The 288,358-nt window shown below is 46.4% G+C and overlaps 2 protein-coding genes, 3 long non-coding RNA genes and 1 pseudogene across 5 annotated transcripts; 3 read left to right on the top strand and 3 right to left on the bottom strand.

Annotated features, from left to right (window-relative positions):
* Position 1: 1 nt before the first annotated feature.
* On the bottom strand, positions 2–815 carry LOC121162007. Its single transcript, XR_005884748.1, has 2 exons — positions 784–815; positions 2–96 (listed from the first exon to the last, which is right to left on the bottom strand). It is a non-coding gene; the product is annotated as an uncharacterized LOC121162007 (long non-coding RNA).
* A 33,964-nt stretch (positions 816–34,779) lies between these two features.
* Positions 34,780–35,628, bottom strand: LOC121162006. The gene is made up of 2 exons (XR_005884747.1): positions 35,558–35,628; positions 34,780–34,874 (listed from the first exon to the last, which is right to left on the bottom strand). It is a non-coding gene; the product is annotated as an uncharacterized LOC121162006 (long non-coding RNA).
* A 27,614-nt stretch (positions 35,629–63,242) lies between these two features.
* Positions 63,243–68,727, top strand: LOC121162005. The gene is made up of 7 exons (XR_005884746.1): positions 63,243–63,363; positions 64,340–64,430; positions 65,297–65,445; positions 66,782–66,917; positions 67,470–67,645; positions 67,913–68,125; positions 68,641–68,727. It is a non-coding gene; the product is annotated as an uncharacterized LOC121162005 (long non-coding RNA).
* Positions 68,728–107,239: 38,512 nt separating this feature from the next.
* TMEM252 (transmembrane protein 252) lies at positions 107,240–109,964 on the top strand. Its single transcript, XM_040988760.1, has 2 exons — positions 107,240–107,517; positions 109,688–109,964. The coding sequence occupies exons 1-2, from the start codon at positions 107,240–107,242 to the stop codon at positions 109,962–109,964; spliced, it is 555 nt and encodes a 184-aa protein (XP_040844694.1).
* A 17,414-nt stretch (positions 109,965–127,378) lies between these two features.
* PGM5 (phosphoglucomutase 5) lies at positions 127,379–279,510 on the bottom strand. The gene is made up of 11 exons (XM_040988748.1): positions 279,046–279,510; positions 261,151–261,313; positions 255,810–255,956; positions 252,380–252,505; positions 248,096–248,286; positions 247,370–247,524; positions 186,017–186,132; positions 170,637–170,772; positions 166,767–166,950; positions 152,988–153,122; positions 127,379–127,837 (listed from the first exon to the last, which is right to left on the bottom strand). The coding sequence occupies exons 1-11, from the start codon at positions 279,304–279,306 to the stop codon at positions 127,748–127,750; spliced, it is 1,704 nt and encodes a 567-aa protein (XP_040844682.1). The 5' UTR covers positions 279,307–279,510; the 3' UTR covers positions 127,379–127,747.
* A 2,438-nt stretch (positions 279,511–281,948) lies between these two features.
* LOC121162090 lies at positions 281,949–282,042 on the top strand (annotated as a pseudogene).
* Positions 282,043–288,358: the final 6,316 nt, after the last annotated feature.

Here is a 288,358-nt window from a genome sequence, read left to right as displayed (position 1 = left end):
CTATGAGTTTCTCTTCAGCCTGGGCTCTAAGGGGGCATGAAGGAGACTGGTATGTGACATACTGCCACTTCAGGTCCCACGTGCAGAGAGGCATCCCTGGAAAGGAGTTATTTGATAAGTGAGCAGATAGCATTGCATCGGTGGGCAAAGTGTGGCTTCCAATTTAGTGAACCTACACAAGCTGCTGACTTAGGACATTATCTTTAACAAAGAGTGAAAAACAAAATTCTCTACAAGTATGTGACAAAAGTTTCTTCCAAGAAACAGTTCAGTTTAGCTAAGCATTTCAAATGGAAAAATAATGAGTAGATAATTCACAATGAAAGCGGCCAGATGCACTGGAAAATCTGTTACAAATCCTTATGACAGAATTTCCTAGTTAAGAAAGTAAGAATGTTAAGAAAAGTAGTTTTAAAATGTTAACACTAAGGGCCCGGCGGCGTGGCCTCGCAGCTAAAGTCCTCACCTAGGATGCCCTGGAATCCCATATGTGTGCGGGTTCTAATCCCGGCAGCTACAATTCCCATCCAGCTTCCTGCTTGTGGCCTGGGAAAGCAGTCGAGGACGGCCCAAATCTTTGAGACCATGCACCTGTGTGGGATACCCAGAAGAAGTTCCTGGATCCTGGCTTCAGATCGGCATAGCATCGGCCGTTGCAGTCACTTTTAGAGTGCATCATTGGATGGAAGATCTTTCTCACTCTCTCGCCTCCTCTCTGTATATCTGACTTTCCAATAAAGAAATAAATCTTTAAAAAAAAAATGTTAACACTAAGATACTCACTTTTGCCCATCACAAGTGTTTTCTTTCTTTAGGTCTTCGAGGTTTCTTTCCACGACATAAGCTGCCCATTTGAAGTAATGGAAAGAAAAAATTAAAAGAAATGTAATAAAAGGAGGAAAAATATATGAGAGAAGGAAAACGGTGACCATACCGTCTTCTTAAAACCACACATATTTGAAATATATTCACCACATGGAAGTTAAAAGCTTTTAAAAACATTTTAGGTACACCTGGAGATGGCATCATCCTGTTGCCATGCTCCCAGGGCACCAGTTGAGGGGGCGAGGGGGCTGAGGCTGCAGGCTTGGGTTGGGGGAAGGCTAAGGGCATAACACCAGTGGTCATTGGGGAACCGGGAGCTCATCACTAGGCAGGTGGAGAGAACCTGGGGATTTCCTTATGTGTCTGGTCCTGGGTGAGGTGAGGCGAGCCGAAGGGAAAGCCCCAGGTCAGCACACTGCTCTGGTGAGCTGGTGGACAAGGCCTGGAACCTGCAATGGGGCTAGATCTTGGGTGTGTATAGGGGTAAGACACCAGGCCAGCACATATGGGCCTACAGAATTACATTTAAAAAAAAAAAAAGCAATAGTTTGGAATTAAACATTAAATATGTCCACATAAAATGTTGACCTGAGGGCAGGCAATTGGCACACAGCTTCAGTTGCTGCTTGGAATGCACACATTTCCTTCAGACTCCCCGGGTTTGACATTCATTCTGATCCTGCTTTCTGCTGATATGCACTTCTGGGAATCACACACTCAGTAAAGCAGGCTAGACTGCTGCACCTGCTGGGAAATGTCAAGACTGCAAGCAGACTATCTCAAACTGGTCACAGCAACCACTGGCCCATGCAAGACCTGCGGCTGGGAACAGGCCTGATAGGGGACAACTGGAGAGAATTAGAACTTAGAGGTGGGGTTGGCCAAGCTGAGCCAGGCTGTAGCATCTGATGGCAAATGCCAAGTCCTGAGACAGACCATCTCAGACTAGGCCGCAGCACCCATTGGCACATGCAAGACCTGGGGCTGGGAGTAGGCCTGGCTGGAGAACTTCAAGGACTCCCTTGTTGGCTACTGCTTCCACTGGTGAGTGTGACAGCTCGGACTGTGGGTGTGCCAGGTTGGGCTAGGCTGCTTCACCTTCAAGTGTGCATGAGACCCAGAATGGGCATGGGCTAACCAGGGTAGGCTGCAGCACCAGCTAGCATATAAAAGGCTGGGTGCAAGTGCTTCAAGAACTGGAGATTGGAGCACGCTTGGTAGGGGAACTGTGGGCACGCCTTGGCTAGGCTAGGCTGCATCTACAACCTGTCAGACAACCAGAGCTTGCGGTGGACCAGGCTGAACAAGGTGGCGGCACCTATCAGCACATATGAGGGTCATACTGTGCTGAGCTAAGCCACAGCACGCATGGGTGTGCATGAAAACTGGATGCAATATGAGCTGGGCTACAGCAGACGGTGGCATATGCAAAAACGTGGCTGCAGGGCGGGTCTGGTGCAGGTTACTCAGGATTGCCCCAACTAGACCGTGTGACACACTGCTATGCTTGAGGACCCCGGTCTGTGGCAGGCTGGCTGGGCTGGGCCTTAATACCTGTCAGTTTGCATGAAATATGGAGCTGGGTCAGCACTGATGAAGCAGCTACATCCACCAGCATGTATACTGGCTGGTGCATGCTAGAATCAAGTCTGAGCTCCCCCCGATGAGGTTTCCTGGGGGAGTCCCTGACTAGACGGCTGGACTCAGACCCTGGCCACAGGGAACTACCAAAATCACTCAAGAAACACCTTGGAATACTTCCCCACAATGGGGCCTGCTTGATCATCAGATGATCATCTCCCCCATCACCAAGTACTGATGTAGTTTGACAGCAAGGAGTGGCCCTCTTGCCCTCTTCCCCAGTGGACACAGTAGAAGAAAAAAAAAAAAAAGGAAACATTTGTCTTACCCACTTTCCTCAGTGTCTGAACCTGAACCTCCCCACCCTGATCAGAGGCTCATGTGAGAGTTCATCCCTCAACTATGTAAACATAACAAAATGAATATAAGAAATTAAATAAAAAGGAAAGTAGCTGGGCTGGGTCCCTGCCACCCATGTGGTGACTCAGGATGGAATTCCTGGTTCCTGGTTCCGGCCTGGCCCACGTGGGGACAAGTGGAGAATAAACTAGCAGATGGAAGCACTCTTGCTCGCTTGCACACTCTCTCTCCACCCTTATTTGTCTTCAATGGTTAATTCTACACCAGCATTAAATGTCAGCTGCAAAATTTGAAGAGATACCAAAGGAATGTATTGCTTAGAATTTTAAGCTTTCTAAACCATAAATGCAAATACTGACAATTCAGAAAAAACAGAATCATACTAAAATTTATTTCAGTAAATCATACAATTTTACCCTCATTCCTGAAGGTCCTTATGCTGATCACCCACTCAACATTACCACCACATTAACTCCAAATATCCTTCAGACGCATCCCAGAAATCCTTGGAGTTAACCATAAAATAATCAGTAAAAGACAATCTGACTCAGCACAAAAAAAAAAAAATAAACAAGAAGAAGAAGAAAGAAAGAAAGAAAGAAAGAGAAAGAAAGGAAGAAAAACACCAAAATTGGAATCCAGAATAAAGAGGTCTGTCAGGGACTAAAAGGCAAAAGTTGGACCTAGAGCCAGGATGACACTGTGTTGTAACCCCTAGGCCTTTGGCGATATCTGCTCATGAGCGCTCAACCTCTTCTGTGCCTGCTGCTGAACTTCACAGCCCAGAGCTCCTGAACGCAATGGCGCACACATCAAAACATACATAAATCATGTTCAAATAGTAACAGCTAACTTCAATACCATTTGAGCATCTTACCACTTTTAAAGTACTTAATTCTCACATTAACACATTGAATAGGTACCATTACCCAATCTTTTAGGATGAGAAAACTGAGTCAAGGGCTATTTAAGAAAGCTGTCCACCATCACACAGATGCAGAGCCTGGCACCAGGCAACAAGGTACAGTATCACACTAAAAATTATTAAATAGAAAAATCACAATAAAATACTATAATAAGACTTAGGTGAACACATGATGACCTCTCTCAAGCATATCCAAATTACCAACATCACTGCTGTTGTATTTTGAGATCATTTCTGTAAAATAAGAGAATATCTGGGGGGCCTGATGCAAAAGCTCAGTGGCTAATTCCCCACTTTGCATGTGTCAGGAGTCCATATGGGCACCAGTTTGCATCCTGGTTGCTTCACTTCCAATCCAGCTCCCTGTTTGTGGCTTTAGAAAGTCTTTGGGACCTGCACCCATGTGGGAGACCTGGAACAGGCTCTGGGCTCCGGGCTTTCGATCAGTTCAGCTACAGCCCTTGCAGCCACTTAGGAAGTCATTTTGCATAGAAAAGATGTTTCTCTGTGTCTCTACTACTCTGCCTTTCCCCCCAAAATAAAAATCTTAAAAACAAAGAAAAGAAAAGCATATCTGATTACCAGCAATGGAAAGGCATGACAGCCAGTCCGATAATTAAGATAGATGCTAAACAGGGGCAAAGGGATAAATCCCATTCCAGACAGGACAGTGACCCACACAATAACATTTCTTCACACTAATCAGAATACCACACAACTACAAACTTACAAACCACTTAAAACTGGGATTTTCCACGCAATATTTTAATGCAATTGACTGCAGGTAATCAAAATCACAGAAAAAAATCTATGAAACCATAGACTGACTTACGCCTTGGGGTAAGGGAAGACCATCGCAATCCAATACAACAAAACAGTTCAGAAAGAATACTGTACATTCACGGTCAGCTGATTCTCAGTACAGCTAGCCTAGTTAAATCAACAGAAAAACAATGCTGTTTACACAGTGCTCATCACAACTGAATATCCATATGCCCTCCATCCCCAAAAACTAACCTGCCTATGCACCTCACATTTTATACACACACAAAAAGAAACAGTGCAAGTTGCACCATCAACTTCAGTGTGAAAGCCAATCGTTACAACCCCACTTGTGAGACCCACATCCCACACGCCAGTGCCTGAGTTCAAGTCCCAGCGCCACCCCTAACTCAGCTCCCTGCCTGGCAGAGAAGATGACTATGTAAGTACCTGAATCCCTGCCACCCGCAAAGGAAATCTGGATTGAGTTCCTGCCTTCACCCTGGCTGGGAGGGAACCAGCACATGGAACCTTCTTCTCCTCTCTTTCAAATAAAATAAAAATAAGGGAATAAGTCAACTCAAAAGGAAATGCTTTGTAAATAAACCTAAAACCAAAGAACATCTACATGGAGAAAAAAATATGACTATAGTCATAAATAAGGAAAAGACTTCCTTAATGATACGAAAACTACAATCCATCAAAGGAAAACAGGAATCTACAAACCATTCTTCCACCAGATACTATCAGAAAAATGAAAACACGAATGAAAGACAAGAATAAAGTTTTTGCAAATCATGTCTCTCATTAAGCACTTGTATTTAGTATAACAAACTCTTACAAGTATACAAAGCCAACCCAACAAACACTTCATTCAGGAAGATACACACACAACTAACATGAACATTAAACAATGCAAAGCATCATCAGTAGCCTTTAGGAAAATGCAAATGAGAACTACAAGGAAATACCAGTGCGTACCTAATACAATGCACATAACCAAAACAGTGACAACACATTTGCCAGGACATGGAAAAACCACAAGCCTCCACATTACTGGGCATAATATAAAAACGGTTCAGTCATTTTGAAAAACATTCTGACAGTTTTCTTCTTAATAAATATAAATGTTACACAACACCTAGCAATTCCACTCTGTTAAGAGAAATGAACACATATGTCCACTGGAAGCGTTACACGTAAACAGGCATATTATTCTTCCTAACAGCCAAACACTGCAACTATCCACTCTTCATCAACTAGTAAACAAGCAATAAGGTACACACATATAAGGGAATATTACTCACCAATAAAAACAAATCAAGTGGGGCCCAGCACAGTAGTCAAGCAGTTACATCCCAAACTGGCAAGCTCCAGGATCCCATATGGGCACCATTCAGGCCCTAGCTGCTCCAGCTTCCCATCCAGCTCCCTGCTTGGAGCCTGCGAAAGCAGACAGGAATGGCCCAAAGCCTTGGGACCCTGTACCCAGGTGGGAATCCTGGAAGAAGATCCTGGCTCCTGGCTTCGAACTACCTCAACTCTGGACACTGTGCCCACTTGGGGAGTGAACCAATGGATGTAAGAGCTTCTTCTCTCTAAACTTGCCTTTCCAACAAAAAATGATTTTAACACATTCCCCCACAACAAGTTTCATTTCTATTGGAAAGCCAGATTTACAGAAAGATCTTTCATCCGCAGGTTCACTCCTCAAAAGGCCACAACAACCACAGCTGAGCTGCCAGAAAGCAGGAGCCTCTTCCAGGTCTCCCATGTGGGTGCAGGATCCCAAGGCTTTGGGCCGTCCTTGACTGCTTTCCCAGGCCACAAGCAGGGAGATGGAAGGGAAAGTGGAGCAGCTGGGACACAAACCGGTGCCCATATGGGATCCTGGTGCATGCAAGGTGTGGTTTTGGCCACTAGGCTACCACACCAGGACCAACTGATCCACTTCTAAGAACAAGGCAGCAACTCACCATAAGACTGATACCACCAGACTGCAACAGCTCATATGAGTAGAGAATTCTTTCCTAGTGAGACTTTGAAGAGAGATCCTGTTTCTTTTCCTGGCAGATATCCCAAGCAGATATTGACTTTGGACCATTTCTTTTTCCTTGGTGACCATTTCAAAACCTCCTTTGCTGGCAACAATCTAGATTAAAAAAAAAAAAAAACTAAAAATTATTATGTAAGTAGAAGCAAGCATTATCTGATAAATACATAAATTACTCTGGGCTGGCATTTTAGAGTTCCACAAATAAATGACAACAGTGACATCTGTAATGTTTACAGGCAAACAAAAAATCAGATAATGATTACTGAAGCTTCTTTGTTGATTTTGTTGTTAAGATTGATTTCTTGGACCCAGCACACTGGCCTAGTGGCTAAAATCATCGGCTTGAATGAGCCAGGATACCATATGGTTGTATGTTCATATCCTGGCAGACCTGTTTCCTATCCTACTCCCTGATTGTGGCCTAGGAAAGCAGTTGAGGACGGCCCAAAGCCTTGGGATCTTGCACCCATGTGGGAAAGCTGGAAGAGGTTGGAGGATCCGGACTTCAGATCATGTAGCCCCAGGCATTGCAGTCACTTGGGGAGTGAATCATCAGACAGAACATCTCTCTGTCTCTCCTCCTCTGTGCATATCTGACTTTGTAATATAAATCAAGAATCTTTTAAAAATGATTTATTTACTGTGGGCCCAGAGCGATAGCCTAGTGCCTAAAGTGCTCCACTTGCATACGCCAGGATTCTACACGAGCACTGGTTCATGTCCTGGCTGCTCCACATCCCATCCAGCTCCCCTGCTTGTGGCCTAGGAAAGCAGTCAAAGATGGCTCAAAGCCTTGGGATGCTGCACCCATGTGGGAGACCTGTAAGAAGCTCCTGGCTTCAGATTGGCTCAGTTCTGGCCGTTTTAGCTACTTGGGGAGTCAAACAGCAGACAGAGATCTTTCGTTCTGTCTCTCCTTCACTCTGTTTATCTGATTTTCCAAAAGAATAAATTAATTTTAAAAATGGTCTTAAATAGAAAATTATGGAGGATACCACAACAATATAGCATTATGAGGAGAGGCTAAAAACACCGAATGCTTTCAAGTGCTATCTAAAATCAAACAATACAGAGGCCAAACATTTGCCATTAAATATGAAATGAGAGAGGAAAGTAAAAGTGTCTCCTGGAGTAGATTCAGTGCAGTCATGCACACAGTCAAAGACAATTTGTAATAGACACAACTGGGCCTGCAGGATAGCGTAATGGTTAAGGTCCTCACCTTGAACCAACCTGGATCACATATAAGCGCTGGTTCTAATCCCGGCAGCACCACTTTCCATCCAGCTCCCTGCTTGTGGCCTAAGAAAGCAGTCGAGGATGGCCCAAAGCCTTGGGATCCTGCACCCGCATGGCAGACCCAGAAAGAGGCTCCTGGCTCCTGGCTTAGGATCAGCGCAGCACCGGCCACTGGGATCACTTGAGCAGTGAATCATCGGATGCAAGATCTTCTCTGTCTCTCCTCCTCTCTGTACATCTGCCTTTGCAAGAAAATAAATAAATCTTTTAAAAAAATAGATAAAACGTACAGGAAGATTAACAAGAAAGCGTGAATATAAGTATGTATTTTAAAAGTACAGAGAGAAAAGGAGAGACAGAAAACAGAAGATGACTTCTCTTCACTCCTGGCTCATTCACTGTCCAAATGAACCATGAGTTTTTTCTGGGTTACCCACACAGGTGCCAGGGATCCAGGATCCCCAGCTGGCAGCCTGAAAGGAAGTGAGGCAGCTGGGACTCAAACTGGCACTCTATGAATGCTGGTGGTGTGAGCCATGGTTTCACCCACTGCACCACAGCAGCACTTCCATGCTGCACGAGTTCTAACCACCACACAAACCAAAGGACATGCTTAGCTACAACCATGCACATCTAAAGTAATCTCAGAGCAGTGCAGTTCTCAGTAACAAATATCTCAAAACTATCCAACTTCAACACAGTGAATGACATTTCTGTGAGAAATCATGCTGTTTCCAAACATTTGTGGAATGTGGAATAATGTGGGAAAACTCTGCTTGGTTTAATAATTCACATTTCCATGAACTTACTGCAGACTTCTCATACACACTGACTTTAGTTTTTGTTTCAAGAAAATTGTAGTTATTTTTCAATTCATTTTATTCATGAGCTTTTAAAAAAGATTTATTTATTTTTGGGAAAGGCAGATGTACAGAGAGGAGGAGAGGCAGCGAGGAAGATGTTTCATTTCATGATTTACTCCCCAAGCAGCTGCAATGGCCAGAGTTGTACCAATCCAGAGCCAGGGGCCTGGGGCCTCTTCTGGGTCTCCCACGCGGGTGCAGGGTCCCAAAGCTTTGGGTCATCCTCAACTGCTTTACCAGGCCACAAGCAAGGAGCTGGTTGGTAAGCAGGGCCGTGAGGATTAGAACCAGCGCCCATATGGGATCCCAGTAGGTTGTAGGTGAGCACCTTAACCACTACACCCTAAATTCAACCAATCAATCTCAACAAAAAGCTTCTGCCCTTCCCTTCAAAGACATGCAAATAAAGGAATAAACTCAATCACAAATTCATTGCCCTTTCTTCATACATACCTTAGAGCTGTGTCCAGATGCTGCCTGTTTCTGTGTGTATTCTGAAATGCTCTTTACACAGGCCTGGAAGGAAGGCAAGACAAGGAATTGAGCCACTAGACTACCACAGTGGGCCCATGGTTTACTTCTTAAAAAACTTTTCAGAAATGTGGAGGGGGCTTATCTTCGCCATTTGAGGGTTCATACTGCAAACGGCCCTACAATCTTCCAGGTCACAAGCAGGGAGCCATATGGGAAGCGAGGCCATCGGGATTACAACCGGCACCCATACGGGATCCTTGTATGTGCAACAGGAGGATTTAGCTACTAGGCAACTGTGCCCGGTCCCAAATTTTGTTTCTGAAGTATGAAACTATTCATTGTCTGCCTTTGTGCTAATCCTCCTGAAATAGTGATCAACAGAATGCACTGACTCATTATTTTACCTTGTTTCTTATAAATTATCAGACATTAATGAAAATCCAGACTCTTCTTGGATCCATGAATGCAGACTAACCTTGGAAAATGTATCCACGTTCAGTTTATTTTTCATCCCTTGGTCCAATGTACAGATGTCTAAATCAATTGGCGTCAGTTACTTTTAGCATCATTGTAAATGTAAAACCTAACCTAAGTGTCCATGTACTAAGACTCTGTGTTTGGAACATGTGGTTTCTGAGCAGGCATTTGTTTTAACAACTGAGATGCTGCTTCACCTGCATCCCAGATGGAGAGCCTGGCTGAGGTCATGGATCCTCACCATCCTGCTGATGCAGACCCTGGGAGCCAGCAAGGGATGGCACAAGGAGTAGAATTAGTGTCACTCACATGTGAGAGATTGGATTTGGCTCCTGGCTTTAGCCTGGCCCAGCCTTGGCCACTGCAGGCAGTTGGGCTAACTGAAGGGAGCTCTTGAGCTCTCTCACTGGAGGGCATCTGACTAAGAGGCTCCTGTGCAGACAGCAATGCGAATAGTTACACATACACCAAGTTAGTTTCTCAAGAGCTATTGCAGTTAGGCAGGGGAAAGAATGCCTCACCTTGTTATAATCCTATCATGATGAGGGTCACATCAAAGAAAGCAAAAACAAGAGTTGTCCAGGCATGCCACCCATCCCCCAACCCAGAGATGGATGCAGAGAGAGTTGCCTCCTGAGTGGCCATGGGAGGACCAGGGCCATTGTGAAAAGTTCAGATGACAACCCTTGTCCTGACCCCAGGACCACAACAGGGCGGTGAGTATTGGGAACTTTTACTGCCAGGTGGCCTCAGACAGCCTGCCCCAACCACCAGCAGGAAACAAAACTACAGCTGCACATGACACACTTCAGAGCCCATTATGCTGAGACCGGCACTTAATAAAGCCTACAGGACTCCACTTCCTCACCAGTGCTCCCAGACTGGCATCATGCAGAGCCCTGAGCTCTGGAGGTTTGGACTCATTTTGCCATGTGTCACTGCTGGCCTCTGGTAGGTTAAATCAACAACCCTGGGACTTTGCAGGGACCTCTGACTAGGGGACCCAGCCTGTGACCCGCTCAGGCGGTTAGAGGCCTGCTTTGTCACTCTCTTCCAACCTTAGGTGAACAGCAACAGGTCACAGGACTGCGTCTTTAGGTTCATGTTGGTCTAATAAGGCAGAACCTAATGCCTTCCATTTCAAGGTAAGTGACAGCAAACGTAACAGACACTTTTTATCTGGTGAGACAGACCTGTGCAAGTACCATCACTTGCCTCTTGCCGGCCTTTGCACCCTCAGGATCACAAATGACCTGGTGACTATGAGACTAAGAATGAACACCTAGGACTGCCAGGGTAGTTGGGGGCTTTCTCATCATACTGACTACAACTCCAGAGAGCCAGCAGGAGTCACAGGACTATTCCAGCCAGTACTAGGTCAATAAAATGCAGCAACGAACAGCTCCTAACAGTCCCTGGCCCCAGAGCACAGCAGAGTTCTCCACATGAGCAGTCTTCTACCTAAGCCAGCAGCAGCAGCAGCTGACAGGTGCAGCCCAGGCAGTCAGCCCTGCAGCAACACACAGGTCTAGTCCTATCTCCAGGTTTCACCTGTCTTGGTGACCAGAAGGCCCCAGACATGACCTAGCATTGTAGCATTCATGCTCAAAGGACACGCACAGGCTCAGGAAGAGGCTTGGAGGAAGGCATGGCCCCGTTTAAGTCATACCTCCAGTACACACTGAACAACACATTTACAGCAGACAGCAGATTTACCTAAATCTGAGTTTGAGAAGTACCACCCATCAACAGCAGACCTGTGGCAAATCATGGCTTAGGTGCTTCCTGTCTACTGCTGAAAAAACAGAAGTGTCCAGAGGCTGAGAGAAAACAGACTACCTAGAATTGCTAGGACACACAGAAATGGAGCCAGAGCAGTGCAGTCCACCCTTCAGTGTACAACACTAGGTGTCAACAAGCATCGAGAACTTTCAGGGAACCTTTCCCAAATAGCAAAACGCATGCCACAAAAATCAATCATCCTGATATTCCCAAATTCTTGGATGATGATTTCAAAATAGCTATTTCAATGAAGTTCAACAAAAATCAAGAGAACATCTCATTTGGGCACCAGTTCACATCCCAGCTGCTCCACTTCTCAGCCAGTCCCGATTAATGATCTAGGCAAGCAGCAGAGGATGGCTCAAGTCCTTGAGCTCCTGTGCACATGTGGGAGACCAGGAAAAAGCTCCTGGCTCCCAACCATGGCCATTTGCAAAGAGAACCAGTGGAAGGAAGATCCTCTCTCTGTCTCTCCCTCTCTCTGCAAGTTTGTCAAATAAAACACATCAATTGTTTCATAATAATAACAACAACAACATTAAAGCATCCCAAAGTGGGGCCTGTCACTGCAGCACAGCATTAACTTAAGCTGCCACCTACAACGCCAGCATTCCTTGTAAAGTCCTGCTTCAAGCCCCACTGTCTCACTTCTGATTCCACTTTCTGCTAACACATCCTGGGGAGCCAGAGAAGACAGTCCAGGCGCATGAGTTCCTGCCACCAATGTTGAAGACCAGAAAGGAGTTCCTGGCCCCTGACCTCAGCCTGGCCAAGCCCTGGACGTTAGAAGCCACTGAGGGAGTAAAACAGTCAATGGAAGATAGCATCCTTTCTCTGTCTCACTTCATTGTTCTCCCTTATAAATAAAAATAAAATAATTCTCAAAACATTTTTTTAAATATAGGTAGGGAACAGTATATAGAAAATATTAAAACTTTTTACCTCTTTATGTTTTCTGTTTGTTTCCTTCTCTATGATTAGTTGTTTAATATAGTCAATACAGTTTTTTTAAGCCTCAAACGAACTACAAAATAAAACTTACACACAGATTTAGCAAGGAAATCAAAGGACACCACTAGAGAGAATCACTAAACCACAAATGAAAACTGAGGGAAATGGATGGACAATAAAAACACACAGGTCTTAAAACGGCAGCAGTAAGACATAACCAATCAATAATCATCTTAAATGTCAACAGACTCAATTCTGCAATTAAAGGCACAGACAGAGGGGTGTCAATGTTGTGGTGGCAGCAAGTGAAGCTGCCACCTGGGATAGGGTGCAGGCTTATGTCTTGGCTGCACCACTTCCGACCCAGCTCCCTGTGCATGTACCTGGGAAAGCAGTGGAAAGGGCCTCAGGCTTTGGGTCCCTGCAGTCAAGTAGGAGACCCAGACAGGGTTCCAGGCTCCTTGTTTCAGCCTGACCCATCTGCAGATGTTGTAGACATTCAGGGAGTGAGCTGTGCTCACATGCGCTCTTTCATTGTCTTTTTCTCTCTGTCTTTCAAAGAAATCTCGAACACAAAAACTACTGAGAGAAAACACAGGAGAAATTACTCAGGACAATGACATGAGCAGTGATTTTTCTAGATCAGACTGAAAAAGTATACTCCTTGATCCTTTTCCACAGTAAAAGAAGGAAAACAACCTAGCAAACAAACAACATACAGGATGGGAGAAAACACACACTACACCTGACAGGGGACTGGTAAGCAGAAACTGAAATAGCTACCCAGCCAAAACACCATCAATAACCCAATCAAAACAGACAGGAGATCTACAGGTAAGCCACCATCAATATGGTATACCATATGAGTTCACTTTTGGTCCAACTTCCTGCTAATACATCTAGGAGGCTAGTGGGAAATGACCCCAACTATGGGAGCCCCTGCTACACATGGGGGGATGAGGATGCAGTTCTTGACCCCTGACTTTAGTGTAGACATGGATGCTGTAGCTATTTTAAGCATGGACCAGCAGTTGGAAGAGATAGACACTCCCTGGACCCCCTCCCCTCCCCTCCTTTTAAGAAAGATTTATCTAGCTAGCTCGCTGAAAGAGCTACAGGAGTGGGGGAGGTAGACACAGTTCAATCTTGCAACTGCTGGTGCATTCCACAAATGACCCCAAGGGCCAGGTCTGGACCAGGCCTAAGCCAAAAGAGTCTGGGTCTCCCGTGTGAGTACAACAACCTAAAGAATGGGGCCATGCTCTCCTGCTTCCCCAGGCTATCAGCACAGAGCTGCATCCAAAGTGGAGCTGCCAGGATACAAACCACACCCATAAGGGATGCAAGCTGTTCTGGGCAACAGCATCACTTACTGCCTCCTCTACTCTGTCTTACAAAAACTGATGGAGAAGATATAGAGAAAAGGGAATCCTTGCACACTGTTCGTGAGATGATACATAAAACAGTACAGAGCTGCCTCAACAACTGGAAACTAGAATCACCATACAATCTAGCAATTCCACTAACTGGGAAAATTCCAAAGGGAAATGAAATTCATCCGTCGAGCTGTCTGCACTCCACAAGAGCCAAGACACAGAAACAATCTAAGGATCCCTGTACTGATGAAAGTCTAAAGAAAATGGGTGTGTCAACATGGAAATGTAACTCAGTCATAAAAGGATGAGATGCTGTCATTTACAACACCTTGACTGAACCCTAGGTGACAACACCAAGTGAAGCACGGTAACACAAATATCACATGATCTCTCCCACGTGTTGACTTAAAAACACAGAATGCTCACAAAACCTACAAATCTACTTGCGCTTACCAAAAGCTGGGTGGCAAGTGGGGAGGGAAGGATGGGCAAAGCTTGGTTCATAGATGCTGGATTGTAGCTAGGTGGCAGGAGGTTTTGGGTTCCACCACACAATAAGGTGACTATAAAATCCTTCTCTCTCACTTGCTCTGTCTCCCTGTAACTCTCCCTTCTACACAAAAATAAATAAATCTTTACTATTTCTTTGTAAAACTTTTCTAAAACAATTCAGAAGACTCCCCCGCCTTCATTTTACCACACATTTTTCCCATAGGAAACTGAATGCTAAAGGACTCACTCTGCTTAGCGGTTTCTACTTGGTGACAATGACCAAATACACAGCATGGAAATGAGAGGATACCGCCATCTTACCTTACACACAAACTCTTCCATTCTTTCCACAGCATGATGGGCTTTCAGGAGAGGGGACATGCCCATAAACCCCTCATCTTCATGGGAAACTTCTTCACTGCATTTCAGAGCTCTGTAAGGAAGCCAGTGAAACGGTGACAGAATGAGAATCAAACAATACAATAAACATTTTTTCCCCTTCTGCAGATCATAATTAAACTTCTTTTAAGATTTATTGTTACCGAAAAATCAGATATCGAGAGAGCAAGACAAACAAGAAGATTTTCCATCTGCTGCTTCACTCCCCAAGAGGATGCAACAGCTGGTGCTGTGCCAATCTGAAGCCAGGAGCCCAGAGCCTCTTCCAAGTCTCCCACCCAGCTGCAGCATCCCAAAGCTTTGTTTGGGATGTCTTTGACTGCTTTCCCAGGCCATAAGCAGGGAGCTAAAGAGGAAGCAGAACTGCCGGGATATGAACTTGTGCACATATGGGATCCTGGTGCATGCAAGGATCCACATGGGGGCCGATGATCAAGCCCCTTTTCTGTCCAGTACAAGCCCAAGAAGAAGCCGCACCTTCCCCTGCTGGACCCGGCACCCAAGGACAAGCCACCCCCTCCCCAGATGGACCCCAGCCCAAGAACTAGCCGCACCCTCCCCAGCTGGACCCCGCACTCAAGGACAAACCGTGGCCTCTCTAGATGGACCCCGCACTGAAGGAGAAACTGCATCCTCCCCAGCTGGACCCTGCAATCAAGGACAAGCCACCCCCTCCCCAGCTGGACCCCCACCCAAGGACAAACCGCACCCTCTCCAGCTGGACCCTGCACCCAAGGACAAGCCGCACCCTCCCCAGCATGACCCCGCACCCAAGGACAAGCTCCCCCGCTGCCTCCCCTTCCAGGACCCCTGTGCCCTGGGGGTCTTACCTTGTAGATGGCCTCCCCAACTGGACCCTGCACCCAAGGACAAGCTGCACCCTCCCCAGCTGGACCCTGAACCCAAGGACAAGCCACCCCCTCCCCAGATGGACCCCCACCCAAGGACAAGCCGCCACCTGCTCTCCTGGACACACGGGAGGGCCAAGCAGCACCCTCCCCTTCCAGGACCCCTGTGCCCTGGGGGTCTTACCTTGTAGATGTCCCTTTGCCCTCAGAGTTCGCATGGTGCTGGTGAAGCCCAGTCGGTCTGTGAACACTCAGCAAGGCTCAAAGACCAGGCACTCTGGGGCTACACCAACTCCACCTCTTGCACCACAGGCACCAATGTGGGTCCAACATGGTGGCCACCACGAGGCCCTCCTCTGGTCAGGTGCAGGTGGACAGCAGCTGGGTCAAGGGTCAGCTGGAGTCCACGAGCCCTTCACGTCCACTCAAGGGCCAGCAGCGCATCTTCGGGCCGGAAAACTACTCCCCACAGAGAGCCCAGCAGTGCGTCCTCTTCCTCTGCTGCTTCTTTGCTGACTGAGGCTGCAGGCTGCAGCAACTCGCAGGAAGTGACCTTGTATCAGTCCCTGCGCATCAGCACCACGCAGGATTCCTCCGCCGGACGCCCTACCATGGTCGGGACCCTTTTCTTCCTCTTCCCTGACCCACTGTACCTGGCTGTGCTTCCTCTCCGGGCCCAGGGAATTTGCTGGAGGGGACTGGGGCTGCTTGCTGCGCTGGGACCTGCAGACAAAGGGGAGAGATGCATTGACGACCTTATTGAAAACCTTTTTAAATAAAGATTTATTTGGGCCAGGCACGATGGTGCAGTGGTTAAGGTCCTCGCCTTGCACGTCCAGGATCCCATATGGACGCCGGTTCTAATCCCATCAGCCCTGCTTCCTTTTCAGCTCCCTGCCTGTGGCCCAGGAAAGCAGTCGAGGATGGCCCAAAGCTTTGGGACCCTGCACCCGCATGGGAGACCCGCAAGAGGCTCCTGGCTTCGGATTTGCTCAGCTCCAGCAGTTACAGCCTCCTGGGGAGTGAATCATCGGACGGAAGATCTTCCTCTCTGTCTCTCCTCTCTGTATATCTGCCTTTCCAATAAAAATAAAATAAATCTTTTAAAAAAGTAAAAATTAAAAGATTTATTATTTATTCATTTTTGTTGCAAAAGCAGATATATAGGGAAAAGAGGAGACATACAAGATGATCTTCCGTCTGATGGTTCACTCCCCAAGTAATCACAACACCTGGAATTGAGCCCATCTGAAGCCAGGAGCCAGGAGCTCTTCTGGGTCGCCCACGTGGGTGCAGGGTCCCAAGGCTTTGGGCCGTCCTCCACTGCCTCCCCAGGTCACAAGCTGGGAGCTGGATGGGAAACGGGATGGTTAGGATTAGAACTGGCACCCGTATGTGCACGTGCATAAGGGCGCCGGTTCTAATCCTGGCAGCCCCACTTCTCTTCCAGCTCCCTGCTTGTGGATCCTGCACCTGTGTGGCAGACCCGGAAGAGTTCCTGGCTCCTGGATCAGTTCATCTCTGGCCATTGTGGCCACTTGGGCAGTAAACCAGTGGATGGAAGAGCTTTCTCTCTGTGTCTCCTTCTCTATGTAACTCTTTCCAATGATAGTAAAGATGAATTAAAAACCCTCCTATTTTAGCCATGTTGTGGCTATTTTACTAATGAGTGTGAAAGGTTACATGGGGCATGAGGAGGAGTTATCAATACTGATGATTGTATTCTGTAATGCATAGGCCATTTCCCCCTTACGCAACAGACTCCTCAAGACTGAATATGAATCCTGACTTAGTCACTTCTTTTCAGGAGTGTGCAGTATGGAGCCTTATGTTACCTTACGTACAAGGTATGTGGGACTTCAAAGCTAAAGTTCACCATGTTCCACTGCTTGTTATCCTTCACAGTCAATGAAACATTGCTAAGCAGGTCCTGTCACCTTGTAATAATGGGAAATAAAAGTACAGAAAACAGTCTTCCTTGTAAATGTCAATATAAAAATAATTTGTGAAATATTAGTAAGCTGAATTCATACTTTGAAAAAGCATAGCACAACCAAGGGGCATATATTCCAGGAATTCCACCTTGGTTCAATAGTAGAAATTCCATGGAACACAGAAGAGACATTCCACGACAGTCAGGAGAAAGGCAGGGAGAAGGTGCCCAGCATCTCTAGAAATCTTTAAGTTCTGATGAAAGGGGGAGGCGTTTGTTACAACCATGATGGTGCGGCTTAGGTGCCTGAATTCGAGTCCTGGTTCTGCTTGCAATTACAGCTTTTTGCAAATATGTGCTCTGGGAGGCAGTGGGTGGTGGCCAAGTCCTTGAGTCCCAGGAGACACAGACAAGTTCTGAGGCCCTACTCCGCCCAGCCTTGACTGCTGTGGCATTTGGGAATGAACCAACAGATGGAAGATCTCTTTCTATCTGCTTTTCCAATAAAATCCAATTTAAAAACTTTCTATTTTTTTTTTTTATTGGAAAGGCAGATATGCAGAGAGGAGAGACAGAGAGGAAGATCTTCTGTCCGGTGATTCACTCCCCAGGAGGCTGCAACTGCTGGAGCTGAGCCAATTTTTTTTTTTTATGCAGAAACAAACACCGTTATCAGCTGTATTAATATCTTCTAAAGAATTGACCCTCCAACTTACTGTAACAACAGTTCACAGAGGGTTTCCATTTTAAACCTGACCTCTGTATCCAAGGCCAGAAACGCTTCATCATACAAATGCATTCTTTTCCTCCACCTCAGTACTGATAGGAACACACTGACTCAGAGAAGCTAGGAGAAGATCAAGGCCCAAGGCAGGCTGTTTCTGGAAAGCGCTCACATGGCTCTCATGTTAGTCTCCCCAGCATCAGTTGTACCTCCCCACGCCCTTTGCTTTCGCCGAGAACTGGTGCTGAAAAGACCCCAGTCCTGCAGCACTGTAGGAGGCAGAACCATGTCAAATACCTTGTGAGAAGCCACAGGCCCTGGATGACCAGGGAATGTACGGAGACACAGGGCAGTGAGCAGGCTCACAAGGAACATTTTGATCGTGCCATGCATTTGTGGACATCCGGTTTTACGACATGCTAAATATAGCTGAGAGCAAAAATACATATGGTTAATGAAGCTTACAAAGCCCTACAGCAGCCAGAAATAAAGATCAAAATTCACTAATCCGCAGGCCACACGTAAGCAGAGTTTTTTTGTCATTGTGTAAGTGGACTAATAGTAACAGTACCAGGCCAGGCCCAGGAAGGAATCACAATGATTAACCATGAGGCAGCGTAATGGAATGTAGCAGATAGTCAAGAAATGTCAACCCAAGTGATCACAAACTCCACAGTTGCCACGAAAGCAGCTTGCTTAATTCTATAACATATGGTTTACCTTCTCTTTCTCATCTGAGTGAGAATGGTGCTATTGCTTGCTTAAAACAGTGCATACTGGTGAGTACTATGTTCCAGAAGGATAAGAGCTAGCATACTTTCAATCAGAAAAATGTGTAGAGATATGAAACAGTTCACGAGGATAAAATAGGAAAAGCTAGAAGAAAGCAGAAGAAACATCTTTTCTATTAGAAAGACCATCTCATGTGGATCCCACTAGAATCAAAGATTGACTTCAATCAAAGATTGAATCCAATGATTCACTCCCCAAGTGAGCGCAATTGCCCATGTTATGCCGATCTGTAGCCAGGATCCAGGAACTTCTTCTAGGTATCCCACAATGGTGCAGGGTCCCAAAGCTTTGGGCCGTCCTCGACTGCATTCCCAGGCCACAAGCAGGGAGCTGGATGGGACGTGGAGCTGCCGAGATTAGAACTGGCACCCATATGGGATCCCAGCGTGTTCAATGCGAGGACTTTAGCCGCTAGGCCATCGTGCTAGGCCCTTTCCTTTTTTTTTTTTTAACAAAATAAAATTCTATTTTGAGTGGCTCATTTCGTTCAAACACAGAGTGTTGGAGAGTCTGTCTGCTGATTCAATCCGTAAATGGCTACAAATCGTTAGGGCAAGGCCATCCTCAAGCCAGGGTGATGAAACCCTAGGTTCAGTCTCCAACATGAATAGTAGAGGGCCCACGAAACTGGGCTCTTATCTATTGCCTTCCCAGGGATATTAGCACTGAGCTGGATTGGAAACAGTGCTGCCATGGTAGTACCCTGTGGATGCCAGTCTGCTTGGCCAGCTCTGCCTCAGTGTCTGTGCCCCAACACCAACTTCAGGGCCTGGTGCAATAGCTGAACAGGGTAATCCTCCCATTTAGGTTCCTGTTCTGGCTACTCCACTTCCCATCCAGCTCCCTGGTTGTGGCCTGGGAAAGCAGTCGAAGATGGTCCAAAGCCTTGGGACTCTGCACCTACCTTGGAGACCTGCAAGAAACTCGTGGCTCCTGGCTTCAGATTGTCAGCTCCAGTTGTTGTGGGCATTTGGGGAGTGAGCCACTCTGTGTAATATTTTCTGTCTCTCCTCTTTAAATCTGTCTTTCCAATAGAAAGAAGTAAGTCTTAAGGAGTATATAAATTCAAACTTTAATTTCTGATTCTATTTCCCATGAATCTTCCTATGTATCCTCGAGTAGTGCTCTGTGTTGAGCTTGTCATTTTTTTTCTTGCTTCTTAAGATGGAATGTACTGGAGGATTTCTGTTACTCTGCAATCTTATATGGCTTATATCAGTTTTATTTGTGCTTGTAAGTCAGGTTAGTGGTTGTGGCAAGCATTATCTCATAGGGTGAGCAATAGCTCAGTAACTAAGGGGGAAGAATTTAGACTAGTATTACTAAAATTTGTGTCTACCTTAGAGTGATAATTGTTTTAATATGTATTTTATTTTTGGAAAATCAGATATACAGCAGCAGTGACAGAGAGAAAGATCTTCCATCCACTGGTGCACTCCCCAAGCACCTGCAATGGTCAGAGTTTCTCTGATGCAAAGCCAGAAGCCCGGAGATTCTTCTAGTTCTTCCACGCAGGTACAGGGTCCCACAACTTTGGACTGTCCTCGACTGTTTTCGCAGACCACAAGGAGGGAGCTGAATAGATGTGGGGTGGCCAGGAGTAGAACTTGTTTCTGTATGGGATTCCGGCACAGGCAGTGTGAGGATTTTAGCATCTAGGCTACCGCTCTGGGACCGGAAATCATTTAAAATTATGCTTTTAAACGATGTGTTAATTTTTGTAAATATTTATTCATTTGTTTATTTGAAAGGCAGTGTTTTCAAAGAGTGAGGGAAAGATAGATATTGCTTCTGCTGGTTCACTCTCCAAATGGTTGCAGTGGCAAGAGTGGTTCAGGCCAAAGCAAGGAGCCAGGAGTTTCATTGATTTCCCATGCCAGAGGGCATCATCCACGGTTTTCCCTGGAGCATAATCAGGGTGCTAGCCCCTAGCAGTACACTTTTTTAAGAGGTATTTATTTTTACTACAAAGTCACATATGCAGAGGAGGAGAGATAGAGAGATCTTCTGTCCAATGACTGACTCGCCAAGTGATCACAAAGGCTGGAGCTGAGCCAATCAGAAACCAGGAGCCAGGAAATTCTTCCAGGTACCCCATGTGGGTGAAGGATCCCAAGGCTTTGGGCCATCCTTGACTGCTTTCCCAGGCCACAGGCAGGGAGCTGGATAGGAACCAGGTCTGACGGGATAACAACCATTGCCCATATGCTATCCAGGCATGTTCAAGTGTAGGACTTTAGCCATTAGGCCACTGCGCCCGGACCCTAATGATACATTTTTAAGTTTAAGAGAATATTCAGGAGGATTGAAGAGAGGGACCTCTCATCCATTGGTTACTCACCCAGTGCCCGCAAGCTGGGAGCCCAGAATCCAGTCCAGGTCTCCCGAGTAGGTGACAGGAGCCTACATAGGAAGCCACTGCTGCTGCCTCCCATTAGCAGGAAGCCAGCGTTGGGAGCTTGAGCCAGGGCTTTAACCGTGTACTGCACCGCAAAGTGGATGTCCTCTCTGATAAACACTACATCAGATGCCCACTCCGTAACAGATTTTAAAATTAGTGTAAGGTCAGAATCTTCATTAGAAACTGAGAAATGCGGTCTTAGGTTAAAATGTGGTTCTGAACTTTTCCCCATCATTTGGATGGTGATGTCAGCAATGAAGTATTGTGTCTGCATTTTCCCACTGCAGTTGGTGAAAATCTGTGATACTAAGGAGCAGATGAAGGGGAAGTAGAAGGGCAGGTGTAAGTCTTCCTTTAGAAATCCATAAAAAATATTTAAGAATTCAATGTTGACATTTTAGTTAATCAACTTTTCTTCCTAGATTTTGCTGTGAGATGTTACGGTTCTGAATGTGTTTGATTTAACTTACATAGAGTGAATATAATACATAAAATTAATTTAAAAAAATTTATTTTCTTTTTATTTGAAAATCAGAGAAGGAAATCTTGCCTTTGCTGGTTCACTCCCCAAATGCTGCAGCAGTTGAGGCTCAGCTGATCAGAAGCTAGGAGCCAGAAACTTCAAGGTTTCCCCCATGGGTGCAGGGGTCCAAGGCCTTGGGTTGCTTCCCCAGTGTATAAGCAGGGAGCTGGATTTGAAGTGGAGCAGCTAGAACTCAAGTGGGCATCTATGGCAGATGCTGGCACTGCAGTGGGAGGCTTAGCTTAACATGCCACAGTGCTGGACCCTCTTTTGTTTTTCAAATTTTCTACTGAAGTTTGCTGATCTCAGTAATATAAGAGGAAAATCTGCAAACTCTGACCTTTTCGCAGTTTCCTTCTTAACAGATGAGCATTAGGTATAATCTGTTGGTAATTTAGATTACATTCTTGGACCATACTTTTTAAGACTGCCTGATCAGACCAATTTTACAGCTGTTTATAACATTGACATTCAAACTGTTTCAGTCCATCTGCAGAAACCTGGTTCCTTTTGTTAAAAAGGGAAGACTACTGAAGAAATATCTCTCATTTAGATACATAGGGGACCAAAAAATTGCACTGGCTCAAAGTTAAATCTCTTTGAGGGTTTTTTGGAGTATTTTGTTGTTAGACATTGTTTATGTATTTGAGAGAGTTTCAGAGCAAAGAGGGAGAGGGGTATTTCTCAGTGCTCAGTTACTTTTCACATAGCTACAATGGCTAGAGCCGGGCCATACTGAAGCCAGCAGCCAGGAGCTCCCATCTGTATGTCCCCGTGGGTGGCAGGGCCCACGCACTCAGCCATCCTTCATTGCTCTTTCAGGCGTATTAGCAAGGAGCTGGATTGGAAGTTGAGCAGCTGGGATTTCAACAGGTGTCCATTTGGAATGCCAGTGTCACTTGTAGTTGGCTTAACCTGCTTCACCGCAGTGCTGGCCCTTGTGGGTTCTTCTGCATGTTTTGAGAGTACCCATGGACATGGTTTTTTTTTTTTCCTTCTGAGAACATTTCCAACACAGATAAAAGGCAGGTCAACGTTCAGTTAGCTTGGTTTGTACTGTAAAGGAATTGGTTTCCTAAATGTAGTTGTGTAGTGGGCCTGCATCAGGTGAAGGACCGTCCACAACTGCGTTCCCAGGCCACAAGCAGGGAGCTGGATGGGAAGTGCAGCTTTCGGGATTAGAACCAGCACCAATATGGGATCCTGACAAGTTCAAGGCAAGATCTTTACCTACGAGGCCTCTGTGCCAGGCCCCAATTAGATATTATGTTATACCATTTTGCTGCAGTATAACCCATACACGGTGTTATGTATATGCTATGTATTTAATGTTGTAATTCAATTGTATTTTATTGTTGTTGATGTTTACAAAGTTGAGGACACATGCCCCTGAGGACGACTGATTAGGAAGGATCCAGGAATGGGGCAAAGTGAGTGAGACAATTCCAAAAATTTGTTTTCTTGGTGTAAGAGGAACAAGGGAGGAGAGAATGGAAGAGGGCCTCTCCCAGCAGTCTAACTGTATTAGTCCCTGGGGATGTGGAAGGGCCACTCAGCTCCATCCTTGCTCCCCAATGTGACGCATGTTCTGAGGATGCCGCCCAGGGGGTTCCAGTAGTACTGAGGTGTTGTTGATTTGGTTGTTCCAAGGTTGAGTAAATCCTTCCAAGATCTTGATTGACATAGTTCACCTTAGGGTCTCCACTGCAGGTACTTGGCTGGAAAAGTTGCCCTGATCTCTTCAGATCTTAATGTAGTTGTTTAGCAATGGAAAATCTTGGAAAATTAAAGATTATGCTCTTTTATTCTTTAGTTTTTGCTGAATATTTTTACACTGTCCTGTTTCTCTTGATAATTGATTTAGATAACAGTGATACTAAAAAGTTTGCCAGTTGAAGCAGAAACTGCCGTGTCTGTGAATTTTGCATTGATCAACCTAATTTAGATAGTTTATTGTTGAAATTTCTTGGAGACTGTGATTTAATGATTGCTAGATGGAAACTTGAAGCATCATTAAATCACAGTCTCCAAGGGGTTGTTGTTTGGGAGAGACATTGTGGAAAGCTAGACCTGCCACAGAGAATGTTTGGGTATTTTTCAGATTTGTTTTATTGGAAAGGCAGATATACAGAGAGGAGGAAAGACAGAGAGGAAGATCTTGTCGTCTGCTGATTCACACGCCAAGTAGCCACACGGCTGGAGCTGAACCAGTCCGAAGCCAAGAGCCACGAGCTGCTTCCAGGTCTCCCACATGGGTGCAGGGACAACCCAAGGCTTTGGGCTGTCCTTGACTGCTTTCCCAGGCCAGAAGCAGGGAGCTGGATGGGATGCAGGGCTGCCAGGATTAAAACCGGTGCCCATATAGGAATCCAGCACATTCAGGGCAAAAATTTTAGCCTTTAGCTACTAGGCTACCACACCAGGCCCCAGGCTCTTTATTTTCTCTGAGGTTTTTCAAAGTTTGCATCAGCAAGCTCAGGCCTTCATTTATTTGGGAAGTAGGGATGAAATAATTCAGCGGGAAAAAAGTCTTTATCCTTGTCCCAAAGAAAGCAAGTGGGAGGCAGAAGGTTTGCTTTTGTGGCTTTGGTGGTGTGTCAGGGGCCTGGGTGGTGGGGAGAGCAAGAATACTGTGAGGAGCTAGCATTATGATGCAGCACATTAAGCTGTTAGCTGTGCTTCCAACTTCCAATATCAAGATTGGATCAGACCCTGGCTGCTCCACTTCCAGTCCAGCTCCCTGATAGTGTGTCTAAGAAAACAGTGCAAGAGGACTCGAGATCTTGGTCCCCCTGTCACCCACGTCGGGGCATAGAGTTCCTGGCCTGCCTGGCATCAGCCTGGTCCAGCCCTGCCCTCTGGAAGTTCAACAGTGGATGGATGATCTCTGTTGCCACCTCTCTCTCTCTCTCACTCACTCCCTCTGTAAATTTTTTAAAAAATAAGTTTTTAAAAAATAAAGGGGAGAGGGTCTATAGTGATGTCATCATGAATGTGTTTGATTTCACTTTTAAAAATTGATCAAAAAAGAAGAGAGTTCCAAACTGTACGAATATCTTAAATCAAGGCAAAGCAATACATTGGTACAGACTTTGTACTTAAAACAATAAATAAAAATAGAGAAGGCCCTGTGCAGTAGTCTAGTAGCTAAAGCCCTCACCTTGCAAGCACCAGGATCCCATATGGGTGCCTATACTAATCGCGGTAACCCCAATTCCCATCCAGCTCCCTGCCTGTCCTGCCCCTGCAGTCGAGGATGGCCCAAGGCCTTGGGACCCTGCACCATTGTGGGATACCTAGAAGAAGTTCCTGGATCCTGGCTACAGATCGGCATAACATGGGCAATTGCGCTCACTTGGGGAGTGAATCATTGGACGGAAGATCATCCTCTCTGCCTCTCCTCCTCTCTCTATATATGACTTTGTAATAAAAATAATAAATCTTAAAAAAAAAAAAGAAAAAGTGGGAAAGTTCATGCAGGTTTTAACATTTACATTTTATGAACTTTATAGACATCCCCTTATATAAATTCAAAATTGTGTGTGCCATAATAAATGTACCAAAATACAAACTTCATAAGGTATCCTCATACATTCGTCAAAATATGGCCCGGGATGGGATGGAAGGTCACCAGGCTGGGATAGTCAGTGTGCAGACCTGGGGTGGAGGGCTCCCTGCTGGGACAGGCAGTGTGAGGGCAGGAGGTTTAGGGCACCTGGGCTGGGATGCTCAGTGAAGAAAAAACCCCTGGGCCTTACAGAAAAATCCCTCTGTCTTTTTTTTTTTTTTCCCACCTCCCTGGTGCAGCCAAGCACACCTGCAGAGTGGAAACAACTGATCCTGGAACAACTCATGACTCCCACAGTGAGGCAGTCCACGTCTCACCCCTAACCTAAAAGTCCTGAGAGCCTTCATCTCGGGGCCAGGCAGGTGCCCACAGCTGATGTCCAGGCGGGAGTCCGCAACTGGACACCAGGCGGGAGCCCGGGGCCGGACACCAGGCAGGGTCCACAGCGCGGACACCCCACACACCCCAGCACCCCACAGGGCAGACGCACACACGGCCCACTCGGCCCCTTCCCACAGCTTCCTCCAGCGGCCGCAGCCCGCCGCCCACAAGCCCACACCCCCGGCACCCAACGCCCTCCTCCCTCCACTGCAGGCGCCCAGGGGGCTCCCCGAGCACCACCCGGGACTCCCGCACCAGGGGTCCACCGCCAGAAACACTCACCCAGGCCGCCGCTCCAGCGCTGCCGGGGCTCCTGACCGGGACCACGAGCGCGGGCTCCCGGGCTGCCCGCCTGTCCGCCGGCTCCTGCAGGCCGCGGGCGCCCAGGGACGAGCGGGAGGCGTCCGAATTCTCCCGCCGCCAGCTGGAGGACGTGCGCCACCACGTGCGAGCCGCTGGACTGCCCCCAAACTGACTGTGTGCGGAACACAAACTGCTGGGCACGAGCCGCCCTCGCGCAGCTCCTATTGGCCCTGGGCCAGGCAGGCCCGCCCTCGAGCCGCTCCTATAGGACTAGAGCCAGCCAGGCCCGCCCTCGCTCCGCCCTCATTGAGACTGGGCCAGCCAGTGACTTCAGCCAGATCCGAGGAATCCTGGGGCAGAGCTGCAAGCAGGTGGGCAGATTCATCCCAGCTCCAAACCCACCGCCTTCAGGATGTGCATTTTGCCTGAACCACAAGTTACCACACACCTAGGAACAGTGTCTTCCCTCCATGGAAGTGCAGGCAGTGAGATGGTCACCACTTTGACAAGGGAGGTGTGCACATTGTCCAAGCGTCAGGAACTGAAGGGACCTACACACTGAGTCACCCCCCACATTTACTCTGAGGACCTGCTCCCTTCACCACCTTGCACCTACACCTGCACCCGGACATGCCGCCTTCCATGCCCTGCACCTGTCACCACAGCTGGCTGCTCGCAGGTGCAAATGGGCCTCCATCCATATCATCCAGTTAAGGCTGTGGGGTATGTCTCTGTGAGGTGGCAATATCACAGCATTAGGTAGGCATCAGTCTAAGTGAACAGGCTATGTGAGTAGGAGGGGCCAAGAAAATGGGAAATTTAGAAGGAAAAAAAAATGGCTCTATGCTGGAAGGAGGACTCAAACCTTGAAGCAGTATAAACATTTATATAGCGGAAATCTTGTCATTGGTCAGTGAGCTGACTGGGTGGGGTCCAGCCCTCTCTTGGGGGTTGGGAGAACTTTACACTAATCTTCTCCCCAAGCATCGCATGCCAGATGAATACCGTGTGCAGCTGGAAATTTTATGTTTTATAAATTTTTATATACTAACATACATACATATACACACCTACATACATATACACACAGGAACAACATACAGGAAGTTAAGCTTATAATAGAAGGATGAAGGAGAATGCCATTGTGAAAAATTAGGAACAAATCACAGGAGGGGGGAATGGAAGGGAATGGGGGAGAGTGGTGAGACCCTTCACTTAAAAATAAATATATAAAAAAAATGAATCCTTTTTAAAAATGACATGATAATCCCATGATGGTGCAAGCATGTCTGTGCTGCCTTCACCCACCTCCTGCATGACCTGAGCTCACCACCTGGGACACAGAACCTACCACCTGCACCACCCCTGCTTACGGGTCTCCACCAACTCCAAAGTACAGTCTCACTTCACCTCAGCTGCTCAGGACAGCATCCTCCCTACCTGGGGTCCCAGGCGATGCCTCCTCAGACCCTAGCTTCCTTCCCTGCTCTAGGCAGACCCCACACTTCCATGCTGACCAGATGAAGGCCATGCTTCCTTCACATCCCAAGGAAGTCCTGGACATGCTCCCTCCAGTGACCAAGAACCTGCTCCTCTCTCCCATGCAGACCTACACGCTTTATCTCCCCAAGCTGAACTGTGCTTCCCCAGGACCAAGGATGAATCCCACGCTCCCCCACCACTGCTCCCAGTCCCTGACCAAGATTCCAGCCAACCCTGCATTCCACGCACACATGCCCTCCCCACCACAGGTACCCGTGGAAGAACACCCCTTCCTGCTTCCCCTTCCCAGCCCTACCATGGACTGGCCCCTCCTGGTGGCTTCCTCAGGGGTCTCCACCCACTGCCACACATCTGGGGTTCATCTGGGAACTCTGCAGCCACCACTCCTGCACGGTGACCCACGCTGCTTCTCCACTTGTGTGCCGCGTGAGAAATCTTCGTCTCCACATGGGGAAGATTTCCTCATGCCACAATTGGGGTCTCTTGCTGTCCCCACAGAAGACTTCTCTGGTTTCAGATGCACCCCACCCTGAGAGGCCTGGCCCACACACAGACCCATGCTGCCCCACCCTGCCACCATGCAGACCCATGCCTCTCCAGCCTCTCCACAGCAGCACACCTGTGCCACCCAGCCAACCTCTCCTCTGGTGGCTGCACACTGGCCTCTCCAGAGTCATGACTACCACCATTGGTAAAGTCCCGGGCAGAATGTGGGTGACACACTGGGCCACCACAGCCAAGGCAAGCATGGAAAGTTGATGCCTCATGTTTCTGCCCATGCTCTCGTTGGACCAGCTCCATTTTTGGGGAGAGGCAGAGCCCTGGAAATAGGTCTCATCAAGCTACGTGATTTTGCCCTAGTCCAACAGGGAGGCCTGTAAATTAGCCTCCTCTAACTTCCACAGTCCCAGGTCAGGGACTAGCGGTAATGGGCCGCTGGCCACAACGGGCTGTTGCGTCCAGGGGGGCTGAGGGGTGCTGGTCCTGTGACCACAGATGGGCAGCTACCTCCAGCCAGGCAGCTGGATGCTCAGCCTGCGTGCAGCCACGTCCAGCAAGGCCGTGGGGATGGGGACCAGGCGCTGCTTGGTCCGTGGCTATGGCTGGGTGGCCTCCTCCAGAGAGCCTGCGCAGCTGCTGGGCCTGTGGCCACAGCTCAGTGGTTGACTCCAGAGAGCCAGTGTTGCAGGGCTGCTGGGCCTGTGGCCAGGGCTGGGTGGCCACCTCCAGTAATGTTGGAGGGGTGGGAGTGCAGTTCGCACAAGAAATACATCTTTCAGGAGTCCAGCCACCTCCCTGCTGGCCTGCACTGAGGCTGGGCCGTCCAGGAGCTCACTGTCTGGGAATCCAGGAGCTGGATCCTAGGCTGGGGCTGCAGTTACGGCGGGTTCCCAAGATGCTGAAGTGGTCTGCAGGGTGCCCTCACCCAGGGGAGGGGACTCAGATACTCAGTGGAGCTCTGATCTGCAAACACAGCGGACACTGCCTCCACCTTACCTCCGTGAGGGTCAGGGAGACCAGGAATGGGATTGGGAGAGCAGCCAAGAGGCACAGGGTCAGTTGCTGCTTGGTGCACCCACCTGGGAGATCCGGAAGAAGTTCCTGGCTCTGGACTGGCTCTGCTCTGGCCTTTGCAGCCACTTGGGGAGTGAACCAGATGAAGGAAGATCTTTCTGTATCTCCTTTCTGGAAATCTGCCTTTGCAATAAAACAAAATATTTTTTAAAAAGTCCCGAGAATTCATTTATTCCCTTGTTTGTATGTTAGAGAAACAAAAAGAGGTCAATATTAGCAGATATACTTGGAATGAATAGTGTCACCTACTGTTTCTTCATTGACAGACAGCGTATTATCATTTTCTCACCCTGATAGTTCACCCTCAACACACTGCTCACCAGTGGGCTCTGCAGGGCCGGGTCTGTTCTGATGGCCACCTGCAGCTCCAGCCCACACAAACTGAATCCCCCACCCCCAGAGCATGCGCACATAGTGCCTTGCCTGCACTTCCAGGCCAAAACAGTTCTTACGGGGGCTCCAGCACTCTCAACCCCACTTCCTCAGCAAGCTGCTGGCCCACAAGGTGCTGTAGTTCCGGTGCTTTCTTAAGGCAAACCTGCAGCACCAGCCCACAGGACCTGAATCTCCTGCCCCACAACATGCCCATGCTGCCATCCCGCCTGGCAATAAAGGACCAAAGGGGCTCTGGCAGGGCCTTCCACGCTCCCAGGTTGTCTACCAGCCTCTCCAGAATCACTAGAGCTCAGCTGGCATTCCACAAGCCTCAGACCACTGCCTCCCATATCCACTGCAGTAGGGCAAGGTGGGCTTCTCAACCAACCCACACCCATCCTGCTCCCACAGCCACCTGTGCCTCCTCCAGAGCCATTCCGGCTTGCCAGTGCCCCTGCATATTGTGCAAGCCCACCACATGCCCCTTTGCTGCCACAGGGCCACACCTCTTAAGGCAGCAGCCACCACATCCCCACCCTTTCTGTCTTTCACTGCAGTGCCAGGCCAGTTTGGCCAACAGGCCCCAGACACAAAGCATGCCAGCCTGGCATCTGGCTTGGTGCTCTAGGCCCAGGCTTGGTTTTCTGCTGTCAGAAACACCTCTAGCTTGGCGTGGACGCTAGCCTACTGCTGCTCCAGGGCAATAGGTCTTGGCCTGTCACCCCAATCACTCAGCTGACTCCTTGGCTGTATGCCTCCCTAGGGCCAGGCCAGTTCTTCTGGTGGCACTACAGTCCCAGCTGGCATGCCCAACCACGCTGTACTCCAGACCCAGGCTCACTTGCCATGGGCCAACCACATCTCCAGCACTGCCACTGTGGCCACTTCAAGAGGCACAGGCCAGCTCGGCCTATGAGCACTGTCTGACTCTCCAGCCCATCTGCCTAGATGCTTGCAGGCTGCTCCATGGCCAGGGAGGCTCACCAGACACTCCACACCACAGCATAGCACCCTGCTGCCCGACTTGCTTCACAGCCACACAGGCTCCTGCAGCACCTCCTACACAGAAGGCCACATGCCAGCTGATCTAGGACCAGTAAAGCTCAGCTGCCTGGCACCAGGGATCCCAGGTACACCCATTCCATCGGCCTTTACACTGCTCCAGGGCCAGGTGGCTCAGCAAGGGACCTCTCCCTCACATGGCTGATTGCAAACCAGCCTCTCTGGGGACAGTCCCATTCTCCTGCGTCTCTGGGGCCCCAGACAGTATACCCTGAGGTCCTGCTTGCCACTTACTCCAGGGTCAACTTTGACTGGCAAGTGCCAGACATGCCTCTAGCCTGCCAGGTCCACCACCCTGCTGCTGCTCAAGGGACAGTTGAGTTTGGCTATCTACCCAGTTTCCTCAGCAAACCACATGCTGTATGTGCCACCCTAGGGCGGGGACCATTCTGTTGCCAGCACTGAGGCACCAGCCAGCACAAACCTCCAATTCCCCAGCATCTCAGGGCCAGGATAATGGGGCCCTGGGTCCTCAGTGCCACCAGCACTCATGGTGTGGTCACTGCAACAGGCATAGCTCCCTCAGCAGGTGACCCCTATGCCTCTAGCTCACCCACCCAGCTGCCTCATCAGCAGCTCAAGGTCCACATGGTCTCAGCCAGTGCCTCCCATGCTCATGGGCCAGGCCCCACCCAGGAGGGTTCAGCCCACCCCACATACTTCCAGTCAGGACACACCAACACTCTGATTGCTGTTCCAGGACCAGGTAGGCTCAGCTCATGCAGTGCTCCAGAGCAAGTGGGGATCAGCCAGCAATCCTACTCCCTCAGCAGACCACTCAGCTGCCTGCTATTCAGAGCCAGCCCATTCTGCCAGGGACCCTGTGGCCCTGGTTGGCACTGTCACTCAGCTTGGCATTCCAGGACCAAGCTGACACTGGACCTTCTGCGCTGTAACATACTCCCACAGACTGGTGGCCATGGTAACTGGGCCTCTAGGGCACCACACTGTTCCACACCAACTACTTTAGGACCAGATCCCTGCACTTCTAACCCACAGGCTGCTCCAAGGCCAGGCAGACACAGGTGGCGTATTTAATGTTCCTAGATCCTGCCTGCCTGGCTGCCCTGCAGGGTGTTCCAGGACAACGCAGGCTCAGGAGGTTCTACCCTCCCCCCAGTACCCCAAGCCTGTCCACCATCCACTCGAGCCAGGCCAGCTGGCTGACACCCCTCCAGTTCCCAGCCTGCCACCTGGACTTCTAGCCCACCCACATCACTACCCCACCAACTGTTCCAGGCACATGTACACTCAGCCACCCACCTGCTCCCTCAGCAGGGGCTGCCTATTGATCTAGGGCTGGGTCCATCTGACAGCAATCTGTAGCAACAGCCCATGCGATCTGAATCTCTGGTCCCAGAGCATGCCCACATCTGAGGGGAGCAGGGTGCCAAAGTACATCCCAGGAATAGGAAAGGCCATCTTAGGATGGCAGCCTCCCCAGGGCCAGGAGGCGGAGTTGGTCTCACCAGCAAGCAAACAGGAAGTCACAGGGATAGGCTGATGCCCTCGCTGCAATTATGTCATTGCAACTGGCCTATCAGGTAGCACCAAGTGGACCCACAGGGAGAAGTGATTGGTGGAGAACAGTATAAAAGCAGCCGCTAAAAGCTATAAGATGGACCAGTAAAAGAACCACGGATGGAATGAGAAGAATGGGGCAGCAGAGAGGGGTAGAAAAGCTAAGCGAAAAGTTAAGGCATAGAGGGAGAAAAAGCAGCAGAGAGGGGTTACAAAAGCAGTAAGACCTATGCAGAGAAAAGTACAGGCACAAGAACGGGGGGAAAAGCAGCAGAGAGGGGTGCAAAAGCAATAAGGCCTACGAGGAGAACGGGGAAAAAAGCATCAGAGAGAGGGCTAGAAAAGCAGCAGAGAAGATCTCAGGGAAAACAGCAGTGGAGAAAGAGTATAAAAGCAGCCGCTTTTGGCAATAAGGGGTCTGACTGCGGTTCCGGCTTTTCGCAGACCCTCAAGAGTGTGCCTCGTAGGTAGTGTCACCGAAGGTCAGCAACAAATGTCCCCCTCACTGCCCTTCTACATGTTTCAGCGAAAAAATGGCTCTTGTGTGGCCTCCCACATACCCAGCCCACTTACCAGCCCCTCTACTGTCAGCGGGACTTGGCCAATGCCTCATGCACAACAAGCCGCTGGCCCCTGCTGCTCTTGGGGAAGGCAAGCTTCCTCTTCAGCAACCCTTCCCACCACACCCCTTGCCTACAGATACTTGTCACCAACTCCAGGGACATACCAGCTGGCTAGCACCCAGCCACAGCCAGCATGCCCACCACCATGTCCACCCTGCCACCCCACTTGTGGCTGCAGAGCCATGCCGGTTTTGGCAGCAGCCATCGCATCCCCAGACCACATGTTCACTGCAACACCTCAAGGCCAGCTCTGCTGAAGGCTGCCCACACAAAGCAGTTTTGCATACTGTCCCATTTGCTGCTTCAGGGCCAGGTTCTGCTGGTGTCACTAGGCCTGAACCCTGGCCTGCCAGCCCCATTGGCTGCTCCAGGGCAGGATGGGATCGCCCAGTGACCATGCTCCCTCAGTAGGCAACATGGCCACCTGCTGCTCTAGGACCTGGCCCATTTTGTCAGAGACCCTGGGTCCCGGGCTGGCATGCTCTGTCATTCCTCCTGGCACTTCAGGACCAGGTTCACTCCTCCAGGACCTGCTGAGCTTCTAATATTCTAGGCAGCCAGGCACAAGGCAACTGGACTGAAAACCCTTATGCCTTTAGCCTACCCACCCAGTTGTGCCATGAGTTGCTCCAAGACCAGGTGGGCTCTGCCAATGCTTGCCAAGCTCCTAATGTCCACCTGTCCCATCACCATCCCCTGCTGCTCAAGGACCACTCCACAACGGTCGATGCACCTGCCACCCTCCATCCACCCCAGGGCCAGGCTGGCCCACAGAACACCCTTTTCTTTCCCAGCTTGCCTCTAGGCTGTTACAGGGCCAGGCAGGCTCTGCTGTTGCCCCACATGACTCTAGCCCGCCTAAGCCACTCTCCCACCCACTGCTCTAGTGGCCCGCAGGAAGTTCCCCTAGCACCATAAGCATGCCTAGCATGCATAGGGTATGCTCCAGGGCCAAGTGGTGCTCAACCAGACAGCCCAGTCCCCAAGCCATCTGCTGGCTGCTCCAGGGCCAAGTCTGATAGGATCACCCTGTGTCCCTAGCCCACCCAGTACCTGCTTCATTGCCAAGCTGGCTCAGCTGGTATCCCTGCACCCACAGGACTATCATCATCCATTTCATGGCCGGCTCAACTCTCCCAGGACCCCTCCCCACTGCACTCCTATCCTGCCCACCCTGAACCTGCCCACCCTGCCAGCTGCTCCAGGATCTGCAGGGCTAGCCCAGTAACCCAGCATCCCCAGCACACCACTCACTGGCCTGCTCCTCCAACACCAGGTCCACTTGTGCTGTGTCCACTGCACACCTTGCACATCCATTCCATAGCACCTTTCCCACTCTGGGGACAGGCCAGTTCAGTTGGTGACCCTCCTGCCCACAGTGCAATATCCCTTGTCCCCAGGACCAGGCTCCCAAGCCCATGTCCCCAGCTCATCTAGCTTGCTTGTCCTACCACCACACACCACAGCCAAGCCAGGGCTAGGCTGGCTTTGGTAGTGCCTCCTAAGTCCCCAGCTTGCCTGTTGACCACTACTGCCAGGCAGGCTCAGCCAGTGTCCACAGCCACCCTCTGGCAGCTGGCTGCTCCAGGGTCACGTCGACTGCGCTGGCACCTCCAGCTTGCAGGCATTCCACAGTCTGGCTGGCTCCGGCTATGCCTCCTGTGCCCACAGCCTTATTACCATCCTCTCCAGAGCCAGCTTGCCAGCCTCCCCATACCCAAACTATCTTGCCTGCCACTCCAGGGCCAGGAGGGCTCAGCCAGTTCCCCCAGCACCCATAGAGGCTGGCTGCTCATGGCTCCATCTTACAACAGTTGCTCTTGCTCCCCTCCCCACAGTGCAGCACTCAAGTGTTCCAGAGTTGCTTCCTGCTTCTTCTGCTTTGGGCTGCAGTCTTCATACGGCAAAACTAGGACTTGAGATAATAAGATTGTTCTTCAAAGAGTCATCAAAAGATGCTGTTACTTGCAAGCGTCACTGTGTCAGAGCTTCGGCCGTTCACATTCCATCCTTCTGACTGCGGCAACTCTGGCTTCACAATCTTACGTTTTTTTCTACACGTCTGTGCTGCATCTCTTGCAAGACTATGAGTTTCTCTTCAGCCTGGGCTCTAAGGGGGCATGAAGGAGACTGGTATGTGACATACTGCCACTTCAGGTCCCACGTGCAGAGAGGCATCCCTGGAAAGGAGTTATTTCACAAGTGAGCAGATAGCATTACATCGGTGGGCAAAGTGTGGCTTCCAATTTAGTGAACCTACACAAGCTGCTGACTTAGGACCATATCATTATCAAAGAGTGAAAAACAAAATTTGTACAAGTATGTGACAAAAGTTTCTTCCAAGAAATAGTTCAGTTTAGCTAAGTATTTCAAATGGAAAAATAACGAGTAGATAATTCACAATGAAAGAGGCCAGATGCACTGGAAAACTTGTTACAAATCCTTATGACAGAATTACATAGTTAAGAAAGTAAGAAAGTAAGTAAAGTAGTTTTAAAATGTTAACACTAAGGGCCCGGCGGCGTGGCCTCACAGCTAAAGTCCTCACCTAGAACGCACTATAATCCCATATGGGTGCGGGTTCTAATCCCGGCAGCTACAATTCCCATCCAGCTCCCTGCTTGTGGCCTGGGAATGCAGTCGAGGACGGCCCAAATCTTTAAGACCATGCACCTGTGGTGGGATACCCAGAAGAAGTTCCGGGTTTCTGGCTTCGGATCGGCATAGCATCGGCCGTTGCAGTCACTTTTAGAGTGCATCATCGGATGGAAGATCTTTCTCACTGTCTCGCCTCCTCTGTACATCTAACTTTCCAATAAAGAAATAAATCTTTACAAACAAATGTTAACACTAAGATACTCACTTTTGCCCATCACAAGTGTTTTCTTTCTCTAGGCCTTCGAGGTTTCTTTCCACGACATAAGCTGCCCACTGGAAGTAATGGAAAAAAAAAATAAAAGAAATGTAAGAAAGGAGGAAGAATATATGAGAGAAGGAAAAGGGTGACCATACCGTCTTCTTAAAACCACATATTTGAAATATATTCACCACATGAGAGTTAAGGTTTTTAAAAACATTTTAGGCACACCAGGGGATGGCATCATCCTGTTGCCATGCTCCCAGGGCACCAGGTGAGGGGGTGAGGGGGCTGAGGCTGCAGCTTCAGTTGGGGGAAGGCTAAGGGCATAACACTGGTGGGCATTGGGGAACCGGGAGCTCATCACTAGGCAGGTGGAGAGAACCTGGGGATTTCCTTATGTGTCTGGTCCTGGGTGAGGTGAGGAGAGCTGAAGAAAGAGCCCCAGGTCAGCACACTGCTCTGGTGTGCTGGTGAACCAGGCCTGGAACCCGCAATTGGTCTGGATCTTGGGTGTGTAGAGGGGTAAGACACCAGGCTAGCATATATGACAGGAGCTCGGGACCCTGGTGGATGGCAGAATACAGGACCACCACACCACCCACTGGGCTTCCGAAGACTGGGCTAGGCACAAGGCTTGTGGATTGATTAGAGAAAGGAGCAAGGAGATATGGGGTAGGAAGGACCATCCTGGGAGTATTGTGTGGATGAGGAATGGATCCTGAGGGACTCCCAATCACAAGCACACTGTACTGCAGGTAAGCAAGGGGAATGAGACTAAGTGGATCGGAGGGGAGAGACCTAAAGATCTTTAAGGGTCAGACTGATGCACCAGCCCACATGGGAAACTTGGGCTGGGCTTGTTAGCATGGAACACTGCTGACCACCACACAGCTGTACACATGAAATCCATGGCTGGGGACCTGTCTGACAGGGCTAGATCTCAGTATCTGACAGTGAGTGTTGGATAAGGGGATGGGTCACATCATGCTAAACCATGACAGCAACCAGCATGCAAGAGAACCAGGGCTGGGGGTGGACCTAAGCCTACGGAATTACATTAAAAAAAAAAAAGCAATAGTTTGGAATTTAACATTAAATATGTCCATATAAAATGTTGACCTGAAGGGAAGGCAATTGGCACACAGCTTCAGTTGCTGCTTGAAATGCACACATTTCCTTCAGAGTCCCCAGGTTTGACATTCATTCTGATTCTGCTTTCTGCTGACATGTAATTCTGGGAATCACACGCTCAGTAACGTAGGCTAGCCTGCTGCACCTGCTGGAAAATGTCAAGACTGCAAGCAGACTCTCTCAAACTGGTCACAGCACCCATTGACCCATGCAAGATCTGCGGCTGGGAACAGGCCTGGTAGGGGACAACTGGAGAGAATTAGAGTTCGGACTGGAGGTGGGCCAGGCTGAGCTAGGATGCCTCTCTCTCCTGCATTCTCAACCCTGGTGCATTGAAACCAACAACTTCTCAGAACTACCAAAATCACTCAAGAAACACCTTGGAATACTTCCCCACAATGGGGTCTCCTTGATCATCAATTGCTCATCTCCCCCATCACCAAGTACTGATGTAGTTTGACAACAAGGAGTGGCCCTCTTAGATCCAGGCTGGACTGTAATACCCATTGGTTCCAGTGGAAGTCGGGAATGAAAACAGAACCAACCCAGCAATTGCAACCACCAGCTGATTGGGGCGATGGACCTTGCCAGGCCCTGTACTTGTTAGCACATACAAGAAGTTTCTATGGAGATCTTCCTAATCTAAATGCTGGACTCAGAACCCTAACCAAGAAACGAGAGAAGACAGAACAGGTCAAACAACCAGCTCAGCTACGATGGACTATGTCAATCAGTAGATTTTTCAAAGACCTCATAGTGGTTGGAGTGGCAAGACTGACAGCAATTCATAACTGTTGCAATAGCAAAACCACTTGAGCAAGAACCTCAGAGCATGCCCTACATCCGGGACCTGGGGAGGGTGGGAAATTGGGTGGGTCTTCTCCCTTAATACCCCCCTTTAAACATGAAGGTAAGAATATGGAAAACATACGAGTATTATCCACTTTCCTGTAGCTCTTGAACCTTCTTACCCTAATTAACTATGTAAAGAATGTCAAAATAAAAATTTATAATAAAAAAAAAAAAAGAGTGGCCCTCTTGCCCTCTTCCCCAGGGGACACAGGAGAAGGAAAAAAAAAAAAGAAAGAAAAAGTAAATATTTGTCTTACCCACTTTCCTCAGTGTCTGAACCTGAACCTCCCCACCCTGATCAGAGGCTCATGTGGGAGTTCATCCCTCAACTATGTAAGTATAACAAAAAAGAAAATAAGAAATTAAATAAGAAAAGAAAGTAGCTGGGTTGGGTTCCAGCCACCCGTGTGGTGACTCAGGATGGAGTTCCTGGTTCCTGGTTCTGGCCTGGCCCACATGGGGACAAGTGGAGAATAAACTAGCAGATGGAAGCACTCTTGCTCGCTTGCACACTCTCTCTCCACCCTTATTTGTCTTTAATGGTTAATTCTACACCAGCATTAAATGTGGGTCACAAAATTTGAAGAGATACCAAAGCAATGTATTTCTTAAAATTTTAAGCTTTCTAAACCATAAATGCAAATACTGACAATTCAGAAAAGATGCAAGCATACTAAAATTTATTTCAGTAAATTATACAATTTTACCCTCATTCCTGAAGGTCCTTAGGCTGACCCCCCACTCAACATTACCAACCCATTAACTCCAAGTATCCTTCAGAAGCATCTTCCCAGAAGTCCTTGGACTTAACCATAAAATAAACAGTAAAAGACAATCTCACTCATCCAAAAAAAAAAAGAAAAGAAAAGAAAAGAAAGAAAGAAAGGAAGAAAAACACCAAAATGGGAATCCAGAATAAAGAGGTCTGTCAGGGACTAAAAGGCAAAAGTTGGACCTAGAGCCAGGATGACACTGTGTTGTAACCCCTAGGCCTTTGGCGATATCTGCGCATGAGCACTCAACCTCTTCTGGGCCTGCTGCTGAACTTCACAGCTCAGAGCTCCTGAACGCAATGGCGCACACATCAAAACATACAGTTTTCATGTAGGGACTTGTAGAATCTCATCCAATCCTATTCTATTTAGGATTACTTATTATGTTACTTACGACTCCCAAATTGATATTAAATCCCAACTTTCATTTTTCTTATAATACTGTCTTGTAAAGGCCAATCAATTCTTATTTCAACTCACATTTCTTTGACATAAATCATGTTCAAATAGTAATAGCTCAATACCATTTGAGCATCTTACCACTTTTAAAGTACTTAATTCTCACATTAACACACTGAATAGGTACCATTACCCAATCTTTTAGGATGAGAAAACTGAGTCAAGGGCTATTTAAGAAAGCTGTCCACCATCACACAGATGCAGAGCCTGGCACCAGGAAACAAGGTACAGTACCACACTAAAAATTATTAAATAGAAAAATCACAATAAAATACTATAATAAGACTTAGGTGAACACATGATGACCTCTCTCAAGCATATCCAAATTGTCAACATCACTGCTGTTGTATTTTGAGATAATTTCTGTAAAATAAGAGACTATCTGGGGGGCCTGATGCAAAAGCTCAGTGGCTAAATCCTCACTTTGCATGTGTCAGGAGTCCATATGGGCACCAGTTTGCGTCCTGGCTGCTTCACTTCCCATCCAGCTCCCCGTTTGTGGCTTTAGAAAGTCTTTGGGACCTGCACCCATGTGGGAGACCTGGAACAGGCTCCTGCCTCCGGGCTTTCCATCAGTTCAGCTACGGCTGTTGTGGCCACTTAGGAAGTCAACCTGCATACAAAAGATGTTTCTCTGTGTCTCTACTACTCTGCCTTTCCCCCAAAAATAAAAATCTTAAAAACAAAGAAAAGAAAAGCATATCTGATTACCAGCATTGGAAAGGCATAACAGCCAGTCCAATAATTAAGATACTAAACAGGGGCAAAGGGATAAATCCCATTCCAGACAGGACAGTGACCCCACACAATAACATTTCTTCACACTAATCAGAATACCACACAACTAAAAACCTACAAACCACTTAAAACTGGGATTTTCCATGCAATATTTTAATGCAACTGACTGCAGGTAATCAAAACCACAGAAAAAAATCTATGAAACCATAGACTGACTTACGCCTGGGGGTAAGGGAAGACCATCGCAATCCAATACAACAAAACAGTTCAGAAAGAATACTGTACATTCACGGTCAGCTGAATCTCAATACAGCTAGCCTAGTTAAATCAACACAAAAACAATGCTGTTTACACAGTGCTCATCACAACTGAATATCCATATGCCCTCCATCCCCAAAAACTAACCTGCCTATGTACCTCACATTTTATACACATAGAAAAAGAAACAGTGCAAGCTGCACCATCAACTTCAGTGTGAAAGCCAATCGTTACAACCCCACTTGTGAGACCCACATCCCACACGCCAGTGCCTGAGTTCAAGTCCCAGCGCCACTCCTAACTCAGCTCCCTGCCTGGCAGACAGCAGATGACTATGTAAGTACCTGAATCCCTGCCACCCACAAAGGAAATCTGGATTGAGTTCCTGGCTTCACCCTGGCTGGGAGGGAACCAGCACATGGAACCTTCTTCTCCTCTCTTTCAAATAAAATGAAAATAAGGGAATAAGTCAATTCAAAAGGAAATGCTTTGTAAATAAAGCTAAAAACACAGAAATCCTACATGGAAAAAAAAATGACTATAGTCCTAAATAAGGAAAAGACTTCCTAAGTGATACGAAAACTACAATCCATCAAAGGAAAACAGGAATCTACAAACCATTCTTCAAGCAGATACTATCAGAAAAATGAAAACACGAATTAAAGACAAGAATAAAGTTTTTGCAAATCATGTCTCTGATTAAGCACTTGTATTTAGTATAACAAACTCTTACAAGTATACAAAGCCAACCCAACAAACACTTCATTCAGGAAGATACACAAACAACTAACATGAACATTAAACAATGCAAAGCATCATCAGTAGCCTTTAGGAAAATGCAAATGAGAACTACAAGGAAATACCAGTGCATACCTAATACAATGCACATAACCAAAACAAGTGACAACAAGTGTTTGCCGGGACATGGAAAAACCGCAAGCCTCTACATTACTGGGGGGAATGTAAAAGCAGTTCAGCCACTTTGAAAAACATTCTGACAGTTTTCTTCTTAATAAATATAAATGTAACACAACACCTAGCAATTCCACTCTGTTAAGAGAAATGAACACATATGTCCACTGGAAGCGTTATACCTAAACAGGCATATTATTCTTCCTAACAGCCAAACACTGCAACTATCCACTGTTCATCAACTAGTAAACAAGCAATAAGGTACACACATACAAGGGAATATTACTCACCAATAAAAACAAATCAAGTGGGGCCCAGCACAGCAGTCTAGCAGTTACATCCCTAACTGGCAAGCTCCAGGATCCCATATGGGCACCATTCAGGCCCTAGCTGCTCCAGCTTCCCATCCAGCTCCCTGCTTGGAGCCTGCGAAAGCAGACAGGGATGGCCCAAAGCCTTGGGACCCTGCACCCATGTGGGAATCCCGGAAGATCCTGGCTCCTGGCTTCGAACTACCTCAACTCTGGACACTGCGGCCACTTGGGGAGTGAACCAATGGATGTAAGAGCTTTATCTTTCTCTCTAAACTTGCCTTTCCAACAAAAAATAATTTTAACACATTCTCCCCCAACAAGTTTCATTTTTATTGGAAAGCCAGATTTACAGAAAGATCTTTCATCCGCAGGTTCACTCCTCAAAAGGCCACAACAGCCACAGCTGAGCTGCCAGAAAGCAGGAGCCTCTTCCAGGTCTCCCATGTGGGTGCAGGATCCCAAGGCTTTCGGCCATCCTTGACTGCTTTCCCAGGCCACAAGCAGGGAGATGGAAGGGAAAGTGGAGCAGCTGGGACACAAACGGGTGCCCATATGGGATCCTGGTGCATGCAAGGTGGGGAATTTGGCCACAAGGCCACCACACCAGGACCAATTGATCCACTTCTAAGAACAATGCAGCAACTCACCATAAGACTGACACCACCAGACTGCAACAGCTCATATGAGTAGAGAATTCTTTCCTAGTGAGACTTTGAAGAGAGATCCTGTTTCTTTTCCTGGCAGATATCCCAAGCAGATATCGACTTTGGACCATTTCTTTTCTTCGCTGACCATTTCAAAACCTCCTTTGCTGGCAACAATCTAGATTTAAAAAAAAAAAGAGTAAAAATTATTATTTAAGTAGAGGCAAGCATTATCTGATAAATACATAAATTGCTCTGGGCTGGGATTTTAGAGTTCCACAAATAAATGACAACAGTGACATCTGTAATGTTTACAGGCAAACAAGAAATAGGACAATTACTGAAGCTTCTTTGTTGATTTTGTTGTTAAGATTGATTTCTTGGACCCAGCACACTGGCCTAGTGGCTAAAATCGTCGGCTTGAACGAGCCGGGATACCATATGGTTGCATGTTCATATCCCGACAGCCCCGTTTCCCATCCTACTCCCTGATCATGGCCTAGGAAAGCAGTTGAGGACGGCCCAAAGCCTTGGGATCTTGCACCCATGTGGGAAAGCTGGAAGAGGTTGGAGGATCCGGACTTCAGATCATGTAGCCCCAGGCATTGTGGTCCCTTGGGGAGTGAATCATCAGACAGAACATCTCTCTGTCTCTCCTCCTCTGTGCATATCTGACTTTGTAATATAAATCAAGAATCTTTTAAAAATGATTTATTTACTTTGGGCCCAGAGCGATAGCCTAGTGCCTAAAGTGCTCAACTTGCATACGCCAGGATTCTATATGAGCACTGGTTCATGTCCTGGCTGCTCCACATCCCATCCAGCTCCCCTGCTTGTGGCCTGGGAAAGCAGTCAAAGATGGCTCAAAGCCTTGGGATGCTGCACCCATGTGGGAGACCTGTAAGAAGCTCCTGGCTTCAGATTGGCTCAGTTCTGGCCATTTTAGCTACTTGGGGAGTGAACCAGCAGACAGAGATCTTTCCCTCTGTCTCTCCTTCCCTATTTATATCTCACTTTCCAAAAAAAAATAAATTAATTTAAAAACTTCATTTTTTGGAAAGGCAGAACAGATTCAAAGAGAAAGAGAGGCAGAAAAGATCTTCATCCTCTGCTTCATCACCCAAGTGGCCATAATGGCCACAGCTGAGGCGAGCCAGAAGTTTCTTCTGACTCTCCCACAGGGGGATAAGGTCCCAAAGGTCTGAACCACCCTCTTCCTCTTTCTCAGAGCACAAGCGGGGAGCCAGATGGGAAGCAGGGCTGCCAGGACACACACTCAACCACAAGGGATCCTGGCTCTTCCAGGTGAGCATTCAGTCATTGAGTCGTCATACCAGTCCCTCTCAAGGGCTTTTTTATTGTTTGTTTGTTAAGGTTTATTTATTTTTATTGCAAAGTCAGATACACAGAGAGGAGAAGACACAGAGAAGATCTTCTGTTCATTGATTCACTTCCCACGAGGCTGCCACACCTAGAACTGAGCCAACAGTCTAAAGCTAGGAGCCAGAAGCCTCCTCGGGGTCTCCCATGTGGGTGCAATGTCCCAAAACTTTGGGCCGTCTTTGACTGCTTTCCCAGGCCACAAGCAGGGGAATGGGAGGCAAAGCTAACAGGAGTACAACTCGCACCCATATGGGATCATGGCACAGTCAAAGCAAAGACTTAGCCACTAGCCTACCATGCTGGACCCCCTCTCTAAAGTTTTAAACGCTAAAGTTTAATTCATGTTAACAGATTTACTCAATTTGTACCTCTTGCCTGGTTTGAAGAACAGACTAATTTCTGTATCTAACTAAATTCTTCAGAATATATAACATAAAAGGCAGCAGATGAGGCTCAGCTGCCAGATTCCACTCGCATGGAAACCCAGACTGAGTTCCTGACTCCTGGATGTGGCTGGGCCCTGCGCTAACAACTGCAGACATGTGGACAGCGATCAGTGGAAGGGACATCTCCCTGTTGCTGATTCTCTGCCGCTCACATAAATCACAATGCAATAAGAATTAACATACACTCTCAGCAGCAGCAATAATAGAAACAAAGAAACAAATAAGCTTCCACATCATTTTACTGAACTAAAATGGTCCATAATTGAATTTTTAAAACTTAGACTCTTATTTGAAAGTGAAATGAGAAGAGCTCTTCCATCCACAGGAGCTTCATCCAGGTCCCCCATATAGGCGACAAGGGCTCAAGAACCTGGGCCTTCTTCCGCTGACTGTCCCAGGCCATCAGCAGGGGTTGCATGGAGTACAACAGCCAGGACCTGAGCAACGGGCTGGCGGCTGTGCAGGCAGCAGCTCTACTCATCATGAAACCAACTCAGGCTCACATCATTTCAATTTCTAAACATCACCAAACTAAGGACAAAAGCTCTCCACAAAACCAAGATTCTTTTGACGAAAAATAGGCATGTATGTGTGTATTTTAAAACTAAAAGCAACACACAGGGAAGAGACAGACACGTTTCTTCCATCCACTGGTCCACTCCCCAGATGCCCACAACAGCCAGGCTAAAGCCAGAAGCTGGAACTCCGCCTGGGCCTCCACATGGGTGCAGGGATCTAAGGAACTGGGCCATCTTCACCATTTCCACTCAGGTCATTCTCAGGCAGCTGCATGAAGGCAGAGCAGTCAGGACTCACACTGGCAACATAGGCAGCAATTTCATCCACGACACCACACAGGCCCCTGGAGCAAGTTTCTAATTCACTTCCCACTGACCTTCTTTCTCATTATACTAGAAGAAACCATCCAGCAAAAACATCATAAACCAAGGAAAACAAAGACTTGCAACAAAGGAAGAAGCAAAAGGAAAGCCCCAGAGGGTCTAGGCTAATAGCTGACCTTAAAAACAGCTGGTCTGGAGTGAGCAGCAAAGATAACTCCAGGAAACAGCAACATGGCCATGTGGGATGTCGGCACTACAGATGGTAGATTAGCGCACTGTGCTACAACACTAGCCCTCACATACACTTGAGCCAGAATATTAGCAGAAACTCTGACATTTTTCTACTTATCTCTACAAAACCACTCATCCAGAGAACAAGAGAGAGAATGAAATTTTCAGTGAAGACAAATCACTGGAATAATTGACTTAATCAAAAACTCAACGAAAATGTGATAAATTGGGGGTCAGCATTATGGCACTGTAGGCTAAGCTTCCACCTGTGGCGCAGGCATACCATTCAGGTGCCAGCTGGTGTCCTGGCTGCTCCACTTCCCATCCAGCTCCCTGCTTGTGGCCTGGGAAAGCAGTCGAGGATGGCCAAAAGCCTTGGGATCCTGCACCCACATGGGAGACCCAGAAAGAGGCTCCTGGCTCATGGCTTAGGATCAGGGCATCCCCAGCCCTTGTGCTCACTTGAGGAGTGAATCATCGGACAGAAGATCTTCGTCTCTGTCTCTCCTCCTCTCTGTACATCTGCCTTTCCAAAAAATAAATAAATCTTAAAAAAATACATAAAACTTAGGAGAAGATTGACAAGACAAAGCATGAAAATAAGTATGTATTTTTAAAGTACAGAGAGAAAACAGAATTTGACTTCTCTTCACTCCTGGCTCATTCACTGTCCAAATGAACTATGAGTTTTTTCTGGGTTACCCACACAGGTGCCAGGGATCCAGGATCCCCAGCTGGCAGCCTGAAAGGAAGTGAGGCAGCTGGGACTCAAACTAGCACTCTATGAATGCTGGTGGTGTGAGCCATGGTCTCACCCACTGTACCACAGCAGCATTCCCATGCTGCACGAGTTCTAAACACCACACAAACCAAGGGAAATGCTTAGCTCCAACCATGCACATCTAAAGCAATCTTCAGAGCAGTGCAGTTCATAGTAACAAACATCTCAAAACTATCCAACTTCAACACAGTGAATGACATTTCTGTGAGGAATCATGCTGCTTCCAAACATGGGTGGAATGTGGAATAATGTGGGAAAACTCTGCTTGGTTTAATAATTCACATTTCCATGAACTTATTGCAGACTTCTCATACACATTGACTTTAGTTTCTTTTCAAGAAAATTGTAGTTATTTTTCAATTCATTTTATTCATGAGCTTTTAAAAAGGATTTATTTATTTTTTGGAAAGGCAGATGTGTAGAGAGGAGGAGAGACAGAGAGGAAGATGTTTCATTCGATGATTCACTCCTCAAGCAGCTGCAAGAACCAGAGTTGCACCAAGTCAGAGCCAGGGGCCTGGGGCCTCTTCTGGGTCACCCATGCAATTGCAGGGTCCCAAGGCTTTGGGTAGTCCTCAACTGCTTTCCCAGGCCACAAGCAAGGAGCCGCATGGGAAGTGGAACTGCCAGGATTAGAACCAGTGCCCATATGGGATCCCGGTGGGTTAAAGGTGAGGACCTTAACCACTACACCCTAAAATCAATCAATCTCAACAAAAAGCTTTTGCCCTTCCCTTCAAAGACATGCAAATAAAGCAATAAACTCAATCACCAACTCATTGCCCTTTCTTCATACATACCTTAGAGATGTGTCCAGATGTTGCCTGACTCTGTGTGTATTCTGAAATGCTCTTTACACAGGCCTGGAAGGAAGGCAAGACAAGGAATTTAGCCACTAGACTACCACAGTGGGCCCATGGTTTACTTTTCAAAACAACTCAGAAAGGCTGAGGGGGTGTTATCTTTGCCATTTGAAGGTTCATACTGCAAATGGCCCTAAAATCTTCCAGGTCACAAGCAGGGAGCCATTTGGGAAGCAAAGCAGTCGGGATTAGAAATGGCACCAATATGGGATCCTTGTATGTGCAATGGGGAGGACGTTAGCCACTAGACTACTGTGTCCGGTCCCAAATTTGGTTTTTCAAGTATGAACATAGTCGCTGTCTGCCTTTGTGCTAATCCTACTGAAATAGTGATCAACAGAATGCACTGGCTCATTATTTTACCTTGTTTGCTATAAATTATCAGACATTAATGAAAATGCAGACTCTACTTGGATCCACTAATCCAGACTCTAACCTTGTTAAATGTATCCTTGCTCAGTTTATTTTTCATCCCTTGGTCCAATGTACAGAAGTCTAAATCAATTCGTCTCAGTTACTTTTAGCATCATTGTAAATGTAAAACCTAAATTAAGTGTCCATGTACTAAGAGTATGTGTTTGGAACATGTGGTTTCTGTCCGGACATTTGGCCTAACAACTGAGATGCTGCTTCACCTGCATCCCAGATGGAGAGCCTGGCTGAGGTCATGGATCCTCACCATCCTGCTGAGGCAGACCCTGGGAGCCAGCAGGGGATGGCGCATGGAGTAGAATTAGTGTCACTCACGTGGGAGATTGGGATTGGCTCCTGGCTTTAGCCTGGCCCAGCCTTGGCCACTGCAGGCAGTTGGGCTAACTGAAGGGAGCTCTTGAGCTCTCTCACTGGAGGGCATCTGACTAAGAGGCTCCCGTGCAGACAGCAATGTGAATAGTTACACATACACCAAGTTAGCTTCTCAAGAGCTACTGGAGTCAGGCAGGGGAAAGAATGCCTCACCTTGTTATAATCCTATCACGATGAGAGTCACATCAAAGAAAGCAAAAACAAGAGTTGTCCAGGCTTGCCACCCTTCCCCCAACCCAGGGATGGATGCAGAGAGAGTTGCCTCCTGAGTGGCCATGGTAGGACCAGGGCAATTGTGAAAAATTGAGATGGCAGCCCTTGTCCTGGCCCCAGGACCACATGAGGACAGTGAGTATTGGGAACTTCTACTGCCAGGTGGCCTCTGACAGCCTGCCCCAACCACCAGCAGGAAACAAAACTACAGATGCACAGGACACACTTCAGAGCCCATTATGCTGACACCGGCACTTAAGAAGGCCTACAGGACTCCAGTCTCACCAGTGTTCCCAGACTGGCATCATGCAGAGCCCTGAGCTCTGGAGGTAGTGGACTCATTTTGCCATGTGTCACTGCTGGCCTCTGGTAGGTTAGATCAACAACCCTGGGACTTTGCAGGGACCTCTGACTGTGGGACCCAGCCAGTGACCCGTTCGGGCGGTTAGAGGCCTGCTTTGTCACTCTCTTCCAACCTTAGGTGAACAGCAACAGGTCACAGGACTGCGTCTTTAGGTTCATGTTGGACTAATAAAGCAGAAGCTAATGGCTTCCATCTCAAGGTAAGTGTCAGTGAACGTAACAGGCACTTCTTATCTGGTGAGACAGACCTGTGCAAGTACAAATGATCATTTGCCTCTTATGGGCCTTTGCACCCTCAAGATCACAAATGACCTGGTGACTATCAGACTAAGAATGAACACCTAGGACTGCCGGAGTAGTTGGGGGCTTTCTCATCATACCGACTACAACTCTGGAGAGCCAGCAAGGAGTCACAGGACTATTCCAGCCAGTACTAGGTCAATAAAACCCAGCAATCAACTGCTCCTAACAGTCCCTGGCCCCAGAGAACAACAGAGTTCTCCACATGAGCAGTCTTCTACCTAAGCCAGCAGCAGCAGCAGCTGACAGGTGCAGCCCAGGCAGTCAGCCCTGCAGCAACACACAGGTCTAGTCCTATCTCCAGGTTTCACCTGTCTTGGTGACCAGAAGGCCCCAGACATGGTCTAGCATTGTAGCATTCATGCTCAAAGGACAAGGACAGGCTCAGGAAGAGGCTTGGAGGAAGGCATGGCTCTTTTTAAGGCATACGCCCAGTTCACACTGAACAACACATTTACAGCAGATTTACCTAAATCTGAGTTAGAGAAGTACAACCCATCAACAGCAGCCCTGGGGCAAATCATGGCTTAGGTGCTTCCTGTCTACTGCTGAAGAAACAGAAGTGTCCAGAGGCCCAGAGAAAACAGACTACCTAGAATTGCTAGGACACGCAGAAATGGAGCCAGAGCAGTGCAGTTCACCCTTCAGTGTACAACACTAGGTATCAACAAGCATCAAGAACTTTCAGGGAACCTTGCCCAAATAGCAAAACGCATGCCACAAAAATCAATCATCCTGAAATCCCAAAATTCCTGGATGATGATTTCAAAATAGCTGTTTTAATGAAGCTCAACAAAAATCAAGAGAACATGAAGAAATAATGCAATAGCCAAAAAGAGATTTGATAGGTATCAATTACATAAAATCAAGCACAAATCCTTCAACTGAAAATCAGACTTCAGTGGTTTTTTAAACATGACAGATGGCACCATACCAAAACAGACCAAACAGAACAACCGCTGTACCCAAAGACAGGATATTTGAAAATATACAACTGGAGGAGAAAAAATTTAAAAGGAATTAAAAAAAAAACCTTCCTTAGGATAGCATGAAAAGAGCAAATACTTGGATTATTAGAATGCAAGAGGATTCAAGAGGGATTTGAGAATGTCTCAAAGGAGAAGAAAGTAGATTCCAAGAAGTGATGACAGAAAACTTTCCAGAAATAAAGATACAACCACATCAAGTACAAAGGTCACCAGTTGCATTCAACCCAACCAAGCCTACCCAAAAATGTTATAATCCAGCTCTCCAAGAGGATTCTTATAGTTACAAGACAAAGGAAATCACTCCCATTTCAATCTCCCACATGGGAAGGAAGAAGCCCAAATCCTTCCTCGCAGGGTCCAATGACGTCGGAACAATTTAACAACTTTGTAGGAAAGGCACACTATGAAAAAACGAAGCAGGAATTTCAAAATTGTTTTGTACTAGAGCAGACTTATTTCTAATTTCACCTTTTCCTCAAACTCTCTGAAGTAGTGTTCTATGTCCACAGAACTTACTCAAGTGATAAACTGAGCACAATCATTAACTCAGCTGTCACATCAGCTGGCTTGTCACCCAAGGACCCCGCACCCAAGGACAAGCCACACCCTCCCCACCTGGACCCCGCACCCAAACACAAGCCCCACATGACTCAGCTGGTCCCTGCACCCAAGGACAAAAAGCACCCTCCCAACCGGGACACCACACCTAAGGACAAGCCACAGCCTCCCCAGCTGGGCCCCGCACCCAAGGACAAGTCGCACCCTCTCCACCTGGAACCCCGAACCCAAGGACAAGCCACCCCATCCCCAGATGGACCCCAAACCCAAGGACAAGCCCCCACCTGCTCTCCTGGACATGCGGGAGGGCCAAGCAGCACCCTCCCCTTCCCAGACCCCTGTGCCCTAGGGGTCTTACCTTGTAGATGTGCGTTTCCCCTCAGAGTTCGCATGGTGCTGGTGAAGCCCAGTGGGTCTGTGAACACTCAGCGAGGCTCAAAGACCAGACACTCTGGGGCGACACCAACTCCACCTCTTGCACCGCAGGCACCCATGTGGGTCCAACATGGCGGCCACCGTGAGGCCTTCCTCTGGTCGGGTGCAGGTGGACAGCAGGTGGGTCGAGGGTCAGCTGGAGTCCACGAGCGTCCACTCAAGGGCCAGCAGCGCATCTTCGGGCTGGAGAACTACTCCCCACGGAGAGCCCAGCAGTGCGTCCTCTCCCTCTGCTGCTTCTTCACTGACTGAGGGTGCGGGGTCGCAGCACCTTGCAGGAAGTGACCGTGTGTCAGTCCCTGCGCGTCAGCGCCACGCAGGATTCCTCCGCTGGACGCCCCGCCATGGTCGGGACCCTTTTCTTCCTTCTTCCTCCCCGACCCACTGTACCTGGCTTTGCTTCCTCTCCGGGCCCAGGGAATTGGCTGGAGGGGACTGGGGCTCCTTGCTGCGCTGGGCCCTGCAGGCAAAGGAGAGAGATGCACTGACCACCTTATTCAAAACCTTTTTAAAAAACATTTATTTGGGTCCTCGCCTTGCACGCCCAGGATTGCATATGGGCGCCAGTTCTAATCCCGGCAGCCCCACTTCCCATCCAGCTCCCTGCCTGTGGCCCAGGAAAGCAGTCCAGGATGGCCCAAAGGTTTGGGACCCTGCACACACACACACATATACACGCCCGTGGGAAACCTGGAAGAGGCTCCTGGCTTGGGATCGGCATAGCATCGGCCATTGCGCTCACTTTGGGAGTGAATCATCAGATGGAAGATCTTCCTCTCTGCCTCTCCTCTCAGTATATCCGCCTTTCCAATTAAAAAATAAAAAAATGTAACACATACAGATCATATGCACCTGAGCATTTCAAGTTTGTTTACAGGACCTTTTCCCGGCCTCCCATGTGGGTGCAGGGCGTGAACTTTCCTCCACTGCTTTCCCAGGCTGTGGACAGACAACTGCATTGGAAGTGGAGCGCCAGGACCTGCACTGGCACTGAGATGGGATGCTGGCACTTGCAGGTGCAGTGGGGCGTTGCCCTTGGCTGCTGGCACCTGCTTGTCAGGTTAATTGAAGGTGAATGGAGCACAGAAATGAAGTTTCCGCTCCCCGCCCTTCCTGCCTCCTCTAGCACCATTCAGATAAATTGAAGGCTGGATGGTGCACCCCGGCCCTCCTGCCTTCCACATCATTCAGAACATCATTCCAGGGGCTCCAGGGGCTCAGCACACCTGGCCCCTCCTGCCTCCTATTGTACTAGATGAGTGAACTACAAGAAAACGTCCCGGCTCCACCTGAAGCTTTGCTTGCACGGAGTGGCTCTCACCTGATTGGAGGATGAGACCTTAAACCCTCCTGACTTTGGCAGCAGGGCACTGCACCTCCAGGAGTGTCCAGGGAGCTGCTGTCACCAAGCTTGGGCAACAGACTCCTCCCAATGTCCTACACTTAAGTGCAGTGTGATCCAGATCGCACTCCGCAACAGAGGTGGAAGATTAGTGTGCTATGCCACTGCACTGGCCTCACACTGAAGAACCATTTTTTTTTAAACAATTTCTTGGGTCAAGCTTGGTGGCCCAGTGGCTAGAGTCCTTGCCTCGCATGCACCGGGATCCCATATGGGCACCGGTTCTAATCCCAGCAGCCCTGCATTCCATCCAGCTCTTTGCTTGTGGCCTGGGAGAGCAGTTGAGGACAGCACAAAGTTTTAAGACCTGCACCAGTGTGGGAGACCCAGAATAAACTGTGGGATCCTGACTCCTGGCTTCAGATTGGCTCAGCTCTGACTGTTGTGATCACTTGGGGAGTGAGTCATCGAACGGAAGATCTTCCTCTCTGCCTCTCCTCCTCTGTGTATATGTGACTTTCCAATAAAAATATTAAAAATTTTTCAAAAAAGAATTTAATAATTTACTTGAAAGCAAAGTAACAGGGTGGGGTGGGATAGAAAGAGACAGAGAGAACCTTTCATTCACTAGTTCACCCCTAAATGGAAGTGACAGCCAGCTCTGGACCAGCAGCCAAGACTCAATCCAGGCCTTTCTTGTGGGCGGCAAGGGCCCAAGCTCGCAGCCCACTGTCTGTTGCCTTCTCGGGTGCATCTGCAGGATGCTGAACCAGAGGTGGAGCAGCTGAGACTTGAACCAGAACTCTTCACTTGGTGGCTTGACCTGATATACCACAACAGCCCAAAGGTCAAAGAATTCTGCTAACACTCTCAGACAGTCGAATGCAAAGAAAAATGTGACACGTGTGTGTGTGTGTGTGTGTGTGTGTGTGTGTGTGTACGGGTTTGAAACAGAGAGGAAACGTTACAAAGTAATCATGCCAAAATGTCAATCATAAAGACATATCAGTCACTGTAATATTTTTACAATTTTTCCTCAATGTGCAACATTCACCTTCTAAAATGAGGCACATAAGTACCAATAAAAGTTCTCCACTAAGGCAACAACTTCTCCCAGCAGAGAGACTGCCCGGGAAAGGAACAGATGCTGTTAGTTTTTGTTTAGTTGCACCTGGAACATGAAGCCTAGCGCTCTAGCTCTCTGTCCCAACTTGACACTCTGCGCTCTTTCATAGGAGAATGTACTTACTTAAAGGCACAGCCTGAGGGACATTCAATTTCAAACAAACGGATTATTTTTCAGAAACACTCAAGGCACATCAAATTTAAGTAAAATGGGGAATATGGTGAGGGAACCAACTGTGGGTCAGATGAAACCTTGTGTGTTTGTGGAGGACTGATTTCTATAGAGAATCACTGAAACTTCATTAGCCAGCAATTCTTTTCTTCCTCTTAAAAAAAAAGTGCCACTTGCAGGTGCAAACACTCTGCCCTTTCAATTAGACTTAGTTTCCGTGGATTGTGCCTCTGCCAGTTTGTCCCCAAGGTAGCCTTCCACTGGGAAGGAGAATTAGATGACACCCCCCGTAGGTCTGCCAACACACTCCTCCGTGATGGGATTCTTAGGCAGAATCTTCTAGTGAGCTGGTTGGATGTGACCCTTACCTCCAGTTAAGAAAACAAAAGCAGTAAGAGATCCAACCAGTGGAAATTCCAGACACATTGAAAATATTCCCAAAAGGCAAAAAAAATTATGCAAGCATCTGAAATTGCTTTTCAGGGGTCCACATTTTATTTACTCACGTGATAAACTGAGGACAGTACTTAACTCTGCTGTCACATCAGCTGGCTTGGCAAGGAGGGTAACCATGAGTGATATAAAAAGTGACAGCACATGTACAATGGGCTGGGTTATCATAATTAAGTACAACGATTAACAGAATTACGTGTGTGCGTGTACATTTCCACCATTCATGCACACATACATACATATATAAGGAAACAATCTTTTGGAATCAACCCCATGGCATGGCAGGCAAAGCTGCCACCTGTCGTGCCAGACTCATATACGGTTGGTACTTTGACTTCTGGCTGCTCTGCCTCTGATCCAACCATTTATAACTTTCCTATAAGGATAAAAACAAGATAGCCATGGGCTGGCATGGTGGTGTGCCATCCCATTTGGGCACCAGTTCACATCCCAGCTGCTCCACTTCTCAGCAAGTCCCGATTAATGGCCTGGGCAAGCAGCAGAGGATGGCTCAAGTCCTTGAGCTCCTGTGCACATGTGGGAGACCAGGAAAAAGCTCCTGGCTCCCAACCGTGGTCGGGTCCAGCTCTGCCCATGGTTGCCATTTGCAAAGTGAACCAGTGGAAGGAAGATCCTCTCTCTGTCTCTCCCTCTCTCTACAAGTTTGTCAAATAAAACACATCAGTTGTTTAATAATAATAACAACAACAACATTATAACAACCCAAAGTGGGGCCTGTCACTACAGCACAGCATTAACTTAAGCTGCCACCTACAACGCCAGCATTCCCTGTCAGGTCCTGCTTCAAGCCCCACTGTCTCACTTCTAATTCCACTTTCTGCTAACACATCCTGGGGAGCCAGAGAAGACAGTCCAGGCGCATGAGTTCCTGCCACCAATGTGGAAGGCCAGAAAGGAGTTCCTGGCTCCTGACCTCAGCCTGGCCAAGCCCTGGACGTTAGAAGCCACTTAGGGAGTAAAACAGTCAATGGAAGATAGCATCCTTTCTCTGTCTCACTTCATTGTTCTCCCTTATAAATAAAAATAAAATATTTCTCAATTTTTTTTTCAAAATATGGGTAGGGAACAGTGTATAGAAAATATTAAAACTTTTTACCTCTTTGTGTTTTCTGTTTGTTTCCTTCTCTAAGACAAGTTGTTAGCACTTTAAGAGTTTATTACAGTCAATAAAGTTTTTTGTAAGCCTCAAACTAACTACAAAATAAAACTTACACACAGATTTAGCAAGGAAATCAAAGGACACCACTAGAGAGAATCACTAAACCACAAATGAAGACTGAGGGAAACGGATGGACAATAAAAACACACAGGTCTTAAAACGGCAGCAGTAAGACATAATCAATCCATAATCACCTTAAATGTCAACAGACTCAATTCTGCAATTAAATGCACAGACAGAGGGGTGTCAATGTTGTGGTGGCAGCAAGTGAAGCTGCCACCTGGGATGGGGTGCAGGCTTATGTCCTGGCTGCTCCACTTCTGACCTAGCTCCCTGTGCATGTACCTGGGAAAGCAGTGGAAAGGGCCTCAGGCTTTGGGTCCCTGCATTCAAGCAGGAGACCCAGACAGGGTTCCAGGTTCCTTGCTTCAGCCTGGCCCATCAGCAGATGTTGTAGACATTCAGGGAGTGAGCCGTGCTCACGTGCGCTCTTTCATTGTCTTTTTCTCTCTGTCTTTCAAAGAAATCTCCAACACAAAAACTACTGAGAGAAAACACAGGGGAAATTACTCAGGACACTGAAATGAGCAGTGATTTTTCTAGATCAGACTGAAAAAGTATACTCCTTGATCCTTTTCCACAGTAAAAGAAGGAAAACAACCTAGCAAACAAACAACCTACAGGATGGGAGAAAACGCACACTGCACACCTGACGGTGGACTGGTAAGCAGAAACTGAACCAGCTACCCAGCCAAAACACCACCAATAACAGACAGGAGATTAAAATTAAAACAGACAGGAGATCTATAGGTAAGTCACCATCAATATGGTATACCATATGAGTTCACTTTTGGTCCAACTTCCTGCTAATACATCTGGGAGGCTAGTGGGAAATGACCCCAAGTATGGGAACCCCTGCTACACATGGGGGGACGAGGATGCAGTTCCTGACCCCTGACTTTAGTGTAGACATGGATGCTGCAGCTATTTTAAGCATGAACCAGCAGTTGGAAGAGATAAACACTCCCTGGACTCCCTCCCCCTCCTTTTAAGAAAGATTTATCTAGCTAGCTCGCTGAAAGAGCTACAGGAGTGGGGGAGGGACACACAGAGGTCATTCTTGCAACTGCTGGTGCATTCCACAAATGGCCCCAAGGGCCAGGTCTGGACCAGGCCTAAGCCAAAAGAGTCTGGGTCTCCCCTGTGAGTACAAAAGCCCAAAGAATAGGGCCATGCTCTCCTGCTTCCCCAGGCTATCAGCACAGAGCTGCATCCAAAGTGGAGCTGCCAGGATACAAACCACACCCACAAGGGATGCCAGCTGTTCTGGGCAACAGCATCACTTACTGCCAGTCCCCTACTCTGTCTTACAAAAACTGATGGAGAAGATATAGAGAAAAGGGAATCCTTGCACACTGCTTGTGGTATTATACATAAAACAGTACAGAGCTGCCTCAACAACTGGAAACTAGAATCACCATACAATCTAGCAATTCCACTAACTGGAAAATTCCAAATGGAAATGAAATTCATCCGTCGAGGTGTCTGCACTCCACAAGAGCCAAGACACGGAAACAACCTAAGGATCCCTGTACTGATGAAAGTCTAAAGAAAATGGGTGTGTCAACATGCAAATGTAACTCAGTCATAAAAGGATGAGATTCTGTCATTTACAACACCTTGACTGAACCCTAGGTGACAACACCAAGTGAAGCATGGTAACACAAACATCACATCATCTACTCACATGTTGACTTACAAAAATAGAATGCTCACAAAACCTACAAATCTACTTGCGCTTACCAAAGCTGGGTGGCAAGTGGGGAGGGAAGGATGGGCAAAGGTTGGTTCATAGATGCTGGATTGTAGCTGGGTGGCAGGAGGTTTTGGGTTCCACCACACAATAAGGTGACTATAAAATCCTTCTCTCTCACTTGCTCTGTTCTCCTTGTAATTCTCCCGTCTACACAAAAATAAATAAATCTTTACTATTTATTTGTAAAACTTTTCTAAAACAGTTCAGAAGACTCCCCCTGCCTTCATTTTACCACACATTTTTCCGACAGGAAACTGAATGCTAAAGGACTCACTCTGCTTCGCGGTTTCTGATTGGTGGCAATGACTAAATACACAGCATGGCCGTGGACTTGTACTTGGGGATATTTCCACTTCTACCACTCTGTCCTTGTTATTCCTCTGACAACCATCCCTTTATTGGGAATGAGATATTGGTAAGAGTCTTTGTAGGCTCAGTCTTTGCCCCTGATGTACAAGGTCATTTTCCCTCCTGGGGTAGATACTGACTCTATGGTCTAAGGTCAACCAGACCTGTCAACCAGATTCTATAAAACCAACCCGGGATGCTCTGGAGGATTTAAAGCTGCTTTTCAAAAAGTCACCTAACAGATAAGTGTTTTCTATATGCTCCCCCACATCTTGTCACCCGTTACCAACATTGCAGCTAGCAGAACGTTATAGTGCAGGCTTATAGAATCAGGCCCATTGTTGAGCAGGCTTGTCAACTTAAGGTTATCAGACAAAAGCCTAGGTCTAGCACAGTGCAGGGAACAGGAGCGGATTTTTCACTCCTAGATACAAGCTATTCTGATAGAGATATCCCAAAGGCGCGGAAGGTTGGTCAAGTGTGAGTTAAGTATGCTGATCTCACCTTCGTCTCCTTCCTCCGTGGTCTTCAGTGCACACCTGGATGCCACAGGCTAGTCATAGGTATCCTCATTTCAGTACTCCCAGCACATGCTATTCTGACGAGTGTGTCCCAGTGCAAAACCAGGATATACTTGAACTGGCAGGAGTCCCAGAACTAGCATGGCGCAGGAAATGGGAGGCTGAACAGGGATATTTCAGTCTTTGCCACCTTAGATACTGGGATTCCTTTGAGCATCACAACTTACTACACCACAGCCTTCCTGTATTAAACTTTTAATTGGAGAACATTAGCCTATGGACCCTCTGCATCTGTGTTGGCTCCTGCTCTACATAGAGCATGCAACTGGCTCCTCAACTGTCTTATGTTTGTTTCCTGATTAGGGGTCTTCAGACTCAAGGTGTCCTTGTACATGCAAATTGTGTGACAACCAGACCAACTTCTGCCATGGCAACTTGGATGACCTGGACCATCTCTCTGGATCCCACACCTTCAGGGGCCCCTTACCCAAACGTCGTCCCGATTCAGCAGGAAGCAGCCAGAAGACATCGTCGCCCCTTACCCCTACAGAAGTAGGATGTGGGATTTCAACAGGGGGGACTGAGACCATCCAGGTCCTCTGAGGTCTTGGCCACACCTTCAGGTGGGCGGCACCAGCATTGCCCACCCATTTCCTAATTAATCAAGAGATCACCAATGGGGAACATCTCACCTGTAGGTTCCCCGCCCAACAAGGAGGGGTCAAGGAAGGCTTAAAACCCCTAGACCCTTCCTCAAACCTTTGGTGTCTCTCTCTCCCTCCTCTTTCGAGAGCACCCCACCTCCCGGCTTCTCTTCTGGAGGTGCTTCCCTTTCCTTCCCTTCCCTTCCCTGCTCCCTGGTCCCTTCGCAAATAAACTTTTCTGTTTGTAAAAAAAAAAAAAACTTTACTAAAACAATTCAGAAGACTCCCCTGCCGTCATTTTACCACAGATTTTTCCCATAGGAAACTGAATGCTAAAGGACTCACGCTGCTTCGTGGTTTCTGATTGGTAATGACCAAATACACAGCATGGAAATGAGAGGATACCGCCATCTTACCTTACACACAAACTCTTCCATTCTTTCCACAGCATGAGGGGCTTGCAGGAGAGGGGACATGCCCATAAACCCTTCATCTTCATGGGAAACTTCTTCACTGCACTCATGTTCCCCAGAGCTCTGTAAGGAAACCAGAGAAACAGTGACAGAATGTGAGAATCAAACAATACAAGAAACATTTTTTCCCCTTCCCCTTTTACTGTTACCGAAAAATCAGATATAGAGAGAGCAAGACAAACAAGAAGATTTTCCGTCTGCTAGTTCATTCCCCAAGAGGCTGCAACAGCTGGTGCTGTGCCAATCTGAAGCCAGGAGCCCAGAGCCTCTTCCAGGTCTCCCACACAGCTGCAGGATCCCAAAGCTTTGGGATGTCTTTGACTGCTTTCCCAGGCCATAAGCAGGGAGCTAAAGAGGAAGCAGAACTGCCGGGATATGAACTTGTGCACATATGGGATCCTGGTGCATCCAAGGATCCGCATCGGGGCCTATGATCAAACCCTCTTTCTGTCAAGTAGAAGACCTCAGACAAGTACCCACACCCTAATGAACAGAGTCAGCTTACCATCCAGCTATCGCTATCACACATGAGCAGTTACCATTTCCTCCTGCTGACACACGTGGGGCAGGGAGCGAGGGACTGCCAACCATCCCACCACCCTCCATGCCAATTCAACAGGCCACAGACTCACTCCTCACTGTCTTGGCTCACTTTCCACGATGCACGAGACCCCACCGAAACCTACCTGGAGATCACTGGATGCACTGCAGCAACACCCCCAATCCTGCCTCCTTTGAATTCTCAGTCTGCTCCTTCCCAGAACCCCACCTCTTATCTTGAAAAGAGGCAAGCCCAGCCCAGGTGTGGGCAATCCTTCCACTCAAAGCTGTCAGCACTCACTCAGGCTCGCATATGTACTGTCCCCCCTTCCCATAAATCCTGCTTTTCTGCTCACATTAGCTATGTTTCCATCTATACTCTTAAATGCGAGAAGACAAGAACATGGCCAAAATTTAGCTAGAGGTCTCAAAGGCTCTTGCCCTCCACAGCACTCTGAGCAGCTCATCCCGTATGACACGCTGACAGACAAGAGGATTCTCTACTACAATAGCTTCCCTCTGTCTCAACTGTAAATTCCTGGAGCAGCTTCACTTGTTTTCTGTTTGAAGAATTATCTTCATGGAACACATTGTCTAAACTTCAGAAAGCAGACCACCTTTCTCACAAACAAATATTAATCATTTTCTCTGGGGCAAAAGAAGAAAAGAAAAACTAATCTTCACAAACCTTTTTTAAAAATTTATAAGATACACAAAAGCAATGCTTCATATAGATCATCTAACTTAACTGACCACTCTTTGTAAGTTATTCGATAATTCATTTAACATACAATCATATTAGACAAAGAAAGTAAGAAGTTTGTCCAAGGTTAAACCTAATAAAGTAGAAAAGTAAAAAACAAAATAAAACAAAAACATTGTCTTTCTAAAAATTCACAAAAATTATTAACTTGTCAAAAAGAAACAAGTGACAATGTGGAAGAATCTTCAAGGATAAAACACTCAAAGACTGCTGCTTCCAGCGCAAGTAGCACAACAGTTTAGACGGCATGAGGCTGTCAAAGAGCAGTGGATGCGGAGGAAGCGCTGAGAAGCTGGACCAGGCAGGAAGCTGCAGTCAGCTCATTACCACAGGTGTCTCACCTTGGAAGCTCCAACTTTCTCACCCATACCTAACAGCAAGATTTTCAACAATCTATTTTTTAGAAACCTCTAGTCATGTGTCTTTCATTCAACAAATGGCAACCGCAATGCCCTAGTTAAATAAAAATCTGTGGAACAGTATTGCTGAGGGTGACAATATGGTGCAGGGGATGAGTGGATATTCTTTAAGCAGATACTATCAGAAAAATGAAAACACGAATTAAAGGCAAGAATAAAGTTTTTGCAAATCATGTCTCTGCTTAAGCACTTGTATTTAGTATAACAAACTCTTACAAGTATACAAAGCCAACCCAACAAACACTTCATTCAGGAAGATACACAAACAACTAACATGAACATAAAACAATGCAAAGCATCATCAGTAGCCTTTAGGAAAATGCAACTGAGAACTACAAGGAAATACCAGTACATGCATAATAATATGGACATAACCAACACAGTGACAGCACGTGTTTGCCACAACATGGAAACACCACAAGCCTCTACATCACTGGGGGGAATATAAATGGTTCAGCCACTTTGAAAAACATTCTGACAGTTTTCTTCTTAATAAATATAAATGTTACACAACACCTAGCAATTCCACTCTATTAAGAGAAATGAACACATATGCCCACATGAAGCGTTATACCTGAACAGGCATATTATTCTTCCTAACAGCCAAACACTGGAACTATCCACTGTTCATCAACTAGTAAACAAGCAATAAGGTACACACATACAAGGGAATATTACTCACCAATAAAAACAAATCAAGTGGGGCCCAGCACAGTAGTCCAGCAGTTAAATCCCTAACTGGCAAGCTCCAGTCGGTCCAGGACCAGCTCAGCTCCCTCCATGCAGGCCATTTGGTGATGACAAGACCTTCCCTAGCTCTCCTGGGCTCTCTGTAAAGTCTGCCTTTCATATGAAAACAATTTTTTTTTGAAATGTATTTTATATTCTTCACTAGTTTATTTTATTATTTTTTTTTATTGCAAAGTCAGATACACAGAGAGCAAGAGTGACACAGAGGAAGAGCTTTCATCCAATGACTCACTCCCCAAATGGCCAAAACAGCTGGAGCTCAGATGATTCGAACCCAGGTGACAGGAGCCTCTTCCAGGTCTCTCACACTGGTGCAGCATCCCATGGCTTTGCGCCGTCCTTGACTGCTTTCCCAGTCCATAAGCAGGGAGCCAGATGGTAAGCAGGTCTGCCAGGATAAGAATCAGCACCCTAATGGAATCCCAGCACATTCCAGGCAAGGACTTCAGCCACTAGACTATGCTGCCAGGTCATCTCCCGTCATTTTTATATCACATTGAAGAACCGTCTGAAAATGTGGCAGAAGGGGGATGGGAAAACAATATTTAAATAGACTTCAGGTGGGCCTGGCAGGATGGCTCAGTGGCTAAATCCTCCCCTTACAAGCACTGGAAACCCATATGGGCTCCAGTTGATGTCCCGGCTACTCCACTTCTCATGCAGCTCCTAGCCTGTGACCTGGGAAAGCAACCCTGGGGCCCTGCCGGGACAGGCAGTGTGAGAGCAGGAGGTTTAGGGCACCTGGGCTGGGATAGTCAATAAAGAAAAAACCCCTGGGCCTTACAGAAAAATCCCTCCTTTTTTTTTTCTCCCTGTTTTTTTCCCTCCCAGGTGCAGCCAAGCACACCTGCAGAATGGAATCAACCGGTCCCTTGAACAACCCATGACTCCCACTGCGAGGCAGTCCACGTCTCACTACAAACCTAAAAACCTGAGAGCCTTCAGGTGAGGACCAGGCGGGAGCCCGCGGCCGGACACCGGGCAGGGTCCACAGCGCGGACGCCCCCCACACCCCAGCACCCCACAGGGCAGACGCACACACGGCCCACTCGGCCCCTTCCCACAGCTTCCTCCGGCGGCCGCAGCCCGCCGCCCACAAGCCCACACCCCCGGCCCCCAACGCCCTCCTCCCTCCACCGCGGGCGCCCAGGGGGCTCCCCAAGCACCACCCGGGATCGCGCACCAGGGGTCCACCGCCAGAAACACTCACCGAGGCTGCCGCTCCAGCGCTGCCGGGGCTCCTGACCGGGACCACGAGCGCGGGCTCCCGGGCTGCCCGCCTGTCCGCCGGCTCCTGCAGGCCGCGGGCACCCAGGGACGAGCCGGAGGTGTCCGAATTCTCCATCCGCCAGCTGCAGGAGGACGCGCGCCACCACGTGCGAGCCGCTGGCCCGTCCCAACCTGACTGTGTGCGGAACACAAACTGCTGGGCACGAGCCGCCCTCGCGCCGCTCCTATTGGCCCGGGGCCAGCCAGGCCCGACCTCCCGCCGCTTCTATTGGCCCTGGGCCAGCCAGGCCCGCCCTCGCACCGCTTCTATTGGCGCTGGACCAGCCAGGTCCGTCCTCGCACCGCTCCTATTGGCCCAGAGCCAGCCAGGCCCGCCCTGGCGCCGCTCCATTTGGTCCTGGGCCAGGCAGGCCCGCCCTCATGCCGCTTCTATTGGCTCAGAACCAGCCAGGCCCGCCCTCGCGCTGCTTCTATTGGCCCTGGGCCAGCCAGGTCCTCACGCCTCTCCTGTTGGCTCCGAGCCAGCCAGGTCCGCCCTCGCGCCGGTCCTATGGGCCCTGAGACAGCCAGGCCCGCCCTCTCGCCGCTCCTATTGGCACTGGGCCAGCCTGGCCCGCCCTTGCACCGCTTCTATTGGCCCAGAGCCAGCCAGGCCCGCCCTGGCGCCGCTTCTATTGGCCCTGGGCCAGCCAGGCCCGCCCTCGCACCGCTTCTATTGGCCCTGGGACAGCCAGGCCCGCCCTCCCGCAGCTTCTATTGGCTCTAGGCCAGCCAGGCATGCCCTCATGCCACTTCTATTGGCCCAGAGCCAGCCAGGCCCGCCCTCACGCCGCTTCTATTGTCCCTGGGCCAGCCAGGTCCGCCCTCGCGCCGCTCCTATTGGCCCTGGGCCAGCCAGGCCTGCCCTCGCGCCGCTTCTATTGGCCCGGGGCCAGCCAGGCCCGCCCTCGCGCCAGTCCTATGGGCCCTGAGACAGCCAGGCCCGCCCTCTCGCTGCTCCTATTGGCACTGGGCCAGCCTGGCCCGCCCTTGCGCCGCTTCTATTGGCCCAGAGCCAGCCTGGCCCGCCCTTGCGCCGCTTCTATTGGCCCTGGGCCAGCCAGGCCCGCCCTCGCGCAGCTTCTATTGGCCCTAGGCCAGCCAGGCCCGCCCTCGCGCCGCTTCTATTGGCCCAGGCTCCTTGGGCTTGCTTCTGGCTCGACCTGGTGCGTGCCCAAGCGTGAGGGAGCCAGGGCCTTGGGGCTCGGGGGTGACGTGGGATGCTGTGCTTCAGAGCCCACCTCTTGGCCGTGCCCACGCAACGCAAACACCACCCCCACCTGGACCACGGCCAGCAGGGGGTCCCAGGCCCCTTGTGTCAGCTTGCACCCATAGGTGCAGTAGTGCACCGTGAAGGCTCGCTCGGGTCCCCGCTGGCATGGGTTGCCACTGTCACGCTGCTTTTCCTTGGGAGGCTGGCCGCTTGGGCCCAAGAGGGCGGCCGAGCGCTGGCGGTGGTGGTTCCTGGGGAAGCCGGGTCCCAAGCCATGCCCCTGGATCCAGCAGCGCTCAGCTCTCTTCCCCCTGGCCTCTCTCCTCAGGCCGGGCTCGGCCCCACACTACCTGGACGTGACCAGATTTACCAATAGGAGCCCCGAGGCCCTGGCCCACTGGGCTTTGCAAGAGTGGGCTGCCAGCATGGGCATTGTCGTCAGCCCGAACAGCCGTGGGGAGGCGGCTTTCCGATGGGCAGAGGCCGTCGAGGGTGAGTCATTTTACCTTATTTTTTTTTTTTCCTGATGTTCCACTCGTTTTTTCTTTTCTCCCCTCTCTGTCAGTTCTTTTATGTTCCCGCCCTTTCCTACCATTATTTTAGTATTTCTCTTTTGATGAGTCTTTTTGAGGAGTGTATAAATATATTCAGCCACTTTTTTTTCATCTCCCTAGTTTCTTGGTTATTTTTTTTTCCTGTTTGAGATGCACTGTTTTGCAAATTGTGTTGGAATCCTAGCACAGGAGGTCTGTTTTGTGCTTTTCTCACCACCCTGTGGTTTTAGTGTGTGCGTTGCTCCCCTTCCATCTTCACCTGTCTGAATTTCTGTCCTGCTGCGAAATTCAGTTTCATCATGATTTCCTTTGTTTTTTTTACTTTTTCTAACGGCCTTTGTTGTCCAGTTTCATGGTGCAGTCACCCTATGTTGGCTGTTAGTGCTCATGCGCATGGTTAAAGCCAGACTCTGTTAGACAAGCTAGGTATCTTGTGCTTTTGCTCACCCTTCCTGGCAGCCCTGTCTCCCTGGTGTCGTGTCATTCACCGAATTTCAGTGCTTTGCTACAAACTTGGCTGGCCTCACAGGGCTTTCTCTGCATTCCAAGACCTGGTGCCTGAACCTCTAACCCCCATTGCGATGTTCACATCAGCTTTTGCCTCAGATGCCAGGTTTATTTTTTCCTTGATTGTCACCAACCCCAGGCCGCTGAGTAGCCTTCGAGTGTTGATGGTATGCTTTGGTATACCTGTATTTTACTGTAAGTCCAGTGTGATGACTTTGGAATCTGAAGGCTAACAGAGTTCATGAGACTAGTCATGTTGGAAGGCTCGCCCAGTTGTGGGTATGACTCTCACCAGCCAAGGCTGACCTATCCTCTGAATAGGTCAGAGGATGCTGAGTGACAGATGGGACGTTTTTCCCCCTTTTACATCTTGGCTGTGACCTTGCCCTGTGTGCACTCTTTCCTAGTGCTTGATACCTCGAGCAGCGAACTTAGGGAAGAAGGTGCGTCTCTAGAGAATGGAGTTGTATCTGCACACGTGGTGAGCACCCAACACAGGTAAGTGTGCAGGGTCTGCTGTGGCTGCTCCTCCGCTGTGCACATCTGTGAGAGCAGGGTCCAGAGAGTACAGGGTGTGTGTGAGTTATTGTATGGGGTGAGGGCTGTGCTCCACCATGTGCTCTGACGATCCATTTCCTGAGCGAACTCTAGCCCATCCCAGGGTCCTGTCCCAGCCCCTTCCCACATGTCTTGGAACTGCCGACTCTTTAGTCTGCAGAGAATATGAGCCCTAACACCTCTAGTTCTTCCCCTTCTTGGACTCATACCCTTGGTTGCCAGGATGTGTTCCCCCTTGTGGAACATTTCTGTCATGGACTCTATGTTGGTTGCACAAAAACTTTCTGAGCTCTGTCTTCACCCCTGAGCCGATCCCCTCCAGTGACCCTTCTTGATGTAGACTGAGCACAGTCAGCAACCAGAGTCATAGTGGAGAGGCCAAGGGGGGATGGGTAGTTGTGTTGCTCATTGACGTGCGAGTTCTCTGGCCAGACTGTGGGCTGCTGCAGTGTAAAACTGTTGGCTTGACTGGTATTCAGGTCTTGGAACACGTTTAGCCCCGTGTGTGCCCAGGACCTTGGCACTTAGGACATTGCAGCAGACCCTGGCCTTTGAGTCGTCTCATGGCTAAACCCCTAGCCCTAGGTCTCCTCATCTGCACAACTCTGTGCCTTCCTATGTTCCTTGTGTGTGAAGCTGGTAGTGGGTCAGATGGTTTCCAGCAGTTGGGTTGGATTTTCCTGGGGGATGGATACTTTGAGCGTGCTCTGGAGCCCATGATCAAGGTTGGGTACATAGGGATTCCTGAGGACCTAACCCTGAAATACTCTGTCATCCTCAGTAACACTCTTTCAATCTGTCCACAGCCTACAGAGCTCACAGTCAGAGCAAGCAGTATATTATCGTGCCACGTTGGCTGGCCCTGTGGACAACACAATAGAGATTTCCTGAGCTCCTAGCCAGGACCCTTGCCCACATCATGAGAGGCCCTACTGCTGGGCCCATGCCATTGAGGGTGAGTCTTCCCCTGGGAAACTCTGAGCTTTCCATGCATGATCCTGGAAGCAGAACCAACACTGGTGCCTTGCTGCTGCCTGCACTGGGTGAACCTCAGCATCCAAAGTGGTTACATTGGCCAACCCAGGGAGATCCCAGGAGCTGGCAGAAGCACAGATGGGACCAGGGTCTCCAGTTGGGTCTGCCAAGTAACACTGTTTCAGTCACCTCTAGCCCTGGGATACCCTGCTCTTTGTGTACTCATGCCTGTGGCCAGTTTTTGCCCAATATTTCGCAAACACATGAGGTCCAGGTCATGAAAGCATGTGCCTGAGGCATGGGCTTAGCCAGCTGGCTTGTGACGAGGTAAATAGGGTGGCAGGTGGCCGGTGTGTGTTTCCCTCAGGACAGCCCGAGTCAGCCCACAGGCCAAGTCGACCTGTGACATTTAGGGTTGTACAGAGTGGTAGCTATTACCCCCCTCTGTGGCCATCTCACACAGACCTGGCCCCTTATCCTGGCCCCACATCGCACCTTGTCTGTTCACCCTGTTGGGTCGGTGATGATACTTCTTCATCCGTAGTGCTGCAACTTGACTTGAACCTTGGGTATGCCTAGACATGCAGTGCCAATGCTGGTGGCTGGGATTGTGCCCATGCCCCTTCACTCCTAGCCTGGTCATGGAGGTACACAGAGGAAATTTTGTTGAGCATTGGATGTTTCACCCATGTATTATTATGCCACATTTTCCTCTATGAGAGGGAGCCCTGACAGGTGGGAAGATGAAGGGAGTCCCATGGCAGAGGAAAGGTGACTTGCCACCCATCTGGGCCATGGGCATTCATTCTATGGGACTGAGCAGCAGATGCCCATGTGAAAAGGCTTGTGGTACCTGGTGTACAAGGAGCTTGGATCTCCAGGCAGGGATGGAATGTTCCCCAGGTTGGCAGGAGCCACAGGCCAACCATTGCAGGCAAGTCTTCCATGGTGCATGGTTTTTGCCTCACCAAGGCCTCCTGCCTGAGTCCACGAGCCCCTTCAACCAGCTGGTCAATCGAGGGCAACCCTGTTGGCTCAGACAGCTAGCCTCCTGGGTCCTAGTTTCTCCCAGAGCACCAGGCCTCTTTGACATGAGATTCTGCTTAAGAGGTATGTTGTGCAAGGCCCAATATGGGGCCCTCTGATGGTTGGCAGAGGCGTGAGGCTGGCCACGGAAGAAGGCTCTCCCCTGGTAGGTGTGACTTCACAGTCACATACCAGGCCAGGTCTAGGCCAGAGGGTGCAGAACAAATGGTGAGAGCTTTGCTTCCATTTTTCTTCTTGTCCTGACCTTGCCCCATGTGTGCTTCTTGCAGCAGCTGAGCCCTGCAGCCCTAAGGCAGATAAGGAGGCAAAGCAGGAAGGTGACACCTCGAGCGAAGCACTGCTTGATGAGGAGGCGGTTGTGGAGGAGGGGGAAGTATCTGGAGATTGTAGTGATGTCCAAAATGGGTAAGTATGCAAGCGTGTCTGTGGCTGCCATCTAGATGTACACTTCTGTATAGTTAGGGCTCACCAAAGGCAGGGGTGTGCATGTTGACATTGGTGTATTGGGTTAGGGTGTGATGTGGGTATTGTCATCCACCATGGGCCCAGGAGGTCCCTATTCCAGCCTATCCCAGGACACCCACATCTCTGAGAATCCCCTACTCTCTAGCCTGGCATAGGGCCCTCCGTGTCTCAGCCCTCCTCCTTGGACCACTGCCCTTGGTGGCCCAGGATGCATGCCCCCTCCTGTAGCATTTCTGACCTCACAGATTCTGTGTTGTCTCCACAACAAGAGGCTGAGTCCTGTCTCAGCCGCCAACCTTGTTTCCTCTAGTTCAACCTGACAGGGCCTGGTCTGGACCCCGGGGCACTGTGGTGGTGAGATCAAGGGGCTCTTCTCTGGTGTGCCATTTTTGTTTTGTTTTGTTTTGTTTTGTTGTTCTCCAATGTGCTGTTAACGCTAGGGAAACCTTGCATCTGTCCTTAGTAACGTTCCTTCCCTTTGTCCCTCCACAGAGCATCCCAGAAGACTGCCTTGAATAAATCCACTATGTCCTCCTGTGATATCTCTGTGAAGGGGCCTAAGTGGTGCGCACTTCGTGAAGCTTGTTACCAGGATATTGATCGCCCATGTGCATGGCCCACGATCCTAAATGCACATCAATACTTCTTTTCTGATGCGCTTCTTGGAAGTGAGTATTTGCTGGGTAGTTCACTTACCTGCTCTGGATGTTTCAGGCAGATTCCAATAGCCATTGGCCCACGGTACCCATGCCTCTCCTTTATGAATTCTCCTGTTTCTCCAGGTAGAGCTTGTAGAAGCATCTTTGTGTATTGAGGATAGTGTAGGTTTGCCACGGTAGCTCCCTAGAGTACCACTGCTTGCCTGGGTGCCCCTTAGACCCTGCTCATGGCCTTGGCACTTGTGAGCCTTCTTAGGAATGTTTTCCTCTTTTCAGGTTTTGTCGTGAGAAACCGTTGCCCTAGCTTCATAGGAAGTGTAACTTCCTACCGGCTTTCGAAGTGTTCCCTTCACAATACGCCATCATGTGGCAGCGTCCACCCTCAGAGTGATTCTATTGAGAAGCCACCCACTCAGACATGTGGTAGCAGAGGGTGGCTCTTATCATCCACCAGAATTTTATGTAAAGTGCTATCGATCGTTTATGAAGGTAGGAAAGGTCTGGTGTACTGGAACGAGTGATGTGTGTATTGATTGCTGTGGTGTTGTGAATGACCAAGACTTTCTCCCTCATGTCCTCCCAGGGTCACATTGAATGTCCCATCGCTCTTATGTGGGGACATGGATGAGAACTTGGGATGAGGGACCAGATCTGCCCCTAGACCTTGGGTTTCCTTTCAAACATTTGTCATTGAACACGTTGTTTCCATCTTAGTTGTCCATTTCTCATTTGAGGCTCCTGGAAAAATATACCTGCATCCCATAAAATATGATACATCATACAAAGATCTATCCATATCATGGATGGACTCTTCAGTGAGAGCATTTGCAGGATGCCTGACTTAGAATTCTTCAGTAGCATCTGTTTCTTGTTAGTAACTCAGATGGCAGTCTGAAGGAGCTCATATTGGCCCTAGCCTCTGCCACTACCAGCAGGCCCTTCAGACTCAGCTGTCAGCAGGACCTGACCAAGATTCTCATTTGATTTCTCTCTTTCCCTCTCAGGTCCCCAGAACCAGATATGGTGAAAACCCAATATATACTGGAAAACCCAATATTTTAATAAATTGAATCTCATCAAATATATAGATGATCTATTTTGTTGTCTGTTGTTTTTTGTCAAAAATGCATAGAGGCAAAAATGCACAAGAACCTGGGATTCGGGTTTTCTTCTGAAACCTGTAGACAGGTTTGGTTCTATGCCCTGAGACACTCAAGCAAGAAAGGCCATGACTCTATTGTACCCCGGGGTCAAAGTCTGGAAACATTAGTATACATCTCACTGGAATGAACAAGCACATGTGAGGGTGGAGGCCATGACAGAGGAATACTGACCACTACTCCCTGGCATTTTGTGGGCCCTGGGGGAAGAGTGGATGCAGGCAGTGCTGCCTCTGTGTCCTGGATATGACGGTGAGCTGAACAGGTTGTGGCTTCCAGAAGCTTCCATCCATCTTAGCACAGAAATCCAGAGATGGGGTAGAACCCACAGCCTGTGGCCTGAGATTGCTACACTCACCTTTTTCTGCATGCCCAAGAAAAGGTTCCAAATGCCTGATAAACTTACGGGAAGACACACAGCCATGTACAGAGAGAAAAAGTCAAGGTGATAGGAATAGTGATTAACCAGACAGGAAATGACACTCTGACTTGGCACAGCTGCTGCTTTTTGGGGGTGTGGGAAGACCCCAGGAGATGTTCAAGGGAGGGCGAGGAGTGGGAGAAATGAGTGTACAGGAAGGTGGTGATGTGCAGCAATGACAAGATTGCAATGCACACGACTAGTGCCACTTGCCTTTGTTCCCACAGAAAAGGATGAGGGGCAGACAGCCCATCTCCATCCACCAGTTGTGTGGTCCAGCTCTGAACAGGATCCTGACAGGAGAAAGACTTTGCAGAAAACATGAGAGTCGCCTCACCTTGGCTCACTCCCCTTTGCTTTGAACACACCTGTCCTGCCACCCACACAGGGATCATCACTGCCTCCATGGGCAGCTGTGGCATTCCCTGTGTGCTACACACAGCATCTCTAGAACCCTCTTGGCCAGAGACCCTGGGTCCCTTGACCAAGAACTGGCGCTCACATTCAAGTAGCCATTTTGAATTTGTCCCCCCTGGTAGCTGCCTTCTCTACATAGGACATGGTCCTTACACAGTGCTGTCTTCTCTGTCATTCCTTTCAACTCATGTTCTGCTCCTTAACACGCTGCTACAGACTACAGATCAGCAGACTGATGGGGACTGACAGCACACCCCTCCCTTTGAGGCGGCATGTGGAATCGGTGCCCTAGTCTCACTTTATACCTATATTCATATAACGGCTTCAGAAAAAGCTCTTGAAGCTGCAAATCCTGAGTATAAATTAAAACCAAGGATGTTTTTGCAGGAATATTTGTCAGACATTGTAAAATTAGAACATTTGCAGTTCAACAGATACATTTTTATGTTTTAATTTCATTTATTTGAAAATAGGGAGATAAGGTTCTGTCCACTGACTGGTCTGTCTTTCCACCTGATGTCTGAGCTCTGGATTTGACAGTTCTGTTCACTTATTTGTGTTTAGTATAGAGGAATGCCAACTGTGTAGTAATTGCCTGTTGGTGGGATGAAGGCCCCTGTACATTTACAGCTGTGTTAAGAATGTATGCATAGGGCTTGGCGCGGTGGCCTAGTGGCCAAAGTCCTTGTCTTGAATACGCCAGGATCCCACATGGGTGACTGTTCTAATTCCAGCAGCTCCACTTCCCATCCAGCTCCCTGCCCGTGGCCTGGGAAAGCAGTCGAGAATGGCACAAGGCCTTGGAAGGCCCAGGCCTTGGGATCCTGCACTTGCATGGGAGAACTGGAGGAAGTTCCTGGCCCCTGACTTCAGATTGGCACACAACCGACTGTTGCGATCACTAGGGGTGGATCATCGGATGGGGGATATTCCTCCTGTCTCCCCTCCTCTCTGTATACCTGACTTTCTAATGGAAATAAATAAATCTTTAAAAAATACATGCATAGCAAAATAACACTGGTGGGATGACACGATGTCCACGGGGCTGCCCTGACAATGTGCCAGATTAAAGCTATGATGGTTTTACATTACCCTTGGTCCAGACATCCAGGGATACCCCAAAGGATAGAATGTTCCCATATGTGTTTAGGAGGTGATGAGGGGACCAAAGTGGAACTGAAGATCTTCCCTGGGCATCACCTATGTTGGGGCAGGCAGATTTCATGTCCCAAGAAGAGTGACTCAACATGCCAGGGTGAGAGATTACCATTCTAGACGACTGCAGTCAGATTGTCTCCAACTGGAACTGCTGCCTTAAAGAGAAGATGTTTAGGAGATTTCAACCTAGACTAGACACTCGCAGAGAGAATATGATGGCTACCTCTGCCTGAATAAGCATAGGTATGAAGGACAGTAACAACAAAAATTAGAATAGATAGAAAACAACAAGGAAAGCTTAGACCCAGACAGGAAATGGTCAGCGGGGACTCACATATACCTTACTAGGCAGGACACAAAGATTAGTTACTCCTCACTGGGGTGTGGAAGATTGCTCTGCACACCTCTCCCAAAACTGTTCTGCACCTCAACTGTTGACATATGCCTTGTTAAAGTTATAAGCCAGTTTAGACTATCCTAATATCTGCCAAGTTCAGTAAAAATTCTGCTTCAATACAATAAACTGCTAAATACAAAACTGAAAATAGACATGAGACAGCTGAGTAGTATCCTATAGCCATTTCAAGGTGGATAGAAACCGGTTGTATATAAACTAAAATTGAAATGTCAATGAAGTAGTCACAGGATGTGGTTAAGACCTTGCATTTTTTAACATATTGGTCACTAAATACCATGTCAGTTAACTCCATAATGTTGTAAACTGTTTTTGATGTTATGTTATGCCTTTTAATTGGTTGGGACGATATTCTGCCAGCTCTGCTTTCAGACCAGAGATGGTGTCCCCAAGAAACTGTTGAATTGATCTGGACAATAAGATGCTGGACTCTGTGCCTGGTATATGCTTGTAATGGAAGAAGCAAGAGCTGCAACACTACAAGGTGGAGTAATCCACCATGGGGAGAGGGTACGGGAAGTTGTTGGGGGAACCTCAGAGCCTATGAAATGATGTCATAAAGTGAAATGCAAAAAAAGAAAACAGGTGCTCTTTTACTAATGAATGCTGAATGTGCATGTTCTAAATGGAGAAGGTAATCAGTATGTTGATGAATGGAATAAGCCAGAAGATACAGAATACATGTTGTGAGAACAGAACAGTTCCATTGGGGAAACTCCCTTCACACACCATCAGGTTTAGAAGGAGCTCACAGTGTTGAAAACATAAGCTCTTTCAACAAGTAATGTTGAATATACTTGTTATTCATGGGAAGGGAACTCAGCATGTTGTGTAGTGGAACAGGCCTGAAGATGCAGTATATGTTTTCTGATGGCATGATAACTCCGTTTGGGAAAACGCACTCAGCTATAGCAGGCTAACTTGTAGCTCTCAAGGAAACTGATTTGGATGCTTTTATCTAAAATATGATTTCTGCTCATAGAACACAATGTCTAGGAAATCATCATTTTGAGCACAGCACACAACAGAATTTTGTAGCTTCTTGATAAATGCTTTAAGAACTTCTTAATCATGTCAGAACATCAGCTCCTAGTGGTTTTCAGGTAGTATTGAGAACAACTGCTCTCCCACCAAGTAATCCTGAATATGCACGTTTTCCATTCAGTTGCATGTTAATTTAACTTCATGGCATTGTAAATTTCTATTTTTCTTCCTGTTGTTGATTTTATTTTCTGGCTTTTTGTCTAAGGGGATGTGCAGTAACTGTGTAATGGAAGCTGTCATATCCAGATGTGAGGATACAATGCAGCACCCATCTCTACTTCCAGATCAAAGATGGACTCCCAAGGAAACTGTTAAATATAGCTTAACAGTAGGATGCTAGACTCTCTGTCATTTTTCATGGCCATAATGATGGAGTTATCACTGTTTATGAATAACTATATTATTATAATTATATAGAGGAAAATCAGTAAGTGCAGGAAACTTGGCGAGGTGGGAAGGGAAATCCCAGAGCCTATGGAACTGCATCATCAAATTTTAAAAAATAAGGAATTTAATACAGAACTACACACAGCAGAAAATCTCTGCAGACATCGCGTGCATTGCAATCTCTTTTTATACCCCAAAGGAGGTTTCTGTTCCTGCCAACTCACTTGGGGGTGCCTTACTCTAGATCTAGAATAATATTACTCAATATAACCAGCATTATATCCATACATATATAGATTTTAAAACACTACACTTGCAGTAACTGGCCACCAGATGGTGCTGCTGTTGCTGCAGTGCCTATCCATTGGAAGATAATTAACTCCTGTTTTCTGGGGCCTTTTCCCAGGGCCCAAAACATTGAGGAAGCCATCAGTTCTGCTGCTCGATCCTTCAACCTCTAGAACATTCGGAATCACATGCTTGGAGTCTATCCCTCATGGTGGTACTAGCATCCAAGTATTTTCAGATACTGTAACTAAGAAATGCCAATGTTTATATTTCTGCAAGCTGGTCTCTGCAGAAAGGGACAGTTTGACAATGTGTAGATTCGGTCCCATCTGCATAGCAGAAGCCAAAATCATATGCCAATAACCAAAACCCATCTACAGTTGAAGCCTGCCTTCCTCGCGACTATTAGGCACCAAGAACAGAGAGGCTGCAGCGGCTATCCAGCCACAACTAAACTATGAGTAGGATGACTGCTACCCAAACATGGCAGATCTTAACCTACTGTTCTGATCCAGAAGGCTGGATCCCACGTCTCCTTGAGCAGGAGCAACCACAGGTAACAACTCCCATCACAGCACAAATTCCTGCCTGTGCAGCCAGACATAGGTACTAAATTACAGAAGATGGTCCTCTTCGAAGAAGCAAAGTGGTGGGGCTAAGATGCCATGAGGTGAACAGAAAACAAAATGGAGAACAAAGTGGGGGCAGCCAAATGTTACCCAGCAGTTACGGCCCCGTGAAAAGAACTGACCTATCTCGCATTCTAGTCTAGCAGCACATTGTCTTTGTAGTTGCTTTATATGTACCTTTTGGAAGCAAACAACAAAAGGGAGAACTCATTCTCCCCAAACGCAGGCCCAAGGTGAATCACAGTATCTTCATTCTGATTTTTTCCACCCTCGACGGAAACAGAAATCATGAGATCAGCATCAGGACGACTTTTTAGCTCCCAAAAGGGGATTTTGACCAAGGGTTTCGCAGAGCAATGCACCTACCTGGTTTTCTTAATTATATTTTCAAGGGCTTCAGGAAATCCTTCTGGAAATGGAAGCTGGCTAATTCACCCTTCTTAATAACCTTCAAGGAGAGCATTAATAAATCCACAGTGAAAATAACCACATCTCCGTTAGGGTTACAACTTGACTGAACAAGGACAAAAGTGAGAACAGAAAGAGGCAGGGTGTAACAACTGCAGACATGCAACATGAAGATGGACAGCCCGCCTCTAAAACAAGTAACCTGGGAAAACACACTCAAGAGAAAAATAAAATGTCATCTCCTGGTTACGATCTGCCCAGTTTTATTGAAGTGAAGTGATTAAAAATCAGTATTACACTTTTAAAGAAGAAAATTTTCACAAACTGTGCAAAATTAAATATTTGAAACTTAAATATCTAATTTTTGAAGTTGTAAAACATACCACAAAATTCAAGAGGAACTTGGAAATCTCTACTTTCCACCGTATGTAAACCTGAAAGGTCTGCACATTCCATGCATCCTTTTCTGTGGAGATAAATGCACACTGATTTAAAGAATTAATTGGCTGGGCCCGGCGGCGTGGCCTAGTGGCTAAAGTCCTCGCCTTGAACATGCCAGGATCCCATATGGATGCAGGTTCTGATCCTAGCAGCTCCACTTCCCATCCAGCTCCCTGTTTGTGGCCTGGGAAAGCAGTTGAGGATGGCCCAATGCTTTGGGATCCTGCACCCACATGGGAGACCTGGAAGAAGTTCCTGGTTCCTGGCTCTGAATCGGCACAGCACTGGCCATTGTGCTCATTTGCGGAGTGAATCATCAGACGGAAGATCTTCCTCTCTGTATATCTGACTTTATAATAAAAATAAATAAATCTTTTTAAAAAGATGAAATTCAAATATCTTATATATATATCATATGTATATGAATATTTTTAAAGCTCCAATTCTCTAGCTATTCGGGAAATGCAAACAAAAAGTACACCCAACTCCAATCAGAATGGTTTACATGCAGAAATCAATAAATAATAATTCCTGGGGAGATGGTGGGGGGAAGGTACCTTTATCCAATCTTGGGGCGAATGTAAACTAGAGCAACCACTACGGACGTCAGTATGGAGATTTCTCAGACAGCCGGAAGGCGATCTGCCCTATGGTCTCGCCATCGCACTCCTGGGAATGCACCCACACGGAATGAGACGCCTATGAGATAGTTACTGGCCAGCCCGGATTTATTTTTTTTTTTAAAGATTTATTTTTATTATTTTTTTATTGGAAAGGCGGATATACAGAGAGGAGAGACAGAGAGGAAGATCTTCCGTCTGATGATTCACTCCCCAAGTGAGCGCAACGGGCCGATACTATGCCGATCCGAAGCCAGGAGCCTCTTCCGGGTCTCCCACACGGGTGCAGGGTCCCAAAGCTTTGGGCCGTCCTCGACTGCTTTCCCAGGCCACAGGCAGGGAGCTGGAAGGGAAGCGGGGCTGCCGGGATTAGAACCGGCGCCCATATGGGATCCCGGGCGTGCAAGGCGAGGACTTTAACCACTTGCGCCACCGCGCCGGGCCCTAGCCCGGATTTATAACAATGCAATTTCAAACAGGCATGAGAGCAAGCCAGATGCCCCTCAAGAGATGGATGGATAAATAAAAGGTGGCATTGCTGCTCGGACATAAAAAAGAATGAAATCTTACCGTTTGCAATAAATTGGACCCAGTTGGAAGCATCAGGATTCGTGAAGTAACCCAGAGTACAAGTACCACATGTTCTCTGATGTGCAACAACACAGAGTACAAAAAATATAAACTCTGTGTCGGAGAACAGCACACTGGGAAATAACTGACGTATGCAATATGTATCTTGACTCTTGAGGAAAGTAGCATTTGCATTGCTATGTTTAAGGAAATTCATCACTATGTTATCGTAGTCACTTGGGAAGAGGATCTGGAAAACAGGAAGGGGAGTGGGAGGGAGAGGAAGAATTCCCTAGGCTTCCAACTCTGAATCATGAAGAATAAGAAATCGACCCAATGTATACATTTTAAAAATAATATAAACTAGCGTGACTAGGAGGCAGGGACTCCTAGCCTCCGGTTATGTGCCAGCCTCTGCATCCCCACGCTGTCGCAGTGTCATTCACAATGCACCTGCATAGTTGTACATTGTTCCCAACAGTCGGAACCTACACAATTACACACCCACAAGAGTTCTGAGAGTCACAAGAATTACAAAAGCCTGCATTCAAGATCAGGGCTTGCAGTTTGTTTTCAAGTGTTACTTGTTTGCTTGCCTTTTCCCCCCAAAGCTACCCTGATGAGGTTATTGGCACCCCATTGGACCAGCATCTTCATATTGGATAATTCTCTCTCTCTCCCACTTCATATTCGATGACATTTACATAGTTAAAAAGGACGCATGCCTATGTTCCCGCTGATCAGGGTGGACACGGGGGTAGTGGAAAGTGGATGAAGCCGTTGCTTCCAATTTTCTTTTTCTTCTTCCTGTATCAGGGGAGAGAGAGGACAAGCTGCACCCAACATCCTAACCACATCAATACCTGGGGGTGGGGCACGGCCAGCTGATTTCATTTCAGGGTGCCTGATGTGGAGCACGCTCTGAGGGTACTGCTCAAGTGGTTTCAGTAGTTCTGAAATGATGTTGATTTTCTTGCTCCAAGGATGTGGAAATCCTTCCAGGTTCATTGGCTGACATTGTCCACACTAGAGTCTACATTCGCCCAGATATTTGCTGCCAGCTCTTGGCTGGGAGAGCTGTCCAATTTGTTCTGCCATCCATCCTCTGCTATGGTACTATATGTTCCCAATGGGTCTCAATGAGCTGTCGTATCCCCCGTGTGCCTCTGGGCATGCTGGCAACTGCACCTTCTTCAGCCATTGTGGAGACCCAGCTCTTACACATGTACTGCACAGCCAGATCACAAATCACGCAATTTTCCCCCATGGTGGGATTTCCGAGTCCAGCAGTTCACTTAGGGGAGGGTCCCCAAAGAACCCTCACCAGAGGTGACACCAGATCTAACTCCTCTGTGTGTTTCAGCCAGTGTGGGGTCCAGACACATCAGTCTACACACTGGTTGCAGTTGCTGGCTCAATTCTGTCTCCAGCTCTATTTCTTTTGCAACCCAATGGATGCTGGATTGACCCAGTTCAACCTTGCCCCAGCATACACTTGGCCCTCACACACACCAACAGGAAATGCAGCCCATTCAGACTGCTCCCCAATAATACTCACCAAGCCTGTCCCAAGCCCCGATTCCTGCACATTGCTGCTGTGTGCAGCTCGTCCAGTCTGTCCGACATCTCATTTGATTTTAGTACGCATTGATGAGTGTAGGAGCCTCACTCAGCCCGATCGACTCCACTGTCCAGCCCACAGTCCTGCTGGTGGTGGCTAACACCTGTCCAGCCAGGTCCACTCCGTCTCTGGTTCTCAAGCTCACCGGTGAGAGCTGAAGCCCATCAGAGAAGGGCCTACAATCTCCCTACTACAATCACTCCAAGTTCTGGATTTTGCCTTTTCCAGGTGGTTCTGCAATCCAGCTTGACAGCGCTTGCCCTATTCCTAGCACTTGCTAGCCAGAACTTAACCCTGGCTCATGTATGCAGTGGATATGGTTGCTTAGCCCTTCCTGGTTCTCCCCCCAACCCCATCCACAGGCAGGACAATGCGTGCTGTGGCCCTGCCCAGCCTGGTCTGCTTCTGGTCCCAGTTCTCATGCTCACCAGACAGGCAGAAAAAAAAGAAGCAACAATTTACCAGCCCAGGATAATGTACCCAGTAAAACTTTCCTTTGTCTTTGAAAATGAAATAAAAATCTTCACAATATGCATCTTAAAAGAATATGCATATTAGGGGCCCGGTGTGGTGGCACAAGTGGTTAAGGTCCTCGCCTTGCACGCCCGGGATCCCATATGGGCGCCAGTTCTATCCCGGCAGCCCCGCTTCCCTTCCAGCTCCCTGCCTGTGGCCCGGGAAAGCAGTCGAGGACGGCCCAAGGCTTTGGGACCCTGCACCCGTGTGGGAGACCCGGAAGAGGCTCCTGGCTTCGGATCGGCATAGAATCGGCCCGTTGCGCTCACTTGGGGAGTGAATCATCAGACGGAAGATCTTCCTCTCTGTCTCTCCTCTCTATATATCCGCCTTTCCAATAAAAAAAATGCATATTAAATAGGCATATACATATGCCTCTTCCAAACCTGCCCTACAAATGATACTTAAAGTGTGTTGTCTTGACAGAGAAAAGGAATAGCGCCCACCAAAACCAAAGGCAATTGTGAAGAACAACCCAGTAAAATAACAACAGAAGACTAAATCAACAAGCAACCCATTGCTAAAATGACAGGACCAAAGTACCACCTATGTGTATTAACCCTGAATGTAATGGCTTAAACTCATCAATCAAACATCGTAGATTAGTAGACAGGATTAAAAAACAAAAGCCATTATTTGTTGCCTACAAGAGACATATTTCACCAAAAAAGATCAGTGGAAACTGTATCTCATGGATTTCAATTTTTTTTGTGCTAGTTTCAGCTCTTCAAACTCTTTCTCATTAAATTCTTCAATGACTCAGATCATACAGTAGCATCATTTTCTTTAAAAAGGTTCTTGATTTTCTTTTTCATTTCTTCAGTAACACATTAGTCATTTGGTAGCATGTCATTTAACTTCATGGCGTTAATTTCTTTTCTTTGCTGTTGTTGATTTTGCATTTCGCCTTCATTTAAGGGGATGTATAGTAACCGTGTAATGGAGACTGTCATATCCAGAGGTGAGGATACAATGCAGTACGCCATCTACTTCCAGATCAAAGATGGACTCCCAATGAAACTGTTTACTATATCTTAATAACAGGATGCTGGACTCTCTGCCATTGTCCATGCCCACAATGATGGACATAAGACAGCGCATGAAGAACTGTACTATCATAATGATATTGGAACTCGGGTGGGGGGAGGACTGATGAGGGGAGATGGGAATTCCCAGGGCCTATGGAGCTGTATCATAAAATCATATTAAAAACAAGTGAAAATTTAAAAAAGAAAAAAAGATTCTTAAGAGCCCAGCACCATAGCCTAGCAGCTAAACTCCTCGCCTTTGCACACACCAGGATCCCATATAGGCATAGGTTCTAGGCCCAACAGCCCCACTTCCCATCCAGCTTCCTGCTTGTGGCCTGGGAAAGCAGTCAAGGATGGCCCAAAGCCTTGGGATCCTGCACCCACATGGGAGACCCAGAAGACGCTCCTGGCTCCTGGCTTCAAACTGGCTCAGCTCCAGCATTGCAGCCACTAAGAGTGAACCATCTGATGGAAGATCTTCCTCTCTGTCTCTCCTCCTCTCTGTATTTCTGCATTTCCAATAAAATGAAATGATTTTTAAGTGAATCTTTAACTGAAAAGTTGTGTTAAATCTGAGTGTAGGATTAAAAGAAATTATACACCCGGACTCCACATTTTAGATATAAGGAATCTGGTGTCCAGGAAAGTGTGATGACTTCACAAAGACTGTGCAGTGGTGTGTGCAAGGCTGCGGGTCGTATCAAGGCTCACCACAGAGTGACCTGCCTGCTGCATACAGGTAGACCATCCTAGGTCACCAACAAAGCTAAAACTTAAAGTGCAAACACACACCAACACACACTCACTCATTCATAAAAGACTTGAAAGCAATTCAAATCTTTCTTCAGATTTCTGGAATCTGAAATCCCCAGTTCCTGATCCCTTGATGTGCCAACTGGGGAATTCACGTTCTACGACATGCATGAATTCCTTTGATTTCTCTCTTTAGGGCGTACTCCATGCTAAGGTTCAGTGGAACTTTTCATTTCCCAGCAGATTCTTTCTGATTCAGTCTTAGTCCCCAGTATTGTTCTAGTTAGAGGGTAAGTCACAGGATAAAGGAATGGATGACAGAGATGATGACGCAAGTGACGTAAGGCTATATCCTATGTTGGCACACTCTGACGGTTCTTTATCAAAAGGAACCGGACACCGTGTCGAGTTGTGTCTGAGAAGGCATAATCAGGCAGAAAACCCTTCCTAGCCAGAGGTTTTCTCCTGCTGTTTACGCCTAAAACAAGAAACTGAAGGATCTAAAACTGATGACGCTTTTGACAATGCATTTGTTACTTCCCGGCGGTTGAGCTGCCGCAGCTCTGGAATGCGGAGGGGAGCGTTAGCATCCCCTCAGCCCTGTTGAGAGATGCTGGGAAACAAAGCCTCAACAAAGATGTTGACGAACTTTGCTTCAACTTGTTTCCCGCGGTGCCCTTTAGATTCCCAAATAGCGCAACAATTGATCCATGATGTGTTATATACCCACATTCCATTAGAGATGGACAGTTAGAGGAACCAAGAGACCAACGAGGGCAGCAGATTCCTCCTCTCTAACAACCTGCTCTCAGGAAACAGTGCATCCTACGGGACAGCCCTCAGTCCTTGTTAATCTCTCTGAGGGCGGCACTGCCACAATTCTATCATCTTCTAGACTCCACCACTGAAACCTCCATCACCGCTCAATACCATTACTTTGGGCACCACGCTTCTAGGATGGAAACCTTTGCAAACAAACCATTCCTAAACCACAACATAAGGTAACTGGTGGAGTTTCTAGTCTGTTCACGAATTATAAAATATAATTAAAATTCTTTAGTCAAAACCCCAATTAATTCAACTGAAAGATTTGACACTAACTCCATATGTAATATCAGGCAATTGTTTATTTCCTCTAAAATAAAATTTTTCTATGTTTAAAATAGGGATGAAGTCAAGCATCCCACACAGTTACGGACTACACAAAATGATCCACCTTCTGGTATACTGTGCCTGAAAAAAGTTGGCTGCGCTTGCCCTCCTATTCGTTTAATTTTTTTTCTTGGATTTACACTCCTAATGTGAAAAAGCTTTCATGGAAGCTTAGCGGTCAAGAGTATTTTCTAGTTCGTGCATGCTAACTACTGCCTTCTTCACATAAAGACCATGTGCAAACTCACAAAATAGTCACTAAACTCAAATTCCGATTTCTTGCCATTGCAAGAAACAGTATATTCCTAAATTCTCATTGACCAGACCTCAGAAATTTAACATGGAACATTCATCTACATGCTGGGTCCTGGGTTTAGTTAGGATAAGGAGACAGGATCTCTCTCTCTATCTGTCTCTCTGTCTCTCTGTCTCTTTGTCTCTCTCTCTCTCTCTCTCTCACACACACACACACACACACACACACACACACACACACAGATGTCAGAAGGGAAAAAGCCAAATGAGCCAGGAGCAGTAGGAGAAGGGAGACAGTAGGTTTATAAATTTAAGTCATACAAGAAACAGAGTATAAAACTGAAAGGATATTATTGAGTATGGACACTTTTCAAAAGCGTGATTTCCTAGCAGGTGGAGGGAAAAAAAATCCCAGAATATATTAGGATGTGGCCCTTGGTTCATTTGTTTTTCCTTCTTTGTTCTCTGAAATGTGAGATGGGACTCTTTGATACTTTCAAATAAACAAAAGTACTTTCAAAATTCTAAGACTTAAGGGAAATTAACATTAAATACCCTGCTCTCCTCCCCTACCCCCACCTGAATTATAAGGACAGATTAATTCTGCTTCAATCAATTCCAAACAACTGGCCACAACTGCTTTCTTCCTTACTATTTTTGTAAAATTGACTTGAAATCAATATTGACTTAAAATTGACCTAAAATTAATAGAGTGCTGAACAGGCTTTTAAAGCCTGTTCATTGGAAAGTGGAAAATAAGAATAAAAACATATTAAACTAAAAAAAAAGGGTTTGTTATAAGTGGGCTTAAATGTTGTGTACGTAAGATAAGACCTCCCTAAAAGGACTGCTTGTAGCAGGGTGCCCAGACTTCAACAGTCTTCCTTCTTTAGAAGTTTATTTCCTCTTTGTATAAACAGTCATGATCCACTTGTGTTACGATCACTTGTACTGGCTCGGGCTATAAAAATAATTATCGGTTACCATGTCAACCTACGGGGCGACTGAGGCTTGGTAATTCGCAAGCGCACGCAGACACACACATGCACACACACAGACTCACAGCACAAGGCACTTCGAAGCTGGGGATCTTCATTTTGCAGGCGGTCAAAGTCTCCATTGTTTATTTCAAGGCCGAACAGTGATTCTGAGCTTGTAAAGGCCAATGCAAGTTTATGCACTTGATGATTTCATCTGTTAGCTTGGGGTTTGACCACCTTGTTAAAACTGCTTTTGATTTAGAATGGGTCAAGTTCAAGCTCTCATGCTCTAAATTATCCTAAACCATTTCCACAAAGTCATTAACTCTGGATAATTACTAAGCTCTGGTACAATGAGTCAATTCTTATTTCTGGAATTTTATCCTTTGTTTGAGTGTGACCAGTGAGTTTTTAGAGGGATTAAGCCAACAGAAATGAATCTTTTCTGAACAATTCTTTAGGAAGCCACGTTTCAATGTTCAACTGGAACACTACCTCCTAAAACCTACCTGAGCTTAGAGCATCATTTGATATGAATCAGTTCAGGTATGTTGTATTTTCCCAACGTGGTTGTCACAGTCAACTTCAGAAAAACTTAACAGCACTTCCCAGTTCATCACATAATCCCTCTCTTTTCATGAGAAAACCAGCGGGTACTTAACAGCAGTTTCTATGGTTGGGTTCTTGCATAGGACGGGCATTTTCAAACTTGGATGAGCCTCAGAACTCTTGGAGGAGGATAAAACACAGATGGCTGGCTGCCAGGTGCCAAGTTTTGATTCAGTGAGTCTTAAACACAACATAGGAAATCACGTTTTCTACGAGTGCCAAGCGAATGCTGCTCCCCAGGGACACCTCGGGAATCACTGAAAATCCCACCTGCAGGTGCGTATAAGGACACGTGCACAGAACACACGGACTGCACAAATGAAGGAAAATATTAGTAATGGATACATTTTGGAAATAAATATTTGGTAATTCCTTTCTCATGAAATGATTTAAATATAAAAGAAAGTTAGAGCATGAAATTAATACTTGATAACTGGGAGGGAGGGAGGGAGGGAGGGAGGGGAAGTTCTTTCCTGTAAGAAATTGCAAATTATTAGTTTTGTTATACCCTTAGTCAGAGAGATTGTATTATTGTACCCTTAATCAGAGAAATGACACAGCCAAGGAATAAAAATTCTAGAGTGTTTCAATGGCAGCGAGCTGTGGCTTATTTGTAATACCATGCAGTATAGTGCCTAGGGCAAAGATGAGGCTATAGGAATTGACACCTACTGATTTTCAGCTATTTAAATGGCATTTGTTGGGCGCGGCGCGGTGGCGCAAGTGGTTAAAGGTCCTCGCCTTGCACACCCAGGATCCCATATGGGCGCCGGTTCTAATCCCGGCAGCCCTGCTTCCCTTCCAGCTCCCTGCCTGTGGCCTGGGAAAGCAGTCGAGGACGGCCCAAAGCTTTGGGACCCTGCACCCGTGTGGGAGACCCGGAAGAGGCTCCTGGCTTCGGATCGGCATAGAATCGGCCCGTTGCGCTCACTTGGGGAGTGAATCATCAGACGGAAGATCTTCCTCTCTGTCTCTCCTCTCTGTATATCCGCCTTTCCAATGAAAAAATAATAAAAAAAAATTAAAATCTAAATGGCATTTGTTGAGTCCCTGTTACCTAAACTAAAGAGTAAGCTCCTCCTTTTATGGCGGAACAGAAGAAATGTGAAATGCGGTAAGTTTCTAATAGATCTGAATGAGATACATAATAATATAAGGCCAAGTCATAGCTGTTCAAGTAAGCAGTGACTACATAATCTCCCTAGGCTGGAATAATTATCAGCTATCTCCCATCTACTGGTTCATTCCCCCAAAATGGAAACAATGCCCAGGACTGTGAGAAGCAGGCAGAACCCAGGAGCGTCATCTAGGTCACCCACATGGATATGGGGCCCCACCGCTTGGGCCGCCTTCTGCTGCTTTCCCAGGCACATTAGCAGGAAGCTGGATCGGAAACAGAACAGCCTGTATCCAACTGCCCACTTGGGATGTTGGCACTGCAGGCAGCTGCTTACCTTCCTTTGCCACAACACTAGACCCTGCCTAGATTCTCTTGCCCACTTGCCCACATGTGCGGTAGAAAGAAGCAGGTCAAAGTTAGGCATTACACCTGTCAGGGATAGGGGCCTGTGCCTTGGCTCAACAGGATAATTCTATTCCTGAAGGGAAAGCACCAGCATTGCGTTTGATAATAGGTTAGTGTCCTAGCTGCTAGACTTCCAATCCAGCTCCCTGCTCATGGCCTGGGTAAACATCCAAGGTTGGCTCAAGTACTTGGGCCCTTGTACCCGCATGGGTGACCCAGAAGAAATTCCTGGATCCTGGATTTGGATCAGCATAGCTCTGGCACTTGCAATCATTTTGGGGTGAAGCAATTGGAAGCTCCTTCGTGCTCTGTCTCCTCTCTGTAACTTTGCCTTTCAAATAAAAATAAAATAAACTTTAAAAAAAAAATTGAGTAGGCCTAGGCATCGCAGGGGTCAAGGGTGTAGACTATTTTGCCTTTGAGGATTAAAGGAACTCACATACATATTGCAGATACTTCAAAAGTTCTCTGAAGATGAAATTTGAAAATTTCTTTGGTGTATTATTTCTCAAATCCATGCACACTTTTTTCATAATATGCATTTCCATGAACTTTTCATAAACTTTACGTACGGTGTTTAGCTCAGTCGCTGATGAGCTGCAAACATTTAGCACGTGCTACCCTTTAAAGTTCAGTTTTCTTGGTGCCAGTACTGTGGCATACGGGGTTTCAACTCACCACCAATAGTGCCAGCATCCAACACGGGCACCAGTTCAAGTCCCATCTTCTCCATCTCTGTTCCAGCTGCTTCCTGATGTGCCTGGGAAAGGAGCAAAGGATGGCCCAAGTACTTGGGCCCCTGAGCCCACATGGGAGACCTGGAGGGCGTGCCAAGTTCCTGCCTTCAGACTAACTTATTCCTGATTATGGCAGCCATTTGCGGAGTGAACCAGCAGATAGCAGACTTGTCTAAGTGTGCCTTTCAGAAAAATGAAGTAACTCTTAAAATTCACTTTAAAAAAAAAATGCAAGAGGTGACACCTACTTTCTTTTTTCTTTCATTTGTTTCTGTGAGATGGTTGAAAAATTGAAAAAAACAATTATCAGTAAAAAAAACAATTTGCAACAATACGAAGGCTGTTGTTGGGCGTCCCATTTTAACCCAGGTGTCACTTGGAGCACTTTTTCCCATAGAAACCAAGTTACAAATAGTTATATTAATGCGAATATCCATTTGTATAGCAATTTAAACGCATATTTTATATTTCATGTAGTTATACATGTTTGCATGTATAACATTTCAATGTAAATTTACATATTTATATATTTGTGTGTATAAAATAAGTGTCTATGTAAAGAAATTCCCCTGGGAATTGAACTGTCAGCTTATGCAGAAACTGTAATCTGATTAGCATAGCCCTTCACCAAAAAAAGAGTGTCTGAACCCTACAGCAACACCTGGGTCCCCAGAACCCCAAGCTGCCTTGGTCAAGCTGACCTCCGGTGGCACTGGTAAGGAAGACGGTATGCAGCAGTGGTACGGAGCAGAGCAGCCACTGGGAGCCCCCACACTATTATGGCTGTGCTTGTAGACAAACCCTAGCGGGGGCCATAATAAAAATGACATGAGTTAAGGCTGCCCCATAGCCTTGTGCGTGGATTGGGGCTCATCTTGGAGAGAAGGGAGCAGGGCTACTTTTATTCTCAGCTCTCCTTTAGTCTGGCGTCAATGAGGGGCAGGAGACGAGCCCTCATGGTGAGACACAGCTTGAGCTAAGGGGCAAACGTGCTCCTTTCGTAAGGAGATGGTTTCCGAAGTGTGGGGAGGCCAGGACTCAGTGGTAGGACAGAACTCTCTGCTCACATGGCAGAGGCCAGGACCAGGTGATGAGCCAGTTTAGGAATGAATGCTCAAATGGGAATGAACACAAAGCAGGGAGCAAAGCTACTCTGTGTTGCCTCTCTGATCTGTGTCTGCACCCGCAAGCGCATGGTGTGGGTCTTCGGCGTCATGGAAACGCAAGGGCGTGAATCAGCAGGGGCCGAGTGCTTAGGACCAGTAGTAAGAAAGTGACATGGACAATGAAGATGGCAGCCTTCAACAGGGGAGGGCAGCAGCCAAGGGCCAGCTGACAGGGTGAGGGGTCACCCAGGCAGAGGCACACCCACGGAATAGCATCAGCTGCTTGCAGAGCACAGGTTGTCAGCCTGAGACAGGGCTAAGCCCTTCATCCAGATTAATGCATTCACACCCTCTGATACCCTATGTTACGCTATTATCATCCCATTTTACAGATGGGGAAAATGACAACTAGGCAAGAAGAAGGCATCTTGTTTAATGTCAGACAACTAGTAACTGACAGAACTGGAAATTGAACCCAGGCAACTTGGCTGCTAAGGTTGAATTTTAATTGCCACACTTCATAAATTTTTAATTTGCCATCAGGGGTAGGCCAGATATCTCCTAAAGGTACTAAATGATATGTATGAAGTCATGAGGAAGGTTTTTTTTTGTTTTTTTAAGAGAGCAAGCTCTACAGTTGTAAGGTATATGAGAATATGAGATAAATGATAAGAGTTCCTTGTTAGTGTTGAAAATGTTGGACAAACTTCTAAAGAGTTTAGGAATTCTACAAGCACATCCGGCTGGAATATCTATCTACCTAGATACTCTATTATGCAAAAATGTTGCACATAATCAATCGTCTATGCATGTCTAACTGATAAGTATTTTTAACAACATAATCACCTCACCATATGGCTGAAATTGTTAAGTCATGTCCGCTGAGGGATTTTCTTAATCATTACAAGGGGAATTCAGAGCAGTTAAATAGTTCATCATTCATGTTCCCATGACAACATGTAACCACTGACTTCAGATAAGAACATCGGATGCTCATTTTAAAAAAAATATTTTGCTATCCAAATAAGCACACCAGCAAAAACCTTACCTTTTTTCATTAAACGCAGCAGTGTTACTCAAACCTTCAGTATGGAATGAGAAGCAGTAAGGTGACTTACTTATTTGTTCACTGCCAAGTTGAAATGCAGCATCTCAGGCCATCAGCCATGACCCGGCTTGCTCCCACGGCTGTGCTGAATGGTTTTCTGAGATAGGGTGACCGTTGGAAAGGAGGGGGTTGGATAACCATAGGACGTCCGTCTCCATCAGCAGGTGGTGAGGTTCCTGCAGGATAATGACAACAAGGCAGGAACATGGAAATCAATGATTACTTGTTACATCATGAAAGAGCTATTATTTAGATTCTCCCTGGGGCCAGTTGATACCTACGTAAGATCCTCTTGACCACTGCCTGGCATGCCACAGGGACTTTATAAAAGTGTTGTGTTCCGGGGCGATTGAGAGAAGGATGTGTTTAGTTCAAGCAATGAGTTTTATTAAGAGAGAGAGTTTGACAGACTGCCGCCTGGCAGGAGACAATCCAGGACCATGTCCACAAGGCGGAGTGACTGTGTGGGGAATGTGGCCTCCCAGTGCATACGGCATCGGGCTTTTATATATCTCAAGTACAGAACACGATAGAAGGCAGCAGCTCATCAATTTGCACATGCGTGTGACATGTAGTGTGGATTACTCATCACGGTGGGTGTCGACCTTTTGCAGAATTCCAGTCATTCCTGGCTGGGATTGTCAACTGGACTTCGGCAGGGTGGTGGAGCCACTTCTGCTCTACCCAACCTAACTCTAAGCACCTGTTGAATACGAGTAAGTTTAAGCCAACCAAAGCTGCTGTTGCTCCCACGAGTGGAGGAAATGATCCCAAACTATTTGGGCCTCATTTTCTTTCCTCAATCCCACGTAAGTTTCAATTCGCGCAAGTTAAGAGACCCAACCCTTCTGGCTGACATTCTTGTTTCTTGCTTTCTTGGGCTTAGCCAGTCCAACATTCTCTTGAGAGCAAACTTGATGCGTGTTGGTTATGTGTGTCCCTGGCACTGTGGCACTCAGTTACTCTTACAATAATACGTGTTGTCTTAACTTCTTAAGGTCCAGAGTTAGAAGACAAAGCCATTAAACAAGTAGGTCATAGAGCCTGGGGTGTGTGAATGGTGGCTCACAGCCCTGCTTCGTCATAGTAGTCCTGCTAAGCTCCAGGCCATCTCCCTGCTTGTTCACCTCCAACCCAGGCCTCCTGTGCCCCTCCTGAGAATTGTGTGGCCGTAGATGGTGGACCAAAACAGAATGTCTGTGCTTAGCAGAGTGGCTCTGTCTCTGTGGCAGATCTACATTTTGAGTTGTTGATCAGGACGTGCTAAAATGAAGTTCAGAGATTTCTGGTTATTTACTCAGTCAAAGCCTTGGTACCTGGAAGTTGTGGTTTTCCTAAAGATCTTGGAATTAGCACACCACACCTGCCCTCCTCTAGCCTATAAGATTATTGTGTTTGTCTTCTTCAGGGTGCAAAATGAAGCCTCAAAAAGGAGCAAATGATGTTTCTTATTTTTAAGATTTATTTATCTTAAAAATTGTAAAAAAAAAAAAGAGGGGGGGTTTATTTATCTTTATTGCAAAGTCATACACAGAGAGGAAGATCTTCTATCCAATGATTAACTCCCCAAGTGGCCACAATGACCTGAGCTGAGCTGAGCTGAAGCCAGGAGCCTCTTGTGGGTCTCCCACATGGGTGCAGGGTCCCAAGGCATTGGGCCATCCTTGCCTGCTTTCCCAGGCCACAGGCAGGGACTTGGCTGGGAAGCAAGGCCACTGGGATTAGAACTGGCACCCATAGGGGATCCTGGTGGGTTCAAGGTGAGGATTTTAGCTACTAGGTCACTGCCCCAGGCCCGCAAATGATATTTTCAATTTATTTGTATCCATGGTCTTCATGGAGCAGAATTAGTGTTCAACAGATGTCATATGTAAAACAATCGTCTTTCTTCTCAATTGCAAATTCTGTATTCCTGGACCCTCTGGAGAGGGTGCTAAAAGATCCATCCCCCAGGGTTTCTGATCAGGACTTCTAGGCTGGGGCTGGAGAAGAGGCCCCTTTAGCCCACACCCGAGACAGCCCGGGTGCATTGCATTCCAGTTTGAATGACGTGTCCCCTGTCAGGCTTTTCCCTCCAAGATAAAGTCAAATGAAGCTCTACATGGCAAGCAATCACAAAGGCCGTCTCCACAACGTGACTTCCTAGTTTCCTGGAGTGCTTGCGAGCAGGGGTAACCAGGGACGCCTATAAAGAATTCAGTCTTGAAGTTCCTTACGGATGTGATAGCCCCCCTTTCACGTGCCCACGTCTCTGCAGTTTGTTAGAGCAGCACAGCTTAGGTGTGACTGTCACCAGGCAGTCTTTTGTGCCTTGGCCCCCTCGGCCAGACTTTTTTCAGAAGGCACAGAGCAGAAAGAGAACTTTATTTGTCACACATGTGTACAAAGAATGTCATTGCCTAGTCTAGGTGCCAAGAGTCAGGGCTTATTGTGTCTGAGGTGTCCTTGGTGCCCTTGACGTGCGTAGGTGAGCCCATGAGTTTTCAAGGTGCCCTTGACATCCATAGATGAGCCTCATGAGTGTTCACAACAAACCTGTGAGGTGCCTGTATTCTTGTCCTGGGTAAACCAAAGCACAGAGATGTTCAGAAACATTTTATAGAGGCCAGCATTGGGACACAATGCGTAAAGCCACTGCCTTTGATGCTGGCATCCTGCATGAATGCCGGTTCGAATCCTGTCTGGTCTGTTTTCTCTTAATGTGCCTGGGAAAGTAGCAGTAGATGAGCAACATGCAGAGGAGATACAGATGGAGTTTTGGGGTTCCTTGCTTCATTGGTATGACTATTTGAAGAGTAAGCCAGTGCATATTGAAAATCTCTAACTTTGTCTTTAAACTTTTAAATTTTTTTCAAAAGATTTTATTTTTATTAGAAAGTCATATAGACAGAGGGGAGGCAAGACAAAAAGGGAGATCTTCTGTCCAATGATTAACTCCTCAAGTGGCCACAATGACCTGAGCTGAGCTGAGCTGAAGCAAGCAGCCCGGAACCTCTTGCGGGTCTCCCATGGCTTTGGGCCATCCTTGGCTGCTTTCCCAGGCCACAAGCAGAGAGCTGGATGGGAAGCAGGGCTGCTACCAGGATTAGAACTCGCGCCCATAGGGGATTCCATCGCCTCACGGAGTCATAATGAAGGATTTTTAACTATGATAATGTTGTCATTATGTGAACTGGCTTCCAATTCTGTCCCTCCCTTGCCCTGTGGTTTTCACTGCCCAGGACTCTCATTTTCTCTGAAAATGACAGCAGACATGGAGGTATAGATGCAACACACCCCAAGGGCATAGCACGCAGAAGACACTCAACAAATCACGATCGGGGGGCAGAGGAAAGGAACATCAGATTCCTTAGCTCCGTGCTGTTGGGGCTGTCCATGCTCTTGCCTTGTTCTGAGCATCAGGAGAACGGGAGCACGTCTGGGGTGCAGAGAGGGGAGAGCTGGGAGTGGTGAGACCATTCACACTCAGTAGTGATGACAGTGATAAGGCGGAAGGGCTACGGAGGCCTCTGCCCATTGGCTTGGAGTTCTGAAGCGGTGTTCAGCAGACACAGGATCTGCAACTGTGACTTCTTCAAAGCTGGAAGAAGACAGAGTTAAGGCATAAAGCCTTCGGGTTACAGCACGCTGCAACTCCATGATGGCCCATGGCAGTGGTGACATAGGATGCACAGGGAGTTAGTTTAGGTCTGCCAATCTGGGAGTGCCTGCAAGCCACCAGCCCCCTGTCTTTCTATCCTCCGATTTATTCAAATGTCCTTTTCTTGGGAATATGTCTGCTTTATCCAGAACCTCTGAGAAATTAGCATGGAAATATGGATAGTGAGCTGCCCATGAAGTCATGTAGTGGCCATATAATTCCCAGCTGGTTTTTCACGCCTAGAAGCACTTCCTCCAGCTTCATAAAAGAGAGAGGTAACTGGGAGGGCTCTTTCTGGCTCTCTCTCTCACTCTCTCTTTCTCTCTCCTAATGTGGTCTGCATTTGGAGGGGCTGACTGGTATTCTGTCTCCCCTCTCCCCAGCCCCTTCTTTTCGTCAAATAATTAGTTTGTCACGCTGTGTGTTCCATTTGTGTCAGTGTTCAGCATGCCTGTGTTTATGTATGACAAGAGCCTGCTGGAGTGAAACCTTGATATTCCCTCACCCACACTGTGGGAGCCAGCCAGGCCTTCTTGCTCCAGCCTGGGTCCCTCCAGCCGTACCCATCCTTTTTGTTAGCCTCTCTCTCCCACACCAGCCCACTCTTCCCCAAAGTTGGAAGGCATTACAGACCTACAATATAGATTTCCATGAGCTGGGCCCCAGGATATGAATGGACAAAAATTAGTATTGGCTTCAGTTGCTATCAGCTCATTTGTTCAAACATTTGCAAGCTTTCTTAGAAAAGCAGAAAAATGTAGCCTTCTGGTCAAGCCTTGATTACATCAGTGCTCCCCAAAAGCAAATCCATATCAAGAGAAAATAGCTTGTACTGTAGAGGCGTGGCCTGCCCTTGGCAACCCAAGCTGTTCAGAGAGCAGGAGTGAAAAGGATAGAAAGGAAACAGGCCTCAAGGACGGGTGGGAAAGACTCGCCAGAGTGGTACAAGGACTGGCCGGATATGTCAGAAATGCAAATTCTCCAAGCTTCTCTTGGCAGGGTGGCTAAGTGTGAATGCCCATGGGTGAATCAAGGGGAACACAGAGATGGCACTCAATTGCAACGGGAGCCACGACATGAAATTGTGTTAGCTGCAGTTGGAAGCACCAAATCTACTCCTTCATGTGCTGTTCAGTGATGCTGGCAGCCCTAGGAAGACGCTGGAGGGCAGGAGTGTGACAGCAAGGATTTGTTCCTTCTAGTTGCTTGTTAGACCCATCTGCACACTGCCGCTGCAGGGGTGACTTGTACAGGTGGCATCAGCTGGTTTTGTGTCTTGCTTCCCCCCACATTCCCACAACCCAGTGCTACTGGGTCTCAGCGGGGCTGCCCCTCCTAGGTTGCCTCACAGCCAGTTCCACAGTCCTTCCAAGAATCGCCCTGCTCAGAGGCAGCTGCTTTGTTCAAGGGAGGGGGGAAAAAAAAGGAAAAGAAGAAACTTCTAAATGGTTAACCTGTGGCCACAACTGCCAGATGTAGGACAACACGGGCTGCCCCTGGCTTCTGAGAGGGACCCTGCTAGACAGCCACTGGTCCCCAAGATCCCTGCAGAACAGTTTAGGGACTCTGGGTCGCAGCCTCATTTTGGGTCGGTTTCTCTGTTTACTCAGTTTTGTCTTTTCTGGTCTCTAATAAGTGGGCTCCCCATCTGCCTGCAATTCATTTCACTGTGGGTGGGCAGGGTACCCCATCCAGGGCAAGGCTGATCTAGTCCCCTGCATGCAGCACTGCCCTCCGAGATGAAGCCTGTCTAGAAATAGACACACAGTGAAGTGGTCCAAAGATATTCAACTGGAAGGGGGGAGGAGGAAAGAGTAGGTGGCAAGTTAACAGGAAGAACATCAGAGTGCGTCTTCGTGAAACATTAAATGGGAGTGAAGCACAAAGGATCAGAAGCCAAGTATCATTAGGGTATAATGACTTCCCTGGAGCTTTTCCATGGACCTCAGCAATGTATCGTCCCCTGAGCCAAGAGGCACAGTAGTACTGAGCCTTCTCTGTCTCCCAAAGTCTTGAAGGGTCAGAGCAGAGGAAACGCTGCCAGGGACTTTATTCAAATGCAACATGAAGTTGCTCCACCAGCAGAGGCCTCCCATGGCCTAGCAGAGAAATGAGCATGCGCTTAGCACCTACACCTGGCAGATGGCACGAGAGAGCCACAAAATGGCCTGTGCTCCCGTTCTATTTGGCAGGTGTTGGGGTGGCAGGTGTTAGAGAGCGGCTGACAGGGACCCAGACTTTATTCTCTCCTGATATCAACCCATGTCTGAGCTAGGCAAGACCAGCTGCAGCACCTCCACTGGCTACTGTACTGGGTGGGGTAGAAGATGGACAATGAGCAAGGTCAAGGCTCGTGGGCCTACACAGCTGCACATGAACTTCCATGCCTGTCATAACACAAGCGTCTTGGAATGTGTCGTTGCTTTGGAATTAAAGTATAACAGGTCCCTTTCACTGTTCCTTTCCTCTGCAGTTCTCCCAGTCTGTCTGATCAGCAGGCTGGTCAGCACAATCAGATTCACATCAATGGCGTATGGGTTGGGAGGCAGAGGTCAACCACACTCTAATATTTAACTATATTACTTAACAAGCAACTAGAAAAATCTCGTTTTAATGTTCAACTTCAAAGGGGGGCCAAGGAAACGACTGGATGATCCCCCAGGACATACTGGGGAAAAACTTTGACGTGCATGAAAAATAAAGTCAAGTGAGGGCTGTATTATCAGAAGTCAGCAACCTTGCTGGCTCCCAGCTCCCTGCAGGCCTGGCTTGGAACCAGGGTGTCAGAAACAAGATAGAGGGAGATGATAGCAGAAGAGAGGATCACGCTGTGAGGTGTTCCCAAGTCACACCAGGCATGCGTCTCCTAATGAATAGAAATTCGGGGAGGTCAGAATGAGGATGAAACATTGTGGGGATACAATTTGCCAGGCTCTTACTGTCAGGTGATTCCGTGCCTCTGACATGCCCATGAACGCTGGCAGGAGTTGACAGTCCTTACTGCGCCCATCAATAGATCAAAGCTCTAAAACATTCCAGATGGCACCTGCCCACTTGCAGACAACAAAGTGTCCTTGCAAAAAGTGCAAACTACGACTGGTCATCAGAATTATTTCAAGAAATATCTTGTCTGCTTAGAAAATGGTGATTAGACCACTACCAAGTTCCAGACTCAGGGCTTAGGGTTGAGGGTTCCAATGTGAAGGGGTGAGGCACACACTCCTCGCTTTGATGGAACCCGTCATCTCTCAGTGACTAGAGACTAATCAGAGAATAATTAAAGCTGTCCTTGTGTTCTGCTGAAAGAATCCAAGGAAGGGTTCCCATTCAACAAATAGGAGAGGGTTGGCTACAGGAAGAGACTGGGGAAGAAAGAGATGAACAGGCCCCCAAAAGACCTGGGGAATGAAAGAGCTGGGCACATTTGAGAAGCTGAGAGCAGCCCCATATGGAAAGGTATGAGGGCTAGAAAAGGCAGACGATGGGGCCAATGCCGAGGGCGCCCAAGGCAGGTCATTGATGGATTTGCAGTGTCACCCTTAGATTAAGTTGGGATGTGACATGGCTCTCCGAGCCTTGTGTCTGTAGGGGCACAAATGGACTAGAAAAGAATGAGAGATGATCCATGGAGGTAACTTAGGACATCTATGTCCTTGTCCAGAAGCAAGATGACAGTGGCTGGAACTGGAATGTCAGTATGTGAAGGAGAGCTATGAGAGGTTATTTCAGAAGCACCTTTTAGGGGAGCCGAGCTGAGGGAAGGAAAGAAGAAGTGAATGAACAAAGCGATAGAGGGATGGAGAAAGAATTGTATCTATGAAACAAGTGGAATCATTTTTTAATAAATAAATTTTAAATATTGAATGCATTTTTAAGTAAGTAACTTTTAAAATAAATTTTTTTAAATTGTTGTTAACATTGTATTATGTGATACAGTTTTATAGGCACTGGGGATTCCCCCCACCCCTCCCATACCCCTCCCCCCATGGTGGATTCCTCCACCCTGTTGCATCACCACAGTTCAAGTTCAGTTGAGATTCGTTCCTTGCAAACACATATCTAGCATAAAGTCCAGCGTCTTATTGTCCAGATAAGTTCAGTGGCCTCTTGGGGAGACCTTCTCTAGTCTGAAGATAGGGCTAACAGAGTAAAGATCCGGTCAGTTAAAAGCCCCAACAAAACCTCAGTATCAATATACAACATTATGGAATTAATTGACATAGTATTGGGTAAACAATATGTTAAAAATAATGCAAGTTCCATTCTTCGAAACATGTGGGTTGAGACAGTATCAATGACAGGTTCAAAAAATAACCAACAACCAAACAAAAATTACAAGTTAAATCAAGGCAAACATGTGGTATCTAACCTTTTGGGATTCGCTCATTTCCCTTAGCATTATAGTTTCCAGTTGGGCCCATTTAGCCACAAAGAACTGCATTTTGTTTTTTTTAATAGCTGAGTAGTATTCCATGGAGTAGATGAACCAAAGCTTTCTTATCCAATCTTCTGTTGATGGACATTTCGGTTGCTTTTTGCAATTACTGATTGTGCTGCTATGAACATAGGGATGCATGTTGGTTTGTCGTGAAACAGGTGTTTTGGATATATTCCTAGGAGTGCTATTGCTGGGTCATATGGTATGCAGATTTTGAGTTGTTTGAGTGTTCTCCAGACTAATTTTTTAAAAAAAATTTGTTTTAAAGAAAGAGAAATGAAGTATCTTTGGCAAAGGTGTGCTGGGAGCAAAATCAACAGAATCTGGAGGCAGAGCATGTTGGGTACAAGACAGCATTAAGAATGCCTGGCAGGGTTTTCATTTACTTATGTAGAAAGACACTTTCATCATCTAATGCTAAGCACAGGAGGAGAGACAGGATGATGGTAAGGCCAGCTTTTTTTTTTTTTTAAAGTTTCCTTGTTTATTTGAGAGGCAAGGAGACAAAGAGAAGGAAATAGTGAAAGAGAGGAAGGAAGGAAGAGACACTGAGACAGCAAATGCACTTACATCTGCTGAGTAACTCCCTAAATACATACAATAGTCAGGGCTGGACTAGACCAAAACTGCAGGTCAGCAACTCGATCCAGTTCTCCATTGCGAGTCCAGCGGAGCCTCAAACACTTCCTAGGGTGGATATTACCAGGAAGCTGGAACAGGAGGTGGAGAGGGACCTTCAACTTGAGCCCAAGCACTAGGACTTTGGATGTGAGCGAAGCAAATGGCAGCTTAACTGTAAGGTCAGATACTTCCCCAAGCTTGAATTCTGACTTGCTCTGAGCTTTCTGACACATTGGGTAGGCACCGGAAGACAAGGGCCTTGAGTAAGTGTTGGAAAGATACAGACTTTTCTGATAAGGATCCGCAACATGAAATGTTTCACACTGCATACAAACACCCACACATGAACACACACCAGAAACAAACATTCTTCTGAAGAGTCCTAGCTCTCCACGATGTTCATGGAGATCTTCTGTTCTCTCTTCTGGCCCTATTCACAACCTTCTACATGGATTCCCTGGCCTATCAATTGGGTTGTCATCCACAAAATGGAGCCTAAGAAGAAAAGGCACCAGCAGCCTTCCCTTTTATTCCATTGATCTGGGCCTGTCAACACGGTCAAGTCCAGACTAAGCGCACGGGCAAGGGGCACAGAGTGTCTATGGCTGACACGGGCCGAACAGCAGCTTCACCCAGCAGGCTCAGAGAGGCAGCCTGAGCACATACCAAGGCAAACTCCTACACAGTAAGGCTTTAATAATAAGAAAGGGTCTGGCATTCTTGCGGAAGAGAAGCTGTTGTCTCAGGAATACAGCTGATCCGTCATCCAGAGGGCTTGGTTTTTTCTAAAATTAATTTCTTTTTATTGGAAAGTCATCTTTACAGAGAGAAGGAGAGACAGAATATGAAAGTATTCAAGAACTAAGGGATGTTATTAAAAGACAAATTATAAGAGTTATGGGAGTTCCAGAAGGTGCAGAAAGAGAAGCTGGGTTTAAAGATGTATTCAAGGGGCCCGGCAGTGTGACCTAGTGGCTAAAGCCCTTGCCTTGAACGTGCTGGGATCCCATATGGGCACTGGTTCTAATCCCATCCAGCTCCCTGCTTGTGGCCTGGGAAAAGAGTCGAGAACAGCCCAAAGCCTTGGGACCCTGCACCCATGTGGGAGACCTGGAGGAAGTTCCTGGTTCCCGGCTTTGGATTGGTGCAGCACCAGCTGTTGCACTCACTTGGGGAGTGAATCATCAGACGGAAGATCTTCCTCTCTGTCTCTCCTCCCCTCTGTATATTTGACTTTGTAATAAAAAAACAAATAAATCTTCAAAAAAGAGATGTATTCAATGAAATAATAAATGAAAACTTCCTTAATATGGAGATAGAGTTGGGAAACAAAATGCAGGAGAGACACAGAACCCCTAGCAAGTTTGGCCAAAGGCGATCTTCACTGTGACACATGATAATCAAGCTCTCTTCAGTCAGAAGGAAAAAATCCTTAAATATGAACCTGAAAAAATTAACATTTAGAAGAAGCCCCAATCAGACTCACAGCTGATCTCTCACAGAAAATTCTACAGGCCAGAAGAAAATGGAGTGACATACTCTACATTTTAAAGGGGAAAAACTGTTCAGCCTGGAATGACATATCCGGTAAACCTTTCCTTTGTCTTTAAAAATGATAGAAAATTTTTCCAGGGTAAAGAAAATCTCAAAGAATTCATCTCTTTCAGACCAACCCTACAAATGATGCTTAAAGATGTTCTCTTGACAGAGAAAAGGGATAGCACCTATGAAAACCAAAGGCAAATGTGGAGAACACCCCAATCCCCAATACAATGACAAAAGAAGATTAAATCAACAATAAAAAGCCCATTGCTAAAATGAGAGGACCAAATGACTACCTATCCATATTAACCCTGAATGTAAATGGCTTAAACTCATCAATCAAATGTCATGGATTAGCTGACTGGATCGAAAACGAAACCTGTTTGCCTACAGGAGACACACCTCACTAACAAAGATAGGTGGAAACGGTCAAAAAATGGGAAAAGATATTCCAAGGATAATGGAAAGGAAAAGTGAGCTGGCAAAGTCATTCTTACATCAGATAAGACAGACTTTGAGATGAAGGAGGATACCACATGATGATCAAAGGATCCATTCAGCAAGAAAGAGATCACCATAAGAATTACATAAGCACCAAATGCCAGGGCACCTAGCTTTGTGGAACAAAAATTAATGGACTTAAAGGAAGAAATAGACTTCAATACAGTAATAGTGGTGGACCTTAGTGCCCCATGAACATCAATGGACAGATTGACAGGATGGAAACTCAGCAAGGACACAGAGTTCACCCAGACACTAGCGAAAATGGACTTAAGTGATAGCTACAGAACCTTTCATCCTACAGACCAAGAATATTTTTTTTTAATCACTACTACATGGAACTTTCTCCAGGATTGGCCACGTTATAGGCCACAAAACAAGCTTCACATGGGTTTCTGACTCTCCCAGCCATGTGGCTGTGGCTGAGGGAATCTGTGCTAGGCGGAAACACATATGAAAACACAAGGGACCACAAATAGCCAAAGCTATCCTGAAGGATAAAAATCAAGCTGGAGGAATCACAATTTCAGACCTCAAAACATACTGCAGAACAGTGGTCATCAAAGCAGTCTGGCACTGGCACAGAAACAGACAAGATCAGTGGAACAGAATAAAAACACCAGAAGGGAGCCCACGTATGCATGGCCGTCTAATCTTCGACAAGAATATAGAAAACAACCCAGGGAAAAGGTTGGTCGCTTGAACAAACGATGTTGCAGCAGTTGGATAGCAGCCTGCAGAGGTAAGATGTAAGACCCAAAACTGTCTCCTTATACACAATTCAACTCTAATTGGATGAAGGGCCTAACTCTGCATCCAGAAACCATCAAACTATTAGAGGAAAACATCGGAAGCACTTTGCAAGACATAAACATTGGTAAAGGCTTCTTAGAGAAGTCACCAGAAGCACAGGCAGTCAAAGCCAACGTAAACCAATGGGACTACATCACACTAAGAAACTTCTGTACAGCAAAGGAAATGAGCAACAAAGTAAAAAAGCAACCAACAGAATGGGAGAAGATCTTTGTACACTACACAACAGAGAGGGGACTCATATCTAGGGTTTGCAAAGAGCTTCAGAAACCCAGTGGCAGCAAAACGAGCCACCCTGCTAAGAAATGGGCAAAGGAAATGAGCAGACATTTTTCCAAAGAACAAACTGAAATGGCTAATAGACATACGGAAAATGCTCAGGCTCCCTAGCTATCGGGGAAATACAACAGGAAAGCGCATTGAGGTTCCACCTAACTCCAGTGAGGTTGACCTACGTTTAGAACTCTATTAACAACACCTGCTGGCATGGATGTGGGCAGAAGGGTACTCTCCCCTCACTGCTGATAGGAGTGTAGGTTAATACAGCCACTGTGCAAGTCAGTACAGCAAAGACTAAGAGAATTGAAAATTGATCTAACTTGAGACTCAGCTATCCCAATTCTGGGAATATATCCAAAGAAATGAAATCTGCATATGAGAAAAGAATCTGTAATCCCATATTTATGGCAGCACAATCTACAAGAGCAAAGACATGGAAACAACCTGGAAGTCCATCAAAAGAGGAGTGGATAAAGAATCAATAATAGATCACTCCACGGAATACTGCTCAGCCACTAGAAAGAATGAAATTCTACCATTTGCCACCAAAAGGTCCCAACTAGAGACCATTGTGCTCAGTGAAATAAGCCAATCCCCAAAGGACAAATATCTTATTATCTCTCTGATATAAGGCAGCCTACAAGATCATCTTGAGGAACTGTACAATAGAGACTATGCTATTGAGATGTCAAGATACAAAGCTGTATGCATCTCCACTTCCAATCAAAGATGGACTCCCAGTAAGACTGTTAAATACATCTTGACAATTGGATGCTGGACTTTCTGCCATTGTCCATACCTACAATGTCAGGATACACTTAAATAGCACAATGACAGACTTACAACTGTTTTATAAATGCCCTATTATTGTAATAAAATAGGGAAAATCAATGGGAAGAGGAGATCTGGGAAGGGGGATGGGAAGTCCCAGAGCCTTTGGAACTGTATAATAAAATAACCAAATTTATTTTAAAAAGAAAAAAGAAAGAAAAATGGTCATAGGATAAAATTAAACAAAATAGTCATAGGATACCATAAATAAACAAATGTTGCATTCCTTTTCACTGTATTTTGAGAGTCTCAGAGACAGGTGGAGAGGGACAGAGTATGGGCTCCACCGGTTTACTCCCCACGTCTGCAAAGGCCAGGTCTCAGCCAGCCAAAGTCAGAGGTGCGGACCACCATTCTCGTCCCTCTGCTAAACGGCAAGAACCCAATCATGTGAGCCACGACCCCTGCCTCTCCCACAGGGCCTGCAACAGCGGGAAGCTGTGATCAGGAGTCAAGAGGGTCTCAGACTCAAGCACTGATCTAAAAGGCAAGCAGAGTAGGAGCTGAACTGCCAAGTGTAAGCCTGGCTCCTCTCTCCTCTTTTTATTTTAAGGAAAATAAAAGTGTCTGGTTCAAAAGTATTTGGAGATTACCTCTTGGAGTATAGCACATGTACAAGTGATTTTGAAAGAAGAAAAACTATTAAAATGGCTTTAGCTAGTCTCATCAAGGAAAAAACAGTAGCCAGAACATTAATTTTAAGAGCGAACATAGGACAATGAAATGGTTAATAAAGAAAAGGTAACCTTTAAATCTCCAGAATCATTTTGAAAGTATCAAAATGTATTCATCTGAGCAATTGAAGCAAGTAGCCAGAGTTTGGGCATAGGGATAAAGGTGCTATGGACAATGGTTTGTGTTCTGGCTGTTCCCGGCCTTGGTGTTCATTTTGGGAGTGAACCAGCAATAGAAGATTCTCCCTCTGTGTGTGTGTGTGTGTGTGTGTGTCTGTGTGTGTGTGTGCATGTGCGCGTGCACACATGGTCCACGTCTCTCCAGGAAGAATACTGCTGGCACTCTAAAGCTGAAAGAAAGTCTTAGCCCTGCCATTGGGTAGCAAGTTAAGCCACCTTCTACAGCAGCAGCGTTCCAAATGCCAGCAGCTCCACTTAAAATCCAACTCCCTGCTAATATGCCTGGGAAATCAAGAGAGGATGGCTTCAGTTCTTGGGTTCTCCGGAACCAGTGTGGGAGACTAGACTGAAGCTGTGGACTTGGTCCTTGACTCCTGCCTTTGGCCTCACCCAGCCCTGGCTGTCGTGCTCATTTGGAAAATGAATCAATGAATAGAAAGTCTCTTTCTCTTTACCACTAACTTTTAAATAATAAAAACAAATCTTTAGTTAAGAAAAAGAAAGTGCCGGGGTTGCCATGGTGGTGCATCAGGCTAATCACCTGCCCTGTGGCGTTGGCATCCCATATAGGCAGCAGTTCAAGTCCCAGCTCCTCCACCTCAATCTAGCTCCCTGCTTACGGCCTGGGAAATCAGCAGGAGATGGTTCAAGTCCTTGGGCCCCTGCACCCACAAAGGAGACATGGAAGAAGCTTTTGGCTCCTGGCTTCAGATCAGCTCAGCTTCAGTCATTGCGGCCATTTGGGTAGTGAACCAGCAGACAGGAGAGCTTTATTTCTGTCTCATTCTGTAAATCTAACTTTCCAATAAAATAATTAAATTTTTTTTAAATGCTCAGCCAATGTCTCTAGTGACTTGTGAGAGGCCCAGATGGGCTAGACTGGAGAGCCCTTGCACCCACTCCAGCTGTGCTCCCCACACACCTGCACCAAGCAGCTGTAGGAGAGCATCAGAACCACACCCGGACTCTGCTGGGTTGCCAGAAGGCCAGGGAGAAGGAGGGCTGCAAAGCCTGCACAGCTGGACAAAGTGCGCCAGGGGAGAGCTGGGAGTTCACCTTGAGGCCACAAGCTTAGTGACAACCGATATTAGAGAGAGGGTGCTTCACTGAGCAAGTCGGCATCCCCAGGTCAGCACCCTCAGGGTTGGGCTTGAGACTACTGTGGAACAGCCTAGCACCAGCCAACAAGCACCGTGGGCCAGGTCCCCAAGAAGTTGCTGTGCTGCTGAGAACGTGGGCACAAAGGATTGCTAACGCTCTGTGCATGGTGCAAAGTAGAGGAGGAATATGAGGCCAAACCCTGTACCAAGTCAGTCCTCAGACAGCTGGATCACGGGCCAGAATGACTGCTCTAAAGTCTGACCTACCTTGATGACTACATTTTTCCGGCACCCTCCCCTCATCTTGTGGCTGAGAGTCTCTCAAGCCCCTTAGGCCTTGCCTTGTTTCAAGTTCTCTGTCCTAGATCTACAACCCCTTCCCAGGCTGCTCCAAAGCCAGTGTTTCTCACCTTGCCATGCATATTTTTTTTTTCAGAAGGCATTTGTCATTTGCCAACCTGGGAAAACAAATATCCCTTCAATTACATTTTTTTGGGGGGAATTGGGGAGTGAAGTGTGGCCTGGGAGTAAAGGTTGCAAAACCAAACACAGGAGGAGGAGGAGGAAGTGTTCCGTGTTCAGTGATCCAGCAAGTGTGAAAGGTTAATCCCGCAGGCACTCAGTAATCGGCACCATAAAATCAGACAGGACTGGTATTACACAAATACTCGCCCTCCTCCCCCCACCAGGCCTGACTTCCTCAACCAACCAGAACGACCTTCTGTGACCTGGCCAGCCTGCCTCACCTCCTGGCCCCACATCCCAGTCCTTAGCCACGCTTTTCCAAACCACCAGCTTCCTTCCAAAGTCCCCCAAGGAGTTCTGGGTCCGAAACACTGACTCTTCCTGTTTGTTTGTTTTTTTTTTTCAGATAAGGGTGCCAGCTCCTGTGCCCAGTAACCCGAAACCGGGGTACAGAGGGCTCTGAAGAGTTTCAAGGCCATCGTGTTCCAGCACAGACAATAAGGGAGACAGGTGATGCTTCAGGGGACCCTCTGGCATGAATGGGATAGCCCACACGGTGCCTGTACTCAATGTTCAGAACAGAGCTCCGGGGTGTGTCATGCCCCAAGGAACATGATGTTGAAAGAACCACTACAGTTTACAATGACTCGGCTGGTGCCCCAGTAACATGTCGCTGTCGGCTGTCACATCAGACACTCCTGTTGGCAAATTCTCCAGAATGATTAGAACAAGTGAATAGACTGATTTAAACGGAGGCATCATTCCCTCTTGGGACCAGTACTAAGAGGACTTGGTTTCCCACTGAGTCTCCCAGTTTTTCTTTCTAGGGAGGAGAGCCATCGTCTCCCAGGCCATTCCCCTGGCCCCTCAGCCTCGTGCTGTCCCTGTCAATTCAGTCCTTCTCTCTGTCCTACAGTCCTCAGCCCTCTGGTGGCCCTCACTCTTCTCCTCGGGGCTGGATAATGGCAAGGTGGAAAAGGGCAGGGAGGTCAGCCTAAACGAAGGGGCGGATCCAGAGGATGGCAGAAAATCTGGGACAGCTCAGACACTGCATCCTGAAGGTGTTAAATAGCTACCCTGCCTTTGCCTTCTGTCATCAAAACAGCCATTCTACTGGATTTCTTGGGCTTTTTTCAGAATGGCTGAAGAACAGGGTGTGTGTCTCTTCTCTTGCTATGTCACTAGTGTTACTATGAATAAAATCTATGTGTTACATATACGTATATATATATATATACACATACATGATTTTTTTTTAAAGTGGAAAAAGGGAATATCACCTCCAAATAACAAGGCAACCACAAACAGCAAGGTTTCCTAAAACCACAAGTCACTGGCTGTCCTTGTCCTTAGTCATCTTGGAGGCTTACGAAGCAATGAGTCAACGTGGAGGCCCAAGACTTGGCAAAAACAGTTACAAGTATTAGTTAACCACATATTTAGTGAGCTTCATTCATATTGCTTTTTTTTTCAGGATTTATTTAATTTTTTTTTTAAATTGGAAAGTCCATCTTCCGTCTGATGGTTCACTCCCCGAATGGCCACAATGGCCGGAGATGAGCTGATCCAAAGCCAGGAGCCTGGAGCCTCTTCTGTGTCTCCCACATGGGTGCAGGATCCCAAGCCTTTGGGCCAACTTGATTGGCTTCCCAGGCCTCACACAAGGAGCTGGATGGGAGGTAGAGCCTCTAGGATTAGAACTGGTGACCATACGGGATCCCCGTGCATGCAAGGCAAGGACTTTAGCTGCTAGGCTACTGCGACAGGCCCCATTCATATTTCTCAATCACCATGAAGGAGGTATGATTCTCAATACTTCATATTTCTGTATTTTCCCTATGTCCCATTTTACTTTACTCATATTTTTGCGTCACCTATGTCTTTCCCCTTGAAGATCCATCTCATACAAAATATACTTTGAATACCCTGACCCCAGAAAATTCTTCTTGCTTTATGTAAATTTTATGGGAAGGAACTGCATCCCTCCATTCTCTTTCCTGCCAGTTTCTTGTTTTCCCACGTCACTATCCAATTTCTCACCAAAAAAATCACCAGACCTTCAGCAACACTGCTCCGGAATGGCAGGTTTTTGGAGGGGAAAAATATGTTTGAAAAACGCATAATATCCTTTAGTGGTTTTTGTCTCCATCACCATTTCTTCACTAGAACAAACATTTAAAAGATGCTATTTAGAAAGGAAAGAGGTGGGCCCACCACAGTAACCTAGCAGCTAAAATCCTCACCTTGCATACACCAGGGTTCCATATGGGCACCTGTTCATGTCCTGGCTGCCCTGCTTCCCATCCAATTCTCTGCTTGTGTTCTGGGAAAGTGGTTGAGGATGACCCAAAGCTTTGGGATCCTGTAACCACGTGGAAGATCTACAAGAGGCCCCGGGCTCCTGGCTTCAGATCGGCTCAGCTCCAGCCACTGTGGCTATTTGAGAAGTGAATCATCGGATGGAAGATTTTCCTCTTTGTCTCTCCCCTTCTCTGTATATCTGATTTTCCAATTAAAAAATAAATAAATAAATAAAGAGGTACAGTTTGTTCATGGCATTGGAGGTCCACAGTCCATTCTGGAGCAGTGCCTGTTGGTGGAACAGCTGACGAGGCTGGAATGTGGCAGTGGTGGAGATGTGTGGAGAGACAATTCATGCAGTGAACCAGGGAGCAGAGAGAGAATGGCCAAGCCCACTCCAGCTTCTAGAAGCAGCCCTCTCCTAAAAGCATCCCGCAATGTCCTCCCACCAGGCTTACCACCTAAACACCATAACTGGATCGAGTTTCTCTACACTCCTAGCACCGCTAAACCTTGGCTTAGGAGTTTTGACATCTTCGTGGGTTAGGGGATCAAATCCTGCACCAATCCCAGCAGGATTGGAGGAAGAGACCCTCATTTGCATATATGATCTGTCATCCCAAGAACTATGTCTGATGGATCATAATCTTTAATCTGTTTTATCTCCCTGTTTCAATCTAAAACAAAGAAACCCAATTCTGTGGACGTGCAGTGTTCATGAGGCTCACGTTTCTCCCTAATCTACATCTTATTCATAGTTCTGGACTTACGCCATGCACTTGTTCGTGGGAGGAAACTGCTAGCACAAATTGCTAGTTCTCCATTGGGGAACCTGGATCTTGTAGCACTGATGAGAACAACCGTGGTGAGGACAATATAGCTCATTCTGATAGGACACTTTCTTTGCACCAGGACAGATTTTTTAAGTTGCTTTTGATGTCCAACAAGTGCTTGCAAATCTTAGCACACTTGTCTTATGTCACAGTTTCTGTGAGTCAGGAATGCGGTCATGACATCTACTTTAGAGTTGGTTGACTGATGTGTCACTTGCAGGTAGAGTCACCTCAAGGCTCAGCTGGCCCAGCCCACATTCACATGGTCATTGGCAGAGGGCGGACCCACGTGGACTGATGGGCCAAGGGCCTTGATTCCTCATTGACTCTTGCCTTCAAGTTCCTTCCCCGAGAGGCCCCTCTACTAAGGTGGCTTCCTTCTTCAAAAGGGGTAAGTCCACAGTACAGCTGAGAAAGTCTTTCAGAGTCACAGTCTTCTGGAAACATACCATGCATGGAACAAAAAAGTCTCCAGGTTTAGACCATACCCAAAGGGAGGGTATTGCTTACTCTGGGACACAGAGCCCAGAAGGAAGAGAGCACTGAAGGTCCGTTCAAAGATTGGCCTCCCTTCAGACCAACTGGGCAAAGAGAGAGCAAAGGCTGTAACACTGCAAAGACAATATCAAGACAGTGCAAGCAGATCAGACTCAGGATTGGAGCTACTCGTTAGCTAATTATCAGAGCTATTATTAGAGCCATTTTTCGGGCTATGGGGTGCAATGGTGAAATACCTTCTATCATTTTGAGCCACTGTGTCTTCCTCTCTCCTCACCCCAATATAAAGCTTAAGGAGATGGTGGACCTGAGGCTAAGGCTGTACATGGACCTACTAGAGAAGGAGTCCGTGGGAAATAAATGCAAGGGAATATCAAGGCAGAAGAGAAGCAAGGAGGAACAGGAGGTCAGCTCTGGGCATCTGTGACTTTCCAGGGGGCCAGCCAAGGCACTGAATAATCACAGGAGGGATCAGGGCCTGAGCCAGATCTGAGAAAAGGATCATCACCCAAAGACAGTTAGAACGAAGGAAATCTAGACAAAGAACAAATCACTGATTCCAGGGGGGGGAAAAAGTAACTACCATTAGAAACAAGTTTTATATGAGAGCTATAAAGAACACAGGGTTGTGAGAAAGGAAAGAGCGTTTGGACAGCATCTATTATAATAAATTGCAATTATCGTGCATTTTGTTAGGAGGGAAGATTCCAGGACTTAATGGAGCCTCTGCTCTGCCAGTGTTGTTCTGTGGCCCTCGTGTGTGTGTGTGTGTGTGTGTGTGTGTGTGTGTGTGTGTGTGACTTGTTTCTGTTTTGCAAGGAGGGAGTAACACACTTCGGGGATGCTCTCATATCAGATGCTTATGGCTGCATCAAAGACCTACGCGTTAATCAGAGGTGAGCCCAGGATGACAGCATTTTTGCAGGAAGTATTCAAAAGAAGAATCAGAGAGCTAAAGTCCTCATTTCACCATCTCTGACAAGCCCAGAGACCTCCCCCAGATTCCCAAGGCTTTCTGTCTCCGGAAGATCTCTCCTCTGGCACCCACCATCCCTTCCCAATAGCAGATTCATGCTGGAGGCCAGGTGAACTTGCTGACAGCCTTGACAAAATGTTTTCTTAGTAGAAGGACAAGGGAGAGGGACAGGAAAGGGTTCATTGCCAGATCCCCCATGTGGCCTCCTTATTTATCTTTTAGTAGGAAATTACCCATTTGAGGATCAAGAGAGTCATGCCCTTTTTGTCAATGTTTAAGGATCTCCCTTCTAATAACTGGAGCAGCTGAGGAATGCTACCCAGCTCAGCACAGCAAAAACAGTTCCAAAGAGCCAGGAAGCAATTTTCAGGTTAACCTTCCAAGGAGATTGCAATAACTTTCAATGGTTAAAAAATAGCTTCTAGACGCCTCCTTGAGTTACTTGTGCAAAGGGCAGCTGGTCCCAGAGCATATAAAGCTGGTTAGCGGATGCATTTGCTTCAAGGAAGCGGAAAGCCAGGGAGGGGCAAGGTCAAGGGCTGGGTACCCAAGAAGCAGGGATGCGAAACAGAACTGGGCTACTCCTGGGAGTCTTTGTGCTCCTCACGGGTTTCTTGATGATCTGCCTGGGAGCCTTCTTCATTTCTTCAGGCTCCGTATTCAGCTGCTGGGGAAGCCAGATCCTGGCCTATTTGCTCCTGCCTCTGGGATTTGGGGTCCTCCTGAGTGGAATTTTCTGGAGCACCTACCACCAAGCAAGCAAAAGCAAAGGGGTGTTCAGCCATGTGCTTGGACAACACCTTGTTCAGGGGGCCCCCTCCCTGGTCACAGTGGACAGGTACGTGCTGGGAGCCCGAGGGCTTGCAAGAGCTGAGATGGGATGAGCTGTGAAAGGCTAAATGATGCTTGGCGCTGGCTTAGAGCTACTTGCATGTGTGGCAGGGTGCCCCATCTAGCAGTGGAGCTGTGTGGTTGGAGACACTCACAGTATCAGCCAGCCAAAAAATGGTGTCGACTTTGAAGAAAACTGGCAAGTAGGAGGAACATGCTCAGAGAACCGCCTCAACAACCCAAGTGAAAACCCGCCTAAGGCCACAGCACAGGCCAGCTCATGTTCTATTCTGATAGCAGGCATTAATTAGAGTCAAGTGATGGTTAGCACTTTTCCATAAATTGACTACCACATTGTAAGAAAAAAGAAGTTCCAAAGCAAATTCTACCGTGTAATAAACGAATAAGCAGCTACCAAAACTGCCCTACCACCTCTGCGATTTCAGTGTAGCATCCGTTCAGGTGTTCTGATCTTGTCTTGTTTGAAAAATCCAAGCAAGACTGGGTGATGGTATTCTAGAGGTAAGGTTGAATTCAAGCTTTCATCTTCATGAAAGTGACAGAAAGTTCTAGAAGAGGCTGCGCAACTGAGGTATATTATATATGAATAGATTTGATGCCACGGAACTATTCCCTTAGAAGTAGTAACTTTTATGTTATGTATTTTGTTGTCAGGAATAAAAGGCTCATTTAACTGTATCATCTGTATCAGGCAGTAAGACTTGAGTCAGCCTTGGTTAGACACAGAACCATTTTAACAAGTAAGTCGCATTAATGTTTACTAGGCTAATTAGCAAGGTGTTTAGCCTTGCGTCAATATTAAGGTGTCTGAAATAATTGCAGAAGCTGCTTCTAGAATGATTGCTTGTCTAATATATAAAATTGTGACTATAGACATAGATAGTTTAAATATAATCGTATATGGTATAATCTGATGAGATTATGTGACTTATTTGTATGTACATATGCATTATGTGTATATGATATATATAATATGATATATCATATATATGATATGTGATGATATAATACATGATATGAGATGAGATATCTAATATGGCAAATGATAACTGCTAGAGTATGCCATCCTAATAAAGTTAGCTGAAGGCCTTTGGGGTATAACTTAAATTCACCTGCACATGCATAATAAAACTGTGCTAAATATCAGAAATACAGTATGAACATCAGGATACCCATTTTATCAACTCTGCTCGCTTCATCCAACAGCCGCTCAACCCACTCAGAATAACAAGGAAGCCAGGCTGGGCAGTTGCATTTGCACTCAACATGGGCCCCTGAATAACAGCTCCAAGCCAAACTGGGCCTGCACCAGTAAAACATGGCACTGGTAATATGAATGGCAGCAAGAGAAAGCTGGGAATGGAGAGGCAGAGGGGGCTTGGAGCAGGTGGCAGTTGGCTTTGGCCTTGGCAATCTTTGGAAGGGAGCTAAGGCCGCAAGAGGCAGCTCCTGCTTTGTCTTGGTTACACGCCATAAACAGTCTCTGTGGGCAACAGAAGGAGTCCTTCTGTGTTCACCCTGCCTCTTCTGTGCTCCCCCTGCCTCTTTTCCTCACCTCCAAATCACTTCTGATACCACTCATGAGGGAGAGGCTACCGGGATTTAACAACCAGTGATGCTGGGCATGACCAAAAGTATGTTCTATCATCCTTGGCATGAATGCCCTCCTTTAGCCCCTGGTCTACTGGCAAGCAAGCAAGGAAAGGGCTACAAACCGCACCTTGCACCAAGCGGCCAGTTGCCAGAGCTTGAGAAATATATGTTGTCTTTGAAACCAATCAGGAGTTGTGAGATGAGCGGCGGGAAAGAGTGGAGGCATCTGGTATACCTCAGGGGTCTGCACGCCGGTTCTCATGCATCATCTCCTAAGACACAAGAAATGCAATGGAACGGAAGGTGACCATGCCAGTGGGTGCAAATGGGAGGAGTGCTGGGCAGAAACGCTGTCCACACACGCAGCCCTCCTGGCTCTGATATTAAACTGTCACGTATCCAAGGGTGGATGAGCAACACAACTGGGATAGCTTAGCTCAGAATAACGCAAGTGCAAAAGAGTACGGAGAGGGATGATAAGGAGGTTTTGCTTTAGCAGCAACAACAACAAAAAACAAACAAACAAACAAAAGTGTGTGTGTTTGTGGCATTTTGTCCCTCAGGCCAGACTTTTACCCTCCGGCTTACGCAGAGAGTGCCAACACAGAGAAGTGGAACCATTCCACGGATGCAGAGGTCTCGCGCGGCCCCCCACCGCAGTACACAGAGAGCAGCCTTGAGTTCGTGCGTGAGAATGAGGTCCACGCAGAGGCCCCCCCGGCCTACGAGGAGCCCAGACCAGCCTGGTCGCAGTCGCTGCAAAGCCTGAGTGCAACGCCAGGCCACTCGCGGACCACGGTCACCAGACAGACGCCTGCTCTCTCGGGAGAAGCCTGCTGAAGGGTGCGGCTAGGAGGGCATTCCCAATCCTCCCAATGCAGGCTCAGGCGAGCCTGGGCATCCCGGAGATGTTCTGAGAGCAGTGCTCCCACGTGGAGCCCGGCCAATGCCCATGCCAAAACTTCAGCCTGGAGGAGCAGCGCTGCCCGCGGGAAAGCCACTGGCGCCTTCTCCATACTTAGAACCACCAAGGAAAAGGATGCTGCTAGCAGGCTGGGTGTGGTGGGCTTGTCCTGGGGCGGGGAGGGCGCTCAGTGCTGAGTTCGCTGGTGTCTTCCTGGACCCTCGCTGAACTTGTGGCTACAGGGATGCAGGAATGCATGCAAGCCCTCCGGGCCAAGCAGGTTCTTGCAAAGGGTTGCATTTTCCTAGAGGTGTGTTGCTTTGTGCTGTTTTGTGTGTGTGTGTGTTTCCTGTATGACACGCAGGGGAGTGTAATAGCCCCTATGAGAATGGTTAAAAACCAAAATGGTAAACAAGCCCTTTCTTACAAAGGGTGCTGGCAGTAACAAGCATGAGACGATTTCTTAGAGACTTGCTTTGAATGACAGAGTACTAAATTTCAACGCGCGGAATTCTGGCAGGGAGCTGCGTTGTGTACTAGCCATTCACGGTATTAATATATTTGAACATAAGTCCTTTCACATTTTAAAACTTTCTATGTAATTCAAAGACTGCTTTTATCAAATTTTGAGAGACAAGAGGCTGCCTTTTAGACCTGAATGAAGTATTTGTTTTAAAACACAATGAATGTGTCTTTGTGGAATTTATCTCGTGGTCCCTAAGACTTTGGACCTTGGACTGTATCTATTATTCTTAGCTCCTGGTCAGCAAAAGTAATACAGGAGGATACTTCAACAATGCTCATGAAGCAAGAAATGATATGTTCATTTTACATTTTAAATCCATACATGTGTGTTGGGGGGGGGTCTTCAAAAACTTACGGAAAATAAATACTATGAAAAACTGTGCATAGATTTCAATTTTTCTAAAAGAAGTCTTTGTTTACTATATAGTTTACATGTTTTGCATTTTTGAAGGTATTCTTGTACTTGAAAAACGGGGAAGAATGAAGACAGGGTCTTTTATATGCTGGTTCCCAGCTCACATAGCTGCAAAGGCTGAAACAGGGCTGGTCCAGCACCAAGATTCAGCAGCATCTTCTGGGTCATCCACATGGCAGCAGGGCCCAAGCCCTAGACCATTTTCCACTGCTTTCTCAGGCACAACAGCAGAGAGCTGCATCAGAGGGGGGGACATCTAGGACTCAAACCAGTGCTCATATGGGAAGTGGGTACCACAAGCAGCCAGCAGCTATATGTGGTGTGCCCAGTGCAAAGTCAGATATACAGAGAGGAGGAGAGACAGAGAGGGAGATCTTCCATCTGATGATTCACTCCCCAAGTGAGCGCAACAGCCGATGCTATGCTGATCCGAAGCCAGGATCCAGGAACTTCTTTTGGGTATCCCATGTGGGTGCAGGGTCCCAAAGCTTTGGCCCATCCTCGACTGCTTTCCCAGGCCACAAGCAGGGAGCTGGCTGGGAAGTGGAGCTGCCTGGATTAGAACCGGTGGCCATATGGGATCCTGGGGTGTTCAAGGCAAGGACTTTAGCCACTAGGCCACACCGCCGGGCCCTAGAGCTGGAAATTCGAACCTCGGTATAAAAAAGATTGGGCTCATAAACATGCTGGCTTCTCAGAAAAAACCCTATAGCAGCAGTGTCCTGTTAAGCAGGTGTTACTTGTCTCAACCAGGTTTGGAAGTTTGGTTTGCTTGAGTTTTGTTAAATCCAGGCGCTAGAGTGTGTGGCGGTGCAGTTCTTTGATTGCAGTTTTCTTCACGGAGGGAGTGGAGCCCGATGCCTGCCTGGCGTACAGTGTGTTATCATCAGATAATAATCATCATAATTTACTGCTGAAGTGATTTGCCATAGCCTGAGATTCTCTCCCATACAACCTCCTTTTGTTTCTTGCCTTGGCTTATCATGGCCACAAGATGGCCCTGCGGCTTTGCAGTCAGCCTTAAGACACTGTCATGGAAAAACACACCAACTGTGGCTGTGAGACTGCTGGAGCATCCATAGAAGCTGCTATTTTGAAACTTAGGTTAAAACCTCCAGTAACAGTGGGTAGTGCTGTGCCAGTGCAAGAAGGGCCAACACAGAGCCTGATGGGCCGCTCATCAAAATGATTTGAGGGGGCCCGGCATGATGGCACAAATGGTTAAGGTCCTCGCCTTGCACGCCCGGGATCCCATATGGGCGCCGGTTCTAATCCCGGCAGCCCCGCTTCCCTTCCAGCTCCCTGCCTGTGGCCTGGGAAAGCAGTCGAGGACGGCCCAAAGCTTTGGGACCCTGCGCCCGTGTGGGAGACCCGGAAGAGTCTCCTGGCTTCAGATCGGCATAGCATCTGCCGTTGTGCTCACTTAGGGAGTGAATCATCGGACGGAAGATCTTCCTCTCTGTCTCTCCTCTCTGTATATCTGCCTTTCCAATAAACAAATAATAAAAATAAATCTTAAAAAAAAATGATTTGAGGAAGGAAAGAATTGGCCCACTATGAGTTAGAGTCAGAGAGAACCCTGATTGCATTGGGGGAGAGCTCAGCTCTACCTGACCTCCCAGATGGAGGCCAGAAAATTTTACTCCACCAGTTTTCAAAGTTTCCCTTAGGTTGAAAAAACAGAAAACTGAAAAACACAAATACATAGCCTACTTTTCACATTGTCAAGGTCTGACATGGGATTCTAACGATTTTAGAAAATATAAAGACAAATGATAAACAAAATGTCACTCATTTCCCCTCCACTTAGAAATTGTGTTGAACACACGGTGCCCTGGTTCTAGCTGATGTCTACAACACTGCTATCCCACACCAGCGCACCGGTGTGAGTCCTGGCTGCTCCACTTCCATTTCAACCCCCTGCTAGTGCACCTGGGAAGGGTCCCTGCACCCACGTGGGAGACCTGGATGAAACACCTGGTACCTCTCTTTAGCCTAGCCTAACCTTGACTGTCCTGGCCAACCAGGGAGTAAAACCAGCTGATGGAAGATCTCCTTCCCTCTGTTACCATGCCTTTCAAATCAAGAAGTCTCCTATGCCTTTGGTGCAGGGTCCCTTGTTCCCTGTCCTGTGCCTCAGGGTGGGTACAGGTGCCTGCCAGCATGGCCTGAGACAGGCAGAGAGGAGTGTACAACTGGCCCTGGGTCAAACCATGCGATGGGTCACAGGAAGCTGTGGAATGAAGTCATGCAGGAAATGGCACCAGGAGTCCATCTTGCAATCGCCAACAGAATAAGGGTGATGAGTCTCCACACCCAGCCATGCAAAGAGGTAGCAAAGGCAGAGACCACGGAGCAAAAATGGAGGAAACTGCCCACGGGGAAGCCTGGAAGACCATATCCAGGACAGGCAGAGGGATGGTGGGGAAGAAGAGCAGAAGAGGGGATCAGCAGGGGCCCTGGAAGACTCCAGCCCTTACCCCCAGGGTGGGGTGGCTGGAAGAAGGATAGACCCCTGGAAGACCTCTGACCTGGCCCTGGGACAGCAGGTGTGGTGGCGGTGAGAGATGGGCTCAGGGCAAGGGGATCTGGCTCTGGAGCTGCTGCAGGCAGGCGAGTGGCCTGACAGAGTCACCATGGCACTGGCTGAGCCTGCATGGTCCTGGAGCAGCTGGCAGGGCAGTGGTAGGGCTAAAGGCATGGGGACCCCAGTTAGTCCTGCTAGTCCTGGAGAGGATGGCGTGCGTGTGCTGGGGACCGGTGGAGCACCCTGGCAACAGGTCTGGCCCTAGAGCAGCAGGCTGGACACAAGGTAAACAGCTTGTAGGCAGGCTGGGAACATAGGGTGGGATGGGATAGGGGATCTACTAGTGTTAGTGAACTGGGGGTGCCAGGAAGCTGGCTGAACGTGCCTGGCCATGGGGCAGCCAGAGGGACAAACTGGCTAGATGTGCTGGGTGTGCGAGGATTGAGACAGTGTTGAGTGCCAGGGCAGTGAGGGGGGTTTGGTTAGCTGAGCAAGCCTGGTCTTGGAGTGGCTGGCAAGCGGGATGGGGCCCAGGGTTGCCATCCAAGTTGGCCTAGTTCTGCAGCAGCAAGTGGGGTGTGTTGGGTGTACAAGGTTGCTGGAAGAGCCTGCATGGCCCTGGAGCAGGTGGCAGACAGCCAGCAGGCAGGTCAGAGGCACGGGGAAGCTGGCCTGGCCCTGGAGGGGTCTGGGGTGGGGATGCACTTGAGGCACTGGCAGGAGTACTAAAGGCACACAGTGGGTGCAGGGCAAGTGGGTCTGGAGCTGCAGGCAGAGCATGGGCCTGCAGGCTGAGCAGTAAGTTGCTTGCTTATTTCTCATTTTAGAAGCATTTTAGAAGCTTTATGAAGGTTTTTAAACCAAAACGAAAAAAAACAATTATGAGGGACAAGGGGCAACATTGTCATAACTGAGACATTGGAGCTGTCAAAGTGGATTGAGAAGTTCAGGCTTTCTGATGCCATCACAAGACATGATTATGATCACATGATTCAAATTGAAACTAAGGGATTTGTTCGTGATTATAGGCTATCAAGTTTGAAATGGTGTCTATTGATCTTAGAGATGATATAATGAAGCTCATTTAGTACCTATCCGAAAATAAGCACGCAACGCTTTGGAGGAATAGTAGCTTCCAAATATATATTAAAAAATTAGTTATGAAGTCTTCAGTCTTGCTTTATTGGAATTGCTGAAATAGTGTGGCGCCTGATAACCTTTGGAGACTGTACAAATGTTTATGAACTGATAGAAGAATGTGTGGGGGATGAGATATGTTACCTGTTCTTACTAAAGATCTAAATGAATCCTATTTATTTTGAAGACTGCTTTGCAAAAAGAGGAGAGAGACAGAGACAGAGATGTCTGCCACCTGCTGACTGGTTCTCCAAGTGGTCACAATTGTCAGGGCTGGACCATGTCAAAGAAGAACCCTGAGGTCCGTCTGAGTCTCTTGTATGAGTCTCCCACCCAAATGCTTGAGCCATCTTCCTCTGCTTCCAATTCATGTTGATTTAGAGCTGGTTTGGAAGCAAGGTAGATGACAGCTTAGCCAGCTATGGCACAGTGTCACTGCCCATGGCAGGGTTTTTTGCTTTCTTTTTTTTTTTTAAGATTTATTAATTTGAAAAGCAGAGCTACTAAGAAGAGAGATGGAGAGACATTTCCCATCTGCTGGTTTGCTTCTCAAATAACCAGAATAAGACAGAGGTGAGCAAGTCTAAAGATACGAGCCGGGAGTATTGTTCAGGTCTCCAACTTGATTGCAGGAACCTAAGTGCTTGAGCCGTGCTCCGCTTCCTTTCCAGGCCTGTCATTGCTGTAACTGGCTGACATTAGCAACTTGTTACAAGCACACAGTTCTGTATGAGGCCTCACTTTGTTTCCCTACTAAGCTGTCATTCAGTATGTAATAATTAAAATTTTAGTTTAATTTAAATGCTTTCTATAAAAAGTAAAAAAAACAGTGGAAAATAATTTAGTATGTACATACTCAAAGGTAACAAATAATAAGGATATATATATGGATATATATATACACATATAATTCCAATGTAAGCTATAGGAAATATTTACTCATTTATGCAAGTTCAGCTTAAAAATATTTCCAATATTTCATTACTTTATGTTGAAATAAGAAAATTGGATTTTACTGCCGATTTACTTGATTTTGAAATATTCCAGGATGCTTGAGAAAAACATTCATAAATTATTCAAAAATTTTCTTATTATCCTGTGCAATATTAAACATGAGTCTTGCTTATCTAATCTAGCGTGTCACTCAGCTCACGTGTTTGTATATGTCTACAGATTACACAGTTTATAAAATAAACATTATAGAAAAGAATCTGATACAGAATAATAAGGGAATTGTAGCTTTGGAATTTCAAAAGGATAAGGGCAAGATATTTTACGTTGTTGTTACCCTATGTTGCCATGCCGATTGTAAACTGAGCTGCAACCATAGAAGATTCAAATTAAGCAAACATAGAAGAATTACACTTAGCTTAATATTACAGGTACTGAATTAATAGTTTGGCTCAGTGTTAATGTGATTGTTTATTTAGTTGATAAGCAGAGCGCCAATGACAGGGACAAACTGAGGTTTATTCTAACAATGTCTTCAATAGTTCATTAGAATCAGGATCTTTAGAGAAAACAACCTTTAAGAGAATAATAAGGGATATTCTATTGTAGTATTGGAGTCGCAAAAGTAATACAGGCCAAGATATTTTCATTTTGTTGTTAGTCTATGATGTTGTATAGATTGCAAATTAAACTGCATCCATAGAAGTTGCAAATTAAATATACATCAATGCACTGTCAGTCTTTCTACTTAGTAATCCAGAACTGAGGAGGCATGTGCTGTGACAGGTGTTGGTGTCATCTGAAGACGTGGCTGTGGACTTTACCCAGGAGGAATGGCACAGCATGGACAACACTCAGCGGGCCCTGTACAAGGACGTGATGCTTAAGATCTATAGCAATCTGCTGTCCTTGGGTGAGTGAAATACTGACCTGCCCAAACAGAATGCTTCTTTATAGTTGACAAACGAAGTAAGCATTTTAAAAGTTTAGTATTTGGTAAGACTAGTGGTGATTTCGCAAAGTCTACGTCATTTATCATTGATACAGGGTCCTGCATGACAAAGTCTGATGTGATCTTCAAACTAGAGCAAGAATCAGCACCATGGACAGCGGAAAACTGTGACCCAGGGACTTCCAGGTGGGTCAGCACATAGTGGGCAGGGAGGTGGATACATAGTTCAGTAAAAGTTGACTGGAATTTGCTCTGGTTTTTTTTAAGTTTCTTCCTGAAGGACAGCTGATGGACACAGACATTCTAAAGTCTCCATTGTAGGCTTATTCTAGCAATGCTTTTCAATATTTGCCAGCCTGTAACCATAAATCTAGAACTATACATTGGTCTTTTCGTGATCCCAAGCACTTGAATCATCATCGGCCACTCCCAAAGATACATTTTCAGGAAAATGTATTTGAAGCACAGTAGCCAAGACAAGAAAAACTGGTGCTGTTATGGAACGTAAGATACCCCAAGCCTCGTTTTGAATTTTTGTGCCATATTTTCTGTCCTATCCTGCATCTACTTAGAATACACAATTTCAAGTAACTGAAATTTTTATTTTAAAAAAGTTATTATGTTAGTGCATAAATAAAGATTTAATGCTCATTAGTAATGTTCATAAATGACAACATTTTGCTAATATTAAAATGTGCTGTATCTAGAATGGCAACAAACCTCATCGGCTTTACTTTAGCATTTGCAAAGAAATATAGATGTAATTCATGGATATGGCTACTCTTTTCCTCTTTCCAGATCCCCAGAGAAAGAATGAGCTGCTTGGAGCTAAACAGAAAAGACAAGAAATAATCTTCAGGCAAATTGTAGTCACAAAAATTATATAATATCCCCAAAGAGAGTTGCATTGCCAAAGATGCTTAATATTAGCTCTTACCATAATTCAAACATGATTTGAAAGGAAAATTGGACAAGAAAGAAACTTGCAAAAATATGATTTCTATCTATTTTTTCATTTGCAGAAGGAAGTGTTATTGTAAAGTGAGCAGGTGAGTGTAGAAATTTGAGGGAATGAAATGGCATTTCTTGGGAAAGAGCCTCGAATGGTGTGCCTCTTGAATGGATAGAGAGAGAGAGGCAACAAAATTTTTCAGAAGGGTTTTAGATTTTTTTAAAAGATTTATTTATCTTTATTGGAAAGGCAGATATACAGAGAGGAGGGACAGAGCAGAAGATCTTCCATCTGATGAGTCACTCCCCAAGTAGCCGCAATGGCCAGAGCTGAGCTGATCAGAAGCTAGGTGCTAGGAACTTCTTCTGGGTCTCTCATTAGAGTGCAGGGTCCCAAGGCTTTGGGTCATTCTCGACTGCTTTCCTAGGGTACAAACAGGGAGCTGGAAGGAAAGCAGGGCCACCCAGATTAGAACTGGTGGCCTTATGGGATCCTGGCATGTGTAAGGTGAGGACTTTAGCCACTAAGCTACCGTGTTGGGCCCGGATCTTAAATTTTTAAGTGTCCCCTGACCCTTGCTTGTCTTGGCAGGAACCTTTGAGTAAGACATCTCCCATTGGTTGGTCAAATTGAGACAGGAGACAAAATAAAGAAAGTGGTCTTTTCTGTTCATGTATGAATTGTAGAGGGGACTCACCCAAAGGCCCACATAGGTCATTTCAAAAGATCAAACCCAAGGGCACAGCACAGTAGCCTACCAGCTAAAGTCCTTGCCTTGAACGCACCGGGATCCCATAGGGGGCACTGATTTGCATCCTAGCAGCCCCACTTAGCATTCAGCTCCCTGAGTGTGGCCTGGGAAAAGCAGTCAAGCAATATCATTGCATTGATTGAGAAATCATTTCTCTGAAGTCAATCTTTGTAGAACCACAAAGCTCAGAAATACAAAAGCATGTAAATAGAAAAATTAGCTAATGTAAACCTGCTGTCATGGTGTATCAGATCTTATAAAGTGAATGAAAGAAGCATTAGCAATAGTGCAAATAGAAAGCACTGAAAAGGTGCAATTGATTTGGAAAAACACTTTGAAAGTCTCAGCCAGTGTTAAACTATAAACAGGAAGAGTGTCACTGTAGAATTCAGGCTACGTGTTGCTAAAACAACTAAGAGGCAATTTGTACGTGATCTCCCTTTGTGTCAGGGAGACAACGTGAATGAGTTCTGCTTTCAGATTTTAATGTTGATCATCAATGTTCACTGCGTAACTCTGGCTTGAAATACTGTCATCGTTGACACATTTATCTAATATAGTTTTTCTTGCTATCTCAAAATTCCACATTCCATTAACAAACTGGAATCATGGATACCAAGCGATGCATGTGACAACAGTAAGGCTAGGGATGCAATTTTAAAGGATGAATCTAGACCAGAGTGGAGATTCTCTTGTGACGTCTAGCCAAATGTGGATCATGACTGGCCACTATCTCCTTGAATCCTCTAGTGTGGGAGACCACCCCCGCATCTCTGCCTGCCTAGCCCATGTGGGAAGCCACAGGCACACCATGCACCGTGTCCTTGGAGGAATCCCCTGTCAGTAACATCACATAACTGAGACTCCAACCTGGCCTGTGTACTGGGCATGCAGCCAGAGCTGTGGGCTGCACCACAGTCTTTCTGTCTTTGGAGGAGCTGTGCTAGAACATGCCTGATAAGCAACTCTAAGGAGTTCAATGCAGCCCTCATCACGTTTACCAGTCATACATAAAGAACATGTCCCGAGGCATAGCTTTCTGCCCAGGTGCTAGCGTATCCTGGCCTATCTGCACGAGGCTGAAACATGCAGCTTCCAACCCTGCATGCAGAATGTGACCCGTGACTTGATTAGAGGGTCCAGAGAGATAGGCATGCCTACTAGCCATTTACACTGTCATTGTTGGGTGAGAGTACTGTTGACACCACCTTCTTGCATTTCTCCATTTCTACTCTATAAGCTTGTAAGATCTTCCCAATAAACAGACATCCCTCACCAATTGCTGTCCAGTGGTTCTGCAGCCGAAGATTGCCATCACCTCACCCCTCAGTGGTCTTGGGGCCTGCTGGTCAGGAAACCCCCGAGACTATGAGGCATATCCCAGGGATATAAGCATTGTCTGGCATCAGACTCTTGGAGTTTATGTTTCAGCTGGAGTGTATGTATCAGCTGCCATCACTACTGCTCAGATTCACACTGATCTTATGTACCGTGGCTTCCCACAGTAAGTCCCTTGCCATTGGATGAGCTACTCCACTAGATACCAGCCTGTACCTGGAGTCTTTCAACTTTCAGAGTGAGCACCAGGGCCAGCACTGTGACATAGTAGCATAAGCTGCCTGAGGTGCTGGCATCCCAGATGAGCACCACTGGTTCACACCCTAGCTGACCCATCTATGGTCTTGCTCCTGGCTTCTGGGTTCAACATCAGCTCAGCTACTGCAACTCAGCCATTTGGAATGTGAACCAGTAGATGGAAGATATCTGTCTCTGTCACTATAACTCTGCCTTTCAAATAAAAAAAAATTTTTTTTTAAGAATGGGTACCATGACTGGTGCTGAAGTAAATCAAATGCTTTGTGTGAAGCCCACTGGCAAGTATCTCATCTCTGACAACCTTGATCATTTCCACTACTTCACAGTCACAGCCTTATCAAGCCCCCAAATGACGAGCACTTTGTGCGAGGGGCAACTTTTTCTGCAGAAGGTGCCATGTAGTCGATGCCTTACTTAAATTGCGAATGAAGTTTGTACGCTCCTAACTGCTTCCCACCGTCTTTGTCACGTGAGCCCCTAGCTCATGCTGTTGTTACTGACTAGCGTCTGGCTCAGGTCCCCACCAGGAACACTCCTCGGAGGGCCTTCCTTGCACTGAGATCTATTTACTGTTTTTGCAGTCGCTCTTATCAAATATTCCCAGTCTCTGACAGCATCCTAACATCCTTTGATTCTTGTGATTGCATCCTAGGAAGGTGGAATATGGAGGAAGGATGGGATTCATGGGGATTGAGATAAGACAGAGCAGTGGGTCACGCCTTCTGCTTCTATGTCCTGCTTCAGTAAGCACAGGCTGGAACAACATTCAAGAGTTACAGGTCACGTGTCTCTCACTCTTGCTTCCAAAGGCACACCACAACCTCTTTTGTTCTCCCCTTCCCTCTCCTTCCCCTGCTCACCTGGCTACTCTGCAAATAAGACTTCTCTGTCCCCCCCAAAATAAGTAAAAGTGAGTTTGAGGTCCAGTTTCTATATCGATCCACCTCCTGAATATGAGCACCTGGGACTTAGTTTAGATCTCCGTATTTTCTCCTTTCTCATGTGAACTTGCTGTTGCTACCTAATCTTTTTATTTGCATGTGTTGGGTTACTGTGTATTTTTTTTTTGGTAATTTAATTGCTCCAATTATTTTTATCATATGCTCTAATGACCTAATTGATCATCTAATATATATTAACATCATTTTAATGTTATATATTATATTAAATATAATATATAATGTATTATATTGCATATATAATCTATACATATATTAGGGCCCAAGACCCAAGGACCCAGGCCAGGTGACACAAACCTCACCAGACATCCAGCCTTTGGGGCTCATAGACCCAAGCTCAACACACAAGTGTGCCCAAAGACCAGGCCTAGACTAGCATGGCCCCCCCGGACCTTCTGCACCCAGGGCTCAGGGACCCAACACCCACTGTACAAGCAGATCAAGGACCCAGGCCAGGCAACCAGGACCCTGCCAAACCTGCCACCTCCGGGGCTCACAGACCCAGCACCCACATCCCCCTGACTCACATGACTTGCCTCACCTCATCCTTCACTAGCGTGTGCTGCAACCTGGCTCAGTCTAGCCTGCCCACAGTTCCGGTTCCTACTGCTGCATGCTGGCTGCAGCCTTGCCAGGCCCAACATGTATTTGAACACAACAACTGCTCAGTGTATCCATGTGCTGTGGTCTTGATTTAGTTTTGTGTATATTGAAACCTGGAGGGTAATTTCACATTTATTGATTGATTTAAATTTTAAATTGATTAACGAAGGAGCCAGCAGAGCTGAAAGGAACCTCCATCTGGTGAGCATGCCATCCTGGCGACATATAGACAGTGAGGGGGCATGAAGAGGAAGATGATGACAACGTAGTGGGTCCTGCTGGAGATGTGGGCCTTCCAGCTGGCACTGCTGACACTGCGGTGCCACCAGTCTCAGGATCTCCAGTGTCCAGCCAGGACTACCGGTGCTGCAGGGTTGTCAGAGTCTCAGGGTCTCAGGGTCTCCAAGTAGCATAGCTACCAAGTAGCTTAGCCTTCTCTTTCCAACTGGGAATTTGGGTCCCAATGAAAGGCACTAAAACTAACTATGCCTCTTGCCATTAGATGACCCAGGGAGTAGGCAATTCTGTTTATCTGAGGAAGATTGACGCCCGAAGAATCATAAAGTTTGGATTATCAAGTCTCCTTGTGACTTAGAGACACATGGCTTTCTGGTTGCCCTGCTGTCTTGTTTGAGTCCAGACTGCAGAATTTAGGGGAGGTTCAGTGGACAGCATGAGAGTTCATTGCTCACAGCTTCACAGTCCAGGCCAACTGGTACTTTCTCCTCAACTCTTTGGCCTCTAGATTCTCGCCACACACCATGTCGTTTGTTTTCAAGATAGGCTGTTGTTTACGAACTCACTGCATGAAGATGCTCTGGCCTTAGTTAATGCTGTGTGTAGTATTAGGATAGAGATTTAACTTGCATGTTTTTGGCTATTTTTGGTGGATACACTAGAAGTGAAGATCAGAGTGTAAGAAGGACATGCTCTGTGTATACCCCTTCAATTATAGCACACAGTGGGTTTTTTTTTTTTTTTTGGCAGAAAGTAATTAGGCAGTATCCCTAGCTCTTGTCAACTCCTTGAATTATCTTCCAATTGTCTTCAGTCCTTTTTTTCTTTCTTTCTTTCTTTCTTTTTAGATGTGTTTCATTGAAAGGCACAATTACAGAGCAGGAGAGACAGAGACAGAGAGAGCAAGGTCTTTCATCCACTAGTCCATTCCCCAAATTGCTGCAGCAGCTGGAGCTGAGCCAAGCAGAAAAATCAGGAGCCAAATGCTTATTCTGGGTCTCCCAGGTACAGGTACAGGAGTCTAAGTGTTGGGTCATCTCCCATTGCTTTCATAGGCACATTACAAGGGAGATGAATGGGAAGAGGAACAGCCAGGGTTTGAACCAATGGGATGCAGTCACTGCAGGCAGTAGTTTAACCCACTGTGCCACAGTGCTGACCCCACATTTTCAATTTTATATTTTCTGTCAATCTTTTTTTCTGCCAAGGGCCATTTGGACACTTATGTCTTAACAAGCCATAGAAGATCATGAACTTAAAAAAAATGAGCCTGGTTCAATTGTGATAGCCTAGTGGTTAAAGTCTCACCTAGCATCCATGGGACCCCATATGGCAGCTGGTTCTTAGCCCGGGTGCTCTGTTTCCCTTCCAACTTCCTGCTTGGGGCCTGGAAAAGCAGTATATGGTGGCCCAAAGCCTTGGGACCCAGCACCCACATGGGAGACCTGGAAGAAGCTCCTGGATCTTGGCTTCGGATTGGCTCTAATCTGGCTGATGTGGCCACTTGGAGAGCAAGACTCAACAAACGGACGGAAGACCTTTCTTCCTGTATCTCCTTCTCTTTGTATATCTGCCTTTCCAAAAAATACTAATATTAACGGGAAGAGAGGCAGCCTGGTGCGTGTCCAGACCTAATTCTGCTGCTAACTGATGTGTGAACGCAGCGCTGGATCTGCATTGTCACCAGCCACCTCTCAGCTGGGAGTTCCCCACTAAGAACTGCCGGGGCACGTCTTCCACCTGTAAGCTTCAGACTTTGAGAAATTCAGAAAGATACCCAAGGGCACACAGCGACTTCCTGGAAGTTGAAAGACTGGTCCTCAAAAGGACGCGTGGGGGACTTCAAGTTGCTGTGCCAGGCTAGCCCTGCCTACCTTCGTCCCTTCCCACAGAGCAATTTGATGCATCTGGCCCCCTCAGGCAGCAGAGGGACCTGGTACAATGGGAGCGCAGGGTTCATGCAACTTCTCGGAGCCCTTTGAGGAGCAATTGGTTTCTGTGTGAAACGTGAAAGGCCTGACCTGTTTTCTGCCTAGGAGCTGGGTCCTCACCCCACTGGGTATTTTTTTCCTTGATCTCATCACCACATGGCCACACTGATGCTCAGGGATGCTTCCTGGTAGATGACAAAGTACTCAGACCCAGGAGGCACTGCGGACAATTGGAGGAAAGAACGGTTGTTTTTGTCAAAGAAGGAAGACGGTTGTCAAGGAGAGGTGGGTGTCTATGTGACCTCGTCCTCTGCAGCCGATTAAGCACAGGCTGAAAACTACACAGAGGCCACAGAAAAGCAAGTGTTGGCCTGCGAAGCCTGTATTTCAGAATCCGTGCTCGGAGCCCCTGACATAGAGGGAACAGCTCGATATGAGACACTCATGGTTAACCAACAGGACGGCAGTTCTTTATTATTAGCAAGGCAGTCGATTGTTCACTTGACATCTCTTTCTATCCCTTCACTGACAACTAAGCACACGCACCAGCAGCCCAGATGGGTAAAACGCCTTGGGCTTTTATCTGAATCTGTAACAGGCGGACCCCTCCAGCCATTTCTTTGTAGGGATTGATGGCTGCAGCTCACTGACTTCAAAGAATACAACAAATGCAGCGCGGGGAGAAGACCACTTCCTCTCTTGAGAATAAGACATGCCTGTGCAGCTCATATGGGCAAGCCTGGAGTTCATGCAGTGCAAACATAAGCCCTTGGCAATGTGAATGCGAGCAGGCTCGAACGAAAGGCTGTGCCCTACAGTCATGAAGGACCTTTACTTTGGCAACACAGCTGCGAAAAAGTTCAATGAGGTGACCTGTCAGCCTGTCAGCTTCCACCTCCTCTATTCAAGCCAAGGTTTAGACCCAAAAGCAAGCCTCCCTTCCAGCCAGCCTCTCAACTCCTAGTCTTTTTGCTTAGTTCCTGCATACGAAAACTATGAATATACCAAGGCGCTCTTGGGGAAACACTGATGGGCCCTGGTGTACTACCACCACTGAATCAATCACTCCTGCCTAGGTACCCACAGCACAGTATTTGTGCCCCTGAAATATTTATGTTGTCTCTACCTCAGACCCCTCCCTTGTCACTCTGCCTTTCAATAAAAGAAAAACGTTCATATCTACTGGATTATTTGTGTATGATTATCACAGCCTCCTGTTCCCAAATTATAAACCAATAAGGCAAGAATAATGTAGAGGTTTCTCTATCTATGTTTCCTGAGGAATGAATGAATGAACAAATTGATGGATGCGTGGTGACCACATGTTTGGGCTACTGGACACCCATGACTCTACCTTGAAATACAGAGAATTTTAAATGAGGATGAACTCACATTTGAACTTAAAAGTTAGAGATAACCCGAAACTTACCAAAGTAAGAAGGAATGTATTCTGACCTAGAGCTGATAAACTTGTGAATGCACCTTACTGTGCTCGCACATATGTCCATGACACAGACGCGAACAGAAAGCTGTCATGAACTTTCCCTAAGGAAGTGGTGAGAACTACAGGAAAGGACAAGCTGGTAGGAGTGGCTCTTGAGATTTTCAGCTGAAGAAGATCTTCCTGTTACAGTCAACTCTTCAAACAACTGCAGATCAAAACCAAAGATCCAACCACCAGCAGATCAAAAACTATTGGGGGGAAAACTGCACGGGTACTGAACATGCATTCTCCTTTCTGTCATTTTGTAAGACTTATTTCTTTTGATTGGAAAGGCTTGTCTATAGAGAGAAGGAGAGACAGAGAGAAAAAAATCCTCCACCTACTGTTTCACTCCCCAGATGGCTGCTAAGGCTGAAGCTGAGCCAATTTTAAGTCAGGAACCAGGAGTTTTTTCCAAGGTCTCTCACTGGGTGCAAGGGTCCCAAGCACTTGGGTCATCCTTCAGTGCTTTCCCAGGTCGAATGCAGGGATCTGAAAGTGGAGCAGCCAGCACCCCACATCTAGGATGGCATTGGGTGGCTATCCTCCATCCCAGGTTACAGAGGTGTCGGGACGCTGGGAGAGGCTTCTCCCCTTGTCTATTCCATTCCCCCAGAGGCAGGAAGAAAAAAAAAAGATATTGTGGAAACAATGGTCTCACCCACCTTCCTGTAGCCCATGACCCTTTGCATCCTAATCATCTATGTGAAAATCATCAAAAATAAATTTAAAAAAAAAATTTTTTTTAAAGAAAAGTGGAGTAGCTGGGACACACACTGGAGTCCATAGGGAATGCTGGAGCTTGCAGGTGCAGGATTAGCCAGTTAATCCGTCACACTGGCTTCTTGTCATAGTTTGCTAAACAACACAGTGTAACTACTCCTTACTTGGCACTTAAATTGCTTGGGTATTATAAATAACCTTGAGATGATCTGAGGCATATGGGAAGACATGCATAGGGTATATGCAAATATCATCTCATTTTATAGAAGGGACTTGGGCACCTGTGCATTTTTGGCTTCCTCAGGAGTTCCAGGATGAGTCCATCGGGATGCAGAGTGACAAGTATACACTGAAAAAAAGACAGCCACGACGAAGGCCTAAATGTCATTCTAGTTTCCGCTGAATCCCAAAGACAGTTTTGCCCAATTCACTTTTCTGGTGCTATTTCTTTTTTCAAAAAATAATTTCCCCAGGGTCAGAATAATGAAAAAGAGCCCAAGTCTTCTGGAAGGCAGGCCTAGCAGTCACTGGAGTTTCTCAAATGGCAAAAGGAAGAAATAAACAAATGCCAAGCCGTGGATGAGGCTGAATTGAGGAATTTGGTTTTTATTGACTATTAAATGTCTTAACAAGTTTCTGACAGAAGCACAGACAGAAAATGGAAACAAATACCTTACTGGGAATGTTTCCTTGCTTGTACTACCCTTGCCTACGCCAATAATACATCGCTTAACGGCCATAGTGCACCAGGTCATCTCTGCCAATGTCATGGTGAGTGAGTGGGCCGTTGCCAAGGAGGCAAAACATGCAATCAAGATCCAAGCCAGGACTGCTCTGTGAGAGAACAGAAGAGGCTGCTGGGGTTGCACTGTCTTTCTCCTGGGCACAGAAAGCTGGCTGTGGGCCTCGGCTGCACAGCAGGGTCCCCACTCTTCCCCGTCTTATCAAGCCAACAACCACACCCCTAGTCATTTTCCTTCCTGCATTGATGTCACTTCTGACTTTCATAGTTTCTCACTGTGCAGTTCCAGACCTTACAAATAGGATCAGAATCGTGTCCAAACAAGTGTGTTGAAATAGGCCTTTCTGGAAAGACCAGAGAGACAGTGCGTGCGGGTATATTTCTGTCTTGTCAGGGGAAATCTTTATGGATCCAGCTGTCTGTCTAAAGGATATAACCATGGAAAGGCCTCCAGTGTGAGCATTCATTTGTAGCCCTGTCGAGAAACTCTTTACCACCTGTGCAAAAATGGCTGACTTTGAAAGAACAGAGCGAGCCAAAGAGGTAAAACAGTATCTACAAAATAGGAGGCGGGGGGGGGGGGAGAAAAAAAACTTGTGATATGTTTTGTTGGAAATGCGTCATTGTGATTTGCAGAGAATTCTAGAAGACATGAAGGAAAGTGGTACAGGGCTGTTAGGGATAGGATGGGTTGGCTGGCCATCAAGATTTTAGAAACCTTCCCCCTTGGAGGACTAACCTAGAAAAAGCCAAGTCCTCCTCCACGATGGCGCGTGTGGGTGCTGACCATGCAGGAACACCTGTGGCTTGGTTCAGCTTCCTTCTAGCACTTTCTCTCCTGTCTTTTAACGAGTCTTTTTGAATTCTCATGTGACACCAATGAAGCACAGATGCTCTGAACAGTCTCCTAACTCACTGGTTTCTTCTCAAAGGGAGGCTTCTCTGTGTGACAAAACCTGGATAGCAAATGATAGTGCAGCTTTAACGAACAACTGAAGACAAGACCCTATCACACTGGGAGGAACTGGAAAAAAACAAAGCAAACAGGTTTTGGGGGGCTTGTTTTTGTTTTTGTTTTTGTTTTTTTACCTTATCCCTAACCTCCCCTACAACAGCAAAATCTCTTTTGTTTTTCACAAGTCGTAAGAGGCACAGACAGGGAGCAAGAAGGCGTGGGTGCTGGAGCTCCCGCTGAGCCATCTCTCAGGCCCTGGGGAGTGGTCTTCCCTCTCTGTTCAGGTGATGACGGTGGGTCCGCGGCGGCCGGTTCTCTCGTGCAGCTGGGATATTTTCAGCGCAATGGCTATGAGCGGGCTCAGCACTGCCTGGAAGAGGAGGAAGAAGGCTGTGAGCAGCTCGGCCTGGCAGGCGGTAAGAGCACTGTGAAGGGTTTCTATTGCAAGCACTGGGGCAGAGCCCGCAGAGCCAGGGCACACGGGTTCTCTGCCGCTCCCGTGTTCTCTTCCACTGCAGGAGTCTGGAGCAGGCAGGAGCAGGAGAGCATATAGTCTTCCCCTGTTTCTTCTAGTCCTCCATTGTACTCCACTCACCCAACACAGCTTGAGGAGCAAAGCTCATTCACAGACTAAGACCCTGGGTCCAAGGAAATCTGCAGTCCTGGTGCTCCAGAGGAGACACACACTGACCCACTGGCTAACAGTACAGAAATGGGTGACCATTTCTCCTGATATAATTCCACGGCTCCTGAGGCACCTCACTGCTCCCAGGAAGAGAGCCAGGATGGTGCAGAGGTCTAATAGTTCCTCAGCAAGGTGATGGGGATGAAGAGGAAAAAGAATCATTTCTTCCCCTTTAGCTGCTCTACTCGGGTAGGGACTTGGAAGCTAGAATGGAGACAAGCAAGTGACCCTCTGGCATCAGGAAAGCTTCATCCTGGCACATTATGCCAGGACATAATCTTCACAAAGTCCACACAAGGGCATTTGTACTCTTTAATACTCAGCAAGTTCTGTTTCCTGCCTTCCATTGAATCCTGCAGACTAGTGGATGCCTTTCATTGCGCATCCACTGCGCAAGGGACATAAGCTTTCCGATAATATCTCTATCGACTTCAAACTCCATCAGGTTTCAATCAGTGCAAGTGATGCGATCCATCTGTTTCTAAAGAACGGAGAGTCCGGGGAACTGAACCGGATCAGTGCGGTCTTTTTGACATTACTGAGCAAAAGTGATGTGTTGGTGAGATTAAAGAGTTTGTCATGTTAGGGAACCAAAAGGAGTCAGAAGTCAAATCAGGAGCGTGCAGCAGCTCACTTTGAATCTGATGCCACAGTATCAGCAAGCACATCCTGTCTCCGCTTCTGATGCGGCTTCCTGCTGTTACACCGAGGAGGCAGCACATGGTCCAAATACTTCAGATCCCTCCACCTCCACCCCTCCCCCAAAATCATTCCTGTGAACTCTACCCTTGACTGGGTCCATTTATGAGTTGACTAGAACACTTGATCTCCTAGTACAATTCTGCAGAAAAATGCTTTCACATCTTGATCCTATTTGCTTAAACTTTCCATGGAAAGCTCTACTCTACAGCCGGTCTGGACACAATTTCAATACTTATTGAACACAAAGTTTGCTCCACTTTAATTTTTCAGGCAGAATTAAATAGGCTAAATCAGTTGGGAAGTGCATGGCATTTGCTGTTGTTTCTGCTGTTTTTTTTTTTTTATTGGTCCTTTTCAGCTAGGGCACTCACAAGATGAATTTTTTTTTTCCTTTATACTTTGAATATGGATAGTAAGTTGCAACAGGCAACATCTTCAGCATGGTCTTATCATAACTAATCCAGTTGTAAACTTCAGCCTTCTTTGCACCATTATCCCCATAAATTTCACATAAAGATTTTATCATCCTTTCCCCAAGGGCTCACCATAACTTTGATGTGTGCCCTTACTTCAATTTTAGCAGAGTTCTTGATGGACGCTTTTTTTGATGCCTCAAGCTAGATCCTTCTCACACATTATATCATGTTGGTTCAGGTTAATTTTGCTATGCAAAATCTTAGAAATCTGTGCTGCGTCTTTATATGTCACGTGTCTGTTCTGTGACCCTGTTGAGGCCTTTTGTTTGTGCTAGAATAAATGGCTGCAACACGACAGCAGAAACTCTTATTCAGGACTTATAAAAAAAATGACCTGCTATTTAGATGACATTCCATAACCACTTGCAGGACAAACGAATGATGTGAGTTAAATGAAAAGATGATGAGGCAAATAACAATTGGTGTGGGTATTCTTGAAGAGCATTCTAGGTATGGGAGGGAGAGCAGTACTGGGTTTTGACTCACAGCTTTCTGTAGAACTCACTGGGCACAGGAAAGTTTCAGATACTTCTCCCATCTCATCAAACATGCCTCACAAGAGAGGGAGAGGGGGAGAGAGAGAGAGAATTTTCCTGATTGGAGACAAAGTGGAGACAAAAGTAGAGGGTTTAAAAACCAGCAGCCCACAGATAAGAAATTTCTGGGCTGGAATTGGAAGCGCAGAGTTTGAGATCCAAAGGAATATAAAATGATCTCACTGGATTCTTTCATGCCATGGATGAGGAAATTAAAATTCAGACAGGAGACACAGTTGGCCCTGGGTCACATACATGTGTAGTAGTTGACCTAAACATATGAAGGCCTCACTTTCTGCTCTTTTCGTCATTCAACTCTAAATAGAAGACCTATGAGAGACCAAAAAAAAAAAAAAAAAGAAAAGAAAGAAAGAAAAGAAAAAAGTAGAGCAGAGGGGCAGGGAGAAACACAGATCACCATCCCACCATGCTAAATGACACCTCATCAGAGGAGCCGTAGGATAGGATAGACCAAGCACGAGTAGGCAGTAAGGAACAGAGATGCTCCTAGACAGGTGGATTACATGAGCGTAGAAGAAGATCCAGGATGACTTTCCATGAATACAGAATAGTTTCAATCAGTTATGTTAGAAATAGGCATGTCATCTTTTAAAAAAAATCATAATTTCAGTACTTTACAAAGTACTTACTATGGCTTCTATACACTCTGGAATAGGAAATATGAATGCTTAGCATTCTCCAAATTAGTTGGTCAATGTATCCACTCAATCATACTCATGATAAAGCCGCGGAGGCTTGCTCCTTCTTGACGGGCGTACTGGACAGCTGCCATTGGGTGTGGTGAGTAAACACAGCAGACGTGGGGATGGGATCTTGCATCTTTTTAAGCACTGACACTTTGAGTATTGACTTCTTTCTCATTTGATTTTTATTTTTGTAAAGATTAAAAGGCAGAATTTCAGAGAGAGAGAGAGAGAATTAGTTCTTCCTTCTTCCAGTTCACTCCCCAAAAGGCTACAAGTCCAGAGCTTAGCCAGGCTCAAGCCAGGAGCTTCATCTGGGTCTCCCATGTAGGTCTCCCTAGTTTAAGAGCCATTTTCCACTAGTCTCCAAGGTTCATGAGAAGGGAGCTGGATTAGAGGTGGGACGCCAAGACTTGAGCCACTGCCCAGACAGAACGTTGGCATCCTCTGTGATCGCTTAACCTGGCATGACATAAATGCCAGTCTCAGACTTCAATTTTTAAAAAGAATGCATTACAATACTATTTATTATTTTAGATTTATTTCTTTATTTGAAGGGCAGAGTGACAGAGGAATTTATCTATCTATCTATCTATCTATCCATCCATCCATCCATCCTTCCATCCCTCCATCTATCCATCCATCTGCTGGTTTACTCCTCAAATGCTTCCAGGAGCCAGGAACTTCATCTGGATCTCCTGGGTCTCCCCTATGTATAGCAGGAGGCCAAATACTTGAGCCTTCATGTGCTTCCTCCAAGCCACATTGGTAGGAAGCTTGATCCAAAGCCCTAAAGAGCTGGGACATGAACCAGGACTTGAGCTGTAGCCATCCTGAGATGAGGCATCACCACAACTTGCCACTGCAATGCTTACCCTGGTTACTGAGTACCTTGGGACTTTACCCCCCTCAAATTTTACACCGAGCTAATCACACTTCATTCTAAATCTGTATTCATATCTAACTTGCTCTAACTCCTTGGAAAGCAGAGTGATCCTTTGCTCTCTGCTTTTGCGTTTTTGTTTGAACCTACCTTCATGTAAATTAGGCACATACAACAAACAAACAACCATTTAACAACAATTTGCTACCCTCACCAGCAGAAGTGTGAACAATCGGATTGTCACAAAAACCCAAATAGTCAACTAATTTGGGGTGGGGGGGAGAGGGGAAAGAACCCTAACCAGAAATACGATCCTTGATCCCCCCGGACGGATCTGACAGAACACGTGGCAAGGACCTAGTACATGCTCTAGAACTTGATACATTCCTAGGGAGGGAGGGAGAGGGTGGGGCAGAGAGGAGCAATGTCAGAACACATCTGCCTCGGTGACAAGGCAGACCATCCAACTACAGAAAACACAGCCATTCCTGCTTCCAAACTTGACTGCGAACTGCCTTCCGTCCGTTTAGAGGGTCCGATTAAAATGCAGATTGCTAGGTACTTCCTTCTGCGTTTCTGATTCACAGGGTCTAGAGTGAGATGCAAGAACAAGCGCTTCAAGGAAGCTCTCAGCTGATCCCGTGCTGTGAGCCAGGGCTCCTACCTGGAGGTCCTTACTTGAAGGATGCTGCTGACTGTACCTGCCCAGTGTTCAGTTGCAGCTGAAGCCTAGGTCGCCATGCTTTTATCATTATCACCTCAAGCCTGACCGTAGCCATCTGTCTCTGGGTCAGACCTAGATGCAATCTATCAGCTGCCCTGATCAGAGTCGGAGGAAGACTACTCCTCCCTTCACTTTGTCTCTCTCTTTCCTCCTCTCCCTCACCAATCCCCACCCCCACACACACATAAGAGACCCCTTTCAAACAGGCAGTGATGGAGAGGTTGAGGCAACATCCCAGGCAAAGCCTACAATCACCCAAAGCCAGGAGAGACAAGGAAGCACTCCCCCGGGAGCCTCCAGAGGACTTCAGCCCCACGAACACCCGAATTCCACATTTCTGCGCCCCTGAACTGCATGAGAATGCATTTCTGTTGTCTTCAGCTGCTCAGTTTGAGGTTGTTACAGTACGCACATAAACTGAGTGCGCCTTCCTCTCCATCTCTATTTGTTCTTTGTGCTTTCAGTGGCGGGCACTGGGCATACCACATACAGCTGCTATATATATATATGTATATATAGCTCCTTTCTCACCGGTTCTAATCCCGGCAGCCCTGCTTCCCATCCAGCTCCCTGCTTGTGGCCTGGGAAAGCAGTGGAGGACAGCCCAAAGCCTTGGGACCTTGCACCTGCATGGGAGACCTGGAGGAAGAGGCTCCTGGCTCCTGGCTTTGGATCAGTGCAGCTCTGGCCACCGTGGCCACTTGGGGAGTGAATCAGCAGATGGAAGATCTTCCTCTCTGTCTCTCTGTACATCTGACTTCCCAATAAATTTTAAAAAAAACTTTTTTAATTAAAAATTTGTTTCTGCCCTTTATAATATTTGTCTTGTCCATAGGAAATACTCAAGGTAACAATGGTGAGTTTTGGGATGCCACAAGATGAGTTACTGAGCAATTCAAACAGAGGACTGAGATACTGAGAAATCAAATGGCATTCTGCATTTCTCTCATCAGAAGATTCATCCAGAACCACCTCGCTGCTTCCCCTCAGTCGGGGCTTAAGATGGCTTAATTGGCTCTTGGATGGTTTTCATTAAAGTCACTAAGTGCTAATGTGGAGCGAGGCCTGGAATCATGGCATCCTAATTCCCGAGTTAAAGAACAAACAAACAAACAAAAAACACAGAAAAAGCAAGCCAACAGAGTCACGGATACAGAAAGGGAAAAGCGTGAGTTATGAGAGAGCTGGGAACCCTCTGGATGCATCACTGCTGAGGAAGAGGGAGGATCTGAAAGAAGGTTGGCCCAGATGCAGCGCCAAGGACCCCTGGGCCTGTTCCCAGAGCAGTGCAACAGGCAGGTGGTGGGCGTCAACCCTTAGAATAGCATCGCCCACCAGGAACAGGTGTTAGCGCCACCACCAAAGGGACCTACTCTCGCTGGGACACGAGTTTTCCCCTTGCCTCCTACTCATCTTGACTCACCCCACATGATCTACAAGAAGAAAGGGCACCCCAGACACTGGACTTCCTGCTAATTCAGACAGGGGATAGCTGTCCTAGAAATTGTTTGGTATAATACAGAAATGTGACATTTTTCATATCCCGTGAGTCATGGAGCAATTTATATCTGTTATGGTTACGAAGCTACAGAGAACCAGTGCCAATGTTTTGAGGCCCCTACCCAAGGGCCTGTGTGTGATTCCGTCCCAAATTCTCCTCAGCAGGTAGAATCCCAGAAGGAGCTGACTCTTACAGGCGGTGAAGTGCTTTTGTCTTCTCACAAAGATGCTGACCCCAGCCTCACAGAACTCTGTAACCCTGGCCAGAGCAGCTTGTTCTCATCTATTTAAAAGTGTCATATGGGGCCTGGCGCAATAGCGCAGTGGTTAAGGTCCTCACCTTGAACGCGCCAGGATCCCATATGGGGGCCGGTTCTAATCCTGGCGGCCCTGCTTCCCATCCAGCTCCCTGCTTGTGGCCTGGGAAAGCAATGGAGGACGGCCTAAGACTTTGGGACCCTGCACCCGCGTGGGAGACCCAAGCTCCTGGCTTCAGATTGGCTCAGCTCCAGCCTTTGTGGTCACTTAGGGAGTGAATCAGACGCAAGATCTTCCTCTCTGTCTCTCCTCTCTGTGTATCTGCCTTTGCAATAAAAAATAAATAAATCTTTGAAAAAAAAAAGTGCCATACAGACTAGAATCTGCCTGTGCGAGCCCAAAGCTTTAGCTATGAAGCAGAAGATCTGTCTTAAATACATTTGAAAATAGAGATTATCATTGAAAAGAATATCAAATGTATTTTTTCCTCACGCAAATTGTAAACAACACAGATGCACTGCTCTTAATACAATACGTGCAGTTGTGGTCCTGACTTTAATCCCCTTTTTCTGTCATGAAGTTATTGAGCTACCTTTATCCTAAGGGGATCGATTAGCCAACAAAGACAATATGAAAAATAACTGCAGATACCTCTCAATGCAGAGTTCAACACAGACAGAATTCATTTACCTTATCACGATCAGAAAATAGGGTTCCACAAAAACTCCCTTCTCATGAGAAGAAAAAAGAAATGAGCCATTCTAAAAAGTATATGAAATATTCTCAAGGAGAGTCATCAAAGTTAACGTGGGGGGCTGGGAGGGAGTGATGCAACGTCCCATGTCACGGAAATCAGATGGTCTCCTCTGCCACCCACTTCACTTACGCGGTTGATTTGAGGGGAAGGAGGAGAGAGTGACAGTGAGACTGGTCCATCTGAAGCACAATATAGAGAGGCCTCATAAAGCTGACTTCCCGATGAATTCAAATGTGAGCACCACTGGGCTAAACATGTGGGGATGAGAGAGGGATGAGGGCAAACGTGGCTGCCAGCGTCGGTGGGCTCAGCGGGAAGCCATCGGGTGGAAGAGCGGCGGCCTCTCGGTGTCCCGTTGCACAAAGGAGAAGTAAGGGACACTTCACACACTTCTCTGCCTCCCTGCCTGTATCCCATTTCTCTTTTTCTGTCACTTCTCTTCTATCACATGCCTTTGGAGGCTGAAAACTCGGCAAAAGGATACAGAATCAACTGCTAATTAATGCAGAGTGGCTTTCCCCCCCAAATTCTCATCACCTCTTCATTGTATATACTTTCAATAACTTACAAAGGCTCTCTTCTCACGCAATACACTTGCTAGTTTACAGGGAAACTGTGTTCCCCCCTTACAAAACTGTTAGCAGCAATGTAACTTAAGATCGGAGCCAGAGGTTAAAAAGCAAAAAAAAAAAAAAAAAAAAAAAAAAAAAAGAGGCCATTGTGTCTCTATTTTGACTTGACTCAAATATCTCACTTTGCTTGCCACTTCTTTTTCCTTTGCTCCCTAAAAGACTCTGGAAGCCAAGATCTAGGCTATCAGTCTTCACTGTCAGTTTGTAGAAACTGGGTCCCTGCGGTTGGACAATGAGGTGTTTCACTTCGGCTCTTTGCTCACAGATCCTGGGAAGTCTTGCTCCTTAGAGAAATCAATTACAACTACCAAGAGAAACTGCTAGAAGCTTGGTCAGCAGATGGCCACGTGAGGCTAAGCTGTGACTCATTTAGGATACTGGAACCAGCCCTACGGACAGGCTGGAGCCAGCCAGGAATGTGTAGCCCCAGCAAGCTCTGAAAGGGATTTTAGTAAATCTAAGTTAAGGTAAATTCTTGTGTTTGTTACTCTAGAACGGGCCGTATAATTAGACACTGGCACCACAGCCTAGAATCAGAGCCTGGCTCTGCTTGCTTCTGCACTCTGCAAGCTACCTAACCACTAGAAACATTCGTCTTCTTTAAAGGAGGTAGAAGTGGTGAGAAGTAATGAGCTATGCTCAGAAACACTCAGGGCAGTGCCCAGCACTGGGAGTGGGTACAGATGCACCTGTTGTTATACAAACAAATGGTAGACAAGTGTTGTGGGCTAAAGAGTTAATTAGCGCTCATTGAGCTGGGCAGGAACAGGAACTGGGCTTGTGGCTAAAAACACCTAGACTAATTGGACTCATCTGTATCCAATATCCTGCTAAATGAGGATGTTGGGGGGAAGAGTATATAAGGAGAGGTGAAGGAGCAATAAAGGGAGACATCGCAGAGACTGCCACCATCACTGGTCACCTGTCGGTGCTTCATCCCCAGACCCCCTCCGTGTCCACGTTACTGGCTCTGCAGGCTGGAGCAGACAAGAACTAACTTCTGCACATTTAAATTCAACACCCAAGACCAGCCACCTCAGAGCATAAGAACAAATGATCCAATGGCCTGTGCTCTTTCATTTGCGCTGTCTCCAAAACTGGGATCTGTACCCCCACCATCATCCTCGCCTCCTTATATCCTCAAGTCAGTTGCCAAAGTTGGAAGAGTAGTAAAGAAGCTCATCTGATTTCTGTTAAATAAGCCACTGCATTCCTCAAATCTCTCTCTCCATAGATGTTCAGACACATGTATCATTTTATAGTTATGTATGTGTCAATTTATATATGTCGATTCATACATACTCTAAAAAAGAATGTCTTTTTAAAAATAATGTATTTATTTGAAAGGCAGAGTTCCAGAAAGAGGGATATTCTGGTTGTTGGTTGACTCCCCAGATGGCTGCCATGGCCACAGCTGGGCCAGACCAAAGGTGGGAGCAGGATCCTCATCCTGGTCTCCTATGTGGGTGTAGGGCTAAGTGTTTTTGACTTTTGCAAGCAAAATAGCAAAGAACTAGACCAGAAGAGTAGCAGCAAGGACTCGAACTAGCATCTGCACGGGACACGGGTGTCAACAGGCAGTAGCTTTATCTGCTAAAACACAATGTTGACCCAAAAATACATTTTGCAAATCACTTCAATTAAAATGAAGCTTTTTACTGCCAGCTATGTCTCCAGACCAGAGTTGGTCTCCCCAAGAAACTGTTGAATTCAGCTGGGCAATAAGACACTGGATACTATGCAAGGCACATGCTCGCATTGAAAGAAACAAGACTAGATTTGAACTGTAATACTGCAATAAGGTGGAGCAACCCACTATGGGGGGAGGGCAAGGGGGAACATCAGAGCCTATGAAACGTTGTTATAAAATGAAATGCAATAAAAGCATATATTAAAAAAATGAAGCTTCTTAAACAAATAATAACAATAATAATTAAAAGGAAGCCATGCTCACAACAGCCAGCTGTACTGAATCTGGGAATTGGGAACTCAGCTTAGGTCTTCTAGAAGGATAGCAGGAACCCAGTTACCCCGAGCCACCATCTCTGTGCCCCAGAGTCCACATCAGCAGGGAGATGGAATTGGGAGCTGGACCTGGGAATCAAACCCAGGTCCTACGACATGGCTAGAGACATCTTAACCAATACCCTAACTGCTGAGCCAAACATTTGCCCCATGCCAACAACATCTTGTTTCATATATCCTATGCCCTACACATTTCAACGAGTACCCAGCCTATCGTCTGAGTTTATGAACACCCAGGAATTGCCCCGGGAGTACATAACTTGCATTTGCTCCGGGCTATCACAGGGAATTGGTCCCTGAAGTGATACAACATGCGGTACAGAAACACATATCGCATCTGAGCAGCCATGCAGGTGTGTGTGTTGGGGGGGAGGGGGATGTGCACCTGCCTAAACGTCTAGGTTTACTTTAGCTAAGTATGACGCCTCCACACCTAGAAGACCATCTGGTTTCATGACTGTGTAGTCCATGTTACTGTTTCGATAGGTGTGAGTTTGTCCATCAAGGGATCATAAGTTGGCAGAATGGTCTCCAAAGTGGTGGCTCTTAAAGATATTCCCTAAGGTAACAGGAGCTGTGCTGCTGGGAAGGCTCTTTGGCCTCCTGTCTGGCAAGGTGATCCCTTCTCTTTACAAAACACAAATGCATGAATCCATTTGAGGATGTGTCAGGGGACTGGCTGGAGTTGCAACCCTGACTTTATGACCATAAAACATTCTGTGAGGAAAACCTCATGACTTCTATCTGTGACAATCAGTGGTCTGGCATGGGCATTTATTGTCTGGACTAAGACACCAGTTTGGGGTACAGTAGTTGAAGACTCTGCCTGCAGTGCTGGCATCCCATATAGGTTCTGGTTCAAGTATTGGCTGCTCCACTTCCAATCCAGCTCCTTGCCAATATGCTAACAAAATCGGTGGAGGATAGCCCAAGTACCGGGGTCCCTGCACTGATGTGAGACCAGAGGGAACTTCAGACTCTTGGGTTTGACCTTACCTAATACTGGCCTTTACAGGCATTTGTAGGGTGAACAGATAGAAGATCTCTCTCTCTCTCCCTCCCTCTCCCCCTCTCTCCTCTTTCTGTAGCTCTGCCTTTCACGTGTGTGTGTGTGTGTGTGTGTGTGTGTGTGTGTGTGTGAGTGTGTGTAACTCCAGTTACGATGCCCAGATTCTCATACATGAATTCTTGGGGTTATACATGGCTCTGCTTCGCAAGTCCAGTTTACTGATAATTCAGACCCAGAGATGCTGTCCCCACCCCCCACCGCATGGAAACATGGGCTGAGTTTCCAACTAGAATGTATCTAACCCACTACCAGCTATGGATCAGCAGAGGGACATCTGTCTCTTTTCCCCTCCCTCCTTTTCTCTCAAATGAACACATAAACATGTTGAAAATAAAAATAGGCACCGTGCTGGGGGCCAGTGTTGTGGCACAGCAAGTTAAGCTGCCCCCGTGACATCAGCATCCTACATGGGCATCTCCCAGCTGCTGCACTTCCTTCTGACCCAGCTTCCTGCTGATGCGCTTGGAAAAGCAGCAGCAGATGACCCAAATGCCTGGGACCCTGCGTCTACATGGGTGATTTGGATGAAATTTTTGGCTCCTGGGTTTCATTTGGTCCAGTCCCAGCCATTGCAGACATTTGGGGAGTGGAGCTTTGGATGTAAGATCTCTTTCTTTCTAACGCTGCACTTTGAATAGGCAAGTTTGTTTTAATAAGTGGTCTATGGGTAGCCCATAGAGTTTTTGTGAATTATCTGTTAGATTACAGACTACATGAACCAGTTTTTCATTATTGTAATGAAATATTAGAGACAGGCTACTTAGGAAGAAAAGAGGATTGTTTGGCTTAGAGTTTGGAAATCTGCAAGTCTACGATCAAGTGGTTGCATGCCCGCAATGATGGACATATGACAGTGTATGAAGAACTATACTTTAGTAATGATATAGGGGAACTCAGTGAGGGGGGAGAGAATTGGGGAGGGGATAAGGGAAATCCCAGGGTCTGTGGAGCTGCATCATAAAATGTAATAATAAAAACAAGTAACATTTGAAAAAATAAAGAGATTTCACACACACTTATCATTAAAAAAAAAAAAGAAAGAAAACTTATAGCACTCCCAAGCAATGTTAGCCACCTGAAGACTGACAGAGGTTTTCTCTTTTCCTCTCTATATCAAGCTGGTGTTTTTTTTTTAATTTTTGTTTTTTCTTCCTCTTTTTTTTCTGTTGCTTCGAAATCTTGCAGCCCTGCTGAGCCCAAAGCTTGTGAAATCTTACGAGCAGCAAATAATCTATTCCCCTGCAGTGTGCCATCCATGTGCAAGTGCCTCTCTCTCTCTCTCTCTCTTTTTCTCTTTTATTTGAAAAGCAGATTTACACAGAAAAGGAGAGATGGAGAGATACATCTTCCACCCAATTGGTTTGCTCCCCAAGTGGCCCCAATAGCCCAGGCTGAGCATAACTGAATCCAGGAGCTTCTTCAGGGTCTTCCACGTGGGTGCAGGGTCCCCAAGGCTTTGGACCATCTTCCACTGCTCTTCCCCAGACCACAAGCAGGGAACTGGATGGGAAGTGGAGCTGCCGGGATTAGAACCAGTGCCCATATGGGATCCCGGCACGTTCAAGGCGAGGACTTCAGCCGCTAGGCCATGCCACCGGCTCCAACAAGTTGTCTTTTCAACAGCAGTCACCTCCTGCCACAGGAGCCCCACATCTGAGAATAATGTAACTCATCTTTTAAACTACTCCCACATCCATTCTAAATTATACATTTTGGAATGCACAGGGCCTCAAGCTACCTTGCATGATATTTCTACCAACCAAGATTGTCAGGAGCGTAAGGTAAGTATTGAACATGGCAGGTGGGGTGCCAGTTGGCATGCTTGTGGGCCATGGTGGACTGCCTGAGTACCACTCTGCTTCTAACTGCAGCATCCCACTCCGTGTGCACGCTGGGGGACAGCAGGTGCTGGCTCAGGTCCTTGAGTCCCTGACAGTCAGGTGAGAGGGATGGATGACACTGCAGGTTCTAAGTTTCACCCTAGCCCAGCTTTGACTGTTGAGGGCACTGGGGGAGTAAATCAGCCCATGAGAGCCCTGTCTCCATTGCAGTCTCCCTGTGAGGTCAACTTTTCAAAAGACAAAAGAATTCTTTAAAAGCAGAATAAAAAAAGGAACCCAGAGGCCTAAGCATTCCTGTACTAAAATGCTGCCTCCAGGGACTTTGTCAGATATCCCGCTGTTACCAGGAGGCAAGAACAATTGGAAAAGGACAATGGGAAAGAAAAGTAACTGGCGGGAGAGCTCAGAGTCACCTTCCTCCCCTGGGGTGTGCAGGGCCCCTGCTCTGTGCACACACTCAGCGGAGCAGCAGCGGAGGGGTGAGCAGGCAGTGCTGCTTCTACTGGACCGCCAAGTCCCCAGCATTCTTTGGAAGGCCACAGCCAATCTCCAGGCTTACTCACTATCCGTTGGCTGAGTTACACTTTCACAGAAGAGCAAAGCCAATGATTTACTCCCCACCAAAGAAGGGTACAGCTTCAAAAAAAAAAAAAAAGAAGAAGAAGTCTGAGCTTTGATTATCAACAGACTCGAATAACTGCATGCTGAAAGGCACAGAAACTTGGTGGCACTGCGCACGTGGGCTGCCACAAAGAAAATGCTGGGCAAAGCAAGCTGGTGCTGGGCATAGCTTGTCACACCCATTTATCTGATGGGGAGAGCTAGGGCTTGTGTGATCAAAGCAAATTCAGCCACATTGCCTTTTTTAGGCCAGAAAAATAAACAAGACACATCAAGATTTGGGGGTTTGTGGATACAGACAGCTTCAACTTAGCCACACGCTGTGTCTGAACACAAAGCAGAAACCCCCACAACAAAAAAAGAATTTGATATAAAGTTATTTTTTTTAACATTTTAGATAATCAGAATATCATCAGAAGAGAAAGAAATTTTTTTGTTTGCTTTTTTTAAACTTCTCTTAAAATTAATCTTGTTTTTACACTGTATTACATATGGGAAAAGGAAATATAGTTGGTTCAGAGCGTTAGGTGATCAGAGATTCATCCAAACTTGAACCAAAGCCAGAATCAAGACCACTAACAGATTTGTGGGGTAGGCCGGCAGAGTCAAAACTATTGTTACTTTCGGCAATGCGGGTCTCTCTCATCTCTGATGCCATGGGGGTGGGGCTACGTCCTCCGGTGGGCGGCACTGTGAATCCCAGTGGCAGAGGCAGACACGCACTCTACCCCAAGTTCAAGACCGGGCACAGTGTGGGCAGACGGGGGGGGGGGGGGGGGGTGGCGCTTCATCCTGCATCTTCAAGGGAATCCTGATCACTGGGCTGCCCAGAACAAGACCCGCTGTTACCAGTTCTAAACATCCCTTCTCTGCAGTCATCTCGAACCCTCGAGAACCACCTGCCAAGTCTGCAACAGGCCCACAGGTGACTGCCGAGGCCAAGAAGTGCTTTGTCAAAGCAAGCATCGTAGCAGCAGTGTGGGTGCAGACTTCAGTAGAGCAAGCGAAAGAAAGAAGCACATCTGGCTCCGGGCTATGTGAAAAACTTGTTAACACACACACACACACACACACACACACACACACCACCCCCCCCCCCCGGACTAAATTCCTGTCTAAGCCACTAGGGGGAAATCTAACCCCTCTTATCAGAACTTGACTCCCAGATCCCAAATTTAAAAGGCTAAAAGTATTTCTAAACATTCTATTGCTTAGTCCTTTCCTTCCAACCCCTGGCTAAATTCTAAAAGCAGATGAACCTATGAAATCCTAAAAACTTCCAGAAAAATCCAATCAATCACCGGGCAGGAGCCTGCACAGCTGTTAAAACGGTCCATCTGAATTCCTTCCAGATCTACTTGAGTTTATCGCCTCAAATTCCATATTTATTAGTGACGGAGAACAGCTGGCCATCCTTCTGCACTTCCTGCAGTCCTGCAGGCTTGAAGGACTCCTGGGCTCACCTCTCACCCCAGAGTATCAGCCGGCACCTCAGCATGGCCACACACTTCACAGCCTACCCAGACCACGTGCATCTTTCCCACGCTCTCCTTGTACCACTCCACCCTCCTCCCACACTTCAACAAAACAGCAACACAGAAAGAAAAAAAAAAAGCATTTCCTCACAGTTTTCCTGGCATATATGGCTATTCAGGCATTTCTGTACCTTTTCAAATAACAGCGCAATCTCTTCACATATATATTTGTTGTGATTGCAAAATTATATTCAGTCATGCAAACATGCATAGACATATATTATATCAAAATTTAAAATTTTCAGACCCGGTACAATAGCCTAGTGGTTAAGGTCTCCTTACCTTGCATGCTTCAGGATCCCAACCGGGCTGTTCTACATCCCTTCCAGCTCCCTGCTTGTGGCCCGGGAAAGCAGTCATGGACGGCCCAAAGCCTTGGGCCCCTGCACCCGCGAGGGAGACCCTGAAGAGGCTCCTGGCTTTGGATCGGCACAGCTTAGCCATTGCAGCCACTTGGGGAATGAACAGAAGATCTTTCTCTCTGCCTCTCCTTCTCTCTGTAATTCTGATTTTCCAATAAAATCAATCAATAAATCTTGTTTCAAAAAGTAATTTTTCCGTAAGAAGTTTGAGTGGCAAATACCCAATTATGTGTCACTCTGGAGGTTAATGCTGATTTTAAGTCTTTCCTATATTATTTAAATTTCTGATTTTATTCTGTAAATTTTTTTTAAAAAAAGATTTACTTATTTTTATTGAAAAGACAGAATCACAGAGAGGAGGAGAGACAGAGAAGAAGATCTTCTGTCTGATGGTTCATTCCCCAAGCAGCTGCAATAGCTGGAACTGAGCCGATCTGAAGCCAGGAGCCAGGAGCTCTTCCGGGTCTCCCACGCGGGTGCAGGGGCCCAAGGCTTTGGGTTGTCCTGGACTGCCTTCCCAGGCCACAGCAGGGAGCTGATGGCAAGCAAGGCTGCCAGGATTAGAACCAGTGCCCATATGGGATCCCAGCGCTTTCAAGGTGAGGACTTTAACCACTAGGCTATAACATCGGGCCCTATTCTGTAAATTCCAGATCCCTCAAACGGTGAGAAGCATAAGCAGAGTTTAGCACAGTATTCCTTTTATTACAATAAAAACGATTCATTTGAAAGAACAATGGGGGACGGAGGGACGGAAGAACTGGTCCAGGTCTCCCACCTGGGTGGCAGAGGCCCAAGTCCCCGGTGCCTTTGCAGAAGTTCTGACAGCAGGCAGCACTGTCACATGGGATGCAGGCAGTGCTGGGTTTGCCGATTTCACTTGTTGTGTGATGATGTGGACCCCAGCACGCTAAGTTCTGCATGAAGTCTACACATTGCTAATTCACATGAAGGACCAAAAAAAAAAATTGTCATTTTGTAAAAGGAGGATCTGATGGGCCCAGAAGCAGCTTCAAGTTGAAAGCTGGCTGCCAGAGGACCCAACTGGACTGACAGAAAGTTAGAACTTCCAGCCCCACCCTTGACCTCCAGGGAGAGGGAAAGAAATGCAGATGGGGTTCATGCAAAAGACATTGAGGACAACAGGGCTTAGGGAGTCCTGGGCTTGGCAAACACGAGGAAGTGCGTCACAAAGGTAAGGAAGCCTTGCCCGCTCCATCCATGCTGTTCGTGCGTTGCGTCTTTTCAAATAACCCAGTAACACAGCGTGCTTTCCTAAGTCCAGCGAGTCCTTCTAGAGAATTACTGAGCTCAATGAGGCTACTTGGGGAGTGAGTCACATTTGTTGGCCCTCCCAGAAGAGATGCGGTAAGCTGGGGAGCCGCATTTGCCGCTGCTATTTGAAATGAGGAAAGTCTTGCAGAAGTTAAGTCCTTGCCCTGCGGGTCTGGCTGAACTCCAGACAATGTCGGAAATCAATCCAACTGAACTGAAATTGTGGAAGCCCAGCCAATGTCAGAAAATGAAAGAACTGGCAAGCGTATGTGATCAAACATGCTCCCCAGGGGTTCTGACTGCAGGCCCCGCACACGGCGACTGCAGGCCCCGCACACGGCCTCCTGTGGACCGAAAGCACTGGGGTAGATAAGGTGACTTGCGGTAGTAGAAGAAAGATCTGGCTTGAATTTCTAACTCAGCAGCTTAACTGTGACTTTGCACTGTGACTCCGTTTCCTTGCTTGGAAAAGCCATGTAATTGGGCCCGGTGGCATGGCCTAGCGGCTAATGTCCTCGCCATGAACGTGCCGGGATCCCATATGGGCGCCAGTTCTAATCCCAGCTGCTGCACTTCCCATCCAGCTCCCTGCCTGTGGCCTGGGAAAGCAGTCGAGGACAGTCCAAAGCCTTGGGACCCTGCACCGTGTGGGAGACCTGGAAGAGGTTCCTGGCTCCTGGTTTCGGATTGGCACAGCACCAGCCGTTGTGCTCACTTGGGGAGTGAATTATCGGATGCAAGATCTTTCTCTCTGTCTCTCCTCCTTTCTGTACATCTGACTATGTAATAAAAATAAACAAATCTAATAAAAAAAAAAAGAAAAGCCACGTAATTTTTCCTTGGGCCCAGTGAAATCCTGAATGAGCTAATGGATGTATATAAAACACATCTCGTGGACTTTAAAAAATGGCAACTTATATTATTCAAAAGCTCCTTGATTGGCAGAAACCTGATGACAGCATCAGAGATCAAGCAGAATACAGAATATGTTAGCTTTCCATATGTATTCCAACATCATTAACAGTCACATTCCATAGTTTAGCAAAGTTCTATTGGGCATTTATCATAAATTCCAGACTGGGTGTGCTGGGATACACTGACCAAGATGGACATGGTCCTCGCTCCTGCTGCAGCATTCAACCACGTGGAGACAGACGAACCAATTCAGAAAAACATAAGCCAGCCAGCGCCATGGCACACTGGGGCTAAGTGACCACCTACATGCCAGCAGCCTATGTGATCCGCAGTTCCAAGTCACAGCAGCTTTTTCTTTTAAAAGAAACTTCATTTTATTTTTATTTAAAAGGCAGAGCCACGGAGGAAAGGAAAGGCACAGAGAGAAGAGACATTGTCCATTTCCGGATCCTTCCCCCAGAAAGCCCAAGTATAGCCAGCACGGAGTTGGTATGAAAGCAGAAGTCAGGGGCCAGTAGCTTCTTCCGGGTCCCCCATGTGGGTGCAGGGATTCAAGGATTTAGGCCGATTTCCATTGCTTTCCCAACCCATAAGCAGGGAGTTGGAGTTGAGGTGGAGCAGCTAGGACACAAACCATTGCCCATATGGGATGCTGGCACCGCAGGCACAAGTTTAGCCTACTATGCCATGGTGCCGCCCCCACCGCTTTAGCATTGATGCGGTGCCCTACTAATGTGACGAGAACACAGCAGCAGATGGTCCAGGTACACGAATCTCCACCGTCACATGGGACACACGAATGGAATACAGGCTCTTCCTGGCTTTAGCCTGGCTCAGCCCGTTCTTGTGGTCATTTATGGAGTATATCACTAAGTAGAAGAGCTCTCTCAGTTTCTCTCTGTCTCTATTTATCTTTCTCTTTCTCTCTCTCTCTGCCTTTCAAATGCATAAACATCTTAAAAACTATTTATGTGAGCCAGAAGAAAAGTCAAACAGAGCAAGCAAAATGAGAGATCCTGTGTTGAGCCCAGCGCTGTGGCCTAGTAGCTAAAGGCTTCACCTTGCATGCGCCGAAATCTCATACGGGCACCAGTTTGTGTCCTGGTGGTCCTGCCTCCTATCCAGCTCCCTGCTTGTGGCCTGGGAAAACAGTCAAGGACGGCCCAAAACTTTGGGATCCTGCACCTGTGTGGGAGACCGGGGGGGGGGGGGGGGGGGGGGGGGGGTTGCTCCTGGCTCCTGGCTTCAGATTGGCTCAGCTCCAGCCACTGCAGCCACTTCGGGAGTGAACCATCGGACGGAAGACGTTCCTCTCTGTCTCTCTGTCTCTCCTCTCTGTATATCTGCATATATCTGTATATCAATAAAAAAAAAAAAAAAGAAAAAGATGACTTGAGCAAAATGACAAATGGACTTTGGTTTGATAAAGAAATCAAAGATATAAGGACTTATATTTAGATGTCCTAAGTACATCTTACGAGGTAGACAAAGCTTCTCTGGTTGTAGGACAGACCAGAGAAAGCCAGGATCCCCCAAGGACCCTAGAGGAAGGGGTGTGGCGGCATTCTCCTTGGCTCTGAGGCCAAAGGCTCATTAGCCACAATCAGAGTGTCTGTGATTCCTTTCACCCTGAACCAAAACATCTCCTTCCTTTTCCTCTTGGCTGTCCATTGTCCATTACCACTCCACCCACGCATGGCTCCAAGGAGCAAAAGGCAGGAGAATGAATAGTTAGCAGCCCCAGTGTCAACCAGTGTGAACTGGTTTCAAGGCTCACTGAAATCCTACAGGTTGCCAGCTAAATTAATCTTGTTTTTCAAAACGATGTAATCTTCTAGCAATAGGCCTTTGGACACTTGGCTTCCTGATGACCAAGGACAAATACCTCCTTATCACTCAGGGCCCTCCCATGCCCTTCCTCCCCTGCCATGAATTCACAAATACAATAGAATTAAAAAAAAAAAAACACGCATTTGATGTGGATAAGAAATAATTCAACATCAATTTAAAGCAAACAGCACAATCACTTACACGGAAAGGGTAGGAATGGAAAAAAATCTAGCCAGAGGAGCAGACATTCATGCTTACAACAAACTGAGTTGTGAATACTGCCACAAAACAATCAGTGTCACTTTAAAGCCTGCCCTACCCCCCCCATTTAATAGCAGGAGAAACCCTGATTCATGTGCAAAGTGATGTTGCCAGATGTTGACCACACAGCTGGAGGGGATTCTGTCTTCTTGCAAAATTCCCTCAGTTAGGGCACTCAAATCATCAAAAACTATCTGATGGCCTGCTGCGATGACTCAGCAGCTAAAATCCTCACCTTACATCCACCGAGATCCTTAATGAGCGCTGGCTTGAGTCCCAGTTGCTCCACTTGCCATCCAGCTCCCTGCTTGTGGCCTGGGAAAGCAGTAGAGGATGCCCCAAAGCCTCGGGACCCTGCACCCGCGTGGGAGACCGGAAAGAAGCCCCTGGCTCTTAGCTCCAGATCAGCTCAGCTGCAGCTATTGTGGCTAATTAGGGAGTGAACCAATGGACCAAAGATCTTTGTGTTTTTTCTTCTCCCTGTGATTCTGCCTTTTCAATAAAAATAAATAAATCTTTAAAAAACAAACAACAAGTCTACCTGTTGAATTGGAACACAGATGATCTCTCTCCACGAGATCAGATGGAATAAGTTCTCTCTGCAGCGGAGAAAGCAACAGGGCCCTCTCAATCAGTGACAACGCTGGCTGCTTGAACATGTCTATTTGTGATCACTGTTAACAGTTCCCCAAAGGCCTTTCCTTCTGAAGCTCAGGAAAAGCAGCGGCAGGTGGTCTTAGCAGTGCCAGGACCTTGGGAGAACTGAGCGACAATGACAACAGCTAGGCCTGCTGAGGCGGATCTTCTCTTTCCTTAAGGGTTTAGAACTTCTCTTAAAATCTTCCTCGCCTAAATGTGCTACACCTCACTTACACGTGTTACACAATAGGGCGTAAACAAGATACAGTATTTTAATAAAGAACTCCTGTTGTAATAAAAAAAATTTTTTTTTTTTAGTCTAGTGATGTGCTGTGAAGTTCACCTGGTGGGGTCTGGAAAAAAAACTCTTGCAATAAGCAAACTAGGGAAAATTAGCCACTAGCGATCAACCACAGTATCAACAATGAGAGCCCCCAACCATTCGAACTGGTAAACTCTAAACCAGCAAGCATTGATTACGCTTTCTTCATCCCACAATCTTCTACAGCTTTAAAGGAAGCCTTTCAGAAAACACTGCCCATGTGTTGCCCCAAAAAAGCACTGTTGTTTTTGTGGGCCACCTCAGGGAGAGGCCCATATACATACACCATTATTTTCGCCCAGTTCTAATGACCTGGATGTAGTCCATGATAAAAGGTAAAGAAAAGTAGGCAAGCATCGTAACCCCTCACCCTGTGCAAATAGGGGGAAAAAATGTGGAAGAAAAACAGCTTGGTGTCAAAGTGAGTCAGAGCTGGAGAGGCCAGGAATGTCGTTCACTTTGCCCACAGCTCTGGACTTTGAGGCTCTGACTTAATCTGCCCTTTCAATGTGAGACATACGCGACTCTTATTTGGAAAGAGAGGGTAAGCTTCCAAGTCCGGCACGATTTGGTACTATCTTGGGCAAAACGCACTCACTATCAAATTATGTTGGCCTAGCATGACCCAGTCCCTGGCAAGCAAAGCCCATGCGTGGGTGTGGAGGGGCCAAAGGCTGGATGCTGGCCACCTGCCCTGTCCCCTCACACTACTGGTAACCCTGACAACCACCCTCAGGCCTCTACTCCCCCAACATGGATGCTTTTGCTTGAATCAGGTCTGTGGCTGGGGAACAGTGAGGGTGGCTCCATGACTGTGGGAGTGGAGAAGCTGCTACAGCAATTATCAGGGAGGAAGCCCGGGTTTGCACTTGGTACTTCAAGGTCATGTTCCAACCTAGCATTTTCCAAACTCCTGGAGATTGAAAATTCACAAACAAATAGTCAAAGCTCTGAAGGGTTACGGTTTCTAAGGATCACCCTCCAACTGAACTGCAAAAGTGTCAATCTGGTTTTTATTACCGCTGTTTTGTTAAAGACTTACCTATTGACTTTTATATCTTTTAATACTAAATTCATTATATTTTTAACATTTTATTATTATTATTATTATTATTATTATTATTATTATTATCATTTTATGATGCAGCTCCATAGGCTCCTGGGATTTCCCTTATCCCAGCCCCAATTTCCCCCCACACCTAGTTCCTCTATATCATTACTAAAGTATAGTTCTTCGTACGCAGTCATATGTCCATCATTGCAGACATGGACAATGGCAGAGAGTCCAGCATCCTATTGTCAAGATACAGTAAACTGTTTCATTGGGAGTCCATCTTTGTCTGGAAGTAGAAATGCATATTGCATTGTATCCTCACATCTGGATGTTAAGTCTCCAGTTCACAGCTACTGTACATCCCCTCAAATGAAAGTCATAATACAAAATCAACAACAGAAAGAAAAATAGAAATTTACAATGGCATGAAGTTAAATAACTTGTTACTAGATACGGCAGTCTCAATTGTCATATCTGGAGACTGTAATGGAAATTCATTATATTTTCATGATGTTTACATAGTTGAAAAGGATGCACGCCCATGTGGACTACTGATTAGGGAGGGGATGGATGAGGAATGGGAGAAACAACTGCTTCCAATCTCCTTTTTCTTCTTATGTCTGGAGAAAGTGGGGTGAGAAGGGGCCTCCCAGCAGGCAATGATATCATTACCCAGGAATAGGGGATGGCCGCCCAAAGTCAACCCAGGGTCTCCAATGTGGAGCATGTTCCCAGGGTACTGCTTAAGTGGTTTTGATAGTTCTAAGATGCTGTTGATTTCATTGCTCCAAGGATGACGAAATCCTTCCAAGGTCCATTGGCTGACGTAGTCCACCTTAGAGTCTCCATTTGCCCAGATACTGACAAAGCTTGATCTGGAGAGCTGTCCAATTTGTTCTGTCCTCTATCACACTAGACATCGTCTGCAGGCCTCAATGAACTGTTTGTCATGCCCTGCCTATGCATATGGGCATACCGCCCACTACACAAGCTTCAGCAACTAAGGAGACCCAGTTCTTACACACGCACTCCATGGTTAGACCACAGATCCTGTGATTTTCTCCATGGTTGGACTTGAGTCCAATGGTCTAGCTGAAGGGGAGGGTCCCCAAAGAAACCTTACAGAGGTGACCCCAGACCTGACTTCTGTGTGTGCCAGCCAGTGTGGGGTCCGGCTCAGTCCGTCACCCACATTAACTTACACACACACTGGTGGTTGCAGTCATCTGGTCAATTCTGTCCCCAGCCATATCTCATATGCAAACCAATGGATGCTACAGTCCAGCCCAGCCTGCCCACCACACATTCAGCCCTCACATACCCCAGCTGGAACCACAGCCTAGTCAGAGCGACCCACACTAACTCCCACCAGGTCCAATCCCACCCTGATTCCTGTACATGCTGATATGTGTAGCAGAATCGTTCAGTCTATATCCTGCATCCTATTAGGCTCTTGCACATTTCAAAGGGTGTTGAAGCCTCACTCAGCCCAACTGACTCCACTATCCAGCCCACACTCACACCAACGAGTGCCACTGCTTGTCCAGCCAGGCCCACTCCAGGCCTGGTTCACATGCTCACCAGTGGGAGCTGCAGCCCATCAGGGAGGTGCCCACAGTTGCCCTACTAGGCCCACCCCCAGCCTTGGATTTTGCATTTTCCAGGTGATTCTGCATTGCTGCTTAACAGGACTTGCCCAAAGTCCCAGCACTGCTAGCCAACGTTGCAGCAGAGCCAAATATGCCCACATTTACTCTGGATCATGCACGCACCAGTGGAACGCTGGTTTAGCCTGCCCTGGATTCCCCCAACCCATCCCATATGCAGGCCAATGGCTGTTGTAGCCCTATCCAGCCTGGTCTGTCCCTAGTCCCAGCTCTCATGCTCACCAACAGGATCAATGGCCCAGCAGAGGGGTCCTCACTGCCTCCTCACCAGGCTTGCCCTTCCCCACCAACCCCTCGTGGTTTTCCTTGTGTTGGTGAGTGCTACAGCCCAGTCTTGCACGGCCGGTCTGACCTCAGCATTCACTGGTGGGTGCTGTAGTCTGGCTCTACGCAGCTTGCCCCCAGTTCTAGCTCACACTGGAAAAGGCTGCAGGCTAGCCCAGCCTGGATTGTTGTCAGTCTCGGCCCTAGTGTAAACTGGCTGGTGTTGTAGCCCAACACGGTCTGCTGCATCCTGTCCTGGTTCTCACATCTACCAGTGGGTGTTGTGAACTGGCCCAACCTGGCCCACCCCAGGCCTGACTCATATGTGTGCCAGCCGTTACTATAACCTGGCTTAGTTTTGGCTGCTCCCAGCCTCAGTTCTTATGCTCATCTGCAGGGACTGCATCCTGACGAAGGAGTTTCCCAAGCTCCTATGTCAGGTCACGTCCTAGTCACACATCTCACACACACCAGTGGATTCTTGGCCCAACCCGACTTGACCCACCTACTGTCCTGGCAGGTGCAGTGGCCTTGTCCAACCAGCCCATACCCATTCCATCTGTTACTGTTGGGTACTACAGCCCAGCCACGCCCGGCCCACTCCCAGATTCAGCTTCCACATGGCTCGGCAGGTGCTGAGACATAGCCCAGCCTGTCCTATACACACTGTAACTCTTGTGAGCACCAGTGGGTGCTGGAGTATAGCCCACTGGGCACTCCCCAGGCCCAGTCCACACCCATGCTGAGGGATGCTGTAGCCACATCCAGCTCCCCATACTAGCTCTCACGCTCACCAACAGGAACTTCAGGCTAGCCGGGGCATCCCTTTAGTTCCATGATCAGACCTGCTCCCAGCCACAGATCTTGTACTTCCCAGTGGTTGCTCTGACCCAGCCTAGCATAACACATCACTCACTTGGCTTTTGCCATCAAACGCTGCAGCTTGGCATGGCCTGGCCTAGCCCCAGTCCCAGCTCTCACTGGTACATGCTGCAATCTATCCTTGCCTAGCCTACCCGCCTCCCTAGCTTTCATGCAAACAAGTGGGTGTGATAGTCTTGTCTAGCACAGCATGGCCTGCACCCTATCCTGGCTCCTGTGCATGCATGGTTTGGCCCAGCCCTGCCTGGTCCACACTCCCCACAGCCAACTCACACACCTATCAACAAGTGAAACAGCCCTGCCTGGCCTGACTTACAATGTTCACTAGTGGGAGCAATGGCCCACCAGGCAAGTTCTACAGGTTCCTCCACTACACCCACTTCCAGACACAGATCTCACACTGGCCAACAGATGCTGGGCCCTCCTGGCACAGTCTGCCCCATAGGGCTTAGTCTTTGTGTGTGCTGGTGAATGTTGTAGCCTTGTCCACCCAACACTTAAATATATTGGATGCACCTGTGGATGTTATGGCCTGGACCAGCCCAGCCTGTCCCTAATTTCAGTACCTGTGAGTGTCTGTGATGTGGATAGTCATGCTGAGCTCAGTCAGGCTAGCCAGTCTAGAAAGGTCCTCTGGTTTCACCCCTCCAAATCACCTGGGCTCAGCCCTTCATTTACCTCCAACTGCAGTAGCCTGGCTGGTGGACATCTCTGAGAAGGGACTCCCTCAGTAGTCCTGCCTCCCTGAGCAATCCATAGCCCCCTATACCCAGGAGTACACAAATCCCTAAGCCTGGTCCTTTGGCGGTGTGCCATGCCAGGCTGGGGCCCTGCCAGCCTACCCACGTCCCATACATACTTGCACGTGGATCCTCAGATCCTATCTGCTGGTACACCATCCTCTGCCCCCTACAGCAATTTTTATACTGTAAACACTGAAATGAATGAATTAAACATGCTTAGTGTCACACTAAGCTTTTCTTTGAGCCGAGACGATCACTATAGCATTTCAGAAGGTAAAATGACTCGCACTGAAGTTCCACAGGTCGGCCAGGGGGCAATGAAGACACAGACACTGAGAGCACAGCTCTGCCTCTGTACCTGGGGCTCCTGGTCATGGCCGCTGGGATCCCTCTCGTAGCTCTCTGCGTACAGTCTGATGGTGGCCCGCACACCACTGGAGGAACTGAGCCGGAAGATGAGCCGTGACGCATCTGAGAAGATGATCCTCAGGCCCTGAGACCAAGAGCATCAGAATGGATCAGTGAACATCTGAGTTAACAGGCCATCGGAATTGATACCCGTTAAAGAAGTCGGGTGTCTGATCAGGATCATGGGCAATTCATACTGGGCACCAGGCTCTCACACAGCACAGACAGTTCAGCAAATTATTTCAGGTGATCCATCTGTCTCTGCATTCAATTTCCATCACTGCTTTGTGAAGTAAGACTATGAACAGATGCTTGAATACTTTTTTTTTGTGTGTGTGTGTTCTGGGGAAGTAGACATCAGAAAGGAGTGGAGGTAACAAAGATATAATGACCTTATAAATGGCTCTGGAGCCCAAGTTTGCCTCTTACAAATCTACTCAGTGTTGGGGGCAGGTAATTGATCTATGACAGTAAGACAAATGGCCTGCACCTGTTGTATTTGCTGCTCTTCCCTGTGATGGGGAAGATCTGCAGAGCTGTGGCTGTACCCACACGTGCCACCCACAATTCATTTCTTCTTGGCAGAGAGCACCTCCAAATCACTCTTTGTTGTTATTCGTGGCAGGGATATTTTACAATAATGACCAGATGGTAATACCATCAGTTCTGCTGAAGGTAATTTGTTCTCCAAAGACAAGCGATGATGGGGTAACTGCTATCCATGAACATGTGGGTAGGGACCAGGCGGAAAAGAGGAAGGGATACAATGTCTGATGACTTGTTAACTTCTGAAAAAGTAGAAGCCTCTGGTGGCAAATTCATGCTTGAAACTTCCCTGGTTTCAAATAGTGCATGTTAATAATAAGCCAATAGTGGCACCTGCCGGCGCTCACAGACCTCGGCTCAGACGAGGTGCAGTGGACTAACCTATGTCCTGGGGTCTGCAGGGCCTTGCGGTGATGCTCCCGCCCCCCAGTTTCCTTCTCTAGATCATTAATGGGCAGAATAAAAAGAGTGTAAAATAAAAAAGAAAAATACCTATGATACATTCATCAAGCAAACATTCCAGAATGCTTAGGTATTCAGGGATTAGGTATCTGGGAAAAGCTCTGGGAACATGCAAGCAAAGACCCTCCATGAGTCCAAAATAGTTTATCACAAGGAGGAGAAACCATTTTATTAATTCCCTAATGGTGCTAGACAGGTGACTAGTTTGGAGATTCCAAATGGCACAGATGAATCAATTAGAACATGGCAGCAAGTTGGGGAGTGAAATTAGCAGACGGAAGATCTTTCTGTATCTCTTCCTCTCTGTAAAACTGCCTCTCAAATAAAAATAAATGAATCTTTAAAAAAAAGTTTTTTATTGGAAAAACAGAGACAGAGAGAAGTTGGCACCTGCTGTTTCACTCCCCAAATACAACAGCCAGGGCTGGGCCGGGCCAAAGCAGGAGACAGGAACCTCATCAGGGTCTCCCAAATGGCTGGCAGGCACTCAGCTACTCCAGCCACCACAGCTACTCCCAGGATGCACATTAGCAGGGAACTGAAATTGACTAAGAAGCTTACACTTGAGCCCCCGCAGGCATCCCAACTGCCCCACCAAATGCCCACTCCTGCTCAGCGCTTTAAGGAAGCTGCCCTTCAACAATGAACCTTCCAGAATGGTTTCCTGCCAGTGGGAAGTATTTAAGAATTCAGCTCATCATAAATCATCAACATATTTCATCTGCTCTTAACTATTCTTTTACAATAATATCACATTTTTGTTTTTTCCTAAGGGTAGCAGTAGCAGCTTTGTGCTTCAGGCTACACTCATAGAAGACCAGTTAGGATCTACATCAGGTAGCTTCAAATAGATGATTTTTTTAAAGTTTTTTTTTTTTTTTATTGGAAAGGCAGATATACAGAGAAGAGGAGAGACAGAGAGGAAGATTTTCCATCCGATGGTTCACTCCCCAAGCGGCTGCGACGGCCCAAGCCAAGCCATTCCGAGGCCAGGAGCTTCTTCAGGGTCTCTCATACGGGTGCAGGGTCCCAAAGATTTGGGCCGTCCTCAACTGCTTTCCCAGGCCACAAGCAGGGAGCTGGATGGGAAGCAGGGCTGCCGGGATTAGAACCAGTGCCCATATGGGATCCCAGCACTTTCAAGGCAAGGACTTTAACTGCTAGGCTATCACACCGGGCCCCAAATAAATTTTTTACTTGAAAAAAATAGTAAAGGAATTAAGCACATGAAACATACTAGAAATAATCCAATATCTTCTCTTGCTCTTTTGGAGATGAGAATTATCCCCTCGAAATTCTCCCCCTGGCTGTCTTGATACATAGATGTTTCCTGCATGAACTTAATGAACTTGCGCCCCTACCACAAGCCATGTTCTTCATCCCCTTTTATCAGTTTCAACTTGTCCAACCAAGATTTTCCCAGGTCCTATTAGTACCTTGCTTTCATTTTTATGGCTATCTAGGGGTTGGCAAATTCCCAGTGTAGGTGAAACTGACCTGTTGCCTGTTCGCATAATCAGGTTTGACTGGACCACAGCCATGCCCGCTCAACATCCGTACTGTCCCTGGCTGCTTTTACAGTACGGTGGCAGGAAGAGGTGTGACACAGATCCAAAGCCCACTGAAATGTTTTGTTTGCAGACCTTAGCGGAAAATGTTTGCTGAGTCCTTGTTGTAAACCACTATGATATCCATAACACAGGGCATATACCCTGTGTTGTGGGCTAAGGAGTTGATTAGCGCTCATTGAGCTGGGCAGGAACAGGAAATGGGCTTGTGGCTAAAAACACCTAGACTAATTGGACTCATCTGTATCCAATATCCTGCTAAATGAGGATGTGGGGGGAAGAGTATATAAGGAGAGGTGAAGGAGCAATAAAAGGAGACTTCGCAGAGACTGCCACCATCACTGGTCACCTGTCGGTGCTTCATCCCCAGGTCTTCTCCCTGTCCACGTTACTGGCTCTGCTGGTCGGAGCAACCCTCCAGTCCTAGACCAGGAACAACATGTAGCCATAGGCCTTATGAAAATCCGAGTAAAAGGAAATTCTATTGATAATGACATTAATGATACCATGAGAGTCTCTACTTTCCTTCATTTCCCAGGTTTTTCAGCTTTTAGCTGTAGATTCATTTGGCTCATGTTCTGGCACAGATCGACCTATTTCTGGTCACCTAAATCTTTAGAAATGTTTTTAGTAAATTGAATTTTAACTTGGTATTTTTGCTTTTATTGCGGGATGCTGCAAGGCACTGCAAACTGATCTTTGTCATCAGTACAGAAACAATTCGTAGACACTGTCGGAAGCTCCCCAGGGGTACTCCGCAAGAGCCTTGCCCTCCCTAAAGAATTAACATCCTTTTCCTTTCTAATCATAAGATGTTTCTGGCAAACTACATTTCCCTCTTCCATGTAGTTGTAAGGATATTCAATCTCAAGTTTGAGGTTCAACCCAAGTGGAGCCTTATGACTTGGCCTAATTATGAACTTTTGATCTCAGCTTGCATGTATATATTCTTTAGCCTTAGTTTCTTATTTATATTCCAACTTCATTCTGTACCACAAATCCTCTTCGGGAAATAAGGCTCAGTACAGATTTTTACAAAGTATTCAAGACAGCCTGAACCTTGACAAGGTTAGAACGGTCCAGTTTCGTCTTTGGGTCCTCCCTTAGCTGATGAGATCTGATGGGGGTGGGGTAGAGCCTTATGCGTGTTGCTTCCCACCATATCATCCAAGGATGATGCCTAGCGGGTGGTATCATCCAAGGGTGATGCCTAGCGGGTGGTGTCATCCACAGGATGATGACAGCAGGTGTCGTGGTTCCTTGTCACGAGCTCGGAAGCCACACCTCTCCCACTTACACAGTACTTCCTGCCCGCTGTGGGCTGGTGACGCTCCCCTGTCATCACAGGGAAGCTGACAGGGGACGGTAATGAGGTGAGTAACCACTGCCCCTCTCAAGCCCTCATAAAGGCTCATGAGAGGGAGGGACACACTCTCTCGGTCACGTGCTTCTGTCGCTCTTGCATTGACACCTGGCCCTTTCCCAGCACCTGTCTGCTCTCCTGCTTCTTGTGGGCAGACTCAGGACAGGTAGCCCCTGAGCATCGCTCCTACATACCTCACCCTCTGTTCTCTGGGCGAGTCAGCCAAGATGCAAATGCTAACATGCTTTCTGTTTCTAATTTTTGTACTTTCCAGAGTTCCAGGAGAGGTGAGGGGAGATGTAGCAGTAATGGAATGTGGACAGAGAGAGCAGGAAAAGGTGCATGTTTGCACATGTGTAAGTGTGTCCAGGTTGTTCGTTGCACGTCTCTTAGGTTAACTTACATTGCTGGGGAAGCTGGGACATGGGTCTTCAGTTCCAAGGATGGATTTCATGGTAATGACCATTTGCTTTTCTCAGAATTTCAATTCAAACTGAATTGATTTGCTTAATAAAGACCCCTTCATACATCCTAGACTCGTCTGGCGTGATCTCTCTCGCACCCCACAAGAAGCGCTTCACAGACCTGGGTGAAGGAATGTTACTGCAGGTCCAACAAGGGAAGGCCCTGGAGTCCCACTGCGCCTGTCTCTGAAGGCCTCCCTCTGCTCTAGGGAGGCCTCTCAAACCAAATGAAGCACACTCCCACACCGCATGGCGGACTGTGCCAGTGTGTCCACCTTGATGGGAAGCTGTGGAAGACAACAGTGCATCCCCATCGTGGCGACTTCCCTACTGTATCTACACATCCTTCGTTCCTTGGAATATCCCACAACAAGGGTCAGAATGAGTTGAGAACAGTGGGGTTGAACCTTGGGGTTGCTGTCTCCAGCCGGGGGATCACAAACTACAGACTCTGCTGTGCACATGAGTTGGCTGTGGACATTAAATATTGGTGGTCGACTAACCCCTAGGCACTGTGATTTAATTTCTGTGGAATGTCACTGAAGCATTGAGAAGTTCCCCAGGTACTTCTATGATGAAGTGTAGTCAAATCCAAGAGCCACTGCAGTAGCCTCTACTCCGGTCTGCCCAACTTATCTATCCGAGTGAGTAAGTACGGTAAGCATCAGTCTTGGGGGGCGGGTCTCCTAGTAACTGGGATGCCTTGTTCAGACCCCTCATCAGACTCACAAATCAACACCTTGCCACTCAGTCCTGAAAACTTCACCCAAGGGCTTTGACAGTGGCAGAGCCAATAGATACCCCCTCCCTCTCATGGACCATCTGTTTCTGGCACATTCTTTCAAGGCATTTGCAGAGCAACCCATGATCTCTCCATAGCCACAACAACTACAGTAGCCACACAAGGCTAACAAGGGAGGAAGGAAGTCCTTCCCTGCCCAAAGACAGTATCAGTTATGTAGGAAAGATGGGGATCTTCACCCCTAACCTGGGATTTTTTTTTCCTCTGGCATGCCTACTGCTTGTACCTCAAAGATGAGAGTGGGGGTCTTGCCCACCTTAGCTTTGCCCCAAGGAGGAGCGATTATTTAAGGGTCTCACGTCCCTTGCTGTAATCAGCACACAGAGACCCTGTTTTCCTCCCAATGATCGCTCACTTCTATGTCTCCACAGATACGGCCTCTCTCTCATTCAATGTTCCTCTAAAGTCTCTCTGGAAAGATATTAGAAGTACAACTCAATAAACCCAGGCTAGAATTCCTGCTTGGGCTATGATTGGGACAGGTAAATGAAAAGTGCTTTGTGCATTTATCAATGACTGCATAAGTGGTATTATTCTTAGGCTACACTTTTTTTTTTTAATGAAAATGATGCTATGTCTTTAAGCTTCCAAATTGCAAATGATTATTAAGTAAGGCTTTTTAAATTTGGGGAGTGGTGACTTCATAAAACCTTACCGCTGACAGCTGTTGAGACAATAGTATATACTTCTTTATTGTAAATGAATCCGAATCAAGGTTAATTTTAAGAGCTCTGCCATGCGCCCTGGATCACTGCTGGATTTATGGCTCCCTCATCATTCGTCTTCTTTGAACCTCTTACTGAACTGATTTCCCTGGCAATAAAATGCTCCTGCATAACTGGTCAGTTCAGACCCCTAATGTCCTGAAAGAAGAACCTTAGCCACACCAAGGTCATCCCCGCCCTTTACTGAAAAGAAAGAGGAATTTTGAAACTTGCCCAGTGTGATGCTCTTTAGTATGGAAGAGCTAAGACGTGATTATAGGTCTTCTGCCCGCACACTACATCCCGAGGTTGAGCCATACGAGCCTGCTGATGCTGATACGAACAACAATTCTCATGTGAAATGCTTGACAGTATCCTGTACTTTATAGAACATTCGGAAAGCTGGCTCAGGGCTGCATGTAGAGTATGTAGCTAATAAATGTTTGATAAGTGAATGTTGGGAACTTTATCGTTTGGGGTTTTTTTTTGGAAATCCTTTGTGTAAATCAACGCAGGGAAACCTGCAAGTTGCTAAAGACACAGAGAGCCGCCAGATGTTCGTTTGGACACCATGCAACATGTTGCAGCCAGGTGGGGGGGGGGTGAGGTGGGGGAAGGAGGAGCTGTACGTTACCCATGCTCATTTGGCAGCATCCAAGTTAGTTGAATAGAGACTAAAGATGAGTTCCGGGGCAAATCAGCCCATGGCCCTGAAATCTGGCACAACCAACCGTGCACGGTCAGCTGGCCACAACAAGCATGTGAACCTGGAAACACGACAGCCTTGGCAAAGAGAGACTCTGCCAGCCTAGCTTGGATCTGACCCGCCCCCCCCCCTTCCCCATAGGAAACCCTGTTGATTTATCTGGACAGCTTCAAGGTGAAAATATTGCTGCACGACATCTGAACCATATTTTGCTGAGAGTATGCAGCCCATAAAGCAGCTTAGGGTTGCGCAGATGTATCTCTGCGCACACACACAGTATTCCATATACTGAGCCATCTGTTCTTGAAGTCAGAGTCAGCCATCAGCACAGTTCAGAAGCTCCTGGGGAAGGCAGTCCACTTTGGTGTTCTTTTCTAACTTGGGAAAAACTCACCCCCCATCAGGAGGGCAACTTACAGAAACACCTTTCTTACTGGCTGTCCGGGGCTTCTTCCTTTTCCCCATTGGTCTAGCCACCTTTGTGCAGTGTGCTGACTACACAGCTGTATCCAGCTTCCTGACTCTTGGGAGTAATTCTCACCTAACTTTTTTTTTTTTTAACAACTAAGCAGCCCTCGTAGGAGCTGGCCAACCCCCAGCACGCAGGCACTACTCCACTTGGGTTCAAGAAGCATTTCTGCGTTCTCTAGAGACATACAGGAAACAGCCCCTTAGAAGCCCAAGAGGTCTCCTATCTCCACAGGACCTGCTTAAAGTTGTGTGCTTCTTCTCTGCTTTCCTTCCCTACAGGCCTAAATCTTTCTTGCCCATGGATGCTTTTTAACATTCCTAATTTTAGGGAGTCATTCACTAGCACTCGGCACGTACTGGGGTCAGCACATAGTACCTCACCAGAGCTTGCCAATGGCTATGGAGATAGCCCACTGCCAATGTTCCTGCTTTCACAGAAAAGCAGAGGAAGGCAGAAGGGAGCTAAGCAACTTGCCCGAGTGAACTGAGCCAAGAAGTGGCAGCACTGAAATGCAAACCCAAAAGTTTCTGGCTTCAGGCTGGACACTTGAGCCCTGCTCATGAGTGGTGCCGTGGAGGTTAGATGATTTGCAACATAATATTGTACTCAACAATCGTCTCTGCTTCAAACAGGAAGAGTAAAATATGTGTCTAACAGGTTTGCTGTTGGAAATCACACATGTTATCTACATTTTTTCCTCCTTGGTGAGATTTAACTCAAGTAACAGATAACTGGAGCTCTCTCCCTACCCTGGCGTCTTATCTGAACCTCAACCATCACAAGGAGGGAATTCAGGACAGAATAAATACAAGGTGTGGATGGATGCTTTTCAACCATAGGACATAGTAAATATTGTGTGTGGAAAAAACAACGGTATCTCCATCAAGTTAGGGATGCCGGGGAGTAGGGAACAACACATTTTTACAAGAGATTTACTTGTTGGAAATATAGAATGTCACAAAGCGATGGGGATGGGGGGAGGGAGAGAGAGAAAAAGGGAGAGAGGGAGAGAGAGAGAGAGGAAGAAAGGGAGAGAGAGAGAAAGGGAGAGAGGGAGAGAGAGAGGGAGAGGGAGGGAGGGAGAGAGGGAGAGAGAGAGAAAGAGAGGGATTTTATGCACTGGTTCACTCTCCAAAAGGATGCAACAAGCATCGCTAGCTGGCTAAAGCGAGGAACTCCATCCATGTCCCCCACGTGAGTGGCAGGTGCTCAGGAACTTGTGGCAGGAGCTTAGGGACATTAGTATGCTGCTATATTGGAAAAAGAACAGTCAAGACTTGAACCCACACTCAAATCTCAGCTGCCTGAGTCACAGGTGGCAGGTTAACGTTCTGTGCCTCAGAACCAATATTTCTTGAGCATCCTTTAGTTATCTCTTAGGTGAAAGTCACTGTATCAGGGACTTTTTCTTTTTAAAGACTGACTTACTTTGGGCCTGGCAGTGTGGCCTAGCGGCTAAAGTCCTCGCCTTGAAAACGCTGGGATCCCATATGGGCGCTGGTTCTGATCCCAGCAGCTCCACTTGTCATCCAGCTCCCTGCTTGTGGCCTGGGAAAGCAGTCAAGGATGGCCCAAGGCTTTGGACCCCTGCACCCGTGAGGGAGACCTGGAGGAAGTTCCTGGATCCTGGCTTCGGATCGGCATAGCATCGGCCGTTGTGCTCACTTGGGGAGTGAATCATCAGACAGAAGATCTTCCTCTCTGTCTCTCCTCTCTGTATCTCACTTTCCAATAAAAAAAAAATTGACTTATTTTGATGAGAAAGTCAGATTTACAGAGAGAAGAAGAGACAGAAAGATCTTCCATCCACAGGTTCATTCCTCAAACGGCTATAATGGACAGAGCTGAGCTGATCCAAAGCAGGAGGCAGAAGGTCCCCTTCGGGTCTCCCATTCAAGGGCAGGGTCTGAAGATTTTGGGGTCATTGTCCACTGCTTTCTCAGGCCACAAGCAGGGAGCCATGAGGGAAGTGGAACGGCCAGGACAGGAACTGGCACCCATATGGGATGCAAGTGCTTGCAGACAAAAGATCAGCCAATTGAGTCATTGCCCTAGACCCACCAAGGATTTTTTAAAAAGTTAGTTCATATATATATATATATATATTTAGCTACTTGTTTTCTGCTTTATTGAAGCAGGAAGTCCAGACAGCTTTTGCCATGGTGATGTCTGCCATAAACTTTTCAGCCCCACAGTCATCAAAAAGGTGCTCTGCCACTCTCATCCACCTTCCAGTGCTTCAGGACAGTCAGCTTAATTGTCCTTCTCTCCTATTTCTTCTCTTTGAGATATCTTCCTTTTCTTACCACCACGAAGCGTCAAAGCAAGACGAAGCAGACTCCTTTCAAATGTCATCGTCCCATAAATCCACTTGTCTTTCAGTTGCCAGCTAGCAAAAAAAATCAGTCTGAACAGGAGGAATTCTCTCTTTCTCCTGGATCTTGGCTGTCACATTTTCTGTTGCATCAGAGGACGCAACTTCCACTGCGATGGTCTTTATCACAAGTGGTGGGCCAACTGCAAATGGCAGCTCCAGCCAGACCTTTGTAGGACTTCTTCAAACCTGCTCCATTTCCCTAGGCACTGTTATCATTACTGCTTCTCTGTGTTGAGATTCAGAGAGGTCAAATAATATGCCCGAAGTCACACTCTAGGCAGTGAGAAAGCCAGTCTTCAAGCCAGCACGTGTCTGATTCCAAAGGCACAGAGTATTGAACAGCGCCAGAGAAATGTCACAGCATTGTTGCCCTTGGCTTTGCTAACAAGAGGGTGTGCTTCTTCACTTATGGAGACCAATAACTTTCTGTCGCTATTTTAAAATAATCTACCATACCGCAGATTGTTTTAAAATAGCAGTATTCTAAGCAAAAAATGCATAATAAGGATGGCGAGTGAAAGTGGGATGACAGTATAATCCTAATATCGCAAAAGCCCACCAACTGATGAACAAACAAAACATGATCTATCCACGCAATGCGGTCTTAAGCAGCAATAAAGAGAATAAAGGACTGAGAAGTGGGACAACACGGATGAGCCCTGAAAATAGTATACTAAGACAAAGAGGGCAGGGACAAAGGACCACAAATTACAGGAGCCATTTACACAAAATGTCCAGAATAGGCAAATCCACAAGGACAGAAAGCAGATTTGTGACTGAGGCTGGAGGAATATCGGAATGGAAATGTCAGGTGAAAAAGCAGGAAGTTCTAAGGAAGCCATGAAGATGTTCCAGAATGGAATGTGATGTGTGTCTTTTCAATGTGTGAATGGTATGGTATATAAATTCCATCTTCAGCTAATATAGATAGATAGATAGATAGATAGATAGATAGATAGATAGATAGATATGAAACTGTGCCATGAAAAATAACCCCACATTATGCATTTGCCATTAATAAATATCTATTGAGTGAACACATCAAGGTGCTTTATGACTATTTAAAAATACTAGTTCTTTTAAATTCAAATCTTTCTTACAATGATTTTTATTACTTCAAGGGTGCCTACAAGTCAATAGCCTTGGAACTAAATGTTGTTCCCCTTCTGAGGTCTGCAGCATCCTTACCATGGGGTTCTCCTTGTGCCCAACAGAATCGTCTATGACTTGCTCACAGACCCCTCTTCTCCCCTACTGAGCCCAAGCCAGAACTTGAGGAACACTCAAGGCCACCAGCCAACCAGTATGTCAGCTCAACCTGGCAATCTGGAAAAGTGAACAAAAATCGCCATTCTTCCTTTGTGAGAAAAAATTCCCAAGAGGAAGCCTTGATAGCATTCATCTATTTATAGTCATGTTGGAGAGCAGATGGAAGAGTGTGGACAGGGGGAAAAAAAATCAATGAATTCCAGAATAAAAATAGAAACCAATATTCAGGGTGAGGAGGAGTGAGGAAATAGGATATTAGAACTTGAGATTCAGTTTTTGTTCAATTAGACTGGTTAAAGAAAATCAAAGGAAAAATTATTCAAATGCTGGGAGCATTGAGACAGAAACAAAACAGAGTAACACAGCAAAACAAATGAGTTCAAAAGTCAAGTTACAGGCCCCTCGCAGTAACCTAGTGGCTAAAGTCCTTGCCCTGCATGAGCCAGGACCCCATATGGATGCCGGTTCATGTCCCATTGTTTCACTTCCCATTCAGCTCTGTGGTATAGCTTGAAAAATGAGTCTAGAATAGCCCAAAGCCTTGGGACCCTGCAACCATGTGAGAGACCCTGAAGAACCTCCTGGCTCCTGGCTTCAGATGGGCTCAGCTCTGGCCATTGTGGCCACCTGAGGAGTGAATCTGTGGATGGAAGATCTTTCTCTCTGTCTCTCCTCCTCTCAGTATATCTGTCTTTCCAATAAAAACAAAATCTTAAAAAAAAAAAAAAAGAGTCAAGTTGCCCTGAGTAGATTTGATACTCAGTAGAATGATCCCTTCAAGGGGTAGCTTTTTTTAAAAAGGCTGACTTATTTATTTGAAATACAGAGCTACAAAGATAATAGAAAACAGAGAGAGAGAGGCATACAGGGCTTCCATTTTCTAGCTAGTTCACTCTTCAAAGGGCCTTAATGGCCAGGATTGGGTCAAGCCAAAGCCTTGCATAGGTCTCCCACGTGAGTGCACAGGCCCAAGAATTGAGGCCATCTTCTATTGCTTTCCCAGGTGCAATAGCAATGAGCTGCGTCAGAGATGGAACAGCCAGGACTTTAACTGATGCCCATGTGGGATGCTGGCACTGTACATGGCGATTCAGTGGCCTATGCCATGACGCTATCCCCAAGGGATGGCTTCTAAGTCTTTCTCACCAGTGGGGGCGGGGGGGAAACTTGCCAAAAATACTGCAGAGTTTACGTCTTAGATTCCATAGAGGCAACAAAATCAAAATGAACCTTGGTTTTCTGAAAAGCTTGCTTTGACATTTCCTATGTAAAACATGCACAGGAATGTGGTGAAAATGGAAGTGAGCACTGTGAAGGGGCATAGAGACTGAGCAGTTGGGATTTCAGAATGAATTCAAATCTAGTCCGCAGGCTACCACCACCCCCGAGTTAAACAAAATACAGATTAAAACCACGCTGTGTATTTCCCACGTACAGGGCTACTGAAAGCATTTGGCGTTTTATTTTGTTGTGCAGGATTGCTGTGAGACAGGCATTTTCCAGATGGGAAAGGCACTGTGGCTGCAAACATATTCTGCCACTTGTTGCAAACTCCTACAACTTGGAAGTGATTCTGAGTTTCCAATCCTCTCTTTTCCCTACTACCCTGAACCTTTCCAAGTGAGAGTAAACGACTCCAGAACAAATGGCTGACACCTCGATGCTGAGGAAAGATCGCTAGAAAGACAGCTCTACCAGAGGAAGAAATGATAAAAGAATAAACAGAGGGAGGGCGTTGGGATCAGGCCCGTCTGCCAGTCATAAGGTTCCAGGATAGGGGACAACGGCAAACACTTGTCAAACTCGAGCCACGCGTTCAGTAGCAAGAATGCATCATTACTACCACTGGATCTAGTATAAAAAGTCCTGTACTTACAAAGGACACACAAATAGAGAAAAATCTGGGGATTTCAAGGTGGCACCTTCTCTTAATATTCCTCCAAGTGTGTTTAGAATTCATGCATTAGTATGTGCTCTCAGGGGGATCAACAGTTTCCACAGCCAATAAAGAAAACAAGATGAGATGTTGTTCTACCATAACAGAAAATTCTGCAGATATTGTTACTCAATCTGCGGCCATTTTCAAATCATATTATCTTTCCGTTGTTTTTTTTCCTGGGTGGATTTCCCAATGTTTTTTCATCCCTACCAAGGTCCCAAGGCATTTGGCTGAGCTCCCGTGATTCCTCGTTAACAGCAGGTAAAAGAAGCTGAAAAATCATGGGGTCCCCAGCTGTGCGCAGCTGCCTCGGTTGCCATGGACCTAGGCAAAGGTTCCATTTCTGGAAATAAAGCAGCCAATGGCTGGCTGGCATTCTGAAGCCAGCTATATATATAGTTAACTTTGTGTTAACTATAGCAGTAGGCCAGCATATTTGCTTTGAAAGAAAAAGACACATAGGGCAGAATGCCCACTAATCATGGTCTGATAATTTCCGACATGGGCCTAGGCAGGCAGCAGAGGATGGCCCAAGGATTTGGGACCTTGAAACCATCTGGGAGATTCAAGTTCCTGACTCCCAGCTTCAGGCCAACCCAGTTCTGGCCAGTGCAGCCATGTAGGGAGTGAATCAGTGGATGGGAAATCTCTCTCTCTCTAACTCGTTCAAGTAAAATAAATAAATCTTTTTAAAAGATCTGAAAACACCCTGGATTCCAGGGACGGAAGCCTTTCACTCCTATGTATTAACTTCTGAGTCCATTACCAATATTAAGTGGTCACCACATAAGAATACCTTGAACTTCAAACAGTTTAGAAGGAAAGTGCTGGCTCTACATCTATGAGGCACTGGCCCATTTCCTACCAGATGGGTAGCTAGAGTGGGCGCATGTACCAGCCCACCCTCTGTCCCTAACTGGCTAGGTTCCCCCACCAGCAAGGGCACTTTCATGGCTCCCAAGCAATCGGCTGCAAACTGAAGAGCTCAGAAGAGATCAACCCAACACATCTCTCGCCACTTCTGCCTGAGAACCAGCTTGGGTGACTCTGCACTCACCTGCTTTCTTGTAACAGTCCCGTCCACGGGGTCCACATATTCAAAGCTATCTGTCTTTGCCACACTGTAGATTTGGCTCCCCACGGCGAACTGCTGGCCGATGAAGGACTTGTCAATGACCAGGGCCTCCAGGTCCCTCATGATATAATACGTGGTCTTGGGCTCCAGGCCCTCGTAGTCAAACCTTGCGAAGAAGGAAAGGATACGTGAAGAATCAAAGCCTCATCAGAGAGAGAGCCACCACTTGGACCTCCTGCAGCTGTCTTCATGGAAGGACAGCACAGACAAGCACCCGCCCCTTGGAATCCACTGTCCACACGGTGGCCAGAAAGGGCCTATAAAGAACAAAACTCAAAACTGATCACAGACAGTCATGCACTTTGCGGTCTATCCCTAACCTGACTCTTGCACTTCATGTACTTGTCCCAGCGACACTGGTGTCCTGTCCAGTTCCCCGGGACACTTCACCCTCCCTGCCCTGAATTCCCTCCCCTCCCTGGCCCTTGTTCTTTGTTCCTTCCAACTTGGGCCCTTCCGTCCCAGCTATTGAAATAGCTGGCTCATTCTCTTCCTTCCATTTTTCAAATCTGTCACCTCCGCAAAGTGACTTTCCCTGACTGCTCATCCAAGGGAGGCCTCCCACCTCATCACCCTTTTTTTTTAATCTTCTTTCGGTAGTTAACCTTGGTAGGGTATTTATTTACTTATTTTTCTGCCTTGGCCCACCAGAATGAGAGCTCCCAGATGGTACAGGACAGTACTTGCTATGAATGTAGCTAGGAAGGAGAAGCAGAGAGCGTGAACTCAAGGAGGCAATGAAACAAGACCGGGGAACTGAATGTTCTATGATACTCTCCTGAGAATTTGGGGAAAAAATGTCACATTTGTTCCATTCTAGGTCATCCCAGATAAGTGCATCAAATGTGTTAAAAGGCTGGAGGGTGGTTTGAAAAAAACAAAATGAATAAATGAACAGAACCTAAAAATAATAACCATTTTCATTTGCTGTTATGGAGTTTGAAAGATGATGATGCAAGCAAATGCCCGTGGGCCTGGTGTAGTAGCCCAGCGGCTAAAGCCCTTGCCTTGTATGCAACTCCCATATAGGTGCCGGTTCGTGTCCTGATGGCCCTGCTTCCCATCCAGTTCCCTGCCTCTGGCCTGGGAAAGCAATCAAGGACAGCCCAAAGCCTTGGGACCCTGCACCTGCGTGGGAAACCCAGAAGAGGCTTCCTGGCTTCGGATGAGCTCAGCGCTTGTGCCATTGTGACTACTTGGGAAGTGAATCATCAGACAGGTCTTTCTTCTCTGTATATCTGACTTTCCAATTAAAAAAAAAAAAAGGAACATGTACAGTGTCAGGCTTCCATGTTTGAAAAACTATTCATCGGTTTTATTCTTAAAGAAACTGCTCAGTGTCAGAGGACCTGGACCAAGATCCCATGTCATACACAGGTAGGTCTGTATGTTCTGAGGCTAGACTCTCTGTCTTTTTCAAAACAAGCTTCATTTTTTTCTCTCTCTCTTGTTAAAATAATTTTTTTCTTTAAAAATATATTTATTTACAATTCACTCCGTTATTTTGAACTATCTGATTCAATGTATGAATTTGAAATCTATTTATTTACTTGTTATTTATTTATTTGAATGGCAGAGAGACAGAAAAGACAAGGAAAAAGAGAAATCTTCTGTCGGCTGGTTTACCCTCAGATGGCCTCAATGACCAGCACTGGGCCAGACTGAAGGCAAGAGCCAGGAGCCTCACGTGGGTCTCCCGTAAGGGTAGAGGGGCTCAAACACTTGAACAATCTTCCACTGCTTTCCCGAGGTCATTAGCTGCCAAGTGCATGGGAAGTGCAGCAGCCAGGACACGAACCAGCACCCGTATAAGATGCCAGGGTTGCGGGCAGTACCTTTACCCACCAGGCCGTGACACCAGTCCAAGACCAGGTTCTCTTTAAAGACAGGCTTTTGGCGGGGGGAAGGTAAAGAAAAATAGGAAGAGGCTGGACTATTTTGATACGATGGTCAAGTAAGAAACACAGACAGATTCCAAAGTTGAGAACAACATCCACTATGCGACAGATCGTGTTGAGTGTGCTGCTAGTCCACAGATGAGCCCACCCAAATGCTCTTCCTGTGCAAAGCCGTTCCTGGCATTGCCTTCCCCCCACAGTACCCAAACCCTAACACACTTTCAAGGGATGAACCCTTTACATGGCGAATTCCATCTCGGGTCTGTTTATACAAAGAAAGTCATCTGGGAGATGTTCTCAGATATAACTTCAGACTCAGTTATGAAACCATTTTATTATGTCGCTCTCTGCCAAAAAACACTCCGGCGAGAAATCATTTTATTTCACAATCACTTTTCTACTTGCTATTTGCTGGGGTGGAAGGAAATGTTTACCTTCCATCCTACCCTCCCTGCTTCTTTATCTCTGCCATCTTTTTTCGAGGGGGGGGGAGAAATATGAGACACAATTTAATGTCCTAAAATAAATTCAATCTCCAACGTATTATTCTCTAACATGGTATTTGTTATGAAAAAAATCAGCATGTAAGCTCTTGACCAAGAAGAATAAATACACACACATTGCTCATGACACCATTTCTTCAAACGCTTGGCAGACACCAAAATAATGATTCTACAAATTAAGAGGAACACATCTTTTGAGTCAAAACGATCTTGCTCTGCGAGAAGTTGGCAACAGTAATATATTTGACCAGGTTGAACTTTCTGGAAAATCTTCATTCTATGAAGAATTTCATGCGCCAATTAGCCCTTAGTAACACACACACACACACACACACACACACACACACACACACACACACACACACACACACCCATGAGGAGGGCTGGAAATTGGTTAGAAATTCGAATGAATGAGGCAAGCTTCATGGAACAAAGGATTGTATAAACTAGCTTGTAGGCTAGCATGTCCCCAGCCTTCTTCACTAAAAGACCTCAGGAATATTACACTTGCGTTGCACTTTCTTTGAAGCTAATGAGGATGATAACAGGCTTCGTTCTTCTCTGATATTAATCTGAGAGATTTATGGCTTCTGCAGGGAAGGAACAATCACCATACAAGGAAAGTCCTCAAGCTCACTTTCGGTCCCTCCGGCTCTGGAAACACAACTGCATATCCAGAGCAACTATTCACAAGCAAAGGCCGATGAGTCACAACCTCTGTTTTTCACACACAGAGTCTCTGAGGCTACCCTCAAATTCCCACATCCCAAACCTGAGTTTTCCAAAGTTAACGTCCTTTTCTTTCACCCCTCTCTTGAAATCTGGCTAGGTGTACACACTTTCTTAGCTTACCTGGGGTCATCAATACCCAGACCACCGTTCCTGGTTCCTTACATCAGCAAGAGAAAACACAGACCCCCCTACTGGCCTTTCTTTTCCTTCCTTCCTTCCCAGCCAGTATTTCCTTTTTCTGTACCTGCTTCCCTGAGAACAAACCTTTTGCAAAATCTTGGGCTTCCTGATTCACGTGGCCCCCCTCAAAGGGTACCAGTTCAGGCATCTTAGACACTGCTCGCTCAGATCATGAGCAAGCAACTAAGACAATTGTAGTGAAAGAATTAAGAAAGTGCCCTAACCTAGCCTGGCTTCCATATCTGTGCCCTGTCCCTGACAAGCAGGAATGGAAAACCAGAAAGAAAGACCCCTAGTCTGAATGCTAGAGGCTTATCAGAAAAGGAAGAGAAAGCTGCACCTTGCAGTTTTATAGCTCTTCACAACTTCCCCAAGAACCTCTCCAGACTGATGAGGCTCTCCCTGACACGAGCTTCCATCCGAAACTTCCAGCCCATTCGTTTCAGAAACTACCTCCAAGAGCAGGCCCTTCTCCTTACCTGCAAAAGTAGTGGCGGCCAAATTTGGTCCAGTGATCCCGGACAATTTCTTCCACGCTCTGCTTCCGGGCGGCAATAATGGACAGCCAGACTAAGACCGCCCAGAGGCCATCTTTTTCACGCAGGTGATCGGATCCTAGGAGAAGAAGAAATATTCTGCTGAAAGAATTCCTGGGGAATAAAACGGAAAGGAACTAAAATCAGGTAGCAACTGTGTGATCCACTAAGACAGCTAGATCTGTTTATTCTCTCTGTTAAGCATAATGCCATTCTCAAAAATATGCAAATGAAATTCCAGGGACATAAATAACTCCTAGAAACTACTGAAGGGATTGAAGATTCAATTTCACATAATCGGAGACTGATAGCACCATTAATTCTGCCATTTATTTATTAACAGTTCCATAATCCCTACCACGAACCATCCTATCTCGTGAGGATACAGCAGGGAAATGGAGAGCGGTTCACTCACAAAATGTGGATCCAAGGAGGTAGAAACAAAGAAAAGAAAAGCAAGCAGGTAAGAGAACAAGACACATACAATAAGGCTGGTGAGGATGGCATGCTACAAGGACAATCAAGGTTACTTCACCTAAAGCTGCGTGGCAGACTCTCAAAGGGTAAGTTCCCCAGAATGTGTCAATCCAACGTTCTTTGGGGAAACCCTTCTGGCAGGTATAGTTAAGTTTGGGGCAGAGAGGAGATCACCTGCCTTGTCCAGGGAAGCCCCAGATACAATGACAAGTGTCCCCCTAAGACACAAAGACACAGAAGAGGAGAGAGCTACATGACAGAGGCAGAGATGGAGCCAGCAGAAGCTCCAAGAGAAAAGAAGGGACCTGCCCCTTTGGAACAAGGTACATTGGGTCTAGACTTGTGGACCCAAGAGTTCCAGGAGAGTCCATTTCTGTGGGTCCTAAGCCACTGTCATATGTGATGCTGTGCAACAAAAGCTGTCACCGAGGTCACCTCACCAAACTCGTGATAACTGCCTTGACCTGTCAAGTGAGAGAGAGTTGACTATGCCAAGATTGGCAATGATATACTTCAAGTCAGAGGTATTTCTCACTGTGTCAGTCCCACGAATGAAGAGTGCAGACAGAACTGCTAGCTTGCTGCGCAGCAAGAACCCCAGGGAATGCATTTCAGCTTACTAAATCGTCTACTGGCCAGTGGTTGGTTCCCTTTAAGGTGAACAAAGTCCCTGAAAATGCAGGGGAGAAAATGCAGTGTGAGAAAAACATGGGGAAGGCTTTGGAATTAGAGTTTCCACTAAATGCTATTACTTTTTTTGGAAAAAAAGAGATTTATTTATTTATTTTGAGCATCAGAAGTACCGAGAGAAACAAAGAGACAGACTCAGAGATCTTCTGTCTGCTGGTTCAATCCCCGACGGTCAGCACCGGGCCAGGAGCCAGGAACTTCATTTGGGTCTCCCATATGGGAGTAGACGCCAAGTACTTGGGCTATCTTGCTATCTTCTGGCACTATTTCTAGGTCACTTGCAGGGAGCTGGATTGAGAGTAGAGTAGCTGGGACTTGGAAGATGCCCACATGGCAGGCTGCAGCTTAACCAGCTGTGACATAATCTCAGGCATAAAAAAAAAAAACACTGCAAGAATTATTCTCTCCCCGACGGTCAGATTCCATTTGTAAAACGGGTATACCATCAGCTATATTTCAGAGTCATTCCTAGGAAGTTAATGAAGTTAAGAAGGGAAGATCTACAGTCAGACTTACGGTTCACGTCCTGACTGAGCCACGTAGTTTTATTTGCTGTAGAGCGGACAGTAACAATCTCTCCCAAATGGAGCAACTAAATATACCTAGTTATGTAGAATAGTGAGTGGATAGTACAAGTTGTCATTCCTGCTGATCCTACTGAGAATTCACACAAACACCACATTGTGCTGATTCCTCAATATATGCACTGACAAAAAAATTTTTTCTCAGTTATTCACAGACATTTATCATCTGAATTTAGCAGCAGTAATGTTAAGAAATGAAGCAGGGGCCAGTAGTGGGCCATGTCTTCTTTCCATAGGATAATGAGACCAGACAGTGATATTGCTGGTTTCAGGAATGAGACACAGCTACAGAAAATCAACAACGGAGACTTGAGGTGACAGAACTGAAACGGATGACATGTTACCCTGAAATGGATAACATATTAAATATCTTTGCCAATCTCTTACTGATGCTAAGGTTATATGTTCTCTTTTCTAAAGGTAATTAACATATTTGAAAGAGTTACAGAGAAGGAAAGACAGATCCTCCGCAGGTTCAATCCCTAGATGGTTGCAATGGCCAGGACCGGACCAGGCTAGACCCAGGAGCCGGAAGCTTCTTCCAGGTCTCCCACATGAGTGACACGGGTCCAAACAAAACAGTAGTCACCTTTTACTGCTTTTCACATGCTGTCAGCCTTGAGTCAGGAAGGAAGTGGAACAGCGGGGACACCAACCAGCACCCACACACTACTTCCCAATGCCAGCCTTTGCATCTACTCTTAAATACCGAATGTTTTTCTTTAAAGAAGAAAACACACCACGCACCCTTAGGGAGCTCTGAAAGTCTTGAAATAAAGGGAGAAAACAGTCAAGTCTTTCAGTTCTTCCTCTACACTGGTCACCAGGCTGTTGATGACGGTGTTGGCCATCCAGGTGTATGAGCATGAAGAGCCATGGATGTCACTGCCATCTGACAGTGTGACTCTGGTGTGAACCTGCGTATCCATCACACTAGTACAGAAATCAAAGAAGCTGGAGGACTCAGGGTTAGACCCATGGCCAAAGGCCAAAGACAGGTCTAGGAAACCCCACTCAATGGGGTCAGTTCAAAACCTTTTGTCCTTTCATATCTGAAAAAAAAATCATTTTTTATTTACTGGCTGGAGAAAAAAAAATACCCCTTTGTTCTAAAACACAGGCTTGCATACCTCGAGTCTCCAGCTGGATTACATTACCTACAGATAGAACCATCAGATGCTGTTAAATCTTAGAGATAAGATATCATAATTTAGCGGCAGACAGACACAGCTTTCAGCTGGATTAAAGAAAAAACACCTCAATCACTCATAGCCAACGGCATTGTAAATTGTGAATTGGCTTGGATTTCTTTGCCTACAACTTAAAACGTTTGCCAAGATTCATAAGGGACAGATAATCAAATAAAATTAGCTGTGCTCTTTACAATTGAGTTCAAGCTAGACATTAAGGATGCTTTGATTGTACAGATGTTTCCACTGAAAGAGCACAGTGTGCTCTGAGGGACTTTGGGGAATGCAACTCTCCTTTTAATAACTTTTACAGGCAAGTGAACCAGACCATTATGCAGCTCTACTGAAAGGCAAGTTGAAAACTAAATGTAGAAAACACAAAAATATCCAGGAGTTTTCTAAAACCTCATCATATGCAGAGTTTATTCGAAGGGAGAGATGTTGACATCTAAATGACAAAATAAACGGAAGTGGCATTTTTCAAATGTTCATGTAAGTCAATGAGAAAAACAGAAGCTTTAATAGACAACTGTGCGAAATGGCACAAAGCCGCAGTGTTCAGGGGGCATTTAACACACCTCACTGTGGTTCACAAGGGCCACAAAATGGGTTGCCACTTGGGAGCCTATTAACTTATGAAAAGATTGGCAAAAAAAATCAGCAAGTTCCACGGTAATTGAGCACAGTGTGGTAGTCAAACTTGGCATGAATAATCAATAATCTTTAAACCTCACTCATGTTTGACCCCAGTTATTCTGTTTCTTCACATTTAGTCACACACACAAAGAAAAAAGGTGGAACACTAAATATCAATTATCGAATAATAAGATACTTGTGGGTAGCCACACAAAAGCTTGATGGCAACAAAATTTTGGAAAACAGTTGTTGCTACAGAATTGTATTCGATTTTAATAAATGGAAAAATCATTTTACCAAAAAGAACATTCAGTGTGCTTCTTATAGAAAATAACTGTAGATTTGTGCATGTGTGTACAAACGAGCATGTATGTACAAAAGTAAACGACACTTATAGAACCGTTGGTGTCTTCATTCTTGTGCAGTACTTCACAATCAATGTATAATTTTCATAAGAAAAACTAAAATTTCTAAGTTGCAAATGGTGTGTAGTAATCACACATGAAACATAATATAACCAAAAGGTCATAGAGTTGGATGCTCATGATATGTAGCCTGACTTCTTTCACTGAATAACATATACTTAAATTTTTTCCATGTCTTTCCATGCCATGGGAGATCACACCTTTTTGGTGCTGAATAACACCAGCCCAATTTTTTTTTATTATTAATTACGTTGCATTATGTGACACAGTTTCACAGTTTCACCCCTCCCCATACTCCCCCCATAGTGAATTCCTCCACCTTGTTGCAGTATTACAGTTCAAATTCAGTCAAGATTCTTTTTTTGCAAACATATACCAAGCACAGAGTCCAGCATCTCATTGTCCAGATCAATTCAACAGTTTCTTGGGGAGACCATCTCTGGTCTGAAGGTAGAGCTGGCAGAATATCATCCCAATCACTTAAAAGCCCCAACACAACATCAACAACAATTTACAATATTATGGAATTAGTTGTCATGGTATTGAGTAACCAATATGTTAAAAGAATGCAAGTTCTTAACCATATCCTCTGACTACTTCATTGACATTTCAATTTTAGTTTATATACGGAACAGGTTGCTCTATACCTTGAAATGGCTCTAGGGTACTATTCAGCTGTCTCATGTCTATTTTCATTTTAGTATTTAGCAGTTTATAGTGTTGAAACATAATTTTGCTGACCTTGGCAGATTTTAGGATAGTCTATACTGACTTATAACTCTAACAAGGCATATGTCAACAGTTGAGGTGCAGAACAGTTTTGGGAGGGGTGTGCAGAGAAATCTTCCATACCCCAGTGAGGAGTAACTAATCTTTGTGTCCTGCCTATTAGGGTATATGTGAAGCCACGCACCAGCCCAATTTTTAAAGCTCCATTCTTCTAGATTTCTGGTTATTTGTGCAGCCAGAGCTTGCCACCTGTTGCAGGACAATATGCAAATGTACTCATACCCTCAAAGAGTAGGATTCCCACTAACTTGCAGTCCTCCATCCAGGACAGCCCAACAGCTGGAAGCCCATTCAGTCGTACTCTGTGCAACCCAGAGAAGCTGCACCTTCACGCAGCTGCCAGAGGGGGAGCCCTCAGCTTTCCCTTGCTATGACTTAGCAAAAATTCATACCGTAAAAGGGGTCATTTTTCTCATCGGAGATATCACGAATAGGCCTCTCACTAAGTGAAATTGAGTTTTCTCAATCTTTACAACCGTGCTGCTTGAGCTGGGCAGTATACCAATAAGTACACTGCCCTTCCAAAAGAAAAGGGTGAAAATGAAGAGAGAGTGCTTGATCATGTAAAAGGAATTCTCTTCAAATGGAAATCCACCATGGATAAACCAACTCCACAATGCGTCACACACGTTACTAACAGATCAAATCACCACAGTGGAAAATCGGAGCAAGACATTCTAAATGTGCCAATTGGGAAAGGAACAGGACACTTTAGTACCTATTGGCAACCTTAAGATATAACATAGATTATTATTTCCCAACCTGAACATGAAAATCACATAAAGATTTTTAAAAACTGCTCAGGCCCCACCATGGGTCAGTAAAAATAAGAATTATTTTTTCTTCTTAAAAATCTTTTAAACAATTTATTTTCCCCTGAAACATCAGTTACCTATTTAACAGAAGTGCAAAAAAAAAGTAATAAATAAACAAATTTGAGAAACACAAAGTTACATAAATGAAAGATAAAATAACCAATAGATATAGAACACCAGACTTGGTTTTTTCCTTAACAATCAAACAGCTTGATAAGGCAACCATGATTCACTAGAAATTAACTTGGTAAAATACAAACTGAGTGAGCCTAAGTATAAATAGAGGCAGACTTTTAAAAAGATCGTGTTACAATAGAAATAACCATATTCCAGTTTTGTATCTGTGAGCTGATTTTTTTTTGTAACTTAAAAAAAAAATGATCATGGTGGCAGGGGAGTAGTGAAGTATTGGCCTTAACTTCCCGGTGGTCCCAGCATCTCCAGGAAGTTCAAGTTCCAACCACTCTGCTTTCTGTCCAGTTCTCTGTTTGTGGCAGAATGTTAAACTAATAGCCGGTACTAAAGGATTATACTACTGTAAGAATATGGTGGGAACTGATGGGAGGTGAAAACGGGGAGGAAGAAAGGTGAGGGCAACCGGGGATGGGGGAATCCCTACACCTTCCAAAGTATATCATGGGAAATAATAAAAACAAGGAAACAAGCAAAGTGCTGCGGTCGGTAAACAGTTGTTGAGGGAATGAGTAATCTTCTAACGTGCAGTTTAATATAATTCATCAGATGCATCCCTTCATAGAGTGAGGATATTTATACAAGTGAGGCTTTCTAGAAACAACCTGGTATCATACAGTGCAAAAGACTTTGTAGGTCTTCCTATTGGACAGACTCATCCCACAGCCATCTACCAGGGCACAGACATGAGGAAATCGAGCTGCACTTTCAATCCCGGCTTACCCAAGGTGGCCTTGGCCGGTGACTTGAATATTTTCTCTCTAAACCTCAAGATTTCTTCCATAAAATGAGGACCATAATGTTCTCTACTTTATCTAAGAACTGTTCCTTTCTAGATCATTAGAGGAGCCAGAAGCCTCTACAGTGGGTATGAGGTCGAAGACCTGTCACCTTAATACAACTCTGTATTCTGTTCTGAAAGGCGGCACCTCGCCAACTAGTAATCTCCCAGCTTGCAGGCTGGGAAGGCTCCAAGAACAATTTTAGGGGCTGCATCTAGATTCCAAGGGGCAAGCTTCCTTACTAAAAGTTGTCAGGAACACTGTGAGAAAATCCTTAACCTGTTGGGAAGTCTTCAAGTTATGATCCGGCGCCATGATCTGCTTAAACTCCTGGTCCCAGAGTGTACTGGAATATATGGACACTGCTCAGAAATCCCATTATTATTTCTGTTCTACTTCTAGGGATCCTGCACCAATCCTTAGGTCAATTTCCATCCATTTGGAAAACACATTGAAGGGTCAATGGATCTGGTAACCATGACAGCCCTAGACAAGGATTTTCTTGTGATAGAGCTGTTCTGCCCCGGTGGCAGCCCTGTGACCCAGCACAGCGGTCGATGGTTTGCAGAGCGGCCAGACAGCAGTTACGCTTGGCAAACTTTAAAAGGAGGGCCTCGCACGTGTCAATCATGGCACCTCTGTGCTCTGGCTCAACCTGGATTCATTTGCACACATGCTCACAGCCTGTTTCCAAAAGCCCTGCAGAGAGACGGTTCTCCCATTGCTGACAATGCTGTCATCACAGCCTCGGCACCCCATTTCTGTAGCCCAGCCAGACTGACACACACTGGCCACAAGGAAGAAAAAGAAACCTGGGAGGATTTTAGTCATCTGAGAGTGACAGATCCATGGGCCTCTCTCCCTGTTCTACACACGGAACAGGTGTGAACACACACAAGTGCAGAGTTAAGAGCCATCCACCAGGGAACAGACAAAAAGCTTTCCTTTACCTTGTGAAAAATATAAAATAGTAAATTTAAAAATAGCATACATAAGAGACAGCTACATTTCTTCATTGTTTGTAAACTAGCCTAGGGCAAGCCCATTCTGGAGTTAAGATCTTCAGAGTTCATATGTGAGATCAAAATGAGAAGGCGTGGCCATGGGTGTATTGGAAATTGTGCAACAATCGAGGGAAAGAAAATGTTCCTTTCTGACGTAGCTAGAGAATAAGTCTATAATGCAAACCATAAGTGTACAAAATCACCACAATAAAGGCAGTAAGAATTTACTGAATACAGAAGCAGCACTGTCTCTGGCCCCTAGCCTACTGTTAAAGTGAAACAGACATATTCCAAGTTACTGTCAGCAACCATACATACATAGAGGAAATGAACACATTAACATCACAAATTTTTTTTTTTTATTTATTATTATTTTTTTTATTGGAAAGGCGGATATACAGAGAGGAGAGACAGAGAGGAAGATCTTCCGTCCGATGATTCACTCCCCAAGTGAGCGCAACGGGCCGATACTATGCCGATCCGAAGCCAGGAGCCTCTTCTGGGTCTCCCACGCGGGTGCAGGTTCCCAAAGCTTTGGGCTGTCCTCGACTGCTTTCCCAGGCCACAGGCAGGGAGCTGGAAGGGAAGCGGGGCTGCCGGGATTAGAACCGGCGCCCATATGGGATCCCGGGCGTGCAAGGCGAGGACCTTTAACCACTTGCGCCACCGCGCCGGGCCCAACATCACAAATTTTAAATCCTTTTACATTTGTTCATTAGCATTGATTCCAGGAGGAGGGGTCTTTGCAGAGGCATCTGTCGAGCTGATTTTTTTTTTATCAATAATTACACAGAGTTTGAAAATGTTAAAACTTTAAGTTTTCTGTAATCTAATGTTTACCAGAATTCATAATATTCTTTCCCACCCCCTTGCAACTAATTACTCTACATTTTGTGTGCTTTGTTTTTAGGGATTCTCCCAAATTTCAGGATGCCCAAATGCCTCGACCTTCAGAGACACATCCACTTAAAAATGATTTTAAAAATAATCGCCAATAAGACAAGGACATAAAGCTGGAACACTGAGAGGGCCCCCGTCCTTGGAACATGTACAGTGTCTACAGGCAAGCAGAATAATCCAGCAAGCCACAAAAGATTAAAGAGATGCTCATGACTTCAGAGTTCACAGTGGGAAGACTTAGTGTGACAACTACGGACAAGTTGAGTTCGTGACCGGAGCTTTGGATCCAAATTCCAAGTTTCCAGATGGGCACAGATACATACAAAAGCCTTGGGAATTGCCTTTCCAAACACACATATTCACACATGCAAATACACAAACAGACACGCACACACACACCACACACACCTATTCTTATTATGGTAAACTCGAAGTACTTCATCGGAAATACTTTGTTTCATTGCCTGACTTTATTTGGCAAGTTTGATGCTATAGTCCTTAGGTTTCAAAAAATGCACAAAGTGATAACATCGAGAATAATTCTTCAATGTTAAAAGTAAAAAAAATAAATTCTGGGCTGTGACAATTCAAACGTTTACAGAATGATGAACTAGGCTAGGAAACTGATGTCCATGACAGATACCAGTAGAATATTTTTTATAAAGGACCCTGCCTCAAAAAAGCAAACCATCAAAGTCCTTGCATTTCTTTGTATATGGGAACAAATCCAGATGCTTTTAAATTTGGAACTTCAGAGAAACAGCCAGAATGCCATTTAGATGAACAGTCTTCTGTTTAAATCTGAAGATTTATAAAAACACTTTGCATTCTATTCAAGTTCTTCCAAGGAACTGGGTGCATACCTGGTCCTAGTACACATCATAACTTGGTTCCTTAAACAACTTTGTTTCTTTTCTAGATCAATAGACACACGTTTCTGACTCAGGACCTGGGGTTTTCCATGGGAAAGAAATCTGACCACTGATTTTTTTTTAAAGATTTATTTTTATTATTTTTTCATTGGAAAGGCGGATATACAGAGAGGAGAGACAGAGAGGAAGATCTTCCGACCACTGATTTTTATCATCAGCTTCTTATCTTGTCAAGTTTGTAAGCCCCAATGTCAGAATGGAAAATTCACCTTAGGGCATATGCGGAGACTTTGAAAATCATTACATCTTATAATCCATGCCTCATTTTCCTTTTTTAATAAGGTAGCTTTCCACAAACTTCATGAAGTTGTTTTCTATCTTCTTCCTCTTGGACCTTGCCATGGGCAAAGGCTTGCAATTCCTGAACCTGTGACAGATCCATATTTTCAAGCTTTCTTGGCACTTAACTACGCATTCCTGCCTGGCACACAGCTCCATGCTCCAGGGGTATTGGAGACGATCTTCACTTGAGAAACTTTGAGTTCATTTTAGAAGTTTCTCCCCAGTGTGGGGACCAGAACCCTTCCATCGTGCCATGTCTCCTTGTAATTGTCTCACTCACCCCAAGAGAGGGGGAGCGCCTAATGAAATGAGGATGTCAGCTTCCTCACTGCCATGCCTCAGGACTGCCTGGACCAAACCTGTCACGGCATCAGAGGCACACTCTAGTCACCAAAGCTGATGAAATGCAAAAATAGATGAATACATATCCATTTTTTTAAAAAATGGGTTTTCCTTTGAGCAGTGTTTCCTGTTCTTATTTGCACACCCGAATTGGCAGAGCACATTTACTTAAAATGTGTGTTCTCAGTGCCACTCCATCAGAGATTGAAACAGGATATACAATTAGCATTTTTAACAAGCGTCCCGTTCCGGAAAGTGACATTAAGGAGGTCGAGCCCAACAGCAGCGTGAAGCCACTTTTCTCTTCTAAGATTGAGTAGTCCAGTTTCCTCCGACTTCCAAGCGCTCGCTGAGTCCCTGCTTGTTGTCATGGGAAAGCCGGGTCAGCATGATAACAGGCACCACACCCAGTTCTGTTGACACGGAATTCGGACCTTCTTCCAGCCACCGGGGCCTGGATGAGCCAGTGAACCATGTTCCACTGAGGGGCTTCCTCCATCAAGGGAGACTAAAGACACTGCAGCCTGCACAACAGGGGAGATGGCACGGCGCTCGAGCCCCCCACTCGTTGGCAAAACTCTTATTCCCTTGAAATAAAAAGTAGCCAAAAATGACAAAAATGAGAGATTTCTGAAGTTCCCTCGCAGTCTAGCTTCCATACGGTGATCAGCACAGACACAGGAAAACCAAGCTTCCTGAGAAATGTTTACAAGCCAGCCACCCACTAAGTGCCGCTAAGTCAAGTCCCAAGGTCAAACAGGACAGACAAAAGAGCTGGGCCCTTTCACCAACTCCCAGTACTGCTTCTTGGCAATGCCTTGTTCACCCCGGTCTATCCTCCCGGCGCAGCAAACAGCAGCCCAAGGGCCACATCTGGATAGAAGCCTATTTTTATGATGAATGTTTCATTGGAAAGCAGCCATGTTCATTTGCTCTGAACTGTTTATGGCTTCTTCTGGGCTCAACCCACACCAGTGAGTAATTGTGACATAGACCGTATGTGGTTTCTTGATCAGAAGAGTCCTCACTATTTATTACTTGGCTCCTTAAAGAGAAAGTTCACGGACTTGAGCTCTACACTTTCCTTTTCCAGACTCTTTGACCATGACCTACAATAAATGCACTTTGCCTAAGATCTAATGTGCACAGATCAAGACACTTCTAATCATTTACAATTCAATTAAAAGCAAAGTTTGTTTGGGGGCAAAAATTTTGAAACCCATGCATTTTTTTCGTAATATACATTTTTCTTTTTTTTTTTTATTGTTGCTTACATTGTATTATGTAGTACAGTTTTATAGGCACTGTTTCCATGGACACTTTTCAAAGATTGTTCCTATGAACAGATTTCATTTTTTTTTGGAAGCAAATACACTTAAAATTCTATTTTCCACAAGCATTTGGATGTTGCCTCATAGATATTAGCGTACATACTTATATACAATAGAATCTAGTTGTGTAGTATTTATTTATACACACACAATCCACAGAACCATATGTTTGCTAAAAGAAATGCATGATAGTTTCTATCATATTTATTTAAAACTAACTTTAGGATCCTAAAGAACTCAGAACTTACTTTTTACATAGGATATTTCTTCCCACTAATGAATCAAATAACACAAGTCCTGGAATTGGAACAGAAATTGGCAAGTCTAGGTTTTCCTTTCCTCTTTGTCTTCATAAACAACATTATATACAATAGATAACATAAACTCCATAATCTCTCTAACGAAAAGAATGAAATACTACATTTGTAAGCCATGGGACATCAGTAATAAGTGTAAGCTTACTGCAGTGTAATACTTCCAGTGCTTACAGATTTCAAGGCACTGGATTGAATGGCGTGTTTAATATGAAAGGCCTAAGACCGCCCCCTTAAGGTATAAGAAAGGTGTACAAGAGTCACCCAAGGGGAGTAGAAAATATGCTATGAGAGATGAGGAAGTAAAAACGCTCCTGTAAGACAGACATGCTGAAAGAGATGGAAGTGAACGTGGCACTCAGGAGGAGAAGGATTTATGTACACAGCAATGAAAGCCTTACCAATTAGGGAGGCTCACAATCAAAAAGGAATAAAAGTAGGATAATGGGCCTTGTGTTGTCAGTAACCAACACTTGACTTTTTGGGAACAATGTTTTCCAAATGGGGACCAAAGTTCTGAGTTCTTTAGTCACGGTTGCTCTTTAAACATGCAGATCATCAGAGAGGAAGTAAACTGTCGTATTTGGTTGTTCAGCAAGACAAGTCAACTACAGTTGTCCCGGCAGCTATAGTTGGGATATGGTTTGATTGGTCCTCAGTGTAACAGTTGTGATGGTGGGGAGGGTGTGGAGGGTGTGGGGGGTAAGCTTTAAAATAAGGGCACCACCCTCAGAAAGAATATGTTCCTGGAGAACTGGGCTAGTTCCTGAGAGAGCGGGATATGAGCAAAGAGCGAGCTGAGCTTCTTGTACAGCTTCTTGCTTCCTGTCTTGCACACATATCCTGTCCGCATGGCTGTGTCCCCTTCTGCTTCCACAGCATGGTACCGCACAGCCCATGGGCCCGCATCAGGGCGCAGGGCCACTCTGCTTGTATATCCGCATATACTAGCCAAATTGAGAATCAAACAAACTCTTGTGCTATTCTGTTATAGCAGGACAAAACTGCACTGGACAGATCTCATCTGGATCCATTCTCAATATAGGACTTCAAATACAGTTGGATGTAGGACAATTAGTCATATTGCATTACATTCATACAATAGCTTCTAGTAGATCAATACAAAGGGCCTGCTGAATGAAGCATTTATTTCTAATAAGGCGCCAAGTAAAATGAGAACAGAAGGAAATAGCCCATGTAAGCCATCCTGAAGATTGAATCAGTATTAGCAAGCAATGATCAAAATCGATGCAAAATACTATATTTGTTTTCACCAAAATTAAGACTGAATATCTAAAACTACCACAAAGAGAATATAGAATTTTTAAGAAATAAAACATTATAACTAATTACAGCATGTGCTGACATGCAAATGCGTACTAACCCATAGTGTCTTTATGTAAAATCCTAACAAATTTAAAAAAAAAAAAAAAGGAGTGAGAAAAGAATTATTAAAATCAAAGGTGTCCAAATATGGAGGGGAGAAACATATATTAAAAGAGAATTAAGACACACATTAATCAATTACAATATAAGGCCTCTGGCTCCTAATTAAACTGTTAAAGGGGAAGGGTGAGAATATAGGATATTTTTGAGATGTAAGTTTGGGAATCTCCCTTCTGTTATTGGGTTTGGGATATGAAAAGCTGCCAGAGATACTACTGTAACCTGAATTTAAGAGTCCAGAAAACTACAAAATAATACTTTTTCTGCAAGTGTGACAAGACAGTAAAAGAGAGAGAGAGAATTAAATGGAAGGAAGGTAGAAGGGTAACAAGCTAATACATAAACACTCTCTCACTTTTGGATAACACATACAAGCAGAAAGTGAGAAATTGCTCAGAGTTTAAGGAACTCTGGAACACCAGGAATAACCTCTCAGATTGCTTTCAAATCCCCTGGACTCCCTGGGAAGTGCGACACACTTCCGACTTCCCCACAGACCATCACTGGATGCTCACACGGCAACAGCGAACAGAAAGAGAATGAATAATGCTACAATACAAATGAGCAGTTTTCACCCAAGGTAAGCACATAAACCTTCCCACTTCCCCCAAAACCCTCTCCAATAGCAAAAAGAAAACAAAACAAAAAAATCCCCAAACACACGCATGAAGCCCCTGGGGATGCGAGGTGAAAGCTGTCTCCTTCCAAGAGCACGGGCAAAGACCAGCTGCTGCCAGCACCGTCTGTCTCGGGCAGAGGTGGGAAGCCTTGAGTTCAGACCCCGCCGCACCAACGCTAAGCAACTGAACTTCAGGAGCCTGCCTCACAGAGCCCTGCTTTGTCATCAACACGCATCAACTGTTTCAAGATTTCTTTAGCATCCTGACTCCAACATCGGCACACAGCACACACCTCCCACTGATGCAGGACTGTGGAAGATAGAGGATTACATTAGACCTCTTAGAAACAATGCGAGTCAGAAAACAACAGAGTGGCATCTTTACTGGAAAAAAAAGTCATTTTTTAAAAAGACTGACTGACTTTTGTTGGAAAAGCATATCTACCGAGGTTAGGAGAGACAGAGAAAAAGAACTTCCATCTGCTGGCTCACTCTCCAATTGGCCACAATGGCCAGAGCTGAGCCAATCCAAAGCCAGGAGCCTCCTGCAAGTCTTCCACATGGGTACAGGGCCACAAGGACCTGGGCCATCCTTCACTACTTCCTCAGGCCACAGCGAGGAGCTGAACTGGAAGTGGAGCAGTTGGGACATGAACTGGCACCCATATGGGATCCTGGTGCTCGCATGGGGAGGATTAACCAATTGAATCATTATTCTGGGCCCAAGGGCCGTCGTTTTTAATATTTGAGACGTGAAAATAGTAGTGTGGTTATATTTTTTGCGAAGAGTCTTATATTTAAAAATTCATACTGAAATGCTTTGGTTGGAATAATAAGCCATAGGAAATGACTTCACAGTAATCAGGGAAGTGGGAACCCCTTGCAAAGGAAACCTGACCATGAGTTGTTGATAGTTGAAACTGCTGACAAGCCTATGGGGGTTCAAAATGCTATTTAAAATACCCTTACAAATTTTTAATGTCCATAACTGAAACAATTTTTTAAGAAAGTTTTTTTCAGGCCGGGTGGTGTGGCCTAGCAGCTAAAGTCCTCACCTTGAACACGCCAGGATCCCATATGGATGCCGGTTCTAATCCCGGCTGCTCCACTTTCCATCCAGCTCCCTTCCTGTGGCCTGAGAAAGCAGTCGAGGACAGCAGAAAGCCTTGGGAACCCTGCACCCGCGTGGGAGACCTGGAAGAAGTTCCTGGATCCTGGTTTCAGATCGGCATAGCACTGGCCATTGCGCTTACTCGGGGAGTGAATCATCAGACAGATCTTCCTCTCTGTCTCTCCTCCTTTCTGTACATCTGACTTTGTAAGAAAAATAAATAAATCTTTTTTTTAAGACAAAAGGTTTTTTCAAGGACAGAGCAAAAAAGAACTGAAGAGATGAGTGAATCAGCATACACATCTTACTGGCTGTTTCTCTGTTTTTTCACCTGCAATTTCCCTCCAAATTTCTGATTCACAATAGGCTTATAGGTCTCTAAACCGGGACCCTGGAGAGATGCAGTCACCTCCTTACACACACACACACATACACCCAGTAAGCAAAGGCAACAAATCCTACCGGTGCCAAAACTTTCTTCTCCGCACAGAGAGCACCGGCCTGAGTCCATCAGATTGGAGAAGAATCTCCATCCAGCTGGTGTCTCATACACAGGGACCTTCATTGACTTGGCCACTCTGAAAAACAAATGAAATCAGCAACAGTCATTACTGTGCCTTACTTCCTCTCTTTTCCCTGCACAACCGGAAGACTTTAGGATCCATAACGAGACATCAAGACAACGTGGACAACGCTGCCAGCTTTCAGGATGTCCAGCCCTAAGGTGGACTATGATAGAGAGCCTTTTCCGGTGAGTCTCAACGTTTCTGACTTCACAATGCAGAAAATATTAGTTGATACATGAAATATTGTCACATTTGTTAAACATATTTATAATCAAATGCAATCACAGTCTTAATGAAGATGATATCTGGATACAAATTTATTGATAGTTTCTACTAAACCGAACATATCTGTATGCTGTGAACCAGTAATTCAGTTCCGAAAAATGACTAACAGTATGTGGCAGACACTGATATGCGCTGCTAAGAGTCATCTTCCCCACACATACGCACACACTGCACATATTAAGAATGGAGTACTCATTGTGCTAACTACTGGAAATGTTCATGGCTGGCAGCTCAGTCACTGCCCTCACCATCTGGCAAAAAAAAAAAATGTGTTTCCCATAAAAACACACTCCCATCCCTGGTCAATTTGTATCAGATGTCCAGTCAATGCATGATTGATTTATAAAGTCTGAGCCCCTTGCTCCCAATTTAGTGCAATTCTCTGATGTCACTTAGGTTCTAGAATTCTCCATGGCTTGGATGAGGCCTTTGTGGCAGGTGCACTGCTGTCCAGTTCCTCTCCCTGTCCAGTTCTCCTTCCTCACCCACTGGTAATACTCATCTTGAAGAGAGAAAGGAAGAAACTTTTTGCAAACGAATCTCTCTCCAAGCTACTTCCTAAAGCAGCTAGTGCGTGCTAATACTGAGCGATGTATGTGAGATTTTATAAGAGTGACCATAGGAACAAATTGCAATAACCCGTCAAAGCAGAAGGAACAATTAATTTGTGTTATATAAGCAAACTTCACATATCCACTAACTGGACTACAACTGCCTGCAACAATTTTAATGAATCTCACAGTGGATAAGGAAACTCAACAAGAAAGGAATATATCTTTTATTTTTCTATCTCTATACAGTTCAAAGGTAGCTAAAATCAACCAATGTTGTCACAGCTTAGGCAGTGAGAGACTCAGGGAGATTGAGACCTTTTTCTCAGGGTTTCACACAGATGGGAGGCAATGCTAGGTCGGTTGAGTCTCTGCTCATGTTCCATTGCATTCTACCATGCTCTATCTCCAAACATTTCAGTGCTTCTAGTGGGATTCAGATCCCAACGCATGCTAGGAAATGATCCGGTACCACAGGCGCTGGCCTGAAGAGTTTTATCTTTTTTATAGGCAAGCAAGCAAAAGAGGAACACATCTAACACCTACCACTAGGCAGATGGAGTTTTCCCGAAGGTTCTAAGTGCTGAGGGTGCCAGGGAGAACGGATCTGTAAGGATCCTGGGAAACAGCAGGAGGCAAGCTGCTCGTGGGATACAGGACATGACAGAGTAACAATTCCTTCAGGCTTAGTCCATGGCCACCTAGACAAAGAGCATCCAGATTTCCTTGTCGTGGGAAAGGGAACACTCAAGGTGCTCAACAATGAAAACTGTGTGTTGTCCCTTTCGAGTCAGCTTTGGAAAAGAACGCCTTTTAGTTGGTGGAACATTTGCTTCAAACCTTCCATCCTGGGACCAGCATTGTGGCATAACAAGGTTAAGCTTCCACCATCCCATGGAGCCACCAATTAGTGTCCCTGTTGCTCCACTTCCATTTTAGCTCCTGGCTTATGGTCTGGGAGGGCAGGGAAGATGACTCAGGCACTTGAGACCCAGAACTGGAGACCCAGAAAGAAGTTCCTGGCTCCCAACTTCGGAAAGTCTCAGCTCCAGGGAGTGAACTGGCAGATGGAAGATCTGTCTTTCTTTCTCTGTAAAATCTGTCTTCAATATAAATACATCTTTTTCTCTTTTTAAAAATTTTATTTCAATATTGCTCACATAGTTAAGAGGGATGAGGCATCCATGTGGGCCTCTGGTTAAGGTAGGGAGATTCAGGTACCTAGAAAGGTGGGTGGGATACATATTTCAGCGATTTTTTTTTTGTCTCTCTCTCCTGTGTCCACAGTGGAAAAGGGGTAGGGGACTGCTCCTGGCTGTCAGACTATCAGCTCCTGGGGATGGGGGATGGTCATGTGATGCTGCATTAGAGACCCCGATGTGGGCAAGAATGTTCTGAGGATGTTACTTGAGTAATTTTACTGATTTTGAGAAACCGTTGATTTCATTGCTCTGGAATTGAGAAAATCTTTCAAAGGTCTACTGGTTGACACAGTCCACTGCAGTGCATCCACAGACCCAGGAACAGGCTGCTAGCTTGGCCAGTAGAGTGGTCCAATCTGTTCTGCTTTGCATCCCCTAATGAGGCGGCCGACATCACCTGCTGGTCTAGATGAGCCAGCCGTCATATCCCTCATGTGCATCTGGACATGCTATCCACTGTTCAGGCATCAGCAACTGAAGAGCCTTCGGCCAAGGTCAGACCACACACCCTGTGATTTTTTTTCCTATGGCCAAGATCTGAGTTCCATGGTCTAGCTGGGGAATCCCCTAAGCAACTTCTCCTGGAGTGACCTCAGACTTGACTCTTGTGTTTGCCAGACAGTGCAGGGTCGGGTGCGGTCTGTCACCTGCCCTAGTCAACAGACATACTGGTGGATGCAGCTGCCTGGTTCTAGCAGGATCTAGTGCTTACCAGTGGGAGCTGTGCCACAGCAGGGGAATTCCCCAAGTTTCCATGCCAGGCCCACTCCCAGCAATGGATCTTTGTGTTGGTGGGTGCTGCTGCCCACACTGTCATGGCCCTGGCACTCATCAGTAGGTACTGTGGCTTATCCCAACTGGCTTACACCCATTCTAGAGCTCTCACCAATGACTGCTGTAGTCTAGTCCAGCCATGCCCATACCCAGACCCAGCAAGTGCCACAGCCTAAACCGACCTAAACCCACACCCATTCTGGCGCTTGTGATTGGTCAGTGGGTGCTAGAGCCTAGTCCGGTGTGGCCTGCTCCCAGTTCGAGCCCAGATGCTTGCTGACAGGCGCTACAGCCTTGCCCAGCCCAGAACACTCACATCCCTGGCTCTCGCATGCAGCCCCAGTTGTTGTGCTTCCCAATGGAAACTGTGGCCTAGTAGGGGAGTTGCCCTACCAGGCCTGCTCCCAGCCCTGGATCTCACATATGCCAGTGGGTGCTCCAGCCTTCTCCCAGCCCCAGCTCCCACAAGTGCCAGGTGGTTTCCTGTCAGGTGAGTTCTATGGTCCAGCTTAGCTCATCCTATCACCACCTCCACAAAAACTGCAGGGGGCTGCAGTCCCACACAGGCAAGCCCATAATTTCCCTACATTATCTGTCCCTATATCTAATTCTCTCAGGTTCTGGTGGGTGCTGCACCAGCTTGATGTGGCCCACCCCGTGCTCAGACACTCACAGGTGAGTACTGTGGCCTGGCCCAGCTAGGCATGCCATCTTGCCCCAAGTTTTTCATGTGCAAGCAGGTGGCAAGCCACAGTACCATGCAGGTAAATGCCTTGGCCTGACCCAGGCATGTCCCCTGGGTTCCCCCATCGAAACCACCTGGTCTTAGCTCCCTAGCCTACCTGTGAGTACAGCGGCCTGGAAGTCACTCCTTCCCTGTCAAACATGCTCTCGGTGGCTCATCTTCAGATTCCCTTCCCCAGGCAATCGCAGCCCTGACCCATACCTCACACCAAGGGTTGGTACTTGGGGTGGCATGTCCCACATAAGAGTTCCCTGCATTCCGCACTTTAAAAAAAAAATGAAAAGAAAAACTATGCTGGCATACTGGTATAGTTAACATAGTTTACACAAATTTGGCAACCAGGTCCAGAATGTCCATCAGCTACTGGCTGCTTTCCTCCCAGCAGGGTAACACTTGCCTAGGCAACCTAAGCATTTACTTTCAGCTGAGGATAAGTAAGTTTTTAAAAAGCATCCATCTACTCACTTTTTCAATGGTTTAAGAAAGATAATCATGCTTATGTCTTGATAGGAACAAAAAGAAAAATTGCCTCGCCCCTGCACACACACCATAGAGTAAAGCTAAGTTTTCAGAGACATTAATTTCATAAGAATGTCAAGAAAGGGGCAATAAATCACACAGGAACCTTTCCAGGGGCAGCAGATAGCAAATCCTGGGTCAAAATTAATCTTTCAAACCTGAATGCATATGATTACCACATAGAACCTGCAACGTGGGCCAGAGGTCAAAGTGCGAGAGAGAATAGAGGGTGTGGGGATACATACTCTCTGAACAAAACATGTTTGTGGGTTCAAAGCCACGTTGGCAGATCTGAAGGGAGGGGAAAGGATTTCCCCAGCTCCCACCCTTCCTTATAAATCACTGTCAGGAGTTCATCAGACTCCAGGCTGTGAGTGGATGTTAAAGGACAGGATAATTTGGTAACCATGAGTCACAGTTACAGCTATGCAAGCTAAGATAACAATAAGGGTAATTAAATTTCACTTGATTGCCGTCCTAGGGTCAAAAAGGAATTCCCCCACCATACTCCCTCTCTTGAACTTGATATTCATCCCAAACACAGCATTCAGCAGATACCATGACTAGACTGGCTTTTGGCAGGAGGTCCCTGGAGTGTCTGCAATTCCCCCCGGTGCAAGGGCTCAGAACACAGCTGCTCACGCCAAGAATTCTACACTGAAATCCCACACTGGCTGCCACCCTGTGCTGGAGACCAACATGAGAAGTCACTTCCTTGGAAAGGTCAGAGGACGATGGGAAACACAGTTCGCCTGGGCAGTGGCGTTCCTGCAGAGAGACCAGGCCCTGGTAGCCCCAAGAGCATGCTGCAGAGCAACTCCCTGGTTTGTATCTTCAAACTTCCAGAATTGTGACCGGGTTCAAAATAATCTCAACCTAACTTTCCAACAGTTCCTTCCTATTGATTCAGGCCTCTCACGGATCGAACCATTAGGGAATGTTCCACATAGGCCCTTGTATTCCTATCGCTGTTGAACATTTAGTTATTTCTGCCACACTCACAACCTGGGCTTACCTGCCTTTCCAAGCTCTGTCAATGGAATGCAGGCCCCTGGCTGGAAGCAACTGCCTACGTTGTCTAGTACCTAGGCAAGTATTGTGCTGATGGGAGAAAAGCAGCCGTTGGTGGTTGGCATTCTGGGCCTGGTTAACTATAGTGGTGTACCAGCTTAGTTGCCTGTTCTTTTTTTAAAACAAAAGATTTGGAGGGGGGTGGGGATAAGCACCTGCCATGCCACTGTGGGCACACATCAGCTGGGGCTGTCCTGCCGATTTCTGGGGGTCCTGATGGCCTGGGCCACTGTGCTAGCAGGCAATCAAGGGAGCTGAGACAGGGTAAGAAGGAGAAATCCAGAAGGCCTCTCTGGATCAGACCAAAGCACCTATAAATGTGCAAAAGAGATGGGGTCGGGGGCTGTCTGAATCAGGCTATGCAGTAGCTCCCACTGGGACAGGTCTGGTCGGAGTTCTTTGAGGTCACCCCAACTAGGCGCCAGTACATACCAGCATACACAAAAGCCAGGGCTGGGGACAGGTCGGGTCAGACGAGGCCACAGGCATGCATTCAAACAGGGGCTTGGGGTAGTTCCAGTGGGGGATCTTTGAAGATGTCCCTGCTAGGCTACAGCACCTGCCCAAACCTGCAAAAGCCAGGGCTAGGGGAGGGCCAGGACGGGCAAAGTCACAGTACCCACCAGCAAGGGTCAGGGATTGGGGAGAGCCATGCCAGCCAAGACCGCAGCACCCACCAAGACACACAAGAATCAGGCTGGAGGCAGGAATATTAGGGATTCATAGGAGTTGTCCCAACTAGGCTGCAGCACCTGCCAATGCACATGAGAACTGGGGCTGGAGGTGGGTTGGACTAGGCTAGGCTGCAGCACCAATCAGTTTGCCTGAGAGCCAGGGCTAGGGGCAGGACTAACCAGGTAGCTGCACCTACTGGTGCGTGCTTTGGCTGGTGTAGGGGGTAGACTGGGCCCAACCTGCACCAGCTGGAGCATCCAACAGGAACATCTGAGGACTGCCCAGGTGAAGTTTCTTGGAAAACACTTCAACCAGACCACTACACTGAATCCCTGACCTCAGGGTAAAAATCACACAGGGTTGGACACTGGAGCACACGGTTCAGGACTGGGTCACCTCCACTGCTGACTATGCAAGAATACAGAACACAGCTGGATGAACACAAAAGACAGCAGCCCATCTAAGCCAACAGAAGACATCAAGTACCTCACCAAAAGATAGAAAGAAGGACAGTTGAACAACACTCCAGGCCAGGCTCTACAACAAGCACTAGGTCTGTGGGCACACTGAGGTACTAAAGCAAAGCCAACAAGCATTAGAAAGAATTTTTCACATCTGATGTAATGAAACCAACAACTTCTCAGAACAAGTAACACTCTCAAAACTTTCTTTCCCATATCAGGACCTCAAAGGCGACATCAAATGACCGTCTCTGTTCCTGGGTGCCAGTGTACTGTGATAGCCTGAATTGATGCACGTTCTCCTCTTCAACCCCACCCCCAGGCCAGTCATACCCAGACACAGGAGGGAAAACCGAAACATTTATATTACCTGTCTTCCCCGCTCACCCCACAATCTCCATCCTAATCAGATGGGTCTGCAACCTCATCACCTTTGTAATAAACATGAAAATAAATTAAAACAAATATTGAAAAAAAAACACTGCAGGAAGCTTCAAAGTTTACTTTGCCACCACAGTACCTGTCCAGTCTGTTTTATGCTGCTATAATGCAACATCTGACTCCTGATAATTAATAAACAATTGAGACTCATTCGTCCCAGTTCTGGGAGCTGGGAAGCCTACAGTGAAGAAAGGCAGGCTACCCACATGCGTCATAATACTCTTTCATAAGAGTCTTAACCCGTCAATGAGGACAGACTCCGTGGGACACGTTATCTCTTAAAAACAACTCTAAATGCCATCACACTGGCCACCACTCAGTCAGGGAGGCGAGTCAAATTCAATGTGAATTTCAGAAGGGACCATGTTATCTACCAGGTGACCAACCAACCAATCTCTTTCTTCTGGACACACACCAACCAGCAGCCCTTGCAGTTACCCATGACAAGGCGACCGAGTGCAGTGACTCCAGCATGACCTTTGCTGCCGCTAAGCTTCCTGCCACGTGGTACAGTCTTGATGTTCATGTCGGTGTCCACACTGTGGACCTTGCTGACTTCTTCCTTCTGCTACAGGCATGGGTTCCGTTGTCCCTGGGCCACAAGTTGTTTTGGAACCGGGACTGCATCTGATACAGTTTTATACAGCAGTTCCTTCAACATCAAGGATCATTCAGACCCTTGCCAAAATTGCCCTCAAGATATGCTGCCTGATCTCAACTGACTTGAGAATTGCCACTTGATGGGGCCAGCACTGTGACTCAACAGGCTAATCCTACATCTGAAAGGCCTAACACCCCATAATGGTGCTGGTTCGTGTCCCGGCTACAGCATCTTCTAGCCTGCTTGCTGCTTGTGGCCTGGGAAAGCAGTAGAGGATGACCCAAAGCCTTGGGACCCTGCACCTGTGTGGGAGACCCAGGAGAAGCTCCTGGCTCCTGGCTTCAGATTGACTCAGCTCTGGCCATTTGGGGAGTGAACTAGCAGATGAAAGATCTTTCTCTCTGTCTCTCCTCCTCTGTAAATCTTTCAAATAAAAATCAATCTATAAATAGAAGAATTGCCACTTTATTCCGTAGCAAGTGAATAAAAGAGGCTAAATACATCCATTTTTATAGTCTTTTCTCCTTGAAACTTCTTAACCTTAAAGTCATTACTGCATGTCTTATTTAGTCATTTTTAAAAAGAAATGTTATTTGTTTTTATTTTTCAAATAAAAATCTTTTAAAAATATATATTTAAATAACTCACAGTGCATGAAAAGATGGTCGCAACAGTATGTATCAGAAGGACACAAATTATAAACACAATGAGACATGCTGTGCCTGCTCAGGACAAGCATGCAAGACATGACATTCTCATACTAGTATATGGATAAAAAACCTTCTCCGCCAAGCATCATTTGGATTTTCAAGCATCATTTTAGATCCACCCAAAACTTATCAACATACAAATCAGCCTGCCATTAGTTTCCTGAATTCTGAGTCCTGCCACTGGCTGCCTTGGCAGAGCTAAACCAAATGATTTCCCTTGTCTCTCATGACCTCTGGGATATTCCCCCATCCTGTAACTTAGTACTGACTGTGGCATAGCTAGCTAAGATGGCACGCTGATGTAAAGCAGTATGACAGAACACAAAGATGAGTGGACTACTACCATATGGAACAGTAGGAATGAATGTCATACAAAACACAGAGCAAAAGAAACTAGTCACCAGGGAATACAGATTCAATTGGTCCACTCATATAACAGGTGTTTGAAACATGCAGAACAATGATAGAACTCAGGCCACTGGTTACCTCCAGCACAGGGGTGGCCATGACCAGAATGAGAAGCAAGGGACTCAAGGATGTTGTTCTGTTTCTTGATCACATGGTATGTACTAAAGTGTGCTTGCTTTTCACACACATAGGAGCTGAGATGTTCCTATATGTGCCTAATATTTTCATGAAAAAGTTAACTTAAAAGAAAAAACTTTCAGCAGCACATCTGACAAATGCATGGTTGAATTAGTCAAGTTTACATAACCCCCAAAAACAACTATTGGAAGATGTAGTTGAATAGCATACTGGACGTGCTGGTTAATATCTAGCAGACACTTAACAAAACAGATTAGTTCTTCAGTATTCTCACGTTGATGAGTTTACCCTCAGATCCCTTCTGTGATGTCTGGCTGGGGCTGCTCCAAGAGAAAAGGTTTATACGAGTCTGGATGCTAGAAGCCTTTTTAAGGAAGTTTATCCAACTCACACCTATGAATGAGGCCAAGTTCAGCTAAGCCAGGCTGTCTAACAACCATCTTAAAAGCCACACATAAGTCTGTATTTCTGAGGGAGCAAGGCACATCTTCAGGTAAATATAAACCATGAGGCTATCATTAACAAATATAACTATGAGAGGTTTGCAACCAAATATATAAACTTTAGCAGAATGCCACTTGGTGTTTGGCCCTGTATTATCTCAGCCTGACCTAAGCTTCAAAAGTCCTGTATTAAATAATGCTTGACTTTCTAATCTTAACAGTGAGGTTGTATGGACCAAATGGAAGACTGACAATTGAAGTAAAATGTTCTAACAACTACAAGATGTAGTTGCAGAGTTACACCACAGCATTATCGCTGTGCTAAATATCAGATTGTTCTGTTATTTAACCCCAAGACAACTGAGTATTTAAGCATGATTACATACCACTCTCATCTGTAGATTCTGAAAAAATTCCTCTCCTGGGAATTAAGAATGGAACAGTAAAAGCAAAAGGCTGGAGACAGAGAAAGGGGGTGGCAGATGGGATGAGGTGGGTGAATTGGCCCCACAGTTGCAGGTGGATAGGAAGAACAAGTTCTATTCTCTGGCACAGCAGAGCAGTTACAGCGAACAATGATACCCTGAATATTTTTAAAGGGTGGGAAGAAAGCATTTACACTGTTCTCAACACACACAAAAATAATATTTCAGGTGAGGTCAATGTGAACTACCCTGACGTGCTCATTGTGCAACACACGTACGAATGGAAACATCACTCCATACAAGCATGTGGCATCAAAGAAGAAAGCAAGAGATAAAGTCATTCATGAAGTTGTCTTCTAAAACTATTCAAAAGAAACAGCTAAAGATCATTCGTATTTTGTGTCCTCTTTGTACTTTCAAGTTTTGACCACTATACAATAGATAAAGGTGAATCCCAAACCAAGGGACCTTTTCCAACACTTTTCCGTATTTTCATTTGAAGCAGATGTCTTGGGGGGAAAGTAGAGGACCCTGGTGCTGCTGCAATGGCTCTGCTGGCTGATCCTCTGTCCATATGGGCATTAGTTCATGTCCTGGCTGCTCCACTTCCAATCCAGCTCCCTGCTATGGCCTAGAGAAGCAGTAGAGGATGCCCCAAAGCCTTGAGACCCTGTACCATCATGGGAGACCCAGAAGAAGCTCCTGGCCCTTAGCTTTGGATGGCTCATTTGGAGAGTAAATCAGTGGATGGAAGATCTTTATCTGTGTAAATCTGCCTTTCCAATAAAAATAAATCAACCCGAAGAAAGAAAGAAAGAAAGAAAGAAAGCAAGCAAGCAAGCAAGCAGGGGAGTCTTCCCAAAGAGTTTACATTTTCTTAGGTATTCTAAGGCTGGCAATCTCTCTGAATAACTTGACCTAATTGACAGGAAAAAAATAAAAAAAACTGGCATTAGGAAATTGCTCAAATATCTACAAGGAAAAAATATATACAACTGAGACAATCACAGGTTTATGCTTTTAAACTAACAGTAAATCTGGGATACTAGGCCTGGGTAATTAAACACCTGTGTTTAAGTTTTGATGCTTGAGCACTCAGATATAAACTGCTCCTGGTTTTATTTTCAAAGGAAAAAAACCTGCCAGGGTGTTGGAGCTGTGGGAATTTTAAATCCCACGAGCCCAGCTATACTGACAGACGAAAGACATTTGTCAGCTGTCCTTCGGATTTTCCTATGATTGCTCCCAGGACAGCAGAAATTGAGTAATTTTTGTTGCTGCTCTGCTTAGTACGTCCTGTTATACAGACCTCTTATTGAAGGAGATGGGACGGAAGGAGAGAAAGAAGGAGAAGAGGAGAGAGGAAGAAGGGGGAGAGAGAGAGAGATAGAAAGAGAGAAAAGGAGGGGCAGCAGAGATGAGCATATAAAACATCCTTGGAAGATTTCAAGTCAATTAATTGACTCACAGACTAAAATTGGCAAGAATGGACTTGATATCTCGGATCCAAGTGATAAAACATGTCTGTGAAAACAAAGCTTCTTGTGTTTCTTCTGGATTCAGACAGCAGCTTTTTCCTAGAAAGAATCCTAGAAATCTTAAATCAATGTCTTAGGAGGAAAGGGAACCTAGGCACTGGTTGTTACACGAGTATCCAACAGCTGCAAATTGATACATGCTCCAAGAACTGAATAATGGTGCATCACCACTCTGTAACAGAGTAAATCTATGAGACACAGATACATCCTTGAACATCATGACACTATCCATCATCTTCCCAAGGCAAAGCCAAACACTTAGCCTCTGCTCTGGCCTTTCCACACTGGATTTCATCTCACTAGAGCCACAGGGACCTCAGTTCTCAATGTTCTTTGATCCCAGTTCTGATCCCCCCAAAATTACTCATGAAAACCCTTGTCAGCCCAAAATTTGACAGAAGGGTGTCCCCATGGGCACAGCAAAATAAGACTCACATGATCTAAGCAATTTACAGAGGCGGAAACCTAGTTAATGTGAAAACATACAGCAGAGAAACCAAAATGGTCGTATAGATCATCACATCCACTACATTAGCACTGAAATAGAAACAAAAAATTGAGTGATGCCAAGATTGGTTGGATTGTCTCAGGAAGTGGATATTCAAACACTGACTGCGGGATCAAAAGGGTACAGCCACTCTACAAGGCTATTTGAGAATTCCTAGTAGAGTTGATCGTGGCCAAGGACCCCAGGACCTACGAGTATCCACAGAAACTTGAATGAATGTCTACAATAAGACATGGCTCAAGGATGTCTACTACAGCACTATCTGCAAGAAGCAAACAAAACAAAATCAGAAGCAACCTTCTTATCCATCCGGGGGAACAGATGTGGTGTAGTTTAGCTACAAGCAGCAACTTGGCACCCAGGACTCAGCGACTCTAAGTACAACATGTGAAAGTGCCACCAAGAAGAAATGAAGTGTGTTCTTGAGGGTCATGCAATATCTTAGGACTCTGCTCTTCCAATTACTCTTTCTCCTTCAAAAAAAAAGTACAAACTGAAAGCCTAGGGGATTCTTACTCCAATATTTGCCAATAGTGGATTTCGGATATTTCTGTATCTAAAGGATTAATGACATTAAATAAAGAGACACAAGCCCATCTTGGCCAAGAGAAGCAACCAGGCTTGTCAATGCAATCACAGCAACAGAAGAGTGTGGAAGATCTACTCTGTCCCACAGAAAGCCGTGCTATAAAGGCAGAGGGCAAGATCAAACACATTAGCTCTGGTTAGCTTTCATGAATTAAATTGAATTCATTCATTAGCTCCGACATTTCACAAGACTTCTGGCAGTGCTTCTAGCTTTATGAACAGAACCCAAAACCTTTCCTTAAGGCTAGAAATCGCTCAGGACCAAGCAGAGATGCCCAGAGCATTGCCACACAAGTAAGCCTCCGGTTCCCCCTGGATTACCCTCAGGAATGCAAGTGGCAGCTGGCCTGGCTGGCTTGGGAATTCCAGGGACTAAGCAACACATTCCACTTACCCTTCATTTCCCCTGGAGCTCTGATCTGTGATCCAGGCTGCCATGTCCCAGGAAACCAGACTACACCGCCAGGCAGCTATACTGCAGGGGACACAGCCCACCCCACCTCAAAAGTGCCATATATCCCGCCTGAATTTCCTTCCATGGAAATGCTTCCTACCACTCAGGACTGGGTTTAATTTTACCAGCAAGCATAAGGGAAAATCACACCACATTAATTCTACTCTGATGATAATTTATCTTTCACAAAACATTTAAGTTTAGTGACTCAGAGAGCTGCAAAGAAACTATTGAAAATTTGCATTTTTCTTGTGGGAAATGAGAATTTTGCAGCAAAAGATGAAGCCAGGTTGGACAGGATGGCCCATGGGGTTAAGTCCAAATGTCTTAGGGATGCAGAGAACTCACCAAGTTCCTCTCCTTGCTGGACAAGAGAACCTTAGCCAAGTAACTTTAACTCAGCAAGTTCAGTTCTCCCACCTGTGGCTTGGAGAATCGAGCATCTCCTGACTAATGGAGGAGTAAATGGGATGATGCCTGGAAAGTGGTGTGCTCTCCAGGCCCCGTGATGGACATCGGCGACTGTCAAGGGCATCCTTCCCTCTTTCGCAGCTGCCTCCTGCCTCTCGCTCTACTCTCCTTGCACCCACAATTCACTTCTGTAGGGATACCCTTTGCCTCTGGGAGGTTCCCACCGGGGAGCAATGACGTGCTCATTTTGAGCAATGCGAGCAGGGCTGACACAGGCGCGAGCAGTGGGAAGTGAGTGGGAGTGTACAAGGGACCATCAAGGGCAACAGAGTATGCCGCAGGCTCACAATTCACACCAGGAACTCTCGGCGAGATGCCGTTTGCCAAAGAGGCTCAAGGAAGAACTTGGAAGGAAATCCTAGCAAGCTGGGATCATTTTCTGGGCCTTAAACTGCAAGAGCTCCGAGCTTAATAGAACAACCCCGACCAGACAGCCCACCTGCGGCTCGGCCCAGGGGGGACGTTGAGGGGCATAGCCAGTGAGTGGGATGAGAACAGGCTATCTTACACTGCTTTTCCCTGAGCAGTCGCCCTGGGGTTCAGTATCAGCGGCAGCTGACGTGGATCCTTTCTCCCAGGGCCTGGTTGCCTCTGCGGGAAAGATGCCCCAAGCAGGTTAATTCCTGAGATAACTGGACATGCAGAGACTACCCAGGAAAATGAGGCCCCTGAGCTGCTGCCGTGTTGCTGTGGAGACTGGCTCAAGGACAATGCAGATCTCTGTAATCTTAGGGCCTTTGGAGAGACAAATACAGGGAACTTTCTGGCTGTCAGAAACCAAGCAAGCTACAGGCGGCTGAAGAGCAATGGGAGACAGGAAGGCAAAGAGGACACCATGGCCTCTGGGCACTGATAGCTGGGGACAGGTCCCCATCTCGTGTAGTGACAAACAGCTCCCTGTTAGATCAGAAAGCCACAGCCCACCGCACGGGCAAAGAGCAGGAAGGGGGCAGCCTCGCAATGTCAGCTCTGTCCTCTGAAGCCCACCTGGGCCTCTGTGCTAAAATGACCTGTTCTTCAAGATTCTCCAGTTACCAAAAAAGCATTATAGCAAATCTAATTTTTTAGAACAGCAATTTTTTGTGGCTTCTGCTAAAAACACTGTCATAATACATGTTTTAGAAGTATGACTGTTGCCTCTGATGCTTTGGGATGCTCCAAAACAGTGCTCAGTGCAACTACGGGCAGCCGCGCCAGGTACCTGGGATGAATTCTGAAAATCTCTGTGTGTGACTGCACAGATGGAGTGAAGCCTCGCTCATACCATGCCAAATACATTAAAATATATCTGCACCTCCCATAAGAAATCAGATGTTTATAATTTGGTCATGGCGTTCTGCCATGACTTGGGCAATCTAGGGAATCCTTTCAAAATGAGAGAAAACAAATTCTTCAGATTATTTTCAAGTGTCACAGTGGTTGCTTGAATGCTACATTTAACAGCACAGAGACAACGCATTGTATTGATACATATTCAATTGGGCAGTTCATCATGTTGATGTTACAGCTTCATTCCTTTCCAGCTCACAATAGTCTTTAGATCTCTAGCATTTTTGTGGGGCTTATAAATGAGGCCCTACTTCAAGGCTGAAAGTGACAAAGCGCACACATTCCTGGTGTGTGTGTGTGTGTGTGTCTGTGTGTGTGTGTGTGTGTTGGGGCCAAGGGACAATGATAGAGCTTTTGTCAGAGACCTAGTTTATCTCTATAGAACAAATTGCAGGAAGAACATTCCATTTGCTTCTCCACTGTGCCCACAACGCAGAGCATATTCCTGAACATTCCAGCCCAGCATGCCCTCCGCCAATATGCAATACGTTCATCATGCGCACCCGGGACAACAGGCACAGAGACTGCACACTCAGCGTGGTCCCACAGCACTGAGCTGAGAGCTGACGTGCTCTGCAAATCTCAAACCAACCGCCTGAGGGTCAGACAAAGAACACGCACTTGTAACAGATTTCCTAGTCGGATGAGATCTGACAGTTCATGAAACCAAAAATGTGCATCTTCAGTCCAAATTGACTTCTTACGCTGTCACTTTAGCTAAACTTACACCGAGATTCCACGTATGGAATCCCCAGATGGCAGCTTTGAAAGGCTGACACAAGCCTGGGTAGGGCTGCCCTCCTCTCTGCTGGAGCTGGGAAACATTTTCAGAGTTGGGGAGAGCAGGGGCTGACTTCCCAGAAGAAGCCATTGCTGCCTCCTCTGAGATCAGCATCACTCGAGAGCTAATTCAACACGCACTTTGCTAGGTCTTTGCTCCAAGACCTGAGCTCCCAGCAGGTCGAGCTTCTTATTTCTGGAGATCTTTCATTTCTTGGAGTATTTATAAACCACCGGGTGAACGCAAACTGCAACTGTGCCCCCTTGCCCTCAAAGGACTTGCCCTCCAAGACTCCCAGGGCATGCCTGAAACCTCATGTAGTATCGGACAGGATCTGATCATGCCTAGTTCATACGGTAGGTGCAATGAGCGATTAACAACTAATAAGATTCAGTAAGATTCAGCATGACTAGTTTTACACTTTGAAGCCATAAAAAAAATTCAAATAAAATAAGGGATACTGCCAAAGGGGAGCTGACAATGAAAGTTGACTAGGAAGCAACTATGGTCTGGCATTGTGTACTGCATGTATGTACGGGACTCAGGGCCGATTCATATCTACAGTAGGACAAAGGGGGGTGACAGAAGAGTTCATCACACCACTTAGAACAGCATGCAGTTTAATCCTTATGCATTATCTACTTTTGGAGCTTTCAACGTAACCTTCTTAGAGCATGCCTGACTCCAGGTACCTGCAGCCCCAGGATGAGCACAGTTCTACCATAAATGCAAATGCTGGGGACCACTTCACCCACACTAGCATGCATGTGTATTTCCATTCAGTTTTAATAGCCAAATTTCCATGCACTTTTTGCATGTTCGAGAGATCTTGTAAGGGTGTTCTCTGGCTGACGATACAGGCTTAAATGGACACTGAACGTTGGTGCTGGTGGGAGAGGCCAACCTACAGGACTATGGTGCGGGCTCAAAAAACAACGATGCTAGAAGGATGCTTCTGGCAAGAACGTGCCTCTGTGTGAGGGTACAGAGGTCTCAAGTAAGGTCACACTTGAACTTCCGTAAACGCCTCACCAAGCAAACGACTGGGCTGGCTGATACAGTGCCCTGGCTCTCCTGGAGGGCACAAGTGTGCAAACTACACACACACACACACACACACACACACACACTCACATTGCAGAGACTGCTCACAAGCAGAAGCACCTCCCCTAACAGTGGTTCTTTCACCTCTTCCCCCACCAGATGAGATAAACCAGTGTATTTCTGTAGAATCCCAGTAGGTTTCCAGGAAACCCTTTCTCTGCCCTTCTTCTGGGATCTGCCTCTGCCCCTGACAACCAAAATACTCGGATTTAAACAGCTCTCAGCAGCAGACTACAGAACTGAGACACCAAGAGACAAAATAGTTTGTCCAAAACTGGTCAGTGGCTGGTGGCGATACAGGCCCTGTCCTGCCTCACTGCAATTCTTTGTAAACAGAATCCTGCCAAGACACTCCTCTGGGCTTCTAAGGATGTTTCTAGATATGCTTTGCCTACAAAGAACATCTCTTTGTAAAAAGACACGCAAGAAATACTTTGTGTGAAGAGCAAACGTGTTGTCCTAGCAGTGACAATAAAAACAACAGCTAACATTAAGTGTTTACCGCATGCCACGCACTGTGCTAAAAGCCTGAAATGTATCTTACCACACTTATCACCCCCATTTTTTACACAAAGATCCTGAGCATCAGACAGGCTAGGGGACTTCCTGAAGGTTGCAGAACTAGTGCCAACAAAATTCTGTGGCGCAAAGCTAGCTCACAGGGTGTGAACTCTCTGGACACAGTCAAACGCTGCAGCGCAGACAGGACTAAGAGGAAACCTTAAAGGGGCGGCGGCTGCTTCCCTGCAGTCACCTGCCAGTCAGGACGGGGTCCACGCCAGGATCAGGATGTGTATGCCGGCGGGTTGGCACTAGAAGTTGGAAAGCCAAGTTGTGCAGTCGGCTGTCTAAGAGAAAATGAAGATGCTGACTGCATTCAGCACAGAGCACGGACGATCTCTGAGCTTCGGCATGGGCAACCCCCTGTGAACTACACATCAGAAACACACAGAGCTCCCCGGCACCAGCTCTTGCAGTAGCTGGGTGAGCTGCCCGGAGATGTTTTTCCTCTGTGCACCCTGTTTCCTTAAAAGGCCTCCAGTGTATATACAGTTCTGACACGAGGGCAGAACGGACTAACGGCTGGGCCTCTCTCCCACCTTATATGGTCAAGTACTACAACGGCACCGTTCCTTCCAATTTATGAAGCCAAGGAGTCAAGGAATGTCTGTCCATCAGGGGATGGGGCTTCCAGCAGGGGGAAGACAGAACATTTCTCTCGCTGGCAAGTCACTCATGAAGCCAAGGGGAACAACAGGCCTCCTTATTGAGCTTTTCCTTTTCTCTCCTTTCTTCCTTTTTTTACTCTAAAAGCATGATTTCACTTTAGACAGATCACAGAACTAGGGCAGACTTCTAATTTCCAAAGGCCCCTAGCCAGGCTGTTAGAGACTGCAAACCAAGTTTTCTTACCTATCCTAAGACTGAAATCAATCAGGACAAGACAGTGTGCCAGATGGGAATGTATGGCAGAGCGCTTTGTACACTGTAAATCATCTAATATAATATCAGCAGTGATTTCAAACACGGTTGTATGATCCTTCAGGAAATATTTTAATTATGCTCTGTAAGTACAGTCATGAGTTTTCTTGGCTGTAACAATATGTAACATGGCATTTGTTGATGTCAGGGTAACATGTCACCCTTCAGAATTTGCATTTGCGATAGTTCGAGCCCATTTAGACAGGACTCTAAATTGCGCTGGAGTCCATCCTGAGCCAAATGATCAAATTCTTCTATCCGTCCTCAGAAAGTTAAGCAAATCCTGCATCTCCACTCTGGTTTAGTGGCACATTTAAAAGCTCTTGCACACAGAATGATTCAGGCATTTTATACACATAAAATACTTTCTCCCACAACTTAGGAATTAAATGTACGCAAGAAACACCTTGATATGAAGGAACTTCCAGAAAGAACTTGAAGCTCCCATGAGAGGAACAGTCAGAGACATAAACATCAAGGAAGCAAAACATCGCACTTCCTCCAACAACAAGACTTCCCAAACCAAAACTCACTTGGTGTGAAACTTTAGCTTAAAGCCTCAGCTTCTTAAAAGTCACTACATGGGACACAGAAGTGCCTCAATATTTGTCTTCATTTGAAGAGGTTCTTTAAGATTTAGGTTATTATAAGGTTCTTATACAAATTGAACAATAAGAAGTCTCCAGAGTGCTTCAGCCAACTTCATACTGACAACCTGTCACAAAGCTTTATTAATTGGCTGTAACCGAGGCCGAAAGATGGTTTAATTACCTAATCCTCCACCGGCAAGCCAACTCATGTCCCAGCTGCTTCACTTCCCATCCAGCTCCCTGAGAAAGCAGTGGAGGATGGCCCAAGGTCTTGGGACCCTGTACCTACATGGGGGGGCGGGACAAGGAAGAAGCTCCTGGCTCCTGTTAGATTGACTCAGCTCTGGCCATTGTGGCCACTTGGGGAGTGAATCAGTGGATGGAAGATCTTGGTGTCTCTCATTCGATCTGTAATTCTGCTTTTTAAATTAAAACACATACACACACACAGAGTTATAGTTAAAAAAAAAAAAGGATGAACAAATGACTGTGAGGTGAGAGGGCAACAGCGTGCCCCTGTGATTATGTCTAAAAAAAAAAGAAAAAGAAAAAGGCAGACAAAGGGGCCTCCAGCTTCCCCAGCATGCACCGTATTCCCAGAACACATGGATTGCCCAGAGAACCTGCCGAAGCTGACTTCAAAGAGTATGCCCAGTTACCCAACTTTTTTTTAACGTTTTATTTAACTATTCGTTTTACATGAAAGTCGGTGAAACAAAGACAGATCTTCCACCTGCTAGCTCACTCTCCCACCTGCTACAACAGCCCAGCCTAGGCCAGACAGCAGTCGGGAGCCAGTAAATCACTCCAGGCTTCTCATATGGTCGCCAGGGAGTCACGCGTGTCAAGCATCACCTGCTGCCTCCCAGGGCGTATGTTAGCAGGAAGCTGGATTCGAGACTGGATGGATCCCTGGCACTCCAGGAGGAGGGGCCAGCAGCCCAGGACGCGTTTTACCACTGCACCAAACTCCACCCTATCTGTAAACATTTCTAAGGGTTGGCAGCCGCAGCCGAGGTGCTGGTTCCCTTTTGGAACCTGGAACCCAGATGGGTTTCCAGCCATGATCGCCTACATTGAAATGGCCTGACCATCTTCTTAAAAAGGCAGATCCCTGAACTGCACTTGGAACCACAGAATTTCTGGAGCCCTGGAATCTGGAGTTTCTAGAGATTTCTCGTAGGATTCTCTCACTTACTAATGTCTCAGAATCACCAGTTAAGTATTAGAAAATAAAATCCTCTTGAATTTAACACAAGTGCCACTCCTAAGGAATACAGCCATGGCCCAGGCCTCAAAATAGAATTCTCTTAAAATAAGTAGCAAAAGGAGACTGTCTTAGTCTCTTAGAAGTTTCTGGGCACCAAAGACTGTAAAGAAAAGAGGTTTACTTTGGCTCCCAGTGCTGGGGGCTGTAGAAGATGAAGCTAACACATGCCTTGCTCTAACGAAGGCCTCATCGTGAACAGCATCATCACAGCAAATATGGACAGAAGGGAGGTAAGGAGAGCATGTGGAAAGTCTGATAGAGAGGAGGTAAGACAGAGAGGAAGATCATCCATCCGATGGTTCACTCCCCAAGCAGCCACAATGGCTGGGGCTGAGCCAATCCAAAGCCAGGAGTCTCTTTCAGGTCTCCCACATGGGTGCAGGGTCCCAAGGCTCTGGGCTGTTCTCAACTGCTTTCCCAGGCCACAAGCAGGGAGCTGGATGGGAAGCGGGGTTGCAGGGATTAGTACTGGCACCAATATAGGATCTCAGTGTGTTCAAGGTGAGGACTTTCACCACCAGGCTACCGCACTGGGCCTCAAACCTTGCATTCATTCTTTTCAAGTTGTGGCCCCATGACCTAATCACCTTCCACTCTACACTCCACCTCTCCAACACTCTACTGCCTCAACACTACCACACTCAGCGGTGGGGGGCGGGGGGGGGGGGGTCAGGGAGCCCTACTCCAACCATTCCAAGAATCTTTTTATCATTTATAAATCTATAGAACATGAGCAGATTTCTTATTTTCCATGATTCAGATATAGAAGCAGGGGGCCGGGGGTCCTTCTTTCCTCCCTTTATCCCCCCTCTTCATATTTGTCTCCAACTTATTCAAACAGCATGGTCATCCATTTCACTGTTCCAAGCTTCACTTTCTGGTATATAAAGGCATCACGACATGGCAAGTATAGTGCAAAGAAGAAAATAAAGTAACGTGACAGGTGACATAGCAGGGACCCTACCTGGTCCAACCTTTTCAGTCTTCACACTGCAGAGGCAGAGGTACAGGCACAGTAAGCGACATCCCCCCGCCACAGGGTCCCACTGCCAGCTGTGGCAGGGCCCCGTGCTGTCCAGTGCTGATCTCCTCCCTAGGCCAGATCGGGCTTTTTCGCCACTATATAGGAACTCTTTTGAGATTGGCTTTCCTTCTGAGATTTATTCCTCCTTCTTCCTTTGCTTTCATTTGTTTATCTACATGCCAAGAACCTTTAACTACCATCCATGCTTCCTTATAATACATAGCCGCATTGTGTAACCATGGGATCCCATCCTACGCAAAAGGAGGTAGGGACCAAATCTCTCCCTTTTGCACTGTGAGACTTTGCAGTTGAGTTGGTGGTGGGGGGGGGGGGGTTCAGGCTCTACTGAAAACCCCAGTTTTCCTCAATACTCACCACTTCACTACACTCTGCCTTGGATCTCCAAATACTCCGAACCCTAACTGGATGGCTTAGGATGCAATCAGTGCAGCTGAAAATAGAAACAGTCACGAGCCCACAGCTGCGAAGTGGTCCAGAGGATTCTTCGAAGTAGTGCACGCAATCTTCCCAGGCTCTGGTGCCAAGAAGATGTGGGGCTCGGGTGCATCTGCACAGAGCGTCCTCCCTGTCAGCCTGGATTTTATCTTGCTGCCTCCTAGGGACGGCTCCAGGGTCCCTGACATGTGGGACATCTGCATGCAATTTCCACATAATGGGAGCAAGACCCAGTTATTTTAAAAGTCTCAAGTGCCATTAAGGGGGTGGGGGGGTCTTTCTGCCAAAACCCGTATTGCTCTTCTGTTACACAGCTACACAAATATTTGCATTGTCTGTTTGACTTGGCAGCGTGGCAAGCTTTCAGACACTACACTGCTCTTGTTTTGAAATCACTGCTTGTTTCTGATGCAGGTTACTTGCTATTTATGGTCATCCTCCAGAATTCTCTCTCTCTCTCTCTCTCTCTCTCTCTCTCTCTCTCGGAGTTCCAACACTGTTAAAGAAGATGCTCCTGAAAGGGTTCATGACATGGGCAGTATGTTGCCTTCCAGAAGGAAATGCTTATGGATTCTATTTTTCTTAATTAATCTGCAGTGAAATGAACTTCATGGTGCATCGTTTCATGAATATGGACATATATGTACATGCGTGTAGCAAGCATCATTCAGAAGGCAGTACACTGCTGACACTCCCATGTGCAGTTGCGCCTGTCCCCATCCACGGCCTCTGACAACAGAACCTCTTTCTCTGCCTTTTGTGAGCACAACCTGAGTGACGTCATGCAGTACATTACATGGGGAGTCAGGTCCTCCTCACTCACCACAATTCCTGGCAACTGAGCTCAGTTGCTGTGTGTGTCACTAGTTCCATGCGACTGTCACATAGTATTTTTTTGTGTTCAATTTTAATGTTGATTACATGAGTGACGGGTGTGCAGGCTCATGTGGGTCTTCAAGGGAGAAGAGGGTTGGGATGGGAGGGAAGGTGGGTGAGACAATGTTGCAATGTTGTTTTCTCCTATGTGGGGAGCAGGGAGGGCTGGGGGAGTGCATCACAGCTTGTGGTCAAGCTCCATGGATGCTCAGGGACAGAGACAGTGTTTAGAGAACCCATAGGGGGAAGAATGTTCTGAGGGTGCTAGTCAAGTGACCTGGATGGTTTTGAGAAGTTTTCAACTTCCTTAAACTAGAGATGAGAAATTCTTTCTAAGAGCTATTGGCTGATTATGTCTACCTCGGCGTGTCCGCAGCCTAGGTGCTTGCTGCAAAACTTGGCCAGGAGCATCATTCAAACCTGTTTATCTTTCCGTCTGTTCTTGTATGGGAGTCAGCAACAAAGGTGGTCCAGTCCTGCAACATGTGCTCCAGGTTTGGGTCCCAAGTCCTTGTGGTTTTCCCTGTGGCTGGAGTTCAGCTGGGGGGCCGCCTAAGATACTGCAGCTGGGAGGTCCTCAGACCTGGGTCTCATGTGTGCCACTTGGTTCAGGGTCAGGTTCAGCCTACCCCCTTCACTAGCCAACACATGTACGTACCATCGGGTGCAGTTGCCTGGACAGTCCAACCCCTAGCCTCAACTCTCATGTGAACCTTCGGTGCAGCAGCGCAGCCAAGCCCCATGCCTGGCTCTGCAGATGCTGTGCCCTAGTCAGGGCGACCTGAAGAACCCCTACCTGGCCTGACTCAGCTCCAGCTTTTGCATGTACCAGTGAGAGCTGTAGCTGAGTCAGGCCCACCCCTCCCTGCTGCCCAATACCAGAACAGACTGGCCGGTGCTATAGCCTGGTGAGGGTAACCCCTAAAAACTCTTGCCATGCCTGCCCTCAGGCCTGATTCTTATATGTGCCAAAAGGTACTGCAACACAGTCCTGTCTGGCCCACCAGTAGTGCTGCAGTCTAGCAGGGACGTCCCCTAAGAACCCCTAACAAACCTACCCCAAGCTCTGGTTTTTGTGCATGCCAATGGGTACTGCAGCCCAGCCCAATTCCAACTCTCATGTTTGCCAGCAGGTGCTGTGGTCTTACCCTGCTCAGCCCACCCCAGGCCCAACACTCATTGGCCAAGGCTGCACACTAGTCAGGATGATGCCAAAGAACCCCTTTCAGACCCACCCCCAGCATGATTCTGCACTAGCTGGTGCTGCAACCTAGCCTGGCCTGATCCGTCCCACCCCAGCTCTCATGCACTTGACGGGTGCCTTGGCCTGATCCAGCTCGGCTCTCTGGATTTCCATTTCCAATAACTCCCATCCCCCAGCATTCTCCCAGTTACCTGAGGGAATAGTTACCTGGTACGTGGAAGCCATTAGAAGTCATTCCACATACACGGAACATGCCCTTGGTAGCTCCTAACCTAATTTGACCCTAGCTCCCCTTCGCCATAGCAATGCAGGGCCTCAGCTGCCTCGCAGTATTTCACTGTATGGTTCCACCATTTGTTTATTCATTTACCTACTGAAAAATGTAAGGTTATTTGCACTATGAGGGGTATTACAGAGAGCGCTGCTATAAATATTTGCATGCAGGTTTTTGTGTGAACATCGAGTTTAATTCTCTAGTCTGTGCACAGGAGGGGGACTGCAGGGTCTTACTGCAAATAGCTGTTCAATTTTGTAAGCGATTGCCAAACTGCTTTTTCAAAGTGGCCTGGTGTCCCCTGCCGTATTGCCACCAGCATGAATGTAAGAACGCCAGTTGACACATGTTCTCATGAGCCCTGTGGTTAGAAATCATTTCTGCCTCAGCCACGCTCCCTATTATCTAACCACACTCACTATTTGGCACAATTTAACTTGTATCTCCTAATCATTAATGACATCAAATTTCCTCACACTCACATGGCATATATCCTCTTTGGTGAAGCATTCTGTTCAAATCTTTTTGCATAACATTAACTTACTGCTCCAACTTTTTCAATATGTTGAAAAAAAAACTTTGTCCTATGAATATTCCAGCATATTTGTCAAAAATCAATTCAGTCATTTCGGTACTCGTTCTTCTGTTTTGTAGACAGATGCTATTCCTTTGCCAACCCTTCACTGCTTTCAGTCAATTAGAAGGTGTGATTCTTGAGGAAGGCATTTGGCCCAGTGGTTAAGACACCTGCATCGTAGTAAGCCCCCTCAGACCAAGAATAAAATTCCCACCCCTGGGCTTTGGTCCAGCCCAGTTCCGACTGTCCTGGGCCTCTGGGGATTGTTCCATTACATGGGAGTTCTTTCAGAAGAGAAGTGTCTCCCTCTTTGTTCCTTGCAAACAGAAAACAAACAAGTATCAAAAAAAAAAAAGTGTGATTCCTCCAGCTTCTTACTTTCCAAAATGGTTTTGCCTATTTCCTATCCACATACATTTTAGAATTAACTTGTTGCTATATGCCTCAATCTTACAGAGCAACTGAGTGGAACAACACCAACTCTAAGAATCAATTTAAAAAAAATAACATCCTTATGATGTTGCGTCTTTGAATCTATGGACATAATATAGCTGTTTATATAAACGCTCTCTGATTTTTAAAAAGAAACCATTTCCTTGGGGGCAGGGAGAGACAGAAAAGAGCTCTCGTTTCCTGGCTAAGCCTCCCTTTCTTCCTCTACCAAAAGCCAGAGTCAGACAGCAGAAACCGGATGACTTGCCTGGCCCGTTCCTGCTGGCTCCCAAGGTCAGCATCTGCAGGAGGCAGGAGCCAGGGAAGGGGCTGGAGTTCAAAGCTGGCCCTCTGACATGGGGAGCAGCGGTCTCAACCGGTGTCGTCATTACCCACCCCGAATTTTTAAAAATTCATGCTCTGCAGCTTTCAGAATATTGATCATGTTCCTATCCGATCTAATTTAAAACTAGGTGTTTCAAATGATTGAGTTTAATTCCATTTAAAACTAGCTGTTTGCTTCTTGGACAATTATAATTGCCACCATTTATTAATTTCAGTTTCCAATTGAACACTGATAGTTTACAGAAATACGATTGGTTGCTGAGCAAAGACTCTAGCCTTCGCCCTTTCCTTATGGAAGCAGGAGAATATACTTGCATTTCTGTCACTCACAGGGGAGACCAAGATGGAGTTCCTGGCTTCGGGTGTCAGGCTGGCCCAGCCGCAGCTGTTGCAGGCATGAGAGATGAAACCAACAGATGTCTCTGTCTTCCTTCTGCCCCTGTACCTCCCACGCAAATATAAACATCAAGCACATCACAAAGAAGCTGGAACCACAAACGGAACCAGCACGGAAACCCACGCCGCTCCACCATTCAGTCTGAAATCAGCGAAAAAGTTTCACACTGTTGGGTTTTCAGTCAGAAATGAAGTGGTTCCCCAGGCCGGGCATACAGTGCATATTTAGAGCAGTCATGACACTAGAGGTTGACAAACGACATCGGGGACCTCGGGGAGCTGAGTTTACTGAGGGCAGGCCACTCAGATCTAGGCAGAACACACGACTTTCACTTGCGCCATCCCAGTGTTTGAATGAAGCCAAAATAACCGATAAGTAATTCTGTACATAGTATGGCATTGTTGGTCTACAAAGGGACCAGCAACACCTCTACAAAGCAGTCTGAGTGCAGAAAATGTAAGAGAACTTAAGTTCATGGGACAAAAAATCGAAAGTAAGTTTAAGTAAAGATAAAGTAAAAACTTAGCAACATTCAGCATGGAAAAATTAGTTTTAAAATTCAACGGGAACAAAAGTTCTCTCTTGAAAACGTTAATCAAAATGATAAGCTTGGAGCCAAACTGACAGCTAAAAAGAAACAACACATTCAATGACTATCAGGATTGAAAATGTCACAAAGATGCTTTAGTCATTAGAAATGCAATAAAAAGAGCATTCCAAAAATCGTTTCATGAAGAAATTCAATGAGTTAGCTGAAATAAGCCAACTTTCTTTTTACATACTTTTTTAAAAAGATTTATTTTTTTTTATTGTAAAGTCAGATATATATAGAGAGGAGGAGAGACAAAAAGAAAGATCTTCTGTTCGTTGATTCATTCCCCAAGTGACCGCAATGGCCGGAGCTGAGCCAATCTGAAGCCAGGAGCCAGGAGCCGCTTCTGGGTCTCCCACACAGGTGCAGGGTCCCAAGGCTTTAGGCCGTCCTCGACTGCTTTCCCAGGCCACAGGCAGGGAGCTGGATGGGAAGTGGAGCAGCTGGGAAATGCACAAGTGCCCATACGGGATCCTGGTGTGCACAAAGCAAGGACTTTATCCACTATGCTACCATGCCAGGCTCCACCTGTACCACTTCCGGGAAAAGCAGCATAAAATGACCCAACGATGTAGGCTTCTGCAAGCCCTGTAACGGAGATCCAGATGAAGTCTAGGTTCCTGGTTTTGGCCTGGCTAAGCCCTTGCCAGTACAGCGATTTTGAGGAATGAGACAGTGGATAAATCTCTCTCTCGCTCTCTCATTTTGCCTTTCAAATAAGTCAAAGTGAAAGTGTTGGCACTGGAATTGCCTTTCTGTCACTGCACCTCTTTTAGGTCATATCTGAAATACGTACCCAGCACTGAGTCTGACGCCTGGTAGGCCTAACGCTTGTCTGTTAGATCAGAACTTCCCCGAGTATATCCAAAACAGCTATTATACTTCCAGTCTCTACTATAATGCTGGGAACTGGAACTACAGTAGTGACCAATCAGGTGCGGTCCCTTATGACCCAATAGAAGAGACATCCAAAAATACATAAGCCACTCAGTGTGCTGTTACGGCAGAAAATCAACGGAAGACATACACCCACAGCAAAATTCACACTGGAAAGTTCCGAGCAATGTTAGTTATAAGAGTTAAATGGTGGAAGCCGCTCAAACGGCCATGAACGGATCAATCCAGACTGGTATACTCGCACAACAGGATATTATGCAGCTGTCAAGGGGGATGAAGTGTTGCAGCGCACGCCAGTAGAAATAAATGCTAAAGAGGCTCAGTTAAAGAAGCCAGACACATGAGAAACAATATGATGACCCCACGCAAACAGGAGTCTCGACTAGCAAAATTCCTACAGAAATAGAAAATACATTCATGTTCCCTAGAGTTGGGGAGGTGATGGTAACGAGAGCGCTTTCTTTTCCAGGTGATAAAACGTTGCCTAAAGTCGGGCCCGGAGCCGTGGCCTAGCAGCTAAAGTCCTCGCCTTGAAGGCCCGGGATCCCATATTTGGCTGCCAGTTGTAATCCTGGCTGTGCCACTTCCCATCCAGCTCCCTGCTTGTGGCCTGGGAAAGCAGTCCAGGATGGCTCAAAGCTTTGGGACCCTGCGCCCTGTGTGGGAGACCCAGAAGAGGCTCCTGGCTTCGGATCGGCATAGCATCGGCCGTTGTGCTCACTTGGGGAGTGAATCATCGGACGGAAGATCTTCCTCTCTGTCTCTCCTCCTCTCTGTAGATCTGACTTTCCAATAAATAAATAAATCTTAAAAAAAAAAAAAGTTGCCTAAAGTGATGGTGACTGTTGTACCTATCAGTATACCAAAAAATGTTAAATTGTACCTTGACATGCATACATTACGTGGTATGGAATAAACTGCTATGTTTGCAAAATTTATATAGGCAGAAGATTAATAACTGTATTATTATAAAGGAAGATAAATTGTGATAAAGAAAATGAGAGGCTCTCTTTCTTGGATGCAGGATGACCCACAAAGTTTCTCTGAGGAAATGAGATGGAGGTTTAGAAGCAGAGGAGCAGGTGCTAACCGTGGGAAAGCGGTGAGAGAACTATTCAGGTGGGAGTAAGACCCGTGTCAAGGGCAGGAGGCGGAACAAGTCTTTTTTTTTTTTTAAGATTTATTTCTTTTTATTAGAAAGTCAGATTTACAGAGAGAAGGAGAGACAGAGAAAAAGCCTCTATCCACTGATTCACTCCCACACTGGACCACAGTGGCCCGAGCTGAGCTGATCCAAAGCCAGGAGCCAGGAGCCAGGAACCAGGATCAGTTGCTCATAAAATAAAATAAACAAACACTTAATCATTAATAATTAACAAGGTCAATCTTTTTTTGGATTATTAATGTTATCAATTATTGATAGCACATCAACATGTGATAATATGTCAATGCAATATATGCAATATATAATGTTATAATGTTGTTAGTTGTTTATATTAAAATGTAATGATCAATTCAATTAATAAAATAAAACTCTACGTGGATTCTTTATTATTGCAGTTGATTACTCAATTGTTGGAAGTGTTCAAATTTGATTGCAACAACTGTGTTTTAGTATTAGTTGTTACTATTACTCTCTAGCCGTGTCAAACTCATAAATTAGACTTTATTACAGGTGTGAACACAAAGAGAAAAACGGGATCTAGAAGGTTCCGCACAGGGGACCTTGGAAGGAAACTGCAGACAAGGCAGGGCTTCTTCATTTTATAGAGGACACTGAGCACACTGCAGAATAAAATCCCTACTTCATTATTCTCATCTTGGCCCTGAGACCTCAATAAGCAAAAGCTGAAAGCAACAAAGCAAACCAACCTTATTCCTAACCTCCTCATTGTATTTGATTTTTATGAGGTTCCGTAAGCACAAGATGGCATTGAAACGAAAGTCCACTACCCCATGAATGCCATGTCCAATTTGGAACTCGATTAAGAAGAAAACTTGATTGGCCAACCGTCCAACGTGCCCTGTGCGAGTCGTGGGCAATGTTTACGATCGTGTGTTAAAGACACAGCCCCCTCAAACCGATCCGAACAACACAGCGTCAACCAAATCCGCCTGAAATAAGCATTTGCTCAGTATTGGCTCTGCTTTCAAAAAAGTGGACCCCCCCCCCCGCAAAAAAAAAAATCACAGCTTGCAAGGCTCAGAATCTTCCAGTGAATGTGAATGGATTTGTTTACTAATCCAAGCAAAATCAGAAGGAACTTCCCCTGGCTTTACTCTGAACAATTTTTCCAACAGCAGGTTTCCATTAAGCACTAAACCGTTCTGTAAGATCCAGCAATATCAAAGTGTGAACACACAGCACGTGGGAGCTCGGAGACCATCTTTCGCCCTAGCACTAGCCTCACTTCACGCACAAGCCAACAAGCAACTTGTCCAGGCTCCTAACGCGAAGGAGAATTTGGAGAGCACATGCCTTCAGGACCAACCTCTTCTAGAAGGGCAGACTTGTAGCAGCAGCAATTAAAATTCTAAAGGAATACTCTCCTTCTACGATGATTTATTTGAAAGTCATAGTTAGAAAAACAGAGAAGTGGTCTTCCATCCATTGGCTTAGCACCCCCCAGCTGGCTGCAAGCACCAGAACTAGCTCAGGCTGAAGCCAGGAGTCGGATGCATCATTTGGATCTCCCACGCAGGCCCAGTGGCCCAAACACTGGGGCCATCTGTCACTGGTTTTTCCAGGTCGTTTTTAGGGAGCTGGATCAGAAACGGAGCAGCTGGGACATGGTGTCTGGGGTGGTAGCTCTGCCACAACATTACCCCCCCCCCAAAAAAAATATACTCTTTGGCCTAGAAATGACAACTTAAGAAATCAATACACTCTAAGCCGAACGTGTAAAAATAAAACACATTAGAGTATTCGTATACAGAGAGAAAAAAATAAAAGCAACCCACAGGGGAATTACAGTACAGGATTCCTTCACCGTGCAATGGAATAAAACAGCTGTCATAAAGAAGATGGTACAGCTCAATGTTCTGACATGAATATTTATGGCAAACTTGTGAAGTAAAAAAAGCAACTTTCTGATCACACAGTAACTATGACCTCATTTTTCAGTTTGCTTGAAAAACAAATTGAAACCCCATGTGGGGCAAGGTTTGGCAGAGCTCATGGGACCTCCGCAGCCCCTGCTACAGTTTCTGCATTTCAATCCCAGCTCTGTTCCTGATTTCAGCTCCCCACAACACATACTGGGGGAATCAGCCCATGGGTACCCCGGAAGGCTGGCTCCCTGTCACCCACACAAGAGATCCGAAGTGAGTCCCTGGCCCAGCTGCCTGTAAGGGGAATAGATCTCTCTGTGTCCATCTCTGATTTTTCATTTCTGCCTTTCAAATAAACCACAAATCACTGGTAGCAGCGGTCCTGCATTTAGAAGAGACTTTTGAAAAGCAAGAGACACAATCCACAAGAACAATACAACAACCCAAGTTTCCAAAGGCATCCTGCACACACGCAAAAAAAAAAAAGGTCCTGGGCCCAGCGGTGTGGCCTAGCAGCCTAAGTCCTCGCCTTGAACGCACCAGCATCCCATATGGGTGCCGGTTCCAATCCCGGCTGCTCCACTTCCCATCCAGCTCCCTGCTTGTGGCCTGGGAAAGCAGTTGAGGACGGCACAAAGCCTTGGGACCCTGCACCCGTGTGGGAGACCCTGAAGAGGCTCCTGGTTCCTGGCTTTGGATCTGCGCAGCACTGGCCATTGCAGCCACTTGGGGAGTGAATCATCAGAAGGAAGATCGTCCTCTCTGTCTCTCCTCCTCTCTGTATATCTGACTTTGTAATAAAAATAAATAAATATTTAAAAAAAAAAAAAAGAAGGTCCTGGGGCTGCGGACGGCTCACAGCAGCAGCAGGGGAGCTCCGGCTGCACACAAAGGCACGGGGGTGGACAGCAGACCCACCGCACCAGCACCCGGCTCCCATTCTTCTTCAGGGAAAGTGACGTGCTCTCTTCGCTATTAATAAATGGTTATTCCAACCCAAGTTCCTCTCTCCAGCAATCCCATTCTAGCCAGCTGCCATTCCTGGAAAGAAACCTTGGAAAATTACAGCACAGAGTCTTGGCCGATCCATCTTCCTTGTGAGAAGGAACAGATTCACGCTCTCATCATGTTTTCACCTCTCTACCCGCTGTCATTCTGTAAGACTGTAAGATTGTCGCCTTACGTTCTTCTGCGCAGGTACTCCACAGCTACACGCTCAAAAGCAGTGGGCAGGGTGCCTCTTCTCACCCAACCTAGGTAAGACAAGAACTTCAATAGCTGGATTCGATCGCTGCATCCTATGTAAAAATAGTCCTGGGACGGGCGCAATTTCTTATTATTACACGAGGTATTCCCAGCCTCACTTTGTTGGTCTGGGTTTCACAAACTCCATTGGCTTGGATTCAAAAAAAAAAAAAAAAAAGAGTGAAGAGTATTGGGAAGTAGTGGGATCAACCGATGGAGAACAAGGGCTTTGGGTGGGCTCCAGCACGAGAAATAAAAGAACAGAGTGATGAAAATCCAGGCAACAGAGCCAAGGCTTCTAGGCTGCACTCCTTTCTGGTGTCCTGAGAATTGCAACAATAAGTACAAAACGCAGTTGGCTGGGAAGCATGAGTGCTCATTTTCTACTGCACATAAACTTAGAATCATTCTAATGCTAAGTTGCCATCATTTCCTGCACGTGGTTAATCACCAGAAGAGATTTCACAAGGACATCATCAATGTTCAAGAAGACGAATTTGTGCATGAGCTTGGTTTCACCGATACACGCTGTACGCGTTTTATGGCCTTATTACACTGTACTCGATAAATATGTACAACTGTTATTTAACTACAATTTAGTTCAAGACATTTTCATAAAATAAGAAAAATCGCTGGTGGCACAGCAAGTTAGGCTGCTACTGGCAACAGTGGCATCCCAGCTGCTCCGGTTCTAATCCGGCACCCTGACAATGGGGACACATTGTCTGCAATCTGTCTGGGAAGGCAGCATAATATCATCCGAGTACCTGGGTCCCTGGCACCCACATGGGGGACCCTATTGATGGATTTCTAGGCTGCAGGTACCAGCCTGATCCAGGCACGGATGGTACGGCCAATTAGCGCATGGGAGATCTCTGTCTCCCCGTCTCTTTCTCTCTCCCTCTTTTTACTCTGCCTTTCAAGTAAAAAAGTAAATTGTAAATAAGAAAGAAAGAAAATTTGAGGTTTCTCTTAACATGAAAAAGTTGGGGGTCCTTTTTATAAAGGGGGGAGGCAGAAAGGCTAAAAGAATCCTAATTAGAAACTACCCAGAGGGCCCAGAGTGATGGCTCTGGAGCTAAATCTTAACCTTGCACACACTGAGATCCCACATGGGCGCTGGTTCTAATCCCGCCTACTCCACCTCCCATCCAGCTCCCTGCCTGTGGCCTGGGAAAACAGTCGGGGCCTGCAACTGCGTGGGGGACCCCAAAGCTCCTGCCTCTGCATTGGCTCAACTCCGGTCATCGCAGCCAGTTGGGGAGTGAATCAGCAGACGGAAGATCTTTCTCTCTCTCTCTCCTTCTCTATCTAAATCTGTTTTTCAATAAAAATACATCTTTATTTAAAGAGAGAGAGAGAGAGAGAAACTACACAGAGAATTACGGGGGGGGGGTGCTTACTGTTCCTGGAGCTACAAAAAAAGTCAGGATTAATTAATAAAATAAGAAAATATGAAGATGAATGAGAAAACAAAAGGATATACATAGAATCTCCTCTAACTCTTCTCCAAATTATTTACCTTCAGCTAAGTGATATACTTTAATGTTAATTACATAATTACAAACTGATAGAGACATAAGTTCCTACGAATGAACATTCTGGAAAGGAGAAACACAAAGTGCATTTTCTTGGTCATCCTGGAGCCCCGTGACTGTGTAAGTGCCAAGGTCAAACCCGATTATACCAACAACAGGCACAAGAACTGGGAAGCAAAAGTGGCTGCTCCTGCAGGCCGAGATGGAAAACCCAATCAGAAGAATGGGAATAAATTCTCCAGGGTTGAATCATGCAACTGAAGACAAGACAAAAGGCAACCACCTGCTTCCCAAAGCATTCATCTGAAAGAACTCTTTCAATAGCACGTGTTTATATCTCAAGATGTTTCTACACTTCAAGTCACTTACCTGGAGTTAGCAATGGGATTTTTGCAAATCGAGGCTTACATTCTGAGCAAAGCCCCAAGAGTTCAAGAAAACGAAGCAGTAAAAGTCTCACGTGCTTGGGTTGTGTTTTTGCTCACAGCCACACGGAAGCGGAGTCTGAAAGTCCTTCACTGCTCAGCGGAGAACTGTGCGGTTCAAGTCCACACATGGCTGACGTCCAGAGAAAGAATGTGGAAACCAGTAGAAAAAGAAACTGACTTTATTAACAGCAATGAAGATGAACTCGAAGAAGGATTTTTCTACAGTAAACTGAACAGGCTGTGCAGGCAAGGGAACGGCCACAGCATGGAATCACAGGGAGTGGAGAGTGGTGAGACAGGAGCTGGGGCTATGGAGACCACGGCAGGAGCTTAGCACGAGAACCTGGGACTGAACCCAACCAGAGGGAGCGGCACAAGTAACTGCAAATGATGAACTGGGTACCAAATGGATGCACTGAAACTGACCTACAGACCAGAGGGTGACACAGCATAGAAACCAGCCCTAAGGAGAGGAACCTGCTAACCAGGAGAGCAATGAGCAAGAGCAAAACAAGAGAGGCAGGCACAATGAGTATCACTGGTGCCTTGAACAAAGCTGCCCTCTTGGACAGTCTTTGCCCTCACAGTTCAAGCTAAGGCAGCCCTGCAACTGACTTTATGGTAGAGCTAAGATCGGTTCACAACCAGCACTCATTAAATTACCCAGACTCCCCAGGAACTGGTTGCCAAACAACTCAAGAGTTTGAGGCCAAGGAAAACTTTTCACGCTCCTAGTTGCAAGTATTTCCTTCAGTTGTGTTCCTTTTCTCCACTTTTCCAGCAACAGGCAAGGAGGAAAACATCCCGTGTTCCGATGCTTTTATTCATACACAAGTTCAAAGTTCAGACCTTGCATCTTTCCTCAACCAGCCAGAGTGAGCGACCGCACCTGCCAGCATCCACGCCCATAGCAGGTGGCAGGCAGTTGCACCGCAGGATCCAACGGGATTTTCAGCTCCAGAGGGGATTTGGAATGCCTCCGGAGCCCTGCTGTGTCAGGGAATTCTGCTCCCACACCCTGGCTCTCACCCTGGGGCTCTGTGACACGGGATGTGGCTATCAAACACCATGATGGAGACTCTTCAACTGTTCCATCGCTGTAACGAGGTCTGCACTGCAGAACAAAAGATGCTAGCGGGTATAATATGTGAGCAGAATGGGGCCTTTTCTGCAGCTGCATCACAGGGGTCATGCCGGCCCACTGGCAAGGAATTTACACATTCAGGACTAAAGGTCTTCGGCTGCTGTTACATTAATAAGGCCACCTGTTTCCCATATTAGTGGCTGGCACTTTTAATGCCTCTTGGATGAATGAAGACTGGGGCGAATCCAGTGACTGGAAGGAGCTTATCATGTCCTGGCTCAGTGTACCACCACTGAGCCATCACTCACAGAGGGCTGACCACCAGCCGGGTTATGCAAGAGGGGCGGGCAGGAGCAAGGCACACCAAAGGGCCTTGCAGTCAACAGGGATGCCTCCCAGCCACAGAACCTGAAGAAAGCAAGTCCTCTGTGACATCGGAGGAAAGTTCCCAAAAAAGCGGACTACTTGGATGAAGAACAAAACCCAAAGACAAGATAGGTTTTCAGTCTCAGTGTATAATATGTCTTCCGGCACAAGTCTAGAGATCTGAATTCATTGCCCCACACACACGAGGGAGAGAGAAAAGCCTCAATGTGCAAAGACATTGCTCTCTGTGATTATTATATCAGGGAAGAATCATAAAGCATGAAAAAGTTCACCAACAGGGGCAGAGCTAGCGAACTGTGCTACAACTATATACAAAACATAGGACAGAAATTTGCATAAGCTGCTGTGGTAAGTCTCAGACAAGAACTAAAACCAATTACATGTGTGTAAGGAGACAGAATATCATAGAGAGTTTTTTTTTAAGATTTATTTCTTTTCATTGGAAAGTCAGATATATATGGAGAGGAGGAGAGACAGAAAGGAAGATCTTCCGTCTGCTGATTCATTCCCCAAGCGGCCACAATGGCCGAAGCCACACCAGTCCGAAGCCAGGAGCTTCTTCCGGGTCTCCCATGCGAGTGCAGGGTCCCAAGGCTTTGGGCCATCCTCAGCTGCTTCCCAAGCCAGGATCCTGGAGCTGGATGCAAGGCAGGGCCACCAGGACATGAACTGTTGCCCACATGGGATCCAGAGCATGCAAGGTGAAGACTCTATTGCTAAGCTATGGTGCCGGGCCCCATCACAGGTTTTATGTATATACTTTATTCTTGAATACTCACAACAACACTGAGAAATAAGGGACATGAACATGACGTTTTTATAAGGCCTGAGGAATTGAAAAGGAATTCCAAAAGGAGGGAAAATGACTTGCCCAAGCTCAGAGTAAAAAATAAATAAATATGGAAAACACACACAAATTCAAATTCTTTCCATTATTCTTTCTTCTCCATAGAATGAAAATAGCTACTGCACATCTTTGGCAATATTTTAATTATCAACCTACTTTTTAATTTTTTAAAGCATTTTTAAAATATTTATTTATTTTTATTGGAAAGGCAGATATACAGAGAGAGAGAGAGAGAGGAAGATCTTCCATCCAATGATTCACTCCCCAAGTAGCCTCAACGGCTGGAGCTGAGCCAATCCAAAGTCAGGGGCCAGAAGCCTCTTCCAGGTCTCCCACACTGGTGCAGGGTCCCAAGGCCACAAGCAGAGAGCCGGATGGGAAGCAGGGTCGCCGGGATTAGAACCGGTACCCATACGGGATCCTGGCGAGTTCAAGGTGAGGACTTTCACCACCAGGCTATAGCGCCAGGCCTTATCAACCTACTTTTTGAACTTAAATAGCTTTTAATGATAAATTTGATTTTAAAATATGATACTTCAACACACAGCAGCAGCCACCACCAACCACAACATGAGCTTTCACTGAGAAGCCAGAGGCTGTCTCATTGTATCCATTTAAAAATGAAAGTCAGGAAAATATGAAGTCCAGTCTACTTTCCATACAAACTCCTTGCGATCCTGGTTACTAGCGGCTTCCTCCGTTACTGCCTTTTGTGTCCTAGGTTTACTCACTGTGAACGTCAAAAGCATGCATTAAGTGATGACCAAGAACAGTACGGTACCCTACATGACAGGTGTACTGGGATGAATTTTCTTTCCTACAATTGGTTGGAGACTATAGGTCATGGCAAATGAAGTTAAGAATCATGTTCTAGCTTTACTCGTCCCTTTTCCAAACTTGATTTCTTTTTTCCCCCCTGGAACCCACTTAAGTTTCTTGGGAGTAGCGCCATGTATGGTCCTAATGGGTTCAGGACATGGGGCCTTCGGGAGCCAATCCGATCACATTGGTGGAGTCCTTGTTGATGAAACCCATGTCCTCAGGTGCCCCTTGAGAGCTGCCTTGCCTTCTTCACTGTGTGGATGTGGGAAGAAAGAGCCCTCGACGAACCAGGAAGTGGTCCTCACCACACACCACATATGTTGGCTGCTTGCTCTGGGACTTCCTGCCCCACAGAGCCATGGGAAATATATTTCAGCAGCCACATGGATTAAGGCAAACAATACCCCAATAATGTTTTGTCGGAAATGCCAAGTTGAGTTTTTCCTATGCCAGACACGTTGGGTTTTATCAACAGCGCCTCATAGGAAACATTTCCAGACTCCAGCATCCTTGGCCATGCCAGACAAAAGTGTCTGGAGGGCACATTGGGAAAGCAAGCTAACAAAAGGCTATTTCTGGCTGAAATCAGAAGAGAATGGTAACTGACAGTGAGTGTTTAGATCTTACTTTGCCAGGGACTTAGTAGGGTGACATTGGGATGGGTTTGGAAGTAAATTCGACTTCTACAAACTCAGCCGATCTTGCTGTCAATGTTAAGTCTGCCCGCCCCTCAAGATCACCTACGACAGAGCTGTTCTGAATCTGCATCTGCAACACACCACACTGCAAAAGTTTGCTGCCAGGAGTGACACAACAGCGGACTCTCGGAGCCCCAGAGTGGGGACCAGGCAGTGTCTGCGCCAGCACAGCAGGGGTGGCTGTACACCTGCACCAAGTGCTCAATGATTCCTCGATCAGCTTCGCCGGCCGTGACCATGCCGGTTTTCACACACCTGGCGGGCTGCCTCCGGCAAGCCAACAGATCAAAGACAGCTTACACCATTCGGGATGGAGCCGTCACAATCTAACTGCCGTCTGATTTTGACAGCCTTCAGCGGCACCAGTATAATGCAGAATATCGATGGAGAAGGTGGGGAAGACTTCCCGCAATGGGAGGCTCTAATACAATGAGAGGGCTAGCCACTGCAGAAGGAACCAACTGTGCCATAAATGGAGCACCTGGAAAGGTTCTCCTTCTCTGAGAATACTGAGGCAGTAAGGATTCACATGAATAGCTGACACTGCCAACTTGCAAACATGTTTTTTTTTTTTATTGGAACAACACAGATAGAGAAGAAGAAGGGAAAAGGCAGAGTGGAAGAGGGAGAGGAGCTCCACCTGCTGATCCACCCCTCAGATACCTGAAAATCTCAGCTGGGAACTCAATCTGAGTCTGCTGTGTGGGTTGGCAAGAACTCAGTGACTTCAGCCATCCACGCTGCCTCCCATGGTCTGCAGGAGCAGGAAGCTGGAGCTGAGGACCTGACCCAGACACGCTGACATGGAATTTGCCATTTTAACTGGTGCTCAATCAGCGGGCTTAACACCAGACTGGTCCCCATCCAAGGCTTCTAAACAGAGGGAAGTTCCTGAGACATTGCTCAGGAGCTCTTCCCCGGCACCCTTTATACAGTTTTTCCACCACAGCTGCAAAAATGGTCCCTCTCCAACCGTGCAGGACTCCCTCTGATCACAGTAAACCAAACTAGGATATCTTCATCCTAGACATGGAGCTGGTGGTGGAAATGGAGGAAGGGCAGCAAATCAAAGGCTGGCAGCTACTCATCAAACCTATCTGTATTTTGATGTTTCTCTGATAGAATGTCCAATGATGTGCCAGCCTTTGGAGTTTTAAAACTTAGGAAAAATAACAAGATACAGTACAGTATGTTCCATTGGTCTTTCTCCCAAGAAAACCCAGTAACCCATGTTTCTTTATAGCAAAAGTGACAAAATTATTGCCTTCAAGGTTTTTTTGTTTCGTTTCGTTTTAACAGGGAGAAGTATAGGTTATGTTGACATCTATCCGTCATTATCTATTCTATTCCACTGGTTTGTAGATCTGTTTGTAATGCCATTACTATGCCGTTTAAACTACTGTATCTTCGTAATATATTTTAATCTCAAAATACGTATTTGCATTCATGGTAACAATAACAACACTAAATAGATACAGGGAAAAAAACGAAATTATACCATTTGCAACAAAATGGTCCCAACTAGAGACCATTATAAGCCAATTCCAAAAGGAGAAAAATGATATACAAGATTAATACATATATAGGCAACCATGTATGTACATACATTCATGTAGAGGAACTGTATAATTAAGACTAGAATTCAGGGAAGTGAAGATACATTGCAGTATGCATCTCTACTCCCGAGTAAAAGATGGACTCCCAATGAAATGTAGACACATTTGGACAACAGGATACTGCACTTTCTACCACGCTCTGTCTCTACAATGTCATGATGCACGTAAGTGACAGAATGATGGACTTGTGACTATTGTCAAAGGCCCACACGATTGTAATAAAATAAGGGAAATCAGTGGGGAGGGAGTGGATTCAGGAGCGTGGAGACAGAAACGTCTAAGCCTATGGAACAGATGCTGCTGGGACGAATGAATTGCAGCCTGCAGAAGCAAGAAACAAGACCCTCACTTTTCACCATAGACAAAGATCAAATCCAGCTGTATAAAGGATCTAAACCTACAGCCACGCCTGTCCAAAACCATCAAACTATTAGAAGAAAATGTAGGAAATACTCTCCAATATACAGGTGCAGACAAAGACTTTCTAGAAAAATCATCAAAAGCCCAGGCAGTCAAGACCAAAATAAACAAATGGGACTACATCAAACCGAGAGGTTTCTGCACAGCAAAGGAAACAATCAACAAAGATGCCACCAACAGAATGGGAAGCAATCTTTGCACACTACACAACAGACAGAGGGCTAATATCCAGGATAGACAAAGAACTCCAGAAACACAACTACAACAAGACAAACAACCCTGTGAAGAAATGGGAGAAGAAAATGAGCATTTTTCAAATGAATAAATCCAAATGGCTAACAGACATACGAGAAAAATGCTCAAGCTCCCTAGCAATACGGGAAATATAAATAAAAACCACGCTGAGGTTCCACTTACCTCTAGTGAGAATGGTCTATATACAGAAAACTACCAGCAACACCTGCTGGAGAGGATGCGGGGTGGGGAGGTACCCAACTCCATGGCTGGTACAGCCACTTCGGAAGTCGGTATGGAGAAGACTGAGGCAACTGAAAATTCATCTATCCCATGACCCAGCCATCTGACTCCTGGGAACATACCCAAAAGAACTGACACATACACGTTAGCACATTTAAGCAGAACAATCAGCAGTCGCAAAAACATGAAAACCATCTAGATGCCCATTGAAGGTGGACTGGAAAAAGAAACTGTGGTACATCTTCTATGGAATACGACTCAGCCATTAAAAGAATGAAATTTTACCATTTGTAACCAAATGGTCCCAACTGGAGACAATATGCCCCGTGAAATGAGCCAACCCCAAAGGGACAGATATCTTATGTCTGCCCTAATATATGACAACCTCCATTGAGGGTGCAAAACCAAAGCGAAGATGAACACACACACATTTGTAATCTCACTAATGAAGGATGTAATGGCGCCCAGAATACCAGGAACCAAAGAAAATTGACAGAACATATCTTTCCAATTGAATGAAAGTGGACCCCTCCCCCCCCCAATGAAACTGCTAAATACACGTAGACAACAGAATATTAAACTTTCCATCCTCGCCTATGCCAACAGTGCCATGACCCAGGGAAAAAGCAAAAAGTTGGAGCCAAGACTACACCTGACAAGCTGGTTTGCTATAAATTATAGCACAGGGGACGATGAAGGGGAGACATAAAAGTCCTTTTTAATACTGTTTTTGCTACTGAAGCTATGCTGGGCAATTCTGGCAATCACTAAAGTGCATAGATCTTTATCCTTAACTAGGTTTTGAAAATGGAGTTCTATTTTATGATTAAAATATTTAGCAGTTTTCTTAGAAGTTGAATTTTCTGTGGTGATGATCTGTAGATATGAGTGGTTCCTGTAATATCTTTGTATTTAAAACTGTGTTATCTTTTTTTAAGCTGTGGGTTCCTTCTGGTTTAGTTACCAAACCCAAAACTATAAACAAATTCTCAAAAGTGTTATTTTGAAACACAGAAAGCATTTTTATATTTAGAAAATTTTTTATCCTAAAACTTATATATATTTGTAACTTCTATATTTTCCAGAACAAGAGCTCAACTCATTAAGACTGAAATGAGTCAAATGTAACGGAAAATTGGAAATGAAGGCGCATTATTTTAAAAATGTGAATAATCAGGTTCCTTATATTTCAGTATTGTAAACCTAAAGGAGTTTGATTTTACCGATTGCAAATGAAGTAAAGAACAACTGGAAAAAAAATTTATTTATTAAAATAAATAAATTATAAATAAATAAATAAATTATAAAAAATGATTTATTTTTCGTTTCTACTCATTTCTTTAGCGACACAGAGGTCACACAGCAGCATCACTTTCCTCGGGAAGATTCTTTTTTTTTCTTTTTCGTTTCTTCAGTGACATATTGGTCATTCGGTAGCATGTTATTTAACTTCATGGCATTGTAAATTTCTATTTTTCTTCCGGTTTTTGATTTTATTTTAGGGCTTTTTCATTTAAGGGGACGTTTAGTAACTGTGTGATAGAATCTGTCATAGCCAGTTGGGAAGATACAATGCAGTACACATCTCTACTTCCACATCAAAGATGAACTCCCAAAGAAACTGTTAAATAGAACAATAGGACGCTGAACTCTCTGCCATTGACCTTCCCTACAATCTAATGTTACACTTCAATAGCAGAATGATGGGAGATGGGACTGCTTATGAAGGATTCTACTACTGCAATAATACAGAGGAACCAGTCACAGGGAAGAGATTTGGCGGGGAGGCACGGCAAACCCTGGAGCCTATGGGATCGCATTGTAAAATCAATAACAACAATAACAATAAGAAAACACAAGAAAAATAATATGCTATGGATTTGAGATCAACTATTTGCTGTGTTTAATTAAAGGAACTGCATCAGATTTCTTTCATCTGATTCAGCTATCAGAATCCTAAACCAACTCTTTGTTTCTGTACAACAGTCACTGATCTTGACCGCGTTTTTCTGTTTTTTAATGGACTACTAAGTTGACAGCAACCTGGTTCTTATCGTTTGACCTTCTGTACTTCATCTCCCAACACCTGCTTCCTTTCCTCTTTCTGCCTCTGAGACACATCCCAAGAGGGCATGGGGTGATCAGTGGGGTGTCAGGCCTGGGCCTACCAGGATGGGCTACCCAGGAGAGGACAAAAGGGGGGATCCATAAAGTATTGTTCATCCCTCGCCACTCCACAGCCAGCTGATAAGACTGACTCCCCTGGGCTCAGACAGGATTAAGTGAGCTGCCACCACAGGCATAGAAACTGCAGCCTCAGAGCTTGGCAGTGCAGGCCAGGGAGTCAACCCACCAAAGGGTACCCAGAGGCAGGGGAGGACCGCGGGAGGAGGCCTCAGCAGCAACCGAACGTGTCTGCTCTCAGCCAGAGTGTGTGCTCCCTTGAACACAAAGCATCTTTTCTCCTATCACCTTTCTGAGCTATCAGTGACAGCGCCTGATTGCCAAAGCAATCTCTCTCACACCCTCAGTGCTGCTGGATGTCAGTCAAAGGTCTAGCAAGCTAAAAATACCACCACTTGTCTGTAGAGCTGAGTACAGGGGCAGACTTGGGTTTTTGAGCCCAGGATACTTTTGTACAAACCAAAGCAGAACAGAAGAGAACAGAAACTCCACAGGGCAAAGCTCAGGGGAGTCAGCAGAAAAGCATTCTGGGTGATTTTTCCCAGGGAAGGGGCACCTTGCCAGGTAGAGAGGACTTTAAACAAAGTTGGGATGCCCTGGATCCAACTCAACAAACACAAAATGTCATCACGCACGCACGCAGTAACAAGTGGATACGACGAGGAATGCCAAGCAGTGAGAAAGGCCCAAGAACAATAGCTCCAACTTCTTCCAGGATGTGAACCGAGCAAAAAAGGGGAGATCAAAGAAGTTCCCTGCTCAGTGGGGGCATCACAGAGGGCGCCAGCAAGCACCCAGCTCAAGGGAACAGCACTGCTGCAGTATAACAGATTCCACACCCAACACTGCAGCTCAAGTCCCAGCTGCTCCACGTTCAACCCAGCTCCTTGTTAATGCACCTGGGAAAACAGCACACAATGGGGGCACCTGAATGGAGTTTTGGGCTCCTCACTTCAGCTCGGCCCTGTCCTGGCCGTGGAACACATTTGGGGAGTGAGCCAGCGAATGGAAGCCCTCTCACTCTCTAACAAGCAAATACAATGAATCTGTACCAAGCTAGTATATCTTATGCAAAGTGAAGGCAAGCAAGAAGGAGCCACTGTTTTAGGTTTTGCTAAGATAAAGGAAAACAGAAGAACCCCCAAAACTCAACAGCTGGGGAGGGACAAGATCAAACTAAGGCACAGCCAAGAGGCTTCTTTTCTTGTCTGTATCATCTATTCTCAGCAAATTTGGGCGGCAACACAGAAGGGTTATCTCTAATGGCAACCAGGAAAGGGAGGAAGTAAGTCAAGCCAACAGGAAGGTAGATGTTGAATTACAAGGCAACATTATTTTATATGATTTCTTACCTCTCTCCATCTCTCTGATAAAGTAGAGAATTACACTATTTTCCAGCATTGCTTTTGCCTCTCATTAACCTAGTTTGTAACTAAAAATGCCCACATGATATTCTGGGTCTCTCCCCAAAGGATAGACAGATGAGCATACTCAACTAGGCTCCTTGAAATGGCTCGTTTCACATAAGCAGACACAGCCCATGCATTTCCCATTTTCCTCACATCTTCTCATTCTCTGTCTTTCCCTGCTTGTTTCCCAAGGCCTCCTGGTTTGGGCAGGGACCTGGGAGAGAAGAGAAAGGAAAAAGCTCAAGTGGACTTTGCACCTGTGCCTCATCACCACACTAAACACTGTCACGGAAGGACCTCCATGTCACATCATATTTTTGAAGAGGCAAAAACTGGTTCATGGAATCTGCTGGGAAACCTAACTTAAAAACTGTGCTTACTTCATCCAAACAGTTCCCCAGGGACTCAGCAGGAGTGTATCTGATTCAGAGCGAGGATCTCTTATCAGTCCCGGGACAGACGGCTTAGCACTGGCAGGTACACACAGCTGGCCTTGCCAGTCTTCACACCTCCCATCGGTAATGGATTCTCACTTTACAGCCAAACTGTTGAAGTCCACCAGGAAAGAAATAAATCTATCAACATTCACAGCTGAAGAGGAAATAGCATTTTTGAGATGTAATTCCCTTCGGTTTCAGATGTCAAGGGTATTTTGAAAAGGTTTCCACAAAATGGAATAAAACATGCTTACTTTGTTGCAAAAAAGTTTTTAGATAATATATAAATATGAGAAGTATTCAAACAAGTTTATTTAAAAAAGTGTATCATGAAAAAACTAGGCATGGATTTCAAATTTTTGCACCAAAATAAATCATTGATTTCATTTTTAAAGTAGCCTTGTGTATTTTATTAGTTTCATCAACTCTTCCCTCAACCAAGGTAATTAAGAGCCATTGATTTTACAAAACAACAAAATAACATATAACCAGGAAAGTTAGAAACACCCCATGTAATATTGGCCTGCTTAAAGAAATCTAAGATAACAGCCTGGGCTGGAGGCATTTTTGGGTTCTCCTTATGTCTGAAGGGTTTAATTGTCTTCCTATTTGCTTTTCATAGCCAAGCACAAACAACTGGATCTGTACTCTGGGGGGGAACATGGAGAAAAGCAAGTAAACATACAGCAACCTTGGTTTGGATTGCCCAGGAATACACATGAACCGCACACGGATTCAAGGGTATAGAACTGATCGCAGATGAGCTTGGCAGGGAGAAGGGGAAGACAAGGGTGAAGGACATCAGAGTGTAGGGAAGAGGTCACAGGCAGGGGCAGAAGGGAATGAAGACCAGGGGGAGAAACTAATGAAGGCAGAATCCTCAATGCAGTTACAACAGTAGTAGTTGAAATGAAATCCTGGCTGAGTATTCAGGAAGCCTGGAGGAAGCACTGCTCAGGGAACCAAGGTATTTATGCACAAATTCTCATCAGGCAATGAGGTAGGATTCCCAATCAAGCCACCCACAACGTCAGATACGAACCCCCTTTTGACTCAAAGCTCTCCGGCTAGCATTGGCTTTCCTCTTGCTATTTCAGGATGTCAGAAGTCACAGGCTACCTGATGATCAGAGCAAGTGTGGAACAAATTCCTCGGATACCAGATCCTTTCCTATGCATGGCTAATTTATTTCAGATTTGGCAGTAATGTCAACCCTTTAAGGATTTGAACATAATTGAATCAATGGCAGCGCCACCTGAATTGATCAATCATTTTAAAATTTCAGCAAAGCGGACGGGGAAGGGCAGTGCAGTGGCATAGCATGCTAATTCTCCCTGTGGTGCCAGCATCCCATAGGGGCACTGCTTCATGTCATGCTTGCTCCACTTCCAAGTCAACTACCTGAGTCTGCTCTGGGAAAATATCAGAGGATCGTCCAAACCTTAGGTCCCCCGCACCAACACGGGAGAACCAAAAAGAAGCTTCTAGAACCTGACTTCAGAAAGGCTCTAGCTCTGGCCACCATGACCATTTTGGGGAGTGAACCAGTGGGTGGAAGACCACCCTCTGTCTCTGCTTTTCTCAATCCTGACGCTCTCACTCAAGTTCCCTGGCTAGTCGTTTCCATGGGAGATGTCCACCTGCCGGCCTTTGGTCTCACGCCCCCTTCACACTGCCCCCTCTCAGAACAGCGACCTCAGATTTTCTCCCCGAGGGCCACAGGCACATCCCACACTGACCCCAGATAGGCCCAGGCTTCCAGGTCTCCAGATTACGATCTGGCCCAGCTTTTCTACTGTCACACAAAGAGGGGCTGGATACCAAACCATGTTCTGCATGCTATGCAACCAGCAAATAGACAGGAAACCAGACAAGTCACAAAGGGATGCAGAAAAGCCCAGAGAACAAGTGGTTCCCCGCGACACCAAGGATGAAGTCCTGTACGACAGCACAGTGAGTCTCCTTAATTGAGTCCCCACCATCACAGCATACCATTGCTTAATTTTCTGTGCCTCCTGACACCTCTTTTTTTCATAAAGGCAGGGACAGGATTCCATACCTTTTATAGCTGAGCAGTATTTACTTGTCCATATGTAGGGGGTAGGGATGGGAATGGAGGTGGGCGTGTCTACTGTGCTTTTTGTTATTCACCCGTTGGATGAGGGATGCTCTGGTGGTTTGCCATTTCCTGGGTCGTGTGAATAGCGCTGCCATAAACACTGGAGCGCTCCGTCAGAGTGCTGGTTTGACCCCGCAACTCCTGCACTTCCATTCCAGGTTTCTGCTGAATCAGAACCCTGAGAAGCAGGGCAGGAGATGACGGCTCAAGTACGTGGGACCTTGCAAGTCCCACGGGGGACAAGCACAGGGTTCCTGGCTCCTGACTTTCTCCTGTCTCAGTCTGTAAGTTGTGGTCGACCGGGGGTGTCACCCAGGAGACAGGGAGTCCTCCCCATTCCCCTACTCTGCTTTTGTAGGTGTCTGTGTCACTGCGCCAACAGGACAGTTTTTAGTTCCTTTAAAATCATACAGATTTTGTTTCCATCCCTTTCTTCCACTGGAACCAATGTGTGTTGCAGTCCAGCCTGGTTCTTCCCAGCGCGTACTCGGCCCTTACATAAACCAGTGGGAGCTGCAGCCTAGTTGGAGCTACCCACAATAACCCCCACCAGGCCTGCCCCCTACCCTGGTTTGCCAGTATGTGTAGCAGTAATCCAGTCTGTCCCACACCCCTTTCCACCCCAGCCGCTGTCCTAGTTTTATGGCCTCCCATGGAAGTGGTAACCCAAGAGGGAGGAGCCCGGGAGGGGAGGGAGGAATCCCAGTGCCCATAAAACTGTGTCACACAATGCAATGTAATCAACAACAATAAAAAAAATTAAAATAAAATAAGAGGGAGGAGCCCACTATTTCCCTCCCAGGTCGCTCCCACTTCCAGATTATGCACTCTCCAGATAGTTCTGTGGTTTGACTTGACAGAACTAGCCCCCAGTACCAGCTTCTTGCAGCTGATGTTGTGGCTAAGCCCAAACAACCCTCACCCACTCTAATTTTGTTTGCACCAGTAGGAATAATCAGCCCAGCCTGGCTTTTCCCTGATCTAGTCCACATGAGGCTCACAGGCGTTGTAGCCCTGCCTAGTCTGGTCTGCCCCCATCCCAGCTCACGCTCTCCAGTGGGAGTAGCTGTCCAGCAAAAGAACCACCCCTTATTCCCCTGCCGGCTCTGCCTCCTTGTTCTCACGCATGCTGGTTGGGCGCTGTGGTCCCTTCCGGTACAGGCAACCTCACCTTAGCATTCCGTATTGTGCACTAGTCTTTGTTGTGACCGAACCTGGCCCAACCCACACTGTTCTGCTGCTTGGATTTGCCAGTGGATGACGTAGACAGATTCAGCCTGATATTCCCCTGACCCATGCCAAGTGTATGCCAGTGGGTAACTTTCCACGGCCTGTTCTGGGCTGTTTCCTATCATGTTTCTTGTGCTTACCTGCCGGATCTGTGTCCTGCCAGAGGAGTTGCCCAGGCTCCTCCATCAGAACCTCTCCCAATGCCAGGTTTCATGCTTACCAGTGGGTCGATGAGCCAGTCCTACTCAGTTCACCTCTTGTCCTAGCAGGAACAAAGGCTTTCCTTTCCTGACCGGCCTTCGATCCAAGCTGGTTCTTGTTGTTGGATGTTTCAGCTCAGGCATGGCTCGTCTATACCCACATATGGCTCACACATGGCTCAGCAGGGGTTTGAGACCTAGCTTAGTCCATCGCACATCTATCCCGGTCCTCCAGGACACCAGAGGGTGTTGGGGTCTGGCCCGGCTCGGTGCATCCGATCGCAGTCCACATTTGTGCCAAGGGAGACTACAACCATTTCCCGACCAGAACGCAGCCCCCATTCCAGATCGCACGCCTCTTGGTGGGAACCTCAACCCAGCTAGGGTTGTCCCCTTGGCTCCCCAACCAGGCCTGTTCCCAGCCCTAGATCACTTGCATGCCAGTGGTTGCTCTGACTCAGCTTGGCAGAGCCCCTCACCTGTCCTGACCTCTGCCTTAGACACTGTGGTTAGTGTTCCTGACTCACTCAGACCAGTAGGTGCAAGAGCCTAGCCCGGCATGACCTGTGCTCCCCCCTGGTCTCTAGTTTTGCTTGTGGGCTAAGGTTTGCTCAGTCCTGCCTGATCTACCCTGATCCATTACCAGCTCACACATTTGCCTGCTACTAGAGCTACTTTTCCCAGCTTGTCTGACCCCCAGGTCTGGACCACATGTTCACCAGCGGGAGCTATGACTCGCCAGGGGAGTTTCCCAAGTTCCTCCACTTAATCCATTCCCAGACCCAGTTCTCATATATGCCATTGTGTTTAGGCCAGTGCCCGGCGCAGTCTGGCCCCATTTGGCCTTGTATGAGCTGGTGAACATTGCAGCATGGCCCACCTCACACCCTAATCAGGATGCACAGTGGGGTGCTGCTGCCCTGACCAGTCCAGACTATTGGGGGATCCTTTACCTGTGATTGATGGCAGGCTCCTTGGTCACACCTAGCTTAGTCCATCACCACCCCAGCTCTTGAGATAACCAGTGGGGCTAAAATTTTCACAGGATGTGGCCCACACATCCCTCACAGAAATTTACCCCCGGTTATGGTTCTTGAGTGCTAGTGAATGTAATGGCTTGCTTAATGTGACCTTTCTCCTGATCCATCATGACAGGTAACATGATATAATTATACAGGACAAGCCCAAAGCCATAGCTTTTGCATGGACTGGTATTTGGTGGTCAGCATTGTTCAGTGATTACAAGTTTTACAAAGGAAGAGTTACTGCCAATGGGAATCTTTATGAATGCTTCACATCCTAGAAGCACAATGGGTTCAACCTGGAGCTAACTAAGCAGCGACTCAAGGAAACAAAACCCCAGAGCTCACCAGCCGGGCGGCCAGCAGACAGAGCCTGGCACCAAATGGTGCACTTGCCACCCGGGGACAGCTCACCATGTGCACTGTCGTCTGGGATCCAGGCATGAGACACCCCGTCCTGAGACCCACCAGCAGCCGGGAGGCTGTTGGAAGTTTAAACTCCCAGGCCCCTCCCCAATCCCATTCACCACCCAATGAAGGCGGCTGTTTTATGTAAGGGCCGAGTATGCGCTGGGCAGAACCAGGCTGGACTGCAACACACATTGGTTCCAGTGGAAGAAAGGGATGGAAACAGAACCAACCCAGCAATTGCAACCACCAGCTGATCGGGGAGATGGACTGTGCTGGGCCCTGTACTTGCTAGCACATACAAGAATCTGGTTTGAGAACACCTCAGACTAAGTTTCTTTGGAGATCTCCCCAATCAAAATGCTGGACTCAGAACCCTAACCAAGAAAAGAGAGAAGACAGAACAGGTCAACCAACCATCTCAGCTATAACTTGGCAGCGAAATACGGGGCAGAGACTCTATGATGGACTATGGCAACCAGTGGATTCTTCAAAGACCTCACAGTGCTTGGAGTGGCAAGATTGGCAGCGATTCATAACTGTTGAAATATCAAGACCACCTGAGCAAGAAACTTAGAGCATACGCTACACCCGGGACCTGGGGAGGGTGGGAAATTGGGTAGGCCTTCTCCTTTAATACCCCCCTTTAAACATGAAGGAAACTATATGGAAAAAATAATAGTCTTACCCACTTTCCTGTAGCCCTTGAACCTTTTTACCCTAATTAACTATGTAAAGATTGTCAATAAAAAAAAGAAAAAAATCATACAGATTTTTAAACCCATGTATAATTTTTCATAATACATATTTTCCATAAATTTTCCGAAAAGCTGTCATGTGTGGACTTTAAGCCCATCTTTGGATTCCATCTTCCACAAATCCAGTGGTCTTTTTTTTTTTTTGGAATAATACACACCGAAGCCACTTTCCATAACATAGTAAGATTTTCCTCAATTTTTGGTAACCGGTTCTGAAAGTGACGAGGAAATTCCTTAGGAACAGGTGTTTCTGTCTAAGGCTTCCTGAAAATGAGTGAAGTGCGCACCTTTCTTACTCAACGAGAGAGGCTGCAGCCTTGGAGAATTAAGTCTGACCCAGGCACACTCAGAGCTGAAACGCACCATGGACATGTGCTAAGACACAGGCAGAACTAAAGAAACGGAGAGAAATGAAAACACAAAGGCGGGTTTCGAAAGCAAATGCTTGCTTTTAAACACTGAAACAGTCCCCCAAAACTCTCCAATAATACTGTCCGTTACGTCCATGTTTTGACAAATGGGACCACGTTGTCCAAAGCCGGCCCCGAGCTCAGGCCAAACTCTGAGCTTGCCAAATGGGACTCGGGCAGTAACAACGGGTTCCCTACGCATCAGCCTTGTTGATGTTGGAACAGATGAAAGCAGATGTTTCCTGTCGAACTGGGACTCTCTCCCCCAAAGAACACATCAACAACTTCAATCTCTTCGAGCCACACACAAGACAGGGAGGGCTCCATGTCACTGGAGTTCTCCTTAATAGCCCCCACTGCTCCGCTGGTTGGGTGACCTGTCACTAAACAATTTAGCCAGCAAATTAGGAAGACGATGGCCCCTGCAACCACTCAGAGGAAACACAGATTCTGACATGTGGCTGCTGCGACTAGCTGGACAACTAAAGACTTCAGAGTACCTCCCCATCATTTCTGGTGTGAGCAGGCCCCGGGACCCAGAGATTTATCCCTGAGATCAAACACTCCCTGTAGATACAGGCCCTGTCTCTCATGGAGAAAAATCAGTCATACAGCCTTTCCTCTTTAAGAAGAAGGGATCAAAGAGGAAGGAGACTGGAAAAAATAGTAGCACAAGATGTTTTATCAAAATCAGCCTGGGGGCCCGGCACAGTAGCCTAGTGGTTAAAGTCCCTGCCTTGTACACGCCAGGATCCCATATGAGCGCCAGTTCTAATCCCGGTGGCCCTGCTTCCCATCCAGCTCTCCTCTTGTGGTCTGGGAAAGCAGTCCAGGATGGCCCAAAGCCTTGGGACCCTGCAGCCACATGGGAGACCCAGAAGAGGCTCATGGGAGACCAGGAAGAAGTTCCAGGCTCGTGGTTTCAGATCGGCTCAGTTCTAGCCATTGCAGCCACCTGGGGAGTGAATCATTGGACGGAAGATCTTTCCTCTCTGTCTCTCCTCTCTGTAAATCTGACTTTCCAATAAAAATAAAATAAATTTTTTTCTTTTTTTTTTAAATCAGGCTAGGGATATCTTTCTAACCCCTGCAGCTTTGAGCATAGGCACTATGATGCAAGATTTCTGTAAAGTTCACTTCTCCCACAAACAATACGAGTTAGAGGCCGGATCTTCCTCGATCCTTTAAAACAACCGCGGACTCCGTGGAAGGAGCAAACGCTATGGACACGGCATCATTACACGACCCAGTTACCACTCACCAGATGCTTGTTCTGCACCGGCACCTGTGGGTATGTCATCCCACACCAGCTAGGTGACAGCCTGGCAAGCTGAGGGCGCCACTTTGCCTTTCAAAGATGAGAAAACAGTCACAGGGTGGGGGGTGTCAGGTGACTCCCCCACAAGACAGCTATCGATGACAGCTCTGGCACTTGAACTTGAGTCTTTATGATAAGATGCCCAGGCTCTTTCCCAGCACAGTTTGGTACTTTCTGATCATCTAGAACAATCAAAGCGCTACTCCAGGAAGACGTGGGCCCTGTCCAACACAGACAATGGCTTCCCACGAGTGAGATCCACCAAGGAGAAGCAAGCAGTGCCTTCCTTGTGGCAACCACGAGCCTTCAGTTACACCATTACACCTTGCATGTCACAAAGGTCACCTGCCTCTTTGACACATTTGAATTTGATGACGTCGGGCATAGATTTCATTCCCCAAAACTGTGCGAACCCAGAGCAAGCCTTAGGGAAATATTTCTTGATGGGAAAGTTAATACGAAAAGTTCAAGGAAAATGGAATGTTGAACTGAAAGAGAAGTTCATTTTTGGTACCACAAAACAAAGACACCTGAAACGTAGGTATACAAAAAGTCTTCAAAAAAGAGAGCTGTTACTATACTTCAGAACAGGGTGAGTACAGTACCAGAAATTACTGAGCAATGTTCTTGACTTCAGAAGACACTGATATAAAAGGCAATCTCCTCTTTTGTTGGGCCTTCTCAAATATGGACATGGTACCAGCTCTGCCGGGGCCTCTTGGTGAGAAACGCACGCCAAGGAAAAAAAGACAGCACCGCCTGGTGCTCTGGGGATGGTGCTGAGCCAAGGAACGGATGCCTCCCTGCAGAAATCCCCCTCCGGACAACTTAACGTGTGAACAAAATGATGTTATAGAAAGCACACACACAAAAAAATATTAGAACAATAAACCGGGCATGAAACTCTGTTTACAAAAAAAAAAAGTAGGGGAGAATATCAAACTGTTAAAGACATCACTCAGGACAGCTGCACTTCATAGCGAAGTGCCTGGCTTGGACTCCTGGCTCCATGCTCACGCCTTCCCCAGGCCCCAGCAGAGGCTGGTTCGGGTACTCAGACCTCTTGAGGTCTGGCTGCTGGAGTCAGCCTCGCCCAGGCTCAACTTCCGTGTGCATTTGGAAAGGAACCAATGGACGGAAGACCTGTAAACATTTCTGACAAGCAAAGAAATGGCCAGTGGTACACTAGTGGCTGCTGTCACACGTTTTCTGCGTCCTCTCATTTCCAAAGGACAGCACGGAGCTGTCCCCTGGGTCTTGGCATTTGTCTTATTTCACTTCTGGAGCTTTCAGCTGAACTACTAAACAGATCATGGAATGGACAGATGCTTACAAGGCGCACACAAACAACATGATATGTTTTAATGGGATGTGTGCAATGTATAGTCAAAACCACATCATCAGAATTCATGCAAAGATAGATGTTTGAGATCTGTGTAGGAATTTAATGGCTCTTGGGCTGTAAGCAGACAAAGATGGGCATGAAAATTAAAAAAAAAAATTAATCCTGTATTTTCCCAGAAAGATAACTCTTCTTTAAAAAAAAAATAAGATTTATTTACTTCTTCTGAAAAGGCAGATCTAAAGAAAGAACAAGAGACAGAAATATCTTCTATCCTCTGGCCCACCCCCTAGTTGGCCACAATGGCCAGAGCCAAGCCAACCTGAAGCCAGGAGCCAGGAGCTTCTTCGGGGTCTCCCACATGGGTGCAGGATCCCAAGGCTCCATGCCGTCCTCTATTGCTTTCCCAGGCCACAAGCAGGGAGCTGGATGGGAAGTGGAGCAGCAGGGACATGAATCGGCGCCTGTATGGGATCCTGGCGTGTTCAAGGCAAGGATTTTAGCCACTGAGCCAGCACCGCAGTCCCGAAAGAGAACAGGCCTTCCGGGATCTGAGATGTACAGAAGCATGTGATGGAGTTCACAAAGAAGTTTTCACCTGCAACAACTTTCTAGGATGTTAACAAGAAGGCAAGAACAGAAAGTCAGTGCTTCCATTCCCGAATCACTGAGTGCAAGATTCAATATACATACGCGAACTCTCCCAAAAGTTCATGCAAAACCACGAATGGATTTCAAAAACTTTGGGAAAAAAATGAACTTGCCTTTGAAGTCCATTTTCCATATACTTTTTGAAATAATCTCATGCAAAGAACAGTGAAAGAAAGTTAATAGTTATTATAGACAAGGTAATCTCAGAAACTATGAAATACAATGGTTTTCTAAAACCTTCGTTTTGCTGTGAAATGTGCAAGAAACACCACACAGTCACCTGATACATACAAAGGGGTAACAGGAGCTGGGCAGCGTCACCGGGTGAAACCTGGTCTTCCACGTGCAGAAACTGGAGCTTTTTCAGAGAAACTTCTGGCAAGGCTCCAGCTTGCTATCTATGAAACTCAATCAGTGTGAATGATAAGAACCTTCACCGGGTTCGTACGGTGGAATCGCATGGGTCCAAGCACTGTCATTGAATCTTCAATTATTGGGCTAGCACTATTCTTTTCATTTGGTAGATCACGGCCCAAGAATTTAGAGGAGTCAGAATTCCAAGCCAGTAGTTCAAATGCAGAGATCCAGAAAGGTCGGAGAGCACCTGAGGACACGCAAGGCACAAGTTCCCCATATCCATCACATCTTCTCTAACTCTACCTCTCACTCCTTGCCACTCACAACCTGAGGAACTGGGTCCATGTAAAACAGTCTATGCCTTTTGAAAATACCGTGTAGGTACGTACTGGAGGCTCAGAATGACGGATCTCCCAGGATCTAAAAGGATGTATTTGGACGCACATTATCAGTAACTTAGCTTTGGTTGATGGTGAAGTCTGCAAACATCGGAGGTTGGTAAGGAGAGAGGCAGAGAATGGAGGAAGAAAAATGAGAACAAACAGAAAAAAAAAGGAAGTTAAAAACTGGAAGAAACGTGAGAGAAGGAGGAAGAGGAACAAGAAAGGAGTAAAAAGAAAATGGGCAACAACGATGAGTGCTTGAGCAGGCGCAAAGGTGATAAGCAAAAAATCACCACTTTGGTTGGGAGGCCATTATCAGGGACTGACTTACAGGGCTGCAACGAATTAAGAATCACCCCCAGGACGGCTTCCTATTCACTCACCTATCCTCCACTGGTTGACTGCTCATCTCCTGGCTCCCAAGTTTCTGCACTTACTCCTTCTGCAAGGAAGCAAGGAAGATCTTCCTTGGGAGAACAATGTGTCAACTGTCGGTCATTTCCATGGACAAACACAAAGATCCTGACACAATCTAAGCCCTGGATAGAAAAGCTTGCACTTGCCGCCAATGCAAGGGACTCGAAAAGGCCTGAGGACAAAATTCCCACCTCAAGCAGACACGCGATCAGAGAACTGGCTCCCCAGTTCTGAACTTCGCCCTCGGCTGTGTAGAGCCTGTAGGCATGGGTTGAGATTTACTGTTATTTTTTCCCCTAGGCATAGACACCTCACACCCAGCCACTAACACATGATTTCCTAAGGAAACCCAGTCCTTTTAGTAAGGTACCAGGTCACCTAATGCGTCAGCTCATCAAAGCTGCCCATCTCAGATTTAAAACCCGTGGCAAGGAGAAGTCATACCACTCAAAACTTTCCAGAAGTTTCTTAATATACAAAATGCAACAGAGAAGAGCTACTGAGACCTGTCAGACATGACTCCGGTGCAACAGCTGCTGCTAACTTTGCAACTTCAAGCAGATCCTGCTGCAAGAGTATAGAATTCAAACCTTCACCTTGAAACCCAGTCCACATCTACCAGAGATTTTCTAAATGATAGTGACAAGTTCGGGGTCAGAACTGCAAGACAACTTGGAGTAAAATGAATTCTGCTTAACTGCTACCCAATGGCCTTATCTGATGTCACTCTCTCCAATCTGACCCACACAGAGGACTCACTCAGGTACGTCCACATTGGTTCGTGTTCCAAGCAACTTCAGGAATACAGAAGAAATTACGAGACTCCCTTAGTCAGTTGGATGGTACCCTTGTACCTTGCTTCTCCCTTGCTGTGCGAACTTGCCATGCTACTTAATGTCTCGGCATCATAGTTTTTCTACAAATACAAAGTTGTAACAGCACCTGCCTCAAACACTCAAAGAGAGCAAGGAACAGTGGGAGAGATCCTCCATCTATTGGCTCCTTCCCTCCCTAGATGGCTGCAGCAGTGGGAACTGGGGACTGGGCAGAGCTGAATCCAGGAGCTTCATCCAGGTCTCCCATGCGAGTGGCAGGGGCTCAAGCATTCGGGCCATCTCTTCCTGCTTTTCCATCCATTAACAGAGCGGTGGATTGGAACTGGGACAGACAAGGCAGGAACCAGCATCGATATAGGATGCTGATATTAAACAAGATGCCCCAACCCGGTGTGCCCCAACACTCTGCCTCAAGTACTTCACAGGGTTTGTCTAACAACCAAACAAGACGTTCTAACAGTCTACTGTAAGTAAAAATGCATTCCTTCTCTTATTCTCGCTGTTAACAGAACAATCAAAACTTTCCAGAAGTTTCTTGATTCACCATGCATGTCTCTCAATTGCTGTTCTTCCATCAGATCAACAGATAAAGGAAGATTACTGGTATGTGGCACGTACCTGTGCAGTGTTCCAACAGAGCCTGCTTAACATGACCCTAGGAAGCTGGGGTTTAAAAGTTACTTTGAAGCTTCATCTTGTTTTCTGGTGAGAATGACAAAATACACTTCAAAACATAAGTGGCATATAAAAGCTACAATGATTTCTTTTCTGGTCCAAAAGTCTCTTCAGGCCTAAGAGGGATTGTCATTATTGTGCATCCTTGATAAACTCTGATGAAATCAGGTGTTTTGTGTAACTCCCACACTGCAGTACCTCGAGTCCAACACCCAGTTGGACTGATGCTCAAAGAACTGTGGCCCTGCATTCATCAGGGTGGTGTAGATGCACTCCAGGCTCTGGGCTTCAGCCCCAGGGTCTCAGGCACTTGGTGAGCGGACCAGGGAATGGGAATTCTTTCAGATGAAACCACAAAAATTGGGAAGAAGAAGAAAAAAAAAGGTTTCACCTTGTACCAACGTCTCTGATTGGCTCTGCAAAGCATATAACTGGTGCTCCAAAAGTTCTTGGGAAATATGCATTATTAAAGGTTGGCAATTTTTGCCACCAGGATAAACTTATCTTTTATTGCTATTTTCCATTAGCTGTCTGAATTCCATCTACATACCGATCAGGGTTAGGCTGTGGAAGCCTATCTTTTATGGCCTGGATAAATCTGACCACTCGCCCTGAAATACGAAAGGCTCCAACCCCAGAAGTAAGTTACACTTTAGCCAAAGAAGACAAGATTCCAGGCAGTATATTCGGGCTTTGCCTCAGACAAGGAGGGGGGCAGCAGGCACTGATTCTGAAGTTCCCTGGCTCTCCTGCACCCAGTCAATGTATTAAGAGATTCATTTCTCATCCTCACAGCAAAATATCCCAAGGCAACAGCACCAAATTCAAAGCTCACCCTGACTTCCGTTCAACATTTGCACGCAAGTATGAAGTTAAACCCGGAAACTGTTTCCGCTTGAGCTTTACCAAATCTTAATGACATGATGACTTTTCAATTTCTTTTTTATTTTTTAAATCTTCCATCCACTGAATCACTCCCCAAGTGGCTGAAATGGCCAGAGCTGAGCCAACCCGAAGCCAGGAGTCCAGAACCTCTTCTGGGTCCCCCACACGGGTGCAGGGTCTCAAGGCTTTGGGCCGTCCTTGACTTTTTCCCAGGCTACAAGCAGGGAGCTGGAAGAGAAACAGGCCTGCCGGGATTAGAACCGGCGCCCATATGCGATCCCGGTGCATGCAAGGCAAGGACTTGAGCCACTAAGCTACCACGCTGGGCCCAGATTTTTTAATTACTGATTAGGAAAAGATTGCTCTGTAGTTGCTTCCTTTATATATACAAAAGATCTCAATATTCATATATCATTACTGAAAGTCTGATTCACCAGAAGCTCACCTCAACGTAGATGGAAATCCCAAGATAAAGAAGTGCCCTCTATTTCTACGGTGATTCAAATAGAGAGACACATGTAAAGTAATTTCTACATGCTCTGCTTGGAAGTATAAACACAATGATATCAAGAGAGCTTCCAGAAGAAGGGTCAAGTCCAAACCCTAAGAGATAAGGATGAACAAGGTGGAGCCGGGTAGGCCGAGGGAACGCACCCCAAGGAGAGACACGTGTTAAGCTGAAGATGGAGAGCCGTGTTGCCAATTTGCAGCAAGGCAGGGAGATGCAATGGTCTCCGCTCTGCACCTATGCTTAGGGTTGTCCTGAACGTGCAGCAAAGAGAAGGAGGTCCGAGACCAGAGAAGCGAGTTCAGCGACCACTGTGCAGACCTAGCCAGAGAGGGACAGCATCTGAGGTGTGAAGGTAAGAGTCATGATACAGAGCCAAAAAAAAGAAAGAGTCAGAAATACAAGATTTCCCTAAAAAAAAAAAAAAAAAGTCAACAAAAAAAGTCAACAAAAAGTCCATGCGCAGATGAGGAAAAAGTAGTTTGGGATTCTTCCCAAATGTATCAGTTGAGTGATAAGGATTCACTCAGATAGTAAAAACAACGAAAGATAACTTTTTAGAAAAATCAGGAAAGTTGTTTTTTATGTATTTTAAACTTTGAATCATCTATAATACATCTGTGTACTCATGTCAATTTGGATATAAAATATGAGAAAAGCTAAATAGTAAAAATGAAGAAAATGGAAAAAAGATCTCATATATGGAAGATACAGGGAACCGCTACAAACTTATCAAGACAACAAGATGAGGCCACAGCTGGGACTTAAACAGAACAATAGTCAAGGACAGGGGCAGACAAGGAACGGAAAAGGAAATCCCCAAATCCACCTGAACTATGTAAAGAGACGTTCAAACTCATCTAAATGAGAATGAAATATTAAAATCGCGATGGTTCATTACCCTCTTATCTACACAGGAAAAAGTTAGCAAGCCAGACAATGCAGCACTGGCCTAGGTGTGAAGACACAAAAAACTTAGGAATTGGTGAGATGCGATCAGTGTTAGGCCAAACCGATGGAGTGTAGACGCCTCCTTTGACTCAGTCGTCCTGCTGCCAGACACGGTATCCCCAAGGAATAGTCAGACACACATCCCCAGAGGAGCCTCGCAGCCCCCGTAGCATTTATCACAGCAGGAAGGGAGAAGCAGTCATGGTACAACAGAGCAGGACGGAACAAGCTGCTCTGTGGCTTCCAGCTGGGTCTGGTCACCCAGCAGGCCCTGACAGGAGATTGGCGGGTGAGGAAAGAGAGAGGTCAGGCCATTTGTCCCTCCCTGAAAAGTTCAGCTCCTGTCGGACAGCCCATCATTCACAACTTCAGACTTCACTTGACTGCTGTGGCCTTGACCTTCAGTCCTGAGCTATTCACAGCCACTTGCCGATGCTAGATGGTCCTTCTTGAGTTTTTGCTTTCTCTTAACCTCATCCATTCCTCCAGGGACCTTCCATTGGCAGTATTCTTACATTCTCTTTAATAAACTCCCTTTTTTGAGAATGCTAATTCTCTCCTGCCTTGATCCTTGCTGAATCCACCGCAGTTTTAGAAAATTGTGATAAAGGATCTTTTTCTATGTCCAAGTGTAACACTTTACCTGCCAAAGCAAAATAACTCCATCAGCCTCTATCAGAACGAATGCATGGGAAACCAAGTAACGAGACAGCAGCCTGCATCACTAACTTCCCCCATTAGTGTCACGCATGATGGCTCATCTGACGGTGAGATAACGCAGATCTAAAGCATGTGCAGGGACTGAATGTCGCCATGGATCAGTAGATATTTGCATGCTTGCAGGATTAGCACTGTCTGGATTCCAACGACCAGCTGAGCCTATTCGAGATAAAACTACAGTACATATTTTGAACTGGGGATTGGCAACAACGAAGTCATCACACATGAGTTACAGAAGTTGTTTTGCATGGCAGCGTCAGAGCGAGGGCCAGTTGCATGTTTCCCAGCTTTGACATTGCCCAACATCTATTCACAAAGTCCTGACCTGGCTACCCAATCCATGCAACAGGCTCCACGCCCACCACCATAACCACACCAACTTTATGTCCCCCTGGCCATTCTTATTTCTCTCTCTTTTCTTCTTTGCTTATTTATTCTTTGCCTTCCGTTGTTAGGCTGTAGGTTCCACCAAGGCAACGAATCATGCCCAAAACACATGAGCTGCTAGAAGGGAGCCGGTGTTGTGTGGCAGGTTATTCTGTGGCATGCAACAGTGGCATCCCATATCGGAGCCCCGGATCAAGTCCCAGCTGCTCCGCTTCCCTTCCAGCACCCTGCTACTGTGCGTGACGAGGCAGGAAGAGTACTCAGGTGCTTGCCATCCACAGGGACGATCAGAAAAGAGTTCCCAGGGCCTGGATTCAGCGTGGTACAGTCCAAGCCATGGCAGCCATCTGAGGAGCAACCCAGCAAACAGAAGAATTTTTCCCTCTCTTTGATGCTCTGCCCTTAAAACAAACAAATCAATCTTCAAAAATCAAACAAGTGTAGAAGAGCATAAAGTCTCCTCCCCACTATGTTGATGGTTGTGGAACGTCCAAGGCCTTCCTAACAGCCAAAACGTAGCTCTCAGATCAGGCTCCTCTGGACATGTGCAAGGATGCTAGCTTTGTCAGAGAATGCAAAGATCTCAGGCAACGAGGGCTCAAGTCTCTGTGTTTTTCCCTTGTTTTTCCCAGATTGGGCCCGGTTCCAAGCACAGATGGGTGCTTCATAAATATTATTGAAGGATGATGACTCAGAGGGTTATTTAGTGCCTCCACATGGGCTGGAGAAAAGACCTCAGGCCACAAACACACACACGCTGTGCTTTACCCTTCCCATCATTTGCACCAGCGCGTTTTCAGCAACAGAGACTCCTCTGCAAGCATCCGTCAGGTCCGTCCACAAGAACAAAGCCCCAGAAGAATGCCATTGTCAAGGATGACACCGCATTCTTATTCTGGGGTGAACGCAGTCCTCGTTCGATGCCACTGAAGGGCGGAAGTTAAAAATCCAGGAAGTTATTCCTCCAGGGAATAACAACTGTCTCTGAACAAGGGAAGTTGACAGGAATAATTCAGCAGTGAGAAGGGGCAGCCCATCCCCTCCCTCCCTTCCAGAATCAAAAGAATTTGGGCAAGTGGACTACTGAATGTGTCTCAGCTACCCCTGTTCATGGCATTGACAGGCACAACTCTATGGTTTTACCAATGCCCTCTCCAAAAACAACAACAATAATAATAATAATCTAAGTGGGAACTCACTGTCAGGATCAAGGTTTTTTAAAGCTAGACTTAGTTGATCTAGGAAGAAAGAAGCCTGAAAAGTGTCTTTCATGAGAGCCCACTTGGGAATCCACACAGCAGATCAGATACCCAAAGTGAATCGGGCACGTCAAGAGCCCCACAGAATTCTGGATCCCAACCAGCAAGCATGAATAATCCTTTGAAATGCTCACTTACGTATCAGCACAGGTCCTTTGTGAGATTTTTTTTAAGCAAGGCCTCTGGTTTCTGACTGCAACAGAGAGTTAGTGGGAAGGAGTGGATAAAAATGAAATCAAGACCTACTGGGAAATTTCCACGAGAAAAGAGGACAAATGGGTTTTGTTGTCAGACTAAAAACTAACGTCTCTTGGCCACGGCTTGGAAAATTGTTGGCTACTCACAAGGGAGCTGCATGAGATTCTCATTTGGTTTCTCGGGATCCCTCTTCATGTAGGTGTAGTTCATAGACGCATGCAGGGGTAACCTACATCAGAACACCTGCTTTCTCATCCTGGCCAGATTTCCTAGTTATCGGTGACACTTAACCTCTCTCATTGTTGTTTAACATCACAGGAATAAGACACATCTTTTGAAACAGCAGATTCTAAAATTCACTGCTTTGAAAAGATCAGATAAAGGGTGGGAACCGTAAGTAAGGTAAAGGAAAAGAAACCATTTTCCCGATGTTGTCCCATTTCATCCTCAGTAAGCCTATCACCACTGCTCGTTTTATCCAGCTCGGAGAGACACAAGTGACCACTCAAAAATAAATGGACTTCAACACCTATACTCTTTTCACCTCACTTAAATGACTAAATATTTGTAGTAGAAACTATGTGCCCGGTGTTCTATGAAATGTTTCACAGAGATCACTTCATTCACACCCAAACAATCCATATTAGGACGCTACTATTAGTATCCCCATTTTACAGATTAGAAAACCGAGGCAGAGAGATCAAGCCAAGCAAACCTGCCTGATGAACACAGTGCGTAAGTGGCAAAACCAAGAACCAAGCTCAGGTGACCAGACTCTCCATGGTGGTGTCTGGTCTCCTCCACTTTTGCATCCAAGTTCTCAGGCATCCACACGCTCCCAGTGGAGTATGAAGAAGGATGAAGGTCAGGTACCAACCAAGGGGATACTGACATCAGAGGCGTGCCATCTATTGTCCACAGAAACCTTGCTTACCTGTCCAAGGCAGTGCTGGTTGGCATACTCCTCCCGAACCCTCGGACCCCAATCTGCCGGAAATACGGAATGCAAGAGAGGTTGGCAGCGATGATGGCCAGGGAGTCCGAAGGACTCACAAAGAAGCCATTTTGGCCTAGGATCATATAACGGTCCTGTAGGAATCAACATGAAAATGATCAGACAGAATCTTTTACTGCTAGCCAGCACCCCATCTCCACAATCATACAAGCCATTAATTACTGCCATCACAAGTAAGTAAAAATAATACAAAGTAGGTCAAAGAGAACATAGGAAACCACCTTTTCGGTCCCCGAGTGTCCAGGGACCAGAACCTTGACACAACTAGGAATGTTCCACCTGCTGAAATACTCCAGTAGTCTCTGTAGACTTGACTCGGTTCTCCCCGAAACATATGGGGAACAGAGGTTACTGCTGGTTCCTTAGCAAGATGCTTTCAACAAAACCAGCTATAAAAAAGATTTACTGCTTCATTGCTTTTTGAAGGAACTAATCCCTTCTATAACATAACGCTAATCTGAAACTCAGAAAAGTAATGGCTATTCGATCACCACATTTTATTAAACAAAAGAGGAGATGCAGAGGCTGGGAGGGGCCACATGTCCCATCCATGCTAACTCCAGATGTGTTTGTTAATGTTCTGGTTTATGTTGCTGGGCTTAATACACAGTAAAAGGATCAGCAGGCAGAAACTTCCCTACTTACCCCATCAGCATCAAAAGCAGCTCCAAATCCATATTCTCCACCCTTCATGGCTTCCAGCAGGGTCGTTGCGTAGGTCAAGTTCGGGTCAGGATGCTGCCCTCCAAAGTCTTCCAGCGGAACACAGTTTATTGCAGAATTGGCTGGGGCTCCCAATTCATCGCACAGAACTTTTCTCACGTAGGGTCCCATAACTAAAATAAGACACACAGCCATGTGAAATACTTGCAGAGCCTTCCTCCTGGAATGTTTTGTTCTGAGCAGAACAACAAAGCCCATTTAATCCACTGGATGAAAAATTATGAAGCTTTTTTTTCAAGATACAACATAAGACACTTAAACTACCATTCGTCAAAAAGCGCCTATATACAAGTTTTTGTGCTAATCATGGTCCAGTTCCACAAAATCTTTCTTACAAACCTTTTTTTAGAAAAGTTGGCAGAAAGAAGCCAACTACGTGTTCATGACTCATTGTTACATTTTATGTATTAAAACTTTATCTGGGGTCCGGCACGATAGCGTAGTGGTTAAAGTCCTCACCTTGCACGCACCGGGATCCCATATGCTCGCCAGCTCTAATCCTGGCAGCCCTGCTTCCCATCCAGCTCACTGCTGTGGCCTGGGAAGGCAGTCCAGGACAACCCAAAGCCTTGGGCCCCTGCACCTGCGTGGGAGACCCGGAAGAGCTCCTGGCTGCTGGCTTTGGATTGGCTCAGCTACAGCCACTATGGCCGCTTGGGGAGCAAACCATTAGACGAAAGATCTTTCTCTCTCTCCTCCTCCTCCTCTCTGTATATCTGCCTTTGCAATAAAAATAAATAAATCTTTATTTTAAAAAAACCAACTTTATCTGGGGCCAACATGATGGCTCATTTAACTAATCCTCTGCCTTGCAAACACCAGCATCCCATATGGGCACCAGTTCATGTTCCAGTTACTCCACTTCCCTTCCAGCTCCCAGCCTGTGGCCTGGGAAAACAGTAGAGGATGACCCAATGCCTTTGGACCCTGCACCCACGTGGGAGACCCAGAAGAAGCTCCTGGCTCCTGGCTTCAGATAACTCAGCTCCAGCCACTTCAACCATTTGAGGAACAAATTAACAGATGGAAGAAAATTATTCTCTGTCCCTCCTTCTCTCTATAAACCTTCCTGGCCAGTAAAAATAAATCAGTCTTTTCAAAATCTGTATCTGATGAATGTATGCGAAAGTACTAAGGTCTGTAGAAATGTCCTTTGTCTCTGCAACTATTTGAACTCATGCAGTACACAGTTAAACACTGAATGCTTGCAGCACATAAAACTGAGTGATTTTACAAAACAAACGGTGTGCTTCAGTACAAGAACATTTACAACGACCCTAACATGGAACTTTTCCAACACTCCTAGATGCTAAATCCACCTGTGGGCTCAGGTAAGTCTCTGGGTGACTGTCAGTGTGAAACAGAGAGGTGGCATTCAATGCGTATTATGAAACAATCATTTCACAATAACTAGATTGAGTGACTTAAGTAGTAAATATGGGCAAGACTTCCAGAGGAAGACTGGAAGGCGTCATTTAACTATGGGACAGGGCAGGAGCAGGGAAGCCATTCAAGTGGAGGGACACTTGCAATGCACAGAGGAGGGCCTGGGGTAGAACCCAAAGCACACGTGGGGGTCGACTTACAATCCCGTCGGTTGAAATGAGCATGCTGAATACCACCCTCCATTCACTCCCACCACCAAGTGCCCTTGCTTCTGCTTGCCTAGAATCTGTTTCCCCTACATCTTCACGTAGCACTCTGAGTCCCTTTTGGAAAACCCACTCCTCGTCTCAGTTAACGTAGTTCAGTATGACTAGCTCTCACAGCTGCCCGGGTTGAAGACATCACCTAGCTGCATCCCAGCGGAGGTGACCGAGTCAGAAGTGGGCCTGTGACATAAGCCAGGCAACGAGGTTCAAACCCTGATAATGCTGCTGACGTCCACAAAGGTTAAGACCCACCAAGGCTCAGAGCCAACTGGCAGATTTTCCACTCGACTCTTACATATGCCAGCCAGCCAGGCATCACTAAAATTCTGAAGAATGATCATTAATATAATAGCAACATAAAGATTAAAGAAAAACACGGAAGAATAAATTACATATAGAGAAGAAAAGTTATAAAACACACATCATTAATGCCTCAATCAAGAGTAACAGGATTGGGCCTGGTGCAGTGGCGCAAGTGGTTAAGTCCTCACCTTGCACGCCCGGGATCCCATATGGGCGCCGGTTCTAATCCTGGCAGCCCCGCTTCCCTTCCAGCTCCCTGCCTGTGGCCCAGGAAGGCAGTCGAGGACAGCCCAAAGCTTTGGGACCCTGCACCTGCGTGGGAGACCCGGGAGAGGCTCCTGGCTTCGGATCGGCATAGCATGGGCCGTTGCACTCACTTGGGGAATGAATCATCGGACGGATGATCTTCCTCTCTGTCTCTCCTCCTCTCTGTATATCCACCTTTCCAATAAAAAAATAATAAAAATAAATCTTAAAAAAAAATTTTAAAAAAAGAGTAACAGGATAAAGTCCAACGGCCAAAAAATAAAAAGACACCTTTAAGTGTTGTTCACAATGCAGAATGTTGAAGGCCTCGTACAGTGCAGTGGTGAAAATGTTACAGCTATTTTGGAAGACAGTTCAGCAATTTCTTTTTAACTACGGTAAAATACATACTTCTGTGACTCAGAAATCCCTTCCTTGGTTTTTATTCAAGTTTCTATAAAGACGCATTTGTGAATGTTTACAGCATCTTATCTGGAATCATCCAAAACTAGAAACAAAAAAAAACTGATTTCTGTTAACCGACTAATAAACAAACCCTGATACATCAGCAGAAGGGAATACTACTCAACAGTGATAAGGAACTGCCGTTGATCTATGCAACACCATGGATGGATGTCAAGAACCGTCTGCTGAGAAGCCTGAAGCACAAGGATCCATATTCAACGACAAAATAACTCCATCACCGTCTCTCAAAATGAGTGCACGGGAAACCAAGTAACGAGATACTAGCTCACATCACTAACTTCCCCATTAGCTTTCTCTCTAGTTTCCGCAGAATATGTTCCTCTAAAAAACTAAGAGTAGATCAAAAGAGTGGAATTAGGGAACTGAGAAGCAACAGAATCTGGTGCGATGGCTCAGTAGCTAAATCCTTGACTTGCATGCGCCAGGATCCCATATGAGCACCAGTTTGTGTCTCAGCTGCTCCACTTCTCACCCAGCTCCCCTGCTTGTGGCCTGGGAAAGCAGTGGAGGACGGCCCAAAGCCCTGGGACCGTGCACCCAAGTGGGAGACCTGGAAGAGGCTCCTGGCTTCAAACTGGCCCAGCTCCGGCCATTAGAGTCACTTGGGGAGTGAACCAGTGAATGGAAGACCTTTCTCTCTGCCTCTCCTTCTCTCGGTAAATCAACCTTTCCAACAAAAATAAATACATCTTTAAAAACAAAAACAGAAACGAAGAAAATGAAGTAACAGCAGATTCACACTATGGAGAATTTGGAGATTAACACTGGTAAATATCTTCAACAAGGACAAACCAACGAGAAATCACAGAAATCACAAAGTTGTGCAGTTAAGGAAATGCAGTATACTGCCCAGCCCAGGAGCACCATGACCCTGCGAACACTGCACACTGGTTTTACTCAAACAGTGACGCAGTTACACAAGTACACTTGGATTTGATGGGCAGGGAGGGCAAAAAAGGCCTCTTCTTCCACAGCATCACGTCTCTGACACAGTGGAAAACCAACACAGAGGTGTGTGTGTGTGTGTGTGTGTGTGTGTGTGTGTATTCAAAGTATTTAGCGACAACCAGATAAATACCCCAATAATCACCTAAAAGTATTTCTAACACATTCTCTGGAAGGTGGGGAACAGGAGGAAAGAAAATGTTGGGGGCAGTTATGAACTACTAGGCTGTTTTAACCAAGGTATGTACAATAATCAAAAAGTAAAACAAAAAGTTAACTACACTTTGACTCCAGCCACATCGCATTCTAACAGACACACCCTTGAACTGATCTGCTTAACTTTTCTTTCCACTGACATCAAATCCAGCCACATCATCTCAAACCCCAACATATGTAAATGCCTTTTTTGCCCACTCGTTCTTTGCAGAAAACCATGAACTCTTTCTTTGCTCTTCCCCTCTCTCCTCCTTCTGGCCTCCCTTCCCCCCCTTCCCCTGTTCCTGCCCCACTGGAATAAACCTCCTAAGATTTAAAAAAAAAAAAAAAACAGAAAGAAAGAAAACCATGAACTCGCCTCCATGCATTGCATCAACACGGATCTTCAGCTGGCCCGGCCCGGTCAGCAGACTCTTGATAGCATTAAAGTCAAAGATGTTCCGAAGAAGGTTAAGATAGATGTCCACGGGGTCCACGATCTCCACTGAAGATAAGACACAATGGGAGACAGTCATGATTGCACCCATAAAACTCTGCTCACAAACTTCATATAGGAAGTGTCATTTATCGAGGCACAACTTTTCAGACGATCATATACTGTGTAAATAGTATCATAGTACTAACTACTAGAAATAATATAATATAATATCATGGATAAATAAGATCGCATTGTAACATCACAAATCAACCAAAAGAGTAAATATAATACAAATATGCCTGGTTGCCCCTGCCCTCACCTTCTTTCATCACCTCCCTAAAAAAAAAAAACAAAAACGGTGCATTTCTCAATTCTTGGCAAATCTAGTCACTTTGCTGTAGGGCTGACCAAAGAAGGACTCAGCTGGTGTAAAATAAATCCAGCAGTGACCTCAGTACCAGCATCTATTTCCAAATGCCAGGTCCCAGTGCAGACTTGGTAATGAAGCAGGTATCCCTGAATTTGCAGGAAACACTCCTCCTGCTCAGTCTAGTAGCCAAGTCCCCGGGGAAGGTCAAAAATCAAAAAGTCCTCATTCACTGTGAATGCTCTCCAGGGTCTGGCACAACTCGCTGATCAAGAACTCGAAGCGCATCTTTTTGAATTACCATTCACACAATGTGATTTTTCACACTTGGCAAATCTGGACATAATTAAGGCGCACGAAGTACTTGTCCTAAAAGTAGTAAAGCATTTCCAATAATGTTCAGTAAATATTGGTACAGTGCTTAACGGATGAGATTTTAACATGTGATGTAAAACGGTCCCTTCGTTTGGTCAAGTGCGCATCTCAAAATAATTTGCATGTAAATCAATGCATTATGTGTACCCACTCAAAAGCAATTATTTTGAAACATCATGCATAGTTTTAAGTAATCTTTTGGTACTAATCTACAAAAATCATTAAAAATTGATTCATAGGTTAGAAGCCTAAAAAAGATCAAGACAACAAATTTCCTGCTAGGTAAATTTTGTTAGGTGTATCTTTCCATATTAAAGACTAATCTTTAAAATAATAGGTTATGTGCTGCATGCTTTGTAAGTTAGTCACTCAAAGATGTAAGACAGCGTATTTAGTAATTCCATTCTGGCTTTTCAACTGTCAAACCACTTGCCTGATAGCATTTAGTACATACGAAAGAAAACATAAAGTAGAAATACGGAAAACAAAAAAGCAAGGAGAAATCATAAACACTGAATGCTCCCATCATATAGTTCATACTCCGACATTTTAAGGTGAAATGCCAAGAAATGGTGTTTCCATGTAATTCAAGCCTTACTCAACTCAAAACAGCAAGGATAGAGCACATAAATCAACCCAAATATTGATCTCCCAAATTCTTCTGTAAGTTTTTTTAGAAAATCCATCCAACTAACAAGGTGGCCATGGCAATGAGCCTGAATCTGAGCTTACCGACGATTCTGGTTTCCTTGGATTACTGAGAAATTTGTGAAGCTATGAAAGATAAATCAATACAGGTGACTTCCTCATGTTAACGCTATCTGACTTTCCTCAGACACCATACAGCCCTGTGCTTCCCAGCCGATTTCAGTCTCATCTTGAAGGGTTAGGGTAACCTGGTAAGAATCTGCCTGGGTTCCCACTCCCTTCACTGGAGCCTGGAGTCCAGTGTCAGCTCTGCTTTTAATTGCTGCTTTCTGAGAAGCAGCATGTGATGGCCCAAGGACTTAAGTCCCTTTCGCCTGAATTGAATCCCCGGTTCTTAGCTTCAAGCTTGATCCACTACCAGACAGACACTGAAGGTATCTGGAGAGTAAACAACTCTTACTTTCTCTCTCTTTCTCTTTCCTCTCTCTCTCTCTCTTTCACTATTGCAAAGGAAAAAAAATAGCATTTTTTAAAAAGATTTCTGTATTTATTTGAAAAGCAGAGTTACAGAGAGAGGAAGAAATGTAGCTCCCATCCCAAACGGTAGCAATGGCAGTGGCTGGGCCAGGCCAGCACCTCAAGTCCAGAGCTGCTCCTGGGTCTCACACGTAGGTGCAGAGGTCCACACACTTGGGGCATCCTCTTGGTTTCATCAACAGAAATGCATCCTCTTGGATGCATCAACAGAAAGTGAACAGCTAGAGCACAAACAAGTGCCCATATTTTATGTCGATGATACATGCAGTGGCTTAACCCACTATACCACAGCACTGGCCCCAAAGACATACATTCTTTTTAAGTCATTTTCTTAAAGACTACATACTGTTTCCCTTCAGTTACCTAACCATACCCAGGTGTACGCATGTGTGTGCGTCTGCAGGATGCCAACCAGACTAGTTGACGCAGGCATTATCGCCATCAGTAAGTATTAAACGAGGCTTCGCTAGCTCAACAATCAACTCAACTTCTCAAGAAACATCTGGAAGCACTGACCCAACACTTCAACCCCTGAAACTTATCTTAAGGTGTTTTATATTTCTGTCTCAAAAAAAAAAAAAAATCACGTGGCCATGAAACATGTATTTCATCTTTATTAGCTAAGCTAAATTTCCTTCCAAATAAGAATGTTACCATAAGACATTTATAAGAATGTTATCATAAAACATTTATTCATGTGCTTAGAACCATTAAGAGCAAAACACATTGGCGAGTTCCACTGTTACTTATGTCTTCAAAGAAGCAGTAAGAGAATAAAGCCAAGGCAGAAAAGTTACGTGCACATAAATCTTAATGTGTTGTTCTATTGGTTCCAAATCGACCTACAAAATCAAAAGATATTCTGAGAAGCTGAGAAGTTGTATTCACCCAGCACGATAGTATTTTTGGCAAATTTCATTCTTGGTCTGTTTCTCTAAATGCATGTAGCACTTCTCTGAGTCCAGCCCTTCCATTACCACCGTATATACAGCAGGTGAGCAATCCTTGCCATTCCGTGAGGCTCAGCCCTGTGTTCTCTGAGAAACGTGACAAGGCCTGACTTGACAGGTCTCTTCTTTGCAATCTAAGACAGCCCAGCGCGTTCATGCTAAATGTTTGGTAAAACATTAACATTAAAAACCTACAACATTAAAGACAAGTTTAGGCAACGCACAGCTCAGGAAAGTTCTACGGGATTCGACCATGAATCTCATCATCCTATGTCAGAAACCGCGAAGGGAAACAGTCGCTGAAAGATTCCAGCTTTGAACCCCTTGGCTTCTGTCTCTTGTCTCTGGACCATACCGTTTCCACACGCGCAGCAACACTCAGTCCTACAACCGCTGATTAACTCAGCTTTTTGCACCTGCTCCTCTGAAACGCCAGGTCACCCCCATTCTCAGGTTTACTCTGGCGTCTTCAGATTGCATCTCCCTCTCTTACCTCTGAATGGTTTGAATTTATTCTCCAGATCAAATTCTTGCCTCCCGAGGCGGGACAGGTCGATTCGAAGATCAGGACATATGGCATATTCCTCGATCGTTCTGCTGATCTGATAGATCTTGTCCGAGACAACATCCGGTGCAGGACCTAAAATGTGCGCGCACACACACACACAAAGCATCTCTTTAGAAGTCTGAGAATTTCAGTTAGAGAGGTGTGAGCATCCTCCTTCAGGCAGGACACATATGCGTGTACCTTCTTTTCATAGTTTAACTGCCCTTGTTATTTTTTACACTCTATTCATTCGCCACGGAGGAAATTTGGCCGGCCTCCCCTGCTCTGTGTAGACTAAACAGGCCACGGTTTTTTAAACGTGTAAACAATGCTACATCGCCTCTAAAAATAGTTTCACACCTGCCAGGGAGACCCAGTTACATCATCAGTTTTTTTTTTTTTCAGGAAATGAGACGCAAACAGGGTATGCACGTGGGAGGAGTGAGGTATTCCAGCCTGAACCTGCGCCTTGCCCCGTGCATCCAGAGGAAGAAAATATGCTTTCCATTCCTGCCTCTGCTCCGCAATGATGCAAGCTTAGCAGGGCAAACTCATTACTGCCTCCAAAGACACACTGCTCACCCCCATGTTTTCTAAAAAAAAGCTGCATTTCAACGATCTTTCAAATTTCCTTGGGAGATTCGGTTGACAATAGAGAAAAGATCTTAAACAAGCTGAACATGGAATCAACAGGTGCCTTCCTTTCGATTTCACTTCTTCTTAGCTTTATTTCCTTACAGTTTCCTTCTTTGTGCTTCAAAGGCAGAGTTAGAGAGAGGGGGAGAAACACAGACAGATCCCTTCCATTCTCTGGTTCATTCCTCAAATGGCTTTAAGAGCCAGGGCTGTGCAAGATTGATGCCGGGGGCTACTAGAGTCCGTCCAGGTCTCCAGTGTGGGTGGCAGGGTGAGCAAAGCCTTGAGCCATCTTCTGCTGATTTCCCAAGTCCCTCAGCAGGGAGCTGAATCAGACCAGCTGAGAATGAAACATAGGTCGGCATGCAATGGTGCTGCATCAGGAGGCAGGTTAACCCACGGCACCACAACACCAGCCCTATGGTTTTGTTTTTTGTTTTGTTTCGTTTTTCAGATTTATTTACTTTTATTGCAAAATCAGATAGAAAGGAAGGGAGACAGAGAGGAAGATCTTCCGTCTGGTGGTTCACTTTCCAAGTGGCCACAGCAGTCAGAGCTGCGCCAATCCAAAGCCAGGAGCCAGAAGCCAGGAGCTTCTTCTGTGCCTCCCGCGCAGGTACAGGGTCCCAAGGCTTTGAGCTGTCCTCAACTGCTTTTTTAGGCAACAAGCAGGGAGCTGGATGGGAAGTAGGACTGCCGGGATTAGAACCGGCGCCCATATGGGATCCCCGCGCATGCAAGGAGAGGACTTCAGCCTCTAGGCTGCTGCACCAGGCCCTTTTGTTTTGTTCTTAAAAGGGTATAGCTGCCCCTTGGTGTTCTCAGGGGAGGGTAAATGCCAAAAGCCACTGCTGTTCAGACACTTACGTTAAACTGTGAAGGAGTTGCATACTTTAAATCAGTTCTACATTACACATGTACCCAACACACTATAAACGCTATGACAATCTTTGCTACCCTGTATCATGCACGTTTAATACATGGGCAAAGCTTCAACTATTTTCTTTTGCTCTCCTATATTATCTTTACTTTTTATTACTATTTTTTACTATTGTTTACATAGTTGGGAGGGGTGCACGCCCATGTGGGTGTCTGATTAGGGTGGGGAGGGTCATGGTATAATGGAGGGTGGCTGGGACAAATAGTTCAAGCTTTTTTTTCTTTCCTGGTTTAGCCCATCACCACTCCCAGCTCTCCATGTGAACCAGCAGGTGCTGCAGTCCCACAGAGGCAGACCCACAAGTCCCCTCCAGAGTAGCCCCCCAGATCTGGTTCTCTTGTGTTCCAGTGGGTACTGAGACTCAGCCTGATGTGGCCTACCTCCTGCTTAGACACTAAGAGACGAGTTTTGCAGCTTTGTCCAGCCAGGCATGCCACCACCCCCAGCCCCAGCTTTTGCATGCCCCGGCTCTTACCATGCTGTTGAGTTCAGCACAGGACGCCCAAGTGGGCAGGTGCCTTGACCTGATGGGACATGCCCCCTGGTTCCCCCCACCTCTAAACTACTCCATCCCAGCTCCCTCAGCTGCCTGTGACCCTGAGTACAGTGACCCAGCCCATGCAGGACGCCAGAAGTCATTGCTTTCCTATGAAATACATCATCAGCCACTCCGCTCCAATATGTCCCTAGATCCCCCTTGCCATGCAACCTGCAGTCCCCTCGCCTAGGGGACAACAATTCCCATCTCCCCACATACGTTAAAAAAAAAAAAAATAGAACAGGTGGCTATGCAAGCACGGTGGTATAGTTAACACAGAGTTGGCATTAACCAAGCCCAGAATGCCCCCCAGCTACTGGCTGATTTTTCTCCCAGCAGTGTAACACTCGCCCAGGTACAAGGCAACCTAGGCAGTTGCCTACAGCTAGGGCTAACTATTTTCAATCCACTGTTGGTTTAATCCACAGAGGAGCAATCTATGAACCATGACTATTTATCTTAATACAACAAAACTTAGAATAATACATTAGGGCCTGGCACGGTGGCCTAGCAGCTAAAGTCATCACCTTGAATGCTCCAGGATCCCATATGGGTGCCAGTTCTAAACCTGGTGGCCCCGCATCCCATCCAGCTCCCTGCTTGTGGCCTGGGAAAGCAGTCAAGGATAGTCCAAAGACTTGGGACAATGTACTTGCATGGAAGAATAGAAGAGGCTCTGGCTCCTGGCTTCAGCTCAGCTCTGGCCACTGCGGCCACTTAGGGAGTGAATCATCAGACGGAAGATCTTCCTCTCTGTCTCTCCTCCTCTCTGTATATCTGACTTTCCAAAATAAATAAACAAAATCTTAAAACAAAACAAAACTACCTGGAAAGTCCAAGATCTGGGCTGGGAGTGGACGTAGTAGGGAAACTGTGGGCATTCTGCTGATGGGCTGCAGCTCCAAGCAGTAAGTATGAAAACCAGGCCCAGGGATGGTATCACCCATAAGTATGAGTGTGAGCCAGCCAGTGGGGTCGGTTGAGTTGAGCAAGGCTCCAATGCCCATTGACACATATAAGAGCTGAATGGGATGTGGGACAGATTGGACCAGTCTGCTGCATATACTGGTATGCACAGGAACCAGGAGTGAGTGGGCAGGCCTGGTTGAGCTCCAACTAGGCTGCAGTTCCTGCTGGTGTACATTGAGGCCTGAGGGTGTGATGGACAGGGTGAGGCTTGGCCACAGCACTCATTGGTTTATGTATGACATGGGGCCGGGGACAGAACAGACCAGGTGACTGCCACCACCTGTGTGTGCACAGGCTGATGTGGGTGACGGACTGAGCCAAACCCCGCACTGGCTGGCACACACAGAGGTCAGGTTGGGGTCACCTCCGGCGAGGTTTCTTTGGGGACCCCACCCTAACTGGAGCACTGGACTCAGAACTCCAACCATGGGGAAAATCACAGACTATTTAGTCTATGTAGTGCATGGGTCACTATTGGGTCTCCATGGTTCCTGAGGCCTGTGAGGTGGACCGTATGCCCAGATGCTCCTGGGGAATGTGACAACCAGACACTGAGGCCTGCAGAGGACATCAGGACCACGGAGGGCAGAACAAATTGGACAGCTCTCCCAGACAAGCACCTAGCCAAATCAAGACTAATGTGGATTATGTCAGCCAATCAACCTCCGAAGGATTTCCTCAACCCTGGAGCAATGAAATCAACAGCATCTCAGAACTATCAAAACCATGCTCCACACTGAAGACCCTGGGATGACACTGGGTGGCCTTCCCCTGTCCCCGGGTGCTGATGCGGTCAGGTTGCCCGGGAGCGGCCCTCTCCCCTTCTCTCTCCACTTCCTCCAGATATCAGAAGAAGAAAAGGAGATTGGAGGCAGCTGATCATCCACTTTTTCCCCATCCCCCGGCCCTCCCCACTCCTAGCTGGTGGTCCATATGGACATGCATCCCTCTCAATTATATAAACATCAACAAAAAATTCAATGAATTTCAGTTTTTAAAAAGTCAACTCCCACCTTCTTACACATGCAGGCTCATTGCTGTAGATCTAAAGAGAGTTAACCAAATCCATGTGCATTGGAGATACATCCACTACAGCAGAACATGTGAGGATTCTTGGGCGAAATCAGATTAGGTTTAAGAAGCTATTGGACCTTGATTTAACTTGTAATTTCTGTTTGGTTGTTGGTTATTTTTTGAACCTGTCATTGATACTGTCTCAACCCAGATGTTTCGAAGAATGGAACTTGCATTATTTTTAACATATTGTTTACCCAATACTATGTCAATTAATTCCATAATGTTGTATATTGATACTGAGGTTTTGTTGGGGCTTTTAACTGACCGGATCTTTACTCTGTTAGCCCTATCTTCAGACTAGAGAAGGTCTCCCCAAGAGGCCACTGAACTTATCTGGACAATAAGACACTGGACTTTATGCTAGGCATGTGTTTGCAAGGAACGAATCTCAACTGAACTTGAACTGTGGTTATGCATCAAGGTGGAGGAATCCACCTTAATCCCCAGTGCCTATAAAACTGTATCACATAATACAATGTTAACAACAATAAAAAAAAAAAAGAAAAAAAAAAGAAGCTATTGGAGAAGCAGTGCTATCTTTATACTTGTGCTACACGTAATTTACACAGAAGTGTGCCTTTCTTTTGAAGAGACATATTAACAGGTGTCTAGGTGTGACGTGTCTTCACGGTGTCATTTGTCTTAAAAAAAACTTTCCATAAAGAAAGCGATCAGCAAAATGAATAAACAAACTAATCGATACATTAAATTATTATTCTTGTGTCTTCGACATTTGTTCACTTTTTATTTAAAAAAAAAATCATCTCTGTATATATTTCCCACCCCCTTATCGGGATCTTCAAACTGTAAAATCGAGTAAGCAAAAGTGTAAGTGAAATAATGTCATGATTTAGTGAAAAAAACCAATCTCGTAAGAAAGAAAGGACTCAACTATATGCTAAAAAATCATCTGTCGAACCACTCACAAACATGTGACTGTCAGAAATAAGCCATTCTTAGGGCTCTGGCTGGCTCCTTTCGTAATGAGAGAACTTAGGGTCTAAACGACCATCCATGTGTGTTCTGGTTAAAGCCCCAAGTGGAAATTGCAGGTAAGCATAGACTGTCCAACTCCCTCCACTATGGCAAAGAGCACGGTAAGTTAAAGAATATTCTGACCCACATACCTCCATTAGCCACATTGAACTTGACTCCAAACTCGCCCCCAGGTCCTCCAGGGCAGTGGCTGGCTGTCAGGATGATCCCACCAGCTGCCTTGATCTTCCTTATAATGCAGGAAACCGCAGGGGTTGACAAGATGCCATTCTGTCCAATAATCAGCCGACCAATCTAGATCATAGGAAATGGGAGAAGTCAGTGCGGTTGTATGGGTTGAACGGGGCAGCACCAGCACCGTCCTCACTGCCCAGTGTGTCCTAGACCTCTCGAGGCACCCGAATCCGGTCTTCAACTCTTAGCCTGTAGGGAGACTACGAGTGAAACGATCTTCGGTAGTTTGAAGATGAGCGATGATTGCTCAGGAGCAAGAGTGAGGCCTCGCCGTGGACTCAGAAACAACACACAGGAGCGTGTTGAAAAGGACAGGAAATCAAAATGTAAGGGCGTGTCTGCAGAGCAGGGGATCCAAGTCACCACAACACCTCATCCTCAGGGACCACTTACTGTCAACGTGTACTGGGGACACGGGAGAAGTTACCCACTCATGTAGTGACCGCTGTGGAGGTCATCCATGAGAGCGGCCAGGTGCTGAGGTTAGAAAAGCAACTTTTCAAAAAGTCAGTAACATGACCATAAAAGAACAGTGCTTGCTATGCTTTGCTTTGAAATAAGGTTGAGTGTCATCCGATCTAGCTGTTCCCAAATATTCCTACAAATCAGAATCACTTGAGACACTTCTTTAAAAAAACAAAAATCCCATTCTTTGCCCCTGTGACCATTTGGGGAGGTGAACCAGTGGATACAAGACCTCTGTCTGTCTTCCTCTCTGTAGAGTCTGCCTTTCAAATAAAAATAAATAACTAGGGGATCTTTTTTAAAAAAAAAAAAGTTCCATTACTCAAATGGAAGCCTACACTAATTTTAATCATCGATTCTGAAGTCAAGAAACATGAGAATAGCTGTGGACAGAAAAAGCAAGTAATTGTAGAATGATTGATTATGGAAAAGATCCGCCCAGTGCAGTATCCTAGGGCATGTGTGTTCATACTATACCATGAACAAGTATAGAATTTGCTTACTATAAACAAGTAAACAAAGCAATAATGTTAGTGATCACTAATTGGTCACACATGAGGAAGAAAACAAGGCATCATGCTGTAACAGGAATAATGGAGCATCCTTTTGTTTTCGTTTTTTTTCTGGCAGTGCTCCAGTGTGGGATGCTGGGAGCATCCATTTTAACCATTACCATAGCAAAGGGAATTCGGATGTTATTTGATGTACAAGGAGAATCTATTCAAGGGCTTTAGTCAGTAAAAGCCATCTAATATCATGCATGTTTAAAAAAAAATCACAGGCTGAACAGCCTAAAGAGTCCTATTAAAAAGCAAGTCCCAATGGACCCAACATGATAGCCTAAGTGGTTAAATCCTTGCCTTGCCATCTGCCAGAATCCCTTAAGGGCGCCAGTTCCTATGCTAGCTGCTCCACTTCCCATCCAGATCCCTGCTTGTGACCAGGGAAAGTAGTTGAGGATGGCCCAAGATCTTGGGATCATGCACCCACGTGGGAGACCCAGAAGCAGCTCCTGGCTCCTGGCTTCAGATCGACTCAGCTCCACCCCTCTCAGCCACTTGGGGAGTGAACCGGCAAATGGAAGATCTTTCTTTCTGTATCTCCTCCTCTCTGTATATCTGCCTCTCCAATTAAAAAAAAATAAATCTTTTTTTAACAAAGTAAAGCATATCATGCCACCACATATTGGCTTTCATTGCCATGCAGAGCAATCCATCGACTCTTCAGAGTCTAACAAGCCCCCGTCATCTGCCAGTCTATACTCTGCGCTCGCTCGCTCGCTCGCTCGCTCTCTCTCTCTCTCTCTGTTCTAGCCACACACACCGAGCAAGATCCTGCTGCCCCACCTCTGTCTCGCTCTCTTGCTTTCCTTAGAACACCCTTACGAGGCATCCACACACCCACACCCTCATGTCCCATCATCACCTCATCAAAAGTCACACCCTGGACGAGTCTATGCATAGATAATACGCTGCTCTGAAGTTCCTTGTTCCTCTGTTGGTCTCTGTTTCTTTTGTAATTTCCCATAAAATGTAACTGAACAGTTTCCATATATTTGCTTTTCCATTGAATGTAAATCCCAAAGGCATGGGGTACAGGGGGGGCTCACTGCTATATCCCAAGAATTTCGGACAAAACGGGCATGTTTCTATAATAAATATTTCTTGAATTAATTGAAAGCAAATGAATGGCTGCTATGTGAAAGCCACATGAATTAGTAATGAGGGGTCAGAGTTGTGGCACAGTACCTTAAGGTGACACCAGCCAAGCCAGCATCTCATTTCAGAAGGTCGGTCCATGTGCTAGCTACTGTGTTTCTGATACAGCTTCCCGCCAGTGCACCTGGCAAAGCAGGAGAAAATGGCACGAGCGCATAGGGCCCTGGCCGCCTTGTGAAAGACCTAGATGGAATTCCTGGCTTCTGGCATCAGCTTGGTCCAGCTTGGCTGTTGGCGCCATTTGGGGAATTAATCAGCAGATGGAAGATTTCTCTCCCTCGCTTCTCAAATGCATTAATAATTTTCTTCGGAAAGAGTAGTAAGAGCAGGAGGAAGATCAGATGAAACGGTTATCAGAATTAAGCATGAAAGGTGTCTTAGATTAGGCTAGAGGCCAAGAAAGGCAAAGAAGCTATTGGACATGATAAATATTTTCAGAATTAGCAGGTAGTCTGGGATATCAACTAATGGGACTATGGTCACCCTGTCTGGCATTTGGCTCTGTGTAGTTCCGGGATCCCATATGGGTGCCAATCCCTGTCCCAGCGGCCCCACTTCCCACCCAGCTTCCCACTTGGGGCCTAAGAAAGCACTCAAGGATGACCCAAAGCCTTGGGATCCTGCACCCACAGGGGAGACCCAGAAGAAGCTCCTGGCTCCTGGCTTCGGATCAGTTCAGCTCTGGCCACTGCAGCCACTTGGGGAGTGAATCATTGGACAGGAAGATCTTCCTCTCTGTCTTTACTCTTCTCTGTAGATCTGACTGTCCAAGAAATAGATAAATTTTTTAAAATAAATAAATAAAAAGACACTGATGTCTTTGCCTTGCCCTGCTGAACTGCTCCTTCTGGGAAGGGCCAGCTGTCACATCACGAAGACGTGTGTGGACGCCCCTCTGGAGAGAAAGCCAGGCCTCCCACCCAACAGCGAACAACCACTTGGCACCCACGGAAGGACCTACCTTGCCATCCATCCTCTAGGCCCTGTCAAGCTTCAAAGGACCACCCTTCCAACATGTGGCCATGACCTCACGACAATCCTTGAGCCAGGAGTAATCTAGGTCCCATCTCACAGACACTCTGAGCGATAACAAATACAAGCTGAGGTTCTAAGCCACTCAGCTTTACAGGGCAGTAACTTTGAACTTCAGGAACCCTGGGGAAGAAGTCCAGCTAAGTCTCAGCCCCCTACCCTCAGTGACTTGATAAGTAGCAGCACCATGTTTCAAGACAAGAAAAGCACAGGCCAGGTTAATATAACAACATTTCTATTATTACTCAGAGAAATAATAAATTATTTTCCCCACATTGTTCTCCAAATTTATGTAGTCATTCAATTCATTTTACTGAGTATCTATTATGAAACATAATACAGGCAGTCCTGCAAGATACAACAATGAGTACCATGTCACCACTGACCTCAAAAAATAAAGCTCTGACGTCACAAATCCAAAAAAAAACACTTGTCATTTTTGTTCAGGATGTTCCATCTATCTCTTCTTTTTTCAACATCGTTCTTTAAAAATATCTTTCAAAAGGGGAAAGCTATATACATGTAGATAATTCTTATAGTACTAATAATTAAAGAGGAATTTAAACCCACCTTTATAAATGTCTAATAATGGAGAACTTGTTGCAGTGTGAAGTATCAGCTTTATAGAACCTTACTTCACACAGTTATGAAGACAGCACAGCTGTGGAAGATGTGGTTAGCAGGCCCAGAATTTTACATCCTTTTTCACAATGCAGACTTCAGGGCCTGGCAGCGTGGCCTAGCGGCTTAAGTCCTTGCCTTGAACATGCTGGGATCCCTTATGGGCGCCGGTTCTAATCCTGACAGCTCTACTTCCCATCCAGCTCCATGCTTGTGGCCTGGGAAAAGCAGTTGAGGACGGCCCAATGCTTTGGGATCCTGCACCGGTGTGGGAGACCTGGAGGACGTTCCTGGCTCCTGGCTCCGGATCAGCACGGCACCAGCCGTTGCACTCACTTAGAGAGTGAATCATCAGACGGAAGATCTTCCTCTCTGTCTCTCCTCCTCTCTGTATATCTGACTTTCCAATAAATAAATAAATCTTTAAAAAGAAAAAAAGAAAAGCATCCAGAGGAAAGCTTTATCTCAAGCACCTGTTGTATACATCACATTGAATGCTATAGGTGATTTTTTTCAATGACTATTTCTGACAGCTCCTTCGTTTTCACAATATTAGCAACTCTACGTCTAAATTAGATTTAGTATGTGTTCAGCTTCTAATTAGCTCAAAATAAAACCCTAGGGAGTGGAGACATACAATTACACTCTCGGGCTAAAATTTCCAAGGAGGCGCAGAATTCGACTGAATGAGTTTTCTCCAGTAACACAACACTGGAGAAAGCAGGACTGGGTTTCATGTGTAAATTCTCTTACATTCGATTTTTCCCTTATGATGCCCTTTTGGCTCTAAGGGAGATTTTTTTTTAAGTACAGAAAGAGTAACCATGACATTCTACAATATTCTCCACTCACGCTTCCATAATGGAATCAAATCCCAAAGTGGATTGGAGGAAAACAGTAATAAAAAACAATTTTTTGGTCAGGGGATGGGGGTGGTGAAAGAGGAGAGAGGAGGAAGGGGTGGGGGAGAGAGGGAGAGAGAGGGAGAGCAATGGAGAGAGAGAGAATTCTCAAAGAGAAGAGAGGGAAACAGAGAGACAAAGTAAGCAAACTAGAGCTCTCCAGGGACCATGCTGCCATAACATGTTATGGACAGCCACACACACACAGACACCTGTTTTCTATACTCTCAGTTAAATACACACACAAATCCCAAGTCCAACTGCCAATAATGGCAAGTTTTCTGTCTCCCAGGCCCAGCTGTCACAGTGGAGTGCCACTCCTTAGCTAGAGCAGCTGCACATGTGTAAGCAGGAGATGGCTAAGTGAAATTTGGACAGATAATGAACTCAAGGCATGGATGTGGTTTGCAAACATCAAGGGACCTCTACATTCAAAGCAAGCAATATGATTTTACCCACAGCTTCTGCCGGAAACCCTCGCACACTTTCAGAGGTTCCAGGGAGAAATGTTAACTCAATAGAAGCACATGTGGAGACACGGCACATTGGCTCAATGGATAAAACCTCACCTTTCAGCTGCTCCACTTCCCATCCAGCTCCCTGCTTATGGTCTGGGAAAACAGTAGAGGACGGCCCAAAGCCTTGGCACCCTGCACAAATGCAGGAGACCTGAAAGAAGCTCCTGGCTTCAGATCAGCTCAGCTCTGGCTGTAGCGGCCACTTGGTGAGCAAGCTAGCAGACAGAAGATCTTTTTCTCTGTCTCTCCTCTGTTAATCTGCCATTGCAATAAATATAAACAAATCTTCAAAAAAATTAAGAGGCACATGTGGATAATAAGTGCAGGAAAGACCCTACCATCCAGAAGTTTGGCCCAAGTTCTTTTTTTTAAATTTTTTTAATTTTCCTTTAAATATCAGCTACATAATTGAGATGAATGAGCATCATGTGAGCCTCTGATTATGGTGAAGAGGACAAGGTATGAAGAAAGGTTGGTGGGACAAATGTTCCAGGTTTTTTTTCCTCACATACTTCTGCGAGGGAAGAGGCTTTCAAACTACATCAGCACCCAGGAATGAGGGACAGTCAGCTGATGACACCCTAGAGACCCCAGTGTGGGGAAGTGTTCCAAGGGTGTTACTTGAATGGTTGTGAGAGTTCTAAGAAGTTGGTTTCATTGCTCCAAGGTTGAGAAAATCTTTCCAAGGTCTACTGGTTGACAAAGTCCACCTTAAAGCATCCATAAACCCAGAAAAATGCAACAAAGCTTGGCCAGGAAAGTTATCCAATCTGTTCTGCTTGCTATCCTCTGAAGAGGCACTTGACGCCCCCTGCTGGCCTAGCTGAGCTGGCTGTCATGTCCCCTGTGTTCCTATGGACATGCTGTCCACTGCACAGGAATAGGCAAATGAGGCATTCAGTTCTGATGGCCCAGGTTTGGGTCCTCAATCTGGATCACCCAATTTTCAAGACTTCATTGAAGAGATCAGGAAATTTCATTGTCCTCTGCTTCAGAAGGCTTGGGAATTTAGTATGAATAGAGCTTGAAAAGTTGCTCTGAAAAAGTACCTGACTCATTAAAATAAGAAAGAGTCCTGCTGGCTGCCATTTTGTGAAGCAGCCAAACCAATTGCAAGCCAAGATAAGATGCACAAATAGAAACTGAGTCAGGAAAGCACAGATTTGGGCATCCAGGGGGAGAGGAGGCAAAAACTGACTGCCACCTAGTGCCCACGTGTCTTTGGTCAGCACCTGGAATCCCTCTACTCTCCCTTGTGGTATCTAAAGGATCTGAAGGATGACGTGATGGAGGACAAAGAGAGTAACACGGTCAGCCTGGTGGCAGGTGGCAGGTCGCAGCCCGTGGCAAAGAGCGCACATTCCACTCACATCCTCTGCTGGCATCATTTCTCGTCATTACATCCAAGTGCTGTGTTTAGCCTGAAATGTTTTTTGAATTACAAAATACACACATTCTTTGCTGAATCTTTATGAAATATAACTATGGGGGGAAAAAAGAGCATGTGCGATCCTGCCCTCTGACAATGACTACTAGCAATATTTATAAGTTTGCTAAGGGGATTGTCACACCACATACACATACACACACACACACACACACACACACGCACACACGCACACACTGCTCAGTTAATCACCTAGACTTTCCCTTCAGCTTGTCTTCCCAGGGGCTGAGCACACCCCCATGACATAATGCTAATGGCTGTGCAGTCATGCATTCATGAACCACACCATCACTGACCCGTCAACCGTTTCAGTCTGTACACATTAGACTGCTGTGTGGTGGAGAACAGTAACTGCTACACAGCAGGTGTCTCTGTGAACACGGATCTCGCTAAGAAGTGGCTGGCATTCTTTGAGAGAGAAGGGCAGGCCCCGTCAGCAGCCCTCTCCTGACCTAAATTACCCTTCTTATTCTCTCTATACGTCTCTGGTAGGCACTGAGCCACCTAAGCCACTCTAACTGCTTAAGAGTACATTCCAGCCAGTAGCTTTACAAGTAGATAAACTGTATTTACGTACAGGATGGGGGGATTTTATATCCATCATGAGTATTCTAAAAAATCCATGCAAATGCATATGAAAAGCCATGTATGAATTTAAGAGTACTTTGTGTCAAAATAAACTCAAGTTTAAAGTTCATCTTCCAAGGAATTGTCTAAAGGGATCAGCGCAATGGCTCAGTGGGTAAGTATTCGCCTTGCACACACCGGGATCCCATATGGACACCTGGGCGTTTCCCAGTCGCTCCACTTCCCATCCAGCTCCTTGCTTGTGCCCTGGGAAAGCAGTGGAGGATGACCCAAAGCCTCAGGACCCTACATCTGCATGGGAGACCCAGAAGATGCTCCTGGCTTTCTATTGGCTTAGCTCCCATCATTGTGGCCATCTGGGGAGTAAATCTGCCTTTCCAAGGAAAATCAATCGATATTTCAAAAGAATTTGTCTCAATTCTTTACTATAACTATAGATACTCAAAAGCATCCATTCAATGTTTTTGCCATCTTTATAGATAAATACATGATTCTAGGTAGAATACATATTATGTGTATACACATTCTCTCTGAGCAGTAATCATAGTCAATTAGAATCCATTCATATACATTTTTTCAGAGGAAGCCCATCAAGGCAGTCTCCATCAGGGTGGGCATTACTAGCTTCATTTCTCAAGTGCCCCCCCACCCCTGCTGCTATGCTGCTGTGAACTGAAGCCCTCTGACAATTACAGATCTACAACTCGGCAAGATTAGACAATTTACTGTTATTTATGACAGTCAAGCTGGGTCTTCCGTATTCTATTCCACATTAACATCTGTCACGTTACATTTGGGAGATCCTGTCCAAAAAGAGCTTATGCCTCCTAAACAAACATTGAGCACGGCTGCAGGAGCAGGCCCCTGACAAACATCCTGTAAAACATTTGGAAGCATCCTGAGTACCTACAGCTGTGCATCTTCATGTCACTCAGCAGGTTAGTGTCGAGTTTCTTTGCCCCTGCTAGGTCTGTTCTTCTAGGTCATCTCTCACATGGCCCAATCCATCAGGTTTCAAAATCCTTCTAAAATAGGCAGAGGAGGTTAAGGGGCTGGCCTCATAGGGGGGACAGTGGGGGAAAGGGTTGGATTCTTGCACAGCCTGAGTCTCACACAGGTTTAAGATGGGAAGAGATGGCACTGGCCTATTCCAAACAGAAGACAACACACAGACCATGTCAACAAGTCCTTTGTGGAGAGTTAAAATGCGCTCAGAAGCAGCTGCTACCACTTCAAGTATAGTGAGAGAGAGAGAGAGAGAGAGAGAGAGAGAGAGAGAGAGAGAGTGTGTGTGTGTGTGTGTGTGCGCGCGCACAAGTGTGTTTCCCTGTGCGTGAGAGAGATGTGTTCTGGAGATGGGGATGGATCATGTCTTCGGCAATCAAGTAAAAAAGTCAACCAGCACAATGACAGTCATGTCACAACAGCCACCCAGTGATCCACAAAGCCACCAAGATCAAACACACATATGCCCTTCTTTCATTTTCATCAGAAGAGCAAAATATTTGGGTGATAATAAACAATAATTCTCTTTAACCCACATCACAGTAAGTCCTCCCAACAACACTGAAAGATGTGAAGCAAAGAATTAGCCCGTTTCGGGCCTGGCGTGGTGGCGCAAGTGGTTAGGGTCCTCGCCTTGCATGCCCAGGATCCCATATGGGCGCCGGTTCTAATCCCGGCAGCCCTGCTTCCCTTCCAGCTCCCTGCCTGTGGCCTGGGAAGGCAGTCGAAGACAGCCCAAAGCTTTGGGACCCTGCACCCGTGTGGGAGACCCAGAAGAGGCTCCTGGCTTCGGATCGGCATAGTATCGGCCGTTGTGCTCACTTGGGGAGTGAATCGTCAGACGGAAGATCTTCCTCTCTGTTTCTCCTCTCTGTATATCTGCCTTTCCCATAAAAAAAATAATAAAAATAAATCTTTAAAAAAAAAAAAGAATTAGCTCGTTTCCAGTTTGTATAAACTAAGGAACAAATTCCTGGAGACTCTGACTTTTCTGTGGTTGCAAGGTTGCAAACAGGGGAACCATGACTAAAATCCAGTATGTCTAATTTTCTCTGTCCTCCACCAATGTGTTCTAATTATGAATAAAATGCATATGTTAGTTTTCTTTTTTATTTACTCTTATTGGAAAGTCAGATAAGAGAGAGGAGGAGAGACAGATAGGAAGATCTTCCATCCGATGATTCCCTCCCCAAGTGACCACAAGTCATCGCAGCAGCCAGAGCTGAGCTGATCTGAAGCCAGGAACCCAGAGCCTCTTCCAGGTCCCCCACACGGGTGCAGGGTACCAAGACTTTGGTCTGTCCTTGACTGCTTTCTCAGGCCACAAGCAGGAAGCTGGATGGGAAGCAGGGCTGCTGGTATTAGAACCGGCACCCATATGGGATCGCGGCAGGTTCAAGGCGAGGACTTTAGCCACTAGGCCACCGCACAGGGCCCGCACAGAGGCATATCCAGCATGGACTGGAATGTGTTCTGGCAAGCTTCATTTCTATACCTGCATTATACACATGACAGTGGGATCACAATGCAAGCAGCACTCCCCCAACTATCTTTTTTCCTCCAACAAGCTGTTATTCACATCTTCGTCATGCTACATACATACCCAGTCTCTTTGTGGATTTTAATGGCATTCATGGTGTGGCTATGCAGTAATATTTTCAACTATTAAACATATAGCTTGCTTCTCAGGTTCTCTTCAGCATATTATTGCAATGATTATCATTCTGCATACATGTTTGCACACTCATGCTAGAACGCCCTACAGGATATATTCTTACATTAAAACCACCTCTGGACTACTGAAAAAGCATGCTATTCATGCTTACATACACCAAGAAGCTGTAGAGATCTGAATTCCATCAGCAGCTCTCAAGCGTGGCAATTTGCCAACACGCAACCCTACGTACTTTCCATTTTCTGATTTTAGAACCAGATGGGCTGCTGGCTTAGTAAGGGAAATGTTGCCGTTCGTGTTTGTGGCTTTCACTCACAAGGCACTGAATTGCCTGCACATCCCTACTGATTTGAAAGAGATTTTTGTATACTATAGATACTAATCATTCTGGGTAAAACTTTCTTCCCAATATCTTGAGAGATCATCCGTCAAATAAACTCTGGTCTTCCACTTTCAGAGTCCTTGATTTTTCCATCAGAAATCTCTAGGGACTAGCCATCCCCAGTTATGAAAACAGTTAAAAGACAATAACTAAATAATATACTTGCACAAAGTACCTATTGGCACAGAGTTATAAGAGAAAAGGAAAAACAAAAACTCTCCCATGCCTTCAGTCTAGAAAGTTCTCCAGGGTTAAAAGATCCTGAACCTTTTCTTTCTATAGAAATGGCAGGCATGACTCCACAAGATGATGTCATTGAAAATCAAGATGAAAGGAGAAAGCAAAGATTTTGGGTTTTTAATGAATCTTCCATGTTTTTTTTTTTTCCTTGAATTCCCCTAGTACTTACGATGAGTCAAATCAGACTAAAGATCTTACAGTGTTCCCTTCGAGTATACAAGCAGGGGATACGATCCAAATCCCAATGACCTTCAAATTAGCTCTCAAGGTCCGGGCTGTAAAAGGACCTTCGATATTAAAATCCCTAGGCAATCTAGATCTACGTTCCCAAACTTGTTCAAATTGCAGGATCACATGACTCTTGTCTAACAAAGAGTGTCCAGGTCCAAGGGATTAAGAAAATAAAGACAGGAAAAAGAAAAAAAAAAAACAGGAGATAAGGTTTATGGATCCCATACCTACGCTTGAACTTTTCCAAAAGTGAGTTCCAAATTTTAGCCCTCAAATCCGGACAGAAACTAGTAAACTTTCAAAGTTCACAGCAGGTTCAAAGAGAACAGATGTTTCACAGAAAATTCTTAGGGCAGGTTTCACACATTCTGTTGCCGATGTGTGTCTGCCTTTCCAATAAACATCATTCTGCTTTTATCACAGGATTTAATAAAGCAGCTCAGTTAAAAATGCCATCTGGGTCTCCCGGACACATTAAACAAAGCTTAAAATAACCACTCCAGCAACTGGGAGGGCCCAGCTGTTCCCAAAATTTCTCCCACTCTTTTTACTTCCCCATCAGAAGGGTGAATGAAGACTTGAGGCTCAAAGTATCAAGACCCCCAGCTGGGAGATGGAAGAATACACAAGCTCCCCTCAACCCCACCCCCCAAGCTTGCTATTGCTGACCTAACAGTTTTCCTAATTTCACAGTTCAGGCACGGGGACTCAGAAAGGAAGCGAGAGAGAACAACAGGATGCTCTTGTACGTTTGCTGCTTCACAAACCTGCGCTAATACCTGATTGTAGTGGCTTGCACCACCCCTTTACTCGGTAAAGAACACCACTAAAGGCATATATTGAGATCTGAACCCAGTTCCTTTTCCTGCTGGAGTCAAACTTTGAACCTCCAGCTTTGCAGCTCCATCCCAGCCTAGATCCCCCAGGTGTTGAAACACACATTTTTCCCTCTGTCTCCTTTGGCCCTCCCCACTTCCCACTCACGGTCGTGAGTGACTTCCACGTCTGTTTCCTGTCATTTGATGCCATGCCAAGACTCCTTCCCCAGAATCAAATGCCAGACCAAGTAGCCCATTAGTTGGAGCAACCCGCCTGTCGTGATCTATTAGAATTAAATGCCTGTATAAGCCTATCTGAAGAGAGTTCTTTGGTGAACTTGAAACCAGCCTTCTTCATAGCATTACCCGTCAGCTTCTTCATCTAAAGATTTTGCAAGGCATGCAGAAGTTCCTGAATCATGCAAACTGCCCTAGGTATTCATGTTATCACTGCTGACCATTACATAGTCAGTGTAGGGCGTGGCTAGTCAACAGATGAATTTTTTTCTCTTGGTTGTAACTTGCAACGTGGCTATAAACTATTTCCCAAGAGGATCTACAATAGGCATTAACATTAGAGATGATAATTATCTGAGATATACTGAGTTGATCATAATACTCCTTTCAAAATGATTGATTTGTTTGTTTGTTTGAAGGACAGGATTGTAGAGGAGGGAGATCTTCCACCTGCTGGTTCACTCCTCAGTTGGCCATAACAGCTACAGTTGGCACATCGCAAAGCCAAGAATCTGGTGATTCATCCACGTCTCCCACACGAGTGGCAGGGGCCCAAACATTTGAGCCATCTTCCACTGTTTTTGCCAAGACCTCAGCAGGGAGCTGGACCCCAAGTGGAGCAGCTGGAATGCAGGTGTTGTGGTTATTCTTTTACACTGCTTAGTGCCATAGCTGCTACAAAAGACTTTCATATTGCAATCCTGGATTTGATGCCCAGGATAATCCAGCGATGCTGTCATACTCAATTTATAAAGGAGAAAACAAGCGGTTTCTAGATATTTCCAAAGGCTGAGGCTTTTTCTCTCCAACTCATATGTCAGAGCATAGAAGAACACGAGGCCTGTGGCGGCTACCCAAACAAGACCTTGCTACCACTCCTCATCCCCTCCCAGGCTGGGAAAGGGCGTGCGACCGTCACAGAAAGGAATCTGTCTTAGGTTTGCCAAACGTGTATCACATTCACTGATTCATCATTATTTAACCCATGGTTGTTTTTGACACTCAAACTGCATTTTTTTAAAACAAACATTTCAAATGCTAAATTATAAAGCTGTGCCGCCCAGCACAGCAGTAACACATCCCTGTGGCTATTTGAATTTCTATGCTAATTAAGTGAAAGCAAAATGGAGTCCTTCCATCTCAGTAGAATACAATTCAAGGATTTGGGAGACACCTGTGCTTAGTAGATAGAATGGAGATTATAGAATATTTCCATCACCAGGGGGAAAAAAAAAAAAAACTCCACTGGAAAATGGTACAGAGCCTCATCTGCAAAGAAAGAAGGCTTCGGGAACATTTCAGAACATTCTGAGGTGACGGTGCTGTCATCCATCCAACGTTAAGGGGGGTCTAAGGGGCTAATAAGCACACGAGGAGAAGGAGAAATACTATGGTACGCCTGTTGTGGATGTTCTTGCTCTTAAACTGTTGAAGAGACTGGGACAAACTGATCTATAAAGGAATTAAACCACTGTAGAGGATCCAGAACAGTTGGCCATAGAAACAGGATTTTTACAAAATTGATTTCAAACTAAGCGGAGTCACAGTTCATTTCAGTGCCGATATTTACTCTTTTGCACAATAGTTTGTTTTGTTTTACGTGCTATTACATAGCTGCCCCTTTCAGAAGGGAATTAAGGGGCCGGACAGTGTCACAGCAGGCTAACCCCCCACCTGCGGCACTGGTATCCCAGTTCATGTCCTGGCTGTTCCACTTCTGACTAAGCTCTCTGCTTGTGATCTGGAAAAGCAGCGGGGAATGGCCCAAAGTCTGGAGCCCCTGCTACCAATGGAGAAGACCAGGAGGAAGCCCCTGGCTCCCAGGTTTGAAGGAACTCAGCTATTGTAGCCACTATGACCACCTGGAAATGAACCAGTAGGTGGGAGACCTCTCTCTGTGTGTCTCCTCTCTCTGTAAAATTTGCCTTTCAAATCAAAATAAATATTTTGAAAAGGGAAAGGAATTAAAATGCCAGGGATTTTTAAGATAAGTTCACACAGCAACATAAAAAGTGCAAGAACAGGTTAAAAAGGTATCTTATTCACTTATTCACTAATCCACCAGAAGAGAGTATGTAAAAAAAAAAAAAAATCCATAAGTGATTCGAAAGAAAGTAAAACAAAATTACTTGTGGAGGACACTATCTCATCAAATCCATACCCTAAAACTGGCAATTAAAAAACAAGTAATCAGGGCCCAGCATGGTAGCCTAGCAGCTAAAGTTCTCACCTTGCACGGCCAGGATCCCATATGGGGACCGTTTCTAACCCCAACAGCCCTGCTTCCCATCCAGCTCCCTACTTGTGGCCTGGGAGAGCAGTCAAAATAAAGGTATGCCAGCAAAAGCAGGTAGAAATAATTAGAGAACAAGAAAAACCACCATTTTAAAACTCCTAATGAAATGATCAAGTCAGGCAAAGACAGTTTGGGAGAATTTTTAAGAAACTACACATAGGAGCGATGGCTAGATCCTCACCTTGTGGGCACTGGGATCCCACATGGGCACCAGTTCCTGTCTCAGATACTCCATTTCCTTTCCAGAGCTGTGCTTATGTTCTGGAAGAGCAGTGGAGGATGGCTCAAAGCCTTGGGACTCTGCACCTGCCATGGGAGACCCAAAAGCTCCTGGCTTCGGATTGGCCGCTCTGTCGTGGCCATTTAGGAGAGTGAACCAGTAGATGGAAAATCTTTCTGTCTTTCCTTCTCTCCATAAAGTTACTCTGCCTTTCCAATAAAAATAAATCTGGGCCCAGGGAAGTTCATGTCCCAGCTGCTCCACTTCCCCTCCAGCTCCCAGCTTGTGGCCTGGGAAAGCAGTCCAGGACGGCCCAAAGCCTTGGGATCCTGCACCCGTTTGGGAAGAAGCTCCAGGCTCCTGGTTTTGGATCAGCTCAGTTCCAGCCGTGGTGGCCACTTGGGGAGTAAACCAGCAGATGCAAGATCTTTCTCTCTGTAAATCTTTCCAATCAAAATAAATAAATCTTTAGATAAAAAAAGATATCATACATGAATTTCATGTAAGCTCCACCCCACAGGCTACCAGGAATGACAAAGGACGCGGTGACCTCCATCACACTGCAGCCACCTAACATCACTAACTAGTAGGACAACTAGAGATTGTCTCCTAACTAGCATGAGATACGGACACAACCATCCCCTATGAAATGTGCTTATTTAACAAGGAAGAAGAACTTGAACCTGCATCTCATCAGCCCTGGCAGCAAAGCAATGTTTATGGCTTAGTTCTTAGCCCAGCGGTGACAATGGAGGTTAGTAGGGTAGAGCCTTCGGGAGTGACAAAAATCACAGGGAGGGCATCCCAGGACCAGAACGGCTGTCGTTACAGCTAGTCCCTCCACCGCACAGGAGCAGAAGGCACACAGCTCTGTGAGCCGGGACCCTGGTCCTCACCAGTACCGTCAGGGCGTAGCTCCTGGACTCCCCAGCCACTACAACCAGGAATCATAAACTTCTCTGGTTGAAAAGCCGCTGAATTCACCGTACTTTGTCCCACCGGACTAAGCCTTTACAACTAATTCCCTCTTAACAAGAACAGAAGAGGGAAGTTAAATGACTCTATAAAAACAATCAGAAAATTCCAGAAGAGGAAACATTCTAGAGGACAACAGAACTCCTTACTAAATCAAGATGGGGTCTTTGTAGACTAAGAAAGTAAGATAAACCATCAAATAAATACAGTCTGTGTCCCTTAGTTAGAAGAAATTTGTGTAGAAAAAGGAGCTATAAAAGACATTTCAGAATAAATCAGGAAATCTGAATGTGGAGAATAAATGGGGAAAAAAATCATTTCTTTTGTTTGGGATGACGATATTGTAACTACTGCACAAAAAGTCTGCTTTTATTTTTCTAGAAATTCATACTAACGCATTTAGAAGTAAAAGTGATTTTTTTTAAATATACTTTAAAACACTTAAACTAAGGGGAAAATCGAGACACATGCTGCAAAATGTTAAAATCTAGGTTCTTGGGCCCATGGATGTCATCAACCTAACTTCTCTAGGTTTCTGAAAGTTCGAGAATTTTGTAATTTTATAAAATTTTCAAAATGCCAAGTTATACAGGCATATGTTTGAAATGTACCTATTTCAAATTTTATGACACACTGAAATGCAAATACTTCACTTGCCTACGAATAACTTATTGTCTTAAAATTTCATACTTCTGTTCTTTTCCGGCAATTATACAATCAAAAATCAATTTCAAATTTTCATAGAAAGAAAATTTAACAAAAACCAAAAATGTTTTTAGATGCATCCCGCCTAGTTATATTTGTCACCTCAAAAAAATACATAAATAAATTCTAGTTTTCTGCTAGTTTCGACCTGTTTACAAATAACCAATTCGCCATCCTTGATGGTCAAGGCATCTCAGCTCCGTCATTGTTTCTGAGTCTGTCAAAGCCTGCCAGATCAGGCAACAAGTGCATTGTCGCACATGTCATCATTCAAAAACCAATGACGCTCTTTCTGCCAACTCCTTACCGTTCTAACTATTTGCTCTGTTATAGTACAGGTTCCTGGAACCTGAGCGACGTGTGGAAAAGACCAGTCAAAGCATCTGTGTGGAATTCTGCAAATTGTCTATTACCACTGACTTTTTTTATCCCTATTAGAAATGTCAATTTCAGATGATTGACGAATTGGGGCTTCTAGGCAGACTTCATTTTTGCCCCCTCTATCGTTTCCAGCTGCTAGGTTACATTTAATTCTATTCTGAGCATGTATTCACATACGCTAAGCATCTCCAAGATGGAAGTAACGGTTAAGGAACTGTATATATTCCATAAAACATATTCAGGTTAGAGATCAAAGAGTCCTTATGCGCAAACGGCTCAAGAAATAATAAAGAATAATTTACCCATGCAAATCAATCATTATTACGGTTTCAAAAAAAAATATCCCGGCCCAGAATAAATTCTGTGCAGGCCAAGTTTCCCACACTTTGCAGAAAGCCCGGCTCTCAGGGGAGTACCAAAGCTCACAGGGCCCTCCAAGGCCGCCCAGGAGCCACCATTGTCCAGCAGTAGCTTTGTCGGACAAAGACCAAGTGCCAATGTGACTCTGTTACTGCCTCGGTCCAGCCAGCATTCATCAGCCCCGATTCAGACGCCAGAGAAAAGTACCAGTCCAGTATCTCTGGCACCTTCTCTTCTGGAGTTGAAAAGCACCCAGCACCCCCACCAGCCTGCCCTCCCTTGGCTTCTCGCTACTTAAACACACAGGTGCAAACACCTCTCTCCCGGTCCCTGGAACCCCAACCAACGAACACAAAGCATCAACAAGAAGAAAGGAGAAAAATAAAAAGGAGAACCAAGAAGCCAGGTGGCTGTTTAGTTTCACTTTGAAAGCGACCCACACTCATTTACACACCTGCAAAGGAGAGACTGCCCTAAAAAGGTGTGTGTGTGTGTGTGTGTGTGTGTGTGTGTGTGTGTGTGTGTCTGATTGTAGTAACCAGGCCATAAGTCACTTTCTACACAGGTAACCCAGAGACCCCTGGGGCATGAAACGCTGTCAAATGTCAAAAGGCATGGTGGACAGAAGCTGGCACAGCTTTTGTACGAAGCCACTGGAAATCTCACTTCAGACCACTGGAGGCACCCCAGCCTCTGGGAACCGAGAATCTAGCAAACTGACCACATCCCTACACTAGCCCGATTCATCACCAACGCCACAGTGGTGACAAACCAATGACATAAAAATATTTCGGGGTCCACCCTTGGCAATAGGTCAGGGACCCACACGGGTGCAAGTGAGCATGTGTTAGGAATAGCGCCACAGCTTCATCTGCCAGTGCAGGTTGGGGACCAACAAACGACAGGGGGGACCGTGAAGCCAGGGGGCGGTGGCAGCGCAGCGCGCAGGGCGGCGAGGGGCGCGCAGGTCACTCACCCCGTTGGCCGCGGCCATCTGCACCACGATCTCCGTGGCCGCCCTGCTGAAGTACCTGCCGTCGCTGCCCACCACCATGGTGCAGCCCTGGCGGTCGCGCAGATCTATGGACGACAGCACGCTCTGGATGAAGTTGGGCAGGTAGTTGCGCTGGCCCTCAAACAGGCCCGTGGGCCGCCGCAGGCCCCCGCCGCCGGTCGGCCGCTGGTCCTCGTAGGGCGCGGTGGGCACCGTCAGTACCGGGATGGGGCTGCCCTCCATGGCGCCTCCTGGCCGGTCCTGCCGCGGCTCCGGGGGAGAGCCGGAGGGAAATGAGCAGCCTGCAGGGGCCCCCCACCGGCTTGGCAGAGAGCCCGGACTCCGCCTTGCGCCCGGCCCCTTCCCCAGCCGCCCTGCGCTCGCTCTGCGCCCTCCCTCGCTCTGCGCCCTCCCTCGGCTGGCTCCGGGGGCGCTCCTCCTCTCCCGGCGTCCCTTTCCTCCCACCCCCGTAAAGTTTTCTCCCGCCAAACTTTTCTGTGGCGGTGTCCCCAAAAGTCAGACCGTGGTCCAGAGGCAAGTCCTCCGGCGCCTGGCCCCAGCCCGCTTCAGCGATCGCTTCTCTGGCAGGCTACCCTTGCAACAAGCCGGGGTGAGAGCTGGAGCAGAGATGGGGGGGGGTCTTCTCTCTCCTCCCTCCGCGATTTCTCTAAAGAGCGGAACAGTGTGGGAGCCCAAGTTTTTCTCTTCAACAAGGGCAGGCAGGGAGCTGGGAGGCGGCTGAAACCTTTTGCCATCAGAGAAACAAGCCCTCGCCAAAAATAACCTTGGAAAGGGGAGCCGAGAATTGTTCTCCGCTGCCAGCGCTGAAACCGGAGGCTGGGCGCTGTGGGTGGGTGCGTGTGTGTGTGTGTGTGTGTGTGTGTGTGTGTGTGCGCGCGTGTACACACCCACCACAAACATCTGTTGCTGGGGATCACACACTGTCAGGCCCTTCACCCAGCAGGTCCCACCCAGGCTTGCCCAGCCTCTGTCAAGGCAACACAGTTGGCAACAAGGGAACTTGTTCCTTTTCTTTCTTCTTTTTTTCTTTTTTTCTTCTGGCCTATCTGCTGGTTATGGTCATTTTAACAGCAAACTAAAGGATAGTGGTTAGGCCGCATCAGGTGCCCGCATCCTCTTATTCTGTAAAGGCTAGAGAATTTCTGCCTGCTGTCCGCAAAATTCCCCAAAAATTCAAAAGCAAGATCTAATTCATAGCAAACCCAGAAAAAAGGAGACTAACAGGAGAGAGAGGGGGGAGAAGAAACAGCTAGTATGTTTGCTTCTGTGTCCCCTTTAGGCAACTGACTAATCATTAAGGCAACTGTCATGAAATCGACTTGTCCTCACTCAACTATTGTCAACCTCCTGGCAGGAAGCGTGACTTGCCCTGTGGCAACAGAAAGCACAGTGAGTATGCTTAGCAACTCACATTTCTATTTGATTGTGCAGTATACAAAAAAATTGACACCTATGTTTTTGTTACTTTAGAAGCCAAAAGAAGTGGAATAAAATTGGGCAGATGAGAGGCCTCTTAAAAATAGCTTAAGAGGGTCCAGAGCCATGGCCTAGTGGCTTAAGTCCTTGCCTTGAACGCTCCGGGATTCCATATGGGCGCCGGTTCTAATTCCAGCAGCTCCACTTCCCATCCAGCTCCCTGCTTGTGGCCTGGGAAAGCAGTCGAGGACGGCCCAATGCTTTGGGACCCTGCACCCATGTGGGATACCTGGAGGAGGCTCCTGGCTCCTGGCTTTGGATCTGCTCAGCTCCAGCTGTTGCAGCCATTTGGGGAGCGAACCAGCAGATGGAAGATCGTCCTCTCTTCTGTATATCTGACTTTCCAAAAGTAAAATAAATCTTTAGGAAAAAAAATGGGTTAAGAAAGTGGCCAACACGTCACTTGCAGGGAGCCAGAATTCCTGTATTGCGCCTTTCATTTTTATTAATATGCTGACATTATTAGAAAAAAAAAAACACTTCAGCTATCAACTGGAGTCCCCTGGGACCTTTTAGCCATTCTCTGAAATAAGAAAAATGGAGTTAAGAAGGTGGATTAGATAAACAGAGAAATTATATTCTGGGAGCACTGAATTCCAGGAGACACCTGTTGGCAACTGCCTTGGTCACTCTGGACCTAGGCAAGTGTCCCACTTCTAGGTGAAAAGCAGCCGGTGGCTGCAGGCGTTCTGAGCTCAGTTAATGTGCAATGTGTGTCAACTACACCTCTGTGCTAGCGTAACTGCTTATTCTGTGCTTTTTAAGGTCTGTTGGGAGATGGGAAATGCTGGACAACGTCACACACACTATCCCCCGGGCTGCCTAGAGAAGAAGGGCATCTAGCGACAGATTGGAGTGGAGAGGCTGAGGACGTGTTCGGCAGCCGAAGAATGACTTGTGGGTGTTCCACAAACAGGGTCACTGCACTCACAGGCAGGTAGGGGCGGGGGGGGAAGCAGAGGGCATGTCCGAGTCAGGTCAAGGCACCAGCCCAAGGGGGAGACCTGGGCTGGGCTAAATGGCATCGCCCACCCCTGCAGGCACACACAAAAGCTGGGGCTGGGGGACATGTGCAGCTGGGCTAGGCCAACAGCACTCACCCGTGACCGTCAGAGCTCAGGGAAGGCCATGTAAGGATGGGCCCCAGCACCCACCAGAATAAGAACCTGACCTGAGGGCAGATTCTGTAGTGGGACTTGTTGGCTTGCCTCTGTGCAACTGCCACACCTGCTGGTTCTGCATGAAGAGCTGAGGGTGGTGACAGACTGAGCCAGGCTGAATTGTGGAACTCGTCTGATACTCCCAGGCAACACCCAAGGGTGTGTATAAAGAAAGTCAGATGGGATACGAGCTGAGCTGGGCTGGGCCACAAGAGAGACTGGCACATGCAAAATTTTGGGCAGGAATTGGAACAATGCAGAGATTAGCATGGCCCCCATGCACAAGGATGACACACAAATTTGTGAAGCATTCCATAGTTAAAAAAAATAAATAAATAAAGTAAAAAACAAAAACAGAACTGGGGCAGGCATGGGGGGAGTTACTGTGGATCACCCCAAGTAGGCCACAGCACTTGCTGGTGTGTGTGAAAACCAGGCCCGTGGCAGGCTGGTTTGGGTCAGGCTGCAGCACGCATCAGTTTAAGTGAGAGATAGGGCTGGAGTAGTACTGACCACTCATCTGTACCCAAGTTTGTGTGTCATCTAGTGCAGGTGATGGGTTAAACCTGACCCTGCACTGGCTGGCGCACACAAGAATCAAGTCCAAGGTCACCCCAGGCAAGTTTTCTTAAGGGACTCGCCACCCAGGTGACTGGACTCAAACCCTGGCCACAGTGGAAACCACGATATATGTGGTCCAACCTTGGAGTGGATAATTCAGGACTAGGCCTCTTCTGTTGCTTGTACCTGTGCAGTATAGACAGCATGCCCAGATGCCCACAAAGGACGTGACAGCCAGCTCATCTAGGACGACAGAGGACGGCGAGTGGCTCATCAGAGGAGGGAGAGCAGAACAGTTTGGACCACTCTCCTGGCCAGGTTTTTGCAATATGTTCTTTGGCCCTGTGGATACACTCAGGTGGACTTGGTCAGCCAGTGGACCTTGGAAAGGTTTTCTCAAACCTGGAGCAATGAATCTAATGACACCTCAGAACTACCATCAAAACTACTCAAGGGCCCAGCAGCGTGGCCTAGCGGCTGAAGTCCTCGCCTTGAACGCCCCGGGATCCCATATGGGTGCCGGTTCTAAGCCCAGCAGCTCCACTTCCCATCCAGCTCCCTGCTTGTGGCCTGGGAAAGCAGTCGAGGACGGCCCAAAGCCTTGGGACCCTGCACCCACGGGGGAGACCCGGAAGAAGTTCCTGGATCCTGGCTTTGGATCAGCATAACATCAGCCATTGCGGTCACGTGGGGAGTGAATCATCAGACGGAAGATCTTCCTCTGTGTCTCTCCTCCTCTCTGTATACCTGACTTTCCAATAAATAAATAAATCTTTAAAAAAAAAAAAAAACCCCACTCAAGTTACACCCTCAGCAGACCCTTCCCGACACTGGGGTCTCGAAGGGGCCATCAAATGACTGTCCCCCATCCCCAGGCACTGATGTACTGTGACAACAAGGAGTTATAACCTCCCCTTCTCTCTCTGCAGACACAGGAGGACAAATATTGGACCATTGGTCCCACACAGCCTCTTCCATGCCTCGACCCTTCCCACCAGAGACCCACATGTGCACGTATCTCTCTCAACTATGTAAATATTGAAATTTTTTAAATAAATCTTACATCTATTGCACAGCAAGCTGACCACAGTTAATAATGTAATAAACTATTTCAAATGTTCTCATCAAAAATTGAAGAGATGAATATGTTGAATAGACTGATTTAATCACTCCACTTTGTATACATGCATCATAATATGACACTGAACTCTACAACTATATGTCATTTTACTTTACCAAGTAAAAGTACTTATTTTTAAAGATTTATTTACTTGGGCCCAGCGCAATGGCCTAGTGGCTAAATCCTTGCCTTGTATCTGCCAGGATCCCATAAGGACGTCGGTTCATGTCCCAGCTGCTCTACTTCCCATCCAGCTCCCTGTCTGTGGACTGGGAAAGTAGTCAAGGACGACCTAAAGCCTTGGGACCCTGCACCCACGTGGGAGACCAGGAAGAAGCTCCTGGCTCCTGGCTTCAGAATGGTTCAGTTCCAACTCTTGTGGCCACTTGGGGAATGAACCAGCGGGTGAAGGATCTTTCTCTCTGTATCTCCTCTATGTATATTTGCCTTTCCAATTAAAAAATAAATAAAATTAGTTTTTAAAAAATTATTTACTTATCTGAAAGTCAAAGACAGAAGTTTTCTATCCAGCGGTTCACTCCCCAAATGGCCACAACAGGCCGAGCTGGACCAGTTTGAAGTCAGGAACCAGTAGCCTCTTCTGGAACTCACACATGGGCACGGGGATCCAGCCATCTTGAGCCTAATCTCACTGCTTTCTTAGGAAGTTAGATCAGAAGTGGACCAGCCAGGACCTGAACCAGCATCCCTATGGGTTACCAGCACCACAGATGGTGGCTTTGGCAACCACAGCCCAGCACTGACCCCAGCAAGTAACATTTTAAAAAGAGTGCTTTGAGAGGTTGTTGCTTACTGCTGATTTGTCTTCCTCTGTCTCCTTATCTCCCAGAGCCCAGCCTCCTGGGATATCCCTACTGTCACTGACACTGTGAAAACAAAGATTTTAGCACCAAAACAGAACCCCAGTGCTTGGCAGGATCTGTCCACACGCTCTGGGGCTTTCCAAATCACTTTGTAAATGACACTTCCATTCGTAAAGAAGGAAGTTAGCATTGCCAGCAGGAGTGGATGTGACAGCCTTTGCCCAAGCAAAGGAGACTAATACACAAAGCCACAAGCTTCAGAAATGACCAGGAGCCCTCCAGGATTCCATCTCTTCTCTCTCTCTCTCTCTCTCTCTCTCTCTCTCTCTCTCTCCTTCTCTCTCCTCATCCCTCCATCTCCTTCTCTCGCTCTCCCTCTCTCCCCCTCTCTCCATCTCCTTCTCTCCTCTCTTTCTCTCTCCATCTCCCTCTCTCTCCATCTCCTTCTCTCTCTCTCTCTTTCTCTCTCTCAATATTACCATGAATCTCCTCTGCCACCACATACAACCCCATTCATACACCTGGGCACATGGCATCAACATCTCAAACTAGATTTTTAAATTCATTTAAGAAGAAATTCCTTCCCCTTGGTTCTAACTTCAATATTCCCAAAGACTCCAACGTGTCAAGCCAGAGGTGCCATGCCCCATGGCCAGACCCCACAGCATAAAGGAACAGCTTCTCCAAAGTCAAGGAGTCATGCTCCAAAGGAAGCGACAGGCACCCAGCCATCTTCCAAAGGCACCGACACATTCACGGACCAAATCTTTTCTAAACTATTTTTCTTTCTTTCTTAAGATATATTTATTTTACCTGAAAGTCAGAATCACAGAGAGAGAAATTATCCATATGCTAGAGTTGAGTTGATCTGAAGCCAGGAGCCAGGCGCTCTCCCGTGTGCGTGGATACGGATGCCACCGACAGAGTGTTAACTCACTGTGCCACCACGGCAGCCCCTCAGACACCTGCTTTTCGGGTGGCACTGTGTAGCCCTCCTAAGGAATATTTCCTGAGATGACAGCCCTGCTCTGCATGCCCACGCCATGTCTTCACCCCAATTGGGACATTGCAATGATTCCTTAACCATTCCCGACTTCAGCATTATCACTGAGAAGCACCTGATACACAGAAAGGCTTTCAGTAAATGTTGGCTCTTCCTGTTACTGCCACTGGTATCGTACTGATCATGATTATTAATCTCCTGCATATCAAGAATTACAGTTTCAAACTTGAACACCAAACTACCTAAAAGGGTCCCTTGACATAAGGAGATATGCAGTGAAGAGTTCAATACATAGGGCCCAGTAAAATGGCTCAGTGGTTAAATCCTCACCTTGCACGCTCTGGGATCCCATGCCAGTTCCTATCCCAGCTGATCCACTTCTCATTTAGCTCCCTGCTTGTGGCCTAGGAAAGAAGTAGAGGATGGGGCCTGGTGCGGTGGCCTAGTGACTAAAGTCCTCGCCTTGAACACGCCAGGATCCCATATAGGCGCCGGTTCTAATCCCGGCAGCTCCACTTCCCATCCAGCTCCCTGCTTGTGGCCTGGGAAAGCAGTTGAGGACGACCCAAAGCCTTGGGGCCCTGTACCTGTATGGGAGACCCGGAAGAAGCTCCTAGCTTCTAGCTTCGGATCAGCACAGCTCTGCCCTTTGCGGTCACCTGGGGAATCATCAGATGGCAGATCTTCCTCTGTCTCTCCTCCTCTCTGTATATCTCAAGGTCCAATCAAAATAAATAAATAAATCTTAAAAAAAAAAAGTAGTAGGGGCTCCTGGCTCCTGGTTTGGGATAAGCTCATATGTGGCCATTGTGACCACTTGGGATGCGAAACAGTTGGATGGAAGATTGAGTCATTTTCACTAAATCTTTCCAGTTAAAAATAAATCAAGGTTTAAGGGGTCCACAAGAAAGGGTGGCCCCTGGGGCTCAGAGAAGCCTTTCTGGGAGCCTGCGGAGCAACGCATGGAGCTGAGCGATTCTTGCAACTACCACATCCTTGCTCCCACCTCCCCCTCCCCCCCCCCGGACTGCTGTGCTCTGAAACAGCAGCAGACAACAGAGCCTGGCAGCCGGCCCAGCGAGCCCAGCAATGGGCAAAAACGAGAAAGAAGGCGCTCCTGCACGACTTGGAGACTTAAGCTGAGACAAACGCGTGTGTGAGTGTGTATGTATGTGATGTTACTTGACATTGTACACGCTGTCCTTCCACACCCACCCACACCCCCGCCCCCCCACCCCCCCACCCCCACCGCCCCCCCACCCCCCCCCCCCGCCCCCCACCCCCCCACCCCCCCACCCCCGCCCCCCACCCCCCCACCCCCCCACCCCCCCACCCCCCCCACCCCCCCCCCCCCCCCCCCCGGCTCTCACGGCCCTGAAACGTCAGTTTGGCACATGAGAACGAAACACGCCTTGGAGTCACCGTCCACTTCCGTGCAGCCACGGAATAGGAAAACCATGCCAAAAATACCGAGCAAGAGGCAGAAAGGCAGGTGGGGGAGCCACTGGGTCCCCTTTTAACCTCCCAAAACGTCGTCGCCGGGCGTAGCGAACCTCAGGTTCACATTTGAGGCAATTCCTAAAATCTCATCTTCCACTAAGCCTGCTGTTTCCCAATAAATGAAATCACAGGATGAATCTAACCGGGAGGGGGGGAAGAGAGGGGGAAAAAAGGGAGGGAAGTGGGGGGAGGGGAGAGGGGAAAAGGGACGGGGGGGGGGGGGTGTTAGTTATTTTTAAAAATTAGAGTTCCAGTTTTACGTTATTGCGCGCAGCTAATTCCCGCAGCCTGGTTCTTTACCTGGAGCCCAAAACCCCAGACGCCACGAAGTCTCTTAGGACGTTTCATCCAGCCGGGCAGGAACGGGGTGGAGGTGGCGGGGAAGTAAGGAGGAAGAGGAGGAAGGGCTGGGAGGTTAGGCGGAAGGAGAAAAGAGAGACGGAGCCGCACCTGGGGACCTTCTCGTGCCTTCTCGCACCTTCTCGTGCCTTCTCGCACCTCAGGTGAGCCTGCTGCAAGGTGTGAGGGCGGGGATCCGGAGGGCGTGAGGGCAGGCCCCACGGGATTAGTGCCTGAGCCTGTCACGGGTGATTGCCTAAGAATGATTGGAGCTGGGGAAGGGGCGGGGGAATGGGGGTGGGATTCCCAGGCGAGGTTCCGGGTTATAGCATCTGATTGGTGGAGATTCTCACGTGGACTGCCGGGTTAACATCTGATTGGTGGACGGCTGGACTGGTGCGAATTCCGTGAGCTGTGAGGAAGCTAAGATGGCGCCGGGTCCAGGGTGGGCTATTGGAACCACTCCTTACAGGAGGCAGGCAGGGAGGGGAAGGAAGGGGAGACAGGGAAAGGTGAGGAGAGGGGCAATTACATCCCAGTCAGCTTTTGCGATCTCACGAAAAGCCCTGAGGTCTGGGTTCCTCTGCTGGACGCCGTGCATTTAGCTTTTACTATTTCCGAACCGTCACCCTAGGACTGTGAGTTTGTACATTTGGGAGCCATACCCTCTTGGTATCTTGGAAACAAGTTATTGAAGATTTGAGAAATCTGGGCCCAGCACCATGGCCTAGTGGCTAAAGTCCTTGCCTTGAACGCCTGGGATCTCATACAGGTGCTGGTTCTAATCCCAGCAGCTCCACTTCCCATCCAGCTCCCTGCTTGTGGCCTGGGAAAAGCAGTCGAGGACGGCCCAAAGCCTTGGGACCCTGCACCCCCATGGGAGACCCGGAAGAAGTTCCTGGCTCCTGGCTTCGGATCGGCATAGCATCAGCCATTGTGCTCACTTGGGGAGTGAATCATCATTTATACAGCGGCCACTTTTTTTCCCACATAGTTCTGGAAGCTACACGTTCCAGTTCAACGTGTAGCCCTTAGTCATCTAGCGAGGACCTTCTTGCTGCATCCTCACACAGTGGAAGGCGGAAGAGCAGAGAGAAAGTGAATTCTTCCCACAGGCCAGTGTGTGGGACGCAGCTTCTCCCACGCACGAGGGAAGGACGCCCAAGACTTAACCCGCTGTTAAAGGCCCCACATTTTTACACTGTCCCTTTGGCAACACCTGCATCTTGAAAGAGATGCGTTCTAACCATAACCATGGCCCCTGATGCCTGGCTCAACTGGACCAACTCTC

The sequence above is a fragment of the Ochotona curzoniae genome, unplaced genomic scaffold (assembly GCF_017591425.1).
Source record: "Ochotona curzoniae isolate NIBS_2020 unplaced genomic scaffold, NIBS_Ocur_1.0 contig_50, whole genome shotgun sequence".
NCBI classification, from domain to species: Eukaryota; Metazoa; Chordata; class Mammalia; order Lagomorpha; family Ochotonidae; genus Ochotona; species Ochotona curzoniae.
The sequence above is the reverse complement of the archived record's forward strand: the minus strand, read 5'-3'. Positions and strand labels throughout refer to the sequence as shown.

Excerpts from the sequence above, each read along its gene's own strand:
- TMEM252 (XM_040988760.1), top strand. The coding sequence starts at position 107,240 with ATGCGAAACAGAACTGGGCTACTCCTGGGAGTCTTTGTGCTCCTCACG. Across the intron at positions 107,518-109,687 it reads TCCCTGGTCACAGTGGACAG|GCCAGACTTTTACCCTCCGG; the intron begins GTACGTGCTGGG and ends TTTGTCCCTCAG.
- PGM5 (XM_040988748.1), bottom strand. The coding sequence starts at position 279,306 with ATGGAGGGCAGCCCCATCCCGGTACTGACGGTGCCCACCGCGCCCTAC. Across the intron at positions 261,314-279,045 it reads AGATGGCCGCGGCCAACGGG|ATTGGTCGGCTGATTATTGG; the intron begins GTGAGTGACCTG and ends CCTATGATCTAG. Across the intron at positions 252,506-255,809 it reads TAAATTCAAACCATTCAGAG|TGGAGATCGTGGACCCCGTG; the intron begins GTAAGAGAGGGA and ends TCTTATCTTCAG.